Genomic DNA, 288,358 nt, shown 5'->3' with positions numbered 1-288,358 from the left:
CTAAAAATTAAAATGTTACTGCCAACGAACGGTTTAACCTAGAGACGGAAATTTGGTGAGCCAAGTGGGATTGGGGTACTGATCATTACCTGAAAGTGTCATCAAGATTGGGTGAAAAAATGTGTGCTGAGAATTCAGGAAACTCTTAGTTTTTTGGAAGCTTGGCAACCCCTTTCCATGAAAGTGATTTGCGGCAGTCTCTGCTTAGGGCTACATCAATAGGAAACAAACCATAGAGATAGATCTTGGAACTACTTTATTGTGTCAAGTTTCAAAGAGCTAGCACAAACCGTGTTTGATTTAGAGTTCCCACTACATGTATCCGTATAGGAGAAAACAGAGTGAAACCTAAAAATTAAAATTGTTACTGCCAACGAACGTTTTAACCTAGAAGAACGAAATTTGGTGAGCCAAGTGTGATTGGGGTACTGATCATTACCTGAAACTGTCATCAAGATTGGGTGAAAAAACGTGTGCTGAGATTTCAGGAAACTCGTAGTTTTTGGAAACTTGGCAACCCCTTTCAATGTAAGTGATTTGCGCCAGTCTCTGCTTAGGGCTACATCAATAGGAAACAAACCATAGAGATAGAACTTGGAACTACTTTATTGTGTCAAGTTTCAAAGAGCTAGCACAAACCGTGTTTGATTTAGAGTTCCATCTACATATACCTATATAGGAGAAAACAGAGTGAAACCTAAAAATTAAAACTGTTACTGCCAACGAACAGTTTAACCTAGAAGAACAAAATTTGGTGAGCCAAGTGGGATTGGGGTACTGATCATTATCTGAAAGTGTCATCAAGATTGGGTGAAAAAATGTGTGCTGAGATTTCAGGAATCTCGTAGTTTTTTGGAAGCTTGGCAACCTTTTTCCATGAAGGTCATTTGCGCCAGGCTCTGCTTAGGGCTGCATCAATAGGAAATAAACCATAGAGATAGAACATGGAACTACTTTATTGTGTCAAGTTTCAAAGAGCTAGCACAAACCATGTTTGATTTAGAGTTCCAACTACATGTATCTATATAGGAGAAAACAGAGTGAAACCTAAAATTTAAAACTGTTACTGCCAACGAACGGTTTAACCTAGAAGAACGAAATTTGGTGTGCCAAGTGGAATTGGGGTGCTGATCATTACCTGAAAGTGTCATCAAGATTGGGTGAAAAAATGTGTGCTGATATTCAGGAAAATCTTGGTTTTTTTGAAGTTTCGCCACCCCTTTCCATGAAAGTGATTTGCGCCAGTCTCTGCTTAGGGTTACATACATAGGAAACAAACCATAGAAATAGAACTTGGAACTACTTTACTTTGTCATTTTTCAAGTAGCTAGCACAACCGTGTTTGATTTAGAGTTTCAACTACATGTATCCATATAGAAGAAAACAGAGTGAAAACTAAAAATTAAAACTGTTACTGCCAACGAACGGTTTAACCTAGAAGAACGAAATTTGGTGAGCCAAGTGGGATTGGGGTACTGATCATTACCTGAAAGTGTCATCAAGATTGGGTGAAAAAATGTATACTGAGATTTCACGAAACTCGTAGTTTTTTGGAAGCTTGGCAACCCCTTTCCATGAAAGTGATTTGCGCCAGTCTCTGCTTAGGGCTACATCAATAGTAAACAAACCATAGAGATAGAACTTGGAACTACTTTATTGTGTCAAGTATCAAAGAGCTAGCACAAACCGTGTTTGATTTAGAGTTCCATCTACATATACCTATATAGGAGAAAACAGAGTGAAACCTAAAAATTAAAATGTTACTGCCAACGAACGGTTTAACCTAGAGACGGAAATTTGGTGAGCCAAGTGGGATTGGGGTACTGATCATTATCTGAAAGTGTCATCAAGATTGGGTGAAAAAATGTGTGCTGAGATTTCAGGAATCTCGTAGTTTTTTGGAAGCTTGGCAACCTTTTTCCATGAAGGTCATTTGCGCCAGGCTCTGCTTAGGGCTGCATCAATAGGAAATAAACCATAGAGATAGAACTTGGAACTACTTTATTGTGTCAAGTTTCAAAGAGCTAGCACAAACCATGTTTGATTTAGAGTTCCAACTACATGTATCCATATAGGAGAAAACAGAGTGAAACCTAAAAATTAAAACTGTTACTGCCAACGAACGGTTTAACCTAGAAGAACGAAATTTGGTGTGCCAAGTGGAATTGGGGTGCTGATCATTACCTGAAAGTGTCATCAAGTTTGGGTGAAAAAATGTATACTGAGATTTCAGGAAACTCGTAGTTTTTTGGAAGCTTGGCAACCCCTTTCCATGAAAGTGATTTGCGCCAGTCTCTGCTTAGGGCTACATCAATAGTAAACAAACCATAGAGATAGAACTTGGAACTTCTTTATTGTGTCAAGTTTCAAAGAGCTAGAACAAACCGTGTTTGATTTAGAGTTCCATCTACATATACCTATATAGGAGAAAACAGAGTGAAACCTAAAAATTAAAACTGTTACTGCCAACGAACGGTTTAACCTAGAAGAACGAAATTTGGTGAGCCAAGTGTGATTGGGGTACTGATCATTACCTGAAAGTGTCATCAAGTTTGGGTGAAGAAACTTGTGCTGAGATTTCAGGTAACTCGTAGTTTTTTGGAAGCTTGGCAACCCTTTCCATGAAAGTGATTTGCGCCAGTCTCTGCTTAGGGCTACATCAATAGGAAATAAACCATAGAGATAGAACTTGGAACTACTTTATTGTGTCAAGTTTCAAAGAGCTAGCACAAACCATGTTTGATTTAGAGTTCCAACTACATGTATCCATATAGGAGAAAACAGAGTGAAACCTAAAAATTAAAAGTGTTACTGCCAACGAATGGTTTAGCCTAGAAGAACGAAATTTGTTGCACCCTGTGGGATTGGGGTACTTATCATTACCTGAAAATGTCATCAAGATTGGGTGAAAAAATGTGTGCTGAGTTTTCAGGAAACTCGTAGTTTTTTGGAAGCTTGGCAACCCCTTTCCATGAAAGTGATTTGCGCCAGTCTCTGCTTAGGGCTACATCAATAGGAAACAAACCATAGGGATAGAACTTGGATCTACATTATTGTGTCAAGTTTCAAAGAGCTAGCACAAACCGTGTTTGATTTAGAGTTTCAACTACATGTATCCATATAGAAGAAAACAGATTGAAACCTAAAAACTAAAACTGTTACTGCCAACGAACCGTTTAACCTAGAAAAACGAAATTTGGTGAGCCAAGTGGGATTGGGGTACTGATCATTACCTGAAAGTGTCATTAAGATTGGGTGAAAAAATGTGTGCTGAGATTTCAGGAAACTGGTAGTTTTTTGGAAGCTTGGCAAACCCTTTCCATGAAAGTGATTTGCGCCAGTCTCTGCTAAGGGCTACATCAATAGGAAACAAACCATAGAGATAGAACTTGGAACTACTTTATTGTGTCAAGTTTCAAAGAGCTAGCACAAACCGTGTTTGATTTAGATTTCCCACTACATGTATCCGTATAGGAGAAAACAGAGTAAAACCTAAAAATTAAAACTGTTACTGCCAAGGAAAGGTTTAACCTAGAAGAACGAAATTTGGTGAGCCAAGTGGGATTGGGGAACTGATCATTACCTGAAAGTGTCATCAAGATTGGGTGAAAAAACGTGTGCTGAGATTTCAGGAAACTCGTAGTATTTGAAAGCTTGGCAACCCCTTTCCATGAAAGTGATTTGCGCCAGTCTCTGCTTAGGGCTTCATCAATAGGAAACAAACCATAGAGATAGAACTTGGAACTACTTTATTGTGTCAAGTTTCAAAGAGCTAGCACAAACCGTGTTTGATTTAGAGTACCAACTACATGTATCCATATAGGAGAAAACAGAGTGAAACCTAAAAATTAAAACTCTTACTGCCAATGAACGGTTTAACCTAGAAGAACGTAATTTGGTGAGCCAAGTGGGACTGGGTTACTGATCATTACCTGACAGTGTCATCAAGTTTGAGTGAAAAAATGTGTGCTGAGTTTTCAGGAAACTCATAGTTTTTTGGAAGCTTGGCAACCCCTTTCCATGAAAGTGATTTGTGCCAGTCTCTGCTTAGGGCTACATCAATAGGAAACAAACCATAGAGATACAACTTGGAACTACTTTATTGTGTCAAGTTTCAAAGAGCTAGCACATACCGAGTTTGATTTAGAGTACCAACTACATGTATCCATATAGGAGAAAACAGAGTGAAACCTAAAATTTAAAACTGTTAATGCTAACGAACGGTTTAACCTAGAAGAACGAAATTTGGGGAGACCAGTGGGATTCGGATACTGATCATTACCTGAAATTATCATCCAGATTGGTTGAAAAAATGTGTGCTGAGATTTCAGGAAACTCGTATTTTTTTGGAAGCTTGGCAACCCCTTTCCATGAAAGTGATTTGCGCCAGTCTCTGCTTAGGGCTACATCAATAGGAAACAAACCATAGATATAGAACTTGGAACTATTTTATTGTGTCACGTTTCAAAGAGCTAGCACAAACCGTGTTTGACTTAGAGTTCCATCTACATATACCCATATAGGAGAAAACAGAGTGAAACCTAAAAATTAAAACTGTTACTGCCAAAGAACGGTTTAAACTAGAAGAATAAAATTTGGTGAGGCAAGTGGGATTGGGGTACTGATCATTACCTGAAAGTGTCATCAAGATTGGGTGAAGAAACGTGTGCTGAGATTTCAGGAAACTCGTAGTTTTTTGGAAGCTTGGAAACCCCTTTCCATGAAAGTGATTTGCGCCAGTCTCTGCTTAGGGCTACATCAATAGGAAACAAACCATAGAGATAGAAATTAGAACTACATTATTGTGTCAAGTTTCAAAGAGCTAGCACAAACCGTGTTTGATTTAGAGTTCCAAATCCATGTATCCATATAGGAGAAAACAGAGTGAAACCTAAAAATTAAAACTGTTACTGCCAATGAACGGTTTAACCTAGAAGAACGAAATTTGGTGAGCCAAGTGGGACTGGGGTACTGATCATTACCTGAAAGTGTCATCAAGTTTGGGTGAAAAAATGTGTGCTGAGTTTTCAGGAAACTCATATTTTCTTGGAAGCTTGGCAACCGCTTTCCATGAAAGTGATTTGCGCCAGTCTCTGCTTAGGGCTACATCAATAGGAAACAAACCATAGAGATAGAACTTGGAACTACTTTATTGTGTCAAGTTTCAAAGAGCTAGCACAAACCGTGTTTGATTTAGAGTACCAACTACATGTATCCATATAGGAGAAAACAGAGTGAAACCTAAAATTTAAAACTGTTAATGCCAACGAACGGTTTAACCTAGAAGAACGAAATTTGGGGAGAACAGTGGGATTCGGATACTGATCATTACCTGAAATTATCATCCAGATTGGTTGAAAAAATGTGTGCTGAGATTTCAGGAAACTCGTAGTTTTTTGGAAGCTTGGCAACCCCTTTCCATTAAAGTGATTTGCGCCAGTCTCTGCTTAGGGCTACATCAATAGGAAACAAACCATAGAGATAGAACTTTGAACTATTTTATTGTGTCAAGTTTCAAAGAGCTAGCACAAACCGTGTTTGACTTAGAGTTCCATCTACATAAACCCATATAGGAGAAAACAGAGTGAAACCTAAAAATTAAAACTGTTACTGCCAACGAACGGTTTAACCTAGAAGAATGAAATTTGGTGAGCCAATTGGGACTGGGGTACTGATCATTACCTGAAAGTGTCATCAAGTTTGGGTGAAGAAGCGTGTGCTGTGATTTCAGGTAACTCGTAGTGTTTGGAAGCTTGGCAACCCCTTTCCATGAAAGTGATTTGCGCCAGTCTCTGCTTAGGGCTACATCAATAGGAAACAAACCATAGAGATGGAACTTAGAACTACATTATTGTGTCAAGTTTCAAAGAGCTAGCACAAACCGTGTTTGATTTAGAGTTCCATCAACATATACCCATATAGGAGAAAACAGAGTGAAACCTAAAATTTAAGACTGTTACTGCCAACGAAAGGTTTAACCTAGCAGAACGAAATTTGGTGAGCCAAGTGGGACTGGGGTACTGATCATTACCTGAAAGTGTCATCAAGTTTGGGTGAAAAAATGTGTGCTGAGTTTTCAGGAAACTCATATTTTTTTGGAAGCTTGGCAATCCCTTTCCATGAAAGTGATTTGCGCCAGTCTCTGCTTAGGGCTACATCAGTAGGAAACAAACCATAGAGATAGAACTTGGAACTACTTTATTGTGTCAAGTTTCTAAGAGCTAGCACAAACCGTGTTTGATTTAGAGTACCAACTACATGTATCCATATAGGAGAAATGAGTGAAACCTAAAATTTAAAACTGTTAATGCCAACGAACGGTTTAACCTAGAAGAACGAAATTTGGGGAGAACATTGGGATTCGGATACTGATCATTACCTGAAATTATCATCCAGATTGGTTGAAAAAATGTGTGCTGAGATTTCAGGAAACTCGTAGTTTTTTGGAAGCTTGGCAACCCCTTTCCATGAAAGTGATTTGCGCCAGTCTCTGCTTAGGGCTACATCAATAGGAAACAAACCAGAGAGATAGAACTTGGAACTATTTTATTGTGTCAAGTTTCAAAGAGCTAGCACAAACCGTGTTTGACTTAGAGTTCCATCTACATAAACCCATATAGGAGAAAACAGAGTGAAACCTAAAAATTAAAACTGTTACTGAACACGAATCGTTTAACCTAGAAGAACGAAATTTGGTGAGCCAGTGGGATTGGGGTACTGATCATTACCTGAAAGTGTCATCAAGATTGGGTGAAAAAATATGTGCTGAGATTCAGGAAACTCTTGGTTTTTTGGAAGTTTGGCCACCCTTTTCCATGAAAGTGGAGTGCGCCAGTCTCTTCTTAGGGCTACATCAATAGGAAACAAACCATAGAGATAGAATTTGGAACTACTTTATTTTGTCAAGTTTCAAGGAGCTAGCACAAACCGTGTTTGATTTAGAGTTTCAACTACATGTATCCATATAGAAGAAAACAGAGTGAAACCTAAAAACTAAAACTGTTACTGCCAACGAACCGTTTAACCTAGAAAAACGAAATTTGGTGAGCCAAGTGGGATTGGGGTACTGATCATTACCTGAAAGTGTCATCAAGATTGGGTGAAAAAATGTGTGCTGAGATTTCAGGAAATTCGTAGTTTTTTGGAAGCTTGGCAACCCCTTTCCATGAAAGTGATTTGCGCCAGTCTCTGCTTAGGGCTACATCAATAGGAAACAAACCATAGAGATAGAACTTGGAACTACTTTATTGTGTCAAGTTTCAAAGAGCTAGCACAAACCGTGTTTGATTTAGAGTTCCAAATACATGTATCCATATAGGAGAAAAAAGAGTGAAACCTAAAAATTCAAACTGTTACTGCCAACGAACAGTTTAACCTAGAAGAACGAAATTTGGTGAGCCAAGTGGGACTGGGGTACTGATTATTACATGAAAGTGTCATCAAGTTTGCGTGAAAAAATGTGTGCTGAGTTTTCAGGAAACTCGTAGTTTTTTGGAAGCTTGGCAACCCCTTTCCATGAAAGTGATTTGCGCCAGTCACTGCTTAGGGCTACATCAATAGGAAACAAACCATAGAGATAGAACTTGGAACTATTTTATTGTGTCAAGTTTCAAAGAGCTAGCACAAACCGTATTTGACTTAGAGTTCCATCTACATAAACCCATATAGGAGAAAACAGAGTGAAACCTAAAAATTAAAACTGTTACTGCCAACGAACGGTTTAACCTAGAAGAATGAAATTTGGTGAGCCAAGTGGGATTGGGGTACTGATCATTACCTGAAATTGTCATCAAGATTGGGTGAAGAAACGTGTGCTGAGATTTCAGGAAACACGTAGTATTTGGAAGCTTGGCAACCCCTTTCCATGAAAGTGATTTGCGCCAGTCTCTGCTTAGATCTACATCAATTTGAAACAAACCATAGTGATACAACTTAGAACTACATTATTGTGTCAAGTTTCAAGGAGCTAGCACAAACCGTGTTTGATTTAGAGTTCCCACTACATGTATCCGTATAGGAGAAAACAGAGTGAAATCTAAAAATTAAAACTGTTACTGCCAACGAACGGTTTAACCTAGAAGAACGAAATTTGGTGAGCCAAGTGGGATTGGGGTACTGATCATTATCTGAAAGTGTCATCAAGATTGGGTGAAAAAATGTTTGCTGAGATTTCAGGAAACTCGTAGTTTTTTGGAAGCTTGGCAACCCCTTTCCATGAAAGTGATTTGCGCCAGTCTCTGCTTAGGGCTACATCAATAGGAAACAAACCATAGAGAGAGAACTTGGAACTACTTTATTGTGTCAAGTTTCAAAGAGCTAGCACAAACTGTGTTTGATTTAGCGTTCCATCTACATATACCATATAGGAGAAAACAGAGTGAAACCTAAAAATTAAAACTGTTACTGCCAACGAACGGTTTAACCTAGAAGAACGAAATTTGGTGTGCCAAGTGGGATTGGGGTACTGATCATTACCTGAAAGTGTCATCAAGATTGGGTGAAAAAATGTGTGCTGAGATTTGAGGAATCTCGTAGTTTTTTGGAAGCTTGGCAACCCCTTTCCATGAAAGTCATTTGCGCCAGTCTCTTCTCTAGGGCTACATCAATAGGAAACAAACCATAGAGATAGATCTTGGAACTACTTTATTGTTCAAGCTTCAAAGAGCTATCACAAATGGTGTTTGATTTAGAGTTCCAACTACATGTATCCATATAGGAGAAAACAGAGTGAAACCTAAAAATTAAAACTGTTACTGCCAACGAACTGTTTAACCTAGAAGAACGAAATTTGGTGAGCCAAGTGGGATTGGGGTACTGATCATTACCTGAAAGTGTCATCAAGATTGGGTGAAAATACATGTGCTGAGATTTCAGGAAACTCGTAGTTTTTGGGTGCTTGGCAACCCCTTTCCATGAAAGTGATTTGTGCCAGTCTCTGCTTAGGGCTACATCAATAGGAAACAAACCATAGAGATAGAACTTGGAACTACTTTATTGTGTCAAATTTCAAAGAGCTAGCACAAACCGTGTTTGATTTAGAGTTCCATATACTTATACCCATATAGGAGAAAACAGAGTGAAACCTAAATATTAAAACTGTTACTGCCAATGAACGGTTTAACGTAGAAGAACGAAATTTGGTGAGCCAAGTGGGATTGGGGTACTGATCATTACCTGAAAGTTTCATCAAGATTGGGTGAAAAAACGTGTGCTGAGATTTCAGGTAACTCATAGTATTTGGAAGCTTGGCAACCCCTTTCCATGAAAGTTATTTGCGCCAGTCTCTGCTTAGGGCTACATCAATAGGAAACAAACCATAGAGATAGAACTTAGAACTACTTTATTGAGTCAAGTTTCAAAGAGCTAGCACAAACCGTGTTTGATTTAGAGTTCCAAATACATGTATCCATATATGAGAAAAAAGAGTGAAACCTAAAAATTAAAACTGTTACTGCCAACGAATGGGTTAACCTAGAAGAACGAAATATGGTGAGCCAAGTGGGACTGGGGTACTGATCATTACCTGAAAGTGTCATCAAGTTTGGGTGAAAAAATGTGTGCTGAGTTTTCAGGAAACTCGTAGTTTTTTGGAAGCTTGGCAACCCCTTTCCATGAAAGTGATTTGCGCCAGTCTCTGCTTAGGGCTAAATCAATAGGAAGCAAACCATAGAGAAAGAACTTTGAACTATTTTATTGTGTCAAGTTTCAAAGAGCTAGCACAAACCGTGTTTGATTTAGAGTTCCATCTACATATAACCATATAGGAGAAAACAGAGTAAAACCTAAAAATTAAAACTGTTACTGCCAACGAACGGTTTAACCTAGAAGAACGAAATTTGGTGAGCCAAGTGGGATTGGGGTACTGATCATTACCTGAAAGTATCATCCAGATTGGGTGAAAAAATGTGTGCTGAGATTTCAGGAAACTCGTAGTTTTTTTGGAAGCTTGGCAACCCCTTTCCATGAAAGTGATTTCTGCCAGTCTCTGCTTAGGGCTACATCAATAGGAAACGAACCATAGAGATAGAACTTGGATCTACTTTATTGTGTCAAGTTTCAAAGAGCTAGCACAAACCGTGTTTGATTTAGAGTTCCAAATACATGTATCCATATAGGAGAAACCAGAGTGAAACATAAAAATTAAAACTGTTACTGCCAACGAACGGTTTAACCTAGAAGAACGAAATTTGGTGAGCCAAGTGGGATTGCGGTACTGATCATTACCTGAAAGTGTCATCAAGATTGGGTTAAAAAATGCGTGCTGAGATTTCAGGAAACTCGTATGTTTTTCGAAGCTTGGCAATCCCTTTCCATGAAAGTCATTTGCGAAAGCCTCTGCTTAGGGCTACATCAATAGGAAACAAACCATAGATATAGAACTTGGAACTACTTTATTGTGTCAAGTTTCAAAGAGCTAGCACAAACCGCGTTTGATTTAGAATTAGATCTACATATACCCATATAGGAGAAAACAGAGTGAAACCTAAAATTAAAACTGTTACTGCCACTGAACGGTTTAACCTAGAAGAACGAAATTTGGTGAGCCAAGTGGGATTGGGGTTCTGATCATTACCTGAAAGTGTCATCAAGATTGGGTGAAAAAACGTGTGCTGAGATGTCAGGAAACTCGTAGTTTTTGGAAGCTTGGCAACACCTTTCCTTGAAAGTGATTTGCGCCGGTCTAACCTTAGGGATACATCAATAGGAAACAAACCATAGAGATAGAACTTGGAACTACTTTATTGTGTCAAGTTTCAAAGAGCTAGCACAAACCGTGTTTGATTTAGAGTTCCAAATCCATGTATCCATATAGGAGAAAACAGAGTGAAACCTAAAAATTAAAACTGTTACTGCCAACGAACGGTTTAACCTAGAAGAATGAAATTTGGTGAGCCAAGTGGGATTGGGGTATTGATCATTACCTGAAAGTGTCATCAAGATTGGGTGAAGAAACGTGTGCTGAGATTTCAGGAAACACGTAGTATTTGGAAGCTTGGCAACCCCTTTCCATGAAAGTGATTTGCGCCAGTCTCTGCTTAGGTCTACATCAATAGGAAACAAACCATAGTGATACAACTTAGAACTACATTATTGTGTCAAGTTTCAAGGAGCTAGCACAAACCGTGTTTGATTTAGAGTTCCATCTACTTATACCCATATAGGAGAAAACAGAGTGAAACCTAAAAATTAAAACTGTTAGTGCCAACGAACGGTTTCACCTAACAGAACGAAATTTGGTGAGCCAAGTAGGATTGGGGTACTGATCATTACCTGAAAGTGTCATCAAGTTTGGGTGAAGAAGCGTGTGCTGTGATTTCAGGTAACTCGTAGTGTTTGGAAGCTTGGCAACCCCTTTCCATGAAAGTGATTTGCGCCAGTCTCTGCTTAGGGCTACATCAATAGGAAACAAACCATAGAGATGGAACTTAGAACTACATTATTGTGCCAAGTTTCAAAGAGCTAGCACAAACCGTGTTTGATTTAGAGTTCCATCAACATATACCCATATAGGAGAAAACAGAGTGAAACCTAAAATTTAAGACTGTTACTGCCAACGAACGGTTTAACCTAGCAGAACGAAATTTGGTGAGCCAACTGGGACTGGGGTACTGATCATTACCTGAAAGTGTCATCAAGTTTGGGTGAAAAAATGTGTGCTGAGTTTTCAGGAAACTCATATTTTTTTGGAAGCTTGGCAATCCCTTTCCATGAAAGTGATTTGCGCCAGTCTCTGCTTAGGGCTACATCAGTAGGAAACAAACCATAGAGATAGAACTTGGAACTACTTTATTGTGTCAAGTTTCAAAGAGCTAGCACAAACCGTGTTTGATTTAGAGTACCAACTACATGTATCCATATAGGAGAAAACAGAGTGAAACCTAAAATTTAAAACTGTTAATGCTAACGAACGGTTTAACCTAGAAGAACGAAATTTGGGGAGACCAGTGGGATTCGGATACTGATCATTACCTGAAATTATCATCCAGATTGGTTGAAAAAATGTGTGCTGAGATTTCAGGAAACTCGTAGTTTTTTGGAAGCTTGGCAACCCCTTTCCATGAAAGTGATTTGCGCCAGTCTCTGCTTAGGGCTACATCAATAGGAAACAAACCATAGAGATAGAACTTGGAACTATTTTATTGTGTCACGTTTCAAAGAGCTAGCACAAACCGTGTTTGACTTAGAGTTCCATCTACATATACCCATATAGGAGAAAACAGAGTGAAACCTAAAAATTAAAACTGTTACTGCCAAAGAACGGTTTAAACTAGAAGAATAAAATTTGGTGAGGCAAGTGGGATTGGGGTACTGATCATTACCTGAAAGTGTCATCAAGATTGGGTGAAGAAACGTGTGCTGAGATTTCAGGAAACTCGTAGTTTTTTGGAAGCTTGGAAACCCCTTTCCATGAAAGTGATTTGCGCCAGTCTCTGCTTAGGGCTACATCAATAGGAAACAAACCATAGAGATAGAAATTAGAACTACATTATTGTGTCAAGTTTCAAAGAGCTAGCACAAACCGTGTTTGATTTAGAGTTCCAAATCCATGTATCCATATAGGAGAAAACAGAGTGAAACCTAAAAATTAAAACTGTTACTGCCAATGAACGGTTTAACCTAGAAGAACGAAATTTGGTGAGCCAAGTGGGACTGGGGTACTGATCATTACCTGAAAGTGTCATCAAGTTTGGTTGAAAAAATGTGTGCTGAGTTTTCAGGAAACTCATATTTTCTTGGAAGCTTGGCAACCGCTTTCCATGAAAGTGATTTGCGCCAGTCTCTGCTTAGGGCTACATCAATAGGAAACAAACCATAGAGATAGAACTTGGAACTACTTTATTGTGTCAAGTTTCAAAGAGCTAGCACAAACCGTGTTTGATTTAGAGTACCAACTACATGTATCCATATAGGAGAAAACAGAGTGAAACCTAAAATTTAAAACTGTTAATGCCAACGAACGGTTTAACCTAGAAGAACGAAATTTGGGGAGAACAGTGGGATTCGGATACTGATCATTACCTGAAATTATCATCCAGATTGGTTGAAAAAATGTGTGCTGAGATTTCAGGAAACTCGTAGTTTTTTGGAAGCTTGGCAACCCCTTTCCATTAAAGTGATTTGCGCCAGTCTCTGCTTAGGGCTACATCAATAGGAAACAAACCATAGAGATAGAACTTTGAACTATTTTATTGTGTCAAGTTTCAAAGAGCTAGCACAAACCGTGTTTGACTTAGAGTTCCATCTACATAAACCCATATAGGAGAAAACAGAGTGAAACCTAAAAATTAAAACTGTTACTGCCAACGAACGGTTTAACCTAGAAGAATGAAATTTGGTGAGCCAATTGGGACTGGGGTACTGATCATTACCTGAAAGTGTCATCAAGTTTGGGTGAAGAAGCGTGTGCTGTGATTTCAGGTAACTCGTAGTGTTTGGAAGCTTGGCAACCCCTTTCCATGAAAGTGATTTGCGCCAGTCTCTGCTTAGGGCTACATCAATAGGAAACAAACCATAGAGATGGAACTTAGAACTACATTATTGTGTCAAGTTTCAAAGAGCTAGCACAAACCGTGTTTGATTTAGAGTTCCATCAACATATACCCATATAGGAGAAAACAGAGTGAAACCTAAAATTTAAGACTGTTACTGCCAACGAAAGGTTTAACCTAGCAGAACGAAATTTGGTGAGCCAAGTGGGACTGGGGTACTGATCATTACCTGAAAGTGTCATCAAGTTTGGGTGAAAAAATGTGTGCTGAGTTTTCAGGAAACTCATATTTTTTTGGAAGCTTGGCAATCCCTTTCCATGAAAGTGATTTGCGCCAGTCTCTGCTTAGGGCTACATCAGTAGGAAACAAACCATAGAGATAGAACTTGGAACTACTTTATTGTGTCAAGTTTCAAAGAGCTAGCACAAACCGTGTTTGATTTAGAGTACCAACTACATGTATCCATATAGGAGAAAACAGAGTGAAACCTAAAATTTAAAACTGTTAATGCCAACGAACGGTTTAACCTAGAAGAACGAAATTTGGGGAGAACATTGGGATTCGGATACTGATCATTACCTGAAATTATCATCCAGATTGGTTGAAAAAATGTGTGCTGAGATTTCAGGAAACTCGTAGTTTTTTGGAAGCTTGGCAACCCCTTTCCATGAAAGTGATTTGCGCCAGTCTCTGCTTAGGGCTACATCAATAGGAAACAAACCAGAGAGATAGAACTTGGAACTATTTTATTGTGTCAAGTTTCAAAGAGCTAGCACAAACCGTTTTTGACTTAGAGTTCCATCTACATAAACCCATATAGGAGAAAACAGAGTGAAACCTAAAAATTAAAACTGTTACTGCCAACGAACGGTTTAACCTAGAAGAATGAAATTTGGTGAGCCAAGTGGGATTGGGGTATTGATCATTACCTGAAAGTGTCATCAAGATTGGGTGAAGAAACGTGTGCTGAGATTTCAGGAAACACGTAGTATTTGGAAGCTTGGCAACCCCTTTCCATGAAAGTGATTTGTGCCAGTCTCTGCTTAGGGCTACATCAATAGGAAACAAACCATAGAGATAGAACTTGGAACTACTTTATTGTGTCAAGTTTCAGGGAGCTAGCACAAACCTTGTTTGAATTAGAGATCCCACTACATGTATCCATATAGGAGAAAACAGAGTGAAACCTACTAATTAAAACTGCGAGTGCCAACGAACGGTTTAACCTAGAAGAACGAAATTTGGTGAGCCAAGTGGGATTGGGGTACTTATCATTACCTGAAAATGTCATCAAGATTGGGTGAAAAAATGTGTGCTGAGTTTTCAGGAAACTCGTAGTTTTTTGGAAGCTTTGCAACCCCTTTCCATGAAAGTGATTTGCGCCAGTCTCTGCTTAGGGCTACATCAATAGGAAACAAACCATAGAGATAGAACTTGGAACTACTTTATTGTGTCAAGTTTCAAAGAGCTAGCACAAACCATGTTTGATTTAGAGTTCCAAATACATGTATCCATATATGAGAAAACAGAGTGAAACCTAAAAATTAAAACTGTTACTGAACACGAATCGTTTAACCTAGAAGAACGAAATTTGGTGAGCCAGTGGGATTGGGGTACTGATCATTACCTGAAAGTGTCATCAAGATTGGGTGAAAAAATATGTGCTGAGATTCAGGAAACTCTTGGTTTTTTGGAAGTTTGGCCACCCTTTTCCATGAAAGTGGAGTGCGCCAGTCTCTTCTTAGGGCTACATCAATAGGAAACAAACCATAGAGATAGAATTTGGAACTACTTTATTTTGTCAAGTTTCAAGGAGCTAGCACAAACCGTGTTTGATTTAGAGTTTCAACTACATGTATCCATATAGAAGAAAACAGAGTGAAACCTAAAAACTAAAACTGTTACTGCCAACGAACCGTTTAACCTAGAAAAACGAAATTTGGTGAGCCAAGTGGGATTGGGGTACTGATCATTACCTGAAAGTGTCATCAAGATTGGGTGAAAAAATGTGTGCTGAGATTTCAGGAAATTCGTAGTTTTTTGGAAGCTTGGCAACCCCTTTCCATGAAAGTGATTTGCGCCAGTCTCTGCTTAGGGCTACATCAATAGGAAACAAACCATAGAGATAGAACTTGGAACTACTTTATTGTGTCAAGTTTCAAAGAGCTAGCACAAACCGTGTTTGATTTAGAGATCCAAATACATGTATCCATATAGGAGAAAAAAGAGTGAAACCTAAAAATTCAAACTGTTACTGCCAACGAACAGTTTAACCTAGAAGAACGAAATTTGGTGAGCCAAGTGGGACTGGGGTACTGATTATTACATGAAAGTGTCATCAAGTTTGCGTGAAAAAATGTGTGCTGAGTTTTCAGGAAACTCGTAGTTTTTTGGAAGCTTGGCAACCCCTTTCCATGAAAGTGATTTGCGCCAGTCACTGCTTAGGGCTACATCAATAGGAAACAAACCATAGAGATAGAACTTGGAACTATTTTATTGTGTCAAGTTTCAAAGAGCTAGCACAAACCGTATTTGACTTAGAGTTCCATCTACATAAACCCATATAGGAGAAAACAGAGTGAAACCTAAAAATTAAAACTGTTACTGCCAACGAACGGTTTAACCTAGAAGAATGAAATTTGGTGAGCCAAGTGGGATTGGGGTACTGATCATTACCTGAAATTGTCATCAAGATTGGGTGAAGAAACGTGTGCTGAGATTTCAGGAAACACGTAGTATTTGGAAGCTTGGCAACCCCTTTCCATGAAAGTGATTTGCGCCAGTCTCTGCTTAGATCTACATCAATAGGAAACAAACCATAGTGATACAACTTAGAACTACATTATTGTGTCAAGTTTCAAGGAGCTAGCACAAACCGTGTTTGATTTAGAGTTCCCACTACATGTATCCGTATAGGAGAAAACAGAGTGAAATCTAAAACTTAAAACTGTTACTGCCAACGAACGGTTTAACCTAGAAGAACGAAATTTGGTGAGCCAAGTGGGATTGGGGTACTGATCATTATCTGAAAGTGTCATCAAGATTGGGTGAAAAAATGTTTGCTGAGATTTCAGGAAACTCGTAGTTTTTTGGAAGCTTGGCAACCCCTTTCCATGAAAGTGATTTGCGCCAGTCTCTGCTTAGGGCTACATCAATAGGAAACAAACCATAGAGAGAGAACTTGGAACTACTTTATTGTGTCAAGTTTCAAAGAGCTAGCACAAACTGTGTTTGATTTAGCGTTCCATCTACATATACCATATAGGAGAAAACAGAGTGAAACCTAAAAATTAAAACTGTTACTGCCAACGAACGGTTTAACCTAGAAGAACGAAATTTGGTGTGCCAAGTGGGATTGGGGTACTGATCATTACCTGAAAGTGTCATCAAGATTGGGTGAAAAAATGTGTGCTGAGATTTGAGGAATCTCGTAGTTTTTTGGAAGCTTGGCAACCCCTTTCCATGAAAGTCATTTGCGCCAGTCTCTTCTCTAGGGCTACATCAATAGGAAACAAACCATAGAGATAGATCTTGGAACTACTTTATTGTTCAAGCTTCAAAGAGCTATCACAAATGGTGTTTGATTTAGAGTTCCAACTACATGTATCCATATAGGAGAAAACAGAGTGAAACCTAAAAATTAAAACTGTTACTGCCAACGAACTGTTTAACCTAGAAGAACGAAATTTGGTGAGCCAAGTGGGATTGGGGTACTGATCATTACCTGAAAGTGTCATCAAGATTGGGTGAAAATACATGTGCTGAGATTTCAGGAAACTCGTAGTTTTTGGGTGCTTGGCAACCCCTTTCCATGAAAGTGATTTGTGCCAGTCTCTGCTTAGGGCTACATCAATAGGAAACAAACCATAGAGATAGAACTTGAAACTACTTTATTGTGTCAAATTTCAAAGAGCTAGCACAAACCGTGTTTGATTTAGAGTTCCATATACTTATACCCATATAGGAGAAAACAGAGTGAAACCTAAATATTAAAACTGTTACTGCCAATGAACGGTTTAACCTAGAAGAACGAAATTTGGTGAGCCAAGTGGGATTGGGGTACTGATCATTACCTGAAAGTTTCATCAAGATTGGGTGAAAAAACGTGTGCTGAGATTTCAGGTAACTCATAGTATTTGGAAGCTTGGCAACCCCTTTCCATGAAAGTTATTTGCGCCAGTCTCTGCTTAGGGCTACATCAATAGGAAACAAACCATAGAGATAGAACTTAGAACTACTTTATTGAGTCAAGTTTCAAAGAGCTAGCACAAACCGTGTTTGATTTAGAGTTCCAAATACATGTATCCATATATGAGAAAAAAGAGTGAAACCTAAAAATTAAAACTGTTACTGCCAACGAATGGGTTAACCTAGAAGAACGAAATATGGTGAGCCAAGTGGGACTGGGGTACTGATCATTACCTGAAAGTGTCATCAAGTTTGGGTGAAAAAATGTGTGCTGAGTTTTCAGGAAACTCGTAGTTTTTTGGAAGCTTGGCAACCCCTTTCCATGAAAGTGATTTGCGCCAGTCTCTGCTTAGGGCTAAATCAATAGGAAGCAAACCATAGAGAAAGAACTTTGAACTATTTTATTGTGTCAAGTTTCAAAGAGCTAGCACAAACCGTGTTTGATTTAGAGTTCCATCTACATATAACCATATAGGAGAAAACAGAGTAAAACCTAAAAATTAAAACTGTTACTGCCAACGAACGGTTTAACCTAGAAGAACGAAATTTGGTGAGCCAAGTGGGATTGGGGTACTGATCATTACCTGAAAGTATCATCCAGATTGGGTGAAAAAATGTGTGCTGAGATTTCAGGAAGCTCGTAGTTTTTTTGGAAGCTTGGCAACCCCTTTCCATGAAAGTGATTTCTGCCAGTCTCTGCTTAGGGCTACATCAATAGGAAACAAACCATAGAGATAGAACTTGGAACTACTTTATTGTGTCAAGTTTCAAAGAGCTAGCACAAACCGTGTTTGATTTAGAGTTCCAAATACATGTATCCATATAGGAGAAAACAGAGTGAAACATAAAAATTAAAACTGTTACTGCCAACGAACGGTTTAACCTAGAAGAACGAAATTTGGTGAGCCAAGTGGGATTGCGGTACTGATCATTACCTGAAAGTGTCATCAAGATTGGGTTAAAAAATGCGTGCTGAGATTTCAGGAAACTCGTATGTTTTTCGAAGCTTGGCAACCCCTTTCCATGAAAGTCATTTGCGAAAGCCTCTGCTTAGGGCTACATCAATAGGAAACAAACCATAGATATAGAACTTGGAACTACTTTATTGTGTCAAGTTTCAAAGAGCTAGCACAAACCGCGTTTGATTTAGAATTAGATCTACATATACCCATATAGGAGAAAACAGAGTGAAACCTAAAATTAAAACTGTTACTGCCACTGAACGGTTTAACCTAGAAGAACGAAATTTGGTGAGCCAAGTGGGATTGGGGTTCTGATCATTACCTGAAAGTGTCATCAAGATTGGGTGAAAAAACGTGTGCTGAGATGTCAGGAAACTCGTAGTTTTTGGAAGCTTGGCAACACCTTTCCTTGAAAGTGATTTGCGCCGGTCTAACCTTAGGGATACATCAATAGGAAACAAACCATAGAGATAGAACTTGGAACTACTTTATTGTGTCAAGTTTCAAAGAGCTAGCACAAACCGTGTTTGATTTAGAGTTCCAAATCCATGTATCCATATAGGAGAAAACAGAGTGAAACCTAAAAATTAAAACTGTTACTGCCAACGAACGGTGTAACCTAGAAGAATGAAATTTGGTGAGCCAAGTGGGATTGGGGTATTGATCATTACCTGAAAGTGTCATCAAGATTGGGTGAAGAAACGTGTGCTGAGATTTCAGGAAACACGTAGTATTTGGAAGCTTGGCAACCCCTTTCCATGAAAGTGATTTGCGCCAGTCTCTGCTTAGGTCTACATCAATAGGAAACAAACCATAGTGATACAACTTAGAACTACATTATTGTGTCAAGTTTCAAGGAGCTAGCACAAACCGTGTTTGATTTAGAGTTCCATCTACTTATACCCATATAGGAGAAAACAGAGTGAAACCTAAAAATTAAAACTGTTAGTGCCAACGAACGGTTTCACCTAACAGAACGAAATTTGGTGAGCCAAGTAGGATTGGGGTACTGATCATTACCTGAAAGTGTCATCAAGTTTGGGTGAAGAAGCGTGTGCTGTGATTTCAGGTAACTCGTAGTGTTTGGAAGCTTGGCAACCCCTTTCCATGAAAGTGATTTGCGCCAGTCTCTGCTTAGGGCTACATCAATAGGAAACAAACCATAGAGATGGAACTTAGAACTACATTATTGTGCCAAGTTTCAAAGAGCTAGCACAAACCGTGTTTGATTTAGAGTTCCATCAACATATACCCATATAGGAGAAAACAGAGTGAAACCTAAAATTTAAGACTGTTACTGCCAACGAACGGTTTAACCTAGCAGAACGAAATTTGGTGAGCCAACTGGGACTGGGGTACTGATCATTACCTGAAAGTGTCATCAAGTTTGGGTGAAAAAATGTGTGCTGAGTTTTCAGGAAACTCATATTTTTTTGGAAGCTTGGCAATCCCTTTCCATGAAAGTGATTTGCGCCAGTCTCTGCTTAGGGCTACATCAGTAGGAAACAAACCATAGAGATAGAACTTGGAACTACTTTATTGTGTCAAGTTTCAAAGAGCTAGCACAAACCGTGTTTGATTTAGAGTACCAACTACATGTATCCATATAGGAGAAAACAGAGTGAAACCTAAAATTTAAAACTGTTAATGCTAACGAACGGTTTAATCTAGAAGAACGAAATTTGGGGAGACCAGTGGGATTCGGATACTGATCATTACCTGAAATTATCATCCAGATTGGTTGAAAAAATGTGTGCTGAGATTTCAGGAAACTCGTAGTTTTTTGGAAGCTTGGCAACCCCTTTCCATGAAAGTGATTTGCGCCAGTCTCTGCTTAGGGCTACATCAATAGGAAACAAACCATAGAGATAGAACTTGGAACTATTTTATTGTGTCACGTTTCAAAGAGCTAGCACAAACCGTGTTTGACTTAGAGTTCCATCTACATATACCCATATAGGAGAAAACAGAGTGAAACCTAAAAATTAAAACTCTTACTGCCAAAGAACGGTTTAAACTAGAAGAATAAAATTTGGTGAGGCAAGTGGGATTGGGGTACTGATCATTACCTGAAAGTGTCATCAAGATTGGGTGAAGAAACGTGTGCTGAGATTTCAGGAAACTCGTAGTTTTTTGGAAGCTTGGAAACCCCTTTCCATGAAAGTGATTTGCGCCAGTCTCTGCTTAGGGCTACATCAATAGGAAACAAACCATAGAGATAGAAATTAGAACTACATTATTGTGTCAAGTTTCAAAGAGCTAGCACAAACCGTGTTTGATTTAGAGTTCCAAATCCATGTATCCATATAGGAGAAAACAGAGTGAAACCTAAAAATTAAAACTGTTACTGCCAATGAACGGTTTAACCTAGAAGAACGAAATTTGGTGAGCCAAGTGGGACTGGGGTACTGATCATTACCTGAAAGTGTCATCAAGTTTGGTTGAAAAAATGTGTGCTGAGTTTTCAGGAAACTCATATTTTCTTGGAAGCTTGGCAACCGCTTTCCATGAAAGTGATTTGCGCCAGTCTCTGCTTAGGGCTACATCAATAGGAAACAAACCATAGAGATAGAACTTGGAACTACTTTATTGTGTCAAGTTTCAAAGAGCTAGCACAAACCGTGTTTGATTTAGAGTACCAACTACATGTATCCATATAGGAGAAAACAGAGTGAAACCTAAAATTTAAAACTGTTAATGCCAACGAACGGTTTAACCTAGAAGAACGAAATTTGGGGAGAACAGTGGGATTCGGATACTGATCATTACCTGAAATTATCATCCAGATTGGTTGAAAAAATGTGTGCTGAGATTTCAGGAAACTCGTAGTTTTTTGGAAGCTTGGCAACCCCTTTCCATTAAAGTGATTTGCGCCAGTCTCTGCTTAGGGCTACATCAATAGGAAACAAACCATAGAGATAGAACTTTGAACTATTTTATTGTGTCAAGTTTCAAAGAGCTAGCACAAACCGTGTTTGACTTAGAGTTCCATCTACATAAACCCATATAGGAGAAAACAGAGTGAAACCTAAAAATTAAAACTGTTACTGCCAACGAACGGTTTAACCTAGAAGAATGAAATTTGGTGAGCCAATTGGGACTGGGGTACTGATCATTACCTGAAAGTGTCATCAAGTTTGGGTGAAGAAGCGTGTGCTGTGATTTCAGGTAACTCGTAGTGTTTGGAAGCTTGGCAACCCCTTTCCATGAAAGTGATTTGCACCAGTCTCTGCTTAGGGCTACATCAATAGGAAACAAACCATAGAGATGGAACTTAGAACTACATTATTGTGTCAAGTTTCAAAGAGCTAGCACAAACCGTGTTTGATTTAGAGTTCCATCAACATATACCCATATAGGAGAAAACAGAGTGAAACCTAAAATTTAAGACTGTTACTGCCAACGAAAGGTTTAACCTAGCAGAACGAAATTTGGTGAGCCAAGTGGGACTGGGGTACTGATCATTACCTGAAAGTGTCATCAAGTTTGGGTGAAAAAATGTGTGCTGAGTTTTCAGGAAACTCATATTTTTTTGGAAGCTTGGCAATCCCTTTCCATGAAAGTGATTTGCGCCAGTCTCTGCTTAGGGCTACATCAGTAGGAAACAAACCATAGAGATAGAACTTGGAACTACTTTATTGTGTCAAGTTTCAAAGAGCTAGCACAAACCGTGTTTGATTTAGAGTACCAACTACATGTATCCATATAGGAGAAAACAGAGTGAAACCTAAAATTTAAAACTGTTAATGCCAACGAACGGTTTAACCTAGAAGAACGAAATTTGGGGAGAACATTGGGATTCGGATACTGATCATGACCTGAAATTATCATCCAGATTGGTTGAAAAAATGTGTGCTGAGATTTCAGGAAACTCGTAGTTTTTTGGAAGCTTGGCAACCCCTTTCCATGAAAGTGATTTGCGCCAGTCTCTGCTTAGGGCTACATCAATAGGAAACAAACCAGAGAGATAGAACTTGGAACTATTTTATTGTGTCAAGTTTCAAAGAGCTAGCACAAACCGTGTTTGACTTAGAGTTCCATCTACATAAACCCATATAGGAGAAAACAGAGTGAAACCTAAAAATTAAAACTGTTACTGCCAACGAACGGTTTAACCTAGAAGAATGAAATTTGGTGAGCCAAGTGGGATTGGGGTATTGATCATTACCTGAAAGTGTCATCAAGATTGGGTGAAGAAACGTGTGCTGAGATTTCAGGAAACACGTAGTATTTGGAAGCTTGGCAACCCCTTTCCATGAAAGTGATTTGTGCCAGTCTCTGCTTAGGGCTACATCAATAGGAAACAAACCATAGAGATACAACTTAGAACTACATTATTGTGTCAAGTTTCAGGGAGCTAGCACAAACCTTGTTTGAATTAGAGATCCCACTACATGTATCCATATAGGAGAAAACAGAGTGAAACCTACTAATTAAAACTGCGAGTGCCAACGAACGGTTTAACCTAGAAGAACGAAATTTGGTGAGCCAAGTGGGATTGGGGTACTTATCATTACCTGAAAATGTCATCAAGATTGGGTGAGAAAATGTGTGCTGAGTTTTCAGGAAACTCGTAGTTTTTTGGAAGCTTTGCAACCCCTTTCCATGAAAGTGATTTGCGCCAGTCTCTGCTTAGGGCTACATCAATAGGAAACAAACCATAGAGATAGAACTTGGAACTACTTTATTGTGTCAAGTTTCAAAGAGCTAGCACAAACCATGTTTGATTTAGAGTTCCAAATACATGTATCCATATATGAGAAAACAGAGTGAAACCTAAAAATTAAAACTGTTACTGAACACGAATCGTTTAACCTAGAAGAACGAAATTTGGTGAGCCAGTGGGATTGGGGTACTGATCATTACCTGAAAGTGTCATCAAGATTGGGTGAAAAAATATGTGCTGAGATTCAGGAAACTCTTGGTTTTTTGGAAGTTTGGCCACCCTTTTCCATGAAAGTGGAGTGCGCCAGTCTCTTCTTAGGGCTACATCAATAGGAAACAAACCATAGAGATAGAATTTGGAACTACTTTATTTTGTCAAGTTTCAAGGAGCTAGCACAAACCGTGTTTGATTTAGAGTTTCAACTACATGTATCCATATAGAAGAAAACAGAGTGAAACCTAAAAACTAAAACTGTTACTGCCAACGAACCGTTTAACCTAGAAAAACGAAATTTGGTGAGCCAAGTGGGATTGGGGTACTGATCATTACCTGAAAGTGTCATCAAGATTGGGTGAAAAAATGTGTGCTGAGATTTCAGGAAATTCGTAGTTTTTTGGAAGCTTGGCAACCCCTTTCCATGAAAGTGATTTGCGCCAGTCTCTGCTTAGGGCTACATCAATAGGAAACAAACCATAGAGATAGAACTTGGAACTACTTTATTGTGTCAAGTTTCAAAGAGCTAGCACAAACCGTGTTTGATTTAGAGTTCCAAATACATGTATCCATATAGGAGAAAAAAGAGTGAAACCTAAAAATTCAAACTGTTACTGCCAACGAACAGTTTAACCTAGAAGAACGAAATTTGGTGAGCCAAGTGGGACTGGGGTACTGATTATTACATGAAAGTGTCATCAAGTTTGCGTGAAAAAATGTGTGCTGAGTTTTCAGGAAACTCGTAGTTTTTTGGAAGCTTGGCAACCCCTTTCCATGAAAGTGATTTGCGCCAGTCACTGCTTAGGGCTACATCAATAGGAAACAAACCATAGAGATAGAACTTGGAACTATTTTATTGTGTCAAGTTTCAAAGAGCTAGCACAAACCGTATTTGACTTAGAGTTCCATCTACATAAACCCATATAGGAGAAAACAGAGTGAAACCTAAAAATTAAAACTGTTACTGCCAACGAACGGTTTAACCTAGAAGAATGAAATTTGGTGAGCCAAGTGGGATTGGGGTACTGATCATTACCTGAAATTGTCATCAAGATTGGGTGAAGAAACGTGTGCTGAGATTTCAGGAAACACGTAGTATTTGGAAGCTTGGCAACCCCTTTCCATGAAAGTGATTTGCGCCAGTCTCTGCTTAGATCTACATCAATAGGAAACAAACCATAGTGATACAACTTAGAACTACATTATTGTGTCAAGTTTCAAGGAGCTAGCACAAACCGTGTTTGATTTAGAGTTCCCACTACATGTATCCGTATAGGAGAAAACAGAGTGAAATCTAAAAATTAAAACTGTTACTGCCAACGAACGGTTTAACCTAGAAGAACGAAATTTGGTGAGCCAAGTGGGATTGGGGTACTGATCATTATCTGAAAGTGTCATCAAGATTGGGTGAAAAAATGTTTGCTGAGATTTCAGGAAACTCGTAGTTTTTTGGAAGCTTGGCAACCCCTTTCCATGAAAGTGATTTGCGCCAGTCTCTGCTTAGGGCTACATCAATAGGAAACAAACCATAGAGAGAGAACTTGGAACTACTTTATTGTGTCAAGTTTCAAAGAGCTAGCACAAACTGTGTTTGATTTAGCGTTCCATCTACATATACCATATAGGAGAAAACAGAGTGAAACCTAAAAATTAAAACTGTTACTGCCAACGAACGGTTTAACCTAGAAGAACGAAATTTGGTGTGCCAAGTGGGATTGGGGTACTGATCATTACCTGAAAGTGTCATCAAGATTGGGTGAAAAAATGTGTGCTGAGATTTGAGGAATCTCGTAGTTTTTTGGAAGCTTGGCAACCCCTTTACATGAAAGTCATTTGCGCCAGTCTCTTCTCTAGGGCTACATCAATAGGAAACAAACCATAGAGATAGATCTTGGAACTACTTTATTGTTCAAGCTTCAAAGAGCTATCACAAATGGTGTTTGATTTAGAGTTCCAACTACATGTATCCATATAGGAGAAAACAGAGTGAAACCTAAAAATTAAAACTGTTACTGCCAACGAACTGTTTAACCTAGAAGAACGAAATTTGGTGAGCCAAGTGGGATTGGGGTACTGATCATTACCTGAAAGTGTCATCAAGATTGGGTGAAAATACATGTGCTGAGATTTCAGGAAACTCGTAGTTTTTGGGTGCTTGGCAACCCCTTTCCATGAAAGTGATTTGTGCCAGTCTCTGCTTAGGGCTACATCAATAGGAAACAAACCATAGAGATAGAACTTGGAACTACTTTATTGTGTCAAATTTCAAAGAGCTAGCACAAACCGTGTTTGATTTAGAGTTCCATATACTTATACCCATATAGGAGAAAACAGAGTGAAACCTAAATATTAAAACTGTTACTGCCAATGAACGGTTTAACCTAGAAGAACGAAATTTGGTGAGCCAAGTGGGATTGGGGTACTGATCATTACCTGAAAGTTTCATCAAGATTGGGTGAAAAAACGTGTGCTGAGATTTCAGGTAACTCATAGTATTTGGAAGCTTGGCAACCCCTTTCCATGAAAGTTATTTGCGCCAGTCTCTGCTTAGGGCTACATCAATAGGAAACAAACCATAGAGATAGAACTTAGAACTACTTTATTGAGTCAAGTTTCAAAGAGCTAGCACAAACCGTGTTTGATTTAGAGTTCCAAATACATGTATCCATATATGAGAAAAAAGAGTGAAACCTAAAAATTAAAACTGTTACTGCCAACGAATGGGTTAACCTAGAAGAACGAAATATGGTGAGCCAAGTGGGACTGGGGTACTGATCATTACCTGAAAGTGTCATCAAGTTTGGGTGAAAAAATGTGTGCTGAGTTTTCAGGAAACTCGTAGTTTTTTGGAAGCTTGGCAACCCCTTTCCATGAAAGTGATTTGCGCCAGTCTCTGCTTAGGGCTAAATCAATAGGAAGCAAACCATAGAGAAAGAACTTTGAACTATTTTATTGTGTCAAGTTTCAAAGAGCTAGCACAAACCGTGTTTGATTTAGAGTTCCATCTACATATAACCATATAGGAGAAAACAGAGTAAAACCTAAAAATTAAAACTGTTACTGCCAACGAACGGTTTAACCTAGAAGAACGAAATTTGGTGAGCCAAGTGGGATTGGGGTACTGATCATTACCTGAAAGTATCATCCAGATTGGGTGAAAAAATGTGTGCTGAGATTTCAGGAAACTCGTAGTTTTTTTGGAAGCTTGGCAACCCCTTTCCATGAAAGTGATTTCTGCCAGTCTCTGCTTAGGGCTACATCAATAGGAAACAAACCATAGAGATAGAACTTGGAACTACTTTATTGTGTCAAGTTTCAAAGAGCTAGCACAAACCGTGTTTGATTTAGAGTTCCAAATACATGTATCCATATAGGAGAAAACAGAGTGAAACATAAAAATTAAAACTGTTACTGCCAACGAACGGTTTAACCTAGAAGAACGAAATTTGGTGAGCCAAGTGGGATTGCGGTACTGATCATTACCTGAAAGTGTCATCAAGATTGGGTTAAAAAATGCGTGCTGAGATTTCAGGAAACTCGTATGTTTTTCGAAGCTTGGCAACCCCTTTCCATGAAAGTCATTTGCGAAAGCCTCTGCTTAGGGCTACATCAATAGGAAACAAACCATAGATATAGAACTTGGAACTACTTTATTGTGTCAAGTTTCAAAGAGCTAGCACAAACCGCGTTTGATTTAGAATTAGATCTACATATACCCATATAGGAGAAAACAGAGTGAAACCTAAAATTAAAACTGTTACTGCCACTGAACGGTTTAACCTAGAAGAACGAAATTTGGTGAGCCAAGTGGGATTGGGGTTCTGATCATTACCTGAAAGTGTCATCAAGATTGGGTGAAAAAACGTGTGCTGAGATGTCAGGAAACTCGTAGTTTTTGGAAGCTTGGCAACACCTTTCCTTGAAAGTGATTTGCGCCGGTCTAACCTTAGGGATACATCAATAGGAAACAAACCATAGAGATAGAACTTGGAACTACTTTATTGTGTCAAGTTTCAAAGAGCTAGCACAAACCGTGTTTGATTTAGAGTTCCATTTACTTATACCCATATAGGAGAAAACAGAGTGAAACCTAAAAATTAAAACTGTTACTGCCAACGAACGGTTTAACCTAGAAGAACGAAATTTGGTGAGACAAGTGGGATTGGGGTACTGATCATTACCTGAAAGTGTCATCAAGATTGGGTGAAGAAACGTGTGCTGATATTTCAGGTAACGCGTAGTATTTGGAAGCTTGGCAACCCCTTTCCATGAAAGTGATTTGCACCACTCTCTGTTTAGGGCTACTTCAATAGGAAACAAACCATAGACATAGAACTTGGAACTACTTTATTGTGTCAAGTTTCAAAGAGCTAGCACAAACCGTGTTTGATTTAGAGTTCCAACTACATGAATCCATATAGGAGAAAACAGAGTGAAACCTAAAAATTAAAACTGTTACTGCCAATGAACGGTTTAACCTAGAAGAACAAAATTTGGTGAGCCAAGTGGGATTGGGGTACTGATCATTACCTGAAAGTGTCATCAAGATTGGGTGAAAAAACGTGTGCGGAGATATCAGGAAACTCGTAGTTTTTGGAAGCTTGGCAACCCCTTTCCATGAAAGTGATTTGTGCCAGTCTCTGCTTAGGGCTACATCAATAGGAAACAAACCATAGAGTAGGAACTTGGAACTACTTTATTGTGTCAAGTTTCAAAGAGCTTGCACAAACAGTGTTTGATTTAGAGTTCCATCTACATATACCCATATAGGAGAAAACAGATTGAAACCAAAAATTAAAACTGTTACTGCCAACGATCGGTTGAACCTAGAAGAACGAAATTTGGTGAGCCAAGTGGGATTGGGGTACTGATCATTACCTGGAAGTGTGATCAACATTGGGTGAAAAAACGTGTGCTACGATTTCAGGAAACTCGTAGTTTTTGGAAGCTTGGCAACCCCTTTCCATGAAAGTGATTTGCGCCAGTCTCTGCTTAGGGCTACATCAATAGGAAACAAACCATAGAGATAAAACTTGGAACTACTTTATTGTGTCAAGTTTCAAAGAGCTAGCACAAAACCGTGTTTGATTTAGAGTACCAACTACATGTATCAATATAGGAGAAAACACTCTGAAACCTAAAAATTAAAACTGTTACTGCCAACGAACAGTTTAACCTAGAAGAACGAAATTTGGTGAGCCAAGTGAGATTGGGGTACTGATCATTACCTGAAAGTGTCATCAAGATTGGGTCAAAAAATGTGTGCTGAGATTTCAGGAAACTCGTAGTTTTTTGGAAGCTTGGCAACCCCTTTCCATGAAAGTCATTTGCGAAAGTCTTTGCTTAGGGCTACATCAAAAAAAAAAAAAAAAACAAACCATAGAGATAGAACTTGGAACTACTTTATTGTGTCAAGTTTCAAAGAGCTAGCACAAACCGTGTTTGATTTAGAGTTCCATCTACACATACCCATATAGGAGAAAACAGAGTGAAACCTAAAAATTAAAACTGTTACTGCCAACGAACGGTTGAACCTAGAGGAACGAAATTTGGTGAGCCAAGTGGGATTGGGGTACTGATCATTACCTGAAAGTGTGATCAACATTGGGTAAAAAAACGTGTGCTGAGATTTCAGGAAACTCGTAGTTTTTGGAAGCTTGGTAACCCCTTTCCATGAAAGTGATTTGCGCCTGTCTCTGCTTAGGGCTACATCAATAGGAAACAAACCATAGAGTAGGAACTTGGAACTACTTTATTGTGTCAAGTTTCAAAGAGCTTGCACAAACCGTGTTTGATTTAGAGTTCCATCTACATATACCCATATAGGAGAAAACAGATTGAAACCTAAAAATTAAAACTGTTACTGCCAACGATCGGTTGAACCTAGAAGAACGAAATTTGGTGAGCCAAGTGGGATTGGGGTACTGATCATTACCTGGAAGTTTGATCAACATTGGGTGAAAAAACGTGTGCTGCGATTTCAGGAAACTCGTAGTTTTAGGAAGCTTGGCAACCCCTTTCCATGAAAGTGATTTGTGCCAGTCTCTGCTTAGGGCTACATCAATAGGAAACAAACCATAGAGATAGAACTTGGAACTACTTTATTGTGTCAAGTTTCAAAGAGCTAGCACAAACCGTGTTTGATTTAGAGTACCAACTACATGTATCCATATAGGAGAAAACACTCTGAAACCTAAAAATTAAAACTGTTACTGCCAACGAACGGTTTAACCTAGAAGAATGAAATTTGGAGAGCCAAGTGGGATTGGGGTACTGATCGTTACCTGAAAGTGTCATCAAGATTGGGTAGAAAAATGTGTGCTGAGATTTCAGGAAACTCGTAGTTTTTTTGGAAGCTTGGCAACCCCTTTCCTTGAAAGTCATTTGCGAAAGTCTCTGCTTAGGGCTACATCAAAAAAAAAAAAAAAAAACAAACCATAGAGATAGAACTTGGAACTACTTTATTGTGTCAAGTTTCAAAGAGCTAGCACAAACCATGTTTGATTTAGAGTTCCAACTACATGTATCCATATAGGAGAAAACAGAGTGAAACCTAAAAATTAAAATTGTTACTGACAACGAACGGTTTAACCTAGAAGAACGAAATTTGGAAAGCCAAGTGGGATTGGGGTACTGATCATTACCTGAAAGTATCATCCAGATTGGGTGAAAAAATGTGTGCTGAGATTTCAGGAAACTCGTAGTTTTTTTGGAAGCTTGGCAACCCCTTTCCATGAAAGTGATTTCTGCCAGTCTCTGCTTAGGGCTACATCAATAGGAAACAAACCAAAGAGATAGAACTTGGAACTACTTTATTGTGTCAAGTTTCAAAGAGCTAGCACAAACCGTGTTTGATATAGAGTTCCAAATACATGTATCCATATAGGAGAAAACAGAGTGAAACATAAAAATTAAAACTGTTACTGCCAACGAACGGTTTAACCTAGAAGAACGAAATTTGGTGAGCCAAGTGGGATTGCGGTACTGATCATTACCTGAAAGTGTCATCAAGATTGGGTTAAAAAATGCGTGCTGAGATTTCAGGAAACTCGTACGTTTTTCGAAGCTTGGCAACCCCTTTCCATGAAAGTCATTTGCGAAAGCCTCTGCTTAGGGCTACATCAATAGGAAACAAACCATAGATATAGAACTTGGAACTACTTTATTGTGTCAAGTTTCAAAGAGCTAGCACAAACCGCGTTTGATTTAGAATTAGATCTACATATACCCATATAGGAGAAAACAGAGTGAAACCTAAAATTTAAACTGTTACTGCCACTGAACGGTTTAACCTAGAAGAACGAAATTTGGTGAGCCAAGTGGGATTGGGGTTCTGATCATTACCTGAAAGTGTCATCAAGATTGGGTGAAAAAACGTGTGCTGAGATGTCAGGAAACTCGTAGTTTTTGGAAGCTTGGCAACACCTTTCCTTGAAAGTGATTTGCGCCGGTCTAACCTTAGGGATACATCAATAGGAAACAAACCATAGAGATAGAACTTGGAACTACTTTATTGTGTCAAGTTTCAAAGAGCTAGCACAAACCGTGTTTGATTTAGAGTTCCATTTACTTATACCCATATAGGAGAAAACAGAGTGAAACCTAAAAATTAAAACTGTTACTGCCAACGAACGGTTTAACCTAGAAGAACGAAATTTGGTGAGACAAGTTGGATTGGGGTACTGATCATTACCTGAAAGTGTCATCAAGATTGGGTGAAGAAACGTGTGCTGATATTTCAGGTAACGCGTAGTATTTGGAAGCTTGGCAACCCCTTTCCATGAAAGTGATTTGCACCACTCTCTGTTTAGGGCTACTTCAATAGGAAACAAACCATAGACATAGAACTTGGAACTACTTTATTGTGTCAAGTTTCAAAGAGCTAGCACAAACCGTGTTTGATTTAGAGTTCCAACTACATGAATCCATATAGGAGAAAACAGAGTGAAACCTAAAAATTAAAACTGTTACTGCCAATGAACGGTTTAACCTAGAAGAACAAAATTTGGTGAGCCAAGTGGGATTGGGGTACTGATCATTACCTGAAAGTGTCATCAAGATTGGGTGAAAAAACGTGTGCGGAGATATCAGGAAACTCGTAGTTTTTGGAAGCTTGGCAACCCCTTTCCATGAAAGTGATTTGTGCCAGTCTCTGCTTAGGGCTACATCAATAGGAAACAAACCATAGAGTAGGAACTTGGAACTACTTTATTGTGTCAAGTTTCAAAGAGCTTGCACAAACAGTGTTTGATTTAGAGTTCCATCTACATATACCCATATAGGAGAAAACAGATTGAAACCAAAAATTAAAACTGTTACTGCCAACGATCGGTTGAACCTAGAAGAACGAAATTTGGTGAGCCAAGTGGGATTGGGGTACTGATCATTACCTGGAAGTGTGATCAACATTGGGTGAAAAAACGTGTGCTACGATTTCAGGAAACTCGTAGTTTTTGGAAGCTTGGCAACCCCTTTCCATGAAAGTGATTTGCGCCAGTCTCTGCTTAGGGCTACATCAATAGGAAACAAACCATAGAGATAAAACTTGGAACTACTTTATTGTGTCAAGTTTCAAAGAGCTAGCACAAAACCGTGTTTGATTTAGAGTACCAACTACATGTATCAATATAGGAGAAAACACTCTGAAACCTAAAAATTAAAACTGTTACTGCCAACGAACAGTTTAACCTAGAAGAACGAAATTTGGTGAGCCAAGTGAGATTGGGGTACTGATCATTACCTGAAAGTGTCATCAAGATTGGGTCAAAAAATGTGTGCTGAGATTTCAGGAAACTCGTAGTTTTTTGGAAGCTTGGCAACCCCTTTCCATGAAAGTCATTTGCGAAAGTCTTTGCTTAGGGCTACATCAAAAAAAAAAAAAAAAAAACAAACCATAGAGATAGAACTTGGAACTACTTTATTTTGTCAAGTTTCAAAGAGCTAGCACAAACCGTGTTTGATTTAGAGTTCCATCTACACATACCCATATAGGAGAAAACAGAGTGAAACCTAAAAATTAAAACTGTTACTGCCAACGAACGGTTGAACCTAGAAGAACGAAATTTGGTGAGCCAAGTGGGATTGGGGTACTGATCATTACCTGAAAGTGTGATCATCATTGGGTAAAAAAACGTGTGCTGAGATTTCAGGAAACTCGTAGTTTTTGGAAGCTTGGTAACCCCTTTCCATGAAAGTGATTTGCGCCTGTCTCTGATTAGGGCTACATCAATAGGAAACAAACCATAGAGTAGGAACTTGGAACTACTTTATTGTGTCAAGTTTCAAAGAGCTTGCACAAACCGTGTTTGATTTAGAGTTCCATCTACATATACCCATATAGGAGAAAACAGATTGAAACCTAAAAATTAAAACTGTTACTGCCAACGATCGGTTGAACCTAGAAGAACGAAATTTGGTGAGCCAAGTGGGATTGGGGTACTGATCATTACCTGGAAGTTTGATCAACATTGGGTGAAAAAACGTGTGCTGCGATTTCAGGAAACTCGTAGTTTTAGGAAGCTTGGCAACCCCTTTCCATGAAAGTGATTTGTGCCAGTCTCTGCTTAGGGCTACATCAATAGGAAACAAACCATAGAGATAGAACTTGGAACTACTTTATTGTGTCAAGTTTCAAAGAGCTAGCACAAACCGTGTTTGATTTAGAGTACCAACTACATGTATCCATATAGGAGAAAACACTCTGAAACCTAAAAATTAAAACTGTTACTGCCAATGAACGGTTTAACCTAGAAGAACAAAATTTGGTGAGCCAAGTGGGATTGGGGTACTGATCATTACCTGAAAGTGTCATCAAGATTGGGTGAAAAAACGTGTGCGGAGATATCAGGAAACTCGTAGTTTTTGGAAGCTTGGCAACCCCTTTCCATGAAAGTGATTTGTGCCAGTCTCTGCTTAGGGCTACATCAATAGGAAACAAACCATAGAGTAGGAACTTGGAACTACTTTATTGTGTCAAGTTTCAAAGAGCTTGCACAAACAGTGTTTGATTTAGAGTTCCATCTACATATACCCATATAGGAGAAAACAGATTGAAACCAAAAATTAAAACTGTTACTGCCAACGATCGGTTGAACCTAGAAGAACGAAATTTGGTGAGCCAAGTGGGATTGGGGTACTGATCATTACCTGGAAGTGTGATCAACATTGGGTGAAAAAACGTGTGCTACGATTTCAGGAAACTCGTAGTTTTTGGAAGCTTGGCAACCCCTTTCCATGAAAGTGATTTGCGCCAGTCTCTGCTTAGGGCTACATCAATAGGAAACAAACCATAGAGATAAAACTTGGAACTACTTTATTGTGTCAAGTTTCAAAGAGCTAGCACAAAACCGTGTTTGATTTAGAGTACCAACTACATGTATCAATATAGGAGAAAACACTCTGAAACCTAAAAATTAAAACTGTTACTGCCAACGAACAGTTTAACCTAGAAGAACGAAATTTGGTGAGCCAAGTGAGATTGGGGTACTGATCATTACCTGAAAGTGTCATCAAGATTGGGTCAAAAAATGTGTGCTGAGATTTCAGGAAACTCGTAGTTTTTTGGAAGCTTGGCAACCCCTTTCCATGAAAGTCATTTGCGAAAGTCTTTGCTTAGGGCTACATCAAAAAAAAAAAAAAAAAACAAACCATAGAGATAGAACTTGGAACTACTTTATTTTGTCAAGTTTCAAAGAGCTAGCACAAACCGTGTTTGATTTAGAGTTCCATCTACACATACCCATATAGGAGAAAACAGAGTGAAACCTAAAAATTAAAACTGTTACTGCCAACGAACGGTTGAACCTAGAAGAACGAAATTTGGTGAGCCAAGTGGGATTGGGGTACTGATCATTACCTGAAAGTGTGATCATCATTGGGTAAAAAAACGTGTGCTGAGATTTCAGGAAACTCGTAGTTTTTGGAAGCTTGGTAACCCCTTTCCATGAAAGTGATTTGCGCCTGTCTCTGATTAGGGCTACATCAATAGGAAACAAACCATAGAGTAGGAACTTGGAACTACTTTATTGTGTCAAGTTTCAAAGAGCTTGCACAAACCGTGTTTGATTTAGAGTTCCATCTACATATACCCATATAGGAGAAAACAGATTGAAACCTAAAAATTAAAACTGTTACTGCCAACGATCGGTTGAACCTAGAAGAACGAAATTTGGTGAGCCAAGTGGGATTGGGGTACTGATCATTACCTGGAAGTTTGATCAACATTGGGTGAAAAAACGTGTGCTGCGATTTCAGGAAACTCGTAGTTTTAGGAAGCTTGGCAACCCCTTTCCATGAAAGTGATTTGTGCCAGTCTCTGCTTAGGGCTACATCAATAGGAAACAAACCATAGAGATAGAACTTGGAACTACTTTATTGTGTCAAGTTTCAAAGAGCTAGCACAAACCGTGTTTGATTTAGAGTACCAACTACATGTATCCATATAGGAGAAAACACTCTGAAACCTAAAAATTAAAACTGTTACTGCCAACGAACGGTTTAACCTAGAAGAATGAAATTTGGTGAGCCAAGTGGGATTGGGGTACTGATCACTACCTGAAAGTGTCATCAAGATTGGGTGAAAAAACGTGTGCGGAGATATCAGGAAACTCGTAGTTTTTGGAAGCTTGGCAACCCCTTTCCTTGAAAGTGATTTGAGACGGTCTCTGCTTAGGGCTACATCAATAGGAAACAAACCATAGAGATAGAACTTGGAACTACTTTATTGTGTCATGTTTCAAAGAGCTAGCACACACCGTGTTTGATTTAGAGTTCCATCTACATATACCCATATAGGAGAAAACAGAGTGAAACCTAAAAATTAAAACTGTTACTGCCAACGAATGGTTTAGCCTAGAAGAACGAAATTTGGTGAGCCAAGTGGGATTGGGGTACTGATCATTACCTGAAAGTGTCATCAAGATTGGGAGAAAAAACGTGTGCTGAGATTTAAGGAAACTCGTAGTTTTTTGGAAGCTTGGCAACCCCTTTCCATGAAAGTGATTTGCGCCAGTCTCTGCTTAGGGCTACATCAATAGGAAACAAACCATAGTGATAGAACTTGGAACTACTTTATTGTGTCAAGTTTCAAAGAGCTTGCACAAACAGTGTTTGATTTAGAGTTCCATCTACATATACCCATATAGGAGAAAACAGATTGAAACCTAAAAATTAAAACTGTTACTGCCAACGATCAGTTGAACCTAGAAGAACGAAATATGGGGAGCCAAGTGGGATTGGGGTACTGATCATTACCTGGAAGTGTGATCAACATTGGGTGAAAAAACGTGTGCTGCGATTTCAGGAAACTCGTAGTTTTTGGAAGCTTGGCAACCCCTTTCCATGAAAGTGATTTGCGCCAGTCTCTGCTTAGGGCTACATCAATAGGAAACAAACCATAGACATAGAACTTGGAACTACTTTATTGTGTCAAGTTTCAAAGAGCTAGCACAAACCGTGTTTGATTTAGAGTACCAACTACATGTACCCATATAGGAGAAAACAGAGTGAAACCTAAAAATTAAAACTGTTACTGCCAACGAACGGTTTAACCTAGAAGAATGAAATTTGGTGAGCCAAGTGGGATTCGGGTACTGATCGTTACCTGAAAGTGTCATCAAGATTGGGTAGAAAAATGTGTGCTGAGATTTCAGGAAACTCGTAGTTTTTTTGGAAGCTTGGCAACCCCTTTCCTTGAAAGTCATTTGCGAAAGTCTCTGCTTAGGGCTCCATCAAAAAAAAAAAAAAAAAAAAAAACATAGAGATAAAACTTGGAACTACTTTATTGTGTCAAGTTTCAAAGAGGTAGCACAAACCATGTTTGATTTAGAGTTCCAACTACATGTATCCATATAGGAGAAAACAGAGTGAAACCTAAAAATTAAAATTGTTACTGCCAACGAACGGTTTAACCTAGAAGAACGAAATTTGGGAAGCCAAGTGGGATTGGGGTACTGATCATTACCTGAAAGTATCATCCAGATTGGGTGAAAAAATGTGTGCTGAGATTTCAGGAAACTCGTAGTTTTTTTGGAAGCTTGGCAACCCCTTTCCATGAAAGTGATTTCTGCCAGTCTCTGCTTAGGGCTACATCAATAGGAAACAAACCATAGACATAGAACTTGGAACTACTTTATTGTGTCAAGTTTCAAAGAGCTAGCACAAACCGCGTTTGATTTAGAGTTCCATCTACATATACCCATATAGGAGAAAACAGAGTGAAACCTAAAATTAAAACTGTTACTGCCAATGAACGGTTTAATCTAGAAGAACGAAATTTGGTGAGCCAAGTGGGATTGGGGTTCTGATCATTACCTGAAAGTGTCATCAAGATTGGGTGAAAAAACGTGTGCTGAGATGTCAGGAAACTCGTAGTTTTTGGAAGCTTGGCGACACCTTTCCATGAAAGTGATTTGCGCCGGTCTAAACTTAGAGATACATCAATAGGAAACAAACCATAGAGATAGAACTTGGAACTACTTTATTGTGTCATGTTTCAAAAAGCTAGCACACACCGTGTTTGATTTAGAGTTCCATCTACTTATACCCATATAGGAGAAAACAGAGTGAAACCTAAAAATTAAAACTGTTACTGCCAACGAATGGTTTAGCCTAGAAGAACGAAATTTGGTGAGCCAAGTGGGATTGGGGTACTGATCATTACCTGAAAGTGTCATCAAGATTGGGTGAAAAAATGTGTACAGAGATTTCAGGAAACTCGTAGTTTTTTGGAAGCTTGGCAACCCCTTTCCATGAAAGTGATTTGCGCCAGTCTCTGCTTAGGGCTACATCAATAGGAAACAAACCATAGAGATAGAACTTGGAACTACTTTATTGTGTCAAGTTTATAAAGCTAGCACAAACGGTGTTTGATTTAGAGTACCAACTACATGTATCCATATAGGAGAAAACAGAGTGAAACCGAAAAATTAAAACTGTTACTGCCAATGAACGGTTTAACCTAGAAGAACGAAATTTGGGGAGCCAAGTGGGATTGGGGTACTGATCATTACCTGAAAGTGTGATCAACATTTGGTGAAAAAACATGTGCTGACATTTCAGGAAAATCGTAGTTTTTGGAAGCTTGGCAACCCCTTTCCACGAAAGTAATTTGCGCCAGTCTCTGCTTAGGGCTACATCAATAGGAACCAAAACATAGAGATAGAACTTGGAACTACTTTATTGTGTCATGTTTCAAAGAGCTAGCACACACCGTGTTTGATTTAGAGTTCCATCTACATATACCCATAAAGGAGAAAACAGTGTGAAACCTAAAAATTAAAACTGTTACTGCCAACGAACGGTTTAACCTAGAAGAACCAAATTTGTTGAGCCAAGTGGGATTGGGGTTCTGATCATTACCTGGAAGTGTCATCAAGATTGGGTGAAAAAAGGTGTGCTGAGATGTCAGGAAACTCGTAGTTTTTGGAAGCTTGGCAACACCTTTCCATGAAAGTGATTTGCGCCGGTCTAACCTTAGGGATACATCAATAGGAAACAAACCATAGAGATAGAACTTGGAACTACTTTATTGTGTCAAGTTTCAAAGATCTATCACAAACCGTGTTTGATTTAGAGTTCCATTTACTTATACCCATATAGGAGAAAACAGAGTGAAATCTAAAAATTTAAACTGTTACTGCCAACGAACGGTTTAACCTAGAAGAACGAAATTTGGTGAGACAATGGGATTGGGGTACTGATCATTACCTGAAAGTGTCATCAAGACTGGGTGAAGAAACGTGTGCTGATATCTCAGGTAACGAGTAGTATTTGGAAGCTTGGCAACCCCTTTCCATGAAAGTGATTTGCACCACTCTCTGTTTAGGGCTACATCAATAGGAAACAAACCATAGAGATAGAACTTGGAACTACTTTATTGTGTCAAGTTTCAAAGAGCTAGCACAAACCGTGTTTGATTTAGAGTTCCAACTACATGAATCCATATAGGAGAAAACAGAGTGAAACCTAAAAATTAAAACTGTTACTGCCAACGAACGGTTTAACCTAGAAGAACGAAATTTGGTGAGCCAAGTGGGATTGGGGTACTGATCATTACCTGAAAGTGTCATCATGATTGGGTGAAGAAACGTGTGCTGAGATTTCAGGAAACTCGTAGTTTTTGGAAGCTTGGCAACCGCTTTCCATGAAAGTGATTTGCGCCAGTCCCTGCTTAGGGCTACATCAATAGGAAACAAACCATAGAGATAGAACTTGGAACTACTTTATTTTGTAAAGTTTCAAAGAGCTAGCACAAACCGTGTTTGATTTAGAGTTCCCACTACATGTATCCATATAGGAGAAATCACAGTGAAACCTAAATTTAAAACTGGTACTGCCAACGAACGGTTTAACCTAGAAGAACAAAATTTGGTGAGCCAAGTGGGATTGGGGTACTGATCATTAACTGAAAGTGTCATCAAGATTGGGTGAAAAATCGTGTGCGGAGATATCAGGAAACTCGTAGTTTTTGGAAGCTTGGCAACCCCTTTCCATGAAAGTGATTTGAGCCGGTCTCTGCTTAGGGCTACATCAATAGGAAACAAACCATAGAGATAGAACTTGGAACTACTTTATTGTGTCATGTTTCAAAGAGCTAGCACACACCATGTGTGATTTAGAGTTCCATCTACTTATACCCATATAGGAGAAAACAGAGTGAAACCTAAAAATTAAAACTGTTACTGCCAACGAATAGTTTAGCCTAGAAGAACGAAATTTGGTGAGCCAAGTGGGATTGGGGTACTGATCATTACCTGAAAGTTTCATCAAGATTGGGAGAAAAAACGTGTGCTGAGATTTAAGGAAACTCGTAGTTTTTTGGAAGCTTGGCAACCCCTTTCCATGAAAGTGATTTGCGCCAGTCTCTGCTTAGGGCTACATCAATAGGAAACAAACCATAGTGATAGAACTTGGAACTACTTTATTGTGTCAAGTTTCAAAAGCTAGCACAAACCGTGTTTGATTTAGAGTACCAACTACATGTATCCATATAGGAGAAAACAGAGTGAAACCTAAAAATTAAAACTGTTACTGCCAATGAACGGTTTAACCTAGAAGAACCAAATTTGGTGAGCCAAGTGGGACTGGGGTACTGATCATTACCTGAAAGTGTCATCAATATTGGGTCAAAAAACGTGTGCTGAGATTACAGGAAACTTATAGTTTTTTGGAAGCTTGGCAACCCCTTTCCATGAAAGTCATTTGCGCCAGTTTCTGCTTAGGGCTACATCAATAGGAAACAAACCATAGAGATAGAACTTGGAACTATTTTATTGTGTCAAGTTTCAAAGAGCTAGCACAAACCGTGTTTGATTTAGAGTACCAACTACATGTATCCATATAGGAGAAAACAGAGTGAAACCTAAAAATTAAAACTGTTACTGCCAACGCACGGTTCAACCTAGAAGAACGAAATTTGGTGAGCCAAGTGGGATTGGGGTACGGATCATTACCTGAAAGTGTCATCAAATTGGGTCAAAAAATGTGTGATGAGATTTCAGGAAACTCGTAGTTTTTTGGAAGCTTGGAAACCCCTTTCCATGAATGTCATTTGCGCCAGTCTCTGCTTAGGGCTACATCAATAGGAAAAAAACCGTAGAGATAGAACTTGGAACTACTTTATTGTGTCAAGTTTCAAAGAGCTAGCACAAACCTTGTTTGATTTAGAGTTCCATCTACATATACCCATATAGGAGAAAACAGAGTGAAACCTAAAAATTAAAACTGTTACTTCCAACAAACGGTTTAATCAAGAAGAACGAAATTTGGTGAGCCTAGTGGGATTGGGGTACTGATCATTACCTGAAAGTGTCATCAGGATTGGGTCAAAAAATGTGTGCTGAGATTTCAGGAAACTCGTATGTTTTTCGAAGCTTGGCAACCCCTTTCCATGAAAGTGATTTGCGCCAGTCTCTGCTTAGGGCTACATCAATAGGAAACAAACCATAGAGATAGAACTTGGAACTACTTTATTGTGTCAAGTTTCAAAGAGCTAGCACAAACCGTGTTTGATTTAGAGTTCCATCTACACGTACCCATATAGGAGAAAACAGAGTGAAACCTAAAAATTAAAACTGTTACTGCCAACGAACGGTTGAACATAGAAGAACGAAATTTGGTGAGCCAAGTTTGATTGGGGTACTGATCATTACCTGAAAGTGTCATCAAGATTGTGTGAAAAAATGTGTGCTGAGATTTCAGGAAACTCGTAGTTTTTTGGAAGATTGGAAACCCCTTTCCATGAAAGAGATTTGCGCCAGTCTCTGCTTAGGGCTACATCAATAGGAAACAAACCATAGAGATAGAACTTGGAACTACTTTATTGTGTCAAGTTTCAAAGAGCTAGCACAAACCGTGTTTGATTTAGAGTACCAACTACATGTATCCATATAGGAGAAAACAGAGTGAAACCTAAAAATGAAAACTGTTACTGCCAACGAACTGTTTAACCTAGAAAACGAAATTTGGTGAGCCAAGTGGGATTGGGGTACTGATCATTACCTGAAAGTGTCATCAAGATTGGGTCAAAAAATGTGTGCTGAGATTTCAGGTAACTCGTAGTATTTGGAAGCTTGGCTACCCCTTTTCATGAATGTGATTTGCGCCAGTCTCTGCTTAGGGCTACATCAATAAGAAACAAACCATAGAGATAGAACTTAGAACTACATTATTGTGTCAAGTTTCAAAGAGCTAGCACAAACCGTGTTCGGTTTAGAGTTCCAAATACATGTATCCATATAGGAGAAAACAGAGTGAAACCTAAAAATTAAAACTGTTACTGCCAACAAACCGTTTAACATAGAAGAACGAAATTTGGGGAGGCAAGTGGGATTGGGGTACTGATCAATACCTGAAAGTATCATCCAGATTGGGTGAAAAAATTTGTGCTGAGATTTCAGGAAACTCGTAGTTTTTTGGAAGCTTGGCAACACCTTTCCATGAAAGTGATTTCTGCCAGTCTCTGCTTAGGGCTACATCAATAGGAAACAAACCATAGAGATAGAACTTGGAACTACTTTATTGTGTCAAGTTTCAAAGAGCTAGCACAAACAGTGTTTGATTTAGAGTACCAACTACATGTATCCATATAGGAGAAAACAGAGTGAAACCTAAAAATTAAAACTGTTACTGCCAACGAATGGTTTAACTTAGAAGAACGAAATTTGGTGAGCCAAGTGGGATTGAGGTACTGATCATTTCCTGAAAGTGTCATCAAGATTGGGTCAAAAAATGTGTGCTGATATTTCAGGAGAGTCGTATTTTTTTTGGAAGCTTGGCAACCCCTTTCCATGAAAGTCATTTGCGAAAGTCTCTGCTTCGGGCTACATCAATAGGAAACAAACCATAGAGATAGAACTTGGAACTACTTTATTTTGTCAAGTTTCAAAGAGCTAGCACAAACCGTGTTTCATTTAGAGTACCAACTACATGTATCCATATAGGAGAAAACAGAGTGAAACCTAAAAATTAAAACTGTTACTGCCATCCAACGGTTTAACATAGAAGAACGAAATTTGGTGAGCCAAGTGGGATTGGGGTACTGATCATTACCTGAAAGTGTCATCAAGATTGGGTCAGAAAATGTGTGCTGAGATTTCAGGAGACTCGTATTTTTTTTGGAAGCTTGGCAACCCCTTTCAATGAAAGACATTTGCGAAAGTCTCTGCTTAGTGCTACATCAAAAGGAAACAAACCATAGAGATAGAACTTGGAACTACTTTATTGTTCAAGCTGAAAAGAGCTAGCACAAACCGTGTTTGGTTTAGAGTTCCAACTACATGTATCCATATAGGAGAAAACAGAGTGAAACCTAAAAATTAAAACTGTTACTGCCAACGAACGGTTTAACCTAGAAGAACGAAATTTGGTGAGCCAAGTGGGATTGGGCTACTGATCATTACCTGAAAGTATCATCCAGATTGGGTGAAAAAATGTGTGCTGAGATTTCAGGAAACTCGTAGTTTTTTGGAAGCTTGGCAACACCTTTCCATGAAAGTGATTTGTGCCAGTCTCTGCTTAGGGCTACATCAATAGGAAACAAACCATAGAGATAGAACTTGGAACTACTTTATTGTGTCAAGTTTCAAAGAGCTAGCACAAACCGTGTTTGATTTAGAGTACCAACTACATGTATCCATATAGGAGAAAACAGAGTGAAACCTAAAAATTAAAACTGTTACTGCCAACGAACGGTTTAACCTAGAAGAATGAAATTTGGTGAGCCAAGTGGGATTGGGGTACTGATCTTTACCTGAAAGTGTCATCAAGATTGGGTCAAAAAATGTGTGCTGAGATTTCAGGAAACTCGTATTTTTTTCAAAGCTTGGCAATCCCTTTCCATGAAAGTCATTTGCGAAAGTCTCTGCTCAGGGCTACATCAATAGGAAACTAACCATAGAGATAAAACTTGGGACTACTTTATTGTGTCAAGTTTCAAAGAGCTAGCACAAACCGCGTTTGATTTAGAGTTCCATCTACATATAGCCATATAGGAGAAAACAGAGTGAAACCTAAAAATTAAAACTGTTACTGCCAACGAACGGTTTACCCTAGAAGAACGAAATTTGGAGAGACAAGTGAGATTGGGGTACTGATCATTACCTGAATGTGTCATCAAGATTGGGTGAAGAAACGTGTGCTGATATTTCAGGTAACTCGTAGTATTTGGAAGCTTGGCAACCCCTTTCCATGAAAGTGATTTGCGCCAATCTCTGCTTAGGGCTACCTCAATAGGAAACAAACCATAGAGATAGAACTTGGAACTACTTTATTGTGTCAAGTTTCAAAGAGCTAGCACAAACCGTGTTTGATTTAGAGTTCCAAATACATGTATCCATATAGGAGAAAACAGAGTGAAACCTAAAAATTAAAACTGTTACTGCCAACGAACGGTTTAACCTAGAAGAACGAAATTTGGTGAGCCAAGTGGGATTGGGGTACTGATCATTACCTGAAAGTGTCATCAAGATTGGGTGAAAAAACGTGTGCTGAGATTTCAGGAAACTCGTAGTTTTTGGAAGCTTGGCAACCCCTTTCCATGAAAGTGATTTGCGCCAGTCTCTGCTTAGGGCTACATCAATAAGAAACAAACCATAGATATAGAACTTGGTACTACTTTATTGTGTCAATTTTCAAAGAGCTAGCACAAACCGTGTTTGATTTAGAGTTCCATCTACATATACCCATATAGGAGAAAACAGAGTGAAACCTAAAAATTAAAACTGTTACTGCAAACGAACGGTTTAACCTAGAAGAAGGAAATTTGGTGAGCCAAGTGGGATTCGGGTTCTCATCATTACGTGAAAGTGTCATCAAGTTTGGGTGAAAAAATGTGTGCTGAGATTTCAGGAAACTCGTAGTTTTTTGGAAGCTTGGCAACCCCTTTCATTGAAAGTTATTTGCGCCAGTCTCTGCTTAGGGCTACATCAATAGGAAACAAACCATAGAGATAGAACTTGGAACTACTTTATTGTGTCAAGTTTCAAAGAGCTAGCACAAACCGTGTTTGATTTAGAGTTACAACTACATGTATCCATATAGGAGAAAACAGAGTGAAACCTAAAAATTAAAACTGTTACTGCCAACGAACGGTTTAACCTAGAAGAACGAAATTTGGTGAGCCAAGTGGGACTGGGTTACTGATCATTACCTGAAAGTGTCATTAAGTTTGGGTGAAAAAATGTGTGCTGAGTTTTCAGGAAACTCGTAGTTTTTTGGAAGTTTGGCAACCCCTTTCCATGAAAGTGATTTGCGCCAGTCTCTGCTTAGGGCTACATCAATAGGAAACAAACCATAGAGATAGAACTTGGAACTACTTTATTGTGTCAAGTTTCAAAGAGCTAGCACAAACCGTGTTTGATTTAGAGTTCCCACTACATGTATCCATATAGGAGAAAACAGAGTGAAACCTAAATTTAAAACTGTTACTGCCAACGAACGGTTTAACCTAGAAGAACCAAATTTGGTGAGCCAAGTGGGATTGGGGTACTGATCATTACCTGAAAGTGTCATCAAGATTGGGTGAAAAAACGTGTGCGGAGATATAAGGAAACTCGTAGTTTTTGGAAGCTTGGCAACCCCTTTCCATAAAAGTGATTTGAGCCGGTCTCTGCTTAGGGCTACATCAATAGGAAACAAACCATAGAGATACAACTTGGAACTACTTTATTGTGTCAAGTTTCAAAGAGCTAGCACAAACCGTGTTTGATTTAGAGTACCAATTATATGTATCCATGTAGGAGAAAACAGAGTGAAACCTAAAAATTAAAACTGTTACTGCCAACGAACGGTTTAACCTAGAGGAACGAAATTTGGTGAGCCAAGTGGGATTGGGGTACTGATCATTACCTGAAAGTGTGATCAACATTGGGTGAAAAAACGTGTTCTGAGATTTCAGGAAACTCGTAGTTTTTTGGAAGCTTGGCAACCCCTTTCCATGAAAGTGATTTGCGCCAGTCTCTGCTTAGGGCTACATCAATAGGAAACAAACCATAGAGATAGAACTTGGAACTACTTTATTGTGTCAAGATTCAAAGAGCTAGCACAAACCGTGATTGATTTAGAGTTCCATCTACTTATACCCATATAGGAAAAAACAGAGTGAAACCTAAAAATTAAAAATGTTACTGCCAACGAACGGTTTAACCTAGAAGAACGACATTTGGTGAGCCAAGTGGGATTGGGGTACTGCTCATTACCTGAAAGTGTGATCAACATTGGGTGAAAAAACTTGTGCTGAGATTTCAGGAAACTCGTAGTTTTTGGAAGCTTGGCATCCCCTTTCCATGAAAGTGATTTGCGCCAGTCTCTGCTTAGGGCTACATCAATAGGAAACAAACCGTAGAGATAGAACTTGGAACTACTTTATTGTGTCAAGTTTCAAAGAGCTAGCACAAACCGTGTTTGATTTAGAGTTCCAACTACATGTATCCATATAGGAGAAAACGGAGTGAAACCTAAAAATTAAAACTGTTACTGCCAACGAACGGTTGAACCTAGAAGAACGAAATTTGGTGAGCCAAGTGGGATTGGGGTATGGATCATTACCTGAAAGTGTCATCAAATTGGGTCAAAAAATTTGTGCTGAGATTTCAGGAAACTCGTAGTTTTTTGGAAGCTTGGAAACCCCTTTCCATGAATGTCATTTGCGCCAGTCTCTGCTTAGGGCTACATCAGTAGGAAACAAACCGTAGAGATAGAACTTGGAACTACTTTATTGTGTCAAGTTTCAAAGAGCTAGCACAAACCGTGTTTGATTTAGAGTTCCATCTACATATGCCCATAAAGGAGAAAATAGAGTGAAACCTAAAAATTAAAACTGTTACTGCCAACGAATGGTTTAGCCTAGAAGAACAAATTTGGTGAGCCAAGTGGGATTGGGGTACTGATCATTACCTGAAAGTGTCATCAAGATTGGGTGAAAAAACGTGTGCTGAGATTTAAGGAAACTCGTAGTTTTTGGAAGCTTGTCAACCCCTTTCCATAAAAGTGATTTGCGCCGGTCTCTGCTTAGGGCTACATCAATAGGAAACAAACCATAGTGATAGAACTTGGAAATACTTTATTGTGTCAAGTTTCAAAAGCTAGCACAAACCGTGTTTGATTTAGAGTACCAACTACATGTATCCATATAGGAGAAAACAGAGTGAAACCTAAAAATTACAACTGTTACTGCCAATGAACGGTTTAACACAGAAGAACGAAATTTGGGGAGCCAAGTGGGATTGGGGTACTGATCATTACCTGAAAGTGTCATCAAGTTTGGGTCAAAAAACGTGTGCTGAGATTTCAGGAAACTTGTAGTTTTTTGGAAGCTTGGCAACCCCTTTCCATGAAAGTCATTTGCGCCTGTTTCTGCTTAGGGCTACATCAATAGGAAACAAACCATAGAGATAGAACTTGGAACTATTTTATTGTGTCAAGTTTCAAAAAGCTAGCACAAACCGTGTTTGAGTTAGAGTACCAACTACATGTATCCATATAGGAGAAAACAGAGTGAAACCTAAAAATTAAAACTGTTACTGCCAACGAATGGTTTAAACTAGAAGAATGAAATTTGGGGAGCCAAGTGGGATTGGGGTACGGATCATTACCTGAAAATGTCATCAAGATTGGGTCAAAAAACGTGTGCTGAGATTTCAGGAAACTTGTAGTTTTTTGGAAGCTTGGCAACCCCTTTCCATGAAAGTCATTTGCGCCAGTTTCTGCTTAGGGCTACATCAATAGGAAACAAACCATAGAGATAGAACTTGGAACTATTTTATTGTGTCAAGTTTCAAAGAGCTAGCACAAACCGTGTTTGATTTAGAGTACCAACTACATGTATCCATATAGGAGAAAACAGAGTGAAACCTAAAAATTAAAACTGTTACTGACAACTAACGGTTGAACCTAGAAGAACGAAATTTGGTGAGCCAAGTGGGATTGGGGTATGGATCATTACCTGAAAGTGTCATCAAATTGGGTCAAAAAATGTGTGCTGAGATTTCAGGAAACTCGTAGTTTTTTGGAAGCTTGGAAACCCCTTTCCATGAATGTCATTTGCGCCAGTCTCTGCTTAGGGCTACATCAGTAGGAAACAAACCATAGAGATAGAACTTGGAACTACTTTATTGTGTCAAGTTTCAAAGAGCTTGCACAAACAGTGTTGGATTTAGAGTTCCATCTACATATACCCATATAGGAGAAAACAGATTGAAACCTAAAAATTAAAACTGTTACTGCCAACGAACGGTTGAACATAGAAGAACGAAATTTGGTGAGCCAAGTGGGATTGGGGTACTGATCATTACCTGGAAGTGTGATCAGCATTGGGTGAAAAAACGTGTGCTGCGATTTCAGGAAACTCGTAGTTTTTGGAAGCTTGGCAACCCCTTTCCATGAAAGTGATTTGCGCCAGTCTCTGCTTAGGGCTACATCAATAGGAAACAAACCATAGAGATAGAACTTGGAACTACATTATTGTGTCAAGTTTCAAAGAGCTAGCACAAACCGTGTTTGATTTAGAGTACCAACTGCATGTATCCATATAGGAGAAAACACTCTGAAACCTAAAAATTAAAACTGTCACTGCCAACGAACGGTTTAACCTAGAAGAACGAAATTTGGTGAGCCAAGTGGGATTGGGGTACTGATCATTACCTGAAAGTGTCATCAAGATTGGGTCAATAAATGTGTGCTGAGATTTCAGGAAACTCGTAGTTTTTTGGAAGCTTGGCAACCACTTTCCATGAAAGTCATTTGCGAAAGTCTCTACTTAGGGCTACATCAAAAAAAAAAAAAAAAAACAACAAACCATAGAGATAGAACTTGGAACTACTTTATTATGTCAAGTTTCAAAGAGCTCGCACAAACCGTGTTTGATTTAGAGTACCAACTACATGTATCCATATAGGAGAAAACAGAGTGAAACCTAAAAATTAAAACTGTTACTGCCAACTAACGGTTTAACCTAGAAGAACGAAATTTGGTGAGGCAAGTGGGATTGGGGTACTGATCATTACCTGAAAGTGTCATCAAGATTGGGTCAAAAAATGTGTGCTGAGATTTCAGGAAACTCGTAGTTTTTTGGAAGTTTGGCAACCCCTTTCCATGAAAGTGATTTGTACCAGTCTCTGCTTAGGGCTACATCAATAGGAAACAAACGATAGAGATAAAACTTGGAACTACTTTATTGTGTCAAGTTTCAAAGAGCTAGCACAAACCGTGTTTGATTTAGAGTTCCAACTACATGTATCCATATAGGAGAAAACAGAGTGAAACCTAAAAATTAATACTGTTACTGCCAACGAACGGTTTAACCTAGAAGAACGAAATTTGGGGAGCCAAGTGGGATTGGGGTACTGATCATTACCTGAAAGTATCATCCAGATTGGGTGAAAAAATGTGTGCTGAGATTTCAGGAAACTCGTAGTTTTTTTCGAAGCTTGGCAACCCCTTTCCATGAAAGTGATTTCTGCCAGTCTCTGCTTAGGGCTACATCAATAGGAAACAAACCATAGAGATAGAACTTGGAAATACTTTATTGTGTCAAGTTTCAAAGAGCTAGCACAAACCGTGTTTGATTTAGAGTTCCATCTACATATACCTATATAGGAGAAAACAGAGTGAAACCTAAAAATTAAAACTGTTACTGCCAATGAACGGTTTATCCTAGAAGAAAGAAATTTGGTGAGCCAAGTGGGATTGGGGTACTGATCATTACCTGAAAGTGTCATCAAGATTGGGTGAAAAAATGTGTACTGAGATTTCAGGAAACTCGTAGTTTTTTGGAAGCTTGGCAACCCCTTTCCATGAAAGTGATTTGCGCCAGTCTCTGCTTAGGGCTACATCAATAGGAAACAAACCATAGAGATAGAACTTGGAACTACTTTATTGTGTCAAGTTTCAAAGAGCTAGCACAAACGGTGTTTGAGTTAGAGTACCAACTACATGTATCCATATAGGAGAAAACAGAGTGAAACCTAAAAATTAAAACTGTTACTGCCAACGAACGGTTTAAACTAGAAGAATGAAATTTGGGGAGCCAAGTGGGATTGGGGTACGGATCATTACCTGAAATTGTCATCAAGATTGGGTCAAAAAACATGTGCTGAGATTTCAGGAAACTTGTAGTTTTTTGGAAGCTTGGCAACCCCTTTCCATGAAAGTCATTTGCGCCAGTTTCTGCTTAGGGCTACATCAATAGGAAACAAACCATAGAGATAGAACTTGGAACTATTTTATTGTGTCAAGTTTCAAAGAGCTAGCACAAACCGTGTTTGATTTAGAGTACCAACTACATGTATCCATATAGGAGAAAACAGAGTGAAACCTAAAAATTAAAACTGTTACTGCCAACTAACGGTTGAACCTAGAAGAACGAAATTTGGTGAGCCAAGTGGGATTGGGGTATGGATCATTACCTGAAAGTGTCATCAAATTGGGTCAAAAAATGTGTGCTGAGATTTCAGGAAACTCGTAGTTTTTTGGAAGCTTGGAAACCCCTTTCCATGAATGTCATTTGCGCCAGTCTCTGCTTAGGGCTACATCAGTAGGAAACAAACCATAGAGATAGAACTTGGAACTACTTTATTGTGTCAAGTTTCAAAGAGCTTGCACAAACAGTGTTGGATTTAGAGTTCCATCTACATATACCCATATAGGAGAAAACAGATTGAAACCTAAAAATTAAAACTGTTACTGCCAACGAACGGTTGAACATAGAAGAACGAAATTTGGTGAGCCAAGTGGGATTGGGGTACTGATCATTACCTGGAAGTGTGATCAGCATTGGGTGAAAAAACGTGTGCTGCGATTTCAGGAAACTCGTATTTTTTGGAAGCTTGGCAACCCCTTTCCATGAAAGTGATTTGCGCCAGTCTCTGCTTAGGGCTACATCAATAGGAAACAAACCATAGAGATAGAACTTGGAACTACATTATTGTGTCAAGTTTCAAAGAGCTAGCACAAACCGTGTTTGATTTAGAGTACCAACTGCATGTATCCATATAGGAGAAAACACTCTGAAACCTAAAAATTAAAACTGTTACTGCCAACGAACTGTTTAACCTAGAAGAACGAAATTTGGTGAGCCAAGTGGGATTGGGGTACTGATCATTACCTGAAAGTGTCATCAAGATTGGGTCAATAAATGTGTGCTGAGATTTCAGGAAACTCGTAGTTTTTTGGAAGCTTGGCAACCCCTTTCCATGAAAGTCATTTGCGAAAGTCTCTACTTAGGGCTACATCAAAAAAAAAAAAAAAAAAACAAACCATAGAGATAGAACTTGGAACTACTTTATTATGTCAAGTTTCAAAGAGCTCGCACAAACCGTGTTTGATTTAGAGTACCAACTACATGTATCCATATAGGAGAAAACAGAGTGAAACCTAAAAATTAAAACTGTTACTGCCAACTAACGGTTTAACCTAGAAGAACGAAATTTGGTGAGGCAAGTGGGATTGGGGTACTGATCATTACCTGAAAGTGTCATCAAGATTGGGTCTATAAATGTGTGCTGAGATTTCAGGAAACTCATAGTTTTTTGGAAGCTTGGCAACCCCTTTCCATGAAAGTGATTTGTGCCAGTCTCTGCTTAGGGCTACATCAATAGGAAACAAACGATAGAGATAGAACTTGGGACTACTTTATTGTGTCAAGTTTCAAAGAGCTAGCACAAACCGTGTTTGATTTAGAGTACCAATTACATGTATCCATATAGGAGAAAACAGAGTGAAACCTAAATATTAAAACTTATACTGCCAACAAACGGTTTAACCTAGAAGAACGAAATTTGGTGGGGCAAGTGGGATTGGGGTACTGATCATTACCTGAAAGTGTCATCAAGATTGGGTCAAAAAATGTGTGCTGAGATTTCAGGAAACTCGTAGTTTTTTGGAAGTTTGGCAACCCCTTTCCATGAAAGTGATTTGTACCAGTCTCTGCTTAGGGCTACATCAATAGGAAACAAACGATAGAGATAAAACTTGGAACTACTTTATTGTGTCAAGTTTCAAAGAGCTAGCACAAACCGTGTTTGATTTAGAGTTCCAACTACATGTATCCATATAGGAGAAAACAGAGTGAAACCTAAAAATTAATACTGTTACTGCCAACGAACGGTTTAACCTAGAAGAACGAAATTTGGGGAGCCAAGTGGGATTGGGGTACTGATCATTACCTGAAAGTATCATCCAGATTGGGTGAAAAAATGTGTGCTGAGATTTCAGGAAACTCGTAGTTTTTTTCGAAGCTTGGCAACCCCTTTCCATGAAAGTGATTTCTGCCAGTCTCTGCTTAGGGCTACATCAATAGGAAACAAACCATAGAGATAGAACTTGGAAATACTTTATTGTGTCAAGTTTCAAAGAGCTAGCACAAACCGTGTTTGATTTAGAGTTCCATCTACATATACCTATATAGGAGAAAACAGAGTGAAACCTAAAAATTAAAACTGTTACTGCCAATGAACGGTTTATCCTAGAAGAAAGAAATTTGGTGAGCCAAGTGGGATTGGGGTACTGATCATTACCTGAAAGTGTCATCAAGATTGGGTGAAAAAATGTGTACTGAGATTTCAGGAAACTCGTTTTTTGGAAGCTTGGCAACCCCTTTCCATGAAAGTGATTTGCGCCAGTCTCTGCTTAGGGCTACATCAATAGGAAACAAACCATAGAGATAGAACTTGGAACTACTTTATTGTGTCAAGTTTCAAAGAGCTAGCACAAACCGTGTTTGATTTAGAGTTCCATCTACTTATACCCATATAGGAGAAAACAGAGTGAAACCTAAAAATTAAAACTGTTACTGCCAACGAACGGTTTCACCTAGAAGAACGAAATTTGGTGAGCCAAGTAGGATTGGGGTACTGATCATTACCTGAAAGTGTCATCAAGTTTGGGTGAAGAAACTTGTGCTGAGATTTCAGGTAACTCGTAGTGTTTGGAAGCATGGCAACCCCTTTCCATGAAAGTGATTTGCGCCAGTCTCTTCTTAGGGCTACATCAATAGGAAACAAACCATAGAGATAGAACTTAGAACTACATTATTGTGTCAAGTTTCAAAGAGCTAGCACAAACCATGTTTGATTTAGATTTCCAAATACATGTATCCATATAGGAGAAAAAAGAGTGAAACCTAAAAATTAATACTGTTACTGCCAACGAACGGTTTAAACTAGAAGAACCAAATTTGGTGAGCCAAGTGGGACTGGGGTACTGATCATTACCTGAAAGTGTCATCAAGATTGGGTGAAAAAATGTGTGCTGAGATTTCAGGAATCTCGTAGTTTTTTGGAAGCTTGGCAACCCCTTTCCATGAAAGTCATTTGCGCCAGTCTCTGCTTAGGGCTACATCAATAGGAAACAAACCATAGAGATGGAACTTGGAACTACTTTATTGTGTCAAGTTTCAAAGAGCTAGCACAAACCGTGTTTGATTTAGAGTTCCATCTACATATACCTATATAGGAGAAAACAGAGTGAAACCTAAAAATTAAAACTGTTACTGCCAACGAACGGTTTCACCTAGAAGAACAAAATTTGGTGAGCCAAGTGGGACTGGGGTACTGATCATTACCTGAAAGTGTCATCAAGATTGGGTGAAAAAATGTGTGCTGAGATTTCAGGAAACTCGTAGTTTTTTGGAAGCTTGGCAACCCCTTTCCATGAAAGTGATTTGCGGCCGTCTCTGCTTAGGGCTACATCAATAGGAAACAAACCATAGAGATAGATCTGGGAACTACTTTATTGTGTCAAGTTTCAAAGAGCTAGCACAAACCGTGTTTGATTTAGAGTTCCCACTACATGTATCCGTATAGGAGAAAACAGAGTGAAACCTTAAAATTAAAACTGTTACTGCCAACTAACGTTTTAACCTAGAAGAACGAAATTTGGTGAGCCAAGTGTGATTGGGGTACTGATCATTACCTGATACTGTCATCAAGATGGGGTGAAAAAACTTTTAATGAGATTTCAGGAAACTCGTAGTTTTTGGAAACATGGCAACCCCTTTCAATATAAGTGATTTGTGCCAGTCTCTGCTTAGGGCTACATCAATAGGAAACAAACCATAGAGATAGAACTTGGAACTACTTTATTGTGTCAAGTTTCAAAGAGCTAGCACAAGCCATGTTTGATTTAGAGTTCCATCTACATATACCTATATAGGAGAAAACAGAGTGAAACCTAAAAATTAAAACTGTTACTGCCAACGAACGGTTTAACCTAGAAGAACGAAATTTGGTGAGCCAAGTGGGATTGGGGTACTGATCATTACCTGAATGTGTCATCAAGATTGGGTGAAAAAATGTGTGCTGAGATTTCTGGAAACTCGTAGTTTTTTGGAAGCTTGGCAACCCCTTTCCATGAAAGTGATTCGCGCCAGTCTCTGCTTAGGGCTACATCAATAGGAAACAAACCATAGAGATAGAACTTGGAACTACTTTATTGTGTCAAGTTTCAAAGAGCTAGCACAAACCGTGTTTGATTTAGAGTTCCATCTACTTATACCCACATAGGAGAAAACAGAGTGAAACCTAAAAATTTAAACTGTTACTGCCAACGAACGGTTTCACCTAGAAGAACGAAATTTGGTGAGCCAAGTAGGATTGGGGTACTGATCATTACCTGAAAGTGTCATCAAGTTTGGGTGAAGAAACGTGTGCTGAGATTTCAGGTAACTCGTAGTGTTTGGAAGCTTGGCAACCCCTTTCCATGAAAGTGATTTGCCCCAGTCTCTGCTTAGGGCTACATCAATAGGAAACAAACCATAGAGATAGAACTTAGAACTACATTATTGTGTCAAGTTTCAAAGAGCTAGCACAAACCGTGTTTGATTTAGATTTCCAAATACATGTATCCATATAGGAGAAAAAAGAGTGAAACCTAAAAATTAAAACTGTTACTGCCAACGAACGGTTTCACCTAGAAGAACGAAATTTGGTGAGCCAAGTAGGATTGGGGTACTGATCATTACCTGAAAGTGTCATCAAGATTGGGTGAAGAAACGTGTGCTGAGATTTCAGGTAACTCGTAGTTTTTTGGAAGCTTGGAAACCCTTTTCCATGAAAGTGATTTGCGCCAGTCTATGCTTAGGGCTACATCAATAGGAAATAAACCATAGAGATAGAACTTGGAACTACTTTATTGTGTCAAGTTTCAAAGAGCTAGCACAAACCATGTTTGATTTAGAGTTCCAACTACATGTATCCATATCGGAGAAAACAGAGTGAAACCTAAAAATTAAAACTGTTACTGCCAACGAACGGTTTAACCTAGAAGAACGAAATTTGGTGAGCCAAGTAGGATTGGGGTACTGATCATTACCTGAAAGTGTCATCAAGATTGGGTGAAAAAATGAGTGCTGAGATTCAGGAAAATCTTGGATTTTTGGAAGTTTGGCCACCCCTTTCCATGAAAGGGATTTGCGCCAGTCTCTGCTTAGGGCTACATCAATAGGAAACAAACCATAGAAATAGAACTTGGAACTACTTTATTTTGTCATTTTTCAAGGAGCTACCACAACCGTGTTTGATTTAGAGTTTCAACTACATGTATCCATATAGAAGAAAACAGAGTGAAACCTAAAAATTAAAACTGTTACTGCCAACGAACGGTTTAACCTAGAAGAACGAAATTTGGTGAGCCAAGTGGGATTGGGGTACTGATCATTACCTGAAAGTGTCATCAAGATTGGGTGAAAAAATGTGTGCTGAGATTTCAGGAAACTCGTAGTTTTTTGGAAGCTTGGCAACCCCTTTCCATGAAAGTGATTTGCGCCAGTCTCTGCTTAGGGCTACATCAATAGGAAACAAACCATAGAGATAGAACTTGGAACTACATTATTGTGTCAAGTTTCAAAGAGCTAGCACAAACCGTGTTTGATTTAGAGTTCCATCTACTTATACCAATATAGGAGAAAACAGAGTGAAACCTAAAAATTAAAACTGTTACTGCCAACGAACGGTTTAACATAGAAGAACGAAATTTGGTGAGCCAAGTAGGATTGGGGTACTGATCATTACCTGAAAGTGTCATCAAGATTGGGTGAAAAAATGTGTGCTGAGATTCAGGAAAATCTTGGTTTTGGAAGTATGGCCACCCCTTTCCATGAAAGTGATTTGCGCCAGTCTCTGCTTAGGGCTACATAAATAGGAAACAAACCATAGAAATAGAACTTGGAACTACTTTATTTTGTCATTTTTCAAGGAGCTAGCACAACCGTGTTTGATTTAGAGTTTCAACTACATGTATCCATATAGAAGAAAACAGAGTGAAACCTAAAAATTAAAACTGTTACTGCCAACGAACGGTTTAACCTAGAAGAACGAAATTTGGTGAGCCAAGTGGGATTGGGGTACTGATCATTACCTGAAAGTGTCATCAAGATTGGTTGAAAAAATGTGTGCTGAGATTTCAGGAAACTCGTAGTTTTTTGGAAGCTTGGCAACCCCTTTCCATGAAAGTGATTTGCCCCAGTCTCTGCTTAGGGCTACATCAATAGGAAACAAACCATAGAGATAGAACTTGGAACTACTTTATTGTGTCAAGTTTCAAAGAGCTAACACAAACCGTGTTTGATTTAGAGTTCCATCTACTTATACCCATATAGGAGAAAACAGAGTGAAACCTAAAAATTAAAACTGTTACTGCCAACGAACGGTTTAACCTAGAAGAACGAAATTTGGTGAGCCAAGTAGGATTGGGGTACTGATCATTACCTGAAAGTGTCATCAAGTTTGGGTGAAGAAACGTGTGCTGAGATTTCAGGTAACTCGTAGTGTTTGGAAGCTTGGCAACCCCTTTTCATGAAAGTGATTTGCGCCAGTCTCTGCTTAGGGCTACATCAATAGGAAACAAACCATAGAGATAGAACTTGGAACTACATTATTGTGTCAAGTTTCAAAGAGCTAGCACAAACCATGTTTGATTGAGAGTTCCATCTACATATACCCATATAGGAGAAAACAGAGTGAAACCTTAAAATTAAAACTGTTACTACCAACGAACGGTTTAACCCAGAAGAACGAAATTTGGAGAGCCAAGTGGGATTGGGGTACTGATCATTACCTGAAAGTGTCATCAAGATGGGGTGAAAAAACCTGTGCTGAGATTTCAGGAAACTCTTAGTTTTTGGAAGGTTGGCAACCCCTTTCCATGTATGTTATTTGCGCCAGTCTCTGCTTAGGGCTACATCAATAGGAAACAAACCATAGAGATAGATCTTGGAACTACTTTATTGTGTCAAGTTTCAAAGAGCTAGCACAAACCATGTTTGATTTAGAGTTCCAACTACATGTATCCATATCGGAGAAAACAGAGTGAAACCTAAAAATTAAAACTGTTACTGCGAACGAACGGTTTAACCTAGAAGAACGAAATTTGGTGAGCCAAGTGGGATTGGGGTACTGATCATTACCTGAAAGTGTCATCAAGATTGGGTGAAAAAAATGTGTGCTGAGATTTCAGGAATCTCGTAGTTTTTTGGAAGCTTGACAACCCCTTTCCATGCAAGTGATTTGCGCCATTCTCTGCTTAGGGCTACATCAATAGGAAACAAACCATAGAGATAGAACTTGGAACTACTTTATTGTGTCAAGTTTCAAAGAGCTAGCCCAAACCGTGTTTGATTTAGAGTTCCATCTACTTATACCCATATAGGAGAAAACAGAGTGAAACCTAAAAATTAAAACTGTTACTGCCAATGAACAGTTTCACCTAGAAGAACGAAATTTGGTGAGCCAAGTGGGACTGGGGTACTGATCATTACCTGAAGGTGTCATCAAGTTTTGGTGAAGAAACGTGTGCTGAGATTTCAGGTAACTCATAGTGTTTGGAAGCTTGGCAACCCCTTTCCATGAAAGTGATTTGCGCCAGTCTCTGCTTAGCGCTACATCAATAGGAAACAAACCATAGAGATAGAACTTGGAACTATTTTATTGTGTCAAGTTTCAAAAAGATAGCACAAACCGTGTTTGATTTAGAGTTCCCACTACATGTATCCGTATAGGAGAAAACAGAGTGAAACCTAATATTTAAAACTGTTAGTGCCAACGAACGGTTTAACCTAGAAGAACGAAATTTGGTGCGCCAAGTGGGATTGGGGTACTGATCATTCCATGAAAGTGTCATCTAGATCGGGTGAAAAAACCTGTGCTGAGATTTCAGGAAACTCTTAGTTTTTGGAAGCTTGGCAACCCCTTTCCATGTAAGTTATTTGCGCCAGTCTCTGCTTAGGGCTACATCAATAGGAAACAAAACATAGAGATAGAACTTGGAACTACTTTATTGTGTCAAGTTTCAAAGAGCTAGCACAAACCGTGTTTGATTTAGAGTTCCATCTACTTAGACCCATATAGGAGAAAACAGAGTGAAACCTAAAAATTAAAACTGTTACTGCCAACGAACGGTTTAACCTAGAAGAACGAAATTTGGTGAGCCAAGTGGGATTGGGGTACTGATCATTACCTGAATGTGTCATCAAGTTTGAGTGAAAAAATGTGTGCTGAGTTTTCAGGAAACTCATAGTTTTTTGGAAGCTTGGCAACCCCTTTCCATGAAAGTGATTTGCGCCAGTCTCTGCTTAGGGCTACATAAATAGGAAACAAACCATAGAGATAGAACTTGGAACTACTTTATTGTGTCAAATTTCAAAGAGCTAGCACATACCGAGTTTGATATAGAGTACCAACTACATGTATCCATATAGGAGAAAACAGAGTGAAACCTAAAAATTAAAACTGTTACTGCCAATGAACGGTTTAACCTAGAAGAACGAAATTTGGTGAGACAAGTGGGACTGGGGTACTGATCATTACCTGGAAGTGTCATCAGGTTTGGGTGAAAAAATGTGTGCTGAGTTTTCAGGAAACTCGTATTTTTTTGGAAGCTTGGCAACCCATTTCCATGAAAGTGATTTGCGCCAGTCTCTGCTTAGGGCTATATCAATAGGAAACAAACCATAGAGATAGAACTTGGAACTACTTTATTGTGTCAAGTTTCAAAGAGCTAGCACAAACCGTGTATGATTTAGAGTACCAATTACATGTATCCATATAGGAGAAAACAGAGTGAAACCTAAAATTTAAAACTGTTAATGCCAATGAACGGTTTAACCTAGAAGAACGAAATTTGGGGAGCCAAGTGGGATTGGGGTACTGATCATTACCTGAAAGTGTCATCAAAATTGGGTGAAAAAATGTGTGCTGAGATTTCAGGAAACTCGTAGTTTTTTGGAAGCTTGGAAACCCCTTTCCATGAAAGTGATTTGCACCAGTCTCTGCTTAGGGCTACATCAATAGGAAACAAACCATAGTGATAGAACTTGGAACTATTTTATTGTGTCAAGTTTCAAAGAGCTAGCACAAACCGTGTTTGACTTAGAGTTCCATCTACATAAACCCATATAGGAGAAAACAGAGTGAAACCTAAAAATTAAAACTGTTACTGCCAACGAACAGTTTAACCTAAAGAACGAAATTTGGTGAGGCAAGTGTGATTGGGGTACTGATCATTACCTGAAAGTGTCATCAAGTTTGGGTGAAGAAACGTGTGCTGAGATTTCAGGTAACTCGTAGTTTTTGGAAGCTTGGCAACCCCTTTCCATGAAAGTGATTTGCGCCAGTCTCTGCTTAGGGCTACATCAATAGGAAACAAACCATAGAGATAGAACTTAGAACTACATTATTGTGTCAAGTTTCAAAGAGCTAGCACAAACCGTGTTTGATTTAGAGTTCCATCTACATATACCCATATAGGAGAAAACAGAGTGAAACATAAAAATTTAAACTGTTACTGCCAACGAACGGTTTAACCTAGAACAACGAAATTTGGTGAGCCAAGTGGGATTGGGGTACTGATCATTACCTGAAAGTGTCATCAAGATTGGGTGAAAAAATGTGTGCTGAGATTTCAGGAAACTCGTAGTTTTTTGGAAGCTTCAAAAACCCCTTTCCATGAAAGCGATTTGCGCCAGTCTCTGCTTAGGGCTACATAAATAGGAAACAAACCGTAGATATAGAACTTAGAACTACATTATTGTCAAGTTTCAAAGAGCTCGCACAAACCGTGTTTGATTTAGAGTTCCAAATACATGTATCCATATAGGAGAAAAAAGAGTGAAACCTAAAAATTTAAACTGTTACTGCCAATGAACGGTTTAACCTAGAAGAACGAAATTTGGTGAAACAAGTGGGACTGGGGTACTGATCATTAACTGAAAGTGTCATCAAGTTTGGGTGAAAAAATGTGTGCTGAGTTTTCAGGAAACTCGTAGTTTTTTGGAAGCTTGCAACCCCTTTCCATGAAAGTGATTTGCGCCAGTCTCTGCTTAGGGCTACATCAATAGGAAACAAACCATAGAGATAGAACTTGGAACTACTTTATTGTGTCAAGTTTCAAAGAGCTTGCACAAACCGTGTTTGATTTAGAATACCAACTACATGTATCCATATAGGAGAAAACAGAGTGAAACCTAAAATTTAAAACTGTTAATGCCAACGAACGGTTTAATCTAGAAGAACGAAATTTGGGGAGCCCAGTGGGATTCGGATACTGATCATTACCTGAAAGTATCATCCAGATTGGTTGAAAAAATGTGTGCTGAGATTTCAGGAAACTCATAGTTTTTTGGAAGCTTGGCAACCCCTTTCCATGAAAGTGATTTGTGCCAGTCTCTGCTTAGGGCTACATCAAAAGGAAACAAACCATAGAGATAAAACTTGGAACTATTTTATTGTGTGAAGTTTCAAAGAGCTAGCACAAACCGTGTTTGATTTAGAGTTCCATCTACATATACCCATATAGGAGAAAACAGAGTGAAACCTAAAAATTAAAACTGTTACTGCCAACAAACGGTTTAACATAGAAGAACGAAATTTGGTGAGCCAAGTGGGATTGGGGTACTGATCATTACCTGAAAGTGTCATCAAAATTGGGTGAAAAAATGTGTGCTGAGTTTTCAGGAAACTCATATTTTCTTGGAAGTTTTGCAACCGCTTTCCATGAAAGTGATTTGCGCCAGTCTCTGCTTAGGGCTACATAAATAGGAAACAAACCATAGAGATACAACTTAGAACTACATTATTGTGTCAAGTTTCAAGGAGCTAGCACAAACCGTGTTTGATTTAGAGTTCCATCTACATATACCCATATAGGAGAAAACAGAGTGAAACCTAAAAATTAAAACTGTTACTGCCAACGAACGGTTTCACCTAGAAGAACGAAATTTGGTGAGCCAAGTAGGATTGGGGTACTGATCTTTACCTGAAAGTGTCATCAAGTTTGGGTGAAGAATCGTGATCTGAGATTTCAGGTAACTCATAGTTTTTGGAAGCTTTGCAACCCCTTTCCATGAAAGTGATTTGCGCCAGTCTCTGCTTAGGGCTACATCAATAGGAAACAAACCATAGAGATAGAACTTAGAACTACATTATTGTGTCAAGTTTCAAAGAGCTAGCACAAACCGTGTTTGATTTAGATTTCCAAATGCATGTATCCATATAGGAGATTAAGATTGAAACTTAAAATTAAAACTGTTACTGCCAATGAACGGTTTAACCTAGAAGAACGAAATTTGGTGAGCCAAGTGGGACTGGGGTACTGATCATTACCTGAAAGTGTCATCAAGTTTGGGTGAAAAAATGTGTGCTGAGTTTTCAGGAAACTCATAGTTTTTTGGAAGCTTGGCAACCCCTTTCCATGAAAGTGATTTGCGCCAATCTCTGCTTAGGGCTACATCAATAGGAAACAAACCATAGATATAGAACTTGGAACTACATTATTGTGTCAAGTTTCAAAGAGCTAGCACAAACCGTGTTTGATTCAGAGTTCCATCTACATATACCCATATAGGAGAAAACAGAGTGAAACCTAAAAATTAAAACTGTTACTGCCAACGAACGGTTTAACATAGAAGAACGAAATTTGGTGAGCCAAGTGGGATTGGGGTACTGATTATTACCTGAAACTGTCATCAAGATTGGGTGAAAAAACGTGTGCTGAGATTTCAGGTAACTCGTAGTTTTTTGGAAGATTGGCAACCCCTTTCCATGAAAGTGATTTGCTGTAGTCTCTGCTTAGGGCTACATAAATAGGAAACAAACCATAGAAATAGATCATGGAACTACTTTATTGTGTCAAGTTTCAAAGAGCTTGCACAAACCGTGTTTGATTTAGAGTTCCCACTACATGTATCCGTATAGGAGAAAACAGAGTGAAACCTAAAAATTAAAACTGTTACTGCCAACGAACGGTTTAACCTAGAAGAACGAAATTTGGTGAGCCAAGTGGGATTGGGGTACTGATCATTACCTGAAATTGTCATCAAGATAGGGTGAAAAAACCTGTGCTGAGATTTCAGGAAACTCATAGATTTTTCGAAGCTTGGCAACCCCTTTCCGAGAAAGTGATTTGCGGCAGACTCTGCTTAGGGCTACATCAACAGGAAACAAACCATAGAGATAGATCTTGGAACTACTTTATTGTGTCAAGTTTCAAAGAGCTTGCACAAACCGTGTTTGATTTAGAGTTCCCACTACATGTATCCGTATAGGAGAAAACAGAGTGAAACCTAAAATTAAAACTGTTACTGCCAACGAACGGATTAACCTAGAAGAATGAAATTTGGTGACCCAAGTGGGACTGGGGTACGGATCATTACCGGAAAGTGTCACCAAGTTTGGGTGAAAAAATGTGTGCTGAGTTTTCAGGAAACTCGTAGTTGTTTGGAAGCTTGGCAACCCCTTTCCATGAAAGTGATTTGTGCCAGTCTCTGCTGAGGGCTACATGAATAGGAAACAAACCATAGAGATAGAACTCGGAAGTACATTATTTTGTCAAGTTTCAAGGAGCTAGCACAAACCGTGTTTGATTTAGAGTTCCATCTACATATACCCATATAGGAGAAAACAGAGTGAAACCTAAAAATTAAAACTGTTACTGCCAACGAACGGTTTAACCTAGAAGAAAGAAATTTGGTGAGTCAAGTGGGACTGGGGTACTGATCATTACCTGAAAGTGTCATCAAGTTTGGGTGAAAAAATGTGTGCTGAGTTTTCAGGGAACTCGTAGTTTTTTGGAAGCTTGGCAACCCCTTTCCATGAAAGTGATTTGCGCCAATATCTGCTTAGGGCTACATCAATAGGAAACAAACCATAGAGATAGAACTTGGAACTACATTATTGTGTCAAGTTTCAAAGAGCTAGCACAAACCGTGTTTGATTCAGAGTTCCATCTACATATACCCATATAGGAGAAAACAGAGTGAAACCTAAAAATTAAAACTGTTACTGCCAACGAACGTTTTAACCTAGAAGAACGAAATTTGGTGAGCCAAGTGTGATTGGGGTACTGATCATTACCTGAAACTGTCATCAAGATTGGGTGAAAAAACGTGTGCTGAGATTTCAGGAAACTCGTAGTTTTTGGAAACTTGGCAACCCGTTTCAATGTAAGTGATTTGCGCCAGTCTCTTCTTAGGGCTACATCAAGAGCAAACAAACCATAGAGATAGAACTTGGAACTACTTTATTGTGTCAAGTTTCAAAGAGCTAGCACAAACCGTGTTTGATTTAGAGTTCCATCTACATATACCTATATACGAGAAAACAGAGTGAAACCTAAAAATTAAAACTGTTACTGCCAACGAACGGTTTAACCTAGAAGAACGAAATTTGGTGAGCCACATGGGATTGGGGTACTGATCATTACCTGAATGTGTCATCAAGATTGGGTGAAAAAATGTGTGCTGAGATTTCAGGAATCTCGTAGTTTTTTGGAAGCTTGGCAACCTTTTTCCATGAAAGTCATTTGTGCCAGTCTCTGCTTAGGGCTACATCAATAGGAAATAAACCATAGAGATAGAACTTGGAACTACTTTATTGTGTCAAGTTTCAAAGAGCTAGCACAAACCATGTTTGATTTAGAGTTCCAACTACATGTATCCATATAGGAGAAAACAGAGTGAAACCTAAAAATTAAAACTGTTACTGCCAACGAACGGTTTAAACTAGAAGAACGAAATTTGGTGTGCCAAGTGGAATTGGCGTGCTGATCATTACCTGAAAGTGTCATCAAGATTGGGTGAAAAAATGTGTGCTGATATTCAGGAAAATCTTGGTTTTTTTGAAGTTTCGCCACCCCTTTCCATGAAAGTGATTTGCGCCAGTCTCTGCTTAGGGTTACATAAATAGGAAACAAACCATAGAAATAGAACTTGGAACTACTTTACTTTGTCATTTTTCAAGTAGCTAGCACAACCGTGTTTGATTTAGAGTTTCAACTACATGTATCCATATAGAAGAAAACAGAGTGAAACCTAAAAATTAAAACTGTTACTGCCAACGAACGGTTTAACCTAGAAGAACGAAATTTGGTGAGCCAAGTGGGATTGGGGTACTGATCATTACCTGAAAGTGTCATCAAGATTGGGTGAAAAAATGTATACTGAGATTTCACGAAACTCGTAGTTTTTTGGAAGCTTGGCAACCCCTTTCCATGAAAGTGATTTGCGCCAGTCTCTGCTTAGGGCTACATCAATAGTAAACAAACCATAGAGATAGAACTTGGAACTACTTTATTGTGTCAAGTTTCAAACAGCTAGCACAAACCTTGTTTGATTTAGAGTTCCATCTACATATACCTATATAGGAGAAAACAGAGTGAAACCTAAAAATTAAAATTGTTACTGCCAACGAACGGTTTAACCTAGAAGAACGAAATTTGGTGAGCCAAGTGTGATTGGGGTACTGATCATTACCTGAAAGTGTCATCAAGATTGGGTGAAAAAATGTGTGCTGAGATTTCAGGAAACTTGTAGTTTGATGGAAGCTTGCAACCCCTTTCCATGAAAGTGATTTGCGCCAGTCTCTGCTTAGGGCTACATCAATAGGAAACAAACCATAGAGATAGAACTAGGAACTACTTTATTGTGTCAAGTTTCAAAGAGCTAGCACAAACCGTGTTTGATTTAGAGTTCCATCTACTTATACCCATATAGGAGAAAACAGAGTGAAACCTAAAAATTAAAACTGTTACTGCCAACGAACGGTTTCACCTAGAAGAACGAAATTTGGTGAGCCAAGTAGGATTGGGGTACTGATCATTACCTGAAAGTGTCATCAAGTTTGGGTGAAGAAACGTGTGCTGAGATTTCAGGTAACTCGTAGTTTTTTGGAAGCTTGGCAACCCCTTTCCATGAAAGTGATTTGCGCCAGTCTCTGCTTAGGGCTACATCAATAGGAAACAAACCATAGAGATAGAACTTAGAACTACATTATTGTGTCAAGTTTCAAAGAGCTAGCACAAACCGTGTTTGATTTAGAGTTTCAACTACATGTATCCCTATAGAAGAAAACAGAGTGAAACCTAAAAATTAAAACTGTTACTGCCAACGAACGGTTTAACCTAGAAGAACAAAATTTGGTGAGCCAAGTGGGACTGGGGTACTGATCATTACCTGAAAGTGTCATCAAGATTGGTTGAAAAAATGTGTGCTGAGATTTCAGGAAACTCGTAGTTTTTGGAAACTTGGCAACCCCTTTCCATGAAAGTGATTTGCGCCAGTCTCTGCTTAGGGCTACATCAATAGGAAACAAACCATAGAGATAGAACTTGGAACTACTTTATTGTGTCAAGTTTCAAAGAGCTAACACAAACCGTGTTTGATTTAGAGTTCCATCTACTTATACCCATATAGGAGAAAACAGAGTGAAACCTAAAAATTAAAACTGTTACTGCCAACGAACGGTTTAACCTAGAAGAACGAAATTTGGTGAGCCAAGTAGGATTGGGGTACTGATCATTACCTGAAAGTGTCATCAAGTTTGGGTGAAGAAACGTGTGCTGAGATTACAGGAAACTCGTAGTTTTTTGGAAGATTGGCAACCCCTTTTCATGAAAGTGATTTGCGCCAGTCTCTGCTTAGGGCTACATCAATAGGAAACAAACCATAGAGATAGAACTTGGAACTACATTATTGTGTCAAGTTTCAAAGAGCTAGCACAAACCGTGTTTGATTGAGAGTTCCATCTACATATACCCATATAGGAGAAAACAGAGTGAAACCTTAAAATTAAAACTGTTACTGCCAACGAACGGTTTAACCCAGAAGAACGAAATTTGGAGAGCCAAGTGGGATTGGGGTACTGATCATTACCTGAAAGTGACATCAAGATTGGGTGAAAAAATGTGTGCTGAAATTACAGGAAACTCGTAGTTTTTTGGAAGATTGGCAACCCCTTCCCATGAAAGTGATTTGCGGCAGTCTCTGCTTAGGGCTACATAAATAGGAAAAAAACCATAGAGATAGATCTTGGAACTATTTTATTGTGTCAAGTTTCAAAGAGATAGCACAAACCGTGTTTGATTTACAGTTCCCACTACATGTATCCGTATAGGAGAAAACAGAGTGAAACCTAAAAATTAAAACTGTTACTGCCAACGAACGGTTTAACCAAGAAGAACGAAATTTGGTGCGCCAAGTGGGATTGGGGTACTGATCATTACCTGAAAGTGTCATCAAGATGGGGTGAAAAAACCTGTGCTGAGATTTCAGGAAACTCTTAGTTTTTGGAAGCTTGGCAACCCCTTTCCATGTATGTTATTTGCGCCAGTCTCTGCTTAGGGCTACATCAATAGGAAACAAACCATAGAGATAGATCTTGGAACTACTTTATTGTGTCAAGTTTCAAAGAGCTAGCACAAACCATGTTTGATTTAGAGTTCCAACTACATGTATCCATATCGGAGAAAACAGAGTGAAACCTAAAAATTAAAACTGTTACTGCGAACGAACGGTTTAACCTAGAAGAACGAAATTTGGTGAGCCAAGTGGGATTGGGGTACTGATCATTACCTGAAAGTGTCATCAAGATTGGGTGAAAAAAATGTGTGCTGAGATTTCAGGAATCTCGTAGTTTTTTGGAAGCTTGACAACCCCTTTCCATGCAAGTGATTTGCGCCATTCTCTGCTTAGGGCTACATCAATAGGAAACAAACCATAGAGATAGAACTTGGAACTACTTTATTGTGTCAAGTTTCAAAGAGCTATCACAAACCGTGTTTGATTTAGAGTTCCATCTACTTATAACCATATAGGAGAAAACAGAGTGAAACCTAAAAATTAAAACTGTTACTGCCAATGAACAGTTTCACCTAGAAGAACGAAATTTGGTGAGCCAAGTGGGACTGGGGTACTGATCATTACCTGAAGGTGTCATCAAGTTTTGGTGAAGAAACGTGTGCTGAGATTTCAGGTAACTCATAGTGTTTGGAAGCTTGGCAACCCCTTTCCATGAAAGTGATTTGCGCCAGTCTCTGCTTAGGGCTACATCAATAGGACACAAACCATAGAGATAGAACTTGGAACTATTTTATTGTGTCAAGTTTCAAAGAGATAGCACAAACCGTGTTTGATTTACAGTTCCCACTACATGTATCCGTATAGGAGAAAACAGAGTGAAACCTAATATTTAAAACTGTTAGTGCCAACGAACGGTTTAACCTAGAAGAACGAAATTTGGTGCGCCAAGTGGGATTGGGGTACTGATCATTCCATGAAAGTGTCATCTAGATCGGGTGAAAAAACCTGTGCTGAGATTTCAGGAAACTCTTAGTTTTTGGAAGCTTGGCAACCCCTTTCCATGTAAGTTATTTGCGCCAGTCTCTGCTTAGGGCTACATCAATAGGAAACAAAACATAGAGATAGAACTTGGAACTGCTTTATTGTGTCAAGTTTCAAAGAGCTAGCACAAACCGTGTTTGATTTAGAGTTCCATCTACTTAGACCCATATAGGAGAAAACAGAGTGAAACCTAAAAATTAAAACTGTTACTGCGAACGAACGGTTTAACCTAGAAGAACGAAATTTGGTGAGCCAAGTGGGATTGGGGTACTGATCATTACCTGAATGTGTCATCAAGTTTGAGTGAAAAAATGTGTGCTGAGTTTTCAGGAAACTCATAGTTTTTTGGAAGCTTGGCAACCCCTTTCCATGAAAGTGATTTGCGCCAGTCTCTGCTTAGGGCTACATAAATAGGAAACAAACCATAGAGATAGAACTTGGAACTACTTTATTGTGTCAAATTTCAAAGAGCTAGCACATACCGAGTTTGATATAGAGTACCAACTACATGTATCCATATAGGAGAAAACAGAGTGAAACCTAAAAATTAAAACTGTTAATGCTAACGAACGGTTTAACCTAGAAGAACGAAATTCGGGGAGCCTAGTGGGATTCGGGTATTGATCATTACCTGAAAGTATCATCCAGATTGGGTGAAAAAATGTGTGCTGAGATTTCAGGAAACTCATAGTTTTTTGGAAGCTTGGAAACCTCTTTCCATGAAAGTGATTTGCGCCAGTCTCTGCTTAGGGCTATATCAATAGGAAACAAAACATAGAGATAAAACTTAGAACTACATTATTGTGTCAAGTTTCAAAGAGCTAGCACAAACCGTGTTTGATTTAGAGTTCCAAATACATGTATCCATATAGGAGAAAACAGAGTGAAACCTAAAAATTAAAACTGTTACTGCCAATGAACGGTTTAACCTAGAAGAACGAAATTTGGTGAGACAAGTGGGACTGGGGTACTGATCATTACCTGGAAGTGTCATCAGGTTTGGGTGAAAAAATGTGTGCTGAGTTTTCAGGAAACTCGTATTTTTTTGGAAGCTTGGCAACCCATTTCCATGAAAGTGATTTGCGCCAGTCTCTGCTTAGGGCTATATCAATAGGAAACAAACCATAGAGATAGAACTTGGAACTACTTTATTGTGTCAAGTTTCAAAGAGCTAGCACAAACCGTGTATGATTTAGAGTACCAATTACATGTATCCATATAGGAGAAAACAGAGTGAAACCTAAAATTTAAAACTGTTAATGCCAACGAACGGTTTAACCTAGAAGAACGAAATTTGGGGAGCCAAGTGGGATTGGGGTACTGATCATTACCTGAAAGTGTCATCAAGATGGGGTGAAAAAACCTGTACTGAGATTTCAGGAAACTCTTAGTTTTTGGAAGCTTGGCAACCCCTTTCCATGAAAGTGATTTGCGCCAGTCTCTGCTTAGGGCTACATCAATAGGAAACAAACCATAGTGATAGAACTTGGAACTATTTTATTGTGTCAAGTTTCAAAGAGCTAGCACAAACCGTGTTTGACTTAGAGTTCCATCTACATAAACCCATATAGGAGAAAACAGAGTGAAACCTAAAAATTAAAACTGTTACTGCCAACGAACAGTTTAACCTAAAGAACGAAATTTGGTGAGGCAAGTGTGATTGGGGTACTGATCATTACCTGAAAGTGTCATCAAGTTTGGGTGAAGAAACGTGTGCTGAGATTTCAGGTAACTCGTAGTTTTTGGAAGCTTGGCAACCCCTTTCCATGAAAGTGATTTGCGCCAGTCTCTGCTTAGGGCTACATCAATAGGAAACAAACCATAGAGATAGAACTTAGAACTACATTATTGTGTCAAGTTTCAAAGAGCTAGCACAAACCGTGTTTCATTTAGAGTTCCATCTACATATACCCATATAGGAGAAAAGAGAGTGAAACATAAAAATTTAAACTGTTACTGCCAACGAACGGTTTAACCTAGAAGAACGAAATTTGGTGAGCCAAGTGGGATTGGGGTACTGATCATTACCTGAAAGTGTCATCAAGATTGGGTGAAAAAATGTGTGCTGAGATTTCAGGAAACTCGTAGTTTTTTGGAAGCTTCAAAAACCCCTTTCCATGAAAGCGATTTGCGCCAGTCTCTGCTTAGGGCTACATAAATAGGAAACAAACCGTAGATATAGAACTTAGAACTACATTATTGTGTCAAGTTTCAAAGAGCTCGCACAAACCGTGTTTGATTTAGAGTTCCAAATACATGTATCCATATAGGAGAAAAAAGAGTGAAACCTAAAAATTTAAACTGTTACTGCCAATGAACGGTTTAACCTAGAAGAACGAAATTTGGTGAAACAAGTGGGACTGGGGTACTGATCATTACCTGAAAGTGTCATCAAGTTTGGGTGAAAAAATGTGTGCTGAGTTTTCAGGAAACTCGTAGTTTTTTGGAAGCTTGCAACCCCTTTCCATGAAAGTGATTTGCGCCAGTCTCTGCTTAGGGCTACATCAATAGGAAACAAACCATAGAGATAGAACTTGGAACTACTTTATTGTGTCAAGTTTCAAAGAGCTTGCACAAACCGTGTTTGATTTAGAGTACCAACTACATGTATCCATATAGGAGAAAACAGAGTGAAACCTAAAATTTAAAACTGTTAATGCCAACGAACGGTTTAATCTAGAAGAACGAAATTTGGGGAGCCCAGTGGGATTCGGATACTGATCATTACCTGAAAGTATCATCCAGATTCGTTGAAAAAATGTGTGCTGAGATTTCAGGAAACTCGTAGTTTTTTGGAAGCTTGGCAACCCCTTTCCGTGAAAGTGATTTGTGCCAGTCTCTGCTTAGGGCTACATCAAAAGGAAACAAACCATAGAGATAAAACTTGGAACTATTTTATTGTGTGAAGTTTCAAAGAGCTAGCACAAACCGTGTTTGATTTAGAGTTCCATCTACATATACCCATATAGGAGAAAACAGAGTGAAACCTAAAAATTAAAACTGTTACTGCCAACAAACGGTTTAACGTAGAAGAACGAAATTTGGTGAGCCAAGTGGGATTGGGGTACTGATCATTACCTGAAAGTGTCATCAAGTTTGGGTGAAAAAATGTGTGCTGAGTTTTCAGGAAACTCGTAGTTTTTTGGAAGCTTGGCAACCCCTTTCCATGAAAGTGATTTGCGCCAATCTCTGCTTAGGGCTACATCAATAGGAAACAAACCATAGAGATAGAACTTGGAACTACATTATTGTGTCAACTTTCAAAGAGCTAGCACAAACCGTGTTTGATTCAGAGTTCCATCTACATATACCCATATAAGAGAAAACAGAGTGAAACCTAAAAATTAAAACTGTTACTGCCAACGAACGGTTTAACCTAGAAGAACGAAATTTGGTGAGCCAAGTGGGATTGGGGTACTGATTATTACCTGAAACTGTCATCAAGATTGGGTGAAAAAAAGTGTGCTGAGATTTCAGGTAACTCGTAGTTTTTTGGAAGCTTGGCAACCCCTTTCCATGAAAGTGATTTGCTGTAGTCTCTGCTTAGGGCTACATAAATAGGAAACAAACCATACAAATAGATCATGGAACTACTTTATTGTGTCAAGTTTCAAAGAGCTTGCACAAACCGTGTTTGATTTAGAGTTCCCAGTACATGTATCCGTATAGGAGAAAACAGAGTGAAACCTAAAAATTAAAACTGTTACTGCCAACGAACGGTTTAACCTAGAAGAACGAAATTTGGTGAGCCAAGTGGGATTGGGGTACTGATCATTACCTGAAAGTGTCATCAAGATAGGGTGAAAAAACCTGTGCTGAGATTTCAGGAAACTCATAGATTTTTCGAAGCTTGGCAACCCCTTTCCGAGAAAGTGATTTGCGGCAGACTCTGCTTAGGGCTACATCAACAGGAAACAAACCATAGAGATAGATCTTGGAACTACTTTATTGTGTCAAGTTTCAAAGAGCTTGCACAAACCGTGTTTGATTTAGAGTTCCCACTACATGTATCCGTATAGGAGAAAACAGAGTGAAACCTAAAATTAAAACTGTTACTGCCAACGAACGGATTAACCTAGAAGAATGAAATTTGGTGACCCAAGTGGGACTGTGGTACGGATCATTACCGGAAAGTGTCACCAAGTTTGGGTGAAAAAATGTGTGCTGAGTTTTCAGGAAACTCGTAGTTGTTTGGAAGCTTGGCAACCCCTTTCCATGAAAGTGATTTGCGCCAGTCTCTGCTGAGGGCTACATGAATAGGAAACAAACCATAGAGATAGAACTCGGAAGTACATTATTTTGTCAAGTTTCAAGGAGCTAGCACAAACCGTGTTTGATTTAGATTTCCATCTACATATACCCATATAGGAGAAAACAGAGTGAAACCTAAAAATTAAAACTGTTACTGCCAACGAACGGTTTAACCTAGAAGAACGAAATTTGGTGAGTCAAATGGGACTGGGGTACTGATCATTACCTGAAAGTGTCATCAAGTTTGGGTGAAAAAATGTGTGCTGAGTTTTCAGGGAACTCGTAGTTTTTTGGAAGCTTGGCAACCCCTTTCCATGAAAGTGATTTGCGCCAATATCTGCTTAGGGCTACATCAATAGGAAACAAACCATAGAGATAGAACTTGGAACTACATTATTGTGTCAAGTTTCAAAGAGCTAGCACAAACCGTGTTTGATTCAGAGTTCCATCTACATATACCCATATAGGAGAAAACAGAGTGAAACCTAAAAATTAAAACTGTTACTGCCAACGAACGTTTTAACCTAGAAGAACGAAATTTGGTGAGCCAAGTGTGATTGGGGTACTGATCATTACCTGAAACTGTCATCAAGATTGGGTGAAAAAACGTGTGCTGAGATTTCAGGAAACTCGTAGTTTTTGGAAACTTGGCAACCCGTTTCAATGTAAGTGATTTGCGCCAGTCTCTTCTTAGGGCTACATCAAGAGCAAACAAACCATAGAGATAGAACTTGGAACTACTTTATTGTGTCAAGTTTCAAAGAGCTAGCACAAACCGTGTTTGATTTAGAGTTCCATCTACATATACCTATATAGGAGAAAACAGAGTGAAACCTAAAAATTAAAACTGTTACTGCCAACGAACGGTTTAACCTAGAAGAACGAAATTTGGTGAGCCACATGGGATTGGGGTACTGATCATTACCTGAATGTGTCATCAAGATTGGGTGAAAAAATGTGTGCTGAGATTTCAGGAATCTCGTAGTTTTTTGGAAGCTTGGCAACCTTTTTCCATGAAAGTCATTTGTGCCAGTCTCTGCTTAGGGCTACATCAATAGGAAGTAAACCATAGAGATAGAACTTGGAACTACTTTATTGTGTCAAGTTTCAAAGAGCTAGCACAAACCATGTTTGATTTAGAGTTCCAACTACATGTATCCATATAGGAGAAAACAGAGTGAAACCTAAAAATTAAAACTGTTACTGCCAACGAACGGTTTAAACTAGAAGAACGAAATTTGGTGTGCCAAGTGGAATTGGCGTGCTGATCATGACCTGAAAGTGTCATCAAGATTGGGTGAAAAAATGTGTGCTGATATTCAGGAAAATCTTGGTTTTTTTGAAGTTTCGCCACCCCTTTCCATGAAAGTGATTTGCGCCAGTCTCTGCTTAGGGTTACATAAATAGGAAACAAACCATAGAAATAGAACTTGGAACTATTTTACTTTGTCATTTTTCAAGTAGCTAGCACAACCGTGTTTGATTTAGAGTTTCAACTACATGTATCCATATAGAAGAAAACAGAGTGAAACCTAAAAATTAAAACTGTTACTGCCAACGAACGGTTTAACCTAGAAGAACGAAATTTGGTGAGCCAAGTGGGATTGGGGTACTGATCATTACCTGAAAGTGTCATCAAGATTGGGTGAAAAAATGTATACTGAGATTTCACGAAACTCGTAGTTTTTTGGAAGCTTGGCAACCCCTTTCCATGAAAGTGATTTGCGCCAGTCTCTGCTTAGGGCTACATCAATAGTAAACAAACCATAGAGATAGAACTTGGAACTACTTTATTGTGTCAAGTTTCAAACAGCTAGCACAAACCTTGTTTGATTTAGAGTTCCATCTACATATACCTATATAGGAGAAAACAGAGTGAAACCTAAAAATTAAAACTGTTACTGCCAACGAACGGTTTAACCTAGAAGAACGAAATTTGGTGAGCCAAGTGTGATTGGGGTACTGATCATTACCTGAAAGTGTAATCAAGATTGGGTGAAAAAATGTGTGCTGAGATTTCAGGAAACTTGTAGTTTGATGGAAGCTTGCAACCCCTTTCCATGAAAGTGATTTGCGCCAGTCTCTGCTTAGGGCTACTTCAATAGGAAACAAACCATAGAGATAGAACTAGGAACTACTTTATTGTGTCAAGTTTCAAAGAGCTAGCACAAACCGTGTTTGATTTAGAGTTCCATCTACTTATACCCATATAGGAGAAAACAGAGTGAAACCTAAAAATTAAAACTGTTACTGCCAACGAACGGTTTCACCTAGAAGAACGAAATTTGGTGAGCCAAGTAGGATTGGGGTACTGATCATTACCTGAAAGTGTCATCAAGTTTGGGTGAAGAAACGTGTGCTGAGATTTCAGGTAACTCGTAGTTTTTTGGAAGCTTGGCAACCCCTTTCCATGAAAGTGATTTGCGCCAGTCTCTGCTTAGGGCTACATCAATAGGAAACAAACCATAGAGATAGAACTTAGAACTACATTATTGTGTCAAGTTTCAAAGAGCTAGCACAAACCGTGTTTGATTTAGAGTTTCAACTACATGTATCCCTATAGAAGAAAACAGAGTGAAACCTAAAAATTTAAACTGTTACTGCCAACGAACGGTTGAACCTAGAAGAACAAAATTTGGTGAACCAAGTGGGACTGGGGTAGTGATCATTACCTTTAAGTGTCATCAAGATTGGGTGAAAAAATGTGGGCTGAGATTTCAGGAAACTCCTAGTTTTTTGGAAGCTTGGCAACCCATTTCCATGAAAGTGATATGCGCCAGTCTCTGCTTAGGGCTACATCAATAGGAAACAAACCATAGAGATACAACTTAGAACTACATTATTGTGTCAAGTTTCAAGGAGCTCGCACAAACCGTGTTTGATTTAGGGTTCCCACTACATGTATCCGTATAGGAGAAAACAGAGTGAAACCTAAAAATTAAAACTGTTACTGCCAACGAACAGTTTAACCTAGAAGAACGAAATTTGGTGAGCCAAGTGTGATTGGGGTACTGATCATTACCTGAAACTGGCATCAAGATTGGGTGAAAAAACGTGTGCTGAGATTTCAGGAAACTCGTAGTATTTGGAAGCTTGGCAACCCCTTTCCATGAAGGTGATTTGCGCCAGTCTCTGCTTAGGGCTACATCAATAGGAAACAAACCATAGAGATACATCTTGGAACTACTTTATTGTGTCAAGTTTCAAAGAGCTAGCACAAACCGTGTTTGATTTAGAGTTCCATCTACTTATACCCATATAGGAAAAAACAGAGTGAAACCTAAAAATTAAAAATGTTACTGCCAACGAACGGTTTAACCTAGAAGAACGACATTTGGTTAGCCAAGTGGGTTTGGGGTACTGATCATTACCTGAAAGTGTCATCAACATTGGGTGAAAAAACGTGTGCTGAGATTTCAGGAAACTCGTAGTTTTTGGAAGCTTGGCAACCCCTTTCCATGAAAGTGATGTGCGCCAGTCTCTGCTTAGGGCTACATCAATAGGAAACAAACCATAGAGATAGAACTTGGAACTACTTTATTGTGTCAAGTTTCAAAGAGCTAGCACAAACCGTGTTTGATTTAGAGTTCCAACTACATGTATCCATATAGGAGAAAACAGAGTGAAACCTAAAAATTTAAACTGTTACTGCCAACGAACGGTTTAAACTAGAAGAACGAAATTTGGGAAGCCAAGTGGGATTGGGGTACTGATCATTACCTGAAAGTATCATCCAGGTTGGGTGAAAAAATGTGTGCTGAGATTTCAGGAAACTCGTAGTTTTTTGGAAGCTTGGCAACCCCTTAGCATGAAAGTGATTTGTGCCAGTCTCTGCTTAGGGCTACATCAATAGGAAACAAACCATAGAGATAAAACTTGGAAATACTTTATTGTGTCAAGTTTCAAAGAGCTAGCACAAACCGTGTTTGATTTAGAGTACCAAATACATGTATCCATATAGGAGAAAACAGAGTGAAACCTAAAAATTAAAACTGTTACTGCCAACGAACGGTTGAACTTAGAAGAACGAAATTTTGTGAGCCAAGTGGGATTGGGGTACTGATCATTACCTGAAAGTGTCATTAAGATTGGGTGAAAAAATGTGTGCTGAGATTTCAGGAAACTCGTAGTTTTTTGGAAGATTGGAAACCCCTTTCCATGAAAGTGATTTGCGCAAGTCTCTGCTTAGGGCGACATCAATAGGAAACAAACCATAGAGATAGAACTTGGAACTACTTTATTGTGTCAAGATTCAAAGAGCTAGCACAAACCGTGTTTGATTTAGAGTTCCATCTACTTATACCCATATAGGAAAAAACAGAGTGAAACCTAAAAATTAAAAATGTTACTGCCAACGAACAGTTTAACCTAGAAGAACGACATTTGGTGAGCCAAGTGGGATTGGGGTACTGATCATTACCTGAAAGTGTCATCAACATTGGGTGAAAAAACGTGTGCTGAGATTTCAGGACACTCGTAGTTTTTTTCGAAGCTTGGCAACCCCTTTCCATGAAAGTGATTTCTGCCAGTCTCTGCTTAGGGCTACATCAATAGGAAACAAACCATAGAGATAGAACTTGGAACTACTTTATTGTGTCAAGTTTCAAACAGCTAGCACAAACCGTGTTTGATTTAGAGTACCAACTACATGTATCCATATAGGAGAAAACAGAGTGAAACCTAAAAATTAAAACTGTTACTGCCAACGAACGGTTTAACCTAGAAGAACGAAATTTGGTGAGCCAAGTTGGATTGGGGTACTGATCATTACCTGAAAGTGTCATCAAGATTGGGTCAAAAAATGTGTGCTGAGATTTCAAAAAACTCGTATGTTTTTCGAAGCTTGGCAACCCCTTTCCATAAAAGTGATTTGCGCCAGTCTCTGCTTAGGGCTACATCAATAGGAAACAAACCATAGATATAGAACTTTGAACTACTTTATTGTGTCAAGTTTCAAAGAGCTAGCACAAACCGCGTTTGATTTAGAGTTCCATCTACATATACCCATATAGGAGAAAACAGAGTGAAACCTAAAAATTAAAACTGTTACTGCCAACGAACGGTTTAACCCAGAAGAACGAAATTTGGTGAGCCAAGTGGGATTGGGGTACTGATCATTACCTGAAAGTGTGATCAACATTGGGTGAAAAAACGTGTGCTGAGATTTCAGGAAACTCGTAGTTTTTGGAAGCTTGGCAACCCCTTTCCATGAAAGTGATTTGCGCCAGTCTCTGCTTAGGGCTACATCAATAGGAAACAAACCATAGAGATAGAACTTGGAACTACTTTATTGGGTCAAGTTTCAAAGAGCTAGCACAAACCGTGTTTGATTTAGAGTACCAAATACATGTATCCATATAGGAGAAAACAGAGTGAAACCTAAAAATCAAAACTGTTACTGCCAACGAACGGTTGAACTTAGAAGAACGAAATTTGGGGAGCCAAGTGGGATTGGGGTACTGATCATTACCTGAAAGTATCATCCAGATTGGGTGAAAAAATGTGTGCTGAGATTTCAGGAAACTCGTAGTTTTTTGGAAGCTTGGCAACCCCTTAGCATGAAAGTGATTTGTGCCAGTCTCTGCTTAGGGCTACATCAATAGGAAACAAACCATAGAGGTAAAACTTGGAAATACTTTATTGTGTCAAGTTTCAAAGAGCTAGCACAAACCGTGTTTGATTTAGAGTACCAACTACATGTATCCATATAGGAGAAAACAGAGTGAAACATAAAATTAAAACTGTTACTGCCAATGAACAGTTTAACATAGAAGAACGAAATTTGGTGAACCAAGTGGGATTGGGGTACTGATCATTATCTGAAAGTGTCATCAAGATTGGGTCAAAAAATGTGTGCTGATATTTCAGGAAACTCGTATATTTTTCGAAGCTTGGCAACCCCTTTCAATGAAAGTCATTTGCGAAAGTCTCTGCATAGGGCTACATCAATAGGAAACAAACCATAGAGATAGAACTTGGAATTGCTTTATTGTGTCAAGTTTCAAAGAGCTAGCACAAACCGCGTTTGATTTAGAGTTCCATCTACATATACCCATATAGGAGAAAACAGAGTGAAACCTAAAAATTAAAACTGTTACTGCCAACGAACGGTTTAACCTAGAAGAACGAAATTTGGTGAGCCAAGTGGGATTGGGGTACTGATCATTACCTGAAAGTGTGATCAACATTGGATGAAAAAACGTGTGCTGAGATTTCAGGAAACTCGTAGTTTTTGGAAGCTTGGCAACCCCTTTCCATGAAAGTGATTTGCGCCAGTCTCTGCTTAGGGCTACATCAATAGGAAACAAACAATAGAGATAGAACTTGGAACTACTTTATTGTGTCACGTTTCAAAGAGCTAGCACAAACCATGTTTGATTTAGAGTACCAACTACTGTATACATATAGGAGAAAACACTCTGAAACCTAAAAATTAAAACTGTTACTGCCAACGAACGGTTTAACCTAGAAGAACGAAATTTGGTGAGCCAAGTGGGATTGGGGTACTGATCATTACCTGAAAGTGTCATCAAGATTGGGTCAAAAAATGTGTGCTGAGATTTCAGGAAACTCGTAGTTTTTTGGAAGCTTGGCAACCCCTTTCCATGAAAGTCATTTGTGAAAGTCTCTGCTTAGGGCTACATCAAAAAAAAAAACCATAGAGATAGAACTTGGAACTACTTTATTGTGTCAAGTTTCAAAGAGCTAGCACAAACTGTGTTTGATTTAGAGTTCCATCTACACATACCCATATAGGAGAAAACAGAGTGAAACCTAAAAATTAAAACTGTTACTGCCAACGAACGGTTGAACCTAGAAGAATGAAATTTGGTGAGCCAAGTGGGATTGGGGTACTGATCATTACCTGAAAGTGTCATTAAGTTTGGGTGAAAAAATGTGTGCTGAGATTTCAGGAAACTCGTAGTTTTTTGGAAGCTTGGAAACCCCTTTCCATGAAAGTGATTTGCGCCAGTCTCTGCTTAGGGCTACATCAATAGGAAACAAACCATAGAGTAGGAACTTGGAACTACTTTATTGTGTCAAGTTTCAAAGAGCTAGCACAAACCGTGTTTGATTTAGAGTTCCAACTACATGTATCCATATAGGAGAAAACAGATTGAAACCGAAAAATTAAAACTGTTACTGCCAACAAATGGTTTAACCTAGAAGATCGAAATTTGGGGAGCCAAGTGGGATTGGTGTATTGATCATTACCTGAAAGTATCATCCAGATTGGGTGAAAAAATGTTTGCTGAGATTTCAGGAAACTCGTAGTTTTTTGGAAGCTTGGCAACCCCTTTCCATGAAAGTGATTTGCCCCAGTCTCTGCTTAGGGCTACATCAATAGGAAACAAACCATAGAGATAGAACTTGGAACTACTTTATTTTGTCAAGTTTCAAAGAGCTAGCACAAACCGTGTTTGATTTAGAGTTCCATCTACACATACCCATATAGGAGAAAAGAGAGTGAAACCTAAAAATTAAAACTGTTACTGCCAATGAACGGTTGAACCTAGAAGAACGAAATTTAGTGAGCCAAGTGGGATTGGGGTACTGATCATTACCTGAAAGTGTGATCAACATTGGGTGAAAAAACGTGTGCTGAGATTTCAGGAAACTCGTAGTTTTTGGAAGCTTGGCAACCCCTTTCCATGAAAGTGATTCGCGCCAGTCTCTGCTTAGGGCTACATCAATAGGAAAGAAACCATAGAGTAGGAACTTGGAACTACTTTATTGTGTCAAGTTTCAAAGAGCTTGCACAAACAGTGTTTGATTTAGAGTTCCATCTACATATACCCATATAGGAGAAAACAGATTGAAACCTAAAAATTAAAACTGTTACTGCCAACGAACGGTTGAACATAGAAGAACGAAATTTGGTGAGCCAAGTGGGATTAGGGTACTGATCATTACCTGGAAGTGTGATCAGCATTGGGTGAAAAAACGTGTGCTGCGATTTCAGGAAACTCGTAGTTTTTGGAAGCTGGGCAACCCCTCTCCATGAAAGTGATTTGCTCCAGTCTCTGCTTAGGGCTACATCAATAGGAAACAAACCATAGAGATAGAACTTGGAACTACTTTATTGTGTCAAGTTTCAAAGAGCTAGCACAAACCGTGTTTGATTTAGAGTACCAACTACATGTATCCATATAGGAGAAAACACTCTGAAACCTAAAAATTAAAACTGTTACTGCCAACGAACGGTTGAACTTAGAAGAACGAAATTTGGGGAGCCAAGTGGGATTGGGGTACTGATCATTACCTGAAAGTGTCATCAAGATTGGGTCAAAAAATGTGTGCTGAGATTTCAGGAAACTCGTAGTTTTTTGGAAGCTTGGCAACCCCTTTCCATGAAAGTCATTTGTGAAAGTCTCTGCTTAGGGCTACATCAAAAAAAAAACCATAGAGATAGAACTTGGAACTACTTTATTGTGTCAAGTTTCAAAGAGCTAGCACAAACCGTGTTTGATTTAGAGTTCCATCTACACATACCCATATAGGAGAAAACAGAGTGAAACCTAAATATTAAAACTGTTACTGCCAACGAACGGTTGAACCTAGAAGAATGAAATTTGGTGAGCCAAGTGGGATTGGGGTACTGATCATTACCTGAAAGTGTCATTAAGTTTGGGTGAAAAAATGTGTGCTGAGATTTCAGGAAACTCGTAGTTTTTTGGAAGCTTGGAAACCCCTTTCCATGAAAGTGATTTGCGCCAGTCTCTGCTTAGGGCTACATCAATAGGAAACAAACCATAGAGTAGGAACTTGGAACTACTTTATTGTGTCAAGTTTCAAAGAGCTAGCACAAACCGTGTTTGATTTAGAGTTCCAACTACATGTATCCATATAGGAGAAAACAGAGTGAAACCGAAAAATTAAAACTGTTACAGCCAACAAATGGTTTAACCTAGAAGATCGAAATGTGGGGAGCCAAGTGGGATTGGTGTATTGATCATTACCTGAAAGTATCATCCAGATTGGATGAAAAAATGTGTGCTGAGATTTCAGGAAACTCGTAGTTTTTTGGAAGCTTGGCAACCCCTTTCCATGAAAGTGATTTGCCCCAGTCTCTGCTTAGGGCTACATCAATAGGAAACAAACCATAGAGATAGAACTTGGAACTACTTTATTTTGTCAAGTTTCAAAGAGCTAGCACAAACCGTGTTTGATTTAGAGTTCCATCTACACATACCCATATAGGAGAAAAGAGAGTGAAACCTAAAAATTAAAACTGTTACTGCCAATGAACGGTTGAACCTAGAAGAACGAAATTTAGTGAGCCAAGTGGGATTGGGGTACTGATCATTACCTGAAAGTGTGATCAACATTGGGTGAAAAAACGTGTGCTGAGATTTCAGGAAACTCGTAGTTTTTGGAAGCTTGGCAACCCCTTTCCATGAAAGTGATTCGCGCCAGTCTCTGCTTAGGGCTACATCAATTGGAAACAAACCATAGAGTAGGAACTTGGAACTACTTTATTGTGTCAAGTTTCAAAGAGCTTGCACAAACAGTGTTTGATTTAGAGTTCCATCTACGTATACCCATATAGGAGAAAACAGATTGAAACCTAAAAATTAAAACTGTTACTGCCAACGAACGGTTGAACATAGAAGAACGAAATTTGGTGAGCCAAGTGGGATTGGGGTACTGATCATTACCTGGAAGTGTGATCAGCATTGGGTGAAAAAACGTGTGCTGCGATTTCAGGAAACTCGTAGTTTTTGGAAGCTGGGTAACCCCTTTCCATTATAGTGATTTGCTCCAGTCTCTGCTTAGGGCTACATCAATAGGAAACAAACCATAGAGATAGAACTTGGAACTACTTTATTGTGTCAAGTTTCAAAGAGCTAGCACAAACCGTGTTTGATTTAGAGTACCAACTACATGTATCCATATAGGAGAAAACACTCTGAAACCTAAAAATTAAAACTGTTACTGCCAACGAACGGTTGAACTTAGAAGAACGAAATTTGTGGAGCCAAGTGGGATTGGGGTACTGATCATTACCTGAGAGTGTCATCAAGATTGGGTCAATAAATGTGTGCTGAGATTTCAGGAAACTCGTAGTTTTTTGGAAGCTTGGCAACCCCTTTCCATGAAAGTCATTTGTGAAAGTCTCTGCTTAGGGCTACATCAAAAAAAAAAACCATAGAGATAGAACTTGGAACTACTTTATTGTGTCAAGTTTCAAAGAGCTAGCACAAACCGTGTTTGATTTAGAGTTCCATCTACACATACCCATATAGGAGAAAACAGAGTGAAACCTAAAAATTAAAACTGTTACTGCCAACGAACGGTTGAACCTAGAAGAATGAAATTTGGTGAGCCAAGTGGGATTGGGGTACTGATCATTACCTGAAAGTGTCATTAAGTTTGGGTGAAAAAATGTGTGCTGAGATTTCAGGAAACTCGTAGTTTTTTGGAAGCTTGGAAACCCCTTTCCATGAAAGTGATTTGCGCCAGTCTCTGCTTAGGGCTACATCAATAGGAAACAAACCATAGATTAGGAACTTGGAACTACTTTATTGTGTCAAGTTTCAAAGAGCTAGCACAAACCGTGTTTGATTTAGAGTTCCAACTACATGTATCCATATAGGAGAAAACAGAGTGAAACCGAAAAATTAAAACTGTTACTGCCAACAAATGGTTTAACCTAGAAGATCGAAATTTGGGGAGCCAAGTGGGATTGGTGTATTGATCATTACCTGAAAGTATCATCCAGATTGGGTGAAAAAATGTGTGCTGAGATTTCAGGAAACTCGTAGTTTTTTGGAAGCTTGGCAACCCCTTTCCATGAAAGTGATTTGCCCCAGTCTCTGCTTAGGGCTACATCAATAGGAAACAAACCATAGAGATAGAACTTGGAACTACTTTATTTTGTCAAGTTTCAAAGAGCTAGCACAAACCGTGTTTGATTTAGAGTTCCATCTACACATACCCATATAGGAGAAAAGAGAGTGAAACCTAAAAATTAAAACTGTTACTGCCAATGAACAGTTGAACCTAGAAGAACGAAATTTAGTGAGCCAAGTGGGATTGGGGTACTGATCATTACCTGAAAGTGTGATCAACATTGGGTGAAAAAACGTGTGCTGAGATTTCAGGAAACTCGTAGTTTTTGGAAGCTTGGCAACCCCTTTCCATGAAAGTGATTCGCGCCAGTCTCTGCTTAGGGCTACATCAATAGGAAACAAACCATAGAGTAGGAACTTGGAACTACTTTATTGTGTCAAGTTTCAAAGAGCTTGCACAAACAGTGTTTGATTTAGAGTTCCATCTACGTATACCCATATAGGAGAAAACAGATTGAAACCTAAAAATTAAAACTGTTACTGCCAACGAACGGTTGAACATAGAAGAACGAAATTTGGTGAGCCAAGTGGGATTGGGGTACTGATCATTACCTGGAAGTGTGATCAGCATTGGGTGAAAAAACGTGTGCTGCGATTTCAGGAAACTCGTAGTTTTTGGAAGCTGGGTAACCCCTTTCCATTATAGTGATTTGCTCCAGTCTCTGCTTAGGGCTACATCAATAGGAAACAAACCATAGAGATAGAACTTGGAACTACTTTATTGTGTCAAGTTTCAAAGAGCTAGCACAAACCGTGTTTGATTTAGAGTACCAACTACATGTATCCATATAGGAGAAAACACTCTGAAACCTAAAAATTAAAACTGTTACTGCCAACGAACGGTTGAACTTAGAAGAACGAAATTTGGGGAGCCAAGTGGTATTGGGGTACTGATCATTACCTGAAAGTGTCATCAAGATTGGGTGAATAAATGTGTGCTGAGATTTCAGGAAACTCGTAGTTTTTTGGAAGCTTGGCAACCCCTTTCCATGAAAGTCATTTGCGAAAGTCTCTGCTTAGGGGTACATCAAAAAAAAAAAAAAAAAAACAATCCATAGAGATAGAACTTGGAACTACTTTATTGTGTCAAGTTTCAAAGAGCTAGCACAAACCGTGTTTGATTTAGAGTTCCAACTACATGTATCCATATAGGAGAAAAAAGAGTGAAACCTAAAAATTAAAACTGTTACTGCCAACGAACGGTTTAACCTAGAAGAACGAAATTTGGGAAGCCAAGTGGGATTGGGGTACTGATCATTACCTGAAAGTATCATCCAGATTGGGTGAAAAAATGTGTGCTGAGATTTCAGGAAACTCGTAGTTTTTTTCGAAGCTTGGCAACCCCTTTCCATGAAAGTGATTTCTGCCAGTCTCTGCTTAGGGCTACATCAATAGGAAACAAACCATAGAGATAGAACTTGGAACTACTTTATTGTGTCAAGTTTCAAAGAGCTAGCACAAACCGTGTTTGATTTAGAGTACCAACAACATGTATCCATATAGGAGAAAACAGAGTGAAACCTAAAAATTAAAACTTTTACTGCCAACGAACGGTTTAACCTAGAAGAACGAAATTTGGTGAGCCAAGTGGGATTGGGGTACTGATCATTACCTGAAAATGTGATCAACATTGGGTGAAAAAACGTGTGCTGAGATTTCAGGAAACTCGTAGTTTTTGGAAGCTTGGCAATCCCTTTCCATGAAAGTGATTTGCGCCAGTCTCTGCTTAGGGCTACATCAATAGGAAACAAACCATAGAGATAGAACTTGGAACTACTTTATTGTGTCAAGTTTCAAAGAGCTAGCACAAACCGTGTTTGATTTAGAGTACCAAATACATGTATCCATATAGGAGAAAACAGAGTGAAACCTAAAAATCAAAACTGTTACTGCCAACGAACGGTTGAACTTAGAAGAACGAAATTTGGGGAGCCAAGTGGGATTGGGGTACTGATCATTACCTGAAAGTATCATCCAGATTGGGTGAAAAAATGTGTGCTGAGATTTCCGGAAACTCGTAGTTTTTTGGAAGCTTGGCAACCCCTTAGCATGAAAGTGAGTTGTGCCAGTCCCTGCTTAGGGCTACATCAATAGGAAACAAACCATAGAGATAGAACTTGGAAATACTTTATTGTGTCAAGTTTCAAAGAGCTAGCACAAACCGTGTTTGATTTAGAGTACCAACTACATGTATCCATATAGGAGAAAACAGAGTGAAACCTAAAAATTAAAACTGTTACTGCCAACGAACGGTTTAACCTAGAAGAACGAAATTTGGTGAGCCAAGTGGGATTGGGGTACTGATCATTACCTGAAAGTGTCATCAAGATTGGGTCAAAAAATGTGTGCTGAGATTTCAGGAAACTCGTATGTTTTTCGAAGCTTGGCAACCCCTTTCCATGAAAGTCATTTGCGAAAGTGTCTGCTTAGGGCTACATCAATAGGAAACAAACCATAGATATAGAACTTGGAACTACTTTATTGTGTCAAGTTTCAAAGAGCTAGCACAAACCGCGTTTGATTTAGAGTTCCATCTACATATACCCATATAGGAGAAAACAGAGTGAAACCTAAAAATTAAAACTGTTACTGCCAACGAACGGTTTAACCTAGAAGAACGAAATTTGGTGAGCCAAGTGGGATTGGGGTACTGATCATTACCTGAAAGTGTGATCAATATTGGGTGAAATACCGTGTGCTGAGATGTCAGGAAACTCGTAGTTTTTGGAAGCTTGGCAACCCCTTTCCATGAAAGTGATTTGCGCCAGTCTCTGCTTAGGGCTACATCAATAGGAAACAAACCATAGTGATAGAACTTGGAACTACTTTATTGTGTCAAGTTTCAAAGAGCTAGCAGAAACCGTGTTTGATTTAGAGTTCCATCTACATATACCCATAAAGGAGAAAACAGAGTGAAACCTAAAAATTAAAACTGTTACTGCCAACGAATGGTTTAGCCTAGAAGAACAAATTTGGTGAGCCAAGTGGGATTGGGGTACTGATCATTACCTGAAAGTGTCATCAAGATTGGGTGAAAAAACGTGTGCTGAGATTTAAGGAAACTCGTAGTTTTTGGAAGCTTGGCAACCCCTTTCCATAAAAGTGATTTGCGCCGGTCTCTGCTTAGGGCTACATCAATAGGAAACAAACCATAGTGATAGAACTTGGAACTACTTTATTGTGTCAAGTTTCAAAAGCTAGCACAAACCGTGTTTGATTTAGAGTACCAACTACATGTATCCATATAGGAGAAAACAGAGTGAAACCTAAAAATTTCAACTGTTACTGCCAATGAACGGTTTAACATAGAAGAACGAAATTTTGGAGCCAAGTGGGATTGGTTTACTGATCATTACCTGAAAGTGTCATCAAGATTGGGTCAAAAAACGTGTGCTGAGATTTCAGGAAACTTGTAGTTTTTTGGAAGCTTGGCAACCCCTTTCCATGAAAGTCATTTGCGCGTGTTTCTGCTTAGGGCTACATCAATAGGAAACAAACCATAGAGATAGAACTTGGAACTATTTTATTGTGTCAAGTTTTAAAGAGCTAGCACAAACCGTGTTTGATTTAGAGTACCAACTACATGTATCCATATAGGAGAAAACAGAGTGAAACCTAAAAATTAAAACTGTTACTGCCAACGAACGGTTTAACCTAGAAGAACGAAATTTGGGGAGCCAAGTGGGATTGGGGTACGGATCATTACCTGAAAGTGTCATCAAGATTGGGTCAAAAAACGTGTGCTGAGATTTCAGGAAACTTGTAGTTTTTTGGAAGCTTGGCAATCCCTTTCCATGAAAGGGATTTGCGCCAGTCTCTGCTTAGGGCTACATCAATAGGAAACAAACCATAGAGATAGAACTTGGAACTACTTTATTGTGTCAAGTTTCAAAGAGCTAGCACAAACCGTGTTTGATTTAGAGTACCAAATACATGTATCCATATAGGAGAAAACAGAGTGAAACCTAAAAATCAAAACTGTTACTGCCAACGAACGGTTGAACTTAGAAGAACGAAATTTTGGGAGCCAAGTGGGATTGGGGTACTGATCATTACCTGAAAGTATCATCCAGATTGGGTGAAAAAATGTGTGCTGTGATTTCAGGAAACTCGTAGTTTTTTGGAAGCTTGGCAACCCCTTAGCATGAAAGTGATTTGTGCCAGTCTCTGCTTAGGGCTACATCAATAGGAAACAAACCATAGTGATAGAACTTGGAACTACTTTATTGTGTCAAGTTTCAAAGAGCTAGCAGAAACCGTGTTTGATTTAGAGTTCCATCTACATATACCCATAAAGGAGAAAACAGAGTGAAACCTAAAAATTAAAACTGTTACTGCCAACGAATGGTTTAGCCTAGAAGAACAAATTTGGTGAGCCAAGTGGGATTGGGGTACTGATCATTACCTGAAAGTGTCATCAAGATTGGGTGAAAAAACGTGTGCTGAGATTTAAGGAAACTCGTAGTTTTTGGAAGCTTGGCAACCCCTTTCCATAAAAGTGATTTGCGCCGGTCTCTGCTTAGGGCTACATCAATAGGAAACAAACCATAGTGATAGAACTTGGAACTACTTTATTGTGTCAAGTTTCAAAAGCTAGCACAAACCGTGTTTGATTTAGAGTACCAACTACATGTATCCATATAGGAGAAAACAGAGTGAAACCTAAAAATTTCAACTGTTACTGCCAATGAACGGTTTAACATAGAAGAACGAAATTTTGGAGCCAAGTGGGATTGGTTTACTGATCATTACCTGAAAGTGTCATCAAGATTGGGTCAAAAAACGTGTGCTGAGATTTCAGGAAACTTGTAGTTTTTTGGAAGCTTGGCAACCCCTTTCCATGAAAGTCATTTGCGCGTGTTTCTGCTTAGGGCTACATCAATAGGAAACAAACCATAGAGATAGAACTTGGAACTATTTTATTGTGTCAAGTTTTAAAGAGCTAGCACAAACCGTGTTTGATTTAGAGTACCAACTACATGTATCCATATAGGAGAAAACAGAGTGAAACCTAAAAATTAAAACTGTTACTGCCAACGAACGGTTTAACCTAGAAGAACGAAATTTGGGGAGCCAAGTGGGATTGGGGTACGGATCATTACCTGAAAGTGTCATCAAGATTGGGTCAAAAAACGTGTGCTGAGATTTAAGGAAACTCGTAGTTTTTGGAAGCTTGGAAACCCCTTTCCATGAAAGTGATTTGCGCCAGTCTCTGCTTAGGGCTACATCAATAGGAAACAAACCATAGAGATAGAACTTGGAACTACTTTATTGTGTCAAGTTTCAAAGAGCTAGCACAAACCGTGTTTGATTTAGAGTTCCATCTACTTATACCCATATAGGAGAAAACAGAGTGAAACCTAAAAATTAAAAATGTTACTGCCAACGAACGGTTTAACCTAGAAGAACGAAATATGGGGAGCCAAGTGGGATTGGGGTACTGATCATTACCTGAAAGTGTGATCAATATTGGGTGAAATACCGTGTGCTGAGATGTCAGGAAACTCGTAGTTTTTGGAAGCTTGGCAACCCCTTTCCATGAAAGTGATTTGCGCCAGTCTCTGCTTAGGGCTACATCAATAGGAAACAAACCATAGTGATAGAACTTGGAACTACTTTATTGTGTCAAGTTTCAAAGAGCTAGCAGAAACCGTGTTTGATTTAGAGTTCCATCTACATATACCCATAAAGGAGAAAACAGAGTGAAACCTAAAAATTAAAACTGTTACTGCCAACGAATGGTTTAGCCTAGAAGAACAAATTTGGTGAGCCAAGTGGGATTGGGGTACTGATCATTACCTGAAAGTGTCATCAAGATTGGGTGAAAAAACGTGTGCTGAGATTTAAGGAAACTCGTAGTTTTTGGAAGCTTGGCAACCCCTTTCCATAAAAGTGATTTGCGCCGGTCTCTGCTTAGGGCTACATCAATAGGAAACAAACCATAGTGATAGAACTTGGAACTACTTTATTGTGTCAAGTTTCAAAAGCTAGCACAAACCGTGTTTGATTTAGAGTACCAACTACATGTATCCATATAGGAGAAAACAGAGTGAAACCTAAAATTTCAACTGTTACTGCCAATGAACGGTTTAACATAGAATAACGAAATTTTGGAACCAAGTGGGATTGGTTTACTGATCATTACCTGAAAGTGTCATCAAGATTGGGTCAAAAAACGTGTGCTGAGATTTCAGGAAACTTGTAGTTTTTTGGAAGCTTGGCAACCCCTTTCCATGAAAGTCATTTGCGCGTGTTTCTGCTTAGGGCTACATCAATAGGAAACAAACCATAGAGATAGAACTTGGAACTATTTTATTGTGTCAAGTTTTAAAGAGCTAGCACAAACCGTGTTTGATTTAGAGTACCAACTACATGTATCCATATAGGAGAAAACAGAGTGAAACCTAAAAATTAAAACTGTTACTGCCAACGAACGGTTTAACCTAGAAGAACGAAATTTGGGGAGCCAAGTGGGATTGGGGTACGGATCATTACCTGAAAGTGTCATCAAGATTGGGTCAAAAAACGTGTGCTGAGATTTCAGGAAACTTGTAGTTTTTTGGAAGCTTGGCAACCCCTTTCCATGAAAGTCATTTGCGCCAGTTTCTGCTTAGGGCTACATCAATAGGAAACAAACCATAGAGATAGAACTTGGAACTACTTTATTGTGTCAAGTTTCAAAGAGCTAGCACAAACCGTGTTTGATTTAGAGTACCAACTACATGTATCCATATAGGAGAAAACAGAGTGAAACCTAAAAATTAAAACTGTTACTGCCAGCGAACGGTTTAACCTAGAAGAACGAAATTTGGTGAGCCAAGTGGGATTGGGGTACGGATCATTACCTGAAAGTGTCATCAAATTGGGTCAAAAAATGTGTGCTGAGATTTCAGGAAACTCGTAGTTTTTTGGAATCTTGGAAACCCATTTCCATGAATGTCATTTGCGCCAGTCTCTGCTTAGGGCTACATCAGTAGGAAACAAACCGTAGAGATAGAACTTTGAACTACTTTATTGTGTCAAGTTTAAAGAGCTAGCACAAACCTTGTTTGATTTAGAGTTCCATCTACATATACCCATATAGGAGAAAACAGAGTGAAACTTGAAAATTAAAACTGTTACTTCCAACAAACGGTTTAATCAAGAAGAACGAAATTTGGTGAGCCAAGTGGGATTGGGGTACTGATCATTACCTGAAAGTGTCATAAAAATTGGGTCAAAAATTGTGTGCTGAGATTTCAGGAAACTTGTAGTTTTTTTGTAGCTTGGCAACCCTTTTCCATGAGAGTGATTTGCACCAGTCTCTGCTTAGGGCTACATCAATAGGAAACAAACCATAGAGATAGATCTTGGAACTACTTTATTGTGTCAAGTTTCAAAGAGCTAGCACAAACAGTGTTTGATTTAGAGTTCCAACTATATGTATCCATATAGGGGAAAACAGAGTGAAACCTAAAAATTAAAACTGCTACTGCCAACGAACGGTTTAACCTAGAAGAACAAAATTTGGGGAGCCAAGTGGGATTGGGGTACTGATCATTACCTGAAAGTGTGATCAACATTTGGTGAAAAAACATGTGCTGAGATTTCAGGAAACTCGTAGTTTTTGGAAGCTTGGCAACCCCTTTCCATGAAAGTGATTTGCGCCAGTCTCTGCTTAGGGCTACATCAATAGGAAACAAACCATAGAGATAGAACTTGGAACTACTTTATTGTGTCAAGTTTCAAAGAGCTAGCACAAACCGTGTTTGATTTAGAGTTCCATCTACATGTACCCATATAGGAGAAAACAGAGTGAAACCTAAAAATTAAAACTGTTACTACCAACGAACGGTTTAACCTAGAAAAACGAAATTTGGTGAGCCAAGTTGGATTGGGGTACTGATCATTACCTGAAAGTGTCATCAAGATAGGGTCAAAAAATGTGTGCTGAGATTTCAGGAAACATGTAGTTTTTTGGAAGCTTGGCAAGCCCTTTCAATGATAGTGATTTGCGCCAGTCTGTGCAAGGGCTACATCAATAGGAAATAAACCATAGAGATAGAACTTGGAACTACTTTATTGTGTCAAGTTTCAAAGAGCTAGCACAAACTGTGTTTGATTTAGAGTTACAACTACATGTATCCATATAGGAGAAAACAGAGTGAAACCTAAAATTTAAAACTGTTACTGCCAACGAATGGTTTAACCTAGAAGATCGAAATTTGGGGAGCCAAGTGGGATTGGGGTACTGATCATTACCTGAAAGTATCATCCAGATTGGGTGAAAAAATGTGTGCTGTGATTTCAGGAAACTCGTAGTTTTTTGGAAGCTTGGCAACCCCTTTCCATGAAAGTCATTTGTGAAAGTCTCTGCTTAGGGCTACATCAAAAAAAAAAAAAAAAAAAACATAGAGATAGAACTTGGAACTACTTTATTGTGTCAAGTTTCAAAGAGCTAGCACAAACCGTGTTTGATTTAGAGTTCCATCTACATATACCCATAAAGGAGAAAACAGAGTGAAACCTAAAAATTAAAACTGTTACTGCCAACAAATGGTTTAGCCTAGAAGAACGAAATTTGGTGAGCCAAGTGGGATTGGGGTACTGATCATTACCTGAAAGTGTCATCAAGATTGGGTGAAAAAACGTGTGCTGAGATTTAAGGAAACTCGAAGTTTTTGGAAGCTTGGAAACCCCTTTCCATGAAAGTGATTTGTGCGAGTCTCTGCTTAGGGCTACATCAATAGGAAACAAACCATAGAGATAGAACTTGGAACTACTTAATTGTGTCAAGTTTCAAAGAGCTAGCACAAACCGTGTTTGATTTAGAGTTCCATCTACATATACCCATAAAGGAGAAAACAGAGTGAAACCTAAAAATTAAAACTGTTACTGCCAACGAATGGTTTAGCCTAGAAGAACAAATTTGGTGAGCCAAGTGGGATTGGGGTACTGATCATTACCTGGAAGTGTGATCAGCATTGGGTGAAAAAACGTGTCCTGAGATTTAAGTAAACTCGTAGTTTTTGGAAGATTGGCAACCCCTTTCCATAAAAGTGATTTGCGCCGGTCTCTGCTTAGGGCTACATCAATAGGAAACAAACCATAGTGATAGAACTTGGAACTACTTTATTGTGTCAAGTTTCAAAAGCTAGCACAAACCGTGTTTGATTTAGAGTACCATCTACATGTATCCATATAGGAGAAAACAGAGTGAAACCTAAAAATTAAAACTGTTACTGCCAATGAACGGTTTAACCTAGAAGAACGAAATTTGGGGAGCCAAGTGGGATTGGGGTACTGATCATTACCTGAAAGTGTCATCAAGATTGGGTCAAAAAATGTGTGCTGAGATTTCAGGAAACTCGTAGTTTTTTGGAAGCTTGGCAACCCCTTTCCATGAAAGTCATTTGTGAAAGTCTCTGCTTAGGGCTACATCAAAAAAAAAAAAAAAAACATAGAGATAGAACTTGGAAATACTTTATTGTGTCAAGTTTCAAAGAGCTAGCACAAACCGTGTTTGATTTAGAGTTCCATCTACACATACCCATATAGGAGAAAACAGAGTGAAACCTAAACATTAAAACTGTTACTGCCAACGAACGGTTGAACCTAGAAAAATGAAATTTGGTGAGCCAAGTGGGATTGGGGTACTGATCATTACCTGAAAGTGTCATTAAGTTTGGGTGAAAAAATGTGTGCTGAGATTTCAGGAAACTCGTAGGTTTTTGGAAGCTTGGAAACCCCTTTCCATGAAAGTGATTTGCGCCAGTCTCTGCTTAGGGCTACATCAATAGGAAACAAACCATAGAGTAGGAACTTGGAACTACTTTATTGTGTCAAGTTTCAAAGAGCTAGCACAAACCGTGTTTGATTTAGAGTTCCAACTACATGTATCCATATAGGAGAAAACAGAGTGAAACCGAAAAATTAAAACTGTTACTGCCAACGAATGGTTTAACCTAGAAGATGGAAATTTGGGGAGCCAAGTGGGATTGGTGTATTGATCATTACCTGAAAGTATCATCCAGATTGGGTGAAAAAATGTGTGCTGAGATTTCAGGAAACTCATAGTTTTTTGGAAGCTTGGCAACCCCTTTCCATGAAAGTGATTTGCGCCAGTCTCTGCTTAGGGCTACATCAATAGGAAACAAACCATAGAGATAGAACTTGGAACTACTTTATTGTGTCAAGTTTCAAAGAGCTAGCACAAACCGTGTTTGATTTAGAGTTCCATCTACACATACCCATATAGGAGAAAAGAGAGTGAAACCTAAAAATTAAAACTGTTACTGCCAATGAACGGTTGAACCTAGAAGAACAAAATTTAGTGAGCCAAGTGGGATTGGGGTACTGATCATTACCTGAAAGTGTGGTCAACATTGGGTGAAAAAACGTGTGCGGAGATTTCAGGAAACTCATAGTTTTTGGAAGCTTGGCAACCCCTTTCCATGAAAGTGATTTGCGCCAGTCTCTGCTTAGGGCTACATCAATAGGAAACAAACCATAGAGTAGTAACTTGGAACTACTTTATTGTGTCAAGTTTCAAAGAGCTTGCACAAACAGTGTTTGATTTAGAGTTCCATCTACATATACCCATATAGGAGAAAACAGATTGAAACCTAAAAATTAAAACTGTTACTGCCAACGAACGGTTGAACATAGAAGAACGAAATTTGGTGAGCCAAGTGGGATTGGGGTACTGATCATTACCTGGAAGTGTGATCAGCATTGGGTGAAAAAACATGTGCTGCGATTTCAGGAAACTCGTAGTTTTTGGAACCTTGGCAACCCATTTCCATGAAAGTGATTTGCGCCAGTCTCTGCTTAGGGCTACATCAATAGGAAACAAACCATAGAGATAGAACTTGGAACTACATTATTGTGTCAAGTTTCAAAGAGCTAGCACAAACCGTGTTTGATTTAGAGTACCAACTACATGTATCCATATAGGAGAAAACACTCTGAAACCTAAAAATTAAAACTGTTACTGCCAACGAACGGTTTAAACTAGAAGAACGAAATTTGGTGAGCCAAGTGGGATTGGGGTACTGATCATTACCTGAAAGGGTCATCAAGATTGGGTGAATAAATGAGTGCTGAGATTTCAGGAAACTCGTAGTTTTTTGGAAGCTTGGCAACCCCTTTCCATGAAAGTCATTTGCGAAAGTCTCTGCTTAGGGCTACATCAAAAAAAAAAAAAAAAAACATAGAGATAGAACTTGGAACTACTTTATTGTGTCAAGTTTCAAAGAGGTAGCACAAACCGTGTTTGATTTAGAGTTCCATCTACATATACCCATATAGGAGAAAACAGAGTGAAACCTAAAAATTAAAACTGTTACTGCCAACGAACGGTTTAACCTAGAAGAACGAAATTTGGGAAGCCAAGTGGGATTGGGGTACTGATCATTACCTGAAAGTATCATCCAGATTGGGTGAAAAAATGTGTGCTGAGATTTCAGGAAACTCGTAGTTTTTTTCGAAGCTTGGCAAGCCCTTTCCATGAAAGTGATTTCTGCCAGTCTCTGCTTAGGGCTACATCAATAGGAAACAAACCATAGAGATAGAACTTGGAACTACTTTATTGTGTCAAGTTTCAAAGAGCTAGCACAAACCGTGTTTGATTTAGAGTTCCATCTACACATACCCATATAGGAGAAAAGAGAGTGAAACCTAAAAATTAAAACTGTTACTGCCTATGAACGGTTGAACCTAGAAGAACAAAATTTAGTGAGCCATGTGGGATTGGGGTACTGATCATTACCTGAAAGTGTGATCAACATTGGGTGAAAAAACGTGTGCGGAGATTTCAGGAAACTCATAGTTTTTGGAAGCTTGGCAACCCCTTTCCATGAAAGTGATTTGCGCCAGTCTCTGCTTAGGGCTACATCAATAGGAAACAAAACATAGAGTAGGAACTTGGAACTACTTTATTGTGTCAAGTTTCAAAGAGCTTGCACAAACAGTGTTTGATTTAGAGTTCCATCTACATATACCCATATAGGAGAAAACAGATTGAAACCTAAAAATTAAAACTGTTACTGCCAACGAACGGTTGAACATAGAAGAACGAAATTTGGTGAGCCAAGTGGGATTGGGGTACTGTTCATTACCTGGAAGTGTGATCAGCATTGGGTGAAAAAACGTGTGCTGCGATTTCAGGAAACTCGTAGTTTTTGGAAGCTTGGCAACCCCTTTCCATGAAAGTGATTTGTGCCAGTCTCTGCTTAGGGCTACATCAATAGGAAACAAACCATAGAGATAGAACTTGGAACTACATTATTGTGTCAAGTTTCAAAGAGCTAGCACAAACCGTGTTTGATTTAGAGTACCAACTACATGTATCCATATAGGAGAAAACACTCTGAAACCTAAAAATTAAAACTGTTACTGCCAACGAACGGTTTAACCTAGAAGAACGAAATTTGGTGAGCCAAGTGGGATTGGGGTACTGATCATTACCTGAAAGTGTCATCAAGATTGGGTCAATAAATGTGTGCTGAGATTTCAGGAAACTCGTAGTTTTTTGGAAGCTTGGCAACCCCTTTCCATGAAAGTCATTTGCGAAAGTCTCTGCTTAGGGCTACATCAAAAAAAAAAAAAAAAAAAACAAACCATAGAGATAGAACTTGGAACTACTTTATTGTGTCAAGTTTCAAAGAGCTAGCACAAACCGTGTTTGATTTAGAGTTCCAACTACATGTATCCATATAGGAGAAAACAGAGTGAAACCTAAAAATTAAAACTGTTACTGCCAACGAACGGTTTAACCTAGAAGAACGAAATTTGGGAAGCCAAGTGGGATTGGGGTACTGATCATTACCTGAAAGTATCATCCAGATTGGGTGAAAAAATGTGTGCTGAGATTTCAGGAAACTCGTATTTTTTTTCGAAGCTTGGCAACCCCTTTCCATGAAAGTGATTTCTGCCAGTCTCTGCTTAGGGCTACATCAATAGGAAACAAACCATAGAGATAGAACTTGGAACTACTTTATTGTGTCAAGTTTCAAAGAGCTAGCACAAACCGTGTTTGATTTAGAGTTCCATCTACACATACCCATATAGGAGAAAAGAGAGTGAAACCTAAAAATTAAAACTGTTACTGCCTATGAACGGTTGAACCTAGAAGAACAAAATTTAGTGAGCCATGTGGGATTGGGGTACTGATCATTACCTGAAAGTGTGATCAACATTGGGTGAAAAAACGTGTGCGGAGATTTCAGGAAATTCATAGTTTTTGGAAGCTTGGCAAACCCTTTCCATGAAAGTGATTTGCGCCAGTCTCTGCTTAGGGCTACATCAATAGGAAACACACCATAGAGATAGAACTTGGAACTACTTTATTGTGTCAAGTTTCAAAGAGCTTGCACAAACAGTGTTTGATTTAGAGTTCCATCTACATATACCCATATAGGAGAAAACAGATTGAAACCTAAAAATTAAAACTGTTACTGCCAACGAACGGTTGAACATAGAAGAACGAAATTTGGTGAGCCAAGTGGGATTGGGGTACTGATCATTACCTGGAAGTGTGATCAGCATTGGGTGAAAAAACGTGTGCTGCGATTTCAGGAAACTCGTAGTTTTTGGAAGCTTGGCAACCCCTTTCCATGAAAGTGATTTGCGCCAGTCTCTGCTTAGGGCTACATCAAGAGGAAACAAACCATAGAGATAGAACTTGGAACTACATTATTGTGTCAAGTTTCAAAGAGCTAGCACAAACCGTGTTTGATTTAGAGTACCAACTACATGTATCCATATAGGAGAAAACACTCTGAAACCTAAAAATTAAAACTGTTACTGCCAACGAACGGTTTAACCTAGAAGAACGAAATTTGGTGAGCCAAGTGGGATTGGGGTACTGATCATTACCTGAAAGTGTCATCAAGATTGGGTCAAAAAATGTGTGCTGAGATTTCAGGAAACTCGTAGTTTTTTGGAAGCTTGGCAACCCCTTTCCATGAAAGTCATTTGCGAAAGTCTCAGCTTAGGGCTACATCAAAAAAAAAAAAAAAACAAACCATAGAGATAGAACATGGAACTACTTTATTGTGTCAAGTTTCAAAGAGCTAGCACAAACCGTGTTTGATTTAGAGTTCCATCTACACATACCCATATAGGAGAAAAGAGAGTGAAACCTAAAAATTAAAACTGTTACTGCCAATGAACGGTTGAACCTAGAAGAACAAAATTTAGTGAGCCAAGTGGGATTGGGGTACTGATCATTACCTGAAAGTGTGATCAACATTGGGTGAAAAAACGTGTGCGGAGATTTCAGGAAACTCATAGTTTTTGGAAGCTTGGCAACCCCTTTCCATGAAAGTGATTTGCGCCAGTCTCTGCTTAGGGCTACATCAATAGGAAACAAACCATAGAGTAGTAACTTGGAACTACTTTATTGTGTCAAGTTTCAAAGAGCTTGCACAAACAGTGTTTTATTTAGAGTTCCATCTACATATACCCATATAGGAGAAAACAGATTGAAACCTAAAAATTAAAACTGTTACTGCCAACGAACGGTTGAACATAGAAGAACGAAATTTGGTGAGAGAAGTGGGATTGGGGTACTGATCATTACCTGGAAGTGTGATCAGCATTGGGTGAAAAAACGTGTGCTGCGATTTCAGGAAACTCGTAGTTTTTGGAAGCTTGGCAACCCCTTTCCATGAAAGTGATTTGCGCCAGTCTCTGCTTTGGGCTACATCAATAGGAAACAAACCATAGAGATAGAACTTGGAACTACATTATTGTGTCAAGTTTCAAAGAGCTAGCACAAACCGTGTTTGATTTAGAGTACCAACTACATGTATCCATATAGGAGAAAACACTCTGAAACCTAAAAATTAAAACTGTTACTGCCAACGAACGGTTTAACCTAGAAGAACGAAATTTGGTGAGCCAAGTGGGATTGGGGTACTGATCATTACCTGAAAGTGTCATCAAGATTGGGTGAATAAATGAGTGCTGAGATTTCAGGAAACTCGTAGTTTTTTGGAAGCTTGGCAACCCCTTTCCATGAAAGTCATTTGCGAAAGTCTCTGCTTAGGGCTACATCAAAAAAAAAAAAAAAAAAAAAACCATAGAGATAGAACTTGGAACTACTTTATTGTGTCAAGTTTCAAAGAGCTAGCACAAACCGTGTTTGATTTAGAGTTCCAACTACATGTATCCATATAGGAGAAAACAGAGTGAAACCTAAAAATTAAAACTGTTACTGCCAACGAACGGTTTAACCTAGAAGAACGAAATTTGGGAAGCCAAGTGGGATTGGGGTATTGATCATTACCTGAAAGTATCATCCAGATTGGGTGAAAAAATGTGTGCTGAGATTTCAGGAGACTCGTAGTTTTTTTCGAAGCTTGGCAACCCCTTTCCATGAAAGTGATTTCTGCCAGTCTCTGCTTAGGGCTACATCAATAGGAAACAAACCATAGAGACAGAACTTGGAACTACTTTATTGTGTCAAGTTTCAAAGAGCTAGCACAAACCGTGTTTGATTTAGAGTTCCATCTACACATACCCATATAGGAGAAAAGAGAGTGAAACCTAAAAATTAAAACTGTTAATGCCAACGAACGGTTTAACCTAGAAGAACGAAATTTGGTGAGCCAAGTGGGATTGGGGTACTGATCATTACCTGAAAGTGTCATCAAGATTGGGTCAAAAAATGTGTGCTGAGATTTCAGGAAACTCGTAGTTTTTTGGAAGCTTGGCAACCCCTTTCCATGAAAGTCATTTGCGAAAGTCTCTGCTTAGGGCTACATCAAAAAAAAAAAAAAAACAAACCATAGAGATAGAACTTGGAACTACTTTATTGTGTCAAGTTTCAAAGAGCTAGCACAAACCGTGTTTGATTTAGAGTTCCATCTACACATACCCATATAGGAGAAAAGAGAGTGAAACCTAAAAATTTAAACTGTTACTGCCAATGAACGGTTGAACCTAGAAGAACAAAATTTAGTGAGCCAAGTGGGATTGGGGTACTGATCATTACCTGAAAGTGTGATCAACATTAGGTGAAAAAACGTGTGCTTAGATTTCAGGAAACTCATAGTTTTTGGAAGCTTGGCAACCCCTTTCCATGAAAGTGATTTGCGCCAGTCTCTGCTTAGGGCTACATCAATAGGAAACAAACCATAGAGTAGTAACTTGGAACTACTTTATTGTGTCAAGTTTCAAAGAGCTTGCACAAACAGTGTTTGATTTAGAGTTCCATCTACATATACCCATATAGGAGAAAACAGATTGAAACCTAAAAATTAAAACTGTTACTGCCAACGAACGGTTGAACATAGAAGAACGAAATTTGGTGAGAGAAGTGGGATTGGGGTACTGATCATTACCTGGAAGTGTGATCAGCATTGGGTGAAAAAACGTGTGCTGCGATTTCAGGAAACTCGTAGTTTTTGGAAGCTTGGCAACCCCTTTCCATGAAAGTGATTTGCGCCAGTCTCTGCTTAGGGCTACATCAATAGGAAACAAACCATAGAGATAGAACTTGGAACTACATTATTGTGTCAAGTTTCAAAGAGCTAGCACAAACCGTGTTTGATTTAGAGTACCAACTACATGTATCCATATAGGAGAAAACACTCTGAAACCTAAAAATTAAAACTGTTACTGCCAACGAACGGTTTAACCTAGAAGAACGAAATTTGGTGAGCCAAGTGGGATTGGGGTACTGATCATTACCTGAAAGTGTCATCGAGATTGGGTGAAAAAATGTGTGCTGAGATTTCAGGAAACTCGTAGTTTTTTGGAAGCTTGGCAACCCCTTTCCATGAAAGTCATTTGCGAAAGTCTCTGCTTAGGGCTACATCAAAAAAAAAAAAAAAAAAAAAAAAAACCATAGAGATAGAACTTGGAACTACTTTATTGTGTCAAGTTTCAAAGAGCTAGCACAAACCGTGTTTGATTTAGAGTTCCAACTACATGTATCCATATAGGAGAAAACAGAGTGAAACCTAAAAATTAAAACTGTTACTGCCAACGAACGGTTTAACCTAGAAGAACGAAATTTGGGAAGCCAAGTGGGATTGGGGTACTGATCATTACCTGAAAGTATCATCCAGATTGGGTGAAAAAATGTGTGCTGAGATTTCAGGAAACTCGTAGTTTTTTTCGAAGCTTGGCAACCCCTTTCCATGAAAGTGATTTCTGCCAGTCTCTGCTTAGGGCTACATCAATAGGAAACAAACCATAGAGACAGAACTTGGAACTACTTTATTGTGTCAAGTTTCAAAGAGCTAGCACAAACCGTGTTTGATTTAGAGTTCCATCTACACATACCCATATAGGAGAAAAGAGAGTGAAACCTAAAAATTAAAACTGTTACTGCCTATGAACGGTTGAACCTAGAAGAACAAAATTTAGTGAGCCATGTGGGATTGGGGTACTGATCATTACCTGAAAGTGTGATCAACATTGGGTGAAAAAACGTGTGCGGAGATTTCAGGAAACTCATAGTTTTTGGAAGCTTGGCAACCCCTTTCCATGAAAGTGATTTGCGCCAGTCTCTGCTTAGGGCTACATCAATAGGAAACAAACCATAGAGTAGGAACTTGGAAATACTTTATTGTGTCAAGTTTCAAAGAGCTTGCACAAACAGTGTTTGATTTAGAGTTCCATCTACATATACCCATATAGGAGAAAACAGATTGAAACCTAAAAATTAAAACTGTTACTGCCAACGAACGGTTGAACATAGAAGAACGAAATTTGGTGAGCCAAGTGGGATTGGGGTACTGTTCATTACGTGGAAGTGTGATCAGCATTGGGTGAAAAAACGTGTGCTGCGATTTCAGGAAACTCGTAGTTTTTGGAAGCTTGGCAACCCCTTTCCATGAAAGTGATTTGTGCCAGTCTCTGCTTAGGGCTACATCAATAGGAAACAAACCATAGAGATAGAACTTGGAACTACATTATTGTGTCAAGTTTCAAAGAGCTAGCACAAACCGTGTTTGATTTAGAGTACCAACTACATGTATCCATATAGGAGAAAACACTCTGAAACCTAAAAATTAAAACTGTTACTGCCAACGAACGGTTTAACCTAGAAGAACGAAATTTGGTGTGCCAAGTGGGATTGGGGTACTGATCATTACCTGAAAGTGTCATCAAGATTGGGTCAATAAATGTGTGCTGAGATTTCAGGAAACTCGTAGATTTTTGGAAGCTTGGCAACCCCTTTCCATGAAAGTCATTTGCGAAAGTCTCTGCTTAGGGCTACATCAAAAAAAAAAAAAAAAAACAAACCATAGAGATAGAACTTGGAACTACTTTATTGTGTCAAGTTTCAAAGAGCTAGCACAAACCGTGTTTGATTTAGAGTTCCAACTACATGTATCCATATAGGAGAAAACAGAGTGAAACCTAAAAATTAAAACTGTTACTGCCAACGAACGGTTTAACCTAGAAGAACGAAATTTGGGAAGCCAAGTGGGATTGGGGTACTGATCATTACCTGAAAGTATCATCCAGATTGGGTGAAAAAATGTGTGCTGAGATTTCAGGAAACTCGTATTTTTTTTCGAAGCTTGGCAACCCCTTTCCATGAAAGTGATTTCTGCCAGTCTCTGCTTAGGGCTACATCAATAGGAAACAAACCATAGAGATAGAACTTGGAACTACTTTATTGTGTCAAGTTTCAAAGAGCTTGCACAAACAGTGTTTGATTTAGAGTTCCATCTACATATACCCATATAGGAGAAAACAGATTGAAACCTAAAAATTAAAACTGTTACTGCCAACGAATGGTTTAACCTAGAAGATCGAAATTTGGGGAGCCAAGTGGGATTGGTGTATTGATCATTACCTGAAAGTATCATCCAGATTTTGTGAAAAAATGTGTGCTGAGATTTCAGGAAACTCGTAGTTTTTTGGAAGCTTGGCAACCCCTTTTCATGAAAGTGATTTGCGCCAGTCTCTGCTTAGGGCTACATCAATAGGAAACAAACCATAGAGATAGAACTTGGAACTACTTTATTGTGTCAAGTTTCAAAGAGCTAGCACAAACCGTGTTTGATTTAGAGTTCCAAATACATGTATCCATATAGGAGAAAACAGAGTGAAACCTAAAAATTAAAACTGTTACTGCCAACGAACGGTTTAACCTAGAAGAACAAAATTTGGTGAGCCAAGTGGGATTGGGGTACTGATCATTACCTGAAAGTGTCATCAAGATTGGGTCAAAAAATGTGTGCTGAGATTTCAGGAAACTCGTAGTTTTTTGGAAGCTTGGCAACCCCTTTCCATGAAAGTCATTTGCGAAAGTCTCTGCTTAGGGCTACATCAAAAAAAAAAACAAACCATAGAGATAGAACTTGGAACTACTTTATTGTGTCAAGTTTCAAAGAGCTAGCACAAACCGTGTTTGATTTAGAGTTCCATCTACACATACCCATATAGGAGAAAAGAGAGTGAAACCTAAAAATTTAAACTGTTACTGCCAATGAACGGTTGAACCTAGAAGAACAAAATTTAGTGAGCCAAGTGGGATTGGGGTACTGATCATTACCTGAAAGTGTGATCAACATTGGGTGAAAAAACGTGTGCGGAGATTTCAGAAAACTCATAGTTTTTGGAAGCTTGGCAACCCCTTTCCATGAAAGTGATTTGTGCCAGTCTCTGTTAGGGCTACATCAATAGGAAACAAACCATAGAGTAGGAACTTGGAACTACTTTATTGTGTGAAGTTTCAAAGAGCTTGCACAAACAGTGTTTGATTTAGAGTTCCATCTACATATACCCATATAGGAGAAAACAGATTGAAACCTAAAAATTAAAACTGTTACTGCCAACGAACGGTTGAACATAGAAGAACGAAATTTGGTGAGCCAAGTGGGATTGGGGTACTGATCATTACCTGGAAGTGTGATCAGCATTGGGTGAAAAAACGTGTGCTGCGATTTCAGGAAACTCGTAGTTTTTGGAAGCTTGGCAACCCCTTTCAATGAAAGTGATTTGCGCCAGTCTCTGCTTAGGGCTACATCAATAGGAAACAAACCATAGAGATAGAACTTGGAACTACATTATTGTGTCAAGTTTCAAAGAGCTAGCACAAACCGTGCTTAATTTAGAGTACCAACTACATGTATCCATATAGGAGAAAACACTCTGAAACCTAAAAATTAAAACTGTTACTGCCAACGAACGGTTTAACCTAGAAGAACGAAATTTGGTGAGCCAAGTGGGATTGGGGTACTGATCATTACCTGAAAGTGTCATCAAGATTGGGTGAATAAATGAGTGCTGAGATTTCAGGAAACTCGTAGTTTTTTGGAAGCTTGGCAACCCCTTTCCATGAAAGTCATTTGCGAAAGTCTCTGCTTAGGGCTACATCAAAAAAAAAAAAAAAACAAACCATAGAGATAGAACTTGGAACTACTTTATTGTGTCAAGTTTCAAAGAGCTAGCACAAACCGTGTTTGATTTAGAGTTCCAACTACATGTATCCATATAGGAGAAAACAGAGTGAAACCTAAAAATTAAAACTGTTACTGCCAACGAACGGTTTAACCTAGAAGAACGAAATTTGGGAAGCCAAGTGGGATTGGGGTACTGATCATTACCTAAAAGTATCATCCAGATTGGGTGAAAAAATGTGTGCTGAGATTTCAGGAAACTCGTATTTTTTTTCGAAGCTTGGCAACCCCTTTCCATGAAAGTGATTTCTGCCAGTCTCTGCTTAGGGCTACATCAATAGGAAACAAACCATAGAGATAGAACTTGGAACTACTTTATTCTGTCAAGTTTCAAAGAGCTAGCACAAACCGTGTTTGATTTAGAGTTCCATCTACACATACCCATATAGGAGAAAAGAGAGTGAAACCTAAAAATTAAAACTGTTACTGCCTATGAACGGTTGAACCTTGAAGAACAAAATTTAGTGAGCCATGTGGGATTGGGGTACTGATCATTACCTGAAAGTGTGATCAACATTGGGTGAAAAAACGTGTGCGGACATTTCAGGAAACTCATAGTTTTTGGAAGCTTGGCAACCCCTTTCCATGAAAGTGATTTGCGCCAGTCTCTGCTTAGGGCTACATCAATAGGAAACAAACCATAGAGTAGGAACTTGGAACTACTTTATTGTGTCAAGTTTCAAAGAGCTAGCACAAACCGTGTTTGATTTAGAGTTCCAACAACATGTATCCATATAGGAGAAAACAGATTGAAACCTAAAAATTAAAACTGTTACTGCCAACGAACGGTTGAACATAGAAGAACGAAATTTGGTGAGCCAAGTGGGATTGGGGTACTGATCATTACCTGGAAGTGTGATCAGCATTGGGTGAAAAAACGTGTGCTGCGATTTCAGGAAACTCGTAGTTTTTGGAAGCTTGGCAACCCCTTTCCATGAAAGTGATTTGCGCCTGTCTCTGCTTAGGGCTACATCAATAGGAAACAAACCATAGAGATAGAACTTGGAACTACATTATTGTGTCAAGTTTCAAAGAGCTAGCACAAACCGTGTTTGATTTAGAGTACCAACTACATGTATCCATATAGGAGAAAACACTCTGAAACCTAAAAATTAAAACTGTTACTGACAACGAACGGTTTAACCTAGAAGAACGAAATTTGGTGAGCCAAGTGGGATTGGGGTACTGATCATTACCTGAAAGTGTCATCAAGATTGGGTCAAAAAATGTGTGCTGAGATTTCAGGAAACTCGTAGTTTTTTGGAAGCTTGGCAACCCCTTTCCATGAAAGTCATTTGCGAAAGTCTCAGCTTAGGGCTACATCAAAAAAAAAAAAACAAACCATAGAGATAGAACATGGAACTACTTTATTGTGTCAAGTTTCAAAGAGCTAGCACAAACCGTGTTTGATTTAGAGTTCCATCTACACATACCCATATAGGAGAAAAGAGAGTGAAACCTAAAAATTAAAACTGTTACTGCCAATGAACGGTTGAACCTAGAAGAACAAAATTTAGTGAGCCAAGTGGGATTGGGGTACTGATCATTACCTGAAAGTGTGATCAACATTGGGTGAAAAAACGTGTGCGGAGATTTCAGGAAACTCATAGTTTTTGGAAGCTTGGCAACCCCTTTCCATGAAAGTGATTTGCGCCAGTCTCTGCTTAGGGCTACATCAATAGGAAACAAACCATAGAGTAGGAACTTGGAACTACTTTATTGTGTCAAGTTTCAAAGAGCTTGCACAAACAGTGTTTGATTTAGAGTTCCATCTACATATACCCATATAGGAGAAAACAGATTGAAACCTAAAAATTAAAACTGTTACTGCAAACGAACGGTTGAACATAGAAGAACGAAATTTGGTGAGCCAAGTGGGATTGGGGTACTGATCATTACCTGGAAGTGTGATCAGCATTGGGTGAAAAAACGTTTGCTGCGATTTCAGGAAACTCGTAGTTTTTGGAAGCTTGGCAACCCCTTTCCATGAAAGTGATTTGTGCCAGTCTCTGCTTAGGGCTACATCAATAGGAAACAAACCCTAGAGATAGAACTTGGAACTACATTATTGTGTCAAGTTTCAAAGAGCTAGCACAAACCGTGTTTGATTTAGAGTACCAACTACATGTATCCATATAGGAGAAAACACTCTGAAACCTAAAAATTAAAACTGTTACTGCCAACGAACGGTTTAACCTAGATGAACGAAATTTGGTGAGCCAAGTGGGATTGGGGTACTGATCATTACCTGAAAGTGTCATCAAGATTGGGTCAATAAATGTGTGCTGAGATTTCAGGAAACTCGTAGTTTTTTGGAAGCTTGGCAACCCCTTTCCATGAAAGTCATTTGCGAAAGTCTCTGCTTAGGGCTACATCAAAAAAAAAAAAAAAAAAAAAACAAACCATAGAGATAGAACTTGGAACTACTTTATTGTGTCAAGTTTCAAAGAGCTAGCACAAACCGTGTTTGATTTAGAGTTCCAACTACATGTATCCATATAGGAGAAAACAGAGTGAAACCTAAAAATTAAAACTGTTACTTCCAACGAACGGTTTAACCTAGAAGAACGAAATTTGGGAAGCCAAGTGGGATTGGGGTACTGATCATTACCTGAAAGTATCATCCAGATTGGGTGAAAAAATGTGTGCTGAGATTTCAGGAAACTCGTATTTTTTTTCGAAGCTTGGGAACCCCTTTCCATGAAAGTGATTTCTGCCAGTCTCTGCTTAGGGCTACATCAATAGGAAACAAACCATAGAGATAGAACTTGGAACTACTTTATTGTGTCAAGTTTCAAAGAGCTAGCACAAACCGTGTTTGATTTAGAGTTCCATCTACACATACCCATATAGGAGAAAAGAGAGTGAAACCTACAAATTAAAACTGTTACTGCCTATGAACGGTTGAACCTAGAAGAACAAAATTTAGTGAGCCATGTGGGATTGGGGTACTGATCATTACCTGAAAGTGTGATCAACATTGGGTGAAAAAACGTGTGCGGAGATTTCAGGAAATTCATAGTTTTTGGAAGCTTGGCAAACCCTTTCCATGAAAGTGATTTGCGCCAGTCTCTGCTTAGGGCTACATCAATAGGAAACAAACCATAGAGATAGAACTTGGAACTACTTTATTGTGTCAAGTTTCAAAGAGCTTGCACAAACAGTGTTTGATTTAGAGTTCCATCTACATATACCCATATAGGAGAAAACAGATTGAAACCTAAAAATTAAAACTGTTACTGCCAACGAATGGTTTAACCTAGAAGATCGAAATTTGGGGAGCCAAGTGGGATTGGTGTATTGATCATTACCTGAAAGTATCATCCAGATTTTGTGAAAAAATGTGTGCTGAGATTTCAGGAAACTCGTAGTTTTTTGGAAGCTTGGCAACCCCTTTTCATGAAAGTGATTTGCGCCAGTCTCTGCTTAGGGCTACATCAATAGGAAACAAACCATAGAGATAGAACTTGGAACTACTTTATTGTGTCAAGTTTCAAAGAGCTAGCACAAACCGTGTTTGATTTAGAGTTCCAAATACATGTATCCATATAGGAGAAAACAGAGTGAAACCTAAAAATTAAAACTGTTACTGCCAACGAACGGTTTAACCTAGAAGAACAAAATTTGGTGAGCCAAGTGGGATTGGGGTACTGATCATTACCTGAAAGTGTCATCAAGATTGGGTCAAAAAATGTGTGCTGAGATTTCAGGAAACTCGTAGTTTTTTGGAAGCTTGGCAACCCCTTTCCATGAAAGTCATTTGCGAAAGTCTCTGCTTAGGGCTACATCAAAAAAAAAAACAAACCATAGAGATAGAACTTGGAACTACTTTATTGTGTCAAGTTTCAAAGAGCTAGCACAAACCGTGTTTGATTTAGAGTTCCAACTACATGTATCCATATAGGAGAAAAGAGAGTGAAACCTAAAAATTTAAACTGTTACTGCCAATGAACGGTTGAACCTAGAAGAACAAAATTTAGTGAGCCAAGTGGGATTGGGGTACTGATCATTACCTGAAAGTGTGATCAACATTGGGTGAAAAAACGTGTGCGGAGATTTCAGAAAACTCATAGTTTTTGGAAGCTTGGCAACCCCTTTCCATGAAAGTGATTTGTGCCAGTCTCTGCTTAGGGCTACATCAATAGGAAACAAACCATAGAGTAGGAACTTGGAACTACTTTATTGTGTGAAGTTTCAAAGAGCTTGCACAAACAGTGTTTGATTTAGAGTTCCATCTACATATACCCATATAGGAGAAAACAGATTGAAACCTAAAAATTAAAACTGTTACTGCCAACGAACGGTTGAACATAGAAGAACGAAATTTGGTGAGCCAAGTGGGATTGGGGTACTGATCATTACCTGAAAGTGTCATCAAGATTGGGTGAATAAATGAGTGCTGAGATTTCAGGAAACTCGTAGTTTTTTGGAAGCTTGGCAACCCCTTTCCATGAAAGTCATTTGCGAAAGTCTCTGCTTAGGGCTACATCAAAAAAAAAAAAAAAAAAAAAACAAACCATAGAGATAGAACTTGGAACTACTTTATTGTGTCAAGTTTCAAAGAGCTAGCACAAACCGTGTTTGATTTAGAGTTCCAACTACATGTATCCATATAGGAGAAAACAGAGTGAAACCTAAAAATTAAAACTGTTACTGCCAACGAACGGTTTAACCTAGAAGAACGAAATTTGGGAAGCCAAGTGGGATTGGGGTACTGATCATTACCTGAAAGTATCATCCAGATTGGGTGAAAAAAAGTGTGCTGAGATTTCAGGAAACTCGTATTTTTTTTCGAAGCTTGGCAACCGCTTTCCATGAAAGTGATTTCTGCCAGTCTCTGCTTAGGGCTACATCAATAGGAAACAAACCATAGAGATAGAACTTGGAACTACTTTATTGTGTCAAGTTTCAAAGAGCTAGCACAAACCGTGTTTGATTTAGAGTTCCATCTACACATACCCATATAGGAGAAAAGAGAGTGAAACCTAAAAATTAAAACTGTTACTGCCTATGAACGGTTGAACCTTGAAGAACAAAATTTAGTGAGCCATGTGGGATTGGGGTACTGATCATTACCTGAAAGTGTGATCAACATTGGGTGAAAAAACGTGTGCGGAGATTTCAGGAAACTCATAGTTTTTGGAAGCTTGGCAACCCCTTTCCATGAAAGTGATTTGCGCCAGTCTCTGCTTAGGGCTACATCAATAGGAAACAAACCATAGAGTAGGAACTTGGAACTACTTTATTGTGTCAAGTTTCAAAGAGCTTGCACAAACAGTGTTGGATTTAGAGTTCCATCTACATATACCCATATAGGAGAAAACAGATTGAAACCTAAAAATTAAAACTGTTACTGCCAACGAACGGTTGAACATAGAAGAACGAAATTTGGTGAGCCAAGTGGGATTGGGGTACTGATCATTACCTGGAAGTGTGATCAGCATTGGGTGAAAAAACGTGTGCTGCGATTTCAGGAAACTCGTAGTTTTTGGAAGCTTGGCAACCCCTTTCCATGAAAGTGATTTGCGCCAGTCTCTGCTTAGGGCTACATCAATAGGAAACAAACCATAGAGATAGAACTTGGAACTACATTATTGTGTCAAGTTTCAAAGAGCTAGCACAAACCGTGTTTGATTTAGAGTACCAACTACATGTATCCATATAGGAGAAAACACTCTGAAACCTAAAAATTAAAACTGTTACTGCCAACGAACGGTTTAACCTAGAAGAACGAAATTTGGTGAGCCAAGTGGGATTGGGGTACTGATCATTACCTGAAAGTGTCATCAAGATTGGGTCAATAAATGTGTGCTGAGATTTCAGGAAACTCGTAGTTTTTTGGAAGCTTGGCAACCCCTTTCCATGAAAGTCATTTGCGAAAGTCTCTGCTTAGGGCTACATCAAAAAAAAAAAAAAAAAACAAACCATAGAGATAGAACTTGGAACTACTTTATTGTGTCAAGTTTCAAAGAGCTAGCACAAACCGTGTTTGATTTAGAGTTCCAACTACATGTATCCATATAGGAGAAAACAGAGTGAAACCTAAAAATTAAAACTGTTACTGCCAACGAACGGTTTAACCTAGAAGAACGAAATTTGGGAAGCCAAGTGGGATTGGGGTACTGATCATTACCTGAAAGTATCATCCAGATTGGGTGAAAAAATGTGTGCTGAGATTTCAGGAAACTCGTAGTTTTTTTCGAAGCTTGGCAACCCCTTTCCATGAAAGTGATTTCTGCCAGTCTCTGCTTAGGGCTACATCAATAGGAAACAAACCATAGAGATAGAACTTGGAACTACTTTATTGTGTCAAGTTTCAAAGAGCTAGCACAAACCGTGTTTGATTTAGAGTACCAACTACATGTATCCATATAGGAGAAAACAGAGTGAAACCTAAAAATTAAAACTTTTACTGCCAACGAACGGTTTAACCTAGAAGAACGAAATTTGGTGAGCCAATTGGGATTGGGGTACTGATCATTACCTGAAAGTGTCATCAACATTGGGTCAAAAAATGTGTGCTGAGATTTCAGGAAACTCGTATGTTTTTCGAAGCTTGGCAACCCCTTTCCATGAAAGTCATTTGCGAAAGTCTCTGCTTAGGGCTACATCAATAGGAAACAAACCATAGATATAGAACATGGAACTACTTTATTGTGTCAAGTTTCAAAGAGCTAGCACAAACCGCGTTTGATTTAGAGTTCCATCTACATATACCCATATGGGAGAAAACAGAGTGAAACCTAAAAATTAAAACTGTTACTGCCAACGAACGGTTTAACCTAGAAGAACGAAATTTGGTGAGCCAAGTGGGATTGGGGTACTGATCATTACCTGAAAGTGTGATCAACATTGGGTGAAAAAACGTGTGCTGAGATTTCAGGAAACTCGTAGTTTTTGGAAGCTTGGCAATCCCTTTCCATGAAAGTGATTTGCGCCAGTCTCTGCTTAGGGCTACATCAATAGGAAACAAACCATAGAGATAGAACTTGGAACTACTTTATTGTGTCAAGTTTCAAAGAGCTAGCACAAACCGTGTTTGATTTAGAGTACCAACTACATGTATCCATATAGGAGAAAACAGAGTGAAACCTAAAAATCAAAACTGTTACTGCCAACGAACGGTTGAACTTAGAAGAACGAAATTTGGTGAGCCAAGTGGGATAGAGGTACTGATCATAACCTGAAAGTATCATCCAGATTGGGTGAAAAAATGTGTGCTGAGATTTCAGGAAACTCGTAGTTTTGTGGAAGCTTGGCAACCCCTTAGCATTAAAGTGATTTGTGCCAGTCTCTGCTTAGGGCTACATCAATAGGAAACAAACCATAGAGATAGAACTTGGAAATACTTTATTGTGTCAAGTTTCAAAGAGCTAGCACAAACCGTGTTTGATTTAGAGTTCCAACTACATGTATCCATATAGGAGAAAACAGAGTGAAACCTAAAAATTAAAACTGTTACTGCCAACGAACGGTTTAACCTAGAAGAACGAAATTTGGGAAGCCAAGTGGGATTGGGGTACTGATCATTACCTGAAAGTATCATCCAGATTGGGTGAAAAAACGTGTGCTGAGATTTCAGGAAACTCGTAGTTTTTTTCGAAGCTTGGCAACCCTTTTCCATGAAAGTGATTTCTGCCAGTCTCTGCTTAGGGCTACATCAATAGGAAACAAACCATAGAGATAGAACTTGGAACTACTTTATTGTGTCAAGTTTCAAAGAGCTAGCACAAACCGTGTTTGATTTAGAGTGCCATCTACACATACCCATATAGGAGAAAAGAGAGTGAAACCTAAAAATTAAAACTGTTACTGCCTATGAACGGTTGAACCTAGAAGAACAAAATTTAGTGAGCCATGTGGGATTGGGGTACTGATCATTACCTGAAAGTGTGATCAACATTGGGTGAAAAAACGTGTGCGGAGATTTCAGGAAACTCATAGTTTTTGGAAGCTTGGCAACCCCTTTCCATGAAAGTGATTTGCGCCAGTCTCTGCTTAGGGCTACATCAATAGGAAACAAACCATAGAGTAGGAACTTGGAACTACTTTATTTTGTCAAGTTTCAAAGAGCTTGCACAAACAGTGTTTGATTTAGAGTTCCATCTACATATACCCATATAGGAGAAAACAGATTGAAACCTAAAAATTAAAACTGTTACTGCCAACGAACGGTTGAACATAGAAGAACGAAATTTGGTGAGCCAAGTGGGATTGGGGTACTGATCATTACCTGGAAGTGTGATCAGCATTGGGTGAAAAAACGTGTGCTGCGATTTCAGGAAACTCGTAGTTTTTGGAAGCTTGGCAACCCCTTTCCATGAAAGTCATTTGCGAAAGTCTCTGCTTAGGGCTACATCAAAAAAAAAAAAAAAAAAAAAAAAAACATAGAGATAGAACTTGGAACTACTTTATTGTGTCAAGTTTCAAAGAGCTAGCACAAACCGTGTTTGATTTAGAGTTCCAACTACATGTATCCATATAGTAGAAAACAGAGTGAAACCTAAAAATTAAAACTGTTACTGCCAACGAACGGTTTAACCTAGAAGAACGAAATTTGGGAAGCCAAGTGGGATTGGGGTACTGATCATTACCTGAAAGTATCATCCAGTTGGGTGAAAAAAATGTGTGCTGAGATTTCAGGAAACTCGTAGTTTTTTTCGAAGCTTGGCAACCCCTTTCCATGAAAGTGATTTCTGCCAGTCTCTGCTTAGGGCTACATCAATAGGAAACAAACCATAGAGATAGAACTTGGAACTACTTTATTGTGTCAAGTTTCAAAGAGCTAGCACAAACCGTGTTTGATTTAGAGTACCAACTACATGTATCCATATAGGAGAAAACAGAGTGAAACCTAAAAATTAAAACTTTTACTGCCAACGAACGGTTTAACCTAGAAGAACGAAATTTGGTGAGCCAATTGGGATTGGGGTACTGATCATTACCTGAAAGTGTCATCAAGATTGGGTCAAAAAATGTGTGCTGAGATTTCAGGAAACTCGTATGTTTTTCGAAGCTTGGCAACCCCTTTCCATGAAAGTCATTTGCGAAAGTCTCTGCTTAGGGCTACATCAATAGGAAACAAACCATAGATATAGAACTTGGAACTACTTTATTGTGTCAAGTTTCAAAGAGCTAGCACAAACCGCGTTTGATTTAGAGTTCCATCTACATATACCCCTATAGGAGAAAACAGAGTGAAACCTAAAAATTAAAACTGTTACTGCCAACGAACGGTTTAACCTAGAAGAACGAAATTTGGTGAGCCAAGTGGGATTGGGGTACTGATCATTACCTGAAAGTGTGATCAACATTGGGTGAAAAAACGTGTGCTGAGATTTCAGGAAACTCGTAGTTTTTGGAAGCTTGGCAATCCCTTTCCATGAAAGTGATTTGCGCCAGTCTCTGCTTAGGGCTACATCAATAGGAAACAAACCATAGAGATAGAACTTGGAACTACTTTATTGTGTCAAGTTTCAAAGAGCTAGCACAAACCGTGTTTGATTTAGAGTGCCATCTACACATACCCATATAGGAGAAAAGAGAGTGAAACCTAAAAATTAAAACTGTTACTGCCTATGAACGGTTGAACCTAGAAGAACAAAATTTAGTGAGCCATGTGGGATTGGGGTACTGATCATTACCTGAAAGTGTGATCAACATTGGGTGAAAAAACGTGTGCGGAGATTTCAGGAAACTCATAGTTTTTGGAAGCTTGGCAACCCCTTTCCATGAAAGTGATTTGCGCCAGTCTCTGCTTAGGGCTACATCAATAGGAAACAAACCATAGAGTAGGAACTTGGAACTACTTTATTGTGTCAAGTTTCAAAGAGCTTGCACAAACAGTGTTGGATTTAGAGTTCCATCTACATATACCCATATAGGAGAAAACAGATTGAAACCTAAAAATTAAAACTGTTACTGCCAACAAACGGTTGAACATAGAAGAACGAAATTTGGTGAGCCAAGTGGGATTGGGGTACTGATCATTACCTGGAAGTGTGATCAGCATTGGGTGAAAAAACGTGTGCTGCGATTTCAGGAAACTCGTAGTTTTTGGAAGCTTGGCAACCCCTTTCCATGAAAGTGATTTGCGCCAGTCTCTGCTTAGGGCTACATCAATAGGAAACAAACCATAGAGATAGAACCTGGAACTACATTATTGTGTCAAGTTTCAAAGAGCTAGCACAAACCGTGTTTGATTTAGAGTACCAACTACATGTATCCATATAGGAGAAAACACTCTGAAACCTAAAAATTAAAACTGTTACTGCCAACGAACGGTTTAACCTAGAAGAACGAAATTTGGTGAGCCAAGTGGGATTGGGGTACTGATCATTACCTGAAAGTGTCATCAAGATTGGGTCAATAAATGTGTGCTGAGATTTCAGGAAACTCGTAGTTTTTTGGAAGCTTGGCAACCCCTTTCCATGAAAGTCATTTGCGAAAGTCTCTGCTTAGGGCTACATCAAAAAAAAAAAAAAAACAAACCATAGAGATAGAACTTGGAACTACTTTATTGTGTCAAGTTTCAAAGAGCTAGCACAAACCGTGTTTGATTTAGAGTTCCAACTACATGTATCCATATAGGAGAAAACAGAGTGAAACCTAAAAATTAAAACTGTTACTGCCAACGAACGGTTTAACCTAGAAGAACGAAATTTGGGAAGCCAAGTGGGATTGGGGTACTGATCATTACCTGAAAGTATCATCCAGATTGGGTGAAAAAATGTGTGCTGAGATTTCAGGAAACTCGTAGTTTTTTTCGAAGCTTGGCAACCCCTTTCCATGAAAGTGATTTCTGCCAGTCTCTGCTTAGGGCTACATCAATAGGAAACAAACCATAGAGATAGAACTTGGAACTACTTTATTGTGTCAAGTTTCAAAGAGCTAGCACAAACCGTGTTTGATTTAGAGTACCAACTACATGTATCCATATAGGAGAAAACAGAGTGAAACCTAAAAATTAAAACTTTTACTGCCAACGAACGGTTTAACCTAGAAGAACGAAATTTGGTGAGCCAATTGGGATTGGGGTACTGATCATTACCTGAAAGTGTCATCAAGATTGGGTCAAAAAATGTGTGCTGAGATTTCAGGAAACTCGTATGTTTTTCGAAGCTTGGCAACCCCTTTCCATGAAAGTCATTTGTGAAAGTCTCTGCTTAGGGCTACATCAATAGGAAACAAACCATAGATATAGAACTTGGAACTACTTTATTGTGTCAAGTTTCAAAGAGGTAGCACAAACCGCGTTTGATTTAGAGTTCCATCTACATATACCCCTATAGGAGAAAACAGAGTGAAACCTAAAAATTAAAACTGTTACTGCCAACGAACGGTTTAACCTAGAAGAACGAAATTTGGTGAGCCAAGTGGGATTGGGGTACTGATCATTACCTGAAAGTGTGATCAACATTGGGTGAAAAAACGTGTGCTGAGATTTCAGGAAACTCGTAGTTTTTGGAAGCTTGGCAATCCCTTTCCATGAAAGTGATTTGCGCCAGTCTCTGCTTAGGGCTACATCAATAGGAAACAAACCATAGAGATAGAACTTGGAACTACTTTATTGTGTCAAGTTTCAAAGAGCTAGCACAAACCGTGTTTGATTTAGAGTACCAACTACATGTATCCATATAGGAGAAAACAGAGTGAAACCTAAAAATCAAAACTGTTACTGCCAACGAACGGTTTAACCAAGAAGAACGAAATTTGGTGAGCCAAGTGGGATTGGGGTACTGATCATAACCTGAAAGTATCATCCAGATTGGGTGAAAAAATGTGTGCTGAGATTTCAGGAAACTCGTAGTTTTTTGGAAGCTTGGCAACCCCTTTCCATGAAAGTCATTTGTGCCAGTCTCTGCTTAGGGCTACATCAATAGGAAACAAACCATAGAGATAGAACTTGGAAATACTTTATTGTGTCAAGTTTCAAAGAGCTAGCACAAACCGTGTTTGATTTAGAGTACCAACTACATGTATCCATATAGGAGAAAACAGAGTGAAACCTAAATTAAAACTGTTACTGCCAACGAACGGTTTAACCTAGAAGAACGAAATTTGGGAAGCCAAGTGGGATTGGGGTACTGATCATTACCTGAAAGTATCATCCAGATTGGGTGAAAAAATGTGTGCTGAGATTTCAGGAAACTCGTAGTTTTTTTCGAAGCTTGGCAACCCCTTTCCATGAAAGTGATTTCTGCCAGTCTCTGCTTAGGGCTACATCAATAGGAAACAAACCATAGAGATAGAACTTGGAACTACTTTATTGTGTCAAGTTTCAAAGAGCTAGCACAAACCGTGTTTGATTTAGAGTTCTATCTACACATACCCATATAGGAGAAAAGAGAGTGAAACCTAAAAATTAAAACTGCTACTGCCTATGAACGGTTGAACCTAGAAGAACAAAATTTAGTGAGCCATGTGGGATTGGGGTACTGATCATTACCTGAAAGTGTGATCAACATTGGGTGAAAAAACGTGTGCGGAGATTTCAGGAAACTCATAGTTTTTGGAAGCTTGGCAACCCCTTTCCATGAAAGTGATTTGCGCCAGTCTCTGCTTAGGGCTACATCAATAGGAAACAAACCATAGAGTAGGAACTTGGAACTACTTTATTGTGTCAAGTTTCAAAGAGCTTGCACAAACAGTGTTTGATTTAGAGTTCCATCTACATATACCCATATAGGAGAAAACAGATTGAAACCTAAAAATTAAAACTGTTACTGCCAACGAACGGTTGAACATAGAAGAACGAAATTTGGTGAGCCAAGTGGGATTGGGGTACTGATCATTACCTGGAAGTGTGATCAGCATTTGGTGAAAAAACGTGTGCTGCGATTTCAGGAAACTCGTAGTTTTTGGAAGCTTGGCAACCCCTTTCCATGAAAGTGATTTGCGCCAGTCTCTGCTTAGGGCTACATCAATAGGAAACAAACCATAGAGATAGAACTTGGAACTACATTATTGTGTCAAGTTTCAAAGAGCTAGCACAAACCGTGTTTGATTTAGAGTACCAACTACATGTATCCATATAGGAGAAAACACTCTGAAACCTAAAAATTAAAACTGTTACTGCCAACGAACGGTTTAACCTAGAAGAACGAAAATTGGTGAGCCAAGTGGGATTGGGGTACTGATCATTACCTGAAAGTGTCATCAAAATTGGGTCAATAAATGTGTGCTGAGATTTCAGGAAACTCGTAGTTTTTTGGAAGCTTGGCAACCCCTTAGCATTAAAGTGATTTGTGCCAGTCTCTGCTTAGGGCTACATCAATAGGAAACAAACCATAGAGATAGAACTTGGAAATACTTTATTGTGTCAAGTTTCAAAGAGCTAGCACAAACCGTGTTTGATTTAGAGTTCCAACTACATGTATCCATATAGGAGAAAACAGAGTGAAACCTAAAAATTAAAACTGTTACTGCCAACGAACGGTTTAACCTAGAAGAACGAAATTTGGGAAGCCAAGTGGGATTGGGGTACTGATCATTACCTGAAAGTATCATCCAGATTGGGTGAAAAAACGTGTGCTGAGATTTCAGGAAACTCGTAGTTTTTTTCGAAGCTTGGCAACCCTTTTCCATGAAAGTGATTTCTGCCAGTCTCTGCTTAGGGCTACATCAATAGGAAACAAACCATAGAGATAGAACTTGGAACTACTTTATTGTGTCAAGTTTCAAAGAGCTAGCACAAACCGTGTTTGATTTAGAGTGCCATCTACACATACCCATATAGGAGAAAAGAGAGTGAAACCTAAAAATTAAAACTGTTACTGCCTATGAACGGTTGAACCTAGAAGAACAAAATTTAGTGAGCCCTGTGGGATTGGGGTACTGATCATTACCTGAAAGTGTGATCAACATTGGGTGAAAAAACGTGTGCGGAGATTTCAGGAAACTCATAGTTTTTGGAAGCTTGGCAACCCCTTTCCATGAAAGTGATTTGCGCCAGTCTCTGCTTAGGGCTACATCAATAGGAAACAAACCATAGAGTAGGAACTTGGAACTACTTTATTGTGTCAAGTTTCAAAGAGCTTGCACAAACAGTGTTTGATTTAGAGTTCCATCTACATATACCCATATAGGAGAAAACAGATTGAAACCTAAAAATTAAAACTGTTACTGCCAACGAACGGTTGAACATAGAAGAACGAAATTTGGTGAGCCAAGTGGGATTGGGGTACTGATCATTACCTGGAAGTGTGATCAGCATTGGGTGAAAAAACGTGTGCTGCGATTTCAGGAAACTCGTAGTTTTTGGAAGCTTGGCAACCCCTTTCCATGAAAGTGATTTGCGCCAGTCTCTGCTTAGGGCTACATCAATAGGAAACAAACCATAGAGATAGAACTTGGAACTACATTATTGTGTCAAGTTTCAAAGAGCTAGCACAAACCGTGTTTGATTTAGAGTACCAACTACATGTATCCATATAGGAAAAAACACTCTGAAACCTAAAAATTAAAACTGTTACTGCCAACGAACGGTTTAACCTAGAAGAACGAAATTTGGTGAGCCAAGTGGGATTGGGGTACTGATCATTACCTGAAAGTGTCATCAAGATTGGGTCAATAAATGTGTGCTGAGATTTCAGGAAACTCGTAGTTTTTTGGAAGCCTGGCAACCTCTTTCCATGAAAGTCATTTGCGAAAGTCTCTGCTTAGGGCTACATCAAAAAAAAAAAAAAAAAAACCATAGAGATAGAACTTGGAACTACTTTATTGTGTCAAGTTTCAAAGAGCTAGCACAAACCGTGTTTGATTTAGCGTTCCAACTACATGTATCCATATAGGAGAAAACAGAGTGAAACCTAAAAATTAAAACTGTTACTGCCAACGAACGGTTTAACCTAGAAAAACAAAATTTGGGAAGCCAAGTGGGATTGGGGTACTGATCATTACCTGAAAGTATCATCCAGATTGGGTGAAAAAATGTGTGCTGAGATTTCAGGAAACTCGTAGTTTTTTTCGAAGCTTGGCAACCCCTTTCCATGAAAGTGATTTCTGCCAGTCTCTGCTTAGGACTACATCAATAGGAAACAAACCATAGAGATAGAACTTGGAACTACTTTATTGTGTCAAGTTTCAAAGAGCTAGCACAAACCGTGCTTGATTTAGAGTACCAACTACATGTATCCATATAGGAGAAAACAGAGTGAAACCTAAAAATTAAAACTTTTACTGCCAACGAACGGTTTAACTTAGAAGAACGAAATTTGGTGAGCCAATTGGGATTGGGGTACTGATCATTACCTGAAAGTGTCATCAAGATTGGGTCAAAAAATGTGTGCTGAGATTTCAGGAAACTCGTATGTTTTTCGAAGCTTGGCAACCCCTTTCCATGAAAGTCATTTGCGAAAGTCTCTGCTTAGGGCTACATCAATAGGAAACAAACCATAGATATAGAACTTGGAACTACTTTATTGTGTCAAGTTTCAAAGAGCTAGCACAAACCGCGTTTGATTTAGAGTTCCATCTACATATACCCATATAGGAGAAAACAGAGTGAAACCTAAAAATTAAAACTGTTACTGCCAACGAACGGTTTAACCAAGAAGAACGAAATTTGGTGAGCCAAGTGGGATTGGGGTACTGATCATTACCTGAAAGTGTGATCAACATTGGGTGAAAAAACGTGTGCTGAGATTTCAGGAAACTCATAGTTTTTGGAAGCTTGGCAATCCCTTTCCATGAAAGTGATTTGCGCCAGTCTCTGCTTAGGGCTACATCAATAGGAAACAAACCATAGAGATAGAACTTGGAACTACTTTATTGTGTCAAGTTTCAAAGAGCTAGCACACACCGCGTTTGATTTAGAGTTCCATCTACATATACCCATATAGGAGAAAACAGAGTGAAATCTAAAAATTAAAACTGTTACTGCCAACGAACGGTTTAACCTAGAAGAACGAAAATTGGTGAGCCAAGTGGGATTGGGGTACTGATCATTACCTGAAAGTGTCATCAAGATTGGGTCAATAAATGTGTGCTGAGATTTCAGGAAACTCGTAGTTTTTTGGAAGCCTGGCAACCTCTTTCCATGAAAGTCATTTGCGAAAGTCTCTGCTTAGGGCTACATCAAAAAAAAAAAAAAAAAAAACCATAGAGATAGAACTTGGAACTACTTTATTGTGTCAAGTTTCAAAGAGCTAGCACAAACCGTGTTTGATTTAGCGTTCCAACTACATGTATCCATATAGGAGAAAACAGAGTGAAACCTAAAAATTAAAACTGTTACTGCCAACGAACGGTTTAACCTAGAAAAACAAAATTTGGGAAGCCAAGTGGGATTGGGGTACTGATCATTACCTGAAAGTATCATCCAGATTGGGTGAAAAAATGTGTGCTGAGATTTCAGGAAACTCGTAGTTTTTTTCGAAGCTTGGCAACCCCTTTCCATGAAAGTGATTTCTGCCAGTCTCTGCTTAGGACTACATCAATAGGAAACAAACCATAGAGATAGAACTTGGAACTACTTTATTGTGTCAAGTTTCAAAGAGCTAGCACAAACCGTGCTTGATTTAGAGTACCAACTACATGTATCCATATAGGAGAAAACAGAGTGAAACCTAAAAATTAAAACTTTTACTGCCAACGAACGGTTTAACTTAGAAGAACGAAATTTGGTGAGCCAATTGGGATTGGGGTACTGATCATTACCTGAAAGTGTCATCAAGATTGGGTCAAAAAATGTGTGCTGAGATTTCAGGAAACTCGTATGTTTTTCGAAGCTTGGCAACCCCTTTCCATGAAAGTCATTTGCGAAAGTCTCTGCTTAGGGCTACATCAATAGGAAACAAACCATAGATATAGAACTTGGAACTACTTTATTGTGTCAAGTTTCAAAGAGCTAGCACAAACCGCGTTTGATTTAGAGTTCCATCTACATATACCCATATAGGAGAAAACAGAGTGAAACCTAAAAATTAAAACTGTTACTGCCAACGAACGGTTTAACCAAGAAGAACGAAATTTGGTGAGCCAAGTGGGATTGGGGTACTGATCATTACCTGAAAGTGTGATCAACATTGGGTGAAAAAACGTGTGCTGAGATTTCAGGAAACTCATAGTTTTTGGAAGCTTGGCAATCCCTTTCCATGAAAGTGATTTGCGCCAGTCTCTGCTTAGGGCTACATCAATAGGAAACAAACCATAGAGATAGAACTTGGAACTACTTTATTGTGTCAAGTTTCAAAGAGCTAGCACACACCGCGTTTGATTTAGAGTTCCATCTACATATACCCATATAGGAGAAAACAGAGTGAAATCTAAAAATTAAAACTGTTACTGCCAACGAACGGTTTAACCAAGAAGAACGAAATTTGGTGAGCCAAGTGGGATTGGGGTACTGATCATAACCTGAAAGTATCATCCAGATTGGGTGAAAAAATGTGTGCTGAGATTTCAGGAAACTCGTAGATTTTTGGAAGCTTGGCAACCCCTTAGCATGAAAGTGATTTGTGCCAGTCTCTGCTTAGGGCTACATCAATAGGAAACAAACCATAGAGATAGAACTTGGAAATACTTTATTGTGTCAAGTTTCAAAGAGCTAGCACAAACCGTGTTTGATTTAGAGTACCAACTACATGTATCCATATAGGAGAAAACAGAGTGAAACCTAAAAATTAAAACTGTTACTGCCAACGAACGGTTTAACCTAGAAGAACGAAATTTGGGAAGCCAAGTGGGATTGGGGTACTGACCATTACCTGAAAGTATCATCCAGATTGGGTGAAAAAACGTGTGCTGAGATTTCAGGAAACTCGTAGTTTTTTTTCGAAGCTTGGCAACCCCTTTCCATGAAAGTGATTTCTGCCAGTCTCTGCTTAGGGCTACATCAATAGGAAACAAACCATAGAGATAGAACTTGGAACTACTTTATTGTGTCAAGTTTCAAAGAGCTAGCACAAACCGTGTTTGATTTAGAGTGCCATCTACACATACCCATATAGGAGAAAAGAGAGTGAAACCTAAAAATTAAAACTGTTACTGCCTATGAACGGTTGAACCTAGAAGAACAAAATTTAGTGAGCCATGTGGGATTGGGGTACTGATCATTACCTGAAAGTGTGATCAACATTGGGTGAAAAAACGTGTGCGGAGATTTCAGGAAACTCATAGTTTTTGGAAGCTTGGCAACCCCTTTCCATGAAAGTCATTTGCGAAAGTCTCTGCTTAGGGCTACATCAATAGGAAACAAACCATAGATATAGAACTTGGAACTACTTTATTGTGTCAAGTTTCAAAGAGGTAGCACAAACCGCGTTTGATTTAGAGTTCCATCTACATATACCCCTATAGGAGAAAACAGAGTGAAACCTAAAAATTAAAACTGTTACTGCCAACGAACGGTTTAACCTAGAAGAACGAAATTTGGTGAGCCAAGTGGGATTGGGGTACTGATCATTACCTGAAAGTGTGATCAACATTGGGTGAAAAAACGTGTGCTGAGATTTCAGGAAACTCGTAGTTTTTGGAAGCTTGGCAATCCCTTTCCATGAAAGTGATTTGCGCCAGTCTCTGCTTAGGGCTACATCAATAGGAAACAAACCATAGAGATAGAACTTGGAACTACTTTATTGTGTCAAGTTTCAAAGAGCTAGCACAAACCGTGTTTGATTTAGAGTACCAACTACATGTATCCATATAGGAGAAAACAGAGTGAAACCTAAAAATCAAAACTGTTACTGCCAACGAACGGTTTAACCAAGAAGAACGAAATTTGGTGAGCCAAGTGGGATTGGGGTACTGATCATAACCTGAAAGTATCATCCAGATTGGGTGAAAAAATGTGTGCTGAGATTTCAGGAAACTCGTAGTTTTTTGGAAGCTTGGCAACCCCTTAGCATGAAAGTGATTTGTGCCAGTCTCTGCTTAGGGCTACATCAATAGGAAACAAACCATAGAGATAGAACTTGGAAATACTTTATTGTGTCAAGTTTCAAAGAGCTAGCACAAACCGTGTTTGATTTAGAGTACCAACTACATGTATCCATATAGGAGAAAACAGAGTGAAACCTAAATTAAAACTGTTACTGCCAACGAACGGTTTAACCTAGAAGAACGAAATTTGGGAAGCCAAGTGGGATTGGGGTACTGATCATTACCTGAAAGTATCATCCAGATTGGGTGAAAAAATGTGTGCTGAGATTTCAGGAAACTCGTAGTTTTTTTCGAAGCTTGGCAACCCCTTTCCATGAAAGTGATTTCTGCCAGTCTCTGCTTAGGGCTACATCAATAGGAAACAAACCATAGAGATAGAACTTGGAACTACTTTATTGTGTCAAGTTTCAAAGAGCTAGCACAAACCGTGTTTGATTTAGAGTTCTATCTACACATACCCATATAGGAGAAAAGAGAGTGAAACCTAAAAATTAAAACTGCTACTGCCTATGAACGGTTGAACCTAGAAGAACAAAATTTAGTGAGCCATGTGGGATTGGGGTACTGATCATTACCTGAAAGTGTGATCAACATTGGGTGAAAAAACGTGTGCGGAGATTTCAGGAAACTCATAGTTTTTGGAAGCTTGGCAACCCCTTTCCATGAAAGTGATTTGCGCCAGTCTCTGCTTAGGGCTACATCAATAGGAAACAAACCATAGAGTAGGAACTTGGAACTACTTTATTGTGTCAAGTTTCAAAGAGCTTGCACAAACAGTGTTTGATTTAGAGTTCCATCTACATATACCCATATAGGAGAAAACAGATTGAAACCTAAAAATTAAAACTGTTACTGCCAACGAACGGTTGAACATAGAAGAACGAAATTTGGTGAGCCAAGTGGGATTGGGGTACTGATCATTACCTGGAAGTGTGATCAGCATTTGGTGAAAAAACGTGTGCTGCGATTTCAGGAAACTCGTAGTTTTTGGAAGCTTGGCAACCCCTTTCCATGAAAGTGATTTGCGCCAGTCTCTGCTTAGGGCTACATCAATAGGAAACAAACCATAGAGATAGAACTTGGAACTACATTATTGTGTCAAGTTTCAAAGAGCTAGCACAAACCGTGTTTGATTTAGAGTACCAACTACATGTATCCATATAGGAGAAAACACTCTGAAACCTAAAAATTAAAACTGTTACTGCCAACGAACGGTTTAACCTAGAAGAACGAAAATTGGTGAGCCAAGTGGGATTGGGGTACTGATCATTACCTGAAAGTGTCATCAAAATTGGGTCAATAAATGTGTGCTGAGATTTCAGGAAACTCGTAGTTTTTTGGAAGCTTGGCAACCCCTTAGCATTAAAGTGATTTGTGCCAGTCTCTGCTTAGGGCTACATCAATAGGAAACAAACCATAGAGATAGAACTTGGAAATACTTTATTGTGTCAAGTTTCAAAGAGCTAGCACAAACCGTGTTTGATTTAGAGTTCCAACTACATGTATCCATATAGGAGAAAACAGAGTGAAACCTAAAAATTAAAACTGTTACTGCCAACGAACGGTTTAACCTAGAAGAACGAAATTTGGGAAGCCAAGTGGGATTGGGGTACTGATCATTACCTGAAAGTATCATCCAGATTGGGTGAAAAAACGTGTGCTGAGATTTCAGGAAACTCGTATTTTTTTTCGAAGCTTGGCAACCCTTTTCCATGAAAGTGATTTCTGCCAGTCTCTGCTTAGGGCTACATCAATAGGAAACAAACCATAGAGATAGAACTTGGAACTACTTTATTGTGTCAAGTTTCAAAGAGCTAGCACAAACCGTGTTTGATTTAGAGTGCCATCTACACATACCCATATAGGAGAAAAGAGAGTGAAACCTAAAAATTAAAACTGTTACTGCCTATGAACGGTTGAACCTAGAAGAACAAAATTTAGTGAGCCCTGTGGGATTGGGGTACTGATCATTACCTGAAAGTGTGATCAACATTGGGTGAAAAAACGTGTGCGGAGATTTCAGGAAACTCATAGTTTTTGGAAGCTTGGCAACCCCTTTCCATGAAAGTGATTTGCGCCAGTCTCTGCTTAGGGCTACATCAATAGGAAACAAACCATAGAGTAGGAACTTGGAACTACTTTATTGTGTCAAGTTTCAAAGAGCTTGCACAAACAGTGTTTGATTTAGAGTTCCATCTACATATACCCATATAGGAGAAAACAGATTGAAACCTAAAAATTAAAACTGTTACTGCCAACGAACGGTTGAACATAGAAGAACGAAATTTGGTGAGCCAAGTGGGATTGGGGTACTGATCATTACCTGGAAGTGTGATCAGCATTGGGTGAAAAAACGTGTGCTGCGATTTCAGGAAACTCGTAGTTTTTGGAAGCTTGGCAACCCCTTTCCATGAAAGTGATTTGCGCCAGTCTCTGCTTAGGGCTACATCAATAGGAAACAAACCATAGAGATAGAACTTGGAACTACATTATTGTGTCAAGTTTCAAAGAGCTAGCACAAACCGTGTTTGATTTAGAGTACCAACTACATGTATCCATATAGGAAAAAACACTCTGAAACCTAAAAATTAAAACTGTTACTGCCAACGAACGGTTTAACCTAGAAGAACGAAATTTGGTGAGCCAAGTGGGATTGGGGTACTGATCATTACCTGAAAGTGTCATCAAGATTGGGTCAATAAATGTGTGCTGAGATTTCAGGAAACTCGTAGTTTTTTGGAAGCCTGGCAACCTCTTTCCATGAAAGTCATTTGCGAAAGTCTCTGCTTAGGGCTACATCAAAAAAAAAAAAAAAAAAAACCATAGAGATAGAACTTGGAACTACTTTATTGTGTCAAGTTTCAAAGAGCTAGCACAAACCGTGTTTGATTTAGCGTTCCAACTACATGTATCCATATAGGAGAAAACAGAGTGAAACCTAAAAATTAAAACTGTTACTGCCAACGAACGGTTTAACCTAGAAAAACAAAATTTGGGAAGCCAAGTGGGATTGGGGTACTGATCATTACCTGAAAGTATCATCCAGATTGGGTGAAAAAATGTGTGCTGAGATTTCAGGAAACTCGTAGTTTTTTTCGAAGCTTGGCAACCCCTTTCCATGAAAGTGATTTCTGCCAGTCTCTGCTTAGGACTACATCAATAGGAAACAAACCATAGAGATAGAACTTGGAACTACTTTATTGTGTCAAGTTTCAAAGAGCTAGCACAAACCGTGCTTGATTTAGAGTACCAACTACATGTATCCATATAGGAGAAAACAGAGTGAAACCTAAAAATTAAAACTTTTACTGCCAACGAACGGTTTAACTTAGAAGAACGAAATTTGGTGAGCCAATTGGGATTGGGGTACTGATCATTACCTGAAAGTGTCATCAAGATTGGGTCAAAAAATGTGTGCTGAGATTTCAGGAAACTCGTATGTTTTTCGAAGCTTGGCAACCCCTTTCCATGAAAGTCATTTGCGAAAGTCTCTGCTTAGGGCTACATCAATAGGAAACAAACCATAGATATAGAACTTGGAACTACTTTATTGTGTCAAGTTTCAAAGAGCTAGCACAAACCGCGTTTGATTTAGAGTTCCATCTACATATACCCATATAGGAGAAAACAGAGTGAAACCTAAAAATTAAAACTGTTACTGCCAACGAACGGTTTAACCAAGAAGAACGAAATTTGGTGAGCCAAGTGGGATTGGGGTACTGATCATTACCTGAAAGTGTGATCAACATTGGGTGAAAAAACGTGTGCTGAGATTTCAGGAAACTCATAGTTTTTGGAAGCTTGGCAATCCCTTTCCATGAAAGTGATTTGCGCCAGTCTCTGCTTAGGGCTACATCAATAGGAAACAAACCATAGAGATAGAACTTGGAACTACTTTATTGTGTCAAGTTTCAAAGAGCTAGCACACACCGCGTTTGATTTAGAGTTCCATCTACATATACCCATATAGGAGAAAACAGAGTGAAATCTAAAAATTAAAACTGTTACTGCCAACGAACGGTTTAACCAAGAAGAACGAAATTTGGTGAGCCAAGTGGGATTGGGGTACTGATCATAACCTGAAAGTATCATCCAGATTGGGTGAAAAAATGTGTGCTGAGATTTCAGGAAACTCGTAGATTTTTGGAAGCTTGGCAACCCCTTAGCATGAAAGTGATTTGTGCCAGTCTCTGCTTAGGGCTACATCAATAGGAAACAAACCATAGAGATAGAACTTGGAAATACTTTATTGTGTCAAGTTTCAAAGAGCTAGCACAAACCGTGTTTGATTTAGAGTACCAACTACATGTATCCATATAGGAGAAAACAGAGTGAAACCTAAAAATTAAAACTGTTACTGCCAACGAACGGTTTAACCTAGAAGAACGAAATTTGGGAAGCCAAGTGGGATTGGGGTACTGACCATTACCTGAAAGTATCATCCAGATTGGGTGAAAAAACGTGTGCTGAGATTTCAGGAAACTCGTAGTTTTTTTTCGAAGCTTGGCAACCCCTTTCCATGAAAGTGATTTCTGCCAGTCTCTGCTTAGGGCTACATCAATAGGAAACAAACCATAGAGATAGAACTTGGAACTACTTTATTGTGTCAAGTTTCAAAGAGCTAGCACAAACCGTGTTTGATTTAGAGTGCCATCTACACATACCCATATAGGAGAAAAGAGAGTGAAACCTAAAAATTAAAACTGTTACTGCCTATGAACGGTTGAACCTAGAAGAACAAAATTTAGTGAGCCATGTGGGATTGGGGTACTGATCATTACCTGAAAGTGTGATCAACATTGGGTGAAAAAACGTGTGCGGAGATTTCAGGAAACTCATAGTTTTTGGAAGCTTGGCAACCCCTTTCCATGAAAGTGATTTGCGCCAGTCTCTGCTTAGGGCTACATCAATAGGAAACAAACCATAGAGTAGGAACTTGGAACTACTTTATTTTGTCAAGTTTCAAAGAGCTTGCACAAACAGTGTTTGATTTAGAGTTCCATCTACATATACCCATATAGGAGAAAACAGATTGAAACCTAAAAATTAAAACTGTTACTGCCAACGAACGGTTGAACATAGAAGAACGAAATTTGGTGAGCCAAGTGGGATTGGGGTACTGATCATTACCTGGAAGTGTGATCAGCATTGGGTGAAAAAACGTGTGCTGCGATTTCAGGAAACTCGTAGTTTTTGGAAGCTTGGCAACCCCTTTCCATGAAAGTCATTTGCGAAAGTCTCTGCTTAGGGCTACATCAAAAAAAAAAAAAAAAAAAAAAACCATAGAGATAGAACTTGGAACTACTTTATTGTGTCAAGTTTCAAAGAGCTAGCACAAACCGTGTTTGATTTAGAGTTCCAACTACATGTATCCATATAGTAGAAAACAGAGTGAAACCTAAAAATTAAAACTGTTACTGCCAACGAACGGTTTAACCTAGAAGAACGAAATTTGGGAAGCCAAGTGGGATTGGGGTACTGATCATTACCTGAAAGTATCATCCAGATTGGGTGAAAAAATGTGTGCTGAGATTTCAGGAAACTCGTAGTTTTTTTCGAAGCTTGGCAACCCCTTTCCATGAAAGTGATTTCTGCCAGTCTCTGCTTAGGGCTACATCAATAGGAAACAAACCATAGAGATAGAACTTGGAACTACTTTATTGTGTCAAGTTTCAAAGAGCTAGCACAAACCGTGTTTGATTTAGAGTACCAACTACATGTATCCATATAGGAGAAAACAGAGTGAAACCTAAAAATTAAAACTTTTACTGCCAACGAACGGTTTAACCTAGAAGAACGAAATTTGGTGAGCCAATTGGGATTGGGGTACTGATCATTACCTGAAAGTGTCATCAAGATTGGGTCAAAAAATGTGTGCTGAGATTTCAGGAAACTCGTATGTTTTTCGAAGCTTGGCAACCCCTTTCCATGAAAGTCATTTGCGAAAGTCTCTGCTTAGGGCTACATCAATAGGAAACAAACCATAGATTTAGAACTTGGAACTACTTTATTGTGTCAAGTTTCAAAGAGCTAGCACAAACCGCGTTTGATTTAGAGTTCCATCTACATATACCCCTATAGGAGAAAACAGAGTGAAACCTAAAAATTAAAACTGTTACTGCCAACGAACGGTTTAACCTAGAAGAACGAAATTTGGTGAGCCAAGTGGGATTGGGGTACTGATCATTACCTGAAAGTGTGATCAACATTGGGTGAAAAAACGTGTGCTGAGATTTCAGGAAACTCGTAGTTTTTGGAAGCTTGGCAATCCCTTTCCATGAAAGTGATTTGCGCCAGTCTCTGCTTAGGGCTACATCAATAGGAAACAAACCATAGAGATAGAACTTGGAACTACTTTATTGTGTCAAGTTTCAAAGAGCTAGCACAAACCGTGTTTGATTTAGAGTGCCATCTACACATACCCATATAGGAGAAAAGAGAGTGAAACCTAAAAATTAAAACTGTTACTGCCTATGAACGGTTGAACCTAGAAGAACAAAATTTAGTGAGCCATGTGGGATTGGGGTACTGATCATTACCTGAAAGTGTGATCAACATTGGGTGAAAAAACGTGTGCGGAGATTTCAGGAAACTCATAGTTTTTGGAAGCTTGGCAACCCCTTTCCATGAAAGTGATTTGCGCCAGTCTCTGCTTAGGGCTACATCAATAGGAAACAAACCATAGAGTAGGAACTTGGAACTACTTTATTGTGTCAAGTTTCAAAGAGCTTGCACAAACAGTGTTTGATTTAGAGTTCCATCTACATATACCCATATAGGAGAAAACAGATTGAAACCTAAAAATTAAAACTGTTACTGCCAACGAACGGTTGAACATAGAAGAACGAAATTTGGTGAGCCAAGTGGGATTGGGGTACTGATCATTACCTGGAAGTGTGATCAGCATTGGGTGAAAAAACGTGTGCTGCGATTTCAGGAAACTCGTAGTTTTTGGAAGCTTGGCAACCCCTTTCCATGAAAGTGATTTGCGCCAGTCTCTGCTTAGGGCTACATCAATAGGAAACAAACCATAGAGATAGAACCTGGAACTACATTATTGTGTCAAGTTTCAAAGAGCTAGAACAAACCGTGTTTGATTTAGAGTACCAACTACATGTATCCATATAGGAGAAAACACTCTGAAACCTAAAAATTAAAACTGTTACTGCCAACGAACGGTTTAACCTAGAAGAACGAAATTTGGTGAGCCAAGTGGGATTGGGGTACTGATCATTACCTGAAAGTGTCATCAAGATTGGGTCAATAAATGTGTGCTGAGATTTCAGGAAACTCGTAGTTTTTTGGAAGCTTGGCAACCCCTTTCCATGAAAGTCATTTGCGAAAGTCTCTGCTTAGGGCTACATCAAAAAAAAAAAAAAAAAAAAAAACAAACCATAGAGATAGAACTTGGAACTACTTTATTGTGTCAAGTTTCAAAGAGCTAGCACAAACCGTGTTTGATTTAGAGTTCCAACTACATGTATCCATATAGGAGAAAACAGAGTGAAACCTAAAAATTAAAACTGTTACTGCCAACGAACGGTTTAACCTAGAAGAACGAAATTTGGGAAGCCAAGTGGGATTGGGGTACTGATCATTACCTGAAAGTATCATCCAGATTGGGTGAAAAAATGTGTGCTGAGATTTCAGGAAACTCGTAGTTTTTTTCGAAGCTTGGCAACCCCTTTCCATGAAAGTGATTTCTGCCAGTCTCTGCTTAGGGCTACATCAATAGGAAACAAACCATAGAGATAGAACTTGGAACTACTTTATTGTGTCAAGTTTCAAAGAGCTAGCACAAACCGTGTTTGATTTAGAGTACCAACTACATGTATCCATATAGGAGAAAACAGAGTGAAACCTAAAAATTAAAACTTTTACTGCCAACGAACGGTTTAACCTAGAAGAACGAAATTTGGTGAGCCAATTGGGATTGGGGTACTGATCATTACCTGAAAGTGTCATCAAGATTGGGTCAAAAAATGTGTGCTGAGATTTCAGGAAACTCGTATGTTTTTCGAAGCTTGGCAACCCCTTTCCATGAAAGTCATTTGCGAAAGTCTCTGCTTAGGGCTACATCAATAGGAAACAAACCATAGATATAGAACTTGGAACTACTTTATTGTGTCAAGTTTCAAAGAGGTAGCACAAACCGCGTTTGATTTAGAGTTCCATCTACATATACCCCTATAGGAGAAAACAGAGTGAAACCTAAAAATTAAAACTGTTACTGCCAACGAACGGTTTAACCTAGAAGAACGAAATTTGGTGAGCCAAGTGGGATTGGGGTACTGATCATTACCTGAAAGTGTGATCAACATTGGGTGAAAAAACGTGTGCTGAGATTTCAGGAAACTCGTAGTTTTTGGAAGCTTGGCAATCCCTTTCCATGAAAGTGATTTGCGCCAGTCTCTGCTTAGGGCTACATCAATAGGAAACAAACCATAGAGATAGAACTTGGAACTACTTTATTGTGTCAAGTTTCAAAGAGCTAGCACAAACCGTGTTTGATTTAGAGTACCAACTACATGTATCCATATAGGAGAAAACAGAGTGAAACCTAAAAATCAAAACTGTTACTGCCAACGAACGGTTTAACCAAGAAGAACGAAATTTGGTGAGCCAAGTGGGATTGGGGTACTGATCATAACCTGAAAGTATCATCCAGATTGGGTGAAAAAATGTGTGCTGAGATTTCAGGAAACTCGTAGTTTTTTGGAAGCTTGGCAACCCCTTAGCATGAAAGTGATTTGTGCCAGTCTCTGCTTAGGGCTACATCAATAGGAAACAAACCATAGAGATAGAACTTGGAAATACTTTATTGTGTCAAGTTTCAAAGAGCTAGCACAAACCGTGTTTGATTTAGAGTACCAACTACATGTATCCATATAGGAGAAAACAGAGTGAAACCTAAATTAAAACTGTTACTGCCAACGAACGGTTTAACCTAGAAGAACGAAATTTGGGAAGCCAAGTGGGATTGGGGTACTGATCATTACCTGAAAGTATCATCCAGATTGGGTGAAAAAATGTGTGCTGAGATTTCAGGAAACTCGTAGTTTTTTTCGAAGCTTGGCAACCCCTTTCCATGAAAGTGATTTCTGCCAGTCTCTGCTTAGGGCTACATCAATAGGAAACAAACCATAGAGATAGAACTTGGAACTACTTTATTGTGTCAAGTTTCAAAGAGCTAGCACAAACCGTGTTTGATTTAGAGTTCTATCTACACATACCCATATAGGAGAAAAGAGAGTGAAACCTAAAAATTAAAACTGCTACTGCCTATGAACGGTTGAACCTAGAAGAACAAAATTTAGTGAGCCATGTGGGATTGGGGTACTGATCATTACCTGAAAGTGTGATCAACATTGGGTGAAAAAACGTGTGCGGAGATTTCAGGAAACTCATAGTTTTTGGAAGCTTGGCAACCCCTTTCCATGAAAGTGATTTGCGCCAGTCTCTGCTTAGGGCTACATCAATAGGAAACAAACCATAGAGTAGGAACTTGGAACTACTTTATTGTGTCAAGTTTCAAAGAGCTTGCACAAACAGTGTTTGATTTAGAGTTCCATCTACATATACCCATATAGGAGAAAACAGATTGAAACCTAAAAATTAAAACTGTTACTGCCAACGAACGGTTGAACATAGAAGAACGAAATTTGGTGAGCCAAGTGGGATTGGGGTACTGATCATTACCTGGAAGTGTGATCAGCATTTGGTGGAAAAACGTGTGCTGCGATTTCAGGAAACTCGTAGTTTTTGGAAGCTTGGCAACCCCTTTCCATGAAAGTGATTTGCGCCAGTCTCTGCTTAGGGCTACATCAATAGGAAACAAACCATAGAGATAGAACTTGGAACTACATTATTGTGTCAAGTTTCAAAGAGCTAGCACAAACCGTGTTTGATTTAGAGTACCAACTACATGTATCCATATAGGAGAAAACACTCTGAAACCTAAAAATTAAAACTGTTACTGCCAACGAACGGTTTAACCTAGAAGAACGAAAATTGGTGAGCCAAGTGGGATTGGGGTACTGATCATTACCTGAAAGTGTCATCAAAATTGGGTCAATAAATGTGTGCTGAGATTTCAGGAAACTCGTAGTTTTTTGGAAGCTTGGCAACCCCTTAGCATTAAAGTGATTTGTGCCAGTCTCTGCTTAGGGCTACATCAATAGGAAACAAACCATAGAGATAGAACTTGGAAATACTTTATTGTGTCAAGTTTCAAAGAGCTAGCACAAACCGTGTTTGATTTAGAGTTCCAACTACATGTATCCATATAGGAGAAAACAGAGTGAAACCTAAAAATTAAAACTGTTACTGCCAACGAACGGTTTAACCTAGAAGAACGAAATTTGGGAAGCCAAGTGGGATTGGGGTACTGATCATTACCTGAAAGTATCATCCAGATTGGGTGAAAAAACGTGTGCTGAGATTTCAGGAAACTCGTAGTTTTTTTCGAAGCTTGGCAACCCTTTTCCATGAAAGTGATTTCTGCCAGTCTCTGCTTAGGGCTACATCAATAGGAAACAAACCATAGAGATAGAACTTGGAACTACTTTATTGTGTCAAGTTTCAAAGAGCTAGCACAAACCGTGTTTGATTTAGAGTGCCATCTACACATACCCATATAGGAGAAAAGAGAGTGAAACCTAAAAATTAAAACTGTTACTGCCTATGAACGGTTGAACCTAGAAGAACAAAATTTAGTGAGCCCTGTGGGATTGGGGTACTGATCATTACCTGAAAGTGTGATCAACATTGGGTGAAAAAACGTGTGCGGAGATTTCAGGAAACTCATAGTTTTTGGAAGCTTGGCAACCCCTTTCCATGAAAGTGATTTGCGCCAGTCTCTGCTTAGGGCTACATCAATAGGAAACAAACCATAGAGTAGGAACTTGGAACTACTTTATTGTGTCAAGTTTCAAAGAGCTTGCACAAACAGTGTTTGATTTAGAGTTCCATCTACATATACCCATATAGGAGAAAACAGATTGAAACCTAAAAATTAAAACTGTTACTGCCAACGAACGGTTGAACATAGAAGAACGAAATTTGGTGAGCCAAGTGGGATTGGGGTACTGATCATTACCTGGAAGTGTGATCAGCATTGGGTGAAAAAACGTGTGCTGCGATTTCAGGAAACTCGTAGTTTTTGGAAGCTTGGCAACCCCTTTCCATGAAAGTGATTTGCGCCAGTCTCTGCTTAGGGCTACATCAATAGGAAACAAACCATAGAGATAGAACTTGGAACTACATTATTGTGTCAAGTTTCAAAGAGCTAGCACAAACCGTGTTTGATTTAGAGTACCAACTACATGTATCCATATAGGAAAAAACACTCTGAAACCTAAAAATTAAAACTGTTACTGCCAACGAACGGTTTAACCTAGAAGAACGAAATTTGGTGAGCCAAGTGGGATTGGGGTACTGATCATTACCTGAAAGTGTCATCAAGATTGGGTCAATAAATGTGTGCTGAGATTTCAGGAAACTCGTAGTTTTTTGGAAGCCTGGCAACCTCTTTCCATGAAAGTCATTTGCGAAAGTCTCTGCTTAGGGCTACATCAAAAAAAAAAAAAAAAAAAACCATAGAGATAGAACTTGGAACTACTTTATTGTGTCAAGTTTCAAAGAGCTAGCACAAACCGTGTTTGATTTAGCGTTCCAACTACATGTATCCATATAGGAGAAAACAGAGTGAAACCTAAAAATTAAAACTGTTACTGCCAACGAACGGTTTAACCTAGAAAAACAAAATTTGGGAAGCCAAGTGGGATTGGGGTACTGATCATTACCTGAAAGTATCATCCAGATTGGGTGAAAAAATGTGTGCTGAGATTTCAGGAAACTCGTAGTTTTTTTCGAAGCTTGGCAACCCCTTTCCATGAAAGTGATTTCTGCCAGTCTCTGCTTAGGACTACATCAATAGGAAACAAACCATAGAGATAGAACTTGGAACTACTTTATTGTGTCAAGTTTCAAAGAGCTAGCACAAACCGTGCTTGATTTAGAGTACCAACTACATGTATCCATATAGGAGAAAACAGAGTGAAACCTAAAAATTAAAACTTTTACTGCCAACGAACGGTTTAACTTAGAAGAACGAAATTTGGTGAGCCAATTGGGATTGGGGTACTGATCATTACCTGAAAGTGTCATCAAGATTGGGTCAAAAAATGTGTGCTGAGATTTCAGGAAACTCGTATGTTTTTCGAAGCTTGGCAACCCCTTTCCATGAAAGTCATTTGCGAAAGTCTCTGCTTAGGGCTACATCAATAGGAAACAAACCATAGATATAGAACTTGGAACTACTTTATTGTGTCAAGTTTCAAAGAGCTAGCACAAACCGCGTTTGATTTAGAGTTCCATCTACATATACCCATATAGGAGAAAACAGAGTGAAACCTAAAAATTAAAACTGTTACTGCCAACGAACGGTTTAACCAAGAAGAACGAAATTTGGTGAGCCAAGTGGGATTGGGGTACTGATCATTACCTGAAAGTGTGATCAACATTGGGTGAAAAAACGTGTGCTGAGATTTCAGGAAACTCATAGTTTTTGGAAGCTTGGCAATCCCTTTCCATGAAAGTGATTTGCGCCAGTCTCTGCTTAGGGCTACATCAATAGGAAACAAACCATAGAGATAGAACTTGGAACTACTTTATTGTGTCAAGTTTCAAAGAGCTAGCACACACCGCGTTTGATTTAGAGTTCCATCTACATATACCCATATAGGAGAAAACAGAGTGAAATCTAAAAATTAAAACTGTTACTGCCAACGAACGGTTTAACCAAGAAGAACGAAATTTGGTGAGCCAAGTGGGATTGGGGTACTGATCATAACCTGAAAGTATCATCCAGATTGGGTGAAAAAATGTGTGCTGAGATTTCAGGAAACTCGTAGATTTTTGGAAGCTTGGCAACCCCTTAGCATGAAAGTGATTTGTGCCAGTCTCTGCTTAGGGCTACATCAATAGGAAACAAACCATAGAGATAGAACTTGGAAATACTTTATTGTGTCAAGTTTCAAAGAGCTAGCACAAACCGTGTTTGATTTAGAGTACCAACTACATGTATCCATATAGGAGAAAACAGAGTGAAACCTAAAAATTAAAACTGTTACTGCCAACGAACGGTTTAACCTAGAAGAACGAAATTTGGGAAGCCAAGTGGGATTGGGGTACTGACCATTACCTGAAAGTATCATCCAGATTGGGTGAAAAAACGTGTGCTGAGATTTCAGGAAACTCGTAGTTTTTTTTCGAAGCTTGGCAACCCCTTTCCATGAAAGTGATTTCTGCCAGTCTCTGCTTAGGGCTACATCAATAGGAAACAAACCATAGAGATAGAACTTGGAACTACTTTATTGTGTCAAGTTTCAAAGAGCTAGCACAAACCGTGTTTGATTTAGAGTGCCATCTACACATACCCATATAGGAGAAAAGAGAGTGAAACCTAAAAATTAAAACTGTTACTGCCTATGAACGGTTGAACCTAGAAGAACAAAATTTAGTGAGCCATGTGGGATTGGGGTACTGATCATTACCTGAAAGTGTGATCAACATTGGGTGAAAAAACGTGTGCGGAGATTTCAGGAAACTCATAGTTTTTGGAAGCTTGGCAACCCCTTTCCATGAAAGTGATTTGCGCCAGTCTCTGCTTAGTGCTACATCAATAGGAAACAAACCATAGAGTAGGAACTTGGAACTACTTTATTGTGTCAAGTTTCAAAGAGCTTGCACAAACAGTGTTTGATTTAGAGTTCCATCTACATATACCCATATAGGAGAAAACAGATTGAAACCTAAAAATTAAAACTGTTACTGCCAACGAACGGTTGAACATAGAAGAACGAAATTTGGTGAGCCAAGTGGGATTGAGGTACTGATCATTACCTGGAAGTGTGATCAGCATTGGGTGAAAAAATCGTGTGCTGCGATTTCAGGAAACTCGTAGTTTTTGGAAGCTTGGCAACCCCTTTCCATGAAAGTGATTTGCGCCAGTCTCTGCTTAGGGCTACATCAATAGGAAACAAACCATAGAGATAGAACTTGGAACTACATTATTGTGTCAAGTTTCAAAGAGCTAGCACAAACCGTGTTTGATTTAGAGTACCAACTACATGTATCCATGTAGGAGAAAACACTCTGAAACCTAAAAATTAAAACTGTTACTGCCAACGAACGGTTTAACCTAGAAAACAAAAATTGGTGAGCCAAGTGGGATTGGGGTACTGATCATTACCTGAAAGTGTCATCAAAATTGGGTCAATAAATGTGTGCTGAGATTTCAGGAAACTCGTAGTTTTTTGGAAGCTTGGCAACCCCTTTCCATGAAATTCATTTGCGAAAGTCTCTGCTTAGGGCTACATCAAAAAAAAAAAAAAAACAAACCATAGAGATAGAACTTGGAACTACTTTATTGTGTCAAGTTTCAAAGAGCTAGCACAAACCGTGTTTGATTTAGAGTTCCAACTGCATGTATCAATATCGGAGAAAACAGAGTGAAACCTAAAAATTAAAACTGTTACTGCCAACGAACGGTTTAACCGAGAAGAACGAAATTTGGGAAGCCAAGTGGGATTGGGGTACTGATCATTACCTAAAAGTGTCATCAAGATTGGGTCAATAAATGTGTGCTGAGATTTCAGGAAACTCGTAGTTTTTTGGAAGCCTGGCAACCCCTTTCCATGAAAGTCATTTGCGAAAGTCTCTGCTTAGGGCTACATCAAAAAAAAAAAAAAAAAAAAAAAACAAACCATAGAGATAGAACTTGGAACTACTTTATTGTGTCAAGTTTCAAAGAGCTAGCACAAACCGTGTTTGATTTAGCGTTCCAACTACATGTATCCATATAGGAGAAAACAGAGTGAAACCTAAAAATTAAAACTGTTACTGCCAACGAACGGTTTAACCTAGAAGAACAAAATTTGGGAAGCCAAGTGGGATTGGGGTACTGATCATTACCTGAAAGTATCATCCAGATTGGGTGAAAAAATGTGTGCTGAGATTTCAGGAAACTCGTAGTTTTTTTCGAAGCTTGGCAACCCCTTTCCATGAAAGTGATTTCTGCCAGTCTCTGCTTAGGGCTACATCAATAGGAAACAAACCATAGAGATAGAACTTGGAACTACTTTATTGTGTCAAGTTTCAAAGAGCTAGCACAAACCGTGTTTGATTTAGAGTTCTATCTACACATACCCATATAGGAGAAAAGAGAGTGAAACCTAAAAATTAAAAGTGCTACTGCCTATGAACGGTTGAACCTAGAAGAACAAAATTTAGTGAGCCATGTGGGATTGGGGTACTGATCATTACCTGAAAGTGTGATCAACATTGGGTGAAAAAACGTGTGCGGAGATTTCAGGAAACTCATAGTTTTTGGAAGCTTGGCAACCCCTTTCCATGAAAGTGATTTGCGCCAGTCTCTGCTTAGGGCTACATCAATAGGAAACAAACCATAGAGTAGGAACTTGGAACTACTTTATTGTGTCAAGTTTCAAAGAGCTTGCACAAACAGTGTTTGATTTAGAGTTCCATCTACATATACCCATATAGGAGAAAACAGATTGAAACCTAAAAATTAAAACTGTTACTGCCAACGAACGGTTGAACATAGAAGAACGAAATTTGGTGAGCCAAGTGGGATTGGGGTACTGATCATTACCTGGAAGTGTGATCAGCATTGGGTGAAAAAACGTGTGCTGCGATTTCAGGAAACTCGTAGTTTTTGGAAGCTTGGCAACCCCTTTCCATGAAAGTGATTTGCGCCAGTCTCTGCTTAGGGCTACATCAATAGGAAACAACCATAGAGATAGAACTTGGAACTACATTATTGTGTCAAGTTTCAAAGAGCTAGCACAAACCGTGTTTGATTTAGAGTACCAACTACATGTATCCATATAGGAGAAAACACTCTGAAACCTAAAAATTAAAACTGTTACTGCCAACGAACGGTTTAACCTAGAAGAACGAAAATTGGTGAGCCAAGTGGGATTGGGGTACTGATCATTACCTGAAAGTGTCATCAAAATTGGGTCAATAAATGTGTGTTGAGATTTCAGGAAACTCGTAGTTTTTTGGAAGCTTGGCAACCCCTTTCCATGAAATTCATTTGCGAAAGTCTCTGCTTAGGGTTACATCAAAAAAAAAAAAACAAACCATAGAGATAGAACTTGGAACTACTTTATTGTGTCAAGTTTCAAAGAGCTAGCACAAACCGTGTTTGATTTAGAGTTCCAACTACATGTATCCATATAGGAGAAAACAGAGTGAAACCTAAAAATTAAAACTGTTACTGCCAACGAACGGTTTAACCGAGAAGAACGAAATTTGGGAAGCCAAGTGGGATTGGGGTACTGATCATTACCTGAAAGTATCATCCAGATTGGGTGAAAAAACGTGTGCTGAGATTTCAGGAAACTCGTAGTTTTTTTCGAAGCTTGGCAACCCCTTTCCATGAAAGTGATTTCTGCCAGTCTCTGCTTAGGGCTACATCAATAGGAAACAAACCATAGAGATAGAACTTGGAACTACTTTATTGTGTCAAGTTTCAAAGAGCTAGCGCAAACCGTGTTTGATTTAGAGTGCCATCTACACATACCCATATAGGAGAAAAGAGAGTGAAACCTAAAAATTAAAACTGTTACTGCCTATGAACGGTTGAACCTAGAAGAACAAAATTTAGTGAGCCCTGTGGGATTGGGGTACTGATCATTACCTGAAAGTGTGATCAACATTGGGTGAAAAAACGTGTGCGGAGATTTCAGGAAACTCATAGTTTTTGGAAGCTTGGCAACCCCTTTCCATGAAAGTGATTTGCGCCAGTCTCTGCTTAGGGCTACATCAATAGGAAACAAACCATAGAGTAGGAACTTGGAACTACTTTATTGTGTCAAGTTTCAAAGAGCTTGCACAAATAGTGTTTGCTTTAGAGTTCCATCTACATATACCCATATAGGAGAAAACAGATTGAAACCTAAAAATTAAAACTGTTACTGCCAACGAACGGTTGAACATAGAAGAACGAAATTTGGTGAGCCAAGTGGGATTGGGGTACTGATCATTACCTGGAAGTGTGATCAGCATTGGGTGAAAAAACGTGTGCTGCGATTTCAGGAAACTCGTAGTTTTTGGAAGCTTGGCAACCCCTTTCCATGAAAGTGATTTGCGCCAGTCTCTGCTTAGGGCTACATCAATAGGAAACAAACCATAGAGATAGAACTTGGAACTACATTATTGTGTCAAGTTTCAAAGAGCTAGCACAAACCGTGTTTGATTTAGAGTACCAACTACATGTATCCATATAGGAGAAAACACTCTGAAACCTAAAAATTAAAACTGTTACTGCCAACGAACGGTTTAACCTAGAAGAACGAAATTTGGTGAGCCAAGTGGGATTGGGGTACTGATCATTACCTGAAAGTGTCATCAAGATTGGGTCAATAAATGTGTGCTGAGATTTCAGGAAACTCGTAGTTTTTTGGAAGCCTGGCAACCTCTTTCCATGAAAGTCATTTGCGAAAGTCTCTGCTTAGGGCTACATCAAAAAAAAAAAAAAAAAAAAAAACATAGAGATAGAACTTGGAACTACTTTATTGTGTCAAGTTTCAAAGAGCTAGCACAAACCGTGTTTGATTTAGCGTTCCAACTACATGTATCCATATAGGAGAAAACAGAGTGAAACCTAAAAATTAAAACTGTTACTGCCAACGAACGGTTTAACCTAAAAAACAAAATTTGGGAAGCCAAGTGGGATTGGGGTACTGATCATTACCTGAAAGTATCATCCAGATTGGGTGAAAAAATGTGTGCTGAGATTTCAGGAAACTCGTATTTTTTTTCGAATCTTGGCAACCCCTTTCCATGAAAGTGATTTCTGCCAGTCTCTGCTTAGGACTACATCAATAGGAAACAAACCATAGAGATAGAACTTGGAACTACTTTATTGTGTCAAGTTTCAAAGAGCTAGCACAAACCGTGCTTGATTTAGAGTACCAACTACATGTATCCATATAGGAGAAAACAGAGTGAAACCTAAAAATTAAAACTTTTACTGCCAACGAACGGTTTAACCTAGAAGAACGAAATTTGGTGAGCCAATTGGGATTGGGGTACTGATCATTACCTGAAAGTGTCATCAAGATTGGGTCAAAAAATGTGTGCTGAGATTTCAGGAAACTCGTATGTTTTTCGAAGCTTGGCAACCCCTTTCCATGAAAGTGATTTCTGCCAGTCTCTGCTTAGGGCTACATCAATAGGAAACAAACCATAGAGATAGAACTTGGAACTACTTTATTGTGTCAAGTTTCAAAGAGCTAGCACAAACCGTGTTTGATTTAGAGTTCCAACTGCATGTATCAATATCGGAGAAAACAGAGTGAAACCTAAAAATTAAAACTGTTACTGCCAACGAACGGTTTAACCGAGAAGAACGAAATTTGGGAAGCCAAGTGGGATTGGGGTACTGATCATTACCTGAAAGTATCATCCAGATTGGGTGAAAAAACGTGTGCTGAGATTTCAGGAAACTCGTAGTTTTTTTCGAAGCTTGGCAACCCCTTTCCATGAAAGTGATTTCTGCCCGTCTCTGCTTAGGGCTACATCAATAGGAAACAAACCATAGAGATAGAACTTGGAACTACTTTATTGTGTCAAGTTTCAAAGAGCTAGCACAAACCGTGTTTGATTTAGAGTACCAACTACATGTATCCATAGAGGAGAAAACACAGTGAAACCTAAAAATTAAAACTGTTACTGCCAACGAACAGTTTAACCTAAAAGAACGAAATTTGGTGAGCCAAGTGGGATTGGGGTACTGATCATTACCTGAAAGTGTCATCAAGATTGGGTCAAAAAATGTGTGCTGAGATTTCAGGAAACTCGTATGTTTTTCGAAGCTTGGCAACCCCTTTCCATGAAAGTCATTTGCGAAAGTCTCTGCTTAGGGCTACATCAATAGGAAACAAACCATAGAGATAGAACTTGGAACTACTTTATTGTGTCAAGGTTCAAAGAGTTAGCACAATCCGCGTTTGATTTAGAGTTCCATCTACATATACCCATATAGAAGAAAACAGAGTGAAACCTAAAAATTAAAACTGTTACTGCCAACGAACGGTTTAACCTAGAAGAACGAAATTTGGTGAGCCAAGTGGGATTTGGGTACTGATCATTACCTGAAAGTGTGATCAACATTGGGTGAAAAAAGATGTGCTGAGATTTCAGGAAACTCGTAGTTTTTGGAATCTTGGCAACCCCTTTCCATGAAAGTGATTTGCGCCAGTCTCTGCTTAGGGCTACATCAATAGGAAACAAACCATAGAGATAGAACTTGGAACTACTTTATTGTGTCAAGTTTCAAAGATCTAGCACAAACCATGTTTCATTTAGAGTACCAACTACATGTATCCATATAAGAGAAAACAGAGTGAAACCTAAAAATTAAAACTGTTACTGCCAATGAACGGTTTAACCTAGAAGAACGAAATTTGGAGAGCCAAGTGGGATTGGGGTACTGATCATTACCTGAAAGTGTCATCAAGTTTGGGTCAGAAAATGTGTGCTGAGATTTCAGGAAACTCGTAGTTTTTGGAAGCTTGGCAACCCCTTTTCATGAAAGACATTTGCGAAAGTCTCTGCTTAGGGCTACATCAAAAGGAAACAAATCATAGAGATAGAACTTGGAACTACTTTATTGTGTCAAGTTTCAAAGAGCTAGCACAAACCGTGTTTGATTTAGAGTTCCATCTACACATACCCATATAGGAGAAAACAGAGTGAAACCTAAAAATTAAAACTGTTACTGCCAACGAACGGTTGAACTTAGAAGAACGAAATTTGGTTAGCCAAGTGGGATTGGGGTACTGATCATTACCTGAAAGTGTCATTAAGATTGGGTTAAAAAAATGTGTGCTGAGATTTCAGGAAACTCGTAGTTTTTTGGAAGATTGGAAACACCTTTCCATGAAAGTGATTTGCGCAAGTCTCTGCTTAGGGCTACATCAATAGGAAACAAACCATAGAGATAGAACTTGGAACTACTTTATTGTGTCAAGATTCAAAGAGCTAGCACAAACCGTGTTTGATTTAGAGTTCCATCTACTTATACCCATATAGGAAAAAACAGAGTGAAACCTAAAAATTAAAAATGTTACTGCCAACGAACGGTTTAACCTAGAAGAACGACATTTGGTGAGCCAAGTGGGATTGGGGTACTGCTCATTACCTGAAAGTGTGATCAACATTGTGTGAAAAAACATGTGCTGAGATTTCAGGAAACTCGTAGTTTTTGGAAGCTTGGCAACCCCTTTCCATGAAAGTGATTTGCGCCAGTCTCTGCTTAGGGCTACATCAATAGGAAACAAATCATAGAGATAGAACTTGGAACTACTTTATTGTGTCAAGTTTCAAAGAGCTAGCACAAACCGTGTTTGATTTAGAGTTCCAACTACATGTATCCATATAGGAGAAAACAGAGTGAAACCTAAAAATTAAAACTGTTACTGCCAATGAACGGTTTAAACTAGAAGAACGAAATTTGGGAAGCCAAGTGGGATTGGGGTACTGATCATTACCTGAAAGTGTGATCAACATTGGGTGAAAAAACGTGTGCTGAGATTTCAGGAAACTCGTAGTTTTTGGAATCTTGGCAATCCCTTTCCATGAAAGTGATTTGCGCCAGTCTCTGCTTAGGGCTACATCAATAGGAAACAAACCATAGAGATAGAACTTGGAACTACTTTATTGTGTCAAGTTTCAAAGAGCTAGCACAAACCGTGTTTGATTTAGAGTACCAAATACATGTATCCATATAGGAGAAAACAGAGTGAAACCTCAAAATCAAAACTGTTACTGCCAACGAACAGTTGAACTTAGAAGAACGAAATTTGGGGAGCCAAGTGGGATTGGGGTACTGATCATTACCTGAAAGTATCATCCAGATTGGGTGAAAAAATGTGTGCTGAGATTTCAGGAAACTCGTAGTTTTTTGGAAGCTTGGCAACCCCTTAGCATGAAAGTGATTTGTGCCAGTCTCTGCTTAGGGCTACATCAATAGGAAACAAACCATAGAGATAGAACTTGGAAATACTTTATTGTGTCAAGTTTCAAAGAGCTAGCACAATCCGTGTTTGATTTAGAGTACCAACTACATGTATCCATCCATATAGGAGAAAACAGAGTGAAACCTAAAAATTACAACTGTTACTGCCAATGAACGGTTTAACCTAGAAGAACGAAATTTGGGGAGCCAAGTTGGATTGGGGTACTGATCATTACCTGAAAGTGTCATCAAGATTGGGTCAAAAAACTTGTGCTGAGATTTCAGGAAACTTGTAGTTTTTTGGAAGCTTGGCAACCCCTTTTTATGTAAGTCATTTGCGCCTGTTTCTGCTTAGGGCTACATCAATAGGAAACAAACCATAGAGATAGAACTTGGAACTATTTTATTGTGTCAAGTTACAAAGAGCTAGCACAAACCGCGTTTGATTTAGAGTACCAACTACATGTATCCATATAGGAGAAAACAGAGTGAAACCTAAAAATTAAAACTGTTACTGCCAACGAACGGTTTAACCTAGAAGAACGAAATTTGGTGAGCCAAGTGGGATTGGGGTACTGATCATTACCTGAAAGTGTCATCAAGATTGGGTCAAAAATTGTGTGCTGAGATTTCAGGAAACTCGTAGTTTTTTGGAAGCTTGGCAACCCCTTTCCATGAAAGTCATTTGTGAAAGTCTCTGCTTAGGGCTACATCAAAAAAAAAAAAAAAAACAAACCATAGAGATAGAACTTGGAACTACTTTATTGTGTCAAGTTTCAAAGAGCTAGCACAAACCGTGTTTGATTTAGAGTTCCATCTACATATACCCATAAAGGAGAAAACAGAGTGAAACCTAAAAATCAAAACTGTTACTGCCAACGAACGGTTGAACTTAGAAGAACGAAATTTGGGGAGCCAAGTGGGATTGGGGTACTGATCATTACCTGAAAGTATCATCCAGATTGGGTGAAAGAATGTGTGCTGAGATTTCAAGAAACTCATAGTTTTTTGGAAGCTTGGCAACCCCTTAGCATGAAAGTGATTTGTGCCAGTCTCTGCTTAGGGCTACATCAATAGGAAACAAACCATAGAGATAGAACTTGGAAATACTTTATTGTGTCAAGTTTCAAAGAGCTAGCACAAACCGTGTTTTATTTAGAGTACCAACTACATGTATCCATATAGGAGAAAACACTCTGAAACCTAAAAATTAAAACTGTTATTGCCAACGAACGGTTTAACCTAGAAGAACGAAATTTGGTGAGCCAAGTGGGATTGGGGTACTGATCATTACCTGAAAGTGTCATCAAGATTGGGTGAAAAAACGTGTGCTGAGATTTCAGGAAACTCGTAGTATTTTGGAAGCTTGGCAACCCCTTTCCATGAAAGTCATTTGTGAAAGTCTCTGCTTAGGGCTACATCAAAAAAAAAAAAAAACAAACCATAGAGATAGAACTTGGAACTACTTTATTGTGTCAAGTTTCAAAGAGCTAGCACAAACCGTGTTTGATTTAGAGTTCCATCTACATATACCCATAAAGGAGAAAACAGAGTGAAACCTAAAAATCAAAACTGTTACTGCCAACGAACGGTTGAACTTAGAAGAACGAAATTTGGGGAGCCAAGTGGGATTGGGGTACTGATCATTACCTGAAAGTATCATCCAGATTGGGTGAAAAAATGTGTGCTGAGATTTCAGGAAACTCATAGTTTTTTGGAAGCTTGGCAACCCCTTAGCATGAAAGTGATTCGTGCCAGTCTCTGCTTAGGGCTACATCAATAGGAAACAAACCATAGAGATAGAACTTGGAAATACTTTATTGTGTCAAGTTTCAAAGAGCTAGCACAAACCGTGTTTGATTTAGAGTACCAACTACATGTATCCATATAGGAGAAAACAGAGTGAAACCGAAAAATTAAAACTGTTACTGCCAACGAACGGTTTAACCTAGAAGAACGAAATTTGGTGAACCAAGTGGGATTGGGGTACTGATCATTATCTGAAGGTGTCATCAAGATTGGGTCAAAAAATATGTGCTGATATTTCAGGAAACTCGTATTTTTTTCGAAGCTTGGCAATCTCTTTCCATGAAAGTCATCTGCGAAAGTCTCTGCTTAGGGCTACATCAATAGGAAACAAACCATAGAGATAGAACTTTGAACTACTTTATTGTGTCAAGTTTCAAAGAGCTAGCACAAACCGTGTTTGATTTAGAGTTCCATCTACATATACCCATATAGGAGAAAACGGAGTGAAACCTAAAAATTAAAACTGTTACTGCCAACGAACGGTTAAACCTAGAAGAACGAAATTTGTTGAGGCAAGTGGGATTGGGGTACTGATCATTACCTGAAAGTGTCATAAAGATTGGGTCAAAAATTGTGTGCTGAGATTTCAGGAAACTCGTAGTTTTTTTGTAGCTTGGCAACCCTTTTCCATGAGAGTGATTTGCACCAGTCTCTGCTTAGGGCTACATCAATAGGAAACAAACCATAGAGATAGAACTTGGAACTACTTTATTGTGTCAAGTTTCAAAGAGCTAGCACAAACCGTGTTTGATTTAGAGTACCAAATACATGTATCCATATAGGAGAAAACAGAGTGAAACCTCAAAATCAAAACTGTTACTGCCAACGAACAGTTGAACTTAGAAGAACGAAATTTGGGGAGCCAAGTGGGATTGGGGTACTGATCATTACCTGAAAGTATCATCCAGATTGGGTGAAAAAATGTGTGCTGAGATTTCAGGAAACTCGTAGTTTTTTGGAAGCTTGGCAACCCCTTAGCATGAAAGTGATTTGTGCCAGTCTCTGCTTAGGGCTACATCAATAGGAAACAAACCATAGAGATAGAACTTGGAAATACTTTATTGTGTCAAGTTTCAAAGAGCTAGCACAATCCGTGTTTGATTTAGAGTACCAACTACATGTATCCATCCATATAGGAGAAAACAGAGTGAAACCTAAAAATTACAACTGTTACTGCCAATGAACGGTTTAACCTAGAAGAACGAAATTTGGGGAGCCAAGTTGGATTGGGGTACTGATCATTACCTGAAAGTGTCATCAAGATTGGGTCAAAAAACTTGTGCTGAGATTTCAGGAAACTTGTAGTTTTTTGGAAGCTTGGCAACCCCTTTTTATGTAAGTCATTTGCGCCTGTTTCTGCTTAGGGCTACATCAATAGGAAACAAACCATAGAGATAGAACTTGGAACTATTTTATTGTGTCAAGTTACAAAGAGCTAGCACAAACCGCGTTTGATTTAGAGTACCAACTACATGTATCCATATAGGAGAAAAGAGAGTGAAACCTAAAAATTAAAACTGTTACTGCCAACGAACGGTTTAACCTAGAAGAACGAAATTTGGTGAGCCAAGTGGGATTGGGGTACTGATCATTACCTGAAAGTGTCATCAAGATTGGGTCAAAAATTGTGTGCTGAGATTTCAGGAAACTCGTAGTTTTTTGGAAGCTTGGCAACCCCTTTCCATGAAAGTCATTTGTGAAAGTCTCTGCTTAGGGCTACATCAAAAAAAAAAAAAAAACAAACCATAGAGATAGAACTTGGAACTACTTTATTGTGTCAAGTTTCAAAGAGCTAGCACAAACCGTGTTTGATTTAGAGTTCCATCTACATATACCCATAAAGGAGAAAACAGAGTGAAACCTAAAAATCAAAACTGTTACTGCCAACGAACGGTTGAACTTAGAAGAACGAAATTTGGGGAGCCAAGTGGGATTGGGGTACTGATCATTACCTGAAAGTATCATCCAGATTGGGTGAAAGAATGTGTGCTGAGATTTCAAGAAACTCATAGTTTTTTGGAAGCTTGGCAACCCCTTAGCATGAAAGTGATTTGTGCCAGTCTCTGCTTAGGGCTACATCAATAGGAAACAAACCATAGAGATAGAACTTGGAAATACTTTATTGTGTCAAGTTTCAAAGAGCTAGCACAAACCGTGTTTGATTTAGAGTACCAACTACATGTATCCATATAGGAGAAAACACTCTGAAACCTAAAAATTAAAACTGTTATTGCCAACGAACGGTTTAACCTAGAAGAACGAAATTTGGTGAGCCAAGTGGGATTGGGGTACTGATCATTACCTGAAAGTGTCATCAAGATTGGGTGAAAAAACGTGTGCTGAGATTTCAGGAAACTCGTAGTATTTTGGAAGCTTGGCAACCCCTTTCCATGAAAGTCATTTGTGAAAGTCTCTGCTTAGGGCTACATCAAAAAAAAAAAAAAAAAACAAACCATAGAGATAGAACTTGGAACTACTTTATTGTGTCAAGTTTCAAAGAGCTAGCACAAACCGTGTTTGATTTAGAGTTCCATCTACATATACCCATAAAGGAGAAAACAGAGTGAAACCTAAAAATCAAAACTGTTACTGCCAACGAACGGTTGAACTTAGAAGAACGAAATTTGGGGAGCCAAGTGGGATTGGGGTACTGATCATTACCTGAAAGTATCATCCAGATTGGGTGAAAAAATGTGTGCTGAGATTTCAGGAAACTCATAGTTTTTTGGAAGCTTGGCAACCCCTTAGCATGAAAGTGATTTGTGCCAGTCTCTGCTTAGGGCTACATCAATAGGAAACAAACCATAGAGATAGAACTTGGAAATACTTTATTGTGTCAAGTTTCAAAGAGCTAGCACAAACCGTGTTTGATTTAGAGTACCAACTACATGTATCCATATAGGAGAAAACAGAGTGAAACCGAAAAATTTAAACTGTTACTGCCAACGAACGGTTTAACCTAGAAGAACGAAATTTGGTGAACCAAGTGGGATTGGGGTACTGATCATTATCTGAAAGTGTCATCAAGATTGGGTCAAAAAATATGTGCTGATATTTCAGGAAACTCGTATTTTTTTCGAAGCTTGGCAACCTCTTTCCATGAAAGTCATTTGCGAAAGTCTCTGCTTAGGGCTACATCAATAGGAAACAAACCATAGAGATAGAACTTTGAACTACTTTATTGTGTCAAGTTTCAAAGAGCTAGCACAAACCGTGTTTGATTTAGAGTTCCATCTACATATACCCATATAGGAGAAAACGGAGTGAAACCTAAAAATTAAAACTGTTACTGCCAACGAACGGTTAAACCTAGAAGAACGAAATTTGTTGAGCCAAGTGGGATTTTGGTACTGATCATTACCTGAAAGTGTCATAAAGATTGGGTCAAAAATTGTGTGCTGAGATTTCAGGAAACTCGTAGTTTTTTGGAAGCTTGGCAACCCCTTTCCATGAAAGTGATTTGCGCCAGTCTCTGCTTAGGGCTACATCAATAAGAAACAAACCATAGAGATAGAACTTGGGACTACTTTATTGTGTCAAGTTTCAAAGAGCTAGCACAAACCGTGTTTGATTTAGAGTACCAACTACATTTATCCATATAGGAGAAAATAGAGTGAAACCTAAAAATTAAAACTGTTACTGCCAACGAACGGTTTAACCTATAAGAACGAAATTTGGTGAGCCAAGTGGGATTGGGGTACTGATCATTACCTGAAAGTGTCATCAAGATTGGGTCAAGAAATGTGTGCTGAGATTTCAGGAAACTTGTAGTTTTTTGGAAGCTTGGCAACCCCTTTCCATGATAGTGATTTGCGCCAGTCTCTGCAAGGGCTACATCAATAGGAAATAAACCATAGAGATAGAACTTGGAACTACTTTATTGTGTCAAGTTTCAAAGAGCTAGCACAAACCGTGTTTGATTTAGAGTTATAACTACATGTATCCATATAGGAGAAAACAGAGTGAAACCTAAAAATTAAAACTGTTACTGCCAACGAATGGTTTAACCTAGAAGATCGAAATTTGGGAAGCCAAGTGGGATTGGTGTATTGATCATTACCTGAAAGTATCATCCCGATTGGGTGAAAAAATGTGTGCTGAGATTTCAGGAAACTCGTAGTTTTTTGGAAGCTTGGCAACCCCTTTCCATGAAAGTGATTTGCGCCAGTCTCTGCTTAGGGCTACATCAAAAAAAAAACACAAACCATAGAGATAGAACTTGGAACTACTTTATTGTGTCAAGTTTCAAAGAGGTAGCACAAACCGTGTTTGATTTAGAGTTCCATCTACATATACCCATAAAGGAGAAAACAGAGTGAAACCTAAAAATTAAAACTGTTACTGCCAACGAATGGTTTAGCCTAGAAGAACAAATTTGGTGAGCCAAGTGGGATTGGGTACTGATCATTACCTGAAATTGTCATCAAGATTGGGTGAAAAAACGTGTCCTGAGATTTAAGGAAACTCGTAGTTTTTGGAAGCTTGGCAACCCCTTTCCATAAAAGTGATTTGCGCCGGTCTCTGCTTAGGGCTACATCAGTAGGAAACAAACCATAGTGATAGAACTTGGAACTACTTTATTGTGTCAAGTTTCAAAAGCTAGCACAAACCGTGTTTGATTTAGAGTACCAACTACATGTATCCATATAGGAGAAAACAGAGTAAAACCTAAAAATTAAAACTGTTACTGCCAATGAACGGTTTAACCTAGAAGATCGAAATTTGGGGAGCCAAGTGGGATTGGTGTATTGATCATTACCTGAAAGTATCATCCCGATTGGGTGAAAAAATGTGTGCTGAGATTTCAGAAACCTCGTAGATTTTTGGAAGCTTGGAAGCCCCTTTCCATGAAAGTCATTTGTGAAAGTCTCTGCTTAGGGCTACATCAAAAAAAAAAAAAAAAAAAAAAAAAAACCATAGAGATAGAACTTGGAACTACTTTATTGTGTCAAGTTTCAAAGAGGTAGCACAAACCGTGTTTGATTTAGAGTTCCATCTACATATACCCATAAAGGAGAAAACAGAGTGAAACCTAAAAATTAAAACTGTTACTGCCAACGAATGGTTTAGCCTAGAAGAACAAATTGGTGAGCCAAGTGGGATTGGGGTACTGAACATTACCTAAAAGTGTCATCAAGATTGGGAGAAAAAACGTGTGCTGAGATTTAAGGAAACTCGTAGTTTTTGGAAGCTTGGAAACCCCTTTCCATGTAAGTGATTTGCGCCAGTCTCTGCTTAGGGCTACATCAATAGGAAACAAACCATAGAGATAGAACTTGGAACTACTTTATTGTGTCAACTTTCAAAGAGCTAGCACAAACCGTGTTTGATTTAGAGTTCCATCTACATATACCCATATAGGAGAAAACAGAGTGAAACCTAAAAATTAAACATGTTACTGCCAACGAACGGTTTAACCTAGAAGAACGAAATTTGGGGAGCCAAGTGGGATTGGGATACTGATCATTACCTGAAATTGTGATCAATATTGGGTGAAAAAACGTGTGCTGAGATGTCAGGAAACTCGTAGTTTTTGGAAGCTTGGCAACCCCTTTCCATGAAAGTGATTTGCGCCAGTCTCTGCTTAGGGCTACATCAATAGGAAACAAACCATAGAGATAGAACTTGGAACTACTTAATTGTGTCAAGTTTCAAAGAGCTTGCACAAACCGTGTTTGATTTAGAGTTCCATCTACATATACCCATAAAGGAGAAAACAGAGTGAAACCTAAAAATTAAAACTGTTACTGCCAACGAATGGTTTAGCCTAGAAGAACAAATTTGGTGAGCCAAGTGGGATTGGGGTACTGATCATTACCTGAAAGTGTCATCAAGTTTGGGTGAAAAAACGTGTGCTGAGATTTAAGGAAACTCGTAGTTTTTGGAAGCTTGGCAACCCCTTTCCATAAAAGTGATTTGCGCCGGTCTCTGCGTAGGGCTACATCAATAGGAAACAAACCATAGTGATAGAACTTGGAACTACTTTATTGTGTCAAGTTTCAAATAGCTAGCACAAACTGCGTTTGATGTAGAGTTCCATCTACATATACCCATATAGGAGAAAACAGAGTGAAACCTAAAATTAAAACTGTTACTGCCAACGAACGGTTTAACGTAGAAGAACGAAATTTGGGGAGCCAAGTGGGATTGGGGTACTGATCATTACCTGAAAGTGTCATCAAGATTGGGTCAAAAAATGTGTGCTCAGATTTCAGGAAACTTGTAGTTTTTTGGAAGCTTGGCAACCCCTTTCCATGAAAGTCATTTGCGCCAGTTTCTGCTTAGGGCTACATCAATAGGAAACAAACCATAGAGATAGAACTTGGAACTATTTTATTGTGTCAAGTTTCAAAGAGCTAGCCCAAACCGTGTTTGATTTAGAGTACCAACTAAATGTATCCATATAGGAGAAAACAGAGTGAAACCTAAAAATTAAAACTGTTACTGCCAACGAACGGTTTAACCTAGAAGAACGAAATTTGGTGAGCCAAGTGGGATTGGGGTACGTATCATTACCTGAAAGTGTCATCAAATTGGGTCAAAAAATGTGTGCTGAAATTTCAGGAAACTCGTAGTTTTTTGGAAGCTTGGAAACCCCTTTCCATGAATGTCATTTGCGCCAGTCTCTGCGTAGGGCTACATCAATAGGAAACAAACCGTAGAGATAGAACTTGGAACTACTTTATTGTGTCAAGTTTCAAAGAGCTAGCACAAACTTTGTTTGATTTAGAGTTCCATCTACATATACCCATATAGGAGAAAACACAGTGAAACCTGAATATTAAAACTGTTACTTCCAACGAACGGTTTAATCAAGAAGAACGAAATTTGGTGAGCCAAGTGGGATTGGGGTACTGATCATTACCTGAAAGTGTCATAAAGATTGGGTCAAAAATTGTGTGCTGAGATTTCAGGAAACTCATACTTTTTTTGTAGCTTGTCAACCCTTTTCCATGAGAGTGATTTGCACCAGTCTCTGCTTAGGGCTACATCAATAGGAAACAAACCATAGAGATAGAACTTGGAACTACTTTATTGTGTCAAGTTTCAAAGACCTAGCACAAAACGTGTTTGATTTAGAGTTCCAAATACATGTATCCATATAGGGGAAAACAGAGTGAAACATAAAAATTAAAACTGTTACTGCCAACGAACAGTTTAACCTAGAAGAACGAAATTTGGTGAGCCAAGTGGGATTGGGGTACTGATCATTACCTGAAAGTGTCATCAAGATTGGGTGAAGAAACATGTGCTGATATTTCAGGTAACTCATAGTATTTGGAAGCTTGAAAACCCCTTTCCATTTAAGAGATTTGCGCCAGTCTCTGCTTAGGGCTACATGAATAGGAACCAAACCATAGAGATAGAACTTGGAACTACTTTATTGTGTCATGTTTCAAAGAGCTAGCACACACCGTGTTTGATTTAGAGTTCCATCTACATATACCCATAAAGGAGAAAACATTGTGAAACCTAAAAATTAAAACTGTTACTGCCAACGAACGGTTTAACCTAGAAGAACCAAATTTGGTGAGCCAAGTGGGATTGGGGTTCTGATCATTACCTGAAAGTGTCATCAAGATTGGGTGAAAAAACGTGTGCTGAGATATCAGGAAACTCGTAGTTTTTGGAAGCTTGGCAACCCCTTTCCATGAAAGTGATTTGAGCCGGTCTCTGCTTCGGGCTACAACAATAGGAAACAAACCATAGAGATAGAACTTGGAACTACTTTATTGTGTCAAGTTTCAAAGAGCTAGCACACACCGTGTTTGATTTAGAGTTCCATTTACATATACCCATATAGGAGAAAACAGAGTGAAACCTAAAAATTAAAACTGTTACTGCCAAAGAACGGTTTAACCTAGAAGAACGAAATTTGGTGAGAGAAGTGGGATTGTGGTACTGATCATTACCTGAAAGTGTCATCAAGATTGGGTGAAGAAACATGTGCTGATATGTCAGGAAACTCGTAGTTTTTGGAAGCTTGGCAACCCCTTTCCATGTAAGTGATTTGCGCCACTCTCTGCTTAGGGCTACATCAATAGGAACCAAACCATAGAGATAAAACTTGGAACTACTTTATTTGTCAAGTTTCAAAGAGCTAGCACAAACCATGTTTGATTTAGAGTTCCAACTACATGTATCCATATAGGAGAAAACAGAGTGAAACCTAAAAATTAAAACTGTTACTGCCAACGAGCGGTTTAACCTAGAAGAACGAAATTTGGTGAGCCAAGTGGGATTGGGGTACTGATCATTACCTGAAAGTGTCATCAAGATTGGGTGAAAAAACTTGTGCTGAGATTTCAGTAAACTCGTAGTGTTTGGAAGCTTGGCAACCCCTTTCCATGAAAGTGATTTGCGCCGGTCTCTGCTTAGGGCTACATCAATAGGAAACAAACCATAGAGATAGAACTTGGAACTACTTTATTGCGTCAAGTTTCAAAGAGCTAGCACAAACCGTGTTTGATTTAGAGTTCCATCTACATATACCCATATAGGAGAAAACAGAGTGAAACCTAAAAATGAAAACTGTTACTGCAAACGAACGGTTTAACCTAGAAGAAGGAAATTTGGTGAGCCAAGTGGGATTGGGGTTCTGATCATTACCTGAAAGTGTCAACAAGATTGGGTGAAAAAATGTGTGCTGAGATTTCAGGAAACTCATAGTTTTTTGGAAGCTTGGCAACCCGTTTCCATGAAAGTTATTTGCGCCAGTCTCTGCTTAGGGCTACATCAATAGGAAACAAACCATAGAGATAGAACTTGGAACTACTTTATTGTGTCAAGTTTCAAAGAGCTAGCACAAACCGTGTTTGATTTAGAGTTCCAACTACATGTATCCATATAGGAGAAAACAGAGTGAAACCTAAAAATTAAAACTGTTACTGCCAACGAACGGTTTAACCTAGAAGAATGAAATTTGGTGAGCCAAGTGGGATTGGGGTACTGATCATTACCTGAAAGTGTCATCAAGATTGGGTGAAAAAACGTGTGCTGAGATTTCAGGAAACTCGTAGTTTTTGGAAGCTTGGCAACCCCTTTCCATGAAAGTGATTTGCGCCGGTCTCTGCTTAGGGCTACATCAATAGGAAACAAACCATAGAGATAGAACTTAGAACTACATTATTGTGTCAAGTTTCAAAGAGCTAGCACAAACCGTGTTTGATTTAGAGTTCCAACTACATGTATCCATATAGGAGAAAACAGAGTGAAACATAAAAATTAAAACTGTTACTGCCAACGAACTGTTTAACCTAGAAGAATGAAATTTGGTGAGCCAAGTGGGATTGGGGTACTGATCATTACCTGAAAGTGTCATCAAGATTGGGTAAAAAAATGTGTGCTGAGATTTCAGGAAACTCGTAGTTTTTTGGAAGCTTGGCAACCCCTTTCCTTGAAAGTCATTTGCGAAAGTCTCTGCTTAGGGCTACATCAAAAAAAAAAAAAAAAACAAACCATAGAGATAGAACTTGGAACTACTTTATTGTGTCAAGTTTCAAAGAGCTAGCACAAACCGTGTTTGATTATAGTTCCCACTACATGTATCCATATAGGAGAAAACAGAGTGAAACCTAAAAACTAAAACTGTTACTGCCAACGAACGGTTTAACCTAGAAGAACGAAATTTGGTGAGACAAGTGGGATTGGGGTACTGATCATTACCTGAAAGTGTCATCAAGATTGGGTGAAGAAACGTGTGCTGATATTTCAGGTAACTCGTAGTATTTGGAAGCTTGGCAACCCCTTTCCATGAAAGTGATTTGTGCCAGTCTCTGCTTAGGGCTACATCAATAGGAAACAAACCATAGAGATAGAACTTGGAACTACTTTATTGTGTCAAGTTTCAAAGAGCTAGCACAAACCGTGTTTGATTTAGAGTTCCAACTATATATATCCATATAGGAGAAAACAGAGTGAAACCTAAAAATTAAAACTGTTACTGCCAACGAACGGTTTAACCTAGAAGAACGAAATTTGGTAAGCCAAGTGGGATTGGGGTACTGATCATTACCTGAAAGTGTCATCAAGATTGGGTGAAAAAACGTGTGCTGAGATTTCAGGAAACTCATAGTTTTTGGAAGCTTGGCAACCCCTTTCCATGAAAGTGATTTGCGCCAGTCTCTTTTTAGGGCTACATCGATAGGAAAAAAACCATAGAGATAGAACTTGGAACTACCTTATTGTGTCAAGTTTCAAAGAGCTAGCACAAACCGTGTTTGATTATAGTTCCCACTACATGTATCCATATAGGAGAAAACAGAGTGAAACCTAAATTTAAAACTGTTACTGCCAATGAAGGGTTTAACCTAGAAGAACAAAATTTGGTGAGCCAAGTGGGATTGGGGTACTGATCATTACCTGAAAGTGTCATCAAGTTTGGGTGAAAAAACGTGTGCGGAGATATCAGGAAACTCGTAGTTTTTGGAAGCTTGGCAACCCCTTTCCATTTAAGAGATTTGCGCCAGTCTCTGCTTAGGGCTACATCAATAGGAACCAAACCATAGAGATAGAACTTGGAACTACTTTATTGTGTCATGTTTCAAAGAGCTAGCACACACCGTGTTTGATTTAGAGTTCCATCTACATATACCCATAAAGGAGAAAACAGTGTGAAACCTAAAAATTAAAACTGTTACTGCCAACGAACGGTTTAACCTAGAAGAACAAAATTTGGTGAGCCAAGTGGGATTGGGGTTCTGATCATCACCTGAAAGTGTCATCAAGATTGGGTGAAAAAACGTGTGCTGAGATTTCAGGAAACTCGTAGTTTTTGGAAGCTTGGCAACCCCTTTCCATGAAAGTGATTTGCGCTGGTCTCTGCTTAGGGCTACATCAATAGGAAACAAACCATAGAGATAGAACTTGGAACTACTTTATTGTGTCAAGTTTCAAAGAGCTAGCACAAACCGTGTTTGATTTAGAGTTCCATTTACTTATACCCATATAGGAGAAAACACAGTGAAACCTAAAAATTAAAACTGTTACTGCCAACGAACTGTTTAACCTAGAAGAACGAAATTTGGTGAGCCAAGTGGGATTTGGGTACTGATCATTACCTGAAAGTATCATCCAGATTGGTTGAAAAAATGTGTGCTGAGATTTCAGGAAACTCGTAGTTTTTTAGAGGCTTGGCAACCCCTTTCCCTGAGTGATTTGCGCCAGTCTCTGCTTAGGGCTACATCAATAGGAAACAAACCATAGAGATAGAACTTGGAACTACTTTATTGTTTCAAGTTTCTAAGAGCTAGCACAAACTGTGTTTGATTTAGAGTACAAACTACATGTATCCATATAGGAGAAAACAGAGTGAAACCTAAAAATTAAAACCGTTACTGCCAACGAATGTTTAACTTAGAAGAAAGAAATTTGGTGAGCCAAGTGGGATTGGGGTACTGATCATTACCTGAAAGTGTCATCAAGATTGGGTGAAAAAATGTCTGGTGCGATTTCAGGAAACTCGTAGTTTTTGGAAGCTTGGCAACCCCATTCCATGTAAGAGATTTTCGCCAGTCTCTGCTTAGGGCTACATCAATAGGAAAGAAACGATAGAGATAGAACTTGGAACTACTTTATTGTGTCAAGTTTCAAAGAGCTAGCACACACCGTGTTTGATTTAGAGTTCCATCTACATATACCCATAAAGGAGAAAACAGAGTAAAACCTAAAAATTAAAACTGTTACTGCCAACGAACGGTTTAACCTAGAAGAACAAAATTTGGTGAGCCAAGTGGGATTGGGGTTCTGATCATTACCTGAAAGTGTCATCAAGATTGGGTGAAAAAACGTGTGCTGAGATTTCAGGAAACACATAGTTTTTGGAAGCTTGGCAACCCCTTTCCATGAAAGTGATTTGCGCCGGTCTCTGCTTAGGGCTACATCAATAGGAAACAAACCATAGAGATAGAACTTGGAACTACTTTATTGTGTCAAGTTTCAAAGAGCTAGCAACAGCCGTGTTTGATTTAGAGTTCCATCTACATATACCCATATAGGAGAATACAGAGTGAAACCTAAAATTAAAACTGTTAATGCTTACGAACGGTTTAACCTAGAAGAACGAAATTTGGGGAGCTAAGTGGGATTCGGGTATTGATCATTACCTGAAAGTATCATCCAGATTGGTTGAAAAAATGTGTGCTGAGATTTCAGGAAACTCATAATTTTTGAAAGCTTGGCAACCCCTTTCCATGAAAGTGATTTGCGCCAGTCTCTGCTTAGGGATATATCAATAGGAAACAAATCATAGAGATAAAACACAGAACTACATTATTGTGTCAATTTTCAAAGAGCTAGCACAAACCGTGTTTGATTTAGAGTACCATCTACATATACTTATATAGGAGAAAACAGAGTGAAACCTAAAAATTAATACTGTTACTGCCAACGAACGGTTTAATCTAGAAGAACAAAATTTGGTGAGCCAAGTGGGATTGGGGTACTGATCATTATCTGAAAGTGTCATCAAGATTGGGTGAAAAAATATGTGCTGAGATTTCAGGAAACTCGTAGTTTTTTGGAAGCTTGGCAACCCCTTTCCATGAAAGTGATTTGCGCCAGTCTCTGCTTAGGGCTACATCAATAGGAAACAAACAATAGAGATAGAACTTGGAACTACTTTATTGTGTCAAGTTTCAAAGAGCTAGCATAAACCGTGTTTGATTTAGAGTTCCATCTACTTATACCCATATAGGAGAAAACAGAGTGAAACCTAAAAATTAAAACTGTTACTGCCAACGAACGGTTTAACCTAGAAGAACGAAATTTGGTGAGCCAAGTGGGATTGGGGTAGTGATCATTACCTGAAAGTGTCATCAAGATTGGGTGAAGAAACGTGTGCTGATATTTCAGGTAACTCGTAGTATTTGGAAGCTTAGCAACCCCTTTCCATTTAAGAGATTTGCGCCAGTCTCTGCTTAGGGCTCCATCAATAGGAAACAAACCATAGAGATAGAACTTGGAACGACTTTATTGTGTCAAGTTACAAAGAGCTAGCACACACCGTGTTTGATTTAGAGTTCCATCTATATATACCCATAAAGGAGAAAACAGAGTGCAACCTAAAAATTAAAACTGTCACTGCTAACAAACGGTTTAACCTAGAAGAACCAAATTTGGAGAGCCAAGTGGGATTCGGGTTCTGATCATTACCTAAAAGTGTCATCAAGTTTGGGTGAAAAAACGTGTGCTGAGATTTCAGGAAACTCGTAGTTTTTTGGAAGCTTGGCAACCCCTTTCCATGAAAGTGATTTGCGCCAGTCTCTGCTTAGGGCTACATCAATAGGATACAAACCATAGAGATAGAACTTGGAACTACTTTATTGTGTCAAGTTTCAAAGAGCTAGCACAAACAGTGTTTGATTTAGAGTTCCAACTACATGTATCCATATAGGAGAAAACAGAGTGAAACCTAAAAATTAAAACTGTTACTGCCAACGAACGGTTTAACCTAGAAGAAAGAAATTTGGTGAGCCAAGTGGGATTGGGGTACTGATCATTACCTGAAAGTTTCATCAAGATTTGTTTGAAAAAACGTGTGCTGAGATTTCAGGAATCTCGTAGTTTTTGGAAGCTTGGCAACCCCTTTCCATGAAAGTGATTTGCGCCGGTCTCTGCTTAGGGCTACATCAATAGGAAACAAACCATAGAGATAGAACTTGGAACGACTTTATTGTGTCAAGTTTCAAAGAGCTAGCACAAACCGTGTTTGATTTAGAGTTCCAACTACATGTATCCATATAGGAGAAAACAGACTGAAACCTAAAAATTAAAACTGTTACTGCCAACGAACGGTTTAACCTAGAAGAAAGAAATTTGGTGAGCCAAGTGGGATTGGGGTACTGATCATTACCTGAAAGTTTCATCAAGATTTGTTTGAAAAAACGTGTGCTGAGATTTCAGGAATCTCATAGTTTTTGGATGCTTGGCAACCCCTTTCCATGAAAGTGATTTGCGCCAGTCTCTGCTTAGGGCTACATCAATAGAAATCAAACCATAGAGATAGAACTTGGAACTACTTTATTGTGTCAAGTTTCAAAGAGCTAGCACAAACCGTGTTTGATTTAGAGTTCCAACTACATGTATCCATATAGGAGAAAACAGAGTGAAACCTAAAAATTAAAACTGTTACTGCCAACGAACGGTTTAACCTAGAAGAACGAAATTTGGTGAGCCATGTGGGATTGGGGTACTGATCATTACCTGAAAGTGTCATCAAGATTGGGTGAAAAAACGTGTGCTGAGATTTCAGGAAACTCGTAGTTTTTGGAAGCTTGGCAACCCCTTTCCATGAAAGTGATTTGCGCCGGTCTCTGCTTAGGGCTACATCAATAGGAAACAAACCATAGAGATAGAACTTAGAACTACATTATTGTGTCAAGTTTCAAAGAGCTAGCACAAACCGTGTTTGATTTAGAGTTCCAACTACATGTATCCATATAGGAGAAAACAGAGTGAAACCTAAAAATTAAAACTGTTACTGCCAACGAACGGTTTAACCTAGAAGAACGAAATTTAGTGAGCCAAGTGGGATTGGGGTACTGATCATTACCTGAAAGTGTCATCAAGGTTGGGTGAAAAAACGTGTGCTGAGATTTCAGGAAACTCGTAGTTTTTGGAAGCTTGGCAACCCCTTTCCATGAAAGTGATTTGCGACGGTCTCTGCTTAGGGCTACATCAATAGGAAACAAACCATAGAGATAGAACTTAGAACTACATTATTGTGTCAAGTTTCAAAGAGCTAGCACAAACCGTGTTTGATTTAGAGCTCCAACTACATGTATCCATATAGGAGAAAACAGAGTGAAACCTAAAAATTAAAACTGTTACTGCCAATGGACGGTTTAACCTAGAAGAACGAAATTTGGTGAGTCAAGTGGGACTGGGTTACTGATCATTACCTGAAAGTGTCATCAAGTTTGGGTGAAAAAATGTGTGCTGAGTTTTCAGGAAACTCGTAGTTTTATTAAGCTTGGCAACCCCTTTCCATGAAAGTGATTTGCGCCAGTCTCTGCTTAGGGCTACATCAATAGGAAACAAACCATGGAGATAGAACTTGGAACTACTTTATTGTGTCAAGTTTCAAAGAGCTAGCACAAACCGTGTTTGATTTAGAGTTCCCACTATATGTATCCATATAGGAGAAAACAGAGTGAAACCTAAATTTAAAACTGTTACTGCCAACGAACGGTTTAACCTAGAAGAACAAAATTTGGTGAACCAAGTGAGATTGGGGTACTGATCATTACCTGAAAGTGTCATCAAGATTGGGAGAAAAAACGTGTGCTGAGATATCAGGAAACTCGTAGATTTTGGACCTTGGCAACCCCTTTCCATGAAAGTGATTTGCTCCGGTCTCTGCTTAGGGCTACATCAATAGGAAACAAACCATAGAGATAGAACTTGGAACTGCTTTATTGTGTCAAGTTTCAAAGAGGTAGCACAAACCGTGTTTGATTTAGAGTACCAACTACATGTATCCATATAGAAGAACACAGAGTGAAACCTCAAAATTAAAACTGTTACAGCCAACGAACGGTTTAACCTAGAAGAACGAAATTTGTTGAGCTAAGTGGGATTTGGGTACTGATCATTACCTGAAAGTATCGTCCAGATTGGTTGAAAAAATGTGTGCTGAGATTTCAGGAAACTCGTAGTTTTTTAGAGGCATGGCAACCCCTTTCCATGAAAGTGATTTGCGCCAGTCTCTGCTTAGGGCTACATCAATAGGAAACAAACTATAGAGATAGAACTTGGAACTATTTTATTGTGTCAAGTTTCAAAGAGCTAGCACAAACCGTGTTTGATTTAGAGTTCCATCTACATATACCCATATAGGAGAAAACAGAGTGAAACCTAAAAATTAAAACTGTTACTGCCAATGAACGGTTTAACCTAGAAGAACGAAATATGGTGAGCCAAGTGGGATTGGGGTACTGATCATTACCTGAAAGTGTCATCAAGATTGGGTGAAAAAACGTGTGCTGAGATTTCAGGAAACTCGTAGTTTTTGGAAGCTTGGCAACCCCTTTCCATGTAAGTGATTTGCGCCAGTCTCTGCTTAGGGCTACATCAATAGGAAACAAACTATAGAGATAGAACTTGGAACTATTTTATTGTGTCAAGTTTCAAAGAGCTAGCACAAACCTTGTTTGATTTAGAGTTCCATCTACATATACCCATATAGGAGAAAACAGAGTGAAACCTAAAAATTAAAACTGTTACTGCCAACGAACGGTTTAATCTAGAAGAACGAAATTTGGTGAGCCAAGTGGGATTGGGGTACTGATCATTCCCTGAAAGGGTCATCAAGATTGGGTGAAAAAATGTGTGCTGAGATTTCAGGAAACTCCTAGTTTTTTGGAAGCTTGGCAACCCCTTTCCATGAAAGTGATTTGCACCAGTGTCTGCTTAGGGCTACATTGATAGGAAACAAACCATAGAGATAGTACTTGAAACTACTTTATTGTGTCAAGTTTCAAAGAGCTAGCACAAACCGTGTTTGATTTAGAGTTCCCACTACATGTATCCATATAGGAGAAAACAGAGTGAAACCTAAAAATTTAAACTGTTATTGCAAACGAACAGTTTAACTTAGAAGAACGAAATTTGGTGAGCCAAGTGGGATTGGGGTACTGATCATTACCTGAAAGTGTCATCAAGATTGGGTGAAAAAACGTGTGCTGAGATTTCAGGAAACTCGTAGTTTTTGGAAGCTTGGCAACCCCTTTCCATGAAAGTGATTTACGCCAGTCTCTGCTTAGGGCTACATCAATAGGAAACAAACCATTGAGATAGAACATAGAACTACATTATTGTGTCAAGTTTCAAAGAGCTAGCACAAACCGTGTTTGATTTAGAGTTCCAAATACATGTATCCATATAGGAGAAAACAGAGTGAAACCTGAAAATTAAAACTGTTACTGAAAACGAACCGTTTAACCTAGAAGAACGAAATTTGGTGAGCCAAGTGGGACGGGGTTACTGATCATTACCTGAAAGTGTCATCAAGTTTGGGTGAAAAAATGTGTGCTGAGTTTTCAGGAAACTCGTAGTTTTTTGGAAGCTTGGCAACCCCTTTCAATGAAAGTGATTTGCGCCAGTCTATGCTTAGGGATACATCAATAGGAAACAAACCATAGAGAAGAACTTGGAACTAATTTATTGTGTCAAGTTTCAAAGAGCTAGCACAAACCGTGTTTGATTTAGAGTACCAACTACATGTATCCATATAGGAGAAAACAGAGTGAAACCTAAAAATTTAAACTGTTACTGCCAACGAACGGTTTAACCTAGAAGAAGGAAATTTGGTGAGCCAAGTGGGATTGGGGTACTGATCATTACCTGAAAGTATCATCCAGAGTGGTTGAAAAAATGCGTGCTGAGATTTCACGAAACTCGTAGTTTTTTAGAGGCTTGGCAACCCCTTTCCATGAAAGTGATTTGCGCCAGTCTCTGCTTAGGGCTACATCAATAGGAAACAAACAATAGAGATAGAAATTAGAGCTACTTTATTGTGTCAAGTTTCAAAGACCTAGCACAAACCATGTTTGATTTAGAGTTCCCACTACATGTATCCGTATAGGAGAAAACAGAGTGAAACCTAAAAATTAAAACTGTTACAGCAAACGAACTGTTTAACCTAGAAGAACGAAATTTTGGAGCCAAGTGGGATTGGGTACTGATCATTACATGAAAGTGTCATCAAGTTTGGGTGAAAAAACGTGTGCTGAGATTTTAGGAAACTTGTAGTTTTTGGAAGCTTGGCAACCGCTTTCCATGTAAGTGAATTATGCCAGTCTCTGCTTAGGGCTACATCAATAGGAAACAAACCATAGAGATAGAACTTGGAACTACTTTATTGTGTCAAGTTTCAAAGAGCTAGCACAAACCGTGTTTGATTTAGAGTTCCATCTACATATACCCATATAGGAGAAAACAGAGTGAAACCTAAAAATTAAAACTGTTACTGCCAACGAACGGTTTAACCTAGAAGAACGAAATTTGGTGAGCCAAGTGGGATTGGGGTACGGATCATTACCTGAAAGTGTCATCAAGATTGGGTGAAAAAATGTGTGCTGAGATTTCAGGAAACTCGTAGTTTTTTGGAAGCTTGGCAACCCCTTTCCATGAATGTGATTTGCGCCAGTCTCTGCTTAGGGCTACATCAAGTGGAAACAAAACATAGAGATAGAACTTAGAACTATATTATTGTGTCAAGTTTCAAAGAGCTAGCACAAACCGTGTTTGATTTAGAGTTCCAAATACATGTATCCATATAGGAGAAAACAGAGTGAAACCTAAAAATTAAAACTGTTACTGCAACGAACGGTTTAACCTAGAAGAACGAAATTTGGTGAGCCAAGTGGGACTGGGTTACTGATCATTACCTGAAAGTGTCATCAAGTTTGGGTGAAAGAGTGTGTGCTGAGATTTCAGGAAACTCGTAGTTTTTTGGAAGCTTGGCAACCCCTTTCCATGAAAGTGATTTGCGCCAGTCTCTGCTTAGGGCTACATCAATAGGAAACAAACCATAGAGATAGAACTTGGAACTACTTTATTGTGTCAAGTTTCAAAGAGCTAGCACAAACCGTGTTTGATTTAGAGTACCAACTACATGTATCCATATAGGAGAAAACAGAGTGAAACCTAAAAATTTAAACTGTTACTGCCAACGAACGGTTTAACCTAGAAGAAGGAAATTTGGTGAGCCAAGTGGGATTGGGGTACTGATCATTACCTGAAAGTATCATCCAGAGTGGTTGAAAAAATGCGTGCTGAGATTTCACGAAACTCGTAGTTTTTTAGAGGCTTGGCAACCCCTTTCCATGAAAGTGATTTGCGCCAGTCTCTGCTTAGGGCTACATCAATAGGAAACAAACAATAGAGATAGAAATTAGAGCTACTTTATTGTGTCAAGTTTCAAAGACCTAGCACAAACCATGTTTGATTTAGAGTTCCCACTACATGTATCCGTATAGGAGAAAACAGAGTGAAACCTAAAAATTAAAACTGTTACAGCAAACGAACTGTTTAACCTAGAAGAACGAAATTTTGGAGCCAAGTGGGATTGGGTACTGATCATTACATGAAAGTGTCATCAAGTTTGGGTGAAAAAACGTGTGCTGAGATTTTAGGAAACTTGTAGTTTTTGGAAGCTTGGCAACCGCTTTCCATGTAAGTGAATTATGCCAGTCTCTGCTTAGGGCTACATCAATAGGAAACAAACCATAGAGATAGAACTTGGAACTACTTTATTGTGTCAAGTTTCAAAGAGCTAGCACAAACCGTGTTTGATTTAGAGTTCCATCTACATATACCCATATAGGAGAAAACAGAGTGAAACCTAAAAATTAAAACTGTTACTGCCAACGAACGGTTTAACCTAGAAGAACGAAATTTGGTGAGCCAAGTGGGATTGGGGTACGGATCATTACCTGAAAGTGTCATCAAGATTGGGTGAAAAAATGTGTGCTGAGATTTCAGGAAACTCGTAGTTTTTTGGAAGCTTGGCAACCCCTTTCCATGAATGTGATTTGCGCCAGTCTCTGCTTAGGGCTACATCAAGTGGAAACAAAACATAGAGATAGAACTTAGAACTATATTATTGTGTCAAGTTTCAAAGAGCTAGCACAAACCGTGTTTGATTTAGAGTTCCAAATACATGTATCCATATAGGAGAAAACAGAGTGAAACCTAAAAATTAAAACTGTTACTGCAACGAACGGTTTAACCTAGAAGAACGAAATTTGGTGAGCCAAGTGGGACTGGGTTACTGATCATTACCTGAAAGTGTCATCAAGTTTGGGTGAAAGAGTGTGTGCTGAGATTTCAGGAAACTCGTAGTTTTTTGGAAGCTTGGCAACCCCTTTCCATGAAAGTGATTTGCGCCAGTCTCTGCTTAGGGCTACATCAATAGGAAACAAACCATAGAGATAGAACTTGGAACTACTTTATTGTGTCAAGTTTCAAAGAGCTAGCACAAACCGTGTTTGATTTAGAGTACCAACTACATGTATCCATATAGGAGAAAACAGAGTGAAACCTAAAAATTAAAACTGTTAATGCCAACAAACGGTTTAACCTAGAAGAACGAAATTTGGGGAGCCAAGTGGGATTCAGATACTGATCATTACCTGAAAGTATCATCCAGATTTGTTGAAAAAATGTGTGCTGAGATTTCAGGAAACTCGTAGTTTTTTGGAAGCTTGGCAACCCATTTCCATGAAAGTGATTTGCGCCAGTCTCTGCTTAGGGCTACATCAATAGGAAACAAACCATAGAGATAGAACTTGGAACTACTTTATTGTGTCAAGTTTCAAAGAGCTAGCACAAACCGTGTTTTAATTAGAGTTCCGTCTACATATACCCATATAGGAGAAAACAGAGTGAAACCTAAAAATTAAAACTTTTACTGCCAACGATCGGTTTAACCTAGAAGAATGAAATTTGGTGAGCCAAGTGGGATTCGGGTACTGATCATTACCTGAAAGTGTCATCAAGATTGGGTGAAAAAATGTGTGCTGAGATTTCAGGAAACTCGTAGTTTTTTGGAAGCTTGGCAACCCCTTTCCATGAAAGTGATTTGCGCCAGTCTCTGCTTAGGGCTACATCAATAGGAAACAAACCATAGAGATAGATCTTGGAACTACTTTATTGTGTCAAGTTTCAAAGAGCTAGCACAAACCGTGTTTGATTTAGAGTTCCCACTACATGTATCCGTATAGGAGAAAACAGAGTGAAACCTAAAAATTAAAACTGTTACTGCCAACGATCGGTTTAACCTAGAAGAACAAAATTTGGTGAGCCAAGTGTGATTGGGGTACTGATCATTACCTGAAACTGTCATCAATTTTGGGTGAAAAAACGTGTACTTAGATTTCAGGAAACTCGTAGGTTTTGGAAGCTTGGCAACCCCTTTCCATGAAAGTGATTTGCGCCAGTCTCTGCTTAGGGCTACATCAATAGGAAACAAACCATAGAGATAGAACTTGGAACTACTTTATTGTGTCAAGTTTCAAAGAGCTAGCACAAACCATGTTTGATTTAGAGTTCCATCTACTTTTACCCTTATAGGAGAAAACAGAGTGAAACCTAAATTTAAAACTGTTACTGCCAACGCACGGTTTAACCTAGAAGAACGAAATTTGGTGAGCCAAGTGGGATTCTGGTACGGATCATGACATGAAAGTATCATCAAGATTGGTTGAAAAAACCTGTTCTGAGATTTCAGGAAACTCGTAGTTTTTTGGAAGCTTGGCAACCCCTTTCCATGAAAGTGATTTGCGCCAGTCTCTGCTTAGGGCTACATCAATAGGAAACAAACAATAGAGATAGAACTTGGAACTGCTTTATTGTGTCAAGTTTCAAAGAGCTAGCACAAACCGTGTTTTATTTAGACTACCAACTACATGTATCCATATAGGAGAACACAGAGTGAAACCTAAAAATTAAAACTGTTACTGCCAACGCACGGTTTAACCTAGAAGAACGAAATTTGGTGAGACAAGTGGGATTGGGGTACTGATCATTACCTGAAAGTGTCATCAAGATTGGGTGAAGAAACGTGTGCTAAGATTTCAGGAAACTCGTAGATTTTGGAAGCTTGGCAACCGCTTTCCATGTAAGTGAATTACGCCAGTCTCTGCTTAGGTCTACATCAATAGGAAACAAACCATAGAGATAGAACTTGGAACTATTTTATTGTGTCAAGTTTCAAAGAGCTACCAGAAACCGTGTTTGAATTAGAGTTCCATCTACATATACCCATATAGGAGAAAACAGAGTGAAACCTAAAAATTAAAACTGTTACTGCCAACGAACATTTTAACCTAGAAGAACGAAATTTGGTGAGTCAAGTGGGATTGGGGTACTGATCATTACCTGAAAGTGTCATCAAGATTGGGTGAAAAAATGTGTGCTGAGATTTCAGGAAACTCATAGTTTTTTGGAAGCTTGGCAACCCCTTTTCATGAAAGTGATTTTCGCCAGTCTCTGCTTAGGGCTACATCAATAGGAAACAAAACATAGAGATAGAACTTAGAACTACATTATTGTGTCAAGTTTCAAAGAGCTAGCACAAACCGTGTTTGATTTAGAGTTCCAAATACATGTATCCCTATAGGAGAAAACAGAGTGAAACCTAAAAATTAAAACTGTTACTGCAACGAACGGTTTAACCTAGAAGAACGAAATTTGGTGAGCCAAGTGGGACTGGGTTACTGATCATTACCTGAAAGTGTCATCAAGTTTGGGTGAAAGAGTGTGTGCTGAGTTTTCAAAAAACAGGTAGTTTTTTGGAAGCTTGGCAACCCCTTTCCATGAAAGCGATTTGCGCCAGTCTCTGCTTAGGGCTACATCAATAGGAAACAAACCATAGAGATAGAACTTGGAACTACTTTATTGTGTCAAGTTTCAAAGAGCTAGCACAAACCGTGTTTTATTTAGACTACCAACTACATGTATCCATATAGGAGAACACAGAGTGAAACCTAAAAATTAAAACTGTTACTGCCAACGCACGGTTTAACCTAGAAGAACGAAATTTGGTGAGACAAGAGGGATTGGGGTACTGATCATTACCTGAAAGTGTCATCAAGATTGGGTGAAGAAACGTGTGCTGAGATTTCAGGAAACTCGTAGTTTTTGGAAGCTTGGCAACCGCTTTCCGGGTAAGTGAATTACGCAAGTCTCTGCTTAGGGCTACATCAATAGGAAACAAACCATAGAGATAGAACTTGGAACTATTTTATTGTGTCAAGTTTCAAAGAGCTACCAGAAACCGTGTTTGAATTAGAGTTCCATCTACATATACCCATATAGGAGAAAACAGAGTGAAACCTAAAAATTAAAACTGTTACTGCCAACGAACATTTTAACCTAGAAGAACGAAATTTGGTGAGTCAAGTGGGATTGGGGTACTGATCATTACCTGAAAGTGTCATCAAGATTGGGTGAAAAAAATGTGTGCTGAGATTTCAGGAAATTCATAGTTTTTTGGAAGCATGGCAACCCCTTTCCATGAAAGTGATTTGCGCCAGTCTCTGCTTAGGGCTACATCAATAGGAAACAAAACATAGAGACAGAACTTAGAACTACATTATTGTGTCAAGTTTCAAAGAGCTAGCACAAACCGTGTTTGATTTAGAGTTCCAAATACATGTATCCCTATAGGAGAAAACAGAGTGAAACCTAAAAATTAAAACTGTTACTGCAACGAACGGTTTAACCTAGAAAAACGAAATTTGGTGAGCCAAGTGGGACTGGGTTACTGATCATTACCTGAAAGTGTCATCAAGTTTCGATGAAAGAGTGTGTGCTGAGATTTCAGGAAACTCGTAGTTTTTGGAAGCTTGGCAACCCCTTTCCATGAAAGTGATTTGCGCCAGTCTCTGCTTAGTGCTACATCATTAGGAAACAAACCATAGAGATAGAACTTGGAACTACTTTATTGTGTCAAGTTTCAAAGAGCTAGCACAAACCGTGTTTGATTTAGAGTTCCATCTACTTATACCCATATAGGAGAAAACAGAGTGAAACGTAAAAATTTAAACTGTTACTGCCAACGAACGGTTTAAACTAGAAGAACGAAATTTGGTGAGCCAAGTGGGACTGGGGTCCTGATCATTACCTGAAAGTGTCATCAAGTTTGGGTGAAAAAATGTGTGCTGAGTTTTCAGAAAACTCGTAGTTTTTTAGAAGCTTGGCAACCCCTTTCCATGAAAGTGATTTGCGCCAGTCTCTGCTTAGTGCTACATCATTAGGAAACAAACCATAGAGATAGATCTTGGAACTACTTTATTGTGTCAAGTTTCAAAGAGCTAGCACAAACCGTGTTTGGTTTAGAGTTTCATCTACTTATACCCATATAGGAGAAAACAGAGTGAAACCTAAAAATTAAAACTGTTACTGCCAATGAACGGTTTAACCTAGAAGAACGAAATTTGGTGAGCCAAGTGGGATTGGGGTACTGATCATTACCTGAAAGTGTCATCAAGATTGGGTGAAAAAACGTGTGCTGAGATTTCAGGAAACTCGTAGTTTTTGGAAGCTTGGCAACCCCTTTCCATGAAAGTGATTTGCGCCAGTCTCTGCTTAGGGCTACATCAATAGGAAACAAACCATAGAGATAGAACTTGGAACTACTTTATTGTGTCAAGTTTCAAAGAGCTAGCACAAACCGTGTTTGATTTAGAGTTCCCACTACATGTATCCGTATAGGAGAAAACAGAGTGAAACCTAAAAATTAAAACTGTTACTGCCAACGATCGGTTTAACCTAGAAGAACAAAATTTGGTGAGCCAAGTGTGATTGGGGTACTGATCATTACCTGAAACTGTCATCAATTTTGGGTGAAAAAACGTGTACTTAGATTTCAGGAAACTCGTAGGTTTTGGAAGCTTGGCAACCCCTTTCCATGAAAGTGATTTGCGCCAGTCTCTGCTTAGGGCTACATCAATAGGAAACAAACCATAGAGATAGAACTTGGAACTACTTTATTGTGTCAAGTTTCAAAGAGCTAGCACAAACCATGTTTGATTTAGAGTTCCATCTACTTTTACCCTTATAGGAGAAAACAGAGTGAAACCTAAATTTAAAACTGTTACTGCCAACGCACGGTTTAACCTAGAAGAACGAAATTTGGTGAGCCAAGTGGGATTCTGGTACGGATCATGACATGAAAGTATCATCAAGATTGGTTGAAAAAACCTGTTCTGAGATTTCAGGAAACTCGTAGTTTTTTGGAAGCTTGGCAACCCCTTTCCATGAAAGTGATTTGCGCCAGTCTCTGCTTAGGGCTACATCAATAGGAAACAAACAATAGAGATAGAACTTGGAACTGCTTTATTGTGTCAAGTTTCAAAGAGCTAGCACAAACCGTGTTTTATTTAGACTACCAACTACATGTATCCATATAGGAGAACACAGAGTGAAACCTAAAAATTAAAACTGTTACTGCCAACGCACGGTTTAACCTAGAAGAACGAAATTTGGTGAGACAAGTGGGATTGGGGTACTGATCATTACCTGAAAGTGTCATCAAGATTGGGTGAAGAAACGTGTGCTAAGATTTCAGGAAACTCGTAGATTTTGGAAGCTTGGCAACCGCTTTCCATGTAAGTGAATTACGCCAGTCTCTGCTTAGGTCTACATCAATAGGAAACAAACCATAGAGATAGAACTTGGAACTATTTTATTGTGTCAAGTTTCAAAGAGCTACCAGAAACCGTGTTTGAATTAGAGTTCCATCTACATATACCCATATAGGAGAAAACAGAGTGAAACCTAAAAATTAAAACTGTTACTGCCAACGAACATTTTAACCTAGAAGAACGAAATTTGGTGAGTCAAGTGGGATTGGGGTACTGATCATTACCTGAAAGTGTCATCAAGATTGGGTGAAAAAATGTGTGCTGAGATTTCAGGAAACTCATAGTTTTTTGGAAGCTTGGCAACCCCTTTTCATGAAAGTGATTTTCGCCAGTCTCTGCTTAGGGCTACATCAATAGGAAACAAAACATAGAGATAGAACTTAGAACTACATTATTGTGTCAAGTTTCAAAGAGCTAGCACAAACCGTGTTTGATTTAGAGTTCCAAATACATGTATCCCTATAGGAGAAAACAGAGTGAAACCTAAAAATTAAAACTGTTACTGCAACGAACGGTTTAACCTAGAAGAACGAAATTTGGTGAGCCAAGTGGGACTGGGTTACTGATCATTACCTGAAAGTGTCATCAAGTTTGGGTGAAAGAGTGTGTGCTGAGTTTTCAAAAAACAGGTAGTTTTTTGGAAGCTTGGCAACCCCTTTCCATGAAAGCGATTTGCGCCAGTCTCTGCTTAGGGCTACATCAATAGGAAACAAACCATAGAGATAGAACTTGGAACTACTTTATTGTGTCAAGTTTCAAAGAGCTAGCACAAACCGTGTTTTATTTAGACTACCAACTACATGTATCCATATAGGAGAACACAGAGTGAAACCTAAAAATTAAAACTGTTACTGCCAACGCACGGTTTAACCTAGAAGAACGAAATTTGGTGAGACAAGAGGGATTGGGGTACTGATCATTACCTGAAAGTGTCATCAAGATTGGGTGAAGAAACGTGTGCTGAGATTTCAGGAAACTCGTAGTTTTTGGAAGCTTGGCAACCGCTTTCCGGGTAAGTGAATTACGCAAGTCTCTGCTTAGGGCTACATCAATAGGAAACAAACCATAGAGATAGAACTTGGAACTATTTTATTGTGTCAAGTTTCAAAGAGCTACCAGAAACCGTGTTTGAATTAGAGTTCCATCTACATATACCCATATAGGAGAAAACAGAGTGAAACCTAAAAATTAAAACTGTTACTGCCAACGAACATTTTAACCTAGAAGAACGAAATTTGGTGAGTCAAGTGGGATTGGGGTACTGATCATTACCTGAAAGTGTCATCAAGATTGGGTGAAAAAAATGTGTGCTGAGATTTCAGGAAATTCATAGTTTTTTGGAAGCATGGCAACCCCTTTCCATGAAAGTGATTTGCGCCAGTCTCTGCTTAGGGCTACATCAATAGGAAACAAAACATAGAGACAGAACTTAGAACTACATTATTGTGTCAAGTTTCAAAGAGCTAGCACAAACCGTGTTTGATTTAGAGTTCCAAATACATGTATCCCTATAGGAGAAAACAGAGTGAAACCTAAAAATTAAAACTGTTACTGCAACGAACGGTTTAACCTAGAAAAACGAAATTTGGTGAGCCAAGTGGGACTGGGTTACTGATCATTACCTGAAAGTGTCATCAAGTTTCGATGAAAGAGTGTGTGCTGAGATTTCAGGAAACTCGTAGTTTTTGGAAGCTTGGCAACCCCTTTCCATGAAAGTGATTTGCGCCAGTCTCTGCTTAGTGCTACATCATTAGGAAACAAACCATAGAGATAGAACTTGGAACTACTTTATTGTGTCAAGTTTCAAAGAGCTAGCACAAACCGTGTTTGATTTAGAGTTCCATCTACTTATACCCATATAGGAGAAAACAGAGTGAAACGTAAAAATTTAAACTGTTACTGCCAACGAACGGTTTAAACTAGAAGAACGAAATTTGGTGAGCCAAGTGGGACTGGGGTCCTGATCATTACCTGAAAGTGTCATCAAGTTTGGGTGAAAAAATGTGTGCTGAGTTTTCAGAAAACTCGTAGTTTTTTAGAAGCTTGGCAACCCCTTTCCATGAAAGTGATTTGCGCCAGTCTCTGCTTAGTGCTACATCATTAGGAAACAAACCATAGAGATAGATCTTGGAACTACTTTATTGTGTCAAGTTTCAAAGAGCTAGCACAAACCGTGTTTGGTTTAGAGTTTCATCTACTTATACCCATATAGGAGAAAACAGAGTGAAACCTAAAAATTAAAACTGTTACTGCCAATGAACGGTTTAACCTAGAAGAACGAAATTTGGTGAGCCAAGTGGGATTGGGGTACTGATCATTACCTGAAAGTGTCATCAAGATTGGGTGAAAAAACGTGTGCTGAGATTTCAGGAAACTCGTAGTTTTTGGAAGCTTGGCAACCCCTTTCCATGAAAGTGATTTGCGCCAGTCTCTGCTTAGGGCTACATCAATAGGAAACAAACCATAGAGATAGAACTTGGAACTACTTTATTGTGTCAAGTTTCAAAGAGCTAGCACAAACCGTGTTTGATTTAGAGTTCCATCTACTTATACCCATATAGGAGAAAACAGAGTGAAACCTAAAAATTTAAACTGTTACTGCCAACGAACGGTTTAAACTAGAAGAACGAAATTTGGTGAGCCAAGTGGGACTGGGGTACTGATCATTACCTGAAAGTGTCATCAAGTTTGGGTCAAAAAATGTTTGCTGAGTTTTCAGAAAACTGGTAGTTTTTTGGAAGCTTGGCAACCCCTTTCCATGAAAGTGATTTGCGCCAGTCTCTGCTTAGGGCTACATCAATAGGAAACAAACCATAGAGATAGAACTTGGAACTACTTTATTTTGTCAAGTTTCAAGGAGCTAGCACAAACCGTTTTTGATTTAGAGTTTCAACTACATTTATCCATATAGGAGAAAACAGAGTGAAACCTAAAAATTAAAACTGTTAATGCCAACAAACGGTTTAACCTAGAAGAACGAAATTTGGGGAGCCAAGTGGGATTCAGATACTGATCATTACCTGAAAGTATCATCCAGATTTGTTGTAAAAATATGTGCTGAGATTTCAGGAAACTCGTAGTTTTTTGGAAGCTTGGCAACACCTTTCCATGAAAGTGATTTGCGCCAGTCTCTGCTTAGGGCTACATCAATAGGAAACAAACCATAGAGATAGAACTTGGAACTATTTTATTGTGTCAAGTTTCAAAGAGCTAGCACAAACCGTGTTTTAATTAGAGTTCCATCTACATATACCCATATAGGAGAAAACAGAGTGAAACCTAAAAATTAAAACTGTTACTGCCAACGATCGGTTTAACCTAGAAGAACAAAATTTGGTGAGCCAAGTGTGATTGGGGTACTGATCATTACCTGAAACTGTCATCAATATTGGGTGAAAAAACGTGTACTTAGATTTCAGGAAACTCGTAGGTTTTGGAAGCTTAGCAACCCCTTTCCATGAAAGTGATTTGCGCCAGTCTCTGCTTAGGGCTACATCAATAGGAAACAAACCATAGAGATAGAACTTGGAACTACTTTATTGTGTCAAGTTTGAAAGAGCTAGCACAAACCATGTTTGATTTAGAGTTCCATCTACTTTTACCCTTATAGGAGAAAACAGAGTGAAACCTAAAAATTAAAACTGTTACTGCCAACGAACGGTTTAACCTAGAAGAACGAACTTTGGTGAGCCAAGTGCGACTAGGGTACTGATCATTAACTGAAAGTGTCATCACGTTTGGGTGAAAAAATGTGTGCTGAGTTTTCAGGAAACTCGTATTTTTTTGGAAGCTTGGCAACCCCTTTCCATGATAGTGATTTGCACCAGTGTCTGATTAGGGCTACATCAATAGGAAACAAACCATAGAGATAGAACTTGGAACTACTTTATTGTGTCAAGTTTCAAAGAGCTAGCACAATCCGTGTTTGATTTAGAGTTCCAACTACATGTATCCATATAGGAGAAAACAGAGTGAAACCTAAAAATTAAAACTGTTACTGCCAACGAACGGTTTAACCTAGAAGAACGAAATTTGGTGAGCCAAGTGGGATTGGGGTACTGATCATTACCTGAAACTGTCATCAAGATTGGGTGAAACAATGTGTGCTGAGATTTCAGGAAACTCATAGTTTTTTGGAAGCTTGGCAACCCCTTTCCATGAAAGTCATTTGCGACAGTCTCTGCTTAGGGCTATATCAATAGGAAACATACCATAGAGAGAGAACTTGGAACTACTTTATTGTGTCAAGTTTCAAAGAGCTAGCACAAACCGTGTTTGATTTAGAGTTCCAACTACATGTATCCATATATGAGAAAACAGAGTGAAACCTAAAAATTAAAACTGTTACTGCCAACAAACGGTTTAACCTAGAAGAATGAAATTTGGTGAGCCAAGTGGGATTGGGGTACTGATCATTACCTGAAACTGTCATCAAGTTTGGGTGGAAAAATGTGTGCTGAGATTTCAGGAAACTTGTAGGTTTTTGGAAGCTTGGCAACCCCTTTCCATGAAAGTGATTTGCGCCAGTCTCTGCTTAGGGCTACATCAATAGGAAACAAACCATTGAGATAGAACTTGGAACTACTTTATTGTGTCAAGTTTCAAAGAGCTAGCACAAACCATGTTTGATTTAGAGTTCCATCTACTTTTACCCTTATAGGAGAAAACAGAGTGAAACCTAAAAATTAAAACTGTTACTGCCAACGCCCGGTTTAACCTAGAAGAACGAAATTTGGTGAGCCAAGTGGGATTCGGGTACGGATCATGACCTGAAAGTATCATCAAGATTGGTTGAAAAAATGTGTGCTGAGATTTCAGGAAACTCGTAGTTTTTTGGAAGCTTGGCAACCCCTTTCCATGAAAGTAATTTGCGCCAGTCTCTGCTTAGGGCTACATCAATAGGAAACAAACCATAGAGATAGAACTTGGAACTACTTTATTGTGTCAAGTTGCAAAGAGCTAGCACATACCGTGTTTGATTTAGAGTACCAACTACATGTATCCATATAGGAGAAAACAGAGTGAAACCTAAAAATTAAAACTGTTACTGCCAACGAACGGTTTAACCTAGAAGAATGAACTTTGGTGAGCCAAGTGGGACTAGGGTACTGATCATTACCTGAAAGTGTCATCAAGATTGGGTGAAAAAACGTGTGCTGAGATTTCAGGAAACTCGTAGTTTTTGGAAGCTTGGCAACCCCTTTCCATGTAAGTGATTTGCGCCAGTCTCTGCTTAGGGCTACATCAATAGGAAACAAACCATAGAGATAGAACTTGGAACTACTTTATTGTGTCAAGTTTCAAAGAGCTAGCACAAACCGTGTTTTATTTAGAGTACCAAATACATGTATCCATATAGGAGAAATCAGAGTGAAACCTAAAAATTAAAACTGTTAATGCCAACAAACGGTTTAACCTAGAAGAACAAAATTTGGTGAGCCAAGTGGGATTGGGGTACTGATCATTACCTGAAACTGTCATCAATATTGGGTGAAAAAACGTGTACTTAGATTTCAGGAAACTCGTAGGTTTTGGAAGCTTGGCAACCCCTTTCCATGAAAGTGATTTGCGCCAGTCTCTGCTTAGGGCTACATCAATAGGACACAAACCATAGAGATAGAACTTGGAACTACTTTATTGTGTCAAGTTTCAAAGAGCTAGCACAAACCATGTTTGATTTAGAGTTCCATCTACTTTTACCCTTATAGGAGAAAACAGAGTGAAACCCAAAAATTAAAACTGTTACTGCCAACGCACGGTTTAACCTAGAAGAACGAAATTTGGTGAGCCAAGTGGGATTCTGGTACGGATCATGACCTGAAAGTATCATCAAGATTGGTTGAAAAAACCTGTGCTGAGATTTCAGGAAACTCGTAGTTTTTTGGAAGCTTGGCAACCCCTTTCCATGAAAGTGATTTGCGCCAGTCTCTGCTTAGGGCTACATCAATAGGAAACAAACCATAGAGATAGAACTTGGAACTGCTTTATTGTGTCAAGTTTCAAAGAGCTAGCACAAACCGTGTTTTATTTAGACTACCAACTACATGTATCCATATAGGAGAACACAGAGTGAAACCTAAAAATTAAAACTGTTACTGCCAACGCACGGTTTAACCTAGAAGAACGAAATTTGGTGAGACAAGTGGGATTGGGTACTGATCATTACATGAAAGTGTCATCAAGTTTGGGTGAAAAAACGTCTGCTGAGATTTCAGGAAACTCGTAGTTTTTGGAAGCTTGGCAACCGCTTTCCATGTAAGTGAATTATGCCAGTCTCTGCTTAGGGCTACATCAATAGGAAACAAACCATAGAGATAGAATATGGAACTATTATATTGTGTCAAGTTTCAAAGAGCTACCAAAAACCGTGTTTGATTTAGATTTCCATTTACATATACCCATATAGGAGAAAACAGAGTGAAACCTAAAAATTAAAACTGTTACTGCCAACGAACATTTTAACCTAGAAGAACGAAATTTAGTGAGCCAAGTGGTATTGGGGTACTGATCATTACCTGAAAGTGTCATCAAGATTGGGTGAAAAAATTTGTGCTGAGATTTCAGGAAACTCGTAGTTTTTTGGAAGCTTGGCAACCCCTTTCCATGAAAGTGATTTGCGCCAGTCTCTGCTTAGGGCTACATCAATAGGAAACAACACATAGAGATAGAACTTAGAACTACATTATTGTGTCAAGTTTCAAAGAGCTAGCACAAACCGTGTTTGATTTAGAGTTCCAAATACATGTATCCCTATAGGAGAAAACAGAGTGAAACCTAAAAATTAAAACTGTTACTGCAACGAACGGTTTAACCTAGAGGAACGAAATTTGGTGAGCCAAGTGGGACTGGGTTACTGATCATTACCTGAAAGTGTCATCAAGTTTGGGTGAACGAGTGTGTGCTGAGTTTTCAAAAAACTCGTAGTTTTTTGGAAGCTTGGCAACCCCTTTCCATGAAAGTGATTTGCGCCAGTCTCTGCTTAGGGCTACATCAATAGGAAACAAACCATAGAGATAGAACTTGGAACTACTTTATTGTGTCAAGTTTCAAAGAGCTAGCACAAACCGTGTTTGATTTAGAGTACCAAATACATGTATCCATATAGGAGAAAACAGAGTGAAACCTAAAAATTAAAACTGTTAATGCCAACAAACGGTTTAACCTAGAAGAACGAAATTTGGGGAGCCAAGTGGGATTCAGATACTGATCATTACCTGAAAGTATCATCCAGATTGGTTGAAAAAATGTGTGCTGAGATTTCAGGAAACTCGTAGTTTTTTGGAAGCTTGGCAACCCATTTCCATGAAAGTGATTTGCGCCAGTCTCTGCTTAGGGCTACATCAATAGGAAACAAACCATAGAGATAGAACTTGGAACTATTTTATTGTGTCAAGTTTCAAAGAGCTAGCACAAACCGTGTTTTAATTAGAATTCCATCTACCTATACCCATACAGGAGAAAACAGAGTGAAACCTAAAAATTAAAACTGTTACTGCCAACGATCGGTTTAACCTAGAAGAATGAAATTTGGTGAGCCAAGTGGGATTGGGGTACTGATCATTACCTGAAAGTGTCATCAAGATTGGGTGAAAAAATGTGTGCCTAGATTTCAGGATACTCGTAGTTTTTTGGAAGCTTGGCAACCCATTTCCATGAAAGTGATTTGCGCCAGTCTCTGCTTAGGGCTACATCAATAGGAAACAAACCATAGAGATAGATCTTGGAACTACTTTATTGTGTCAAGTTTCAAAGAGCTAGCACAAACCGTGTTTTAATTAGAGTTCCATCTACCTATACCCATATAGGAGAAAACAGAGTGAAACCTAAAAATTAAAACTGTTACTGCCAATGAACGGTTTAACCTAGAAGAACGAAATTTGGTGAGCCAAGTGGGATTGGGGTACTGATCATTACCTGAAAGTGTCATCAAGATTGGGTGAAAAAACGTGTGCTGAGATTTCAGGAAACTCGTAGTTTTTGGAAGCTTGGCAACCCCTTTCCATGTAAGTGATTTGCGCCAGTCTCTGCTTAGGGCTACATCTATAGGAAACAAACCATAGAGATAGAACTTGGAACTACTTTATTGTGTCAAGTTTCAAAGAGCTAGCACAAACCGTGTTTGATTTAGAGTTCCATCTACTTATACCCATATAGGAGAAAACAGAGTGAAACCTAAAAATTAAAACTGTTACTGCCAACGAACGGTTTAACCTAGAAGAACGAACTTTGGTGAGTCAAGTGGGACTAGGGTACTGATCATTACCTGAAAGTGTCATCACGTTTAGGTGAAAAAATGTGTGCTGAGTTTTCAGGAAACTCGTATTTTTTTGGAAGCTTGGCAACCCCTTTCCATGAAAGTGATTTGCGCCAGTGTCTGCTTAGGGCTACATCAATAGGAAACAAACCATAGAGATAGAACTTGGAACTACTTTATTGTGTCAAGTTTCAAAGAGCTAGCACAAACCGTGTTTGATTTAGAGTTCCAACTACATGTATCCATATAGGAGAAAACAGAGTGAAACCTAAAAATTAAAACTGTTACTGCCAAAGAACTGTTTAACCTAGAAGAACGAAATTTGGTGAGCCATGTGGGATTGGGGTACTGATCATTACCTGAAACTGTCATCAAGATTGGGTGAAACAATGTGTGCTGAGATTTCAGGAAACTCATAGTTTTTTGGAAGCTTGGCAACCCCTTTCCATGAAAGTCATTTGTGACAGTCTCTGCTTAGGGCTATATCAATAGGAAACAAACCATAGAGAGAGAACTTGGAACTACTTTATTGTGTCAAGTTTCAAAGAGCTAGCACAAACCGTGTTTGATTTAGAGTTCCAACTACATGTATCCATATATGAGAAAACAGAGTGAAACCTAAAAATTAAAACTGTTAATGCCAACAAACGGTTTAACCTAGAAGAACGAAATTTGGGGAGCCAAGTTTGATTCAGATACTGATCATTACCTGAAAGTATCATCCAGATTGGCTGAAAAAATGTGTGCTGAGATTTCAGGAAACTCGTAGTTTTTTGGAAGCTTGGCAACCAATTACCATGAAAGTGATTTGCGCCAGTCTCTGCTTAGGGCTACATCAATAGGAAACAAACCATAGAGATAGAACTTGGAACTATTTTATTGTGTCAAGTTTCAAAGAGCTAGCACAAACCGTGTTTTAATTAGAGTTCCATCTACCTATACCCATACAGGAGAAAACAGAGTGAAACCTAAATATTAAAACTGTTACTGCCAACGAACGGTTTATCCTAGAAGAACAATTTTGGTGAGCAAAGTGGGATTGGGGTACTGATCATTACCTGAAAGTGTCGTCGAGATTGGGTGAAAAAATGTGTGCTGAGATTTCAGGAAACTCGTAGTTTTTTGGAAGCTTGGCAACCCCTTTCCATGAAAGTGATTTGCGCCAGTCTCTGCTTAGGGCTACATCAATAGGAAACAAACCATAGAGATACAACTTGGAACTACTTTATTGTGTCAAGTTTCAAAGAGCTAGCACAAACTGTGTTTGATTTAGAGTACCAACTACATGTATCCATTTAGGAGAAAACAGTGAAACCTAAAAATTAAAACTGTTACTGCCAACGAACGGTTTAACCTAGAAGAATGAAATTTGGTGAGCTAAGTGGGATTGGGGTACTGATCATTACCTGAATGTGTCATCAAGATTGGGTGAAAAAATGTGTGCTGAGATTTCAGGAAACTCGTAGTTTTTTGGAAGCTTGGCAACCCCTTTCCATGAAAGTGATTTGCGCCAGTCTCTGCTTAGGGCTACATCAATAGGAAACAAACCACAGAGATAGAACTTATAACTACTTTATTGTGTCAAGTTTCAAAGAGCTAGCACAAACCTTGTTTGATTTAGAGTTCCATCTACATATACCCATATAGGAGAAAACAGAGTGAAACCTAAAAATTAAAACTGTTACTGCCAACGAACGGTTTAACCTAGAAGAAAGAAATTTGGTAAGCCAAGTGGGAATGGGGTACTGATCATTACCTGAAAGTGACATCAAGATTGGGAGAAAAAATGTGTGCTGAGATTTCAGGAAACTCGTAGTTTTTTGGAAGGTTGACAACCCCTTTCCATGAAAGTCATTTGCGCCAGTCTCTGCTTAGGGCTACGTCAAGAGGAAACAAACCATAGAGATAGAACTTGGAACTACTTTATTGTGTCAAGTTTCAAAGAGCTAGCACAAACCGTGTTTGATTTAGAGTTCCATCTACATAAACCCATATAGGAGAAAACAGAGTGAAACCTAAAAATTAAAACTGTTACTGCCAACGAACGGTTTAACCTAGAAGAACGAAATTTGGTGAGCCAAGTGGGATTGGGGTACTGATCATTACCTGAAAGTGTCATCGAGATTGGGTGAAAAAATGTGTGCTGAGATTTCAGGAAACTCGTAGTTTTTTGGAAGCTTGGCAACCCCTTTCCATGAACGTGATTTGCCCCAGTCTCTGCTTAGGGCTACATCAATAGGAAACAAACCATAGAGTTAGAACTTGGATCTACTTTATTGTGTCAAGTTTCAAAGAGCTAGCACAAACTGTGTTTGATTTAGAGTTCCAACAACATGTATCCATATAGGAGAAAACAGAGTGAAACCTAAAAATTAAAACTGTTACTGCCAACGAACGGTTTAACCTAGAAGAACGAAATTTGGTGAGCCAAGTGGGATTGGGGTACTGATCATTACCTGAAAGTGTCATCAAGATTGGGTGAAAAAATGTGTGCTGAGATTTCAGGAAACTCGTAGTTTTTTGGAAGCTTGGCAACCCCTTTCCATGAAAGTGATTTGTGCCAGTCTCTGCTTAGGGCTACATCAATAGGAAACAAACCATAGAGATAGAACTTGGAACTGCTTTATTGTGTCAAGTTTCAAAGAGCTAGCACAAACCGTGTTTGATTTAGTGTTCCATCTACATATACCCATATAGGAGAAAACAGAGTGAAACCTAAAAATTAAAACTGTTATTGCCAACGAACGGTTGAACCTAGAAGAACGAAATTTGGTGAGACAAGTGGGAATGGGGTACTGATCATTACCTGAAAGTGTCATCAGGATTGGGTGAAAAAATATGTGCTGAGATTTCAGGAAACTCGTAGTTTTTTGGAAGATTGGCAACCCCTTTCCATGAAAGTCATTTGCGCCAGTCTCTGCTTAGGGCTAGGTCAAGAGGAAACAAACCATATTGATAGAACTTGGAACTACTTTATTGTGTCAAGTTTCAAAGAGCTAGCACAAACCATGTTTGATTTAGAGTTCCATCTACATAAACCCATACAGGAGAAAACAGAGTGAAACTTAAAAATTAAAACTGTTACTGCCAACGAACGGTTTAACCTAGAAGAACGAAATTTGGTGAGCCAAGAGGGATTGGGGTACTGATCATTACCTGAAAGTGTCATCGAGATTGGGTGAAAAAATGTGTGCTGAGATTTCAGGAAACTCGTAGTTTTTTGGAAGCTTGGCAACCCCTTTCCATGAACGCGATTTGCGCAAGTCTCTGCTTAGGGCCACATCAATAGGAAACAAACCATAGAGTTAGAACTTGGATCTACTTTATTGTGTCAAGTTTCAAAGAGCTAGCACAAACTGTGTTTGATTTAGAGTTCCATCTACATATACCCATATAGGAGAAAACAGAGTGAAACCTAAAAATTAAAACTGTTATTGCCAACGAACGGTTTAACCTAGAAGAACAAAATTTGGTGAGACAAGTGGGAATGGGGTACTGATCATTACCTGAAAGTGTCATCAGGATTGGGTGAAAAAATGTGTGCTGAGATTTCAGGAAACTCGTAGTTTTTTGGAAGATTGGAAACCCCTTTCCATGAAAGTCATTTGCGCCAGTCTCTGCTTAGGGCTACGTAAATAGTAAACGAACCATAGAGATAGAACTTGGAACTACTTTATTGTGTCAAGTTTCAAAGAGCTAGCACAAACCGTGTTTGATTTAGAGTTCCATCTACATAAACCCATATAGGAGAAAACAGAGTGAAACCTAAAAATTAAAACTGTTACTGCCAACGAACGGTTTAACCTAGAAGAACGAAATTTGGTGAGCCAAGTGGGATTGGGGTACTGATCATTACCTGAAAGTGTCATCGAGATTGGGTGAAAAAATGTGTGCTGAGATTTCAGGAAACTCGTAGTTTTTTGGAAGCTTGGCAACCCCTTTCCATGAACGTGATTTGTGCCAGTCTCTGCTTAGGGCTACATCAATAGGAAACAAACCATAGAGTTAGAACTTGGATCTACTTTATTGTGTCAAGTTTCAAAGAGCTAGCACAAACTGTGTTTGATTTAGAGTTCCAACAACATGTATCCATATAGGAGAAAACAGAGTGAAACCTAAATATTAAAACTGTTACTGCCAACGAACGGTTTATCCTAGAAGAACAATTTTGGTGAGCAAAGTGGGATTGGGGTACTGATCATTACCTGAAAGTGTCGTCGAGATTGGGTGAAAAAATGTGTGCTGAGATTTCAGGAAACTCGTAGTTTTTTGGAAGCTTGGCAACCCCTTTCCATGAAAGTGATTTGCGCCAGTCTCTGCTTAGGGCTTCATCAATAGGAAACAAACCATAGAGATACAACTTGGAACTACTTTATTGTGTCAAGTTTCAATGAGCTAGCACAAACTGTGTTTGATTTAGAGTACCAACTACATGTATCCATTTAGGAGAAAACAGTGAAACCTAAAAATTAAAACTGTTACTGCCAACGAACGGTTTAACCTAGAAGAATGAAATTTGGTGAGCTAAGTGGGATTGGGGTACTGATCATTACCTGAATGTGTCATCAAGATTGGGTGAAAAAATGTGTGCTGAGATTTCAGGAAACTCGTAGTTTTTTGGAAGCTTGGCAACCCCTTTCCATGAAAGTGATTTGCGCCAGTCTCTGCTTAGGGCTACATCAATAGGAAAAAAACCACAGAGATAGAACTTGGAACTACTTTATTGTGTCAAGTTTCAAAGAGCTAGCACAAACCTTGTTTGATTTAGAGTTCCATCTACATATACCCATATAGGAGAAAACAGAGTGAAACCTAAAAATTAAAACTGTTACTGCCAACGAACGGTTTAACCTAGAAGAAAGAAATTTGGTAAGCCAAGTGGGAATGGGGTACTGATCATTACCTGAAAGTGACATCAAGATTGGGAGAAAAAATGTGTGCTGAGATTTCAGGAAACTCGTAGTTTTTTGGAAGATTGACAACCCCTTTCCATGAAAGTCATTTGCGCCAGTCTCTGCTTAGGGCTACGTCAAGAGGAAACAAACCATAGAGATAGAACTTGGAACTACTTTATTGTGTCAAGTTTCAAAGAGCTAGCACAAACCGTGTTTGATTTAGAGTTCCATCTACATAAACCCATATAGGAGAAAACAGAGTGAAACCTAAAAATTAAAACTGTTACTGCCAACGAACGGTTTAACCTAGAAGAACGAAATTTGGTGAGCCAAGTGGGATTGGGGTACTGATCATTACCTGAAAGTGTCATCGAGATTGGGTGAAAAAATGTGTGCTGAGATTTCAGGAAACTCGTAGTTTTTTGGAAGCTTGGCAACCCCTTTCCATGAACGTGATTTGCCCCAGTCTCTGCTTAGGGCTACATCAATAGGAAACAAACCATAGAGTTAGAACTTGGATCTACTTTATTGTGTCAAGTTTCAAAGAGCTAGCACAAACTGTGTTTGATTTAGAGTTCCAACAACATGTATCCATATAGGAGAAAACAGAGTGAAACCTAAAAATTAAAACTGTTACTGCCAACGAACGGTTTAACCTAGAAGAACGAAATTTGGTGAGCCAAGTGGGATTGGGGTACTGATCATTACCTGAAAGTGTCATCAAGATTGGGTGAAAAAATGTGTGCTGAGATTTCAGGAAACTCGTAGTTTTTTGGAAGCTTGGCAACCCCTTTCCATGAAAGTGATTTGTGCCAGTCTCTGCTTAGGGCTACATCAATAGGAAACAAACCATAGAGATAGAACTTGGAACTGCTTTATTGTGTCAAGTTTCAAAGAGCTAGCACAAACCGTGTTTGATTTAGTGTTCCATCTACATATACCCATATAGGAGAAAACAGAGTGAAACCTAAAAATTAAAACTGTTATTGCCAACGAACGGTTGAACCTAGAAGAACGAAATTTGGTGAGACAAGTGGGAATGGGGTACTGATCATTACCTGAAAGTGTCATCAGGATTGGGTGAAAAAATATGTGCTGAGATTTCAGGAAACTCGTAGTTTTTTGGAAGATTGGCAACCCCTTTCCATGAAAGTCATTTGCGCCAGTCTCTGCTTAGGGCTAGGTCAAGAGGAAACAAACCATAGAGATAGAACTTGGAACTACTTTATTGTGTCAAGTTTCAAAGAGCTAGCACAAACCATGTTTGATTTAGAGTTCCATCTACATAAACCCATACAGGAGAAAACAGAGTGAAACTTAAAAATTAAAACTGTTACTGCCAACGAACGGTTTAACCTAGAAGAACGAAATTTGGTGAGCCAAGTGGGATTGGGGTACTGATCATTACCTGAAAGTGTCATCGAGATTGGGTGAAAAAATGTGTGCTGAGATTTCAGGAAACTCGTAGTTTTTTGGAAGCTTGGCAACCCCTTTCCATGAACGTGATTTGCGCAAGTCTCTGCTTAGGGCCACATCAATAGGAAACAAACCATAGAGTTAGAACTTGGATCTACTTTATTGTGTCAAGTTTCAAAGAGCTAGCACAAACTGTGTTTGATTTAGAGTTCCATCTACATATACCCATATAGGAGAAAACAGAGTGAAACCTAAAAATTAAAACTGTTATTGCCAACGAACGGTTTAACCTAGAAGAACGAAATTTGGTGAGACAAGTGGGAATGGGGTACTGATCATTACCTGAAAGTGTCATCAGGATTGGGTGAAAAAATGTGTGCTGAGATTTCAGGAAACTCGTAGTTTTTTGGAAGATTGGAAACCCCTTTCCATGAAAGTCATTTGCGCCAGTCTCTGCTTAGGGCTACGTAAAGAGTAAATGAACCATAGAGATAGAACTTGGAACTACTTTATTGTGTCAAGTTTCAAAGAGCTAGCACAAACCGTGTTTGATTTAGAGTTCCATCTACATAAACCCATATAGGAGAAAACAGAGTGAAACCTAAAAATTAAAACTGTTACTGCCAACGAACGGTTTAACCTAGAAGAACGAAATTTGGTGAGCCAAGTGGGATTGGGGTACTGATCATTACCTGAAAGTGTCATCGAGATTGGGTGAAAAAATGTGTGCTGAGATTTCAGGAAACTCGTAGTTTTTTGGAAGCTTGGCAACCCCTTTCCATGAACGTGATTTGTGCCAGTCTCTGCTTAGGGCTACATCAATAGGAAACAAACCATAGAGTTAGAACTTGGATCTACTTTATTGTGTCAAGTTTCAAAGAGCTAGCACAAACTGTGTTTGATTTAGAGTTCCAACAACATGTATCCATATAGGAGAAAACAGAGTGAAACCTAAATATTAAAACTGTTACTGCCAACGAACGGTTTATCCTAGAAGAACAATTTTGGTGAGCAAAGTGGGATTGGGGTACTGATCATTACCTGAAAGTGTCGTCGAGATTGGGTGAAAAAATGTGTGCTGAGATTTCAGGAAACTCGTAGTTTTTTGGAAGATTGGCAACCCCTTTCCATGAAAGTCATTTGCGCCAGTCTCTGCTTAGGGCTACGTCAAGAGGAAACAAACCACAGAGATAGAACTTGGAACTGCTTTATTGTGTCAAGATTCAAAGAGCTAGCACAAACCGTGTTTGATTTAGAGTTCCATCTACATATACCCATATAGGAGAAAACAGAGTGAAACCTAAAAATTAAAACTGTTACTGCCAACGAACGGTTTAACCTAGAAGAACGAAATTTGGTGAGCCAAGTGGGAATGGGGTACTGATCATTACCTGAAAGTGACATGAAAATTGGGAGAAAAAATGTGTGCTGAGATTTCAGGAAACTCGTAGTTTTTTGGAAGATTGGCAACCCCTTTCCATGAAAGTCATTTGCGCCAGTCTCTGCTTAGGGCTACGTCAAGAGGAAACAAACCATAGAGATAGAACTTGGAACTACTTTATTGTGTCACGTTTCAAAGAGCTAGCACAAACCATGTTTGATTTAGAGTTCCATCTACATAAACCCATATAGGAGAAAACAGAGTGAAACCTAAAAATTAAAACTGTTACTGCCAACGAACGGTTTAACCTAGAAGAACGAAATTTGGTGAGCCAAGTGGGATTGGGGTACTGATCATTACCTGAAAGTGTCATCGAGATTGGGTGAAAAAATGTGTGCTGAGATTTCAGGAAACTCGTAGTTTTTTGGAAGCTTGGCAACCCCTTTCCATGAACGTGATTTGCGCCAGTCTCTGCTTAGGGCTACATCAATAGGAAACAAACCATAGAGTTAGAACTTGGATCTACTTTATTGTGTCAAGTTTCAAAGAGCTAGCACAAACTGTGTTTGATTTAGAGTTCCAACAACATGTATCCATACAGGAGAAAACAGAGTGAAACCTAAAAATTAAAACTGTTACTGCCAACGAACGGTTTAACCTAGAAGAACGAAATTTGGTGAGCCAAGTGGGATTGGGGTACTGATCATTACCTGAAAGTGTCATCAAGATTGGGTGAAAAAATGTGTGCTGAGATTTCAGGAAACTCGTAGTTTTTTGGAAGCTTGGCAACCCCTTTCCATGAAAGTGATTTGTGCCAGTCTCTCCTTAGGGCTACATCAATAGGAAACAAACCATAGAGATAGAACTTGGAACTGCTTTATTGTGTCAAGATTCAAAGAGCTAGCACAAACCGTGTTTGATTTAGAGTTGCATCTACATATACCCATATAGGAGAAAACAGAGTGAAACCTAAAAATTAAAACTGTTATTGCCAATGAATGGTTTAACCTAGAAGAACGAAATTTGGTGAGACAAGTGGGAATGGGGTACTGATCATTACCTGAAAGTGTCATCAGGATTGGGTGAAAAAATGTGTGCTGAGATTTCAGGAAACTCGTAGTTTTTTGGAAGATTGGCAACCCCTTTCCATGAAAGTCATTTGCGCCAGTCTCTGCTTAGGGCTACGTCAAGAGGAAACAAACCATAGAGATAGAACTTGGAACTACTTTATTGTGTCAAGTTTCAAAGAGCTAGCACAAACCATGTTTGATTTAGAGTTCCATCTACATAAACCCATATAGGAGAAAACAGAGTGAAACCTAAAAATTAAAACTGTTACTGCCAACGAACGGTTTAACCTAGAAGAACGAAATTTGGTGAGCCAAGTGGGATTGGGGTACTGATCATTACCTGAAAGTGTCATCGAGATTGGGTGAAAAAATGTGTGCTGAGATTTCAGGAAACTCGTAGTTTTTTGGAAGCTTGGCAACCCCTTTCCATGTACGTGATTTGCGCCAGTCTCTGCTTAGGGCTACATCAATAGGAAACAAACCATAGAGTTAGAACTTGGATCTACTTTATTGTGTCAAGTTTCAAAGAGCTAGCACAAACTGTGTTTGATTTAGAGTTCCAACAACATGTATCCATATAGGAGAAAACAGAGTGAAACCTAAATATTAAAACTGTTACTGCTAACGAACGGTTTATCCTAGAAGAACGATTTTGGTGAGCAAAGTGGGTTTGTTGTACTGATCATTACCTGAAAGTGTGATGAAGATTGGGTGAAAAAACGTGTGCTGAGATTTCAGGAAACTCGTAGTTTTTGGAAGCTTGGCAACCCCTTTCCATGAAAGTGATTTGTGCCAGTCTCTGCTTAGGGCTACATCAATAGGAAACAAACCATAGAGATAGAACTTGGAACTACTTTATTGTGTCAAGTTTCAAAGAGCTAGCACAAACCATGTTTGATTTAGAGTTCCATCTACATAAACCCATACAGGAGAAAACAGAGTGAAACTTAAAAATTAAAACTGTTACTGCCAACGAACGGTTTAACCTAGAAGAACGAAATTTGGTGAGCCAAGAGGGATTGGGGTACTGATCATTACCTGAAAGTGTCATCGAGATTGGGTGAAAAAATGTGTGCTGAGATTTCAGGAAACTCGTAGTTTTTTGGAAGCTTGGCAACCCCTTTCCATGAACGTGATTTGCGCAAGTCTCTGCTTAGGGCCACATCAATAGGAAACAAACCATAGAGTTAGAACTTGGATCTACTTTATTGTGTCAAGTTTCAAAGAGCTAGCACAAACTGTGTTTGATTTAGAGTTCCATCTACATATACCCATATAGGAGAAAACAGAGTGAAACCTAAAAATTAAAACTGTTATTGCCAACGAACGGTTTAACCTAGAAGAACGAAATTTGGTGAGACAAGTGGGAATGGGGTACTGATCATTACCTGAAAGTGTCATCAGGATTGGGTGAAAAAATGTGTGCTGAGATTTCAGGAAACTCGTAGTTTTTTGGAAGATTGGAAACCCCTTTCCATGAAAGTCATTTGCGCCAGTCTCTGCTTAGGGCTACGTAAATAGTAAACGAACCATAGAGATAGAACTTGGAACTACTTTATTGTGTCAAGTTTCAAAGAGCTAGCACAAACCGTGTTTGATTTAGAGTTCCATCTACATAAACCCATATAGGAGAAAACAGAGTGAAACCTAAAAATTAAAACTGTTACTGCCAACGAACGGTTTAACCTAGAAGAACGAAATTTGGTGAGCCAAGTGGGATTGGGGTACTGATCATTACCTGAAAGTGTCATCGAGATTGGGTGAAAAAATGTGTGCTGAGATTTCAGGAAACTCGTAGTTTTTTGGAAGCTTGGCAACCCCTTTCCATGAACGTGATTTGTGCCAGTCTCTGCTTAGGGCTACATCAATAGGAAACAAACCATAGAGTTAGAACTTGGATCTACTTTATTGTGTCAAGTTTCAAAGAGCTAGCACAAACTGTGTTTGATTTAGAGTTCCAACAACATGTATCCATATAGGAGAAAACAGAGTGAAACCTAAATATTAAAACTGTTACTGCCAACGAACGGTTTATCCTAGAAGAACAATTTTGGTGAGCAAAGTGGGATTGGGGTACTGATCATTACCTGAAAGTGTCGTCGAGATTGGGTGAAAAAATGTGTGCTGAGATTTCAGGAAACTCGTAGTTTTTTGGAAGCTTGGCAACCCCTTTCCATGAAAGTGATTTGCGCCAGTCTCTGCTTAGGGCTACATCAATAGGAAACAAACCATAGAGATACAACTTGGAACTACTTTATTGTGTCAAGTTTCAATGAGCTAGCACAAACTGTGTTTGATTTAGAGTACCAACTACATGTATCCATTTAGGAGAAAACAGTGAAACCTAAAAATTAAAACTGTTACTGCCAACGAACGGTTTAACCTAGAAGAATGAAATTTGGTGAGCTAAGTGGGATTGGGGTACTGATCATTACCTGAATGTGTCATCAAGATTGGGTGAAAAAATGTGTGCTGAGATTTCAGGAAACTCGTAGTTTTTTGGAAGCTTGGCAACCCCTTTCCATGAAAGTGATTTGCGCCAGTCTCTGCTTAGGGCTACATCAATAGGAAACAAACCACAGAGATAGAACTTGGAACTACTTTATTGTGTCAAGTTTCAAAGAGCTAGCACAAACCTTGTTTGATTTAGAGTTCCATCTACATATACCCATATAGGAGAAAACAGAGTGAAACCTAAAAATTAAAACTGTTACTGCCAACGAACGGTTTAACCTAGAAGAAAGAAATTTGGTAAGCCAAGTGGGAATGGGGTACTGATCATTACCTGAAAGTGACATCAAGATTGGGAGAAAAAATGTGTGCTGAGATTTCAGGAAACTCGTAGTTTTTTGGAAGATTGACAACCCCTTTCCATGAAAGTCATTTGCGCCAGTCTCTGCTTAGGGCTACGTCAAGAGGAAACAAACCATAGAGATAGAACTTGGAACTACTTTATTGTGTCAAGTTTCAAAGAGCTAGCACAAACCGTGTTTGATTTAGAGTTCCATCTACATAAACCCATATAGGAGAAAACAGAGTGAAACCTAAAAATTAAAACTGTTACTGCCAACGAACGGTTTAACCTAGAAGAACGAAATTTGGTGAGCCAAGTGGGATTGGGGTACTGATCATTACCTGAAAGTGTCATCGAGATTGGGTGAAAAAATGTGTGCTGAGATTTCAGGAAACTCGTAGTTTTTTGGAAGCTTGGCAACCCCTTTCCATGAACGTGATTTGCCCCAGTCTCTGCTTAGGGCTACATCAATAGGAAACAAACCATAGAGTTAGAACTTGGATCTACTTTATTGTGTCAAGTTTCAAAGAGCTAGCACAAACTGTGTTTGATTTAGAGTTCCAACAACATGTATCCATATAGGAGAAAACAGAGTGAAACCTAAAAATTAAAACTGTTACTGCCAACGAACGGTTTAACCTAGAAGAACGAAATTTGGTGAGCCAAGTGGGATTGGGGTACTGATCATTACCTGAAAGTGTCATCAAGATTGGGTGAAAAAATGTGTGCTGAGATTTCAGGAAACTCGTAGTTTTTTGGAAGCTTGGCAACCCCTTTCCATGAAAGTGATTTGTGCCAGTCTCTGCTTAGGGCTACATCAATAGGAAACAAACCATAGAGATAGAACTTGGAACTGCTTTATTGTGTCAAGTTTCAAAGAGCTAGCACAAACCGTGTTTGATTTAGTGTTCCATCTACATATACCCATATAGGAGAAAACAGAGTGAAACCTAAAAATTAAAACTGTTATTGCCAACGAACGGTTGAACCTAGAAGAACGAAATTTGTGAGACAAGTGGGAATGGGGTACTGATCATTACCTGAAAGTGTCATCAGGATTGGGTGAAAAAATATGTGCTGAGATTTCAGGAAACTCGTAGTTTTTTGGAAGATTGGCAACCCCTTTCCATGAAAGTGATTTGCGCCAGTCTCTGCTTAGGGCTAGGTCAAGAGGAAACAAACCATAGAGATAGAACTTGGAACTACTTTATTGTGTCAAGTTTCAAAGAGCTAGCACAAACCATGTTTGATTTAGAGTTCCATCTACATAAACCCATACAGGAGAAAACAGAGTGAAACTTAAAAATTAAAACTGTTACTGCCAACGAACGGTTTAACCTAGAAGAACGAAATTTGGTGAGCCAAGTGGGATTGGGGTACTGATCATTACCTGAAAGTGTCATCGAGATTGGGTGAAAAAATGTGTGCTGAGATTTCAGGAAACTCGTAGTTTTTTGGAAGCTTGGCAACCCCTTTCCATGAACGTGATTTGCGCAAGTCTCTGCTTAGGGCCACATCAATAGGAAACAAACCATAGAGTTAGAACTTGGATCTACTTTATTGTGTCAAGTTTCAAAGAGCTAGCACAAACTGTGTTTGATTTAGAGTTCCATCTACATATACCCATATAGGAGAAAACAGAGTGAAACCTAAAAATTAAAACTGTTATTGCCAACGAACGGTTTAACCTAGAAGAACGAAATTTGGTGAGACAAGTGGGAATGGGGTACTGATCATTACCTGAAAGTGTCATCAGGATTGGTTGAAAAAACCTGTGCTGAGATTTCAGGAAACTCGTAGTTTTTTGGAAGATTGGAAACCCCTTTCCATGAAAGTCATTTGCGCCAGTCTCTGCTTAGGGCTACGTAAAGAGTAAATGAACCATAGAGATAGAACTTGGAACTACTTTATTGTGTCAAGTTTCAAAGAGCTAGCACAAACCGTGTTTGATTTAGAGTTCCATCTACATAAACCCATATAGGAGAAAACAGAGTGAAACCTAAAAATTAAAACTGTTACTGCCAACGAACGGTTTAACCTAGAAGAACGAAATTTGGTGAGCCAAGTGGGATTGGGGTACTGATCATTACCTGAAAGTGTCATCGAGATTGGGTGAAAAAATGTGTGCTGAGATTTCAGGAAACTCGTAGTTTTTTGGAAGCTTGGCAACCCCTTTCCATGAACGTGATTTGTGCCAGTCTCTGCTTAGGGCTACATCAATAGGAAACAAACCATAGAGTTAGAACTTGGATCTACTTTATTGTGTCAAGTTTCAAAGAGCTAGCACAAACTGTGTTTGATTTAGAGTTCCAACAACATGTATCCATATAGGAGAAAACAGAGTGAAACCTAAATATTAAAACTGTTACTGCCAACGAACGGTTTATCCTAGAAGAACAATTTTGGTGAGCAAAGTGGGATTGGGGTACTGATCATTACCTGAAAGTGTCGTCGAGATTGGGTGAAAAAATGTGTGCTGAGATTTCAGGAAACTCGTAGTTTTTTGGAAGATTGGCAACCCCTTTCCATGAAAGTCATTTGCGCCAGTCTCTGCTTAGGGCTACGTCAAGAGGAAACAAACCACAGAGATAGAACTTGGAACTGCTTTATTGTGTCAAGATTCAAAGAGCTAGCACAAACCGTGTTTGATTTAGAGTTCCATCTACATATACCCATATAGGAGAAAACAGAGTGAAACCTAAAAATTAAAACTGTTACTGCCAACGAACGGTTTAACCTAGAAGAACGAAATTTGGTGAGCCAAGTGGGAATGGGGTACTGATCATTACCTGAAAGTGACATGAAAATTGGGAGAAAAAATGTGTGCTGAGATTTCAGGAAACTCGTAGTTTTTTGGAAGATTGGCAACCCCTTTCCATGAAAGTCATTTGCGCCAGTCTCTGCTTAGGGCTACGTCAAGAGGAAACAAACCATAGAGATAGAACTTGGAACTACTTTATTGTGTCACGTTTCAAAGAGCTAGCACAAACCATGTTTGATTTAGAGTTCCATCTACATAAACCCATATAGGAGAAAACAGAGTGAAACCTAAAAATTAAAACTGTTACTGCCAACGAACGGTTTAACCTAGAAGAACGAAATTTGGTGAGCCAAGTGGGATTGGGGTACTGATCATTACCTGAAAGTGTCATCGAGATTGGGTGAAAAAATGTGTGCTGAGATTTCAGGAAACTCGTAGTTTTTTGGAAGCTTGGCAACCCCTTTCCATGAACGTGATTTGCGCCAGTCTCTGCTTAGGGCTACATCAATAGGAAACAAACCATAGAGTTAGAACTTGGATCTACTTTATTGTGTCAAGTTTCAAAGAGCTAGCACAAACTGTGTTTGATTTAGAGTTCCAACAACATGTATCCATACAGGAGAAAACAGAGTGAAACCTAAAAATTAAAACTGTTAATGCCAACGAACGGTTTAACCTAGAAGAATGAAATTTGGTGAGCCAAGTGGGATTGGGGTACTGATCATTACCTGAAAGTGTCATCAAGATTGGGTGAAAAAATGTGTGCTGAGATTTCAGGAAACTCGTAGTTTTTTGGAAGCTTGGCAACCCCTTTCCATGAAAGTGATTTGTGCCAGTCTCTGCTTAGGGCTACATCAATAGGAAACAAACCATAGAGATAGAACTTGGAACTGCTTTATTGTGTCAAGTTTCAAAGAGCTAGCACAAACCGTGTTTGATTTAGAGTTCCATCTACATATACCCATATAGGAGAAAACAGAGTGAAACCTAAAAATTAAAACTGTTATTGCCAATGAACGGTTTAACCTAGAAGAACGAAATTTGTTGAGACAAGTGGGAATGGGGTACTGATCATTACCTGAAAGTGTCATCAGGATTGGGTGAAAAAATGTGTGCTGAGTTTTCAGGAAACTCGTAGTTTTTTGGAAGATTGGCAACCCCTTTCCATGAAAGTCATTTGCGCCAGTCTCTGCTTAGGGCTACGTCAAGAGGAAACAAACCATAGAGATAGAACTTGGAACTACTTTATTGTGTCAAGTTTCAAAGAGCTAGCACAAACCATGTTTGATTTAGAGTTCCATCTACATAAACCCATATAGGAGAAAACAGAGTGAAACCTAAAAATTAAAACTGTTACTGCCAACGAACGGTTTAACCTGGAAGAACGAAATTTGGTGAGCCAAGTGGGATTTGGGTCCTGATCATTACCTGAAAGTGTCATCGAGATTGGGTGAAAAAATGTGTGCTGAGATTTCAGGAAACTCATAGTTTTTTGGAAGCTTGGCAACCCCTTTCCATGAACGTGATTTGCGCCAGTCTCTGCTTAGGGCTACATCAATAGGAAACAAACCATAGAGTTAGAACTTGGATCTACTTTATTGTGTCAAGTTTCAAAGAGCTAGCACAAACTGTGTTTGATTTAGAGTTCCAACAACATGTATCCATATAGGAGAAAACAGAGTGAAACCTAAATATTAAAACTGTTACTGCCAACGAACGGTTTATCCTAGAAGAACGATTTTGGTGAGCAAAGTGGGATTGGGGTACTGATCATTACCTGAAAGTGTGATGAAGATTGGGTGAAAAAACGTGTGCTGAGATTTCAGGAAACTCGTAGTTTTTGGAAGCTTGGCAACCCCTTTCCATGAAAGTGATTTGCGCCAGTCTCTTCTTTGGGCTACATCAATAGGAAACAAACCATAGATATAGAACTTGGAACTACTTTATTGTGTCAAGTTTGAAAGAGCTAGCACAAACCGTCTTTGATTTAGAGTTCCAAATACATGTATCCATATAGGAGAAAACAGAGTGAAACCTAAAAATTAAAACTGTTACTGCCAACGAACGGTTTAACCTAGAAGAACGAAATTAGGGGAGCCAAGTGGGATTGGGGTACTGATCATTACCTGAAAGTATCATCCAGATTGGTTGAAAAAATGTGTGCTGAGATTTCAGGAAACTCGTAGTTTTTTGGAAGCTTGGCAACCCCTTTCCATGAAAGTGATTTGCGCCAGTCTCTGCATAGGGTTACATCAATAGTAATCAAACCATAGAGATAGAACTTTGAACTATTTATTGTGTCAAGTTTCAAAGAGCTAGCACAAACCGTGTTTGATTTAGAGTTCCATCTACATATACCAATATAGGAGAAAACAGAGTGAAACCTGAAAATTAAAACTGTTATTGCCAACGAACGGTTTAACCTAGAAGAATGAAATTTGGTGAGACAAGTGGGAATGGGGTACTGATCATTACCTGAAAGTGTCATCAGGATTGGGTGAAAAAATGTCTGCTGAGATTTCAGGAAACTCGTAGTTTTTTGGAAGATTGGCAACCCCTTTCCATGAAAGTCATTTGCGCCAGTCTCTGCTTAGGGCTTCGTCAAGAGGAAACGAACCATAGAGATAGAACTTGGAACTACTTTATTGTGTCAAGTTTCAAAGAGCTAGCACAAACCATGTTTGATTTAGAGTTCCATCTACATGAACCCATATAGGAGAAAACAGAGTGAAACCTAAAAATTAAAACTGTTACTGCCAACGAACGGTTTAACCTAGAAGAACGAAATTTGGTGAGCCAAGTGGGATTGGGGTACTGATCATTACCTGAAAGTGTCATCGAGATTGGGTGAAAAAATGTGTGCTGAGATTTCAGGAAACTCGTAGTTTTTTGGAAGCTTGGCAACCCCTTTCCATGAACGTGATTTGCGCCAGTCTCTGCTTAGGGCTACATCAATAGGAAACAAACCATAGAGTTAGAACTTGGATCTACTTTATTGTGTCAAGTTTCAAAGAGCTAGCACAAACTGTGTTTGATTTAGAGTTCCAACAACATGTATCCATATAGGAGAAAACAGAGTGAAACCTAAATATTAAAACTGTTACTGCCAACGAACGGTTTATCCTAGAAGAACGATTTTGGTGAGCAAAGTGGGATTGGGGTACTGATCATTACCTGAAAGTGTCGTCGAGATTGGGTGAAAAAATGTGTGCTGAGATTTCAGGAAACTCGTAGTTTTTTGGAAGCTTGGCAACCCCTTTCCATGAAATTGATTTGTGCCAGTCTCTGCTTAGGGCTACATCAATAGGAAACAAACCATAGAGATAGAACTTGGAACTGCTTTATTGTGTCAAGTTTCAAAGAGCTAGCACAAACCGTGTTTGATTTAGAGTTCCATCTACATATACCCATATAGGAGAAAACAGAGTGAAACCTAAAAATTTAAACTGTTATTGCCAACGAACGGTTTAACCTAGAAGAACGAAATTTGGTGAGACAAGTGGGAATGGGGTACTGATCATTACCTGAAAGTGTCATCAGGATTGGGTGAAAAAATGTGTGCTGAGATTTCAGGAAACTCGTAGTTTTTTGGAAGATTGGCAACCCCTTTCCATGAAAGTCATTTGCGCCAGTCTCTGCTTAGGGCTACGTCAAGAGGAAACAAACCATAGAGATAGAACTTGGAACTACTTTATTGTGTCAAGTTTCAAAGAGCTAGCACAAACCGTGTTTGATTTAGAGTTCCGTCTACATATACCCATATAGGAGAAAACAGAGTGAAACCTAAAAATTAAAACTGTTATTGCCAACGAACGGTTTAACCTAGAAGAACGAAATTTGGTGAGACAAGTGGGAATGGGGTACTGATCATTACCTGAAAGTGTCATCAGGATTGGGTGAAAAAATGTGTGCTGAGATTTCAGGAAACTCGTAGTTTTTTGGAAGATTGGCAACCCCATTCCATGAAAGTCATTTGCGCCAGTCTCTGCTTAGGGCTACGTAAAGAGTAAACGAACCATAGAGATAGAACTTGGAACTACTTTATTGTGTCAAGTTTCAAAGAGCTAGCACAAACCGTGTTTGATTTAGAGTTCCATCTACATAAACCCATATAGGAGAAAACAGAGTGAAACCTAAAAATTAAAACTGTTACTGCCAACGAACGGTTTAACCTAGAAGAACGAAATTTGGTGAGCCAAGTGGGATTGGGGTACTGATCATTAATGAAAGTGTCATCGAGATTGGGTGAAAAAATGTGTGCTGAGATTTCAGGAAACTCGTAGTTTTTTGGAAGCTTGGCAACCCCTTTCCATGAACGTGATTTGCGCCAGTCTCTGCTTAGGGCTACATCAATAGGAAACAAACCATAGAGTTAGAACTTGGATCTACTTTATTGTGTCAAGTTTCAAAGAGCTAGCACAAACTGTGTTTGATTTAGACTTCCAACAACATGTATCCATATAGGAGAAAACAGAGTGAAACCTAAATATTAAAACTGTTACTGCCAACGAACGGTTTATCCTAGAAGAACAATTTTGGTGAGCAAAGTGGGATTGGGGTACTGATCATTACCTGAAAGTGTCGTCGAGATTGGGTGAAAAAATGTGTGCTGAGATTTCAGGAAACTCGTAGTTTTTTGGAAGCTTGGCAACCCCTTTCCATGAAAGTGATTTGCGCCAGTCTCTGCTTAGGGCTACATCAATAGGAAACAAACCATAGTGATACAACTTGGAACTACTTTATTGTGTCAAGTTTCAAAGAGCTAGCACAAACTGTGTTTGATTTAGAGTACCAACTACATGTATCCATTTAGGAGAAAACAGTGAAACCTAAAAATTAAAACTGTTACTGCCAACGAATGGTTTAACCTAGAAGAATGAAATTTGGTGAGCTAAGTGGGATTGGGGTACTGATCATTACCTGAAAGTGTCATCGAGATTGGGTGAAAAAATGTGTGCTGAGATTTCAGGAAACTCGTAGTTTTTTGGAAGATTGGCAACCCCTTTCCATGAACGTGATTTGCGCCAGTCTCTGCTTAGGGCTACATCAATAGGAAACAAACCATAGAGTTAGAACTTAGATCTACTTTATTGTGTCAAGTTTCAAAGAGCTAGCACAAACTGTGTTTGATTTAGAGTTCCAACAACATGTATCCATATAGGAGAAAACAGAGTGAAACCTAAATATTAAAACTGTTACTGCCAAAGAACGGTTTATCCTAGAAGAACGATTTTGGTGAGCAAAGTGGGATTGGGGTACTGATCATTACCTGAAAGTGTGATGAAGATTGGGTGAAAAAACGTGTGCTGAGATTTCAGGAAACTCGTAGTTTTTGGAAGCTTGGCAACCCCTTTCCATGAAAGTGATTTGCGCCAGTCTCTGCTTAGGGCTACATCAATAGGAAACAAACCATAGAGATAGAACTTGGAACTGCTTTATTGTGTCAAGTTACAAAGAGCTAGCACAAACCGTGTTTGATTTAGATTTCCATCTACATATACCCATATAGGAGAAAACAGAGTGAAACCTAAAAATTAAAACTGTTATTGCCAACGAACGGTTTAACCTAGAAGAACGAAATTTGGTGAGTCAAGTGGGAATGGGGTACTGATCATTACCTGAAAGTGTCATCAGGATTGGGTGAAAAAATATGTGCTGAGATTTCAGGAAACTCGTAGTTTTTTGGAAGATTGGCAACCCCTTTCCATGAAAGTCATTTGCACCAGTCTCTGCTTAGGGCTACGTCAAGAGGAAACAAACCATAGAGATAGAACTTGGAACTACTTTATTGTGTCAAGTTTCAAAGAGCTAGCACAAACCATGTTTGATTTAGAGTTCCATCAACATAAACCCATATAGGAGAAAACAGAGTGAAACCTAAAAATTAAAACTGTTACTGCCAACGAACGGTTTAACCTAGAAGAACGAAATTTGGTGAGCCAAGTGGGATTGGGGTACTGATCATTACCTGAAAGTGTCATCGAGATTGGGTGAAAAAATGTGTGCTGAGATTTCAGGAAACTCGTAGTTTTTTGGAAGCTTGGCAACCCCTTTCCATGAACGTGATTTGCGCCAGTCTCTGCTTAGGGCTACATCAATAGGAAACAAACCATAGAGTTAGAACTTGGATCTACTTTATTGTGTCAAGTTTCAAAGACCTAGCACAAACTGTGTTTGTTTTAGAGTTCCAACAACATGTATCCATATAGGAGAAAACAGAGTGAAACCTAAAAATTAAAACTCTTACTGCCAACGAACGGTTTAACCTAGAAGAATGAAATTTGGTGAGCCAAGTGGGATTGGGGTACTGATCATTACCTGAAAGTGGCATCAAGATTGGGTGAAAAAATGTGTGCTGAGATTTCAGGAAACTCGTAGTTTTTTGGAAGCTTGGCAACCCCTTTCCATTAAAGTGATTTGTGCCAGTCTCTGCTTAGGGCTACATCAATAGGAAACAAACCATAGAGATGGAACTTGGAACTGCTTTATTGTGTCAAGTTTCAAAGAGCTAGCACAAACCGTGTTTGATTTAGAGTTCCAACAACATGTATCCATATAGGAGAAAACAGAGTGAAACGTAAAAATTAAAACTGTTACTGCCAACGAACGGTTTAACCTAGAAGAACGAAATTTGGTGAGCCAAGTGGGATTGGGGTACTGATCATTACCTGAAAGTGTCATCAGGATTGGGTGAAAAAATGTGTGCTGAGATTTCAGGAAACTCGTAGTTTTTTGGAAGATTGGCAACCCCTTTCCATGAAAGTCATTTGCGCCAGTCTCTGCTTAGGGCTACGTCAAGAGGAAACAAACCATAGAGATAGAACTTGGAACTACTTTATTGTGTCAAGTTTCAAAGAGCTAGCACAAACCGTGTTTGATTTAGAGTTCCATCTACATATACCCATATAGGAGAAAACAGAGTGAAACCTAAAAATTAAAACTGTTATTGCCAACGAACGGTTTAACCTAGAAGAACGAAATTTGGTGAGACAAGTGGGAATGGGGTACTGATCATTACCTGAAAGTGTCATCAGGATTGGGTGAAAAAATGTGTGCTGAGATTTCAGGAAACTCGTAGTTTTTTGGAAGATTGGCAACCCCTTTCCATGAAAGTCATTTGCGCCAGTCTCTGCTTAGGGCTATGTCAAGAGGAAACAAACCATAGAGATAGAACTTGGAACTACTTTATTGTGTCAAGTTTCAAAGAGCTAGCACAAACCATGTTTGATTTAGAGTTCCATCTACATAAACCCATATAGGAGAAAACCGAGTGAAACCTAAAAATTAAAACTGTTACTGCCAACGAACGGTTTAACCTAGAAGAACGAAATTTGGTGAGACAAGTGGGAATGGGGTACTGATCATTACCTGAAAGTGTCATCAGGATTGGGTGAAAAAATGTGTGCTGAGATTTCAGGAAACTCGTAGTTTTTTGGAAGCTTGGCAACCCCATTCCATGAACGTGATTTGCGCCAGTCTCTGCTTAGGGCTACATCAATAGGAAACAAACCATATAGTTAGAACTTGGATCTACTTTATTGTGTCAAGTTTCAAGGAGCTAGCACAAACTGTGTTTGATTTAGAGTTCCAACAACATGTATCCATATAGGAGAAAACAGAGTGAAACCTAAAAATTAAAACTGTTACTGCCACCGAACGGTTTAACCTAGAAGAACGAAATTCGGTGAGCCAAGTGGGATTGGGGTACTGATCATTACCTGAAAGTGTCATCAGGATTGGGTGAAAAAATGTGTGCTGAGATTTCAGGAAACTCGTAGTTTTTTGGAAGATTGGCAACCCCTTTCCATGAAAGTCATTTGCGCCAGTCTCTGCTTAGGGCTACGTCAAGAGGAAACAAACCATAGAGATACAACTTGGAACTACTTTATTGTGTCAAGTTTCAAAGAGCTAGCACAAACCGTGTTTGATTTAGAGTTCCATCTACATATACCCATATAGGAGAAAACAGAGTGAAACCTAAAAATTAAAACTGTTATTGCCAACGAACGGTTTAACCTAGAAGAACGAAATTTGGTGAGACAAGTGGGAATGGGGTAGTGATCATTACCTGAAAGTGTCATCAGGATTGGGTGAAAAAATGTGTGCTGAGATTTCAGGAAACTCGTAGTTTTTTGGAAGATTGGCAACCCCTTTCCATGAAAGTCATTTGCGCCAGTCTCTGCTTAGGGCTATGTCAAGAGGAAACAAACCATAGAGATAGAACTTGGAACTACTTTATTGTGTCAAGTTTCAAAGAGCTAGCACAAACCATGTTTGATTTAGAGTTCCATCTACATAAACCCATATAGGAGAAAACCGAGTGAAACCTAAAAATTAAAACTGTTACTGCCAACGAACGGTTTAACCTAGAAGAACGAAATTTGGTGAGACAAGTGGGAATGGGGTACTGATGATTACCTGAAAGTGTCATCAGGATTGGGTGAAAAAATGTGTGCTGTGATTTCAGGAAACTCGTAGTTTTTTGGAAGCTTGGCAACCCTTTTCCATGAACGTGATTTGCGCCAGTCTCTGCTTAGGGCTACATCAATAGGAAACAAACCATAGAGTTAGAACTTGGATCTACTTTATTGTGTCAAGTTTCAAGGAGCTAGCACAAACTGTGTTTGATTTAGAGTTCCAACAACATGTATCCATATAGGAGAAAACAGAGTGAAACCTAAAAATTAAAACTGTTACTGCCAACGAACGGTTTAACATAGAAGAACGAAATTTGGTGAGCCAAGTGGGATTGGGGTACTGATCATTACCTGAAAGTGTCATCAAGATTGGGTGAAAAAATGTGTGCTGAGATTTCAGGAAACTCGTAGTTTTTTGGAAGCTTGGCAACCCCTTTCCATGAAAGTCATTTGTGCCAGTCTCTGCTTAGGGCTACATCAATAGGAAACAAACCATAGAGATAGAACTTGGAACTGCTTTATTGTGTCAAGTTTCAAAGAGCTAGCACAAACCGTGTTTGATTTAGAGTTCCATCTACATATACCCATATAGGAGAAAACAGAGTGAAACCTAAAAATTAAAACTGTTATTGCCAACGAACGGTTTAACCTAGAAGAACGAAATTTGGTGAGACAAGTGGGAATGGGGTACTGATCATTACCTGAAAGTGTCATCATTTAGTTTTTTGGAAGATTGGCAACCCCTTTCCATGAAAGTCATTTGCGCCAGTCTCTGCTTAGGGCTACGTCAAGAGGAAACAAACCATAGAGATAGAACTTGGAACTACTTTATTGTGTCAAGTTTCAAAGAGCTAGCAGAAACCAGGTTTGATTTAGAGTTCCATCTACATAAACCCATATAGGAGAAAACAGAGTGAAACCTAAAAATTAAAACTGTTACTACCAACGAACGGTTTAACCTAGAAGAACGAAATATGGTGAGACAAGTGGGAATGGGGTACTGATCATTACCTGAAAGTGTCATCAGGATTGGGTGAAAAAATGTGTGCTGAGATTTCAGGAAACTCGTAGTTTTTTGGAAGATTGGCAACCCCTTTCCATGAAAGTCATTTGCGCCAGTCTCTGCTTAGGGCTACGTCAAGAGGAAACAAACCATAGAGATAGAACTTGGAACTACTTTATTGTGTCAAGTTTCAAAGAGCTAGCACAAACCATGTTTGATTTAGAGTTCCATCTACATAAACCCATATAGGAGAAAACAGAGTGAAAACTAAAGATTAAAACTGTTACTGCCAACGAACGGTTTAACCTAGAAGAACGAAATTTGGTGAGCCAAGTGGGATTTGGGTACTGATCATTACCTGAAAGTGTCATCGAGATTGGGTGAAAAAATGTGTGCTGAGATTTCAGGAAACTCGTAGTTTTTTGGAAGCTTGGCAACCCCTTTCCATGAACGTGATTTGCGCCAGTCTCTCCTTAGGGCTACATCAATAGGAAACAAACCATAGAGTTAGAACTTAGATCTACTTTATTGTGTCAAGTTTCAAAGAGCTAGCACAAACTGTGTTTGATTTAGAGTTCCAACAACATGTATCCATATAGGAGAAAACAGAGTGAAACCTAAATATTAAAACTGTTACTGCCAAAGAACGGTTTATCCTAGAAGAACGATTTTGGTGAGCAAAGTGGGATTGGGGTACTGATCATTACCTGAAAGTGTGATGAAGATTGGGTGAAAAAACGTGTGCTGAGATTTCAGGAAACTCGTAGTTTTTGGAAGCTTGGCAACCCCTTTCCATGAAAGTGATTTGTGCCAGTCTCTGCTTAGGGCTACATCAATAGGAAACAAACCATAGAGATAGAACTTGGAACTGCTTTATTGTGTCAAGTTACAAAGAGCTAGCACAAACCGTGTTTGATTTAGATTTCCATCTACATATACCCATATAGGAGAAAACAGAGTGAAACCTAAAAATTAAAACTGTTATTGCCAACGAACGGTTTAACCTAGAAGAACGAAATTTGGTGAGTCAAGTGGGAATGGGGTACTGATCATTACCGGAAAGTGTCATCAGGATTGGGAGAAAAAATATGTGCTGAGATTTCAGGAAACTTGTAGTTTTTTGGAAGATTGGCAACCCCTTTCCATGAAAGTCATTTGCGCCAGTCTCTGCTTAGGGCTACGTCAAGAGGAAACAAACCATAGAGATAGAACTTGGAACTACTTTATTGTGTCAAGTTTCAAAGAGCTAGCACAAACCATGTTTGATTTAGAGTTCCATCAACATAAACCCATATAGGAGAAAACAGAGTGAAACCTAAAAATTAAAACTGTTACTGCCAACGAACGGTTTAACCTAGAAGAACGAAATTTGGTGAGCCAAGTGGGATTGGGGTACTGATCATTACCTGAAAGTGTCATCGAGATTGGGTGAAAAAATGTGTGCTGAGATTTCAGGAAACTCGTAGTTTTTTGGAAGCTTGGCAACCCCTTTCCATGAACGTGATTTGCGCCAGTCTCTGCTTAGGGCTACATCAATAGGAAACAAACCATAGAGTTAGAACTTGGATCTACTTTATTGTGTCAAGTTTCAAAGACCTAGCACAAACTGTGTTTGTTTTAGAGTTCCAACAACATGTATCCATATAGGAGAAAACAGAGTGAAACCTAAAAATTAAAACTCTTACTGCCAACGAACGGTTTAACCTAGAAGAATGAAATTTGGTGAGCCAAGTGGGATTGGGGTACTGATCATTACCTGAAAGTGGCATCAAGATTGGGTGAAAAAATGTGTGCTGAGATTTCAGGAAACTCGTAGTTTTTTGGAAGCTTGGCAACCCCTTTCCATTAAAGTGATTTGTGCCAGTCTCTGCTTAGGGCTACATCAATAGGAAACAAACCATAGAGATGGAACTTGGAACTGCTTTATTGTGTCAAGTTTCAAAGAGCTAGCACAAACCGTGTTTGATTTAGAGTTCCAACAACATGTATCCATATAGGAGAAAACAGAGTGAAACCTAAAAATTAAAACTGTTACTGCCAACGAACGGTTTAACCTAGAAGAACGAAATTTGGTGAGCCAAGTGGGATTGGGGTACTGATCATTACCTGAAAGTGTCATCAGGATTAGGTGAAAAAATGTGTGCTGAGATTTCAGGAAACTCGTAGTTTTTTGGAAGATTGGCAACCCCTTTCCATGAAAGTCATTTGCGCCAGTCTCTGCTTAGGGCTACGTCAAGAGGAAACAAACCATAGAGATAGAACTTGGAACTACTTTATTGTGTCAAGTTTCAAAGAGCTAGCACAAACCGTGTTTGATTTAGAGTTCCATCTACATATACCCATATAGGAGAAAACAGAGTGAAACCTAAAAATTAAAACTGTTATTGCCAACGAACGGTTTAACCTAGAAGAACGAAATTTGGTGAGACAAGTGGGAATGGGGTACTGATCATTACCTGAAAGTGTCATCAGGATTGGGTGAAAAAATGTGTGCTGAGATTTCAGGAAACTCGTAGTTTTTTGGAAGATTGGCAACCCCTTTCCATGAAAGTGATTTGCGCCAGTCTCTGCTTAGGGCTACATCAATAGGAAACAAACCATAGAGTTAGAACTTGGATCTACTTTATTGTGTCAAGTTTCAAGGAGCTAGCACAAACTGTGTTTGATTTAGAGTTCCAACAACATGTATCCATATAGGAGAAAACAGAGTGAAACCTAAAAATTAAAACTGTTACTGCCAACGAACGGTTGAACCTAGAAGAACGAAATTTGGTGAGCCAAGTGGGATTGGGGTACTGATCATTACCTGAAAGTGTCATCAAGATTGGGTGAAAAAATGTGTGCTGAGATTTCAGGAAACTCGTAGTTTTTTGGAAGCTTGGCAACCCCTTTCCATGAAAGTCATTTGTGCCAGTCTCTGCTTAGGGCTACATCAATAGGAAACAAACCATAGAGATAGAACTTGGAAATGCTTTATTGTGTCAAGTTTCAAAGAGCTAGCACAAACCGTGTTTGATTTAGAGTTCCATCTACATATACCCATATAGGAGAAAACAGAGTGAAACCTAAAAATTAAAACTGTTATTGCCAATGAACGGTTTAACCTAGAAGAACGAAATTTGGTGAGACAAGTGGGAATGGGGTACTGATCATTACCTGAAAGTGTCATCATTTAGTTTTTTGGAAGATTGGCAACCCCTTTCCATGAAAGTCATTTGCGCCAGTCTCTGCTTAGGGCTACGTCAAGAGGAAACAAACCATAGAGATAGAACTTGGAACTACTTTATTGTGTCAAGTTTCAAAGAGCTAGCAGAAACCAGGTTGATTTAGAGTTCCATCTACATAAACCCATATAGGCGAAAACAGAGTGAAACCTAAAAATTAAAACTGTTACTACCAACGAACGGTTTAACCTAGAAGAACGAAATATGGTGAGACAAGTGGGAATGGGGTACTGATCATTACCTGAAAGTGTCATCAGGATTGGGTGAAAAAATGTGTGCTGAGATTTCAGGAAACTCGTAGTTTTTTGGAAGATTGGCAACCCCTTTCCATGAAAGTCATTTGCGCCAGTCTCTGCTTAGGGCTATGTCAAGAGGAAACAAACCATAGAGATAGAACTTGGAACTACTTTATTGTGTCAAGTTTCAAAGAGCTAGCACAAACCATGTTTGATTTAGAGTTCCATCTACATAAACCCATATAGGAGAAAACCGAGTGAAACCTAAAAATTAAAACTGTTACTGCCAACGAACGGTTTAACCTAGAAGAACGAAATTTGGTGAGACAAGTGGGAATGGGGTACTGATCATTACCTGAAAGTGTCATCAGGATTGGGTGAAAAAATGTGTGCTGAGATTTCAGGAAACTCGTAGTTTTTTGGAAGCTTGGCAACCCCATTCCATGAACGTGATTTGCGCCAGTCTCTGCTTAGGGCTACATCAATAGGAAACAAACCATATAGTTAGAACTTGGATCTACTTTATTGTGTCAAGTTTCAAGGAGCTAGCACAAACTGTGTTTGATTTAGAGTTCCAACAACATGTATCCATATAGGAGAAAACAGAGTGAAACCTAAAAATTAAAACTGTTACTGCCACCGAACGGTTTAACCTAGAAGAACGAAATTCGGTGAGCCAAGTGGGATTGGGGTACTGATCATTACCTGAAAGTGTCATCAGGATTGGGTGAAAAAATGTGTGCTGAGATTTCAGGAAACTCGTAGTTTTTTGGAAGATTGGCAACCCCTTTCCATGAAAGTCATTTGCGCCAGTCTCTGCTTAGGGCTACGTCAAGAGGAAACAAACCATAGAGATACAACTTGGAACTACTTTATTGTGTCAAGTTTCAAAGAGCTAGCACAAACTGTGTTTGATTTAGAGTTCCATCTACATATACCCATATAGGAGAAAACAGAGTGAAACCTAAAAATTAAAACTGTTATTGCCAACGAACGGTTTAACCTAGAAGAACGAAATTTGGTGAGACAAGTGGGAATGGGGTAGTGATCATTACCTGAAAGTGTCATCAGGATTGGGTGAAAAAATGTGTGCTGAGATTTCAGGAAACTCGTAGTTTTTTGGAAGATTGGCAACCCCTTTCCATGAAAGTCATTTGCGCCAGTCTCTGCTTAGGGCTATGTCAAGAGGAAACAAACCATAGAGATAGAACTTGGAACTACTTTATTGTGTCAAGTTTCAAAGAGCTAGCACAAACCATGTTTGATTTAGAGTTCCATCTACATAAACCCATATAGGAGAAAACCGAGTGAAACCTAAAAATTAAAACTGTTACTGCCAACGAACGGTTTAACCTAGAAGAACGAAATTTGGTGAGACAAGTGGGAATGGGGTACTGATGATTACCTGAAAGTGTCATCAGGATTGGGTGAAAAAATGTGTGCTGTGATTTCAGGAAACTCGTAGTTTTTTGGAAGCTTGGCAACCCCTTTCCATGAACGTGATTTGCGCCAGTCTCTGCTTAGGGCTACATCAATAGGAAACAAACCATAGAGTTAGAACTTGGATCTACTTTATTGTGTCAAGTTTCAAGGAGCTAGCACAAACTGTGTTTGATTTAGAGTTCCAACAACATGTATCCATATAGGAGAAAACAGAGTGAAACCTAAAAATTAAAACTGTTACTGCCAACGAACGGTTTAACATAGAAGAACGAAATTTGGTGAGCCAAGTGGGATTGGGGTACTGATCATTACCTGAAAGTGTCATCAAGATTGGGTGAAAAAATGTGTGCTGAGATTTCAGGAAACTCGTAGTTTTTTGGAAGCTTGGCAACCCCTTTCCATGAAAGTCATTTGTGCCAGTCTCTGCTTAGGGCTACATCAATAGGAAACAAACCATAGAGATAGAACTTGGAACTGCTTTATTGTGTCAAGTTTCAAAGAGCTAGCACAAACCGTGTTTGATTTAGAGTTCCATCTACATATACCCATATAGGAGAAAACAGAGTGAAACCTAAAAATTAAAACTGTTATTGCCAACGAACGGTTTAACCTAGAAGAACGAAATTTGGTGAGACAAGTGGGAATGGGGTACTGATCATTACCTGAAAGTGTCATCATTTAGTTTTTTGGAAGATTGGCAACCCCTTTCCATGAAAGTCATTTGCGCCAGTCTCTGCTTAGGGCTACGTCAAGAGGAAACAAACCATAGAGATAGAACTTGGAACTACTTTATTGTGTCAAGTTTCAAAGAGCTAGCAGAAACCAGGTTTGATTTAGAGTTCCATCTACATAAACCCATATAGGAGAAAACAGAGTGAAACCTAAAAATTAAAACTGTTACTACCAACGAACGGTTTAACCTAGAAGAACGAAATATGGTGAGACAAGTGGGAATGGGGTACTGATCATTACCTGAAAGTGTCATCAGGATTGGGTGAAAAAATGTGTGCTGAGATTTCAGGAAACTCGTAGTTTTTTGGAAGATTGGCAACCCCTTTCCATGAAAGTCATTTGCGCCAGTCTCTGCTTAGGGCTACGTCAAGAGGAAACAAACCATAGAGATAGAACTTGGAACTACTTTATTGTGTCAAGTTTCAAAGAGCTAGCACAAACCATGTTTGATTTAGAGTTCCATCTACATAAACCCATATAGGAGAAAACAGAGTGAAAACTAAAGATTAAAACTGTTACTGCCAACGAACGGTTTAACCTAGAAGAACGAAATTTGGTGAGCCAAGTGGGATTTGGGTACTGATCATTACCTGAAAGTGTCATCGAGATTGGGTGAAAAAATGTGTGCTGAGATTTCAGGAAACTCGTAGTTTTTTGGAAGCTTGGCAACCCCTTTCCATGAACGTGATTTGCGCCAGTCTCTCCTTAGGGCTACATCAATAGGAAACAAACCATAGAGTTAGAACTTAGATCTACTTTATTGTGTCAAGTTTCAAAGAGCTAGCACAAACTGTGTTTGATTTAGAGTTCCAACAACATGTATCCATATAGGAGAAAACAGAGTGAAACCTAAATATTAAAACTGTTACTGCCAAAGAACGGTTTATCCTAGAAGAACGATTTTGGTGAGCAAAGTGGGATTGGGGTACTGATCATTACCTGAAAGTGTGATGAAGATTGGGTGAAAAAACGTGTGCTGAGATTTCAGGAAACTCGTAGTTTTTGGAAGCTTGGCAACCCCTTTCCATGAAAGTGATTTGTGCCAGTCTCTGCTTAGGGCTACATCAATAGGAAACAAACCATAGAGATAGAACTTGGAACTGCTTTATTGTGTCAAGTTACAAAGAGCTAGCACAAACCGTGTTTGATTTAGATTTCCATCTACATATACCCATATAGGAGAAAACAGAGTGAAACCTAAAAATTAAAACTGTTATTGCCAACGAACGGTTTAACCTAGAAGAACGAAATTTGGTGAGTCAAGTGGGAATGGGGTACTGATCATTACCGGAAAGTGTCATCAGGATTGGGAGAAAAAATATGTGCTGAGATTTCAGGAAACTTGTAGTTTTTTGGAAGATTGGCAACCCCTTTCCATGAAAGTCATTTGCGCCAGTCTCTGCTTAGGGCTACGTCAAGAGGAAACAAACCATAGAGATAGAACTTGGAACTACTTTATTGTGTCAAGTTTCAAAGAGCTAGCACAAACCATGTTTGATTTAGAGTTCCATCAACATAAACCCATATAGGAGAAAACAGAGTGAAACCTAAAAATTAAAACTGTTACTGCCAACGAACGGTTTAACCTAGAAGAACGAAATTTGGTGAGCCAAGTGGGATTGGGGTACTGATCATTACCTGAAAGTGTCATCGAGATTGGGTGAAAAAATGTGTGCTGAGATTTCAGGAAACTCGTAGTTTTTTGGAAGCTTGGCAACCCCTTTCCATGAACGTGATTTGCGCCAGTCTCTGCTTAGGGCTACATCAATAGGAAACAAACCATAGAGTTAGAACTTGGATCTACTTTATTGTGTCAAGTTTCAAAGACCTAGCACAAACTGTGTTTGTTTTAGAGTTCCAACAACATGTATCCATATAGGAGAAAACAGAGTGAAACCTAAAAATTAAAACTCTTACTGCCAACGAACGGTTTAACCTAGAAGAATGAAATTTGGTGAGCCAAGTGGGATTGGGGTACTGATCATTACCTGAAAGTGGCATCAAGATTGGGTGAAAAAATGTGTGCTGAGATTTCAGGAAACTCGTAGTTTTTTGGAAGCTTGGCAACCCCTTTCCATTAAAGTGATTTGTGCCAGTCTCTGCTTAGGGCTACATCAATAGGAAACAAACCATAGAGATGGAACTTGGAACTGCTTTATTGTGTCAAGTTTCAAAGAGCTAGCACAAACCGTGTTTGATTTAGAGTTCCAACAACATGTATCCATATAGGAGAAAACAGAGTGAAACCTAAAAATTAAAACTGTTACTGCCAACGAACGGTTTAACCTAGAAGAACGAAATTTGGTGAGCCAAGTGGGATTGGGGTACTGATCATTACCTGAAAGTGTCATCAGGATTAGGTGAAAAAATGTGTGCTGAGATTTCAGGAAACTCGTAGTTTTTTGGAAGATTGGCAACCCCTTTCCATGAAAGTCATTTGCGCCAGTCTCTGCTTAGGGCTACGTCAAGAGGAAACAAACCATAGAGATAGAACTTGGAACTACTTTATTGTGTCAAGTTTCAAAGAGCTAGCACAAACCGTGTTTGATTTAGAGTTCCATCTACATATACCCATATAGGAGAAAACAGAGTGAAACCTAAAAATTAAAACTGTTATTGCCAACGAACGGTTTAACCTAGAAGAACGAAATTTGGTGAGACAAGTGGGAATGGGGTACTGATCATTACCTGAAAGTGTCATCAGGATTGGGTGAAAAAATGTGTGCTGAGATTTCAGGAAACTCGTAGTTTTTTGGAAGATTGGCAACCCCTTTCCATGAAAGTGATTTGCGCCAGTCTCTGCTTAGGGCTACATCAATAGGAAACAAACCATAGAGTTAGAACTTGGATCTACTTTATTGTGTCAAGTTTCAAGGAGCTAGCACAAACTGTGTTTGATTTAGAGTTCCAACAACATGTATCCATATAGGAGAAAACAGAGTGAAACCTAAAAATTAAAACTGTTACTGCCAACGAACGGTTGAACCTAGAAGAACGAAATTTGGTGAGCCAAGTGGGATTGGGGTACTGATCATTACCTGAAAGTGTCATCAAGATTGGGTGAAAAAATGTGTGCTGAGATTTCAGGAAACTCGTAGTTTTTTGGAAGCTTGGCAACCCCTTTCCATGAAAGTCATTTGTGCCAGTCTCTGCTTAGGGCTACATCAATAGGAAACAAACCATAGAGATAGAACTTGGAAATGCTTTATTGTGTCAAGTTTCAAAGAGCTAGCACAAACCGTGTTTGATTTAGAGTTCCATCTACATATACCCATATAGGAGAAAACAGAGTGAAACCTAAAAATTAAAACTGTTATTGCCAATGAACGGTTTAACCTAGAAGAACGAAATTTGGTGAGACAAGTGGGAATGGGGTACTGATCATTACCTGAAAGTGTCATCATTTAGTTTTTTGGAAGATTGGCAACCCCTTTCCATGAAAGTCATTTGCGCCAGTCTCTGCTTAGGGCTACGTCAAGAGGAAACAAACCATAGAGATAGAACTTGGAACTACTTTATTGTGTCAAGTTTCAAAGAGCTAGCAGAAACCAGGTTGATTTAGAGTTCCATCTACATAAACCCATATAGGCGAAAACAGAGTGAAACCTAAAAATTAAAACTGTTACTACCAACGAACGGTTTAACCTAGAAGAACGAAATATGGTGAGACAAGTGGGAATGGGGTACTGATCATTACCTGAAAGTGTCATCAGGATTGGGTGAAAAAATGTGTGCTGAGATTTCAGGAAACTCGTAGTTTTTTGGAAGATTGGCAACCCCTTTCCATGAAAGTCATTTGCGCCAGTCTCTGCTTAGGGCTACGTCAAGAGGAAACAAACCATAGAGATAGAACTTGGAACTACTTTATTGTGTCAAGTTTCAAAGAGCTAGCACAAACCATGTTTGATTTAGAGTTCCATCTACATAAACCCATATAGGAGAAAACAGAGTGAAAACTAAAAATTAAAACTGTTACTGCCAACGAACGGTTTAACCTAGAAGAACGAAATTTGGTGAGCCAAGTGGGATTTGGGTACTGATCATTACCTGAAAGTGTCATCGAGATTGGGTGAAAAAATGTGTGCTGAGATTTCAGGAAACTCGTAGTTTTTTGGAAGCTTGGCAACCCCTTTCCATGAACGTGATTTGCGCCAGTCTCTCCTTAGGGCTACATCAATAGGAAACAAACCATAGAGTTAGAACTTAGATCTACTTTATTGTGTCAAGTTTCAAAGAGCTAGCACAAACTGTGTTTGATTTAGAGTTCCAACAACATGTATCCATATAGGAGAAAACAGAGTGAAACCTAAATATTAAAACTGTTACTGCCAAAGAACGGTTTATCCTAGAAGAACGATTTTGGTGAGCAAAGTGGGATTGGGGTACTGATCATTACCTGAAAGTGTGATGAAGATTGGGTGAAAAAACGTGTGCTGAGATTTCAGGAAACTCGTAGTTTTTGGAAGCTTGGCAACCCCTTTCCATGAAAGTGATTTGCGCCAGTCTCTGCTTAGGGCTACATCAATAGGAAACAAACCATAGAGATAGAACTTGGAACTACTTTATTTTGTCAAGTTTCAAGGAGCTAGCACAAACCGTGTTTGATTTAGATTTCCATCTACATATACCCATATAGGAGAAAACAGAGTGAAACCTAAAAATTAAAACTGTTATTGCCAACGAACGGTTTAACCTAGAAGAACGAAATTTGGTGAGTCAAGTGGGAATGGGGTACTGATCATTACCTGAAAGTGTCATCAGGATTGGGTGAAAAAATATGTGCTGAGATTTCAGGAAACTCGTAGTTTTTTGGAAGATTGGCAACCCCTTTCCATGAAAGTCATTTGCGCCAGTCTCTGCTTAGGGCTACGTCAAGAGGAAACAAACCATAGAGATAGAACTTGGAACTACTTTATTGTGTCAAGTTTCAAAGAGCTAGCACAAACCATGTTTGATTTAGAGTTCCATCAACATAAACCCATATAGGAGAAAACAGAGTGAAACCTAAAAATTAAAACTGTTACTGCCAACGAATGGTTTAACCTAGAAGAACGAAATTTGGTGAGCCAAGTGGGATTGGGGTACTGATCATTACCTGAAAGTGTCATCGAGATTGGGTGAAAAAATGTGTGCTGAGATTTCAGGAAACTCGTAGTTTTTTGGAAGCTTGGCAACCCCTTTCCATGAACGTGATTTGCGCCAGTCTCTGCTTAGGGCTACATCAATAGGAAACAAACCATAGAGTTAGAACTTGGATCTACTTTATTGTGTCAAGTTTCAAAGAGCTAGCACAAACTGTGTTTGTTTTAGAGTTCCAACAACATGTATCCATATAGGAGAAAACAGAGTGAAACCTAAAAATTAAAACTCTTACTGCCAACGAACGGTTTAACCTAGAAGAATGAAATTTGGTGAGCCAAGTGGGATTGGGGTACTGATCATTACCTGAAAGTGTCATCAAGATTGGGTGAAAAAATGTGTGCTGAGATTTCAGGAAACTCGTAGTTTTTTGGAAGCTTGGCAACCCCTTTCCATTAAAGTGATTTGTGCCAGTCTCTGCTTAGGGCTACATCAATAGGAAACAAACCATAGAGATGGAACTTGGAACTGCTTTATTGTGTCAAGTTTCAAAGAGCTAGCACAAACCGTGTTTGATTTAGAGTTCCAACAACATGTATCCATATAGGAGAAAACAGAGTGAAACCTAAAAATTAAAACTGTTACTGCCAACGAACGGTTTAACCTAGAAGAACGAAATTTGGTGAGCCAAGTGGGATTGGGGTACTGATCATTACCTGAAAGTGTCATCAGGATTGGGTGAAAAAATGTGTGCTGAGATTTCAGGAAACTCGTAGTTTTTTGGAAGATTGGCAACCCCTTTCCATGAAAGTCATTTGCGCCAGTCTCTGCTTAGGGCTACGTCAAGAGGAAACAAACCATAGAGATAGAACTTGGAATTACTTTATTGTGTCAAGTTTCAAAGAGCTAGCACAAACCGTGTTTGATTTAGAGTTCCATCTACATATACCCATATAGGAGAAAACAGAGTGAAACCTAAAAATTAAAACTGTTATTGCCAACGAACGGTTTAACCTAGAAGAACGAAATTTGGTGAGACAAGTGGGAATGGGGTACTGATCATTACCTGAAAGTGTCATCAGGATTGGGTGAAAAAATGTGTGCTGAGATTTCAGGAAACTCGTAGTTTTTTGGAAGATTGGCAACCCCTTTCCATGAAAGTCATTTGCGCCAGTCTCTGCTTAGGGCTATGTCAAGAGGAAACAAACCATAGAGATAGAACTTGGAACTACTTTATTGTGTCAAGTTTCAAAGAGCTAGCACAAACCATGTTTGATTTAGAGTTCCATCTACATAAACCCATATAGGAGAAAACCGAGTGAAACCTAAAAATTAAAACTGTTACTGCCAACGAACGGTTGAACCTAGAAGAACGAAATTTGGTGAGCCAAGTGGGAATGGGGTACTGATCATTACCTGAAAGTGTCATCAGGATTGGGTGAAAAAATGTGTGCTGAGATTTCAGGAAACTCGTAGTTTTTTGGAAGCTTGGCAACCCCATTCCATGAACGTGATTTGCGCCAGTCTCTGCTTAGGGCTACATCAATAGGAAACAAACCATATAGTTAGAACTTGGATCTACTTTATTGTGTCAAGTTTTAAGGAGCTAGCACAAACTGTGTTTGATTTAGAGTTCCAACAACATGTATCCATATAGGAGAAAACAGAGTGAAACCTAAAAATTAAAACTGTTACTGCCAACGAACGGTTTAACCTAGAAGAACGAAATTTGGTGAGCCAAGTGGGATTGGGGTACTGATCATTACCTGAAAGTGTCATCAGGATTGGGTGTAAAAATGTGTGCTGAGATTTCAGGAAACTCGTAGTTTTTTGGAAGATTGGCAACCCCTTTCCATGAAAGTCATTTGCGCCAGTCTCTGCTTAGGGCTACGTCAAGAGGAAACAAACCATAGAGATAGAACTTGGAACTACTTTATTGTGTCAAGTTTCAAAGAGCTAGCACAAACCGTGTTTGATTTAGAGTTCCATCTACATATACCCATATAGGAGAAAACAGAGTGAAACCTAAAAATTAAAACTGTTATTGCCAACGAACGGTTTAACCTAGAAGAACGAAATTTGGTGAGACAAGTGGGAATGGGGTACTGATCATTACCTGAAAGTGTCATCAGGATTGGGTGAAAAAATATGTGCTGAGATTTCAGGAAACTCGTAGTTTTTTGGAAGATTGGCAACCCCTTTCCATGAAAGTCATTTGCGCCAGTCTCTGCTTAGGGCTATGTCAAGAGGAAACAAACCATAGAGATAGAACTTGGAACTACTTTATTGTGTCAAGTTTCAAAGAGCTAGCACAAACTGTGTTTGATTTAGAGTTCCAACAACATGTATCCATATAGGAGAAAACAGAGTGAAACCTAAATATTAAAACTGTTACTGCCAACGAACGGTTTATCCTAGAAGAACGATTTTGGTGAGCAAAGTGGGATTGGGGTACTGATCATTACCTGAAAGTGTGATGAAGATTGGGTGAAAAAACGTGTGCTGAGATTTCAGGAAACTCGTAATTTTTGGAAGCTTGGCAACCCCTTTCCATGAAAGTGATTTGTGCCAGTCTCTGCTTAGGGCTACATCAATAGGAAACAAACCATAGAGATGGAACTTGGAACTGCTTTATTGTGTCAAGTTACAAAGAGCTAGCACAAACCGTGTTTGATTTAGATTTCCATCTACATATACCCATATAGGAGAAAACAGATTGAAACCTAAAAATTAAAATTTTTATTGCCAACGAACGGTTTAACCTAGAAGAACGAAATTTGGTGAGACAAGTGGGAATGGGGTACTGATCATTACCTGAAAGTGTCATCAGGATTGGGTGAAAAAATGTGTGCTGAGATTTCAGGAAACTCGTAGTTTTTTGGAAGATTGGCAACCCCTTTCCATGAAAGTCATTTGCGCCAGTCTCTGCTTAGGGCTACGTCAAGAGGAAACAAACCATAGAGATAGAACTTGGAACTACTTTATTGTGTCAAGTTTCAAAGAGCTAGCACAAACCGTGTTTGATTTAGAGTTCCGTCTACATATACCCATATAGGAGAAAACAGAGTGAAACCTAAAAATTAAAACTGTTACTGCCAACGAACGGTTTAACCTAGAAGAATGAAATTTGGTGAGCCAAGTGGGATTGGGGTACTGATCATTACCTGAAAGTGTCATCGAGATTGGGTGAAAAAATGTGTGCTGAGATTTCAGGAAACTCGTAGTTTTTTGGAAGCTTGGCAACCCCTTTCCATGAACGTGATTTGCGCCAGTCTCTGCTTAGGGTTACATCAATAGGAAACAAACCATAGAGTTAGAACTTGGATCTACTTTATTGTGTCAAGTTTCAAAGAGCTAGCACAAACTGTGTTTGATTTAGACTTCCAACAACATGTATCCATATAGGAGAAAACAGAGTGAAACCTAAAAATTAAAACTGTTACTGCCAACGAACGGTTTAACCTAGAAGAACGAAATTTGGTGAGCCAAGTGGGATTGGGGTACTGATCATTACCTGAAAGTGTCATCAAGATTGGGTGAAAAAATGTGTGCTGAGATTTCAGGAAACTCGTAGTTTTTTGGAAGCTTGGCAACCCCTTTCCATGAAAGTGATTTGTGCCAGTCTCTGCTTAGGACTACATCAATAGGAAACAAACCATAGAGATAGAACTTGGAACTGCTTTATTGTGTCAAGTTTCAAAGAGCTAGCACAAACCGTGTTTGATTTAGAGTTCCATCTACATATACCCATATAGGAGAAAACAGAGTGAAACCTAAAAATTAAAACTGTTATTGCCAACGAACGGTTTAACCTAGAAGAACGAAATTTGGTGAGACAAGTGGGAATGGGGTACTGATCATTACCTGTAAGTGTCATCAGGATTGGGTGAAAAAATGTGTGCTGAGATTTCAGGAAACTCGTAGTTTTTGGAAGATTGGCAACCCCTTTCCATGAAAGTCATTTGCGCCAGTCTCTGCTTAGGGCTACGTCAAGAGGAAACAAACCATAGAGATAAAACTTGGAACTACTTTATTGTGTCAAGTTTCAAAGAGCTAGCACAAACCATGTTTGATTTAGAGTTCCATCTACATAAACCCATATAGGAGAAAACAGAGTGAAACCTAAAAATTAAAACTGTTACTGCCAACGAACGGTTTAACCTAGAAGAACGAAATAGGGTGATCCAAGTGGGATTGGGGTACTGATCATTACCTGAAAATGTCATCGAGATTGGGTGAAAAAATGTGTGCTGTGATTTCAGGAAACTCGTAGTTTTTTGGAAGCTTGGCAACCCCTTTCCATGAACGTGATTTGCGCCAGTCTCTTCTTAGGGCTACATCAATAGGAAACAAACCATAGAGTTAGAACTTGGATCTACTTTATTGTGTCAAGTTTCAAAGAGCTAGCACAAACTGTGTTTGATTTAGAGTTCCAACAACATGTATCCATATAGGAGAAAACAGAGTGAAACCTAAAAATTAAAACTGTTACTGCCAACGAACGGTTTATCCTAGAAGAACGATTTTGGTGAGCAAAGTGGGATTGGGGTACTGATCATTACCTGAAAGTGTGATGAAGATTGGGTGAAAAAACGTGTGCTGAGATTTCAGGAAACTCGTAGTTTTTGGAAGCTTGGCAACCCCTTTCCATGAAAGTGATTTGCGCCAGTCTCTGCTTAGGGATACATCAATAGGAAACAAACCATAGAGATACAACATAGAACTACATTATTGTGTCAAGTTTCAAAGAGCTAGCACAAACCGTGTTTGACTTAGACTTCCATCTACATATACCCATATAGGAGAAAACAGAGTGAAACCTAAAAATTAATACTGTTACTGCCAACGAACGGTTTAACCTAGAAGAACGAAATTTGGTGAGCCAAGTGGGATTGGGGTACTGATCATTATCTGAAAGTGTCATCAAAATTGGGTGAAAAAATGTGTGCTGAGATTTTAGGAAACTCGAAGTTTTTTGGAAGCTTGGCAACCCCTTTCCATGAAAATGATTTGCGCCAGTCTCTGCTTAGGGCTACATCAATAGGAAACAAACCATAGACATAGAACTTGGAACTCCTTTATTGTGTCAAGTTTCAAAGAGCTAGCATAAACCGTGTTTGATTTAGAGTTCCATCTACATATACCCATATAGGAGAAAACAGAGTGAAACCTAAAAATTAAAACTGTTACTGCAAATGAACGGTTTAACCTAGAAGAACGAAATTTGGTGAGCCAAGTGGGATTGGGGTACTGATCATTACCTGAAAGTGTCATCGAGATTGGGTGAAAAAATGTGTGCTTAGATTTCAGGAAACTCGAATTTTTTTGGAAGCTTGGCAACCCCTTTCCATGAAAGTGATTTGCGCCAGTCTCTGCTTAGGGCTACATCAATAGGAAACAAACCATAGAGATAGAACTTGGAACTACTTTATTGTGTCAAATTTCAAAGAGCTAGCACAAACCGTGTTTGATTTAGAGTTCCATATACTTATACCCATATAGGAGAAAACAGAGTGAAACCTAAATATTAAAACTGTTACTGCCAATGAACGGTTTAACCTAGAAGAATGAAATTTGGTGAGCCAAGTGGGATTGGGGTACTGATCATTACCTGAAAGTGTCATCAAGTTTGGGTGAAAAAATGTGTGCTGAGTTTTCAGGAAACTCGTAGTTTTTTGGAAGCTTGGCAACCCCTTTCCATGAAAGTGATTTGCGCCAGTCTCTGCTTAGGGCTACATCAATAGGAAACAGACCATAGAGATAGAACTTGGAACTACTTTATTGTGTCAAGTTTCAAAGAGCTAGCACAAACCGTGTTTGATTTAGAGTTCCCACTACATGTATCCATATAGGAGAAAACAGAGTGAAACCTAAAAATTAAAACTGTTACTGCCAACGAACGGTTTAACCTAGAAGAACGAAATTTGGTGAGCCAAGTGGGATTGGGGTACTGATCATTACCTGAAAGTGTCATCAGGATTGGGTGAAAAAATGTGTGCTGAGATTTCAGGAAACTCGTAGTTTTTTGGAAGATTGGCAACCCCTTTCCATGAAAGTCATTTGCGCCAGTCTCTGCTTAGGGCTACGTCAAGAGGAAACAAACCATAGAGATAGAACTTGGAACTACTTTATTGTGTCAAGTTTCAAAGAGCTAGCACAAACCGTGTTTGATTTAGAGTTCCATCTACATATACCCATATAGGAGAAAACAGAGTGAAACCTAAAAATTAAAACTGTTATTGCCAACGAACGGTTTAACCTAGAAGAACGAAATTTGGTGAGACAAGTGGGAATGGGGTACTGATCATTACCTGAAAGTGTCATCAGGATTGGGTGAAAAAATGTGTGCTGAGATTTCAGGAAACTCGTAGTTTTTTGGAAGATTGGCAACCCCTTTCCATGAAAGTCATTTGCGCCAGTCTCTGCTTAGGGCTATGTCAAGAGGAAACAAACCATAGAGATAGAACTTGGAACTACTTTATTGTGTCAAGTTTCAAAGAGCTAGCACAAACCATGTTTGATTTAGAGTTCCATCTACATAAACCCATATAGGAGAAAACCGAGTGAAACCTAAAAATTAAAACTGTTACTGCCAACGAACGGTTGAACCTAGAAGAACGAAATTTGGTGAGCCAAGTGGGAATGGGGTACTGATCATTACCTGAAAGTGTCATCAGGATTGGGTGAAAAAATGTGTGCTGAGATTTCAGGAAACTCGTAGTTTTTTGGAAGCTTGGCAACCCCATTCCATGAACGTGATTTGCGCCAGTCTCTGCTTAGGGCTACATCAATAGGAAACAAACCATATAGTTAGAACTTGGATCTACTTTATTGTGTCAAGTTTTAAGGAGCTAGCACAAACTGTGTTTGATTTAGAGTTCCAACAACATGTATCCATATAGGAGAAAACAGAGTGAAACCTAAAAATTAAAACTGTTACTGCCAACGAACGGTTTAACCTAGAAGAACGAAATTTGGTGAGCCAAGTGGGATTGGGGTACTGATCATTACCTGAAAGTGTCATCAGGATTGGGTGTAAAAATGTGTGCTGAGATTTCAGGAAACTCGTAGTTTTTTGGAAGATTGGCAACCCCTTTCCATGAAAGTCATTTGCGCCAGTCTCTGCTTAGGGCTACGTCAAGAGGAAACAAACCATAGAGATAGAACTTGGAACTACTTTATTGTGTCAAGTTTCAAAGAGCTAGCACAAACCGTGTTTGATTTAGAGTTCCATCTACATATACCCATATAGGAGAAAACAGAGTGAAACCTAAAAATTAAAACTGTTATTGCCAACGAACGGTTTAACCTACAAGAACGAAATTTGGTGAGACAAGTGGGAATGGGGTACTGATCATTACCTGAAAGTGTCATCAGGATTGGGTGAAAAAATATGTGCTGAGATTTCAGGAAACTCGTAGTTTTTTGGAAGATTGGCAACCCCTTTCCATGAAAGTCATTTGCGCCAGTCTCTGCTTAGGGCTGTGTCAAGAGGAAACAAACCATAGAGATAGAACTTGGAACTACTTTATTGTGTCAAGTTTCAAAGAGCTAGCACAAACTGTGTTTGATTTAGAGTTCCAACAACATGTATCCATATAGGAGAAAACAGAGTGAAACCTAAATATTAAAACTGTTACTGCCAACGAACGGTTTATCCTAGAAGAACGATTTTGGTGAGCAAAGTGGGATTGGGGTACTGATCATTACCTGAAAGTGTGATGAAGATTGGGTGAAAAAACGTGTGCTGAGATTTCAGGAAACTCGTAATTTTTGGAAGCTTGGCAACCCCTTTCCATGAAAGTGATTTGTGCCAGTCTCTGCTTAGGGCTACATCAATAGGAAACAAACCATAGTGATGGAACTTGGAACTGCTTTATTGTGTCAAGTTACAAAGAGCTAGCACAAACCGTGTTTGATTTAGATTTCCATCTACATATACCCATATAGGAGAAAACAGAGTGAAACCTAAAAATTAAAATTTTTATTGCCAACGAACGGTTTAACCTAGAAGAACGAAATTTGGTGAGACAAGTGGGAATGGGGTACTGATCATTACCTGAAAGTGTCATCAGGATTGGGTGAAAAAATGTGTGCTGAGATTTCAGGAAACTCGTAGTTTTTTGGAAGATTGGCAACCCCTTTCCATGAAAGTCATTTGCGCCAGTCTCTGCTTAGGGCTACGTCAAGAGGAAACAAACCATAGAGATAGAACTTGGAACTACTTTATTGTGTCAAGTTTCAAAGAGCTAGCACAAACCGTGTTTGATTTAGAGTTCCGTCTACATATACCCATATAGGAGAAAACAGAGTGAAACCTAAAAATTAAAACTGTTACTGCCAACGAACGGTTTAACCTAGAAGAATGAAATTTGGTGAGCCAAGTGGGATTGGGGTACTGATCATTACCTGAAAGTGTCATCGAGATTGGGTGAAAAAATGTGTGCTGAGATTTCAAGAAACTCGTAGTTTTTTGGAAGCTTGGCAACCCCTTTCCATGAACGTGATTTGCGCCAGTCTCTGCTTAGGGTTACATCAATAGGAAACAAACCATAGAGTTAGAACTTGGATCTACTTTATTGTGTCAAGTTTCAAAGAGCTAGCACAAACTGTGTTTGATTTAGACTTCCAACAACATGTATCCATATAGGAGAAAACAGAGTGAAACCTAAAAATTAAAACTGTTACTGCCAACGAACGGTTTAACCTAGAAGAACGAAATTTGGTGAGCCAAGTGGGATTTGGGTACTGATCATTACCTGAAAGTGTCATCAAGATTGGGTGAAAAAATGTGTGCTGAGATTTCAGGAAACTCGTAGTTTTTTGGAAGCTTGGCAACCCCTTTCCATGAAAGTGATTTGTGCCAGTCTCTGCTTAGGACTACATCAATAGGAAACAAACCATAGAGATAGAACTTGGAACTGCTTTATTGTGTCAAGTTTCAAAGAGCTAGCACAAACCGTGTTTGATTTAGAGTTCCATCTACATATACCCATATAGGAGAAAACAGAGTGAAACCTAAAAATTAAAACTGTTATTGCCAACGAACGGTTTAACCTAGAAGAACGAAATTTGGTGAGACAAGTGGGAATGGGGTACTGATCATTACCTGTAAGTGTCATCAGGATTGGGTGAAAAAATGTGTGCTGAGATTTCAGGAAACTCGTAGTTTTTGGAAGATTGGCAACCCCTTTCCATGAAAGTCATTTGCGCCAGTCTCTGCTTAGGGCTACGTCAAGAGGAAACAAACCATAGAGATAAAACTTGGAACTACTTTATTGTGTCAAGTTTCAAAGAGCTAGCACAAACCATGTTTGATTTAGAGTTCCATCTACATAAACCCATATAGGAGAAAACAGAGTGAAACCTAAAAATTAAAACTGTTACTGCCAACGAACGGTTTAACCTAGAAGAACGAAATAGGGTGATCCAAGTGGGATTGGGGTACTGATCATTACCTGAAAATGTCATCGAGATTGGGTGAAAAAATGTGTGCTGTGATTTCAGGAAACTCGTAGTTTTTTGGAAGCTTGGCAACCCCTTTCCATGAACGTGATTTGCGCCAGTCTCTTCTTAGGGCTACATCAATAGGAAACAAACCATAGAGTTAGAACTTGGATCTACTTTATTGTGTCAAGTTTCAAAGAGCTAGCACAAACTGTGTTTGATTTAGAGTTCCAACAACATGTATCCATATAGGAGAAAACAGAGTGAAACCTAAAAATTAAAACTGTTACTGCCAACGAACGGTTTATCCTAGAAGAACGATTTTGGTGAGCAAAGTGGGATTGGGGTACTGATCATTACCTGAAAGTGTGATGAAGATTGGGTGAAAAAACGTGTGCTGAGATTTCAGGAAACTCGTAGTTTTTGGAAGCTTGGCAACCCCTTTCCATGAAAGTGATTTGCGCCAGTCTCTGCTTAGGGATACATCAATAGGAAACAAACCATAGAGATACAACATAGAACTACATTATTGTGTCAAGTTTCAAAGAGCTAGCACAAACCGTGTTTGACTTAGACTTCCATCTACATATACCCATATAGGAGAAAACAGAGTGAAACCTAAAAATTAATACTGTTACTGCCAACGAACGGTTTAACCTAAAAGAACGAAATTTGGTGAGCCAAGTGGGATTGGGGTACTGATCATTATCTGAAAGTGTCATCAAAATTGGGTGAAAAAATGTGTGCTGAGATTTTAGGAAACTCGAAGTTTTTTGGAAGCTTGGCAACCCCTTTCCATGAAAGTGATTTGCGCCAGTCTCTGCTTAGGGCTACATCAATAGGAAACAAACCATAGACATAGAACTTGGAACTCCTTTATTGTGTCAAGTTTCAAAGAGCTAGCATAAACCGTGTTTGATTTAGAGTTCCATCTACATATACCCATATAGGAGAAAACAGAGTGAAACCTAAAAATTAAAACTGTTACTGCAAATGAACGGTTTAACCTAGAAGAACGAAATTTGGTGAGCCAAGTGGGATTGGGGTACTGATCATTACCTGAAAGTGTCATCGAGATTGGGTGAAAAAATGTGTGCTTAGATTTCAGGAAACTCGAATTTTTTTGGAAGCTTGGCAACCCCTTTCCATGAAAGTGATTTGCGCCAGTCTCTGCTTAGGGCTACATCAATAGGAAACAAACCATAGAGATAGAACTTGGAACTACTTTATTGTGTCAAATTTCAAAGAGCTAGCACAAACCGTGTTTGATTTAGAGTTCCATATACTTATACCCATATAGGAGAAAACAGAGTGAAACCTAAATATTAAAACTGTTACTGCCAATGAACGGTTTAACCTAGAAGAATGAAATTTGGTGAGCCAAGTGGGATTGGGGTACTGATCATTACCTGAAAGTGTCATCAAGTTTGGGTGAAAAAATGTGTGCTGAGTTTTCAGGAAACTCGTAGTTTTTTGGAAGCTTGGCAACCCCTTTCCATGAAAGTGATTTGCGCCAGTCTCTGCTTAGGGCTACATCAATAGGAAACAGACCATAGAGATAGAACTTGGAACTACTTTATTGTGTCAAGTTTCAAAGAGCTAGCACAAACCGTGTTTGATTTAGAGTTCCCACTACATGTATCCATATAGGAGAAAACAGAGTGAAACCTAAATTTAAAACTGTTACTGCCAACGAACGGTTTAACCTAGAAGAACAGAATTTGGTGAGCCAAGTGGGATTGGGGTACTGATCATTACCTGAAAGTGTCATCAAAATTGGGTGAAAAAACGTGTGCTGAGATATCAGGAAACTCATAGTTTTTGGAAGCTTGGCAACCCCTTTCCATGAAAATGATTTGTGCCAGTCTCTGCTTAGGGCTACATCAATAGGAAACAAACCATAGAGATAGAACTTGGAACTACTTTATTGTGTCAAGTTTCAAAGAGCTAGCACAAACCGTGTTTGATTTAGAGTACCAAGTACATGTATCCATATAGGAGAAAAAAGAGTGAAACCTAAAAATTAAAACTGTTACTGCCCACGAAAGGTTTAACCTAGAAGAACGAAATTTGGTGAGCAAAGTGGGATTGGGGTACTGATAATTACCTGAAAGTGTCATCAAGATTGGGTGAAAAAATGTGTGCTGAGATTTCAGGAAACTCGTATTTTTTTCGAAGCTTGGCAACCCCTTTCCATGAAAGTCATTTGAGAAAGTCTCTGCATAGGTCTACACCAATAGGAAACAAACCATAGAGATAGAACTTGGAACTACTTTATTGTGTCAAGTTTCAAAGAGCTAGCACAAACCGTGTTTGATTTAGAGTTCCTTCTACATATACCCATATAGGAGAAAACAGAGTGAAACCTAAAAATTAAAACTGCTACTGCCAACGAACGGTTTAACCTAGAAGAACGAAATTTGGTGAGCCAAGTGGGATTGGGGTACTGATCATTACCTGAATGTATTGATCAAGATTGGGTGAAAAACGTGTCCTGAGATTTCAGGAAACTCGTAGTTTTTGGAAGCTTGGCAACCCCTTTCCATGAAAGTGATTTGCGCCAGTCTCTGCTTAGGGCTACATGAATAGGAAACAAACCATAGAGATACAACTTGGAACTACTTTATTGTGTCAAGTTTCAAAGAGCTAGCAGAAATCATGTTTGATTTAGAGTACCAACTACATGTATCCATATAGGAGAAAACAGAGTGAAACCTAAAAATTAAAACTGTTACTGCCAACGAACGGTTTAACCTAGAAGAACGAAATTTGGTGAGCCAAGTGGGATTGGGGTACTAATCATTAACTGAAAGTGTCATCAAATTGGGTGAAAAAATGTGTGCTGATATTTCAGGAAACTCGTAGTTTTTTGGAAGCTTGGCAACACCTTTCCATGAAAGTGATTTGTGCCAGTCTCTGCTGAGGGCTACATCAATAGGAAACAAACCATAGAGATAGAACTTGGATCTGCGTTATTGTGTCAAGTTTCAAAGAGCTAGCACAAACCGTGTTTGATTTAGAGTTCCAACTACATGTATCCATATAAGAGAAAACAGAGTGAAACCTAAAAATTAAAACTGTTACTGCCAACGAACGGTTTAACCAGGAGAACGAAATTTGGTCAGCCAAGTGAAATTGGGGTACTGATCATTACGTGAAAGTGTTATCAAGATTGGGTCAAAAAATGTGTGCTGAGATTTCAGGAAACTCCTAGTTTTTTGGAAGCTTGGCAACCCCTTTCATGAAAGTGATTTGCGCCAGTCTCTGCTTAGGGCTACATCAATAGGAAACAAACCATAGAGATAGAACTTGGAACTACTTTCTTGTGTCAAGTTTCAAAGAGCTAGCACAAACCGTGTTTGATTTAGAGTTCCAAATACATGTATCCATATAGGAGAAACAGAGTGAAACCTAAAAATTAAAACTGTTACTGCCAACGAACGATTTAACCTAGAAGAACGAAATTTGGTGAGCCAAGAGGGATTGGGTACTGATCATTACCTGAAAGTGTCATCAAGATTGGGTGAAAAAATGTGTGCTGAGATTTCAGGAAACTCGTAGTTTTTTCGAAGCTTGGCAACCCCTTTCCATGAAAGTCATTTGAGAAAGTCTCTACTTATGGCTACATCAATAGGAAACAAACCATAGATATAGAACTTGGAACTACTTTATTGTGTCAAGTTTCAAAGAGCTAGCACAAACCATGTTTGATTTAGAGTTCCATCTACGTATACCCATATAGGAGAAAACAGAGTGTAACCTAAAAATTAAAACTGTTACTGGTAACGAACGGTTTAACCTAGAAGAACGAAATTTGGTGAGCCAAGTGGGATTGGGGTACTGATCATTACCTGAAAGTGTCATCAAATTGGGTGAAAAAATGTGTGCTGATATTTCAGGAAACTCGTAGTTTTTTGGAAGCTTGGCAACACCTTTCCATGAAAGTGATTTGTGCCAGTCTCTGCTGAGGGCTACATCAATAGGAAACAAACCATAGAGATAGAACTTGGATCTGCGTTATTGTGTCAAGTTACAAAGAGCTAGCACAAACCGTGTTTGATTTAGAGTTCCAACTACATGTATCCATATAAGAGAAAACAGAGTGAAACCTAAAAATTAAAACTGTTACTGCCAACGAACGGTTTAACCAGGAGAACGAAATTTGGTCAGCCAAGTGGGATTGGGGTACTGATCATTACGTGAAAGTGTTATCAAGATTGGGTCAAAAAATGTGTGCTGAGATTTCAGGAAACTCCTAGTTTTTTGGAAGCTTGGCAACCCCTTTCATGAAAGTGATTTGCGCCAGTCTCTGCTTAGGGCTATATCAATAGGAAACAAACCATAGAGATAGAACTTGGAACTACTTTCTTGTGTCAAGTTTCAAAGAGCTAGCACAAACCGTGTTTGATTTAGAGTTCCAAATACATGTATCCATATAGGAGAAAACAGAGTGAAACCTAAAAATTAAAACTGTTACTGCCAACGAACGATTTAACCTAGAAGAACGAAATTTGGTGAGCCAAGAGGGATTGGGTACTGATCATTACCTGAAAGTGTCATCAAGATTGGGTGAAAAAATGTGTGCTGAGATTTCAGGAAACTCGTAGTTTTTTCGAAGCTTGGCAACCCCTTTCCATGAAAGTCATTTGAGAAAGTCTCTACTTATGGCTACATCAATAGGAAACAAACCATAGATATAGAACTTGGAACTACTTTATTGTGTCAAGTTTCAAAGAGCTAGCACAAACCATGTTTGATTTAGAGTTCCATCTACGTATACCCATATAGGAGAAAACAGAGTGTAACCTAAAAATTAAAACTGTTACTGGTAACGAACGGTTTAACCTAGAAGAACGAAATTTGGTGAGCCAAGTGGGATTGGGGTACTGATCATTACCTGAAAGTGTGATCAACATTGGGTTAAAAAAACGTGTGCTGAGATTTCAGGAAACTCGTAGTTTTTGGAAGCTTGGCAACCCCTTTCCATGAAAGTCATTTGCGCCAGTTTCTGCTTAGGGCTACATCAATGGGAAACAAACCATAGAGAGAGAACTTGGAACTATTGTATTGTGTCAAGTTTCAAAGAGCTAGCACAAACCGTGTTTGATTTAGAGTACCAAATACATGTATTCATATAGGAGAAAACAGAGTGAAACCTAAAAATTAAAACTGTTACTGCCAACGAACGGTTTAACCTAGAAGAACGAAATTTGGTGAGCCAAGTGGGATTGGCGTACTGATCATTACCTGAAAGTGTCATCAAGATTGGGTGAAAAAATGTGTGCTGAGATTTCAGGAAACTCGTAGTTTTTTGGAAGCTTGGCAACCCATTTCCATGAATGTCATTTGCGCCAGTCTCTGCTTAGGGCTACATCAATAGGAAACAAACCATAGAGATAGAACTTGGAACTATTTTATTGTGTCAAGTTTCAAAGAGCTAGCACAAACCATGCTGGATTTACAGTACCAACTACATGTATCCATATAGGAGAAAACAGAGTGAAACCTAAAAATTAAAACTGTTACTGCCAACGAACGGTTTAACATAGAAGAACGAAATTTGGTGAGCCAAGTGGTATTGGGGTACTGATCATTACCTGAAAGTGTCATCAAGATTGGATCAAAAAATGTGTGCTGAGATTTAAGGAAACTAATAGTTTTTTGGATGCTTGGCAACCCCTTTCATGAAAGTGATTTGTGCCAGTCTTTCTTAGGACTACATCAATAGGAAACAATCCATAGAGACAGAACTTAGAACTACTTTATTGTGTCAAGTTTCAAAGAGCTAGCACAAACCGTGTTTGATGTAGAGTTCCAAATACATGTATCCATATAGGAGAAAACAGAGTGAAACCTAAAAATTAAAACTGTTACTGCCAACGAACGGTTTAACCTAGAAGAACGAAATTTGGGGAGCCAAGTGGGATAGGGGTACTGCTCATTACCTGAAAGTATCATCAGAATTGGGTGAAAAAATGTGTGCTGAGATTTCAGGAAACTCGTGGTTTTTTGGAAGATTGGCAACCCCTTTCCATGAAAGTCATTTGGGCCAGTCTCTGCTTAGGGCTACATCAATATAAAACAAACCATAGAGATAGAACTTGGAACTACTTTTTTGTGTCAAATTTCAAAGAGCTAGCACAAACCGTGTTTGATTTAGAGTTCCATCTATATATACCCATATAGGAGAAAACAGAGTGAAACCTAAAAATTAAAACTGTTACTGCCAACGAACGGTTTAACCTAGAAGAACGAAATTTGGTGAGCCAAGTGGGATTGGGGTACTGATCATTACCTGAATGTGTGATCAACATTGGGTGAAAAAACGTGTGCTGAGATTTCAGGAAACTCGTAGTTTTTGGAAGCTTGGCAACCCCTTTCCATAAAAGTGATTTGCGCCAGTCTCTGCTTAGGGCTACATCAATAGGAAACAAACCATAGAGATAGAACTTGGAACTACTTTATTGTGTCAAGTTTCAAAGAGCTAGCACAAACCGTGTTTCATTTAGAGTACCAACTACATGGATCCATATAGGAGAAAACAGAGTGAAACCTAAAAATTAAAACTGTTACTGCCAACGAACGGATTAACCTAGAAGAACGAAATTTGGTGAGCCAAGTGGGATTGGGGTACTGATCATTACCTGAAAGTGTCATCAAGATTGGGTCAGAAAATGTGTGCTGAGACTTCAGCAAACTCGTAGTTTTTGGAAGCTTGGCAACCCCTTTCCATGAAAGACATTTGCGAAAGTCTCTGCTTAGGGCTACATCAAAAGGAAACAAACCATAGAGATAGAACTTGGAACTACATTATTGTGTCAAGTTTCAAAGAGCTAGCACAAACCGTGTTTGATTTAGAGTTCCATCTACATATACCCATATAGGAGAAAACAGAGTGAAACCTAAAAATTAAAACTGTTACTGCCAACGAACGGTTGAACCTAGAAGAACGAAATTTGGTGAGCCAAGTGGGATTGGGGTACTGATCATTACCTGAAAGTGTCATTAGGATTGGGTGAAAAAATGTGTGCTGAGATTTCAGGAAACTCGTAGTTTTTTGGAAGATTGGAAACCCCTTTCCATGAAAGTGATTGCGCCAGTCTCTGCTTAGGGCTACATCAATAGGAAACAAACCATAGAGATAGAACTTGGAACTACTTTATTGTGTCAAGTTTCAAAGAGCTAGCACAAACCGTGTTTGATTTAGAGTTCCAAATACATGTATCCATATAGGAGAAAACAGAGTGAAACCTAAAAATTAAAACGGTTACTGCCAACGAACGGTTGAACCTAGAAAAACGAAATTTGGGGAGCCAAGTGGGATTGGGGTACTGATAATTACCTGAACGTATCATCCAGATTGGGTGAAAAAATGTGTGCTGAGATTTCAGGAAACTCGTAGTTTTTTGGAAGCTTGGCAACACCTTTACATGAAAGTGATTTGTGCCAGTCTCTGCTTAGGGCTACATCAATAGGAAAAAAACCATAGAGATAGAACTTGGAACTACTTTATTGTGTCAAGTTTCAAAGAGCTAGCACAATCCGCGTTTGATTTAGAGTTCCATCTACATATACCCATATAGGAGAAAACAGAGTGAAACCTAAAAATTAAAACTGTTACTGACAATGAACGGTTTAACCTAGAAGAACGAAATTTGGTGAGCCAAGTGGGATTGGGGTACTGATCATTACCTGAAAGTGTGATCAACATTGGGTGAAAAAACGTGTGCTGAGATTTCAGGAAACTCGTAGATTTTGGAAGCTTGGCAACCCCTTTCCATGAAAGTGATTTGCGCCAGTCTCTGCTTAGGGCTACATCAATAGGAAACAAACCATAGAGATAGAACTTGGAACTACTTTATTGTGTCAAGTTTCAAAGAGCTAGCACAAACCGTGTTTGATTTAGAGTTCCATCTACATGTATCCATATAGGAGAAAACAGAGTGAAACCTAAAAATTAAAACGGTTACTGCCAACGAACGGTTGAACCTAGAAAAACGAAATTTGGGGAGCCAAGTGGAATTGGGGTACTGATCATTACCTGAACGTATCATCCAGATTGGGGGAAAAAATGTGTGCTGAGATTTCAGGAAACTCGTAGTTTTTTGGAAGCTTGGCAACACCTTTCCATGAAAGTGATTTGTGCCAGTCTCTGCTTAGGGCTACATCAATAGGAAACAAACCATAGAGATAGAACTTGGAACTACTTTATTGTGTCAAGTTTCAAAGAGCTAGCACAATCCGCGTTTGATTTAGAGTTCCATCTACATATAGGAGAAAACAGAGTGAAACCTAAAAATTAAAACTATTACTGACAACGAACGGTTTAACCTAGAAGAATGAAATTTGGTGAGCCAAGTGGGATTGGGGTACTGATCATTACCTGAAAGTGTGATCAACATTGGGTGAAAAAACGTGTGCTGAGATTTCAGGAAACTCGTAGTTTTTGGAAGCTTGGCAACCCCTTTCCATGAAAGTGATTTGCGCCAGTCTCTGCTTAGGGCTACATCAATAGGAAACAAACCATAGAGATAGAACTTGGAACTACTTTATTGTGTCAAGTGTCAAAGAGCTAGCACAAACCGTGTTTCATTTAGAGTACCAAGTACATGTATCCATATAGCAGAAAACAGAGTGAAACCTAAAAATTAAAACTGTTACTGCCAACGAACGGTTTAACCTAGAAGAACGAAATTTGGTGAGCCAAGTGGGATTGTGGTACTGATCATTACCTGAAAGTGTCATCAAGAATGGGTCAGAAAATGTGTGCTGAGATTTCAGGAAACTCGTAGTTTCTGGAAGCTTGGCAACCCCTTTCCATGAAAGTCATTTGCGAAAGTCTCTGCTTAGGGCTACATCAAAAGGAAACAAACCATAGAGATAGAACTTGGAACTACTTTATTGTGTCAAGTTTCAAAGAGCTAGCACAAACCGTGTTTGATTTAGAGTTCCATCTGCACATACCCATATAGGAGAAAACAGAGTGAAACCTAAAAATTAAAACTGTTACTGCCAACGAACGGTTGAACCTAGAAGAAAGAAATTTGGTGAGCCAAGTGGGATTGGGGTACTGATCATTACCTGAAAGTGTCATGAAAATTGGGTGAAAAAATGTGTGCTGAGATTTCAGGAAACTCGTAGTTTTTTGGAAGATTGGAAACCCCTTTCCATGAAAGTGATTTGTGCCAGTCTCTGCTTAGGGCTACATCAATAGGAAAGAAACCATAGAGATAGAACTTGGAACTACTTTATTGTGTCAAGTTTCAAAGAGCTAGCACAAACCGTGTTTGATTTAGAGTTCCAACTACATGTATCCATATAGGAGAAAACAGAGTGAAACCTAAAAATTAAAACTGTTACTGCCAACAAACGGTTGAACCTAGAAGAACGAAATTTGGGGAGCCAAGTGGGATTGGGGTACTGATCATTACCTGAAAGTGTCATCAAGATTGGGTCAAAAAATGTGTGCTGAGATTTCAGGAAATTCGTAGTTTTTTGGAAGCTTGGCAACCCCTTTCCATGAAAGTGATTTGTGCCAGTCTCTGCTTAGGGCTACATCAATAGGAAACAAACCATAGAGATAGAACTTGGAACTACTTTATTGTGTCAAGTTTCAAGGAGCTAGCACAAACCGTGTTTGATTTAGAGTACCATCTGCACATACCCATATAGGAGAAAACAGAGTGAAACCTAAAAATTAAAACTGTTACTGCCAACGAACGGTTGAACCTAGAAGAAAGAAATTTGGTGAGCCAAGTGGGATTGGGGTACTGATCATTACCTGAAAGTGTCATTAAGATTGGGTTAAAAAATGTGTGCTGAGATTTCAGGAAACTCGTAGTTTTTTGGAAGATTGGAAACCCCTTTCCATGAAAGTAATTTGTGCCAGTCTCTGCTTAGGGCTACATCAATAGGAAAGAAACCATAGAGATAGAACTTGGAACTACTTTATTGTGTCAAGTTTCAAAGAGCTAGCACAAACCGTGTTTGATTTAGAGTTCCAACTACATGTATCCATATAGGAGAAAACAGAGTGAAACCTAAAAATTAAAACTGTTACTGCCAACAAACGGTTGAACCTAGAAGAACGAAATTTGGGGAGCCAAGTGGGATTGGGGTACTGATCATTACCTGAAAGTGTCATCAAGATTGGGTCAAAAAATGTGTGCTGAGATTTCAGGAAATTCGTAGTTTTTTGGAAGCTTGGCAACCCCTTTCCATGAAAGTGATTTGTGCCAGTCTCTGCTTAGGGCTACATCAATAGGAAACAAACCATAGAGATAGAACTTGGAACTACTTTATTGTGTCAAGTTTCAAGGAGCTAGCACAAACCGCGTTTGATTTAGAGTTCCATCTACATATAGCCATATAGGAGAAAACAGAGTGAAACCTAAAAATTAAAACTGTTACTGCCAACGAACGGTTTAACCTAGAAGAACGAAATTTGGTGAGCCAAGTGGGATTGGGGTACTGATCATTACCTGAATGTGTGATCAACATTGGGTGAAAAAACGTGTGCTGAGATTTCAGGAAACTCGTAGTTTTTGGAAGCTTGGCAACCCCTTTCCATGAAAGTGATTTGCGCCAGTCTCTGCTTAGGGCTACATCAATAGGAAACAAACCATAGAGATAGAACTTGGAACTACTTTATTGTGTCAAGTTTCAAACAGCTAGCACAAACCGTGTTTGATTTAGAGTACCAACTACATGTATCCATATAGGAGAAAACACTCTGAAACCTAAAAATTAAAACTGTTACTGCCAACGAACGGTTTAACCTAGAAGAACGAAATTTGGTGAGCCAAGTGGGATTGGGATACTGATCATTACCTGAAAGTGTGATCAACATTGGGTGAAAAAACGTGTGCTGAGATTTCAGGAAACTCGTAGTTTTTGGAAGCTTGGCAACCCCTTTCCATGAAAGTGATTTGCGCCAGTCTCTGCTTAGGGCTACATCAATAGGAAAAAAAACATAGAGATAGAACTTGGAACTATTTTATTGTGTCAAGTTTCAAAGAGCTAGCACAAACCGTGTTTCATTTAGAGTACCAACTACATGTATCCATATAGGAGAAAACAGAGTGAAACCTAAAAATTAAAACTATTACTGCCAACGAACGGTTTAACCTAGAAGAACGACATTTGGTGAGCCAAGTGGGATTGGGGTACTGATCATTACCTGAAAGTGTCATCAAGATTGGGTCAGAAAATGTGTGCTGAGATTTCAGGAAACTCGTAGTTTTTGGAAGCTTGGCAACCCCTTTCCATGAAAGACATTTGCGAAAGTCTCTGCTTAGGGCTACATCAAAAGGAAACAAACCATAGAGATAGAACTTGGAACTAATTTATTGTGTGAAGTTTCAAAGAGCTAGCACAAACCGTGTTTGATTTAGAGTTCTATCTACACGTTCCCATATAGGAGAAAACAGAGTGAAACCTAAAAATTAAAACTGTTACTGCCAACGAACGGTGGAACCTAGAAGAACGAAATTTGGTGAGCCAAGTGGGATTGGGGTACTGATCATTACCTGAAAGTGTCATTAAGATTGGGTGAAAAAATGTGTGCTGAGATTTCAGGAAACTCGTAGTTTTTTGGAAGATTGGAAACCCCTTTCCATGAAAGAGATTTGCGCCAGTCTCTGCTTAGGGCTACATCAATAGGAAACAAACCATAGAGATAGAACTTGGAACTACTTTATTGTGTCAAGTGTCAAAGAGCTAGCACAAACCGTGTTTGATTTAGAGTACCAACTACATGTATCCATATAGGAGAAAACAGAGTGAAACCTAAAAATTAAACTGTTACTGCCAACAAACGGTTTAACCTAGAAAACGAAATTTGGTGAGCCAAGTGGGATTGGGGTACTGATCATTACCTGAAAGTGTCATTAAGATTGGGTGAAAAAATGTGTGCTGAGATTTCAGGAAACTCGTAGTATTTGGAAGTTTGGCTTCCCCTTTTCATGAATGTGATTTGCGCCAGTCTCTGCTTAGGGCTACATCAATAAGAAACAAACCATAGAGATAGAACTTAGAACTCATTATTGTGTCAAGTTTCAAAGAGCTAGCACAAACCGTGTTTGGTTTAGAGTTCCAAATACATGTATCCATATAGGAGAAAACAGAGTGAAACCTAAAAATTAAAACTGTTTCTGCCAACGAACCGTTTAACGTAGAAGAACGAAATTTGGGGAGCCAAGTGGGATTGGGGTACTGATCAATACCTGAAAGTATCATCCAGATTGGGTGAAAAAATGTGTGCTGAGATTTCAGGAAACTCGTAGTTTTTTGGAAGCTTGGCAACACCTTTCCATGAAAGTGATTTCTGCCAGTCTCTGCTTAGGGCTACATCAATAGGAAACAAACCATAGAGATAGAACTTGGAACTACTTTATTGTGTCAAGTTTCAAAGAGCTAGCACAAACAGTGTTTGATTTAGAGTACCAACTACATGTATCCATATAGGAGTAAACAGAGTGAAACCTAAAAATTAAAACTGTTACTGCCAACGAATGGTTTACCTTAGAAGAACGAAATTTGGTGAGCAAAGTGGGATTGGGGTACTGATCATTTCCTGAAAGTGTCATCAAGATTGGGTCAAAAAATGTGTGCTGATATTTCAGGAAACTCGTATTTTTTTCAAAGCTTGGCAACCCCTTTCCATGAAAGTCATTTGCGAAAGTCTCTGCTTCAGGCTACATCAATAGGAAACAAACCATAGAGATAGAACTTGGAACTTCTTTATTGTGTCAAGTTTCAAAGAGCTAGCACAAACCGTGTTTCATTTAGAGTACCAACGACATGTATCCATATAGGAGAAAACAGAGTGAAACCTAAAAATTAAAACTGTTACTGCCATCCAACGGTTTAACATAGAAGAACGAAATTTGGTGAGCCAAGTGGGATTGGGGTACTGATCATTACCTGAAAGTGTCATCAAGATTGGGTCAGAAAATGTGTGCTGAGATTTCAGGAAACTCGTAGTTTTTGGAAGATTGGCAACCCCTTTCCATGAAAGTCATTTGCGCCAGTCTCTGCTTAGGGCTACGTCAAGAGGAAACAAACCATAGAGATAAAACTTGGAACTACTTTATTGTGTCAAGTTTCAAAGAGCTAGCACAAACCATGTTTGATTTAGAGTTCCATCTACATAAACCCATATAGGAGAAAACAGAGTGAAACCTAAAAATTAAAACTGTTACTGCCAACGAACGGTTTAACCTAGAAGAACGAAATAGGGTGATCCAAGTGGGATTGGGGTACTGATCATTACCTGAAAATGTCATCGAGATTGGGTGAAAAAATGTGTGCTGTGATTTCAGGAAACTCGTAGTTTTTTGGAAGCTTGGCAACCCCTTTCCATGAACGTGATTTGCGCCAGTCTCTTCTTAGGGCTACATCAATAGGAAACAAACCATAGAGTTAGAACTTGGATCTACTTTATTGTGTCAAGTTTCAAAGAGCTAGCACAAACTGTGTTTGATTTAGAGTTCCAACAACATGTATCCATATAGGAGAAAACAGAGTGAAACCTAAAAATTAAAACTGTTACTGCCAACGAACGGTTTATCCTAGAAGAACGATTTTGGTGAGCAAAGTGGGATTGGGGTACTGATCATTACCTGAAAGTGTGATGAAGATTGGGTGAAAAAACGTGTGCTGAGATTTCAGGAAACTCGTAGTTTTTGGAAGCTTGGCAACCCCTTTCCATGAAAGTGATTTGCGCCAGTCTCTGCTTAGGGATACATCAATAGGAAACAAACCATAGAGATACAACATAGAACTACATTATTGTGTCAAGTTTCAAAGAGCTAGCACAAACCGTGTTTGACTTAGACTTCCATCTACATATACCCATATAGGAGAAAACAGAGTGAAACCTAAAAATTAATACTGTTACTGCCAACGAACGGTTTAACCTAAAAGAACGAAATTTGGTGAGCCAAGTGGGATTGGGGTACTGATCATTATCTGAAAGTGTCATCAAAATTGGGTGAAAAAATGTGTGCTGAGATTTTAGGAAACTCGAAGTTTTTTGGAAGCTTGGCAACCCCTTTCCATGAAAGTGATTTGCGCCAGTCTCTGCTTAGGGCTACATCAATAGGAAACAAACCATAGACATAGAACTTGGAACTCCTTTATTGTGTCAAGTTTCAAAGAGCTAGCATAAACCGTGTTTGATTTAGAGTTCCATCTACATATACCCATATAGGAGAAAACAGAGTGAAACCTAAAAATTAAAACTGTTACTGCAAATGAACGGTTTAACCTAGAAGAACGAAATTTGGTGAGCCAAGTGGGATTGGGGTACTGATCATTACCTGAAAGTGTCATCGAGATTGGGTGAAAAAATGTGTGCTTAGATTTCAGGAAACTCGAATTTTTTTGGAAGCTTGGCAACCCCTTTCCATGAAAGTGATTTGCGCCAGTCTCTGCTTAGGGCTACATCAATAGGAAACAAACCATAGAGATAGAACTTGGAACTACTTTATTGTGTCAAATTTCAAAGAGCTAGCACAAACCGTGTTTGATTTAGAGTTCCATATACTTATACCCATATAGGAGAAAACAGAGTGAAACCTAAATATTAAAACTGTTACTGCCAATGAACGGTTTAACCTAGAAGAATGAAATTTGGTGAGCCAAGTGGGATTGGGGTACTGATCATTACCTGAAAGTGTCATCAAGTTTGGGTGAAAAAATGTGTGCTGAGTTTTCAGGAAACTCGTAGTTTTTTGGAAGCTTGGCAACCCCTTTCCATGAAAGTGATTTGCGCCAGTCTCTGCTTAGGGCTACATCAATAGGAAACAGACCATAGAGATAGAACTTGGAACTACTTTATTGTGTCAAGTTTCAAAGAGCTAGCACAAACCGTGTTTGATTTAGAGTTCCCACTACATGTATCCATATAGGAGAAAACAGAGTGAAACCTAAATTTAAAACTGTTACTGCCAACGAACGGTTTAACCTAGAAGAACAGAATTTGGTGAGCCAAGTGGGATTGGGGTACTGATCATTACCTGAAAGTGTCATCAAAATTGGGTGAAAAAACGTGTGCTGAGATATCAGGAAACTCATAGTTTTTGGAAGCTTGGCAACCCCTTTCCATGAAAATGATTTGTGCCAGTCTCTGCTTAGGGCTACATCAATAGGAAACAAACCATAGAGATAGAACTTGGAACTACTTTATTGTGTCAAGTTTCAAAGAGCTAGCACAAACCGTGTTTGATTTAGAGTACCAAGTACATGTATCCATATAGGAGAAAAAAGAGTGAAACCTAAAAATTAAAACTGTTACTGCCCACGAAAGGTTTAACCTAGAAGAACGAAATTTGGTGAGCAAAGTGGGATTGGGGTACTGATAATTACCTGAAAGTGTCATCAAGATTGGGTGAAAAAATGTGTGCTGAGATTTCAGGAAACTCGTATTTTTTTCGAAGCTTGGCAACCCCTTTCCATGAAAGTCATTTGAGAAAGTCTCTGCATAGGTCTACACCAATAGGAAACAAACCATAGAGATAGAACTTGGAACTACTTTATTGTGTCAAGTTTCAAAGAGCTAGCACAAACCGTGTTTGATTTAGAGTTCCTTCTACATATACCCATATAGGAGAAAACAGAGTGAAACCTAAAAATTAAAACTGCTACTGCCAACGAACGGTTTAACCTAGAAGAACGAAATTTGGTGAGCCAAGTGGGATTGGGGTACTGATCATTACCTGAATGTATTGATCAAGATTGGGTGAAAAACGTGTCCTGAGATTTCAGGAAACTCGTAGTTTTTGGAAGCTTGGCAACCCCTTTCCATGAAAGTGATTTGCGCCAGTCTCTGCTTAGGGCTACATGAATAGGAAACAAACCATAGAGATACAACTTGGAACTACTTTATTGTGTCAAGTTTCAAAGAGCTAGCAGAAATCATGTTTGATTTAGAGTACCAACTACATGTATCCATATAGGAGAAAACAGAGTGAAACCTAAAAATTAAAACTGTTACTGCCAACGAACGGTTTAACCTAGAAGAACGAAATTTGGTGAGCCAAGTGGGATTGGGGTACTAATCATTAACTGAAAGTGTCATCAAATTGGGTGAAAAAATGTGTGCTGATATTTCAGGAAACTCGTAGTTTTTTGGAAGCTTGGCAACACCTTTCCATGAAAGTGATTTGTGCCAGTCTCTGCTGAGGGCTACATCAATAGGAAACAAACCATAGAGATAGAACTTGGATCTGCGTTATTGTGTCAAGTTTCAAAGAGCTAGCACAAACCGTGTTTGATTTAGAGTTCCAACTACATGTATCCATATAAGAGAAAACAGAGTGAAACCTAAAAATTAAAACTGTTACTGCCAACGAACGGTTTAACCAGGAGAACGAAATTTGGTCAGCCAAGTGGGATTGGGGTACTGATCATTACGTGAAAGTGTTATCAAGATTGGGTCAAAAAATGTGTGCTGAGATTTCAGGAAACTCGTAGTTTTTTGGAAGCTTGGCAACCCATTTCCATGAATGTCATTTGCGCCAGTCTCTGCTTAGGGCTACATCAATAGGAAACAAACCATAGAGATAGAACTTGGAACTATTTTATTGTGTCAAGTTTCAAAGAGCTAGCACAAACCGTGTTTGATTTAGAGTTCCAAATACATGTATCCATATAGGAGAAACAGAGTGAAACCTAAAAATTAAAACTGTTACTGCCAACGAACGATTTAACCTAGAAGAACGAAATTTGGTGAGCCAAGAGGGATTGGGTACTGATCATTACCTGAAAGTGTCATCAAGATTGGGTGAAAAAATGTGTGCTGAGATTTCAGGAAACTCGTAGTTTTTTCGAAGCTTGGCAACCCCTTTCCATGAAAGTCATTTGAGAAAGTCTCTACTTATGGCTACATCAATAGGAAACAAACCATAGATATAGAACTTGGAACTACTTTATTGTGTCAAGTTTCAAAGAGCTAGCACAAACCATGTTTGATTTAGAGTTCCATCTACGTATACCCATATAGGAGAAAACAGAGTGTAACCTAAAAATTAAAACTGTTACTGGTAACGAACGGTTTAACCTAGAAGAACGAAATTTGGTGAGCCAAGTGGGATTGGGGTACTGATCATTACCTGAAAGTGTCATCAAATTGGGTGAAAAAATGTGTGCTGATATTTCAGGAAACTCGTAGTTTTTTGGAAGCTTGGCAACACCTTTCCATGAAAGTGATTTGTGCCAGTCTCTGCTGAGGGCTACATCAATAGGAAACAAACCATAGAGATAGAACTTGGATCTGCGTTATTGTGTCAAGTTACAAAGAGCTAGCACAAACCGTGTTTGATTTAGAGTTCCAACTACATGTATCCATATAAGAGAAAACAGAGTGAAACCTAAAAATTAAAACTGTTACTGCCAACGAACGGTTTAACCAGGAGAACGAAATTTGGTCAGCCAAGTGGGATTGGGGTACTGATCATTACGTGAAAGTGTTATCAAGATTGGGTCAAAAAATGTGTGCTGAGATTTCAGGAAACTCCTAGTTTTTTGGAAGCTTGGCAACCCCTTTCATGAAAGTGATTTGCGCCAGTCTCTGCTTAGGGCTATATCAATAGGAAACAAACCATAGAGATAGAACTTGGAACTACTTTCTTGTGTCAAGTTTCAAAGAGCTAGCACAAACCGTGTTTGATTTAGAGTTCCAAATACATGTATCCATATAGGAGAAAACAGAGTGAAACCTAAAAATTAAAACTGTTACTGCCAACGAACGATTTAACCTAGAAGAACGAAATTTGGTGAGCCAAGAGGGATTGGGTACTGATCATTACCTGAAAGTGTCATCAAGATTGGGTGAAAAAATGTGTGCTGAGATTTCAGGAAACTCGTAGTTTTTTCGAAGCTTGGCAACCCCTTTCCATGAAAGTCATTTGAGAAAGTCTCTACTTATGGCTACATCAATAGGAAACAAACCATAGATATAGAACTTGGAACTACTTTATTGTGTCAAGTTTCAAAGAGCTAGCACAAACCATGTTTGATTTAGAGTTCCATCTACGTATACCCATATAGGAGAAAACAGAGTGTAACCTAAAAATTAAAACTGTTACTGGTAACGAACGGTTTAACCTAGAAGAACGAAATTTGGTGAGCCAAGTGGGATTGGGGTACTGATCATTACCTGAAAGTGTGATCAACATTGGGTTAAAAAAACGTGTGCTGAGATTTCAGGAAACTCGTAGTTTTTGGAAGCTTGGCAACCCCTTTCCATGAAAGTCATTTGCGCCAGTTTCTGCTTAGGGCTACATCAATGGGAAACAAACCATAGAGAGAGAACTTGGAACTATTGTATTGTGTCAAGTTTCAAAGAGCTAGCACAAACCGTGTTTGATTTAGAGTACCAAATACATGTATTCATATAGGAGAAAACAGAGTGAAACCTAAAAATTAAAACTGTTACTGCCAACGAACGGTTTAACCTAGAAGAACGAAATTTGGTGAGCCAAGTGGGATTGGGGTACTGATCATTACCTGAAAGTGTCATCAAGATTGGGTGAAAAAATGTGTGCTGAGATTTCAGGAAACTCGTAGTTTTTTGGAAGCTTGGCAACCCATTTCCATGAATGTCATTTGCGCCAGTCTCTGCTTAGGGCTACATCAATAGGAAACAAACCATAGAGATAGAACTTGGAACTATTTTATTGTGTCAAGTTTCAAAGAGCTAGCACAAACCATGCTGGATTTACAGTACCAACTACATGTATCCATATAGGAGAAAACAGAGTGAAACCTAAAAATTAAAACTGTTACTGCCAACGAACGGTTTAACATAGAAGAACGAAATTTGGTGAGCCAAGTGGTATTGGGGTACTGATCATTACCTGAAAGTGTCATCAAGATTGGATCAAAAAATGTGTGCTGAGATTTAAGGAAACTAATAGTTTTTTGGAAGCTTGGCAACCCCTTTCATGAAAGTGATTTGTGCCAGTCTTTCTTAGGACTACATCAATAGGAAACAATCCATAGAGACAGAACTTAGAACTACTTTATTGTGTCAAGTTTCAAAGAGCTAGCACAAACCGTGTTTGATGTAGAGTTCCAAATACATGTATCCATATAGGAGAAAACAGAGTGAAACCTAAAAATTAAAACTGTTACTGCCAACGAACGGTTTAACCTAGAAGAACGAAATTTGGGGAGCCAAGTGGGATAGGGGTACTGCTCATTACCTGAAAGTATCATCAGAATTGGGTGAAAAAATGTGTGCTGAGATTTCAGGAAACTCGTGGTTTTTTGGAAGATTGGCAACCCCTTTCCATGAAAGTCATTTGGGCCAGTCTCTGCTTAGGGCTACATCAATATAAAACAAACCATAGAGATAGAACTTGGAACTACTTTTTTGTGTCAAATTTCAAAGAGCTAGCACAAACCGTGTTTGATTTAGAGTTCCATCTATATATACCCATATAGGAGAAAACAGAGTGAAACCTAAAAATTAAAACTGTTACTGCCAACGAACGGTTTAACCTAGAAGAACGAAATTTGGTGAGCCAAGTGGGATTGGGGTACTGATCATTACCTGAATGTGTGATCAACATTGGGTGAAAAAACGTGTGCTGAGATTTCAGGAAACTCGTAGTTTTTGGAAGCTTGGCAACCCCTTTCCATAAAAGTGATTTGCGCCAGTCTCTGCTTAGGGCTACATCAATAGGAAACAAACCATAGAGATAGAACTTGGAACTACTTTATTGTGTCAAGTTTCAAAGAGCTAGCACAAACCGTGTTTCATTTAGAGTACCAACTACATGGATCCATATAGGAGAAAACAGAGTGAAACCTAAAAATTAAAACTGTTACTGCCAACGAACGGATTAACCTAGAAGAACGAAATTTGGTGAGCCAAGTGGGATTGGGGTACTGATCATTACCTGAAAGTGTCATCAAGATTGGGTCAGAAAATGTGTGCTGAGACTTCAGCAAACTCGTAGTTTTTGGAAGCTTGGCAACCCCTTTCCATGAAAGACATTTGCGAAAGTCTCTGCTTAGGGCTACATCAAAAGGAAACAAACCATAGAGATAGAACTTGGAACTACATTATTGTGTCAAGTTTCAAAGAGCTAGCACAAACCGTGTTTGATTTAGAGTTCCATCTACATATACCCATATAGGAGAAAACAGAGTGAAACCTAAAAATTAAAACTGTTACTGCCAACGAACGGTTGAACCTAGAAGAACGAAATTTGGTGAGCCAAGTGGGATTGGGGTACTGATCATTACCTGAAAGTGTCATTAGGATTGGGTGAAAAAATGTGTGCTGAGATTTCAGGAAACTCGTAGTTTTTTGGAAGATTGGAAACCCCTTTCCATGAAAGTGATTGCGCCAGTCTCTGCTTAGGGCTACATCAATAGGAAACAAACCATAGAGATAGAACTTGGAACTACTTTATTGTGTCAAGTTTCAAAGAGCTAGCACAAACCGTGTTTGATTTAGAGTTCCAAATACATGTATCCATATAGGAGAAAACAGAGTGAAACCTAAAAATTAAAACGGTTACTGCCAACGAACGGTTGAACCTAGAAAAACGAAATTTGGGGAGCCAAGTGGGATTGGGGTACTGATAATTACCTGAACGTATCATCCAGATTGGGTGAAAAAATGTGTGCTGAGATTTCAGGAAACTCGTAGTTTTTTGGAAGCTTGGCAGCACCTTTACATGAAAGTGATTTGTGCCAGTCTCTGCTTAGGGCTACATCAATAGGAAAAAAACCATAGAGATAGAACTTGGAACTACTTTATTGTGTCAAGTTTCAAAGAGCTAGCACAATCCGCGTTTGATTTAGAGTTCCATCTACATATACCCATATAGGAGAAAACAGAGTGAAACCTAAAAATTAAAACTGTTACTGACAATGAACGGTTTAACCTAGAAGAACGAAATTTGGTGAGCCAAGTGGGATTGGGGTACTGATCATTACCTGAAAGTGTGATCAACATTGGGTGAAAAAACGTGTGCTGAGATTTCAGGAAACTCGTAGATTTTGGAAGCTTGGCAACCCCTTTCCATGAAAGTGATTTGCGCCAGTCTCTGCTTAGGGCTACATCAATAGGAAACAAACCATAGAGATAGAACTTGGAACTACTTTATTGTGTCAAGTTTCAAAGAGCTAGCACAAACCGTGTTTGATTTAGAGTTCCATCTACATGTATCCATATAGGAGAAAACAGAGTGAAACCTAAAAATTAAAACGGTTACTGCCAACGAACGGTTGAACCTAGAAAAACGAAATTTGGGGAGCCAAGTGGAATTGGGGTACTGATCATTACCTGAACGTATCATCCAGATTGGGGGAAAAAATGTGTGCTGAGATTTCAGGAAACTCGTAGTTTTTTGGAAGCTTGGCAACACCTTTCCATGAAAGTGATTTGTGCCAGTCTCTGCTTAGGGCTACATCAATAGGAAACAAACCATAGAGATAGAACTTGGAACTACTTTATTGTGTCAAGTTTCAAAGAGCTAGCACAATCCGCGTTTGATTTAGAGTTCCATCTACATATACCCATATAGGAGAAAACAGAGTGAAACCTAAAAATTAAAACTGTTACTGACAACGAACGGTTTAACCTAGAAGAATGAAATTTGGTGAGCCAAGTGGGATTGGGGTACTGATCATTACCTGAAAGTGTGATCAACATTGGGTGAAAAAACGTGTGCTGAGATTTCAGGAAACTCGTAGTTTTTGGAAGCTTGGCAACCCCTTTCCATGAAAGTGATTTGCGCCAGTCTCTGCTTAGGGCTACATCAATAGGAAACAAACCATAGAGATAGAACTTGGAACTACTTTATTGTGTCAAGTGTCAAAGAGCTAGCACAAACCGTGTTTCATTTAGAGTACCAAGTACATGTATCCATATAGCAGAAAACAGAGTGAAACCTAAAAATTAAAACTGTTACTGCCAACGAACGGTTTAACCTAGAAGAACGAAATTTGGTGAGCCAAGTGGGATTGTGGTACTGATCATTACCTGAAAGTGTCATCAAGAATGGGTCAGAAAATGTGTGCTGAGATTTCAGGAAACTCGTAGTTTCTGGAAGCTTGGCAACCCCTTTCCATGAAAGTCATTTGCGAAAGTCTCTGCTTAGGGCTACATCAAAAGGAAACAAACCATAGAGATAGAACTTGGAACTACTTTATTGTGTCAAGTTTCAAAGAGCTAGCACAAACCGTGTTTGATTTAGAGTTCCATCTGCACATACCCATATAGGAGAAAACAGAGTGAAACCTAAAAATTAAAACTGTTACTGCCAACGAACGGTTGAACCTAGAAGAAAGAAATTTGGTGAGCCAAGTGGGATTGGGGTACTGATCATTACCTGAAAGTGTCATGAAAATTGGGTGAAAAAATGTGTGCTGAGATTTCAGGAAACTCGTAGTTTTTTGGAAGATTGGAAACCCCTTTCCATGAAAGTGATTTGTGCCAGTCTCTGCTTAGGGCTACATCAATAGGAAAGAAACCATAGAGATAGAACTTGGAACTACTTTATTGTGTCAAGTTTCAAAGAGCTAGCACAAACCGTGTTTGATTTAGAGTTCCAACTACATGTATCCATATAGGAGAAAACAGAGTGAAACCTAAAAATTAAAACTGTTACTGCCAACAAACGGTTGAACCTAGAAGAACGAAATTTGGGGAGCCAAGTGGGATTGGGGTACTGATCATTACCTGAAAGTGTCATCAAGATTGGGTCAAAAAATGTGTGCTGAGATTTCAGGAAATTCGTAGTTTTTTGGAAGCTTGGCAACCCCTTTCCATGAAAGTGATTTGTGCCAGTCTCTGCTTAGGGCTACATCAATAGGAAACAAACCATAGAGATAGAACTTGGAACTACTTTATTGTGTCAAGTTTCAAGGAGCTAGCACAAACCGCGTTTGATTTAGAGTTCCATCTACATATAGCCATATAGGAGAAAACAGAGTGAAACCTAAAAATTAAAACTGTTACTGCCAACGAACGGTTTAACCTAGAAGAACGAAATTTGGTGAGCCAAGTGGGATTGGGGTACTGATCATTACCTGAATGTGTGATCAACATTGGGTGAAAAAACGTGTGCTGAGATTTCAGGAAACTCGTAGTTTTTGGAAGCTTGGCAACCCCTTTCCATGAAAGTGATTTGCGCCAGTCTCTGCTTAGGGCTACATCAATAGGAAACAAACCATAGAGATAGAACTTGGAACTACTTTATTGTGTCAAGTTTCAAACAGCTAGCACAAACCGTGTTTGATTTAGAGTACCAACTACATGTATCCATATAGGAGAAAACACTCTGAAACCTAAAAATTAAAACTGTTACTGCCAACGAACGGTTTAACCTAGAAGAACGAAATTTGGTGAGCCAAGTGGGATTGGGATACTGATCATTACCTGAAAGTGTGATCAACATTGGGTGAAAAAACGTGTGCTGAGATTTCAGGAAACTCGTAGTTTTTGGAAGCTTGGCAACCCCTTTCCATGAAAGTGATTTGCGCCAGTCTCTGCTTAGGGCTACATCAATAGGAAAAAAAACATAGAGATAGAACTTGGAACTATTTTATTGTGTCAAGTTTCAAAGAGCTAGCACAAACCGTGTTTCATTTAGAGTACCAACTACATGTATCCATATAGGAGAAAACAGAGTGAAACCTAAAAATTAAAACTGTTACTGCCAACGAACGGTTTAACCTAGAAGAACGACATTTGGTGAGCCAAGTGGGATTGGGGTACTGATCATTACCTGAAAGTGTCATCAAGATTGGGTCAGAAAATGTGTGCTGAGATTTCAGGAAACTCGTAGTTTTTGGAAGCTTGGCAACCCCTTTCCATGAAAGACATTTGCGAAAGTCTCTGCTTAGGGCTACATCAAAAGGAAACAAACCATAGAGATAGAACTTGGAACTAATTTATTGTGTGAAGTTTCAAAGAGCTAGCACAAACCGTGTTTGATTTAGAGTTCTATCTACACGTTCCCATATAGGAGAAAACAGAGTGAAACCTAAAAATTAAAACTGTTACTGCCAACGAACGGTGGAACCTAGAAGAACGAAATTTGGTGAGCCAAGTGGGATTGGGGTACTGATCATTACCTGAAAGTGTCATTAAGATTGGGTGAAAAAATGTGTGCTGAGATTTCAGGAAACTCGTAGTTTTTTGGAAGATTGGAAACCCCTTTCCATGAAAGAGATTTGCGCCAGTCTCTGCTTAGGGCTACATCAATAGGAAACAAACCATAGAGATAGAACTTGGAACTACTTTATTGTGTCAAGTGTCAAAGAGCTAGCACAAACCGTGTTTGATTTAGAGTACCAACTACATGTATCCATATAGGAGAAAACAGAGTGAAACCTAAAAATTAAACTGTTACTGCCAACAAACGGTTTAACCTAGAAAACGAAATTTGGTGAGCCAAGTGGGATTGGGGTACTGATCATTACCTGAAAGTGTCATTAAGATTGGGTGAAAAAATGTGTGCTGAGATTTCAGGAAACTCGTAGTATTTGGAAGTTTGGCTTCCCCTTTTCATGAATGTGATTTGCGCCAGTCTCTGCTTAGGGCTACATCAATAAGAAACAAACCATAGAGATAGAACTTAGAACTCATTATTGTGTCAAGTTTCAAAGAGCTAGCACAAACCGTGTTTGGTTTAGAGTTCCAAATACATGTATCCATATAGGAGAAAACAGAGTGAAACCTAAAAATTAAAACTGTTTCTGCCAACGAACCGTTTAACGTAGAAGAACGAAATTTGGGGAGCCAAGTGGGATTGGGGTACTGATCAATACCTGAAAGTATCATCCAGATTGGGTGAAAAAATGTGTGCTGAGATTTCAGGAAACTCGTAGTTTTTTGGAAGCTTGGCAACACCTTTCCATGAAAGTGATTTCTGCCAGTCTCTGCTTAGGGCTACATCAATAGGAAACAAACCATAGAGATAGAACTTGGAACTACTTTATTGTGTCAAGTTTCAAAGAGCTAGCACAAACAGTGTTTGATTTAGAGTACCAACTACATGTATCCATATAGGAGTAAACAGAGTGAAACCTAAAAATTAAAACTGTTACTGCCAACGAATGGTTTACCTTAGAAGAACGAAATTTGGTGAGCAAAGTGGGATTGGGGTACTGATCATTTCCTGAAAGTGTCATCAAGATTGGGTCAAAAAATGTGTGCTGATATTTCAGGAAACTCGTATTTTTTTCAAAGCTTGGCAACCCCTTTCCATGAAAGTCATTTGCGAAAGTCTCTGCTTCAGGCTACATCAATAGGAAACAAACCATAGAGATAGAACTTGGAACTTCTTTATTGTGTCAAGTTTCAAAGAGCTAGCACAAACCGTGTTTCATTTAGAGTACCAACGACATGTATCCATATAGGAGAAAACAGAGTGAAACCTAAAAATTAAAACTGTTACTGCCATCCAACGGTTTAACATAGAAGAACGAAATTTGGTGAGCCAAGTGGGATTGGGGTACTGATCATTACCTGAAAGTGTCATCAAGATTGGGTCAGAAAATGTGTGCTGAGATTTCAGGAAACTCGTAGTTTTTGGAAGCTTGGCAACCCCTTTCCATGAAAGACATTTGCGAAAGTCTCTGCTTAGGGCTACATCAAAAGGAAACAAACCATAGAGATAGAACTTGGAACTACTTTATTGTTCAAGCTTCAAAGAGCTAGCACAAACCGTGTTTGGTTTAGAGTTCCAACTACATGTATCCATATAGGAGAAAACAGAGTGAAACCTAAAAATTAAAACGGTTACTGCCAACGAACGGTAGAACATAGAAGAACGAAATTTGGGGAGCCAAGTGGGATTGCGGTACTGATCATTACCTGAAAGTATCATCCAGATTGGGTGAAAAAATGTGTGCTGAGATTTCAGGAAACTCGTAGTTTTTTGGAAGATTGGAAACCCCTTTCCATGTAAGAGATTTGCGCCAGTCTCTGCTTAGGGCTACATCAATAGGAAACAAACCATAGAGATAGAACTTGAAACTACTTTATTGTGTCAAGTTTCAAAGAGCTAGCACAAACCGTGTTTGATTTAGAGTACCAACTACATGTATCCATATAGGAGAAAACAGAGTGAAACCTAAAAATTAAAACTGTTACTGCCAACGAACGGTTTAACCTAGAAAACGAAATTTGGTGAGCCAAGTGGGATTGGGGTACTGATCATTACCTGAAAGTGTCATCAAGATTGGGTGAAAAAAACGTGTGCTGAGATTTAAGGAAACTCGTAGTTTTTTGGAAGCTTGGCAACCCCTTTCCATGAAAGTGATTTGCGCCAGTCTCTGCTTAGGGCTACATCAATAGGAAACAAACCATAGTGATAGAACTTGGAACTACTTTATTGTGTCAAGTTTCAAAAGCTAGCACAAACCGTGTTTGATTTAGAGTACCAACTACATGTATCCATATAGGAGAAAACAGAGTGAAAAGTAAAAATTAAAACTGTTACTGCCAATGAACGGTTTAACCTAGAAGAACAAAATTTGGTGAGCCAAGTGGGATTGGGGTACTGATCATTACCTGAAAGTGTCATCAAGATTGGGTCAAAAAACGTGTGCTGAGATTTCAGGAAACTTGTAGTTTTTTGGAAGCTTGGCAACCCCTTTCCATGAAAGTCATTTGCGCCAGTTTCTGCTTAGGGCTACATCAATAGGACACAAACCACAGAGATAGAACTTGGAACTATTTTATTGTGTCAAGTTTCAAAGAGCTAGCACAAACCGTGTTTGATTTAGAGTACCAACTACATGTATCCATATAGGAGAAAACAGAGTGAAATCTAAAAATTAAAACTGTTACTGCCAACGAACGGTTTAACCTAGAAGAACGAAATTTGGTGAGCCAAGTGGGATTGGGATACGGATCATTACCTGAAAGTGTGATCAACATTGGGTGAAAAAACGTGTGCTGAGATTTCAGGAAACTCGTAGTTTTTGGAAGCTTGGCAACACCTTTCCATGAAAGTGATTTGCGCCGGTCTAACCTTAGGGATACATCAATAGGAAACAAACCATAGAGATAGAACTTGGAACTACTTTATTGTGTCAAGTTTCAAAGAGCTAGCACAAACCGTGTTTGATTTAGAGTTCCATTTACTTTTACCCATATAGGAGAAAACAGAGTGAAACCTAAAAATTAAAACTGTTACTGCCAACGAACGGTTTAACCTAGAAGAACGAAATTTGGTGAGCCAAGTGGGATTGGGGTACTGATCATTACCTGAAAGTGTCATCAAGATTGGGTGAAAAAACGTGTGCGGAGATATCAGGAAACTCGTAGTTTTTGGAAGCTTGGCAACCCCTTTCCATGAAAGTGATTTGAGCCGGTCTCTGCTTAGGGCTACATCAATAGGAAACAAACCATAGAGATAGAACTTGGAACTACTTTATTGTGTCATGTTTCAAAGAGCTAGCACACACCGTGTTTGATTTAGAGTTCCATCTACTTATACCCATATAGGAGAAAACAGAGTGAAACCTAAAAATTAAAACTGTTACTGCCAACGAACGGTTTAACCTAGAAAACGAAATTTGGTGAGCCAAGTGGGATTGGGGTACTGATCATTACCTGAAAGTGTCATCAAGATTGGGTGAAAAAATGTGTGCTGAGATTTCAGGAAACTCGTAGTTTTTTGGAAGCTTGGCAACCCATTTCCATGAATGTCATTTGTGCCAGTCTCTGCTTAGGGCTACATCAATAGGAAACAAACCATAGAGATAGAACTTGGAACTATTTTATTGTGTCAAGTTTCAAAGAGCTAGCACAAACCATGCTGGATTTACAGTACCAACTACATGTATCCATATAGGAGAAAACAGAGTGAAACCTAAAAATTAAAACTGTTACTGCCAACGAACGGTTTAACATAGAAGAACGAAATTTGGTGAGCCAAGTGGTATTGGGGTACTGATCATTACCTGAAAGTGTCATCAAGATTGGGTCAAAAAATGTGTGCTGAGATTTAAGGAAACTAATAGTTTTTTGGAAGCTTGGCAACCCCTTTCATGAAAGTGATTTGTGCCAGTCTTTCTTAGGACTACATCAATAGGAAACAATCCATAGAGACAGAACTTAGAACTACTTTATTGTGTCAAGTTTCAAAGAGCTAGCACAAACCGTGTTTGATGTAGAGTTCCAAATACATGTATCCATATAGGAGAAAACAGAGTGAAACCTAAAAATTAAAACTGTTACTGCCAACGAACGGTTTAACCTAGAAGAACGAAATTTGGGGAGCCAAGTGGGATAGGGGTACTGCTCATTACCTGAAAGTATCATCAGAATTGGGTGAAAAAATGTGTGCTGAGATTTCAGGAAACTCGTGGTTTTTTGGAAGATTGGCAACCCCTTTCCATGAAAGTCATTTGCGCCAGTCTCTGCTTAGGGCTACATCAATATAAAACAAACCATAGAGATAGAACTTGGAACTACTTTTTTGTGTCAAATTTCAAAGAGCTAGCACAAACCGTGTTTGATTTAGAGTTCCATCTACATATACCCATATAGGAGAAAACAGAGTGAAACCTAAAAATTAAAACTGTTACTGCCAACGAACGGTTTAACCTAGAAGAACGAAATTTGGTGAGCCAAGTGGGATTGGGGTACTGATCATTACCTGAATGTGTGATCAACATTGGGTGAAAAAACGTGTGCTGAGATTTCAGGAAACTCGTAGTTTTTGGAAGCTTGGCAACCCCTTTCCATAAAAGTGATTTGCGCCAGTCTCTGCTTAGGGCTACATCAATAGGAAACAAACCATAGAGATAGAACTTGGAACTACTTTATTGTGTCAAGTTTCAAAGAGCTAGCACAAACCGTGTTTCATTTAGAGTACCAACTACATGGATCCATATAGGAGAAAACAGAGTGAAACCTAAAAATTAAAACTGTTACTGCCAACGAACGGTTTAACCTAGAAGAACGAAATTTGGTGAGCCAAGTGGGATTGGGGTACTGATCATTACCTGAAAGTGTCATCAAGATTGGGTCAGAAAATGTGTGCTGAGATTTCAGCAAACTCGTAGTTTTTGGAAGCTTGGCAACCCCTTTCCAGAAAGACATTTGCGAAACTCTCTGCTTAGGGCAACATCAAAAGGAAACAAACCATAGAGATAGAACTTGGAACTACTTTATTGTGTCAAGTTTCAAAGAGCTAGCACAAACCGTGTTTGATTTAGAGTTCCATCTACATATACCCATATAGGAGAAAACAGAGTGAAACCTAAAAATTAAAACTGTTACTGCCAACGAACGGTTGAACCTAGAAGAACGAAATTTGGTGAGCCAAGTGGGATTGGGGTACTGATCATTACCTGAAAGTGTCATTAGGATTGGGTGAAAAAATGTGTGCTGAGATTTCAGGAAACTCGTAGTTTTTTGGAAGATTGGCAACCCCTTTCCATGAATGTGATTTGTGCCAGTCTCTGCTTAGGGCTACATCAAGAGGAAACAAAACATAGAGATAGAACTTGGAACTACTTTATTGTGTCAAGTTTCAAAGAGCTAGCACAAACCGTGTTTGATTTAGAATTCCAAATACATGTATCCATATAGGAGAAAACAGAGTGAAACCTAAAAATTAAAACGGTTACTGCCAACGAACGGTTGAACCTAGAAAAACGAAATTTGGGGAGCCAAGTGGGATTGGGGTACTGATAATTACCTGAACGTATCATCCAGATTGGGTGAAAAAATGTGTGCTGAGATTTCAGGAAACTCGTAGTTTTTTGGAAGCTTGGCAACACCTTTACATGAAAGTGATTTGTGCCAGTCTCTGCTTAGGGCTACATCAATAGGAAACAAACCATAGAGATAGAACTTGGAACTACTTTATTGTGTCAAGTTTCAAAGAGCTAGCACAATCCGCGTTTGATTTAGAGTTCCATCTACATATACCCATATAGGAGAAAACAGAGTGAAACCTAAAAATTAAAACTGTCACTGACAATGAACGGTTTAACCTAGAAGAACGAAATTTGGTGAGCCAAGTGGGATTGGGGTACTGATCATTACCTGAAAGTGTGATCAACATTGGGTGAAAAAACGTGTGCTGAGATTTCAGGAAACTCGTAGATTTTGGAAGCTTGGCAACCCCTTTCCATGAAAGTGATTTGCGCCAGTCTCTGCTTAGGGCTACATCAATAGGAAACAAACCATAGAGATAGAACTTGGAACTACTTTATTGTGTCAAGTTTCAAAGAGCTAGCACAAACCGTGTTTGATTTAGAATTCCAAATACATGTATCCATATAGGAGAAAACAGAGTGAAACCTAAAAATTAAAACGGTTACTGCCAACGAACGGTTGAACCTAGAAAAACGAAATTTGGGGAGCCAAGTGGGATTGGGGTACTGATAATTACCTGAACGTATCATCCAGATTGGGTGAAAAAATGTGTGCTGAGATTTCAGGAAACTCGTAGTTTTTTGGAAGCTTGGCAACACCTTTACATGAAAGTGATTTGTGCCAGTCTCTGCTTAGGGCTACATCAATAGGAAACAAACCATAGAGATAGAACTTGGAACTACTTTATTGTGTCAAGTTTCAAAGAGCTAGCACAATCCGCGTTTGATCTAGAGTTCCATCTACATATACCCATATAGGAGAAAACAGAGTGAAACCTAAAAATTAAAACTGTTACTGACAATGAACGGTTTAACCTAGAAGAACGAAATTTGGTGAGCCAAGTGGGATTGGGGTACTGATCATTACCTGAAAGTGTGATCAACATTGGGTGAAAAAACGTGTGCTGAGATTTCAGGAAACTCGTAGATTTTGGAAGCTTGGCAACCCTTTTCCATGAAAGTGATTTGCGCCAGTCTCTGCTTAGGGCTACATCAATAGGAAACAAACCATAGAGATAGAACTTGGAACTACTTTATTGTGTCAAGTTTCAAAGAGCTAGCACAAACCGTGTTTGATTTAGAGTTCCATCTACATGTATCCATATAGGAGAAAACAGAGTGAAACCTAAAAATTAAAACGGTTACTGCCAACGAACGGTTGAACCTAGAAAAACGAAATTTGGGGAGCCAAGTGGAATTGGGGTACTGATCATTACCTGAACGTATCATCCAGATTGGGGGAAAAAATGTGTGCTGAGATTTCAGGAAACTCGTAGTTTTTTGGAAGCCTGGCAACACCTTTCCATGAAAGTGATTTGTGCCAGTCTCTGCTTAGGGCTACATCAATAGGAAACAAACCATAGAGATAGAACTTAGAACTACTTTATTGTGTCAAGTTTCAAAGAGCTAGCACAATCCGCGTTTGATTTAGAGTTCCATCTACATATACCCATATAGGAGAAAACAGAGTGAAACCTAAAAATTAAAACTGTTACTGACAACGAACGGTTTAACCTAGAAGAACGAAATTTGGTGAGCCAAGTGGGATTGGGGTACTGATCATTACCTGAAAGTGTGATCAACATTGGGTGAAAAAACGTGTGCTGAGATTTCAGGAAACTCGTAGTTTTTGGAAGCTTGGCAACCCCTTTCCATGAAAGTGATTTGCGCCAGTCTCTGCTTAGGGCTACATCAATAGGAAACAAACCATAGAGATAGAACTTGGAACTACTTTATTGTGTCAAGTGTGAAAGAGCTAGCACAAACCGTGTTTCATTTAGAGTACCAAGTACATGTATCCATATAGCAGAAAACAGAGTGAAACCTAAAAATTAAAACTGTTACTGCCAACGAACGGTTTAACCTAGAAGAACGAAATTTGGTGAGCCAAGTGGGATTGTGGTACTGATCATTACCTGAAAGTGTCATCAAGAATGGGTCAGAAAATGTGTGCTGAGATTTCAGGAAACTCGTAGTTTCTGGAAGCTTGGCAACCCCTTTCCATGAAAGTCATTTGCGAAAGTCTCTGCTTAGGGCTACATCAAAAGGAAACAAACCATAGAGATAGAACTTGGAACTACTTTATTGTGTCAAGTTTCAAAGAGCTAGCACAAACCGTGTTTGATTTAGAGTTCCATCTGCACATACCCATATAGGAGAAAACAGAGTGAAACCTAAAAATTAAAACTGTTACTGCCAACGAACGGTTGAACCTAGAAGAAAGAAATTTGGTGAGCCAAGTGGGATTGGGGTACTGATCATTACCTGAAAGTGTCATGAAAATTGGGTGAAAAAATGTGTGCTGAGATTTCAGGAAACTCGTAGTTTTTTGGAAGATTGGAAACCCCTTTCCATGAAAGTGATTTGTGCCAGTCTCTGCTTAGGGCTACATCAATAGGAAAGAAACCATAGAGATAGAACTTGGAACTACTTTATTGTGTTAAGTTTCAAAGAGCTAGCACAAACCGTGTTTGATTTAGAGTTCCAACTACATGTATCCATATAGGAGAAAACAGAGTGAAACCTAAAAATTAAAACTGTTACTGCCAACAAACGGTTGAACCTAGAAGAACGAAATTTGGGGAGCCAAGTGGGATTGGGGTACTGATCATTACCTGAAAGTGTCATCAAGATTGGGTCAAAAAATGTGTGCTGAGATTTCAGGAAATTCGTAGTTTTTTGGAAGCTTGGCAACCCCTTTCCATGAAAGTGATTTGTGCCAGTCTCTGCTTAGGGCTACATCAATAGGAAACAAACCATAGAGATAGAACTTGGAACTACTTTATTGTGTCAAGTTTCAAGGAGCTAGCACAAACCGTGTTTGATTTAGAGTACCATCTGCACATACCCATATAGGAGAAAACAGAGTGAAACCTAAAAATTAAAACTGTTACTGCCAACGAACGGTTGAACCTAGAAGAAAGAAATTTGGTGAGCCAAGTGGGATTGGGGTACTGATCATTACCTGAAAGTGTCATTAAGATTGGGTTAAAAAATGTGTGCTGAGATTTCAGGAAACTCGTAGTTTTTTGGAAGATTGGAAACCCCTTTCAATGAAAGTAATTTGTGCCAGTCTCTGCTTAGGGCTACATCAATAGGAAAGAAACCATAGAGATAGAACTTGGAACTACTTTATTGTGTCAAGTTTCAAAGAGCTAGCACAAACCGTGTTTGATTTAGAGTTCCAACTACATGTATCCATATAGGAGAAAACAGAGTGAAACCTAAAAATTAAAACTGTTACTGCCAACAAACGGTTGAACCTAGAAGAACGAAATTTGGGGAGCCAAGTGGGATTGGGGTACTGATCATTACCTGAAAGTGTCATCAAGATTGGGTCAAAAAATGTGTGCTGAGATTTCAGGAAATTCGTAGTTTTTTGGAAGCTTGGCAACCCCTTTCCATGAAAGTGATTTGTGCCAGTCTCTGCTTAGGGCTACATCAATAGGAAACAAACCATAGAGATAGAACTTGGAACTACTTTATTGTGTCAAGTTTCAAGGAGCTAGCACAAACCGTGTTTGATTTAGAGTACCAACTACATATATCCATATAGGAGAAAACAGAGTGAAACCTAAAAATTAAAACTGTTACTGCCAACGAACGGTTTAATCTAGAAGAACGAAATTTGGGGAGCCAAGTGGGATCGGGGTACTGATCATGACCTGAAAGTGTCATCAAGATTGGGTCAAAAAATGTGTGCTGAGATTTAAAGAAACTCGTATTTTTTTTGAAGCTTGGCAACCCCTTTCCATGAAAGTCATTTGTGAAAGTCTCTTCTTAGGGCTACATCAATAGAAAACAAACCATAGAGATAGAACTTGGAACTACTTTATTGTGTCAAGTTGAAAAGAGCTAGCACAAACCGCGTTTGATTTAGAGTTCCATCTACATATAGCCATATAGGAGAAAACAGAGTGAAACCTAAAAATTAAAACTGTTACTGCCAACGAACGGTTTAACCTAGAAGAACGAAATTTGGTGAGCCAAGTGGGATTGGGGTACTGATCATTACCTGAATGTGTGATCAACATTGGGTGAAAAAACGTGTGCTGAGATTTCAGGAAACTCGTAGTTTTTGGAAGCTTGGCAACCCCTTTCCATGAAAGTGATTTGCGCCAGTCTCTGCTTAGGGCTACATCAATAGGAAACAAACCATAGAGATAGAACTTGGAACTACTTTATTGTGTCAAGTTTCAAACAGCTAGCACAAACCGTGTTTGATTTAGAGTACCAACTACATGTATCCATATAGGAGAAAACACTCTGAAACCTAAAAATTAAAACTGTTACTGCCAACGAACGGTTTAACGTAGAAGAACGAAATTTGGGTAGCCAAGTGGGACTGGGGTACTGATCATTACCTGAAAGTATCATCCAGATTGGGTGAAAAAATGTGTGCTGAGATTTCAGGAAACTCGTAGTTTTTTGGAAGCTTGGCAACCCCTTTCCATGAAATTTATTTCTGCTAGTCTCTGCTTAGGGCTACATCAATAGGAAACAAACCATGGAGATAGAACTTGGAACTACTTTATTGTGTCAAGTTTCAAAGAGCTAGCACAAACAGTGTTTGATTTAGAGTACCAACTACATGTATCCATATAGGAGAAAACAGAGTGAAACCTAAAAATTAAAACTGTTACTGCCAACGAACGGTTTAACCTAGAAGAACGAAATTTGGTGAGGCAAGTGGGATTGGGGAACTGATCATTTCCTGAAAGTATCATCAAGATTGGGTCAAAAAATGTGTGCTGATATTTCAGGAAACTCGTATTTTTTTCGAAGCTTGGCAAACCCTTTCCATGAAAGTCATTTGCGAAAGTCTCTGCTTAGGGCTACATCAATAGGAAACAAACCATAGAGATAGAACTTGGAACTACTTTATTGTGTCAAGGTTCAAAGAGTTAGCACAATCCGCGTTGGATTTAGAGTTCCATCTACATATACCCGTATAGGAGAAAACAGAGTGAAACCTAAAAATTAAAACTGTTACTGCCAACGAACGGTTTAACCTAGAAGAACGAAATTTGGTGAGCCAAGTGGGATTGGGATACTGATCATTACCTGAAAGTGTGATCAACATTGGGTGAAAAAACGTGTGCTGAGATTTCAGGAAACTCGTAGTTTTTGGAAGCTTGGCAACCCCTTTCCATGAAAGTGATTTGCGCCAGTCTCTGCTTAGGGCTACATCAATAGGAAAAAAAACATAGAGATAGAACTTGGAACTATTTTATTGTGTCAAGTTTCAAAGAGCTAGCACAAACCGTGTTTCATTTAGAGTACCAACTACATGTATCCATATAGGAGAAAACAGAGTGAAACCTAAAAATTAAAACTGTTACTGCCAACGAACGGTTTAACCTAGAAGAACGACATTTGGTGAGCCAAGTGGGATTGGGGTACTGATCATTACCTGAAAGTGTCATCAAGATTGGGTCAGAAAATGTGTGCTGAGATTTCAGGAAACTCGTAGTTTTTGGAAGCTTGGCAACCCCTTTCCATGAAAGACATTTGCGAAAGTCTCTGCTTAGGGCTACATCAAAAGGAAACAAACCATAGAGATAGACCTTGGAACTAATTTATTGTGTGAAGTTTCAAAGAGCTAGCACAAACCGTGTTTGATTTAGAGTTCTATCTACACGTTCCCATATAGGAGAAAACAGAGTGAAACCTAAAAATTAAAACTGTTACTGCCAACGAACGGTGGGACCTAGAAGAACGAAATTTGGTGAGCCAAGTGGGATTGGGGTACTGATCATTACCTGAAAGTGTCATTAAGATTGGGTGAAAAAATGTGTGCTGAGATTTCAGGAAACTCGTAGTTTTTTGGAAGATTGGAAACCCCTTTCCATGAAAGAGATTTGCGCCAGTCTCTGCTTAGGGCTACATCAATAGGAAACAAACCATAGAGATAGAACTTGGAACTACTTTATTGTGTCAAGTGTCAAAGAGCTAGCACAAACCGTGTTTGATTTAGAGTACCAACTACATGTATCCATATAGGAGAAAACAGAGTGAAACCTAAAAATTAAACTGTTACTGCCAACAAACGGTTTAACCTAGAAAACGAAATTTGGTGAGCCAAGTGGGATTGGGGTACTGATCATTACCTGAAAGTGTCATTAAGATTGGGTGAAAAAATGTGTGCTGAGATTTCAGGAAACTCGTAGTATTTGGAAGTTTGGCTTCCCCTTTTCATGAATGTGATTTGCGCCAGTCTCTGCTTAGGGCTACATCAATAAGAAACAAACCATAGAGATAGAACTTAGAACTCATTATTGTGTCAAGTTTCAAAGAGCTAGCACAAACCGTGTTTGGTTTAGAGTTCCAAATACATGTATCCATATAGGAGAAAACAGAGTGAAACCTAAAAATTAAAACTGTTAGTGCCAACGAACCGTTTAACGTAGAAGAACGAAATTTGGGGAGCCAAGTGGGATTGGGGTACTGATCAATACCTGAAAGTATCATCCAGATTGGGTGAAAAAATGTGTGCTGAGATTTCAGGAAACTCGTAGTTTTTTGGAAGCTTGGCAACACCTTTCCATGAAAGTGATTTCTGCCAGTCTCTGCTTAGGGCTACATCAATAGGAAACAAACCATAGAGATAGAACTTGGAACTACTTTATTGTGTCAAGTTTCAAAGAGCTAGCACAAACAGTGTTTGATTTAGAGTACCAACTACATGTATCCATATAGGAGTAAACAGAGTGAAACCTAAAAATTAAAACTGTTACTGCCAACGAATGGTTTAACTTAGAAGAACGAAATTTGGTGAGCAAAGTGGGATTGGGGTACTGATCATTTCCTGAAAGTGTCATCAAGATTGGGTCAAAAAATGTGTGCTGATATTTCAGGAAACTCGTATTTTTTTCAAAGCTTGGCAACCCCTTTCCATGAAAGTCATTTGCGAAAGTCTCTGCTTCGGGCTACATCAATAGGAAACAAACCATAGAGATAGAACTTGGAACTTCTTTATTGTGTCAAGTTTCAAAGAGCTAGCACAAACCGTGTTTCATTTAGAGTACCAACGACATGTATCCATATAGGAGAAAACAGAGTGAAACCTAAAAATTAAAACTGTTACTGCTATCCAACGGTTTAACATAGAAGAACGAAATTTGGTGAGCCAAGTGGGATTGGGGTACTGATCATTACCTGAAAGTGTCATCAAGATTGGGTCAGAAAATGTGTGCTGAGATTTCAGGAAACTCGTAGTTTTTGGAAGCTTGGCAACCCCTTTCCATGAAAGACATTTGCGAAAGTTTCTGCTTAGGGCTACATCAAAAGGAAACAAACCATAGAGATAGAACTTGGAACTACTTTATTGTTCAAGCTTCAAAGAGCTAGCACAAACCGTGTTTGGTTTAGAGTTCCAACTACATGTATCCATATAGCAGAAAACAGAGTGAAACCTAAAAATTAAAACGGTTACTGCCAACGAACGGTAGAACATAGAAGAACGAAATTTGGGGAGCCAAGTGGGATTGCGGTACTGATCATTACCTGAAAGTATCATCCAGATTGGGTGAAAAAATGTGTGCTGAGATTTCAGGAAACTCGTAGTTTTTTGGAAGATTGGAAACCCCTTTCCATGTAAGAGATTTGCGCCAGTCTCTGCTTAGGGCTACATCAATAGGAAACAAACCATAGAGATAGAACTTGAAACTACTTTATTGTGTCAAGTTTCAAAGAGCTAGCACAAACCGTGTTTGATTTAGAGTACCAACTACATGTATCCATATAGGAGAAAACAGAGTGAAACCTAAAAATTAAAACTGTTACTGCCAACGAACGGTTTAACCTAGAAAACGAAATTTGGTGAGCCAAGTGGGATTGGGGTACTGATCATTACCTGAAAGTGTCATCAAGATTGGGTGAAAAAAACGTGTGCTGAGATTTAAGGAAACTCGTAGTTTTTTGGAAGCTTGGCAACCCCTTTCCATGAAAGTGATTTGCGCCAGTCTCTGCTTAGGGCTACATCAATAGGAAACAAACCATAGTGATAGAACTTGGAACTACTTTATTGTGTCAAGTTTCAAAAGCTACCACAAACCGTGTTTGATTTAGAGTACCAACTACATGTATCCATATATGAGAAAACAGAGTGAAAAGTAAAAATTAAAACTGTTACTGCCAATGAACGGTTTAACCTAGAAGAACAAAATTTGGTGAGCCAAGTGGGATTGGGGTACTGATCATTACCTGAAAGTGTCATCAAGATTGGGTCAAAAAACGTGTGCTGAGATTTCAGGAAACTTGTAGTTTTTTGGAAGCTTGGCAACCCCTTTCCATGAAAGTCATTTGCGCCAGTTTCTGCTTAGGGCTACATCAATAGAACACAAACCACAGAGATAGAACTTGGAACTATTTTATTGTGTCAAGTTTCAAAGAGCTAGCACAAACCGTGTTTGATTTAGAGTACCAACTATATGTATCCATATAGGAGAAAACAGAGTGAAACCTAAAAATTAAAACTGTTACTGCCAACGAACGGTTTAATCTAGAAGAACGAAATTTGGTGAGCCAAGTGGGATTGGGATACGGATCATTACCTGAAAGTGTGATCAACATTGGGTGAAAAAACGTGTGCTGAGATTTCAGGAAACTCGTAGTTTTTGGAAGCTTGGCAACACCTTTCCATGAAAGTGATTTGCGCCGGTCTAACCTTAGGGATACATCAATAGGAAACAAACCATAGAGATAGAACTTGGAACTACTTTATTGTGTCAAGTTTCAAAGAGCTAGCACAAACCGTGTTTGATTTAGAGTTCCATTTACTTTTACCCATATAGGAGAAAACAGAGTGAAACCTAAAAATTAAAACTGTTACTGCCAACGAACGGTTTAACCTAGAAAACGAAATTTGGTGAGCCAAGTGGGATTGGGGTACTGATCATTACCTGAAAGTGTCATCAAGATTGGGTGAAAAAACGTGTGCGGAGATATCAGGAAACTCGTAGTTTTTGGAAGCTTGGAAACCCCTTTCCATGAAAGTGATTTGAGCCGGTCTCTGCTTAGGGCTACATCAATAGGAAACAAACCATAGAGATAGAACTTGGAACTACTTTATTGTGTCATGTTTCAAAGAGCTAGCACACACCGTGTTTGATTTAGAGTTCCATCTACTTATACCCATATAGGAGAAAACAGAGTGAAACCTAAAAATTAAAACTGTTACTGCCAACGAACGGTTTAACCTAGAAAACGAAATTTGGTGAGCCAAGTGGGATTGGGGTACTGATCATTACCTGAAAGTGTCATCAAGATTGGGTGAAAAAAACGTGTGCTGAGATTTAAGGAAACTCGTAGTTTTTTGGAAGCTTGGCAACCCCTTTCCATGAAAGTGATTTGCGCCAGTCTCTGCTTAGGGCTACATCAATAGGAAACAAACCATAGTGATAGAACTTGGAACTACTTTATTGTGTCAAGTTTCAAAAGCTAGCACAAACCGTGTTTGATTTAGAGTACCAACTACATGTATCCATATAGGAGAAAACAGAGTGAAAAGTAAAAATTAAAACTGTTACTGCCAATGAACGGTTTAACCTAGAAGAACAAAATTTGGTGAGCCAAGTGGGATTGTGGTACTGATCATTACCTGAAAGTGTCATCAAGATTGGGTCAAAAAACGTGTGCGGAGATTTCAGGAAACTTGTAGTTTTTTGGAAGCTTGGCAACCCCTTTCCTGAAAGTCATTTGCGCCAGTTTCTGCTTAGGGCTACATCAATAGGAAACAAACCATAGAGATAGAACTTGGAACTATTTTATTGTGTCAAGTTTCAAAGAGCTACAACAAACCGTGTTTGAATTAGAGTTCCATCTACATATACCCATATAGGAGAAAACAGAGTGAAACCTGAAAATTAAAACTGTTACTTCCAACAAACGGTTTAATCAAGAAGAACGAAATTTGGTGAGCCTAGTGGGATTGGGGTACTGATCATTACCTGAAAGTGTCATAAAGATTGGGTCAAAAATTGTGTGCTGAGATTTCAGGAAACTCGTAGTTTTTGGAAGCTTGGCAACCCCTTTCCATGAAAGTGATTTGCGCCAGTCTCTGCTTAGGGCTACATCAATAGGAAACAAACCATAGAGATAGAACTTGGAACTACTTTATTGTGTCAAGTTTCAAAGAGCTAGCACAAACCGTGTTTGATTTAGAGTACCAACTACATTTATCCATATAGGAGAAAACAGAGTGAAACCTAAAAATTAAAACTGTTACTGCCAACGAACGGTTTAACCTTGAAGAACGAAATTTGGTGAGCCAAGTGGGATTGGCGTACTGATCATTACCTGAAAGTGTCATCAAGATTGGGTCAAAAAATGTGTGCTGAGATTTCAGGAAACTCGTAGTTTTTTGGAAGCTTGGCAACCCCTTTCCATGATAGTGATTTGCGCCAGTCTCTGCAAGGGCTACATCAATAGGAAATAAACCATAGAGATAGAACTTGGAACTACTTTATTGTGTCAAGTTTCAAAGAGCTAGCACAAACCGTGTTTGATTTAGACTTCCCATTACATGTATCCATATAGGAGAAATCAGAGTGAAACCTAAATTTAAAACTGTTACTGCCAACGAACGGTTTAACCTAGAAGAACAAAATTTGGTGAGCCAAGTGGGATTGGGGTACTGATCATTACCTGAAAGTGTCATCAAGATTGGGTGAAAAAACGTGTGCGGAGATATCAGGAAACTCGTAGTTTTTGGAAGCTTGGCAACCCCTTTCCATGAAAGTGATTTGAGCCGGTCTCTGCTTAGGGCTACATCAATAGGAAACAAACCATAGAGATAGAACTTGGAACTACTTTATTGTGTCATGTTTCAAAGAGCTAGCACACACCGTGTTTGATTTAGAGTTCCATCTACTTATACCCATATAGGAGAAAACAGAGTGAAACCTAAAAATTAAAACTGTTACTGCCAACGAATGGTTTAGCCTAGAAGAACGAAATTTGGTGAGCCAAGTGGGATTGGGGTATTGATCATTACCTGAAAGTGTCATCAAGATTGGGTGAAAAAACATGTGCTGAGATTTAAGGAATCTCGTAGTTTTTTGGAAGCTTGGCAACCCCTTTCCATGAAAGTGATTTGCGCCAGTCTCTGCTTAGGGCTACATCAATAGGAAACAAACCATAGTGATAGAACTTGGAACCACTTTATTGTGTCAAGTTTCAAAAGCTAGCACAAACCATGTTTGATTTAGAGTACCAACTACATATATCCATATAGGAGAAAACAGAGTGAAACCTAAAAATTAAAAGTGTAACTGCCAATGAACGGTTTAACCTAGAAGAACGAAATTTGGGGAGCCAAGTGGGATTTGGGTACTGATCATTTCCTGAAAGTGTCATCAAGATTGGGTCAAAAAACGTGTGCTGAGATTTCAGGAAACTTTTAGTTTTTTGGAAGCTTGGCAACCCCTTTCCATGAAAGTCATTTGCGCCAGTTTCTGCTTAGGGCTACATCAATAGGAAACAAACCATAGAGATAGAACTTGGAACTACTTTATTGTGTCAAGTTTCAAAGAGCTAGCACAAACCGTGTTTGATTTAGAGTACCAACTACATGTATCCATATAGGAGAAAACAGAGTAAAACCTAAAAATTAAAACTGTTACTGCCAACGAACGGTTTAACCTAGAAGAACGAAATTTGGTGAGCCAAGTGGGATTGGGGTACGGATCATTACCTGAAAGTGTCATCAAATTGGGTCAAAAAATGTGTGATGAGATTTCAGGAAACTCGTAGTTTTTTGAAGCTTGGAAACCCCTTTCCATGAATGTCATTTGCGCCAGTCTCTGCTTAGGGCTACATCAATAGGAAACAAACCGTAGAGATAGAACTTGGAACTACTTTATTGTGTCAAGTTTCAAAGAGCTAGCACAAACCTTGTTTGATTTAGAGTTCCATCTACATATACCCATATAGGAGAAAACAGAGTGAAACCTGAAAATTAAAACTGTTACTTCCAACAAACGGTTTAATCAAGAAGAACGAAATTTGGTGAGCCTAGTGGGATTTGGGTACTGATCATTACCTGAAAGTGTCATAAAGATTGGGTCAAAAACTGTGTGCTGTGATTTCAGGAAACTCGTAGTTTTTTCGTAGCTTGGCAACCCTTTTCCATGAGAGTGATTTGCACCAGTCTCTGCTTAGGTCTACATCAATAGGAAACAAACCATAGAGATAGAACTTGGAACTACTTTATTGTGTCAAGTTTCAAAGAGCTAGCACAAACCGTGTTTGATTTAGAGTTCCAACTACATGTATCCATATAGGGGAAAACAGAGTGAAACCTAAAAATTATAACTGTTACTGCCAACGAACGGTTTAACCTAGAAGAACGAAATTTGGGTAGCCAAGTGGGATTGGGCTACTGATCATTACCTGAAAGTGTGATCAACATTTGGTGAAAAAACATGTGCTGAGATTTCAGGAAACTCGTAGTTTTTGGAAGCTTGGCAACCCCTTTCCATGAAAGTGATTTGCGCCAGTCTCTGCTTAGGGATACATCAATAGGAAACAAACCATAGAGATAGAACTTGGAACTACTTTATTGTGTCAAGTTTCAAAGAGCTAGCACAAACCGTGTTTGATTTAGAGTACCAACTACATTTATCCACATAGGAGAAAACAGAGTGAAACCTAAAAATTAAAACTGTTACTGCCAACGAACGGTTTAACCTAGAAGAACAAAATTTGGTGAGCCAAGTGGGATTTGGGTACTGATCATTACCTGAAAGTGTCATCAAGATTGGGTCAAAAAATGTGTGCTGAGATTTCAGGAAACTCGTAGTTTTTTGGAAGCTTGGCAAACCCTTTCCATGATAGTTATTTGCACCAGTCTCTGCAAAGGCTACATCAATAGGAAATAAAAAATAGAGATAGAAATTGGAACTACTTTATTGTGTCAAGTTTCAAAGAGCTAGCACAAACCGTGTTTGATTTAGACTTCCCACTACATGTATCCATATAGGAGAAATCAGAGTGAAACCTAAATTTAAAACTGTTACTGCCAACGAACGGTTTAACCTAGAAGAACAAAATTTGGTGAGCCAAGTGGGATTGGGGTACTGATCATTACCTGAAAGTGTCATCAAGATTGGGTGAAAAAACGTGTGCGGAGATATCAGGAAACTCGTAGTTTTTGGAAGCTTGGCAACCCCTTTCCATGAAAGTGATTTGCGCCGGTCTCTCCTTAGGGATACATCAATAGGAAACAAACCATAGAGATAGAACTTGGAACTACTTTATTGTGTCAAGTTTCAAAGAGCTAGCACAAACCGTGTTTGATTTAGAGTACCAACTACATTTATCCATATAGGAGAAAACAGAGTGAAACCTAAAAATTAAAACTGTTACTGCCAACGAACGGTTTAACCTAGAAGAACGAAATTTGGTGAGCCAAGTGGGATTGGCGTACTGATCATTACCTGAAAGTGTCATCAAGATTGGGTCAAAAAATGTGTGCTGAGATTTCAGGAAACTCGTAGTTTTTTGGAAGCTTGGCAACCCCTTTCCATGATAGTGATTTGCGCCAGTCTCTGCAAGGGCTACATCAATAGGAAATAAACCATAGAGATAGAACTTGGAACTACTTTATTGTGTCAAGTTTCAAACAGCTAGCACAAACCGTGTTTGATTTAGAGTTCCCACTACATGTATCCATATAGGAGAAAACAGAGTGAAACCTAAAAATTAAAACTGTTACTGCCAACGAACGGTTTAACCTAGAAGAACAAAATTTGGTGAGCCAAGTGGGATTGGGGGACTGATCATTACCTGAAAGTGTCATCAAGATTGGGTCAAAAAATGTGTGCTGAGATTTCAGGTAACTCGTAGTATTTGGAAGTTTGGCTACCCCTTTTCATGAATGTGATTTGCGCCAGTCTCTGCTTAGGGCTACATCAATAAGAAACAAACCATAGAGATAGAACTTAGAACTCATTATTGTGTCAAGTTTCAAAGAGCTAGCACAAACCGTGTTTGGTTTAGAGTTCCAAATACATGTATCCATATAGGAGAAAACAGAGTGAAACCTAAAAATTAAAACTGTTACTGCCAACGAACCGTTTAACGTAGAAGAACGAAATTTGGGGAGCCAAGTGGGATTGGGGTACTGATCAATACCTGAAAGTATCATCCAGATTGGGTGAAAAAATGTGTGCTGAGATTTCAGGAAACTCGTAGTTTTTTGGAAGCTTGGCAACACCTTCCATGAAAGTGATTTCTGCCAGTCTCTGCTTAGGGCTACATCAATAGGAAACAAACCATAGAGATAGAACTTGGAACTACTTTATTGTGTCAAGTTTCAAAGAGCTAGCACAAACAGTGTTTGATTTAGAGTACCAACTACATGTATCCATATAGGAGTAAACAGAGTGAAACCTAAAAATTAAAACTGTTACTGCCAACGAATGGTTTAACTTAGAAGAACGAAATTTGGTGAGCCAAGTGGGATTGGGGTACTGATCATTTCCTGAAAGTGTCATCAAGATTGGGTCAAAAAATGTGTGCTGATATTTCAGGAAACTCGTATTTTTTTCGAAGCTTGGCAACCCCTTTCCATGAAAGTCATTTGCGAAAGTCTCTGCTTCGGGCTACATCAATAGGAAACAAACCATAGAGATAGAACTTGGAACTTCTTTATTGTGTCAAGTTTCAAAGAGCTAGCACAAACCGTGTTTCATTTAGAGTACCAACGACATGTATCCATATAGGAGAAAACAGAGTGAAACCTAAAAATTAAAACTGTTACTGCCATCCAACGGTTTAACATAGAAGAACGAAATTTGGTGAGCCAAGTGGGATTGGGATACTGATCATTACCTGAAAGTGTCATCAAGATTGGGTCAGAAAATGTGTGCTGAGATTTCAGGAAACTCGTAGTTTTTGGAAGCTTGGCAACCCCTTTCCATGAAAGACATTTGCGAAAGTCTCTGCTTAGGGCTACATCAAAAGGAAACAAACCATAGAGATAGAACTTGGAACTACTTTATTGTTCAAGCTTCAAAGAGCTAGCACAAACCGTGTTTGGTTTAGAGTTCCAACTACATGTATCCATATAGGAGAAAACAGAGTGAAACCTAAAAATTAAAACGGTTACTGCCAACGAACGGTTGAACCTAGAAGAACGAAATTTGGGGAGCCAAGTGGGATTGTGGTACTGATCATTACCTGAAAGTATCATCCAGATTGGGTGAAAAAATGTGTGCTGAGATTTAAGGAAACTCGTAGTTTTTTGGAAGATTGGAAACCCCTTTCCATGTAAGAGATTTGCGCCAGTCTCTGCTTAGGGCTACATCAATAGGAAACAAACCATAGAGATAGAACTTGAAACTACTTTATTGTGTCAAGTTTCAAAGAGATAGCACAAACCGTGTTTGATTTAGAGTACCAACTACATGTATCCATATAGGAGAAAACAGAGTGAAACCTAAAAATTAAAACTGTTACTGCCAACGAACGGTTTAACCTAGAAAATGAAATTTGGTGAGCCAAGTGGGATTGGGGTACTGATCATTACCTGAAAGTGTCATCAAGATTGGGTGAAAAAAACGTGTGCTGAGATTTAAGGAAACTCGTAGTTTTTTGGAAGCTTGGCAACCCCTTTCCATGAAAGTGATTTGCGCCAGTCTCTGCTTAGGGCTACATCAATAGGAAACAAACCATAGTGATAGAACTTGGAACTACTTTATTGTGTCAAGTTTCAAAAGCTAGCACAAACCGTGTTTGATTTAGAGTACCAACTACATGTATCCATATAGGAGAAAACAGAGTGAAACGTAAAAATTAAAACTGTTACTGCCAATGAACGGTTTAACCTAGAAGAACAAAATTTGGTGAGCCAAGTGGGATTGGGGTACTGATCATTACCTGAAAGTGTCATCAAGATTGGGTCAAAAAACGTGTGCTGAGATTTCAGGAAACTTGTAGTTTTTTGGAAGCTTGGCAACCCCTTTCCATGAAAGTCATTTGCGCCAGTTTCTGCTTAGGGCTACATCAATAGGACACAAACCACAGAGATAGAACTTGGAACTATTTTATTGTGTCAAGTTTCAAAGAGCTAGCACAAACCGTGTTTGATTTAGAGTACCAACTACATGTATCCATATAGGAGAAAACAGAGTGAAACCTAAAAATTAAAACTGTTACTGCCAACGAACGGTTTAACCTAGAAAACGAAATTTGGTGAGCCAAGTGGGATTGGGGTACTGATCATTACCTGAAAGTGTCATCAAGATTGGGTGAAAAAAACGTGTGCTGAGATTTAAGGAAACTCGTAGTTTTTTGGAAGCTTGGCAACCCCTTTCCATGAAAGTGATTTGCGCCAGTCTCTGCTTAGGGCTACATCAATAGGAAACAAACCATAGTGATAGAACTTGGAACTACTTTATTGTGTCAAGTTTCAAAAGCTAGCACAAACCGTGTTTGATTTAGAGTACCAACTACATGTATCCATATAGGAGAAAACAGAGTGAAACGTAAAAATTAAAACTGTTACTGCCAATGAACGGTTTAACCTAGAAGAACAAAATTTGGTGAGCCAAGTGGGATTGGGGTACTGATCATTACCTGAAAGTGTCATCAAGTTTGGGTTAAAAAATGTGTGCTGAGATTTCAGGAAACTCGTAGTTTTTTGGAAGGTTGGCAACCCCTTTCCATGAAAGTGATTTGTGCCAGTCACTGCAAGAGCTACATCAATAGAAAACAAACCGTAGAGATAGAACTTGGAACTACTTTATTGTGTCAAGTTTCAGAGAGCTAGCACAAACCGTGTTTGATTTAGAGTTCCAACTACATGTATCCATATAGGAGAAAACAGAGTGAAACCTAAAAATTAAAACTGTTACTGCCAACGAACGGTTTAACCTAGAAGAACGAAATTTGGTGAGCCAAGTGGGATTGGGGTACGGATCATTACCTGAAAGTGTCATCAAATTGGGTCAAAAAATGTGTGATGAGATTTCAGGAAACTCATAGTTTTTTGGAAGCTTGGAAACCCCTTTCCATGAATGTCATTTGCGCCAGTCTCTGCTTAGGGCTACATCAATAGGAAACAAACCGTAGAGATAGAACTTGGAACTACTTTATTGTGTCAAGTTTCAAAGAGCTAGCACAAACCTTGTTTGATTTAGAGTTCCATCTACATATACCCATATAGGAGAAAACAGAGTGAAACCTGAAAATTAAAACTGTTACTTCCAACGAACGGTTTAATCAAGAAGAACGAAATTTGGTGAGCCAAGTGGGATTGGGGTACTGATCATTACCTGAAAGTGTCATAAAGATTGGGTCAAAAATTGTGTGCTGAGATTTCAGGAAAGTCGTATTTTTTTTGTAGCTTGGCAACCCTTTTCCATGAGAGTGATTTGGACCAGTCTCTGCTTAAGGCTACATCAATAGGAAACAAACCATAGAGATAGAACTTGGAACTACTTTATTGTGTCAAGTTTCAAAGAGCTAGCACAAACCGTGTTTGATTTAGAGTTCCAACTACATGTATCCATATAGGGGAAAACAGAGTGAAACCTAAAAATTAAAACTGTTACTGCCAATGAACGGTTTAACGTAGAAGAACGACATTTGGTGAGCCAAGTGGGATTGGGGTGCTGATCATTACCTGAAAGTATCATCCAGATTGGGTGAAAAAATGTGTGCTGAGATTTCAGGAAACACGTAGTTTTTTGGAAGATTGGAAACCCCTTTCCATGTAAGAGATTTGCGCCAGTCTCTGCTTAGGGCTACATCAATAGGAAACAAACCATAGAGATAGAACTTGAAACTACTTTATTGTGTCAAGTTTCAAAGAGCTAGCACAAACCGTGTTTGATTTAGAGTACCAACTACATGTATCCATATAGGAGAAAACAGAGTGAAACCTAAAAATTAAAACTGTTACTGCCAACGAACGGTTTAACCTAGAAAACGAAATTTGGTGAGCCAAGTGGGATTGGGGTACTTATCATTACCTGAAAGTGTCATCAAGATTGGGTGAAAAAAACGTGTGCTGAGATTTAAGGAAACTCGTAGTTTTTTGGAAGCTTGGCAACCCCTTTCCATGAAAGTGATTTGCGCCAGTCTCTGCTTAGGGCTACATCAATAGGAAACAAACCATAGTGATAGAACTTGGAACTACTTTATTGTGTCAAGTTTCAAAAGCTAGCACAAACCGTGTTTGATTTAGAGTACCAACTACATGTATCCATATAGGAGAAAACAGAGTGAAAAGTAAAAATTAAAACTGTTACTGCCAATGAACGGTTTAACCTAGAAGAACAAAATTTGGTGAGCCAAGTGGGATTGGGGTACTGATCATTACCTGAAAGTGTCATCAAGATTGGGTCAAAAAACGTGTGCTGAGATTTCAGGAAAATTGTAGTTTTTTGGAAGCTTGGCAACCCGTTTCCATGAAAGTCATTTGCGCCAGTTTCTGCTTAGGGCTACATCAATAGGACACAAACCACACAGATAGAACTTGGAACTATTTTATTGTGTCAAGTTTCAAAGAGCTAGCACAAACCGTGTTTGATTTAGAGTACCAACTACATGTATCCATATAGGAGAAAACAGAGTGAAACCTAAAAATTAAAACTGTTACTGCCAACGAACGGTTTAACCTAGAAGAACGAAATTTGGTGAGCCAAGTGGGATTGGGATACGGATCATTACCTGAAAGTGTGATCAACATTGGGTGAAAAAACGTGTGCTGAGATTTCAGGAAACTCGTAGTTTTTGGAAGCTTGGCAACACCTTTCCCTGAAAGTGATTTGCGCCGGTCTAACCTTAGGGATACATCAATAGGAAACAAACCATAGAGATAGAACTTGGAACTACTTTATTGTGTCAAGTTTCAAAGAGCTAGCACAAACCGTGTTTGATTTAGAGTTCCATTTACATATACCCATATAGGAGAAAACAGAGTGAAACCTAAAAATTAAAACTGTTACTGCCAACGAACGGTTTAACCTAGAAGAACGAAATTTGGTGAGCCAAGTGGGATTGGCGTACTGATCATTACCTGAAAGTGTCATCAAGATTGGGTCAAAAAATGTGTGCTGAGATTTCAGGAAACTCGTAGTTTTTTGGAAGCTTGGCAACCCCTTTCCATGATAGTGATTTGCGCCAGTCTCTGCAAGGGCTACATCAATAGGAAATAAACCATAGAGATAGAACTTGGAACTACTTTATTGTGTCAAGTTTCAAAGAGCTCGCACAAACCGTGTTTGATTTAGACTTCCCACTACATGTATCCATATAGGAGAAATCAGAGTGAAACCTAAATTTAAAACTGTTACTGCCAACGAACGGTTTAACCTAGAAGAACAAAATTTGGTGAGCCAAGTGGGATTGGGGTACTGATCATTACCTGAAAGTGTCATCAAGATTGGGTGAAAAAACGTGTGCGGAGATATCAGGAAACTCGTAGTTTTTGGAAGCTTGGCAACCCCTTTCCATGAAAGTGATTTGAGCCGGTCTCTGCTTAGGGCTACATCAATAGGAAACAAACCATAGTGATAGAACTTGGAACTACTTTATTGTGTCATGTTTCAAAGAGCTAGCACACACCGTGTTTGATTTAGAGTTCCATCTACTTATACCCATATAGGAGAAAACAGAGTGAAACCTAAAAATTAAAACTGTTACTGCCAACGAATGGTTTAGCCTAGAAGAACGAAATTTGGTGAGCCAAGTGGGATTGGGGTATTGATCATTACCTGAAAGTGACATCAAGATTGGGTGAAAAAACATGTGCTGAGATTTAAGGAATCTCGTAGTTTTTTGGAAGCTTGGCAACCCCTTTCCATGAAAGTGATTTGCGCCAGTCTCTGCTTAGGGCTACATCAATAGGAAACAAACCATAGTGATAGAACTTGGAACCACTTTATTGTGTCAAGTTTCAAAAGCTAGCACAAACCATGTTTGATTTAGAGTACCAACTACATATATCCATATAGGAGAAAACAGAGTGAAACCTAAAAATTAAAACTGTTACTGCCAATGAACGGTTTAACCTAGAAGAACGAAATTTGGGGAGCCAAGTGGGATTTGGGTACTGATCATTTCCTGAAAGTGTCATCAAGTTTGGGTCAAAAAACGTGTGCTGAGATTTCAGGAAACTTGTAGTATTTTGGAAGCTTGGCAACCCCTTTCCATGAAAGTCATTTGCGCCAGTTTCTGCTTAGGGCTACATCAATAGGAAACAAACCATAGAGATAGAACTTGGAACTACTTTATTGTGTCAAGTTTCAAAGAGCTAGCACAAACCTTGTTTGATTTAGAGTACCAACTACATGTATCCATATAGGAGAAAACAGAGTAAAACCTAAAAATTAAAACTGTTACTGCCAACGAACGGTTTAACCTAGAAGAACGAAATTTGGTGAGCCAAGTGGGATTGGGGTACGGATCATTACCTGAAAGTGTCATCAAATTGGGTCAAAAAATGTGTGATGAGATTTCAGGAAACTCGTAGTTTTTTGGAAGCTTGGAAACCCCTTTCCATGAATGTCATTTGCGCCAGTCTCTGCTTAGGGCTACATCAATAGGAAACAAACCGTAGAGATTGAACTTGGAACTACTTTATTGTGTCAAGTTTCAAAGAGCTAGCACAAACCTTGTTTGATTTAGAGTTCCATCTTCATATACCCATATAGGAGAAAACAGAGTGAAACCTGAAAATTAAAACTGTTACTTCCAACAAACGGTTTAATCAAGAAGAACGAAATTTGGTGAGCCTAGTGGGATTTGGGTACTGATCATTACCTGAAAGTGTAATAAAGATTGGGTCAAAAACTGTGTGCTGTGATTTCAGGAAACTCGTAGTTTTTTTGTAGCTTGGCAACCCTTTTCCATGAGAGTGATTTGCACCAGTCTCTGCTTAGGTCTACATCAATAGGAAACAAACCATAGAGATAGAACTTGGAACTACTTTATTGTGTCAAGTTTCAAAGAGCTAGCACAAACCGTGTTTGATTTAGAGTTCCAACTACATGTATCCATATAGGGGAAAACAGATTGAAACCTAAAAATTATAACTGTTACTGCCAACGAACGGTTTAACCTAGAAGAACGAAATTTGGTGAGCCAAGTGGGATTGGGCTACTGATCATTACCTGAAAGTGTGATCAACATTTGGTGAAAAAACATGTGCTGAGATTTCAGGAAACTCGTAGTTTTTGGAAGCTTGGCAACCCCTTTCCATGAAAGTGATTTGCGCCAGTCTCTGCTTAGGGATACATCAATAGGAAACAAACCATAGAGATATAACTTGGAACTACTTTATTGTGTCAAGTTTCAAAGAGCTAGCACAAACAGTGTTTGATTTAGAGTACCAACTACATGTATCCATATAGGAGTAAACAGAGTGAAACCTAAAAATTAAAACTGTTACTGCCAACGAATGTTGTAACTTAGAAGAACGAAATTTGGTGAGCCAAGTGGGATTGGGGTACTGATCATTTCCTGAAAGTGTCATCAAGATTGGGTCAAAAAATGTGTGCTGATATTTCAGGAAACTCGTATTTTTTTCGAAGCTTGGCAACCCCTTTCCATGAAAGTCATTTGCGAAAGTCTCTGCTTCGGGCTACATCAATAGGAAACAAACCATAGAGATAGAACTTGGAACTTCTTTATTGTGTCAAGTTTCAAAGATCTAGCACAAACCGTGTTTCATTTAGTGTACCAACGACATGTATCCATATAGGAGAAAACAGAGTGAAACCTAAAAATTAAAACTGTTACTGCCATCCAACGGTTTAACATAGAAGAACGAAATTTGGTGAGCCAAGTGGGATTGGGATACTGATCATTACCTGAAAGTGTCATCAAGATTGGGTCAGAAAATGTGTGCTCAGATTTCAGGAAACTCGTAGTTTTTGGAAGCTTGGCAACCCCTTTCCATGAAAGTGATTTGCGCCAGTCTCTGCTTAGGGATACATCAATAGGAAACAAACCATAGTGATAGAACTTGGAACTACTTTATTGTTCAAGCTTCAAAGAGCTAGCACAAACCGTGTTTGGTTTAGAGTTCCAACTACATGTATCCATATAGGAGAAAACAGAGTGAAACCTAAAAATTAAAACGGTTACTGCCAACGAACGGTTGAACCTAGAAGAACGAAATTTGGGGAGCCAAGTGGGATTGCGGTACTGATCATTACCTGAAAGTATCATCCAGATTGGGTGAAAAAATGTGTGCTGAGATTTCAGGAAACTCGTAGTTTTTTGGAAGATTGGAAACCCCTTTCCATGTAAGAGATTTGCGCCAGTCTCTGCTTAGGGCTACATCAATAGGAAACAAACCATAGAGATAGAACTTGAAACTACTTTATTGTGTCAAGTTTCAAAGAGATAGCACAAACCGTGTTTGATTTAGAGTACCAACTACATGTATCCATATAGGAGAAAACAAAGTGAAACCTAAAAATTAAAACTGTTACTGCCAACGAACGGTTTAACCTAGAAAACGAAATTTGGTGAGCCAAGTGGGATTGGGGTACTGATCATTACCTGAAAGTGTCATCAAGATTGGGTGAAAAAAACGTGTGCTGAGATTTAAGGAAACTCGTAGTTTTTTGGAAGCTTGGCAACCCCTTTCCATGAAAGTGATTTGCGCCAGTCTCTGCTTAGGGATACATCAATAGGAAACAAACCATAGTGATAGAACTTGGAACTACTTTATTGTGTCAAGTTTCAAAAGCTAGCACAAACCGTGTTTGATTTAGAGTACCAACTACATGTATCCATATAGGAGAAAACAGAGTGAAACGTAAAAATTAAAACTGTTACTGCCAATGAACGGTTTAACCTAGAAGAACGAAATTTGGTGAGCCAAGTGGGATTGGGGTACTGATCGTTACCTGAAAGTGTCATCAAGATTGGGTCAAAAAACGTGTGCTGAGATTTCAGGAAACTTGTAGTTTTTTGGAAGCTTGGCAACCCCTTTCCATGAAAGTCATTTGCGCCAGTTTCTGCTTAGGGCTACATCAATAGGACACAAACCACAGAGATAGAACTTGGAACTATTTTATTGTGTCAAGTTTCAAAGAGCTAGCACAAACCGTGTTTGATTTAGAGTACCAACTACATGTATCCATATAGGAGAAAACAGAGTGAAACCTAAAAATTAAAACTGTTACTGCCAACGAACGGTTTAACCTAGAAGAACAAAATTTGGTGAGCCAAGTGGGATTGGGGTAGTGATCATTACCTGAAAGTGTCATCAAGTTTGGGTTAAAAAATGTGTGCTGAGATTTCAGGAAACTCGTAGTTTTTTGGAAGCTTGGCAACCCCTTTCCATGAAAGTGATTTGTGCCAGTCACTGCAAGAGCTACATCAATAGAAAACAAACCGTAGAGATAGAACTTGGAACTACTTTATTGTGTCAAGTTTCAGAGAGCTAGCACAAACCGTGTTTGATTTAGAGTTCAAACTACATGTATCCATATAGGAGAAAACAGAGTGAAACCTAAAAATTAAAACTGTTACTGCCAACGATCGGTTTAACATAGAAGAACGAAATTTGGTGAGCCAAGTGGGATTGGGGTACGGATCATTACCTGAAAGTGTCATCAAATTGGGTCAAAAAATGTGTGCTGAGATTTCAGGAAACTCGTAGTTTTTTGGAAGCTTGGAAACCCCTTTCCATGAATGTCATTTGCGCCAGTCTCTGCTTAGGGCTACATCAATAGGAAACAAACCGTAGAGATAGAACTTGGAACTACTTTATTGTGTCAAGTTTCAAAGAGCTAGCACAAACCTTGTTTGATTTAGAGTTCCATCTACATATACCCATATAAGAGAAAACAGAGTGAAACCTGAAAATTAAAACTGTTACTTCCAACGAACGGTTTAATCAAGAAGAACGAAATTTGGTGAGCCAAGTGGGATTGGGGTACTGATCATTACCTGAAAGTGTCATAAAGATTGGGTCAAAAATTGTGTGCTGAGATTTCAGGAAACTCGTAGTTTTTTTGTAGCTTGGCAACCCTTTTCCATGAGAGTGATTTGGACCAGTCTCTGCTTAAGGCTACATCAATGGGAAACAAACCATAGAGATAGAACTTGGAACTACTTTATTGTGTCAAGTTTCAAAGAGCTAGCACAAACCGTGTTTGATTTAGAGTTCCAACTACATGTATCCATATAGGGGAAAACAGAGTGAAACCTAAAAATTAAAACTGTTACTGCCAATGAACGGTTTAACGTAGAAGAACGAAATTTGGGGAGCCAAGTGGGATTGGGGTACTGATCATTACCTGAAAGTGTGATCAACATTAGGTGAAAAAACATGTGCTGAGATTTCAGGAAACTCTTAGTTTGTGGAAGCTTGGCAACCCCTTTCCATGAAAGTAATTTGCGCCAGTCTCTGCTTAGGGCTACATCAATAGGTACCAAAACATAGAGATAGAACTTGGAACTACTTTATTGTGTCATGTTTCAAAAGCTAGCACACACCATGTTTGATTTAGAGTTCCATCTACATATACCCATAAAGGAGAAAACAGTGTGAAACCTAAAAATTAAAACTGTTACTGCCAACGAACGGTTTAACCTAGAAGAACCAAACTTGGTAGCCAAGTGGGATTGGGGTTCTGATCATTACCTGAGAGTGTCATCAAGATTGGGTGAAAAAACGTGTGCTGAGATTTCAGGAAACTCGTAGTTTTTGGAAGCTTGGCAACCCCTTTCCATGAAAGTGATTTGCGCCGGTCTCTCCTTAGGGATACATCAATAGGAAACAAACCATAGAGATAGAACTTGGAACTACTTTATTGTGTCAACTTTCAAAGAGCTAGCACAAACCGTGTTTGATTTAGAGTACCAACTACATTTATCCATATAGGAGAAAACAGAGTGAAACCTAAAAATTAAAACTGTTACTGCCAACGAACGGTTTAACCTAGAAGAACGAAATTTGGTGAGCCAAGTGGGATTGGCGTACTGATCATTACCTGAAAGTGTCATCAAGATTGGGTCAAAAAATGTGTGCTGAGATTTCAGGAAACTCGTAGTTTTTTGGAAGATTGGCAACCCCTTTCCATGATAGTGATTTGCGCCAGTCTCTGCAAGGGCTACATCAATAGGAAATAAACCATAGAGATAGAACTTGGAACTACTTTATTGTGTCAAGTTTCAAACAGCTAGCACAAACCGTGTTTGATTTAGAGTTCCCACTACATGTATCCATATAGGAGAAATCAGAGTGAAACCTAAATTTTAAACTGTTACTGCCAACGAACGGTTTAACCTAGAAGAACAAAATTTGGTGAGCCAAGTGGGATTGGGGTACTGATCATTACCTGAAAGTGTCATCAAGATTGGGTGAAAAAACATGTGCGGAGATATCAGGAAACTCGTAGTTTTTGGAAGCTTGGCAACCCCTTTCCATGAAAGTGATTTGAGCCGGTCTCTGCTTAGGGCTACATCAATAGGAAACAAACCATAGAGATAGAACTTGGAACTACTTTATTGTGTCAAGGTTCAAAGAGTTAGCACAATCCGCGTTTGATTTAGAGTTCCATCTACATATACCCATGTAGGAGAAAACAGAGTGAAACCTAAAAATTAAAACTGTTACTGCCAACGAACGGTTTAACCTAGAAGAACGAAATTTGGTGAGCCAAGTGGGATTTGGGTACTGATCATTACCTGAAAGTGTGATCAACATTGGGTGAAAAAAGGTGTGCTGAGATTTCAGGAAACTCGTAGTTTTTGGAATCTTGGCAACCCCTTTCCATGAAAGTGATTTGCGCCAGTCTCTGCTTAGGGCTACATCAATAGGAAACAAACCATAGAGATAGAACTTGGAACTACTTTATTGTGTCAAGTTTCAAAGAGCTAGCACAAACCATGTTTGATTTAGAGTACCAACTACATGTATCCATATAGGAGAAAACAGAGTGAAACCGAAAAATTAAAACTGTTACTGCCAACGAACGGTTTAACCTAGAAGAACGATATTTGGTGAGCCAAGTGGGATTGGGGTACTGATCATTATCTGAAAGTGTCATCAAGATTGGGTCAAAAAATATGTGCTGATATTTCAGGAAACTCGTATTTTTTTCGAAGCTTGGCAACCTCTTTCCATGAAAGTCATTTGCGAAAGTCTCTGCTTAGGGCTACATCAATAGGAAACAAACCATAGAGATAGAACTTGGAACTACTTTATTGTGTCAAGTTTCAAAGAGCTAGCACAAACCGTGTTTGATTTAGAGTTCCATCTACATATACCCATATAGGAGAAAACAGAGTGAAACCTAAAAATTAAAAATGTTACTGCCAAGGAACGGTTTAACCTAGAAGAACGAAATTTGGGGGCCAAGTGGGATTGGGGTACTGATCATTACCTGAAAGTGTGATCAATATTTGGTGAAAAAACGTGTGCTGAGATGTCAGGAAACTCGTAGTTTTTGGAAGCTTGGCAACCCCTTTCCATGAAAGTGATTTGCGCCAGTCTCTGCTTAGGGCTACATGAATAGGAAACAAACCATAGATATAGAACTTGGAACTACTTAATTGTGTCAAGTTTCAAAGAGCTAGCACAAACCGTGTTTGATTTAGAGTTCCATCTACATATACCCATAAAGGAGAAAACAGAGTAAAACCTAAAAATTAAAACTGTTACTGCCAACGAATGGTTTAGCCTAGAAGAACAAATTTGGTGAGCCAAGTGGGATTGGGGTACTGATCATTACCTGAAAGTGTCATCAAGATTGGGTCAAAAAATGTGTGCTGAGATTTCAGGAAACTCGTATGTTTTTCGAAGCTTGGCAACCCCTTTCCATGAAAGTCATTTGCGAAAGTCTCTGCTTAGGGCTACATCAATAGGAAACAAACCATAGAGATAGAACTTGGAACTACTTTATTGTGTCAAGGTTCAAAGAGTTAGCACAATCCGCGTTTGATTTAGAGTTCCATCTACATATACCCATATAGGAGAAAACAGAGTGAAACCTAAAAATTAAAACTGTTACTGCCAATGAACGGTTTAACGTAGAAGAACGAAATTTGGGGAGCCAAGTGGGATTGGCGTACTGATCATTACCTGAAAGTGTGATCAACATTTGGTGAAAAAACATGTGCTGAGATTTCAGGAAACTCTTAGTTTGTGGAACTTGGCAACCCCTTTCCATGAAATAATTTGCGCCAGTCTCTGCTTAGGGCTACATCAATAGGTACCAAAACATAGAGATAGAACTTGGAACTACTTTATTGTGTCATGTTTCAAAGAGCTAGCACACACCGTGTTTGATTTAGAGTTCCATCTACATATACCCATAAAGGAGAAAACAGTGTGAAACCTGAAAATTAAAACTGTTACTGCCAACGAACGGTTTAACCTAGAAGAACCAAACTTGGTGAGCCAAGTGGGATTGGGGTTCTGATCATTACCTGAAAGTGTCATCAAGATTGGGTGAAAAAACGTGTGCTGAGATTTCAGGAAACTCGTAGTTTTTGGAAGCTTGGCAACCCCTTTCCATGAAAGTGATTTGCGCCGGTCTCTCCTTAGGGATACATCAATAGGAAACAAACCATAGAGATAGAACTTGGAACTACTTTATTGTGTCAAGTTTCAAAGAGCTAGCACAAACCGTGTTTGAATTAGAGTTCCAACTAAATGTATCCATATAGGAGAAAACAGAGTGAAACCTAAAAATTAAAACTGTTACTGCCAACGAACGGTTTAACCTAAAAGAACGAAATTTGGTGAGCCAAGTGGGATTGGGGTACTGATCATTACCTGAAAGTGTCATCAAGATTGGGTCAAAAAATGTGTGCTGAGATTTCAGGAAACTCGTATGTTTTTCGAAGCTTGGCAACCCCTTTCCATGAAAGTCATTTGCGAAAGTCTCTGCTTAGGGCTACATCAATAGGAAACAAACCATAGAGATAGAACTTGGAACTACTTTATTGTGTCAAGGTTCAAAGAGTTAGCACAATCCGCGTTTGATTTAGAGTTCCATCTACATATACCCATATAGGAGAAAACAGAGTGAAACCTAAAAATTAAAACTGTTACTGCCAACGAACGGTTTAACCTAGAAGAACGAAATTTGGTGAGCCAAGTGGGATTTGGGTACTGATCATTACCTGAAAGTGTGATCAACATTGGGTGAAAAAAGGTGTGCTGAGATTTCAGGAAACTCGTAGTTTTTGGAATCTTGGCAACCCCTTTCCATGAAAGTGATTTGCGCCAGTCTCTGCTTAGGGCTACATCAATAGGAAACAAACCATAGAGATAGAACTTGGAACTACTTTATTGTGTCAAGTTTCAAAGAGCTAGCACAAACCATGTTTGATTTAGAGTACCAACTACATGTATCCATATAGGAGAAAACAGAGTGAAACCGAAAAATTAAAACTGTTACTGCCAACGAACGGTTTAACCTAGAAGAACGATATTTGGTGAGCCAAGTGGGATTGGGGTACTGATCATTATCTGAAAGTGTCATCAAGATTGGGTCAAAAAATATGTGCTGATATTTCAGGAAACTCGTATTTTTTTCGAAGCTTGGCAACCTCTTTCCATGAAAGTCATTTGCGAAAGTCTCTGCTTAGGGCTACATCAATAGGAAACAAACCATAGAGATAGAACTTGGAACTACTTTATTGTGTCAAGTTTCAAAGAGCTAGCACAAACCGTGTTTGATTTAGAGTTCCATCTACATATACCCATATAGGAGAAAACAGAGTGAAACCTAAAAATTAAAAATGTTACTGCCAAGGAACGGTTTAACCTAGAAGAACGAAATTTGGGGGCCAAGTGGGATTGGGGTACTGATCATTACCTGAAAGTGTGATCAATATTTGGTGAAAAAACGTGTGCTGAGATGTCAGGAAACTCGTAGTTTTTGGAAGCTTGGCAACCCCTTTCCATGAAAGTGATTTGCGCCAGTCTCTGCTTAGGGCTACATGAATAGGAAACAAACCATAGATATAGAACTTGGAACTACTTAATTGTGTCAAGTTTCAAAGAGCTAGCACAAACCGTGTTTGATTTAGAGTTCCATCTACATATACCCATAAAGGAGAAAACAGAGTAAAACCTAAAAATTAAAACTGTTACTGCCAACGAATGGTTTAGCCTAGAAGAACAAATTTGGTGAGCCAAGTGGGATTGGGGTACTGATCATTACCTGAAAGTGTCATCAAGATTGGGTGAAAAAACGTGTCCTGAGATTTAAGGAAACTCGTAGTTTTTGGAAGCTTGGCAACCCCTTTCCATAAAAGTGATTTGCGCCGGTCTCTGCTTAGGGCTACATCAATAGGAAACAAACCATAGTGATAGAACTTGGAACTACTTTATTGTGTCAAGTTTCAAAAGCTAGCACAAACCGTGTTTGATTTAGAGTACCAACTACATGTATCCATATAGGAGAAAACAGAGTAAAACCTAAAAATTAAAACTGTTACTGCCAATGAACGGTTTAACCTAGAAGATCGAAATTTGGGGAGCCAAGTGGGATTGGTGTATTGATCATTACCTGAAAGTATCATCCCGATTGGGTGAAAAAATGTGTGCTGAGATTTTAGAAACCTCATAGATTTTTGGAAGCTTGGCAACCCCTTTCCATGAAAGTCATTTGTGAAAGTCTCTGCTTAGGGCTACATCAAAAAAAAAAAAAAAACAAACCATAGAGATAGAACTTGGAATTACTTTATTGTGTCAAGTTTCAAAGAGGTAGCACAAACCGTGTTTGATTTAGAGTTCCATCTACATATACCCATAAAGGAGAAAACAGAGTGAAACCTAAAAATTAAAACTGTTACTGCCAACGAATGGTTTAGCCTAGAAGAACAAATTTGGTGAGCCAAGTGGGATTGGGGTACTGATCATTACCTAAAAGTGTCATCAAGATTGGGTGAAAAAACGTGTGCTGAGATTTAAGGAAACTCGTAGTTTTTGGAAGCTTGGAAACCCCTTTCCATGTAAGTGATTTGCGCCAGTCTCTGCTTAGGGCTACAACAATAAGAAACAAACCATAGAGATAGAACTTGGAACTACTTTATTGTGTCAAGTTTCAAAGAGCTAGCACAAACCGTGTTTGATTTAGAGTTCCATCTACATATACCCATATAGGAGAAAACAGAGTGAAACCTAAAAATTAAAAATGTTACTGCCAACGAACGGTTTAACCTAGAAGAACGAAATTTGGGGAGCCAAGTGGGATTGGGGTACTGATCATTACCTGAAAGTGTGATCAATATTGGGTGAAAAAACGTGTGCTGAGATGTCAGGAAACTCGTAGTTTTTGGAAGCTTGGCAACCCCTTTCCATGAAAGTGATTTGCGCCAGTCTCTGCTTAGGGCTACATCAATAGGAAACAAACCATAGAGATAGAACTTGGAACTACTTAATTGTGTCAAGTTTCAAAGAGCTAGCACAAACCGTGTTTGATTTAGAGTTCCATCTACATATACCCATAAAGGAGAAAACAGAGTGAAACCTAAAAATTAAAACTGTTACTGCCAACGAATGGTTTAGCCTAGAAGAACAAATTTGGTGAGCCAAGTGGGATTGGGGTACTGATCATTACCTGAAAGTGTCATCAAGATTGGGTGAAAAAACGTGTGCTGAGATTTAAGGAAACTCGTAGTTTTTGGAAGCTTGACAACCCCTTTCCATAAAAGTGATTTGCGCCAGTCTCTGCGTAGGGCTACATCAATAGGAAACAAACCATAGTGATAGAACTTGGAACTACTTTATTGTGTCAAGTTTCAAAAGCTAGCACAAACCTTGTTTGATTTAGAGTTCCATCTACATATACCCATATAAGAGAAAACAGAGTGAAACCTGAAAATTAAAACTGTTACTTCCAACGAACGGTTTAATCAAGAAGAACGAAATTTGGTGAGCCAAGTGGGATTGGGGTACTGATCATTACCTGAAAGTGTCATAAAGATTGGGTCAAAAATTGTGTGCTGAGATTTCAGGAAACTCGTAGTTTTTTTGTAGCTTGGCAACCCTTTTCCATGAGAGTGATTTGGACCAGTCTCTGCTTAAGGCTACATCAATGGGAAACAAACCATAGAGATAGAACTTGGAACTACTTTATTGTGTCAAGTTTCAAAGAGCTAGCACAAACCGTGTTTGATTTAGAGTTCCAACTACATGTATCCATATAGGGGAAAACAGAGTGAAACCTAAAAATTAAAACTGTTACTGCCAATGAACGGTTTAACGTAGAAGAACGAAATTTGGGGAGCCAAGTGGGATTGGGGTACTGATCATTACCTGAAAGTGTGATCAACATTAGGTGAAAAAACATGTGCTGAGATTTCAGGAAACTCTTAGTTTGTGGAAGCTTGGCAACCCCTTTCCATGAAAGTAATTTGCGCCAGTCTCTGCTTAGGGCTACATCAATAGGTACCAAAACATAGAGATAGAACTTGGAACTACTTTATTGTGTCATGTTTCAAAAGCTAGCACACACCATGTTTGATTTAGAGTTCCATCTACATATACCCATAAAGGAGAAAACAGTGTGAAACCTAAAAATTAAAACTGTTACTGCCAACGAACGGTTTAACCTAGAAGAACCAAACTTGGTAGCCAAGTGGGATTGGGGTTCTGATCATTACCTGAGAGTGTCATCAAGATTGGGTGAAAAAACGTGTGCTGAGATTTCAGGAAACTCGTAGTTTTTGGAAGCTTGGCAACCCCTTTCCATGAAAGTGATTTGCGCCGGTCTCTCCTTAGGGATACATCAATAGGAAACAAACCATAGAGATAGAACTTGGAACTACTTTATTGTGTCAACTTTCAAAGAGCTAGCACAAACCGTGTTTGATTTAGAGTACCAACTACATTTATCCATATAGGAGAAAACAGAGTGAAACCTAAAAATTAAAACTGTTACTGCCAACGAACGGTTTAACCTAGAAGAACGAAATTTGGTGAGCCAAGTGGGATTGGCGTACTGATCATTACCTGAAAGTGTCATCAAGATTGGGTCAAAAAATGTGTGCTGAGATTTCAGGAAACTCGTAGTTTTTTGGAAGATTGGCAACCCCTTTCCATGATAGTGATTTGCGCCAGTCTCTGCAAGGGCTACATCAATAGGAAATAAACCATAGAGATAGAACTTGGAACTACTTTATTGTGTCAAGTTTCAAACAGCTAGCACAAACCGTGTTTGATTTAGAGTTCCCACTACATGTATCCATATAGGAGAAATCAGAGTGAAACCTAAATTTAAAACTGTTACTGCCAACGAACGGTTTAACCTAGAAGAACAAAATTTGGTGAGCCAAGTGGGATTGGGGTACTGATCATTACCTGAAAGTGTTCAAGATTGGGTGAAAAAACGTGTGCGGAGATATCAGGAAACTCGTAGTTTTTGGAAGCTTGGCAACCCCTTTCCATGAAAGTGATTTGAGCCGGTCTCTGCTTAGGGCTACATCAATAGGAAACAAACCATAGAGATAGAACTTGGAACTACTTTATTGTGTCAAGTTTCAAAGAGCTAGCACAAACCGTGTTTGATTTAGAGTTCCAACTACATGTATCCATATAGGAGAAAACAGAGTGAAACCTAAAAATTAAAACTGTTACTGCCAACGAACGGTTTAACCTAGAAGAACGAAATTTGGTGAGCCAAGTGGGATTGGGGTACGGATCATTACCTGAAAGTGTCATCAAATTGGGTCAAAAAATGTGTGCTGAGATTTCAGGAAACTCGTAGTTTTTTGGAAGCTTGGAAACCCCTTTCCATGAATGTCATTTGCGTCAGTCTCTGCTTAGGGCTACATCAATAGGAAACAAACCGTAGAGATAGAACTTGGAACTACTTTATTGTGTCAAGTTTCAAAGAGCTAGCACAAACCTTGTTTGTTTTAGAGTTCCATCTACATATACCCATATAGGAGAAAACAGAGTGAAACCTGAAAATTAAAACTGTTACTTCCAACGAACGGTTTAATCAAGAAGAACGAAATTTGGTGACTCAAGTGGGATTGGGGTACTGATCATTACCTGAAAGTGTCATAAAGATTGGGTCAAAAATTGTGTGCTGAGATTTCAGGAAAGTCGTATTTTTTTTGTAGCTTGGCAACCCTTTTCCATGAGAGTGATTTGGACCAGTCTCTGCTTAAGGCTACATCAATAGGAAACAAACCATAGAGATAGAACTTGGAACTACTTTATTGTGTCAATTTTCAAAGAGCTATCACAAACCGTGTTTGATTTAGAGTTCCAACTACATGTATCCATATAGGGGAAAACAGAGTGAAACCTAAAAATTAAAACTGTTACTGCCAATGAACGGTTTAACGTAGAAGAACGAAATTTGGGGAGCCAAGTGGGATTGGCGTACTGATCATTACCTGAAAGTGTGATCAACATTTGGTGAAAAAACATGTGCTGAGATTTCAGGAAACTCTTAGTTTGTGGAACTTGGCAACCCCTTTCCATGAAATAATTTGCGCCAGTCTCTGCTTAGGGCTACATCAATAGGTACCAAAACATAGAGATAGAACTTGGAACTACTTTATTGTGTCATGTTTCAAAGAGCTAGCACACACCGTGTTTGATTTAGAGTTCCATCTACATATACCCATAAAGGAGAAAACAGTGTGAAACCTGAAAATTAAAACTGTTACTGCCAACGAACGGTTTAACCTAGAAGAACCAAACTTGGTGAGCCAAGTGGGATTGGGGTTCTGATCATTACCTGAAAGTGTCATCAAGATTGGGTGAAAAAACGTGTGCTGAGATTTCAGGAAACTCGTAGTTTTTGGAAGCTTGGCAACCCCTTTCCATGAAAGTGATTTGCGCCGGTCTCTCCTTAGGGATACATCAATAGGAAACAAACCATAGAGATAGAACTTGGAACTACTTTATTGTGTCAAGTTTCAAAGAGCTAGCACAAACCGTGTTTGAATTAGAGTTCCAACTAAATGTATCCATATAGGAGAAAACAGAGTGAAACCTAAAAATTAAAACTGTTACTGCCAACGAACGGTTTAACCTAAAAGAACGAAATTTGGTGAGCCAAGTGGGATTGGGGTACTGATCATTACCTGAAAGTGTCATCAAGATTGGGTCAAAAAATGTGTGCTGAGATTTCAGGAAACTCGTATGTTTTTCGAAGCTTGGCAACCCCTTTCCATGAAAGTCATTTGCGAAAGTCTCTGCTTAGGGCTACATCAATAGGAAACAAACCATAGAGATAGAACTTGGAACTACTTTATTGTGTCAAGGTTCAAAGAGTTAGCACAATCCGCGTTTGATTTAGAGTTCCATCTACATATACCCATATAGGAGAAAACAGAGTGAAACCTAAAAATTAAAACTGTTACTGCCAACGAACGGTTTAACCTAGAAGAACGAAATTTGGTGAGCCAAGTGGGATTTGGGTACTGATCATTACCTGAAAGTGTGATCAACATTGGGTGAAAAAAGGTGTGCTGAGATTTCAGGAAACTCGTAGTTTTTGGAATCTTGGCAACCCCTTTCCATGAAAGTGATTTGCGCCAGTCTCTGCTTAGGGCTACATCAATAGGAAACAAACCATAGAGATAGAACTTGGAACTACTTTATTGTGTCAAGTTTCAAAGAGCTAGCACAAACCGTGTTTGATTTAGAGTACCAACTACATGTATCCATATAGGAGAAAACAGAGTGAAACCGAAAAATTAAAACTGTTACTGCCAACGAACGGTTTAACCTAGAAGAACGATATTTGGTGAGCCAAGTGGGATTGGGGTACTGATCATTATCTGAAAGTGTCATCAAGATTGGGTCAAAAAATATGTGCTGATATTTCAGGAAACTCGTATTTTTTTCGAAGCTTGGCAACCTCTTTCCATGAAAGTCATTTGCGAAAGTCTCTGCTTAGGGCTACATCAATAGGAAACAAACCATAGAGATAGAACTTGGAACTACTTTATTGTGTCAAGTTTCAAAGAGCTAGCACAAACCGTGTTTGATTTAGAGTTCCATCTACATATACCCATATAGGAGAAAACAGAGTGAAACCTAAAAATTAAAAATGTTACTGCCAAGGAACGGTTTAACCTAGAAGAACGAAATTTGGGGGCCAAGTGGGATTGGGGTACTGATCATTACCTGAAAGTGTGATCAATATTTGGTGAAAAAACGTGTGCTGAGATGTCAGGAAACTCGTAGTTTTTGGAAGCTTGGCAACCCCTTTCCATGAAAGTGATTTGCGCCAGTCTCTGCTTAGGGCTACATGAATAGGAAACAAACCATAGATATAGAACTTGGAACTACTTAATTGTGTCAAGTTTCAAAGAGCTAGCACAAACCGTGTTTGATTTAGAGTTCCATCTACATATACCCATAAAGGAGAAAACAGAGTAAAACCTAAAAATTAAAACTGTTACTGCCAACGAATGGTTTAGCCTAGAAGAACAAATTTGGTGAGCCAAGTGGGATTGGGGTACTGATCATTACCTGAAAGTGTCATCAAGATTGGGTGAAAAAACGTGTCCTGAGATTTAAGGAAACTCGTAGTTTTTGGAAGCTTGGCAACCCCTTTCCATAAAAGTGATTTGCGCCGGTCTCTGCTTAGGGCTACATCAATAGGAAACAAACCATAGTGATAGAACTTGGAACTACTTTATTGTGTCAAGTTTCAAAAGCTAGCACAAACCGTGTTTGATTTAGAGTACCAACTACATGTATCCATATAGGAGAAAACAGAGTAAAACCTAAAAATTAAAACTGTTACTGCCAATGAACGGTTTAACCTAGAAGATCGAAATTTGGGGAGCCAAGTGGGATTGGTGTATTGATCATTACCTGAAAGTATCATCCCGATTGGGTGAAAAAATGTGTGCTGAGATTTTAGAAACCTCATAGATTTTTGGAAGCTTGGCAACCCCTTTCCATGAAAGTCATTTGTGAAAGTCTCTGCTTAGGGCTACATCAAAAAAAAAAAAAACAAACCATAGAGATAGAACTTGGAATTACTTTATTGTGTCAAGTTTCAAAGAGGTAGCACAAACCGTGTTTGATTTAGAGTTCCATCTACATATACCCATAAAGGAGAAAACAGAGTGAAACCTAAAAATTAAAACTGTTACTGCCAACGAATGGTTTAGCCTAGAAGAACAAATTTGGTGAGCCAAGTGGGATTGGGGTACTGATCATTACCTAAAAGTGTCATCAAGATTGGGTGAAAAAACGTGTGCTGAGATTTAAGGAAACTCGTAGTTTTTGGAAGCTTGGAAACCCCTTTCCATGTAAGTGATTTGCGCCAGTCTCTGCTTAGGGCTACAACAATAAGAAACAAACCATAGAGATAGAACTTGGAACTACTTTATTGTGTCAACTTTCAAAGAGCTAGCACAAACCGTGTTTGATTTAGAGTTCCATCTACATATACCCATATAGGAGAAAACAGAGTGAAACCTAAAAATTAAAAATGTTACTGCCAACGAACGGTTTAACCTAGAAGAACGAAATTTGGGGAGCCAAGTGGGATTGGGGTACTGATCATTACCTGAAAGTGTGATCAATATTGGGTGAAAAAACGTGTGCTGAGATGTCAGGAAACTCGTAGTTTTTGGAAGCTTGGCAACCCCTTTCCATGAAAGTGATTTGCGCCAGTCTCTGCTTAGGGCTACATCAATAGGAAACAAACCATAGAGATAGAACTTGGAACTACTTAATTGTGTCAAGTTTCAAAGAGCTAGCACAAACCGTGTTTGATTTAGAGTTCCATCTACATATACCCATAAAGGAGAAAACAGAGTGAAACCTAAAAATTAAAACTGTTACTGCCAACGAATGGTTTAGCCTAGAAGAACAAATTTGGTGAGCCAAGTGGGATTGGGGTACTGATCATTACCTGAAAGTGTCATCAAGATTGGGTGAAAAAACGTGTCCTGAGATTTAAGGAAACTCGTAGTTTTTGGAAGCTTGACAACCCCTTTCCATAAAAGTGATTTGCGCCAGTCTCTGCGTAGGGCTACATCAATAGGAAACAAACCATAGTGATAGAACTTGGAACTACTTTATTGTGTCAAGTTTCAAAAGCTAGCACAAACCGTGTTTGATTTAGAGTACCAACTACATGTATCCATATAGGAGAAAACAGAGTAAAACTTAAAAATTAAAACTGTTACTGCCAATGAACGGTTTAACCTAGAAGAACGAAATTTGGGGAGCCAAGTGGGATTGGGGTACTGATCATTACCTGAAAGTGTCATCAAGATTGGGTCAAAAAACGTGTGCTGAGATTTCAGGAAACTTGTAGTTTTTTGGAAGCTTGGCAACCCCTTTCCATGAAAGTCATTTGCGCCAGTTTCTGCTTAGGGCTACATCAATAGGAAACAAAC

Source organism: Spermophilus citellus (genome assembly GCF_964194105.1).
Source record: "Spermophilus citellus genome assembly, chromosome: 9".
Classification (NCBI taxonomy): Eukaryota; Metazoa; Chordata; class Mammalia; order Rodentia; family Sciuridae; genus Spermophilus; species Spermophilus citellus.
The sequence above is the reverse complement of the archived record's forward strand: the minus strand, read 5'-3'. Positions refer to the sequence as shown.